This window comes from Dendrobates tinctorius, unplaced genomic scaffold (assembly GCF_039654945.1).
Source record: "Dendrobates tinctorius isolate UK_male_01 unplaced genomic scaffold, ASM3965494v1 ptg000075l, whole genome shotgun sequence".
In the NCBI taxonomy this organism is placed as follows: domain Eukaryota; kingdom Metazoa; phylum Chordata; class Amphibia; order Anura; family Dendrobatidae; genus Dendrobates; species Dendrobates tinctorius.
The window spans coordinates 44,479,468-44,767,825 of record NW_027361743.1 but is presented as its reverse complement, the minus strand read 5'-3'; the positions used below and the strand labels follow the sequence as shown (position 1 = coordinate 44,767,825).

The 288,358-nt window shown below is 45.3% G+C and overlaps 1 protein-coding gene and 1 pseudogene across 3 annotated transcripts; both read left to right on the top strand.

Annotated features, from left to right (window-relative positions):
• The first annotated feature begins 32,817 nt into the window (after positions 1-32,817).
• LOC141096597 (zinc finger protein 592-like) lies at positions 32,818-33,882 on the top strand (annotated as a pseudogene).
• Positions 33,883-152,076: 118,194 nt separating this feature from the next.
• SERTM1 (serine rich and transmembrane domain containing 1) lies at positions 152,077-269,312 on the top strand. Of its 3 annotated transcripts, XM_073583233.1 has the most exons (3): positions 152,077-152,227; positions 172,344-172,450; positions 267,790-269,312. In XM_073583233.1, the coding sequence occupies exon 3, from the start codon at positions 267,914-267,916 to the stop codon at positions 268,247-268,249; it is 336 nt and encodes a 111-aa protein (XP_073439334.1). In that variant the 5' UTR covers positions 152,077-152,227; positions 172,344-172,450; positions 267,790-267,913; the 3' UTR covers positions 268,250-269,312. The 3 variants fall into 3 exon arrangements, with proteins under 3 accessions (XP_073439334.1, XP_073439333.1, XP_073439335.1); XM_073583232.1 differs by lacking the exon at positions 172,344-172,450; XM_073583234.1 differs by lacking the exons at positions 152,077-152,227; positions 172,344-172,450 and adding an exon at positions 255,885-255,907.
• The last annotated feature ends 19,046 nt before the right edge of the window (positions 269,313-288,358 follow it).

The window sequence follows — 288,358 nt, the reverse complement described above, 5'->3', positions numbered from 1 at the left end:
ACAGCAGTTGTCAACCATGGTTACAAACTACTTCTCCTCCCATATCGATGTTCTCCCTCACAGGTCATTCCCCTTTGACTATTGGGCCTCTAAACTGGACACCTGGCCTGAATTGGCACAATATGCCTTACAGAAGCTCGCTTGCCCTGCTGCTAGTGTGTTATCTGAAAGAGTCTTCAGTGCTGCTGGATCAATCCTGACAGAAAAAAAGACCTGTCTGTCGACCCAAAATGTTGATGATCTAACCTTCATTAAAATGAACCATGCATGGGTTTCAAAGGATTTTGTCCCACCTTCCCCTGATGACACATAGGTTGCCAAAAAACTGCCTCGCTTTTGTCCTCCTCTATCTCGGACTTGCCCAATTGCACCCTTTGCAGCAGCTGAATGTCCAGCCAACACATCATCATATGCCATTTTTTAAACCTCCCTAAGTGGGCTGCCCACCCACCCCCCAATGGCTGAGTTCAACACCTGGCGCACCCGGGCAAGTGCCGCTGCTCTGAACAGGTGGATGGGCCCACTGATGGCCGACGGCACTGGCACAGGGCCCCTCATAGTACAATACAGTGTCTGTGACGGTGGGGGGCCCACTCGCCGTCAGACACACCAGCGTACTATGAGGGGCCCTGTGCCAGTACCGTCGACCACAAGTGTGCCCCCCCGCTTGGTCAGGGCCACAGCACTTGCAAGTTGCAATACTTACCTCTCCCTGCTCCACCGCTGTGTAGTCTGGGCAGTTAAATCCTTCACAGGGACGGCCACTAGAAACTTGGTGTATTGATCGATGATGGTTAAGATGTAGTTATGGCCTGTCCTGCTGGCCTCTACCTTCAGATGATCAATGACTACCATTTGTAATGAACGTCAACTTACAAGCGGATGCAGTGGTGCTTTATGATCACCTTTCACAGTTTTGATAGTCACAGGCGTGTGACATTTCTGCCACTATTTTTCAATGTCTCTTCTCATGCCAATCCAATAGAATTGCCTATGGCCTGTGGCTTCTGTCTTTTGCACTCCAAAATGACCAGACACATCATGATAGGCAGTGAGGACCATGTCTACATCTCTCCCTGTGATCACAATTTGATGGAGACGATTAACGGTGATGTGATCCACACTACTGCAATAAAGCAATCCTTTCTTCACAAAGAACCATTTTCGCTGTCTCCACAGACACAGTAATTGAGGGTCTGCATCACCTCTGCAACATCTACCGGGAGGTTTTCCCACGATGAGTAATTCCCAAATTTCTGCTAACACTTGACTTTCCGTCTGTACTTGTATCCATGTAGTTTCCAGTATCGGAGGGTCTGGACTGGCTTACTGAGATTGAAATATATACGAAGATTTAAAAGTACCACAACACTGTATACTGTTGTACGCTTCAACTACCTTTCCCTTTTTCTACTTTTTAAATTCTGGTGTAATACATAGTGAGCCTGTGAGTGTCTGTGTCTGATGCCGGAAGTATAGACAGAAATTTACAATTACCCCTAGACTGGATACACCTGCTATGTGCTGATACAGTACCTTTGTTCAAAATTTTGTATTACAGTATCATCCATAGTGAGTGAGCATGTGTGGTTTACGCCTTCTATATATACGGTGAATCGGAGATACCAATTTTTACCCTATACTCGATACAGCTTGTATCTTGTTATACAGTACCTTTGTTTGACATTTAGTATTACGGTCAAATCAATACTGAGTAAGTGTCTGACAGTGACTACGGGACTATGTATACAGAGATTTCATTTGTACCCTATAATATATATACTTGCTATCTTGTTATCCAGTACCTTTTTTACAACATTTTTTATTATGGTCAAACCCAGCACTCTGGAAATATATACCGAGATTTCAAATTTGGCCAACACTGTATACAGCTGTACGCTTCTGATACAGTAACCTTTTTATCTATTTAGATTCTGGTGTAATCCATAATGAGCCTGTGAACGTCTGACTGTTACTCCGGCAATATATTAGGAGCTTTAAGATTACCCCAACACTGTATACAGCTGTACGCTTGTGTTACATTACCCATTTACAGCTTTTCATATTCTTGTGTAATCCATACTGGGCCTGAGAGCATATGTGTCTGCCTCCTGAAATATATACGGAGATTCAGAATGTTTACACTATACTATAATGTATATACCTTGTATCTGGTGATACTGTAGCCTTTTTCTACTTTTTATATTCTAGTCTAATCCATACTGGGCCTGAGAGCGTCTGTGTCTGCCTCCTGAAATACATACGGAGATTTAGAATGTCTAAACTATACTATATATACCTTGTATCTGGTGATACTGTACACTTTTTCAACTTTTTATATTCTTGTCTAATCCATACTGTGCCTGATAGCGTCTGTGTCTGCCTCCTGAAATATATCCGGAGATTTAGAATGTTTAATCTATACTATACTGTATATACCTGGTATCTGGTGTTACTGTACCCTTTCTCAACTTTTTATATTCTTGTTGAATCCATATTGGGTAATCCATACTGAGCCTGTGGGCGTCTGTGTATGAATCATGAAATATATACGGATATTTACTGTTATCCGTAGACTGTATAGAGCTGTATGCTTCTGATACAGTACCATATATCTGCTGGTTTTCTGGGTCCATTTTCCAAAACATGAGGAAGTATGGTGGAAGAGGATGCGGACATGGCCGTGGGGGGTCACCTGGTACTGATGGTGGTGGGGGTGCATCTGCTGGTAGTGCCAAAAACACAATAGCAGCTAAGGCAGGAGGTGTTGAGCCTGCATCATGGTGTAGCTCTGGAAAGCCTGTAAGGCTCCGTTTTCTGGGAGTAGGTAGATTGCTTTTAAAGCCGGAGCATCAGGAACTGTTTTTGGCTTACATGGATGAAACAGCCTCCAGCTCTATCGCCTCCTCTTCTGAAGTTTAACAAAATGCAAGCACTGAGTCGTAAGTGCAGGCTTCTGGTCAGGAGCAACCCCTTTCCTTGTGTCCTTCACCCACACCAAAAGTGAAGGATGCGGCAGCACACACTTCAGATTACTCCATGGAGCTCTTTTCACATACCATGCCTGGGTTAATTAAAAATGGGGCCCATCATATACTGGAGCATTCCAAATGGGGGACATCAGACACTGGAGCAGCATTTAAGGGGCCCTTTATTCACTGGAGCATTAGAAATGGGGCCCATTATATATGGAGCATTATTTGGGCCCATAAGATAATGGTGCATCATCCCTGGGGACCAACATATACTGTAGCATTATGTGGAGCTCATCATATACTGTATGGAACATTATATGGGACTAATTATTTTGTATGGAGAAATATATGGGGCTCATTATTCTGTATGGCGCACAATGTGGTGGCCATAACACTGTATGGAGTAATATACTGTCCTTTTTTTGAGCTATTGTACAATTTAAAATAGATCAGTCATGTCATGTAAGCAGTGAAGTATTTGTCATTGTACTATACCTATATTTTTGTGGTGTATCGGAGCATTATGAATTGTGGTATGTAGAGTTGAGCGACTTTTGGTTTTTTAGGGTCGCGTTTCGTTTTGTGAAACCCGACTTTTCCAAAAGTCGGGTCGAGCAAGATCGTCCGATTATAGGGAAAAGTCGGGGTCGTCCCGAAACACGAAACCCAATGTAAGTCAATGGGGAATAAAAGTCGGCAGTGAGAGGAGGACAGGAAACACACCAACAGTGCCCATTTGAATGCCAAAAGCATCAATTCTTCTTACTTAAGCTTGTCAACCTTAATTAACTTCATAATACAAGTTACGCACTGAAAAATGGGGGTTATTTGGCTACAGACTGTGGGGGGGAGGGCTGGCTCCAGGTTTTCATGTGCCCTGGGCGAAAGAGTGCCCCTTTAACACATACCACAACTCATCATGCTCCGATACGGCAGAGAAATAGCGGTATAGTACAATGAAAAATACCTCACTTTTTACATCTCATGACGAGGCCCATCTATTTCTCCATACAGAATCATTGGTCCCATACAGTATAATGTTTGAAACAGTATATGATGAGCTCCACATAATGCTACAGTATATGTTGGTCCCCATGGATGAAGCTCTACTGTCTTATGGGCCCAAATAATGCTCCAAACATAATGGGCCCCATTTCTAATGCTCTAGTGTATAATGGGCCCTGTAAATGCTGCTCCAGTGTCTGATGTCCACCTTTGGAATGTTCCAGTGTATGGTGGGCCCCATCTATCATTCTCAGACGGTGTTAGGCCCAGTATGGATTGCACGTGATTGCACAAAGGTTAGAAAGGGTACCGTATCCCCAGATAACATGTATGGATAGCATACACATTCAAAATATATGTCTCAGGAGGCAGGCTCAGACGGTGTTAGGCCCAGTATGGATTGTACGTGATTGCACAAAGGTTAGAAAGGGTACCGTATCCCAAGATAACATGTATGGATAGCGTACACATTCAAAATATATGTCTCAGGAGGCAGGCTCAGACGGTGTTAGGCCCAGTATGGATTGCACGTGATTGCACAAAGGTTAGAAAGGGTACCGTATCCCCAGATAACATGTATGGATAGCGTACACATTCAAAATATGTCTCAGGAGGCAGGCTCAGACGGTGTTAGGCCCAGTATGGATTGCATGTGATTGCACAAAGGTTAGAAAGGGTACCGTATCCCCGGATAACATGTATGGATAGCGTACACATTCAAAATATATGTCTCAGGAGGCAGGCTCAGACGGTGTTAGGCCCAGTATGGATTGCACGTGATTGCACAAAGGTTAGAAAGGGTACCGTATCCCCAGATAACATGTATGGATAGCGTACACATTCAAAATATATGTCTCAGGAGGCAGGCTCAGACGGTGTTAGGCCCAGTATGGATTGCACGTGATTGCACAAAGGTTAGAAAGGGTACCGTATCCCCGGATAACATGTATGGATAGCGTACACATTCAAAATATACAGTATGTCTATACATCAGGAGGCAGGCTCAGACGGTGTCAGGCACAGTATGGATTTGACGGCCCAGATTACACAGCGGAGGAGCAGGGAGAGGTAAAGATTGCAAATGCTGGGGCCCTGCCCAAGCAAGGGGGGCCCACTCGTGGGCGTCGGTACTGGCACTGGGCCCCTCATAGTACAGCGGTGTGTCTGACGGCGGGTGTGCACCACCACCGTCAGAGACACTTGATTGCACTATGAGGGACCCTGTGTCAGTGCCCGCGCCCAAGAGTCGGCCTACCCACCTGTCCAGTGCAACGGCACTCGCACGGTGTCGTGCGCTAGGTGGTGACCCCGGCTATGGGGGGGAGGCAGCACAGTTAGGGAGTTTTAGAAAGTGGCATATGTTGATGTTGGACATTCAGCTGATGCAAAAGGCGAAATAGGTGAAGTACCAGGAAGAGGTGGACCAAAGCAAGCCATTTTTCTGTCACCCTATGTGTCAGCAGGGGAAGGTGGGACAAAATCCTTGGAAACCCATGCGTGGTTCATTTTAATGAAGGTTAGATCATCCACATTTTGGGTTGACAGACGGGTCCTTTTTTCTGTCAGGATTGATCCAGCTGCACTGAAGACTCTTTCCGATAGCACACTTGCAGCTGGGCAAGCGAGCTCCTGTAAGGCATATTGGGCCAATTCAGGCCAGGTGTCCAGTTTAGCGGCCCAATAGTCAAAAGGGAATTACCTGTGTGGGAGAACATCGATATGGGAGGAAAAGTAGTTTGTAACCATAGATGACAACTGCTGTCTCCTGTCACTTTCCATCGATGCAGTATTACCAGTCGTGTGAGCGGTATTTGAAAAATCAGTCCACAACATTGTCATGAAACCCCTGTCTCCAATGCCACTTCTGCTGTGTGCACCACGAACACCTCTGCCAAGCTGCCCCCGGCCCGTACGGCTCGTGTGAGAACCATCACCGCTGCTGTGTGCTGGGAATGCCTCAAGCAACCGATTTACCAGAGTTGCTTGTTTATTAGCCAATATTAGGTCAAGGTTCTCCTGTGGCATGATGTTTTGTAATTTGCCTTTATAGCGTGGATCCAGGATGCTGGCCAACCAGTAGTCGTCATCGTTCATCATTTTGGCAATGCGGGGGTCCCTTTTTAGGATCCGCAAGGCATAATCTGACATGTGGGCCAATGTTCCCGGTGTCAATGATGCACTGCGAGTGCTGGGTGGAGGAGCACTTTCTGGCAAATCCACATCCCTCCAGTCACGCACAAACCCTGTACCAGACCTTGCCACGCCAACATTTTCACTTGCCCAACGAGATGCATCCTCCTCCCCTAAGTAATCATCCCCATCATCATCCTCCTCCTCCTCTTCTTCCTCCACCTCGTCCAGGAGAGGTCCCTGAGCAGACAATGGCTGAATGTCATCAAGGATTCCCTCCTCCTCTTCCTCCTCATCAACATTGGCTGCAGACGCCTGCTCCTTAAGGTGCGTCAAAGTTTGCATGAGCAGACGCATAAGTGGGATGCTCATGCTTAGCATGGCGTCGTCTGCGCTTACCAGCCGTGTGCATTCCTCAAAACACTGAAGGACTTTACAAAGGTCTTTCAGCTTCGACCACTGCACACCTGTCAACTCCATGTCTGCTCTCAAAGTGCCTGGCCGTGTATCCTCCCACAAATGCATTATGGCCTGCCTCTGCTCGCACAGCCGCTCCACCATGTGCAGGGTGGAGTTCCACCTTGTTGCAATGTCGATAATGAGGCGGTGGTTGGGAAGGTGGAGCAATCGCTGCAGCTTCTGCATACGAACGGAGTGTACAGGCGACCGGCGGATGTGCGTGCACAGTCTTCGCACCTTCTAGAGCAGGGCTGTTAACTCCGGATAATTTTTGAGGAAGCACTGCACCACCAGGTTCAAGGTGTGAGCCAAGCAAGGTATGTGGCTGAGTTTTGAAAGGGCTATGGCTGCCACAAAATTACGGCCGTTATCACTAACTACCTTGCCTGCCTCAAGATGTACACTGCCCAGCCATGACTCAGTTTGTCGCTTCAAGTACTCGGCCAGCACCTCCGCGGTGTGTCTGTCGCCCAAACACATCATCTGCAACACAGCCTGCTGACGCTTTCCACTAGCTGCTCGATAGGGGGACACATCGTGTGCAACAGTGGCAGCTGCAGATGGAGTGCTCGTACGACTGCGCTCTGTGGACGAGCTTTCGCTTCTGGAGGAGGAGGAGGAGGAGGAGGGTCGAACGCCTACAGCCAACTGTTTCCTATACCGTGGGCTAGGCAGCACTGTCCCACCACTGCTGTCCCCTGTGGACCCTGCATCCACCACATTAACCCAGTGCGCAGTGATGGACACGTAACGGCCCTGGCCATGCCGACTGGATCATGCATCAGTTGTGAGGTGCACCTTTCCGCTCACTGACTGCTTGAGTGCATGGACAATGCGGTCTTTCACATGATGGTGGAGGGCTGGGATGGCTTTGCGAGAGAAGAAGTGGCGACTGGGTAGGTCATAGCGTGGTACTGCATAGGCCATGAGTTCGCGGAAAGCTGTGCTTTCCACCAACCGAAAGGGCATCATCTCAAACGAGATTAGTTTGGCAATGTGGGCGTTCAAACCCAGTGTACGCGGATGAGAGACTGAGTACTTTCTTGACCTACTCATAGTGTCTGGGAGGGTGAGCTGGACTTGAGAGCTGCATATGGTGGAAGTAGCGGTGGACAGGGCGGACTGAGAGAGGGTTGATGATGGTGATGGAGTTGGTGTTCTTTCTGATGGCCTAGAATCAGTCTTTCGTTGATATAACAGTGGGATTCCCTGACTGCTGTGGTCTTGCAACGACACCTCAACATTTGCTGCTGTGCTAACCGGTGGGCTTACAGTGGGGGAAACAATGTAGCGTTGCTGACTACCTTCGTTGTGATCAGTTGCACATGTGGCACTTGAGGTTTGGTGTTGTGTCCACGCTTGCAAGTGCATGCTGGTTAAATGTCTAAGCATGCAACTGGTATTCAAACTTTTCAGATTTTTCCCTCGGCTAAAGGTCTTTGCGCACTTCTTACAGATAACCTTGGCCTGATCATGAGGATTTTGTTCAAAAAAGTGCCACACTGCACTCTTCCTACTTTGGCAGACATTTTGCGGCCTAGCACGTTGTGATCTTTTGACCCTCTGGACAAGCTGTCCAGCAACTCTTTTGATGTTTGGAACCTGTCTTTGGAGTGCTACGGGCCTGCCAGATAATAGCTGTTGCGATGTCGATGTCTGCTGTGGATGCTCCTCATCTGAGCTATTGGAAGCAGCACCCTCTTCCCCCAATGGATGCCAATCTGGGTCAACAACTGGGTCATCCATCACCTCCTCTTCTATGTCATGTGCACCTTCCTCTGTGTCACCATGTATGGTGGTATAGTGTGCGGGAAGGGGCAACTGAGTCTCATCAGGGTCAGAATCTGGCTCTGTACACTGCGAGGACAATGTAGTGCTCTGAGTGAATGTACCAGCAGAATCATCCATCAGCGGCTGTGCATCAGTGCACTCCATGTCAGATTCATCTTGGCCTGGGTAATTCACCATTTGACTTGATAATCCAGGCATGGTATGTGAAAACAGCTCCATGGAGTAATCAGTAGTATGGCCTGCGTCATCCTTCAATCTTGGTTGGGGTGAAGGACACAAGGAAAGGTGTGGTTCATGAACATGAGCCTCCAATGACGACTCAGTGCTTTTACTTTTTACAACTGAAGAAGAGGAGGCGATAGAGCTGGAGGCTGAGTCAGCAATGTAAGACAAAACTTTTTCTTGATGCTCTGGCTTTAAAAGCGGTTTGCCAACTCCTAGAAAACTAAGCGTTCGAGGCCTTATGTAGCCAGACGATGACGCAGGGTCAGCACCTCCTGCATTCGGTCCTATTTTGCTCTTGCCACTACCATCAGATCCACCACCAACACCATCATTACCAGCTGCCAACCCCCGCCCAATTCCACGGCCTCTTCCACCAGCCTTCCTCATTTTTGGTAGAAATGTAGACAAAATCCAACAAACTATATAGTAATGTAAAACAAGGTACAAGGTGTCTATAGGACAGGGGAGATTTTGAATTTCTGCAGACACTTGTGGACACTGGACACTTTTGGATTGTGTGAGGCCCACTGATATCTGAGCGCTATGTGACAGGCTCGATGGCACAGCTGTGACCAAAGTGACTAGAAGATAAGGGAGATTTTGAATCTCTGCACACACTTTTGGACACTGGATGGACACTTTTGGATTGTGTGAGGCCCACTGATATCTGAGCGCTATGTGACAGGCTCGATGGCACAGCTGTGACCAAAGTGACTAGAGGATAAGGGAGATTTTGAATCTCTGCACACACTTTTGGACACTGGACACTTTTGGATTGTGTGAGGCCCAATGAATATCTGAGCGCTATGTGACAGGCTCGATGGCACAGCTGTGACCAAAGTGACTAGAGGATAAGGGAGATTTTGAATCTCTGCACACACTTTTGGACACTGGATGGACACTTTTGGATTGTGTGAGGCCCACTGATATCTGAGCGCTATGTGACAGGCTCGATGGCACAGCTGTGACCAAAGTGACTAGAGGATAAGGGAGATTTTGAATCTCTGCACACACTTTTGGACACTGGATGGACACTTTTGGATTGTGTGAGGCCCACTGATATCTGAGCGCTATGTGACAGGCTCGATGGCACAGCTGTGACCAAAGTGACTAGAGGATAAGGGAGATTTTGAATCTCTGCACACACTTTTGGACACTGGACACTTTTGGATTGTGTGAGGCCCACTGATATCTGAGCGCTATGTGACAGGCTCGATGGCACAGCTGTGACCAAAGTGACTAGAGGATAAGGGAGATTTTGAATCTCTGCACACACTTTTGGACACTGGATGGACACTTTTGGATTGTGTGAGGCCCACTGATATCTGAGCGCTATGTGACAGGCTCGATGGCACAGCTGTGACCAAAGTGACTAGAGGATAAGGGAGATTTTGAATCTCTGCACACACTTTTGGACACTGGACACTTTTGGATTGTGTGAGGCCCACTGATATCTGAGCGCTATGTGACAGGCTCGATGGCACAGCTGTAACCAAAGTGACTAGAGGATAAGGGAGATTTTGAATCTCTGCACACACTTTTGGACACTGGATGGACACTTTTGGATTGTGTGAGGCCCACTGATATCTGAGCGCTATGTGACAGGCTCGATGGCACAGCTGTGACCAAAGTGACTAGAGGATAAGGGAGATTGTGAATCTCTGCACACACTTTTGGACACTGGATGGACACTTTTGGATTGTGTGAGGCCCACTGATATCTGAGCGCTATGTGACAGGCTCGATGGCACAGCTGTGACCAAAGTAACTAGAGGATAAGGGAGATTTTGAATCTCTGCACACACTTTTGGACACTGGACACTTTTGGATTGTGTGAGGCCCACTGATATCTGAGCGCTATGTGACAGGCTCGATGGCACAGCTGTGACCAAAGTGACTAGAGGATAAGGGAGATTTTGAATCTCTGCACACACTTTTGTACACTGGATGGACACTTTTGGATTGTGTGAGGCCCACTGATATCTGAGCGCTATGTGACAGGCTCGATGGCACAGCTGTGACCAAAGTGACTAGAGGATAAGGGAGATTTTGAATCTCTGCACACACTTTTGGACACTGGACACTTTGGGATTGTGTGAGGCCCACTGATATCTGAGCGCTATGTGACAGGCTCGATGGCACAGCTGTGACAAAAGTGACTAGAGGATAAGGGAGATTTTGAATCTCTGCACACACTTTTGGACACTGGATGGACACTTTTGGATTGTGTGAGGCCCACTGATATCTGAGCGCTATGTGACAGGCTCGATGGCACAGCTGTGACCAAAGTGACTAGAGGATAAGGGAGATTTTGAATCTCTGCACACACTTTTGGACACTGGACACTTTTGGATTGTGTGAGGCCCACTGATATCTGAGCGCTATGTGACAGGCTCGATGGCACAGCTGTGACCAAAGTGACTAGAGGATAAGGGAGATTTTGAATCTCTGCACACACTTTTGGACACTGGATGGACACTTTTGGATTGTGTGAGGCCCACTGATATCTGAGCGCTATGTGACAGGCTCGATGGCACAGCTGTGACCAAAGTGATTAGAGGATAAGGGAGATTTTGAATCTCTGCACACACTTTTGGACACTGGACACTTTTGGATTGTGTGAGGCCCACTGATATCTGAGCGCTATGTGACAGGCTCGATGGCACAGCTGTGACCAAAGTGACTAGAGGATAAGGGAGATTTTGAATCTCTGCACACACTTTTGGACACTGGATGGACACTTTTGGATTGTGTGAGGCCCACTGATATCTGAGCGCTATGTGACAGGTTCGATGGCACAGCTGTGACCAAAGTGACTAGAGGATAAGGGAGATTTTGAATCTCTGCACACACTTTTGGACACTGGATGGACACTTTTGGATTGTGTGAGGCCCACTGATATCTGAGCGCTATGTGACAGGCTCGATGGCACAGCTGTGACCAAAGTAACTAGAGGATAAGGGAGATTTTGAATCTCTGCACACACTTTTGGACACTGGACACTTTTGGATTGTGTGAGGCCCACTGATATCTGAGCGCTATGTGACAGGCTCGATGGCACAGCTGTGACCAAAGTGACTAGAGGATAAGGGAGATTTTGAATCTCTGCACACACTTTTGTACACTGGATGGACACTTTTGGATTGTGTGAGGCCCACTGATATCTGAGCGCTATGTGACAGGCTCGATGGCACAGCTGTGACCAAAGTGACTTGAGGATAAGGGAGATTTTGAATCTCTGCACACACTTTTGGACACTGGACACTTTTGGATTGTGTGAGGCCCACTGATATCTGAGCGCTATGTGACAGGCTCGATGGCACAGCTGTGACAAAAGTGACTAGAGGATAAGGGAGATTTTGAATCTCTGCACACACTTTTGGACACTGGATGGACACTTTTGGATTGTGTGAGGCCCACTGATATCTGAGCGCTATGTGACAGGCTCGATGGCACAGCTGTGACCAAAGTGACTAGAGGATAAGGGAGATTTTGAATCTCTGCACACACTTTTGGACACTGGACACTTTTGGATTGTGTGAGGCCCACTGATATCTGAGCGCTATGTGACAGGCTCGATGGCACAGCTGTGACCAAAGTGACTAGAGGATAAGGGAGATTTTGAATCTCTGCACACACTTTTGGACACTGGACACTTTTGGATTGTGTGAGGCCCACTGATATCTGAGCGCTATGTGACAGGCTCGATGGCACAGCTGTAACCAAAGTGACTAGAGGATAAGGGAGATTTTGAATCTCTGCACACACTTTTGGACAGTGGATGGACACTTTTGGATTGTGTGAGGCCCACTGATATCTGAGCGCTATGTGACAGGCTCGATGGCACAGCTGTGACCAAAGTGACTAGAGGATAAGGGAGATTTTGAATCTCTGCACACACTTTTGGACACTGGATGGACACTTTTGGATTGTGTGAGGCCCACTGATATCTGAGCGCTATGTGACAGGCTCGATGGCACAGCTGTGACCAAAGTAACTAGAGGATAAGGGAGATTTTGAATCTCTGCACACACTTTTGGACACTGGACACTTTTGGATTGTGTGAGGCCCACTGATATCTGAGCGCTATGTGACAGGCTCGATGGCACAGCTGTGACCAAAGTGACTAGAGGATAAGGGAGATTTTGAATCTCTGCACACACTTTTGGACACTGGATGGACACTTTTGGATTGTGTGAGGCCCACTGATATCTGAGCGCTATGTGACAGGCTCGATGGCACAGCTGTGACCAAAGTGACTAGAGGATAAGGGAGATTTTGAATCTCTGCACACACTTTTGGACACTGGACACTTTTGGATTGTGTGAGGCCCACTGATATCTGAGCGCTATGTGACAGGCTCGATGGCACAGCTGTGACAAAGTGACTAGAGGATAAGGGAGATTTTGAATCTCTGCACACACTTTTGGACACTGGATGGACACTTTTGGATTGTGTGAGGCCCACTGATATCTGAGCGCTATGTGACAGGCTCGATGGCACAGCTGTGACCAAAGTGACTAGAGGATAAGGGAGATTTTGAATCTCTGCACACACTTTTGGACACTGGATGGACACTTTTGGATTGTGTGAGGCCCACTGATATCTGAGCGCTATGTGACAGGCTCGATGGCACAGCTGTGACCAAAGTGACTAGAGGATAAGGGAGATTTTGAATCTCTGCACACACTTTTGGACACTGGACACTTTTGGATTGTGTGAGGCCCAATGAATATCTGAGCGCTATGTGACAGGCTCGATGGCACAGCTGTGACAAAAGTGACTAGAGGATAAGGGAGATTGGATTGCTTTTAAAAAAGCAGTTTGCGAAGCAGTGGGTAAACAGCAATGCAGGAATGTCAGGAAGCATTAGAAGGCAGCCCAACAACCAACACCACTGATACACCACTATATAGCCTCCCCTTGCACTGCACACACAGTGACTGGTGTGTTGTGCAGGCCAAATTGCTAGCAGCAGAAGCAGTTTTTTTGTCTTCTCAGCAGGACAAAAAAAAAAATTGGGATTGCTTTTAAAAAAGCAGTTTGCGGAGCAGTGGGTAAACAGCAATGCAGGAATGTCAGGAAGCCTTAGAAGTCAGCCCAACAACCAACACCACTGATACACCACTATATAGCCTCCCCTTGCACTGCACACACAGTGACTGGTGTGTTGTGCAGGCCAAATCGCTAGCAGCAGAAGCAGTTTTTTTGTCTTCTTCCCTGCCTAACGCTCTCCCTACAGAATCAGCAGCAACCTCTCCCTATACTAAGATCGGCAGAAGTAAGATGGCGGTCGGCGTGCACGCCCTTTTATACCTCCTGTGACGCCCACCAAAGCAAGCCAATCACTTGCATGCCCTTCTGAAAGATGGTGGTGACCCGTGCCTATGTCATCACGTTGCCCACAGTGTCCGTGGATCCTGATTGGCTGAAAAAGAGCGCAAAACAAACTTTTGAAACGCGACTTTGGCGCGTAAGTCGTACCTCGTGGCCGACCTCATCCTAGGGTCGGGTTTCGTTTCATGAAACCCGACTTTGCCAAAAGTCGGCGACTTTTGAATTTTTTCGACTCGTTTCGCTCAACTCTAGTGGTATGTGTTAAAGGGGCGCACTGACACTCTTTGGCCCAGGGCACACGAAAACCTGGAGCCAGCCCTACCCCCCCACAACTTTAGCCAAATAACCCCCAGTTTTTAATCCATAACTTTTATTATGAAGTAAATTAAGGTTGACAAGCTTCAGTTATAAGAATTGATGTTTTTGGCATTGAAATGGGCACTGTAGGTGTGTTTACTGTCCTCCACTCCCTGCCGACTTTGCTTCCCCATTGACTTGCATTGGGTTTCGTGTTTCAGTCCACCTCCGACATTTACCTATAGTCGGTCGATTTCGTTCGACCCGACTTTTGCGAAAGTCGGGTTTCATGAAACCCGACTCGACCCTAAAAAAGGCAAAGTCACTCATCTCTACCTAGGACAATAGAGAAGCTTTACTTTGCTCACTTTTTATAGATGTCCATTGTCCAACATTAAAACTGAGCAGAGATAGTGATTGCATTACTGTAATGAATTAAAGGGAATCTGGCACAAGGTTTTTCTATCTCATCTGAAAGCAGCATAATGTAGGGATAGAGACCCTGATTCCCAGCCATGTATCACTTAGCTTCGTGTGTACAGTAGATGTGACACAATCAGAATTTCCAGATTTAAAATGTAGCAGAGCTCAGAAAGCTGCCTCCGTCCACACCAAGCACTCTATGTACATTGTATATTGATAGTGAGCTGCTAATCAGTGCTGGGGGCAGAGTTTGACCAGGGATCATGTGGGCACCTGTCTGGACAGTGATTATCTCCTGCTGATAAAACACTCTTATTGAAACAACAGCACACACCCTAATAAGTGACACATCGCTGAAATCAGTGTCTCAGCCCCTACCTCATGCTGCCCTCAGATTACATAGCAAAAAACTGCTGACAGATTCCCTTTATTATGGAAATAATCACATTGATTCATGTCCTCAATATTATAACTATGCGACGTGAATAATTAGAAACTGGGAATCAGGCACGCAATCAACCATGCAAATCCCTATGACACAGGAATATAGGGAAGGTTTTTTTAACTATGATTTCCTCTTTTATAATTACAGAAGTGCAAAGATGAATTACTTCTACCAAATATTTCTGATTCAAGGACAATAGATGTGTACACTAAGTAGTTTTATTCATTATGTGGATGGAATTCACGAAAAGTTATTCGGCTAAAAAGCTTCCTCTGCAGAGGTATGATCAACTTTCATCAAATTCCTAAAGTAATTTTGCTTGCAAACAGAAATATCGACTTAGCGCACCAACGTTCTGCCACCGTGATTTATGATGGAGCCACATTCCCACTGCTTAAACCTCCGGTCCCAGCAGTATCTTCAAATTGCATTTCTAAGTAAGGCTTAGAAAATAAGAAAAGGTCATAAAGAAGAGATAACATTCAACATATTTTCAATGCTAGAACGGGAAATGTTAGTTACTGTATTATTAGAAGACATTTACAGAAACATTTCAAGCTTCTTCAGAACAAAAAGATATTTGCTTTCTCATCGCTACGTTATAACAAATTACATTATCGCACCCAGCCGAGGAGGAAAGGATTAAGGTTCCTTTGGGTAGAGATATGCAAATTATTCTTTACTTTCTTATATCCAGAGCCGTTGGCTTTGCGGCGTGGATAAGGGTCTGGGATGCATAACTGACAATCCAACTTCCATCTACTGTAAGTGTTCCAGCTTATTAATTCTCATCAGTATAAGATATGGATCGTTGCTTCAGTGGTCTAGGGCTTGAAGCATTACGTGTTCCCATACTGCGTTATTTATAGCATCTGTTGAAACCATTGACCTATATGTGAAATTTAAAAATATCGATTCCCGTCAAAAATGTATTTTTTAAGTTATACTGTTCACATTTGCTATGAAAATGAGTAAGGTTCAAGGCCAATTTTATGTTGGATGGTGATAGGTCTTCAGTTGGTGCTGCCAGTATGGTGGTGACTCAGTGTACAAATATCCATACAGTATAGTGACCAATTATAAGCAACATAAAGGACGGGGCACTAATAAAAGGTATCCAAGTAATAATGCTATACTATACACTGAAAAATATTATACTGGATAGAACCACACAATGTCTAAGTATATACCTCCATACTGTGCTCAAACATAAAGTGAACTAATAGCAATGTCGTGCAAAGCTTGAATAACACTCGTATACAACTAATATAAAGGTTTGTGGCCTTCACATAAGCCTGTGGTGCTATACCAAAGCTTGCAGCCTTTCTACAAGAAGTAACACAACCTTCAAGGGAACCTGACAGTTCCCCCATTTACCCAAACCATCACCAAGTGTTTATTATTAAGTTAATGCCATTCCTAACAAGCCCTATGTACTGTGTATCTGATTGCAATAATTGGCAAAAAAATTATTTTATAAATCCGTTTACAATATACTAATTAGTGCCAGACTAGTTGAGGGGGCATTGATTTCCACAGACTAGTCATCCCACTAATCCTATTATCATGCTCCTGTAGGCATGATGAGATGATTTCCAAGACCACCGGCTCTTTGCAAACCTTGCACATGTACACAACTTTCATACTTTCATGTCAGTGAACAATGAGGCCAGGTGTATGTTCTCCAGCTCCATTGGTGCACTGCACATTTCCCGGGAAGGCATCATGGTGCACTGGCGGACACTAAAAGGGCCCCTGTGCAAGAACAATATATGGGCCCTTCGCAGCCCAAGAACTACTAAAAATGCAAAATTGCACCTGCTTTGGAGGTAGAAATGGCCCCCCTTATCTCTTGGGCCCCTGTACAGCCACACCGGTTGTACCAATGATATGTCCGCCTCTGCCATGAGGACATAATCTGCTGTCCACAGAGGAGCCAAAGACAATACCCGAAAGGTGAACTTTGTAAACTCAGCCGTGCTCTCCTGACATGCATATGAGGCTGGGGAACATACACCTGGCTTTATTGCAAATTATTGCAAATTACAGGGGCTAGTTTGGAGAAACCAATACCCTCTCGACTAATCTGACACTGATTAGTATATTGCAAATGGATTGCCACAATACTTGTCTACTTGTCTATATGTTGAAATTATCCAATCAAAAATTTTACAAACCTTGCATTGTTTTTCTGGTACTGGTTCATCTGAGTTGTAGTCCACGCTCAGAGCTGTATTCACAGTTCTGCTGACTGCTGATGCCTTGGAATGGATCATTTTTCGCTGTCGCTGTCTCTGACTTGCACTATAGGAAGTACAGTATTCAAAGACTGATACATAGTTTCACCCTTTAAAGTGCATTTTACAAGTTGACAAAAGAAGGGTGCACTGAACCTTGCGGCTTCATAGCGCTATAGTGCACCTTCAATTTCAGCACATTGGAGCCTCTGTAAATTTATCCTATTCATCATCACAAATTACCAGTAAACAGTTATCTGATATACATCGAAATGCTTAAAAAAGCACTGTACACAATATGATCGAAATAGCGAGCTAAAGAATCGGTGACAGGCAGCAAATGGAAATTAATGAGAGCAGAACACAGAGGATGGCAACAGAAAATTACAAATAAATGAAAAGCAGGGCTCATTGTCTTAAAGGGTGAGAAACAGAAAAGGGAGAAATATTCTAAGAATCATGGTGCAATAGTCAGTAAAGTACATTTAAAGGTCAATGCTCCACATAGGATGATCGGCACCCAGCAAACAGCACCTTCCTGTGTGATTGTTATTGTAAATGTGTAATGCTTCTTATGTAATATTTGTTTCAGGAAAAGTTTCATTGTAGCTCTCAAATTTGCTTTTTCAGAACAGTGATATCAAAGCCATGGAGGTAAAGCTGTATTGCTAAGTAGCTGGGCTCCAGTTCAATTAAAATAAGAGGAAGAAAAATTCCAGAAAAGCACCAAAAAGGCCACAGGGGCAATCGTAGAAATGGAAGTTAAGCCCAGAACTCAAAGTATGACAGATTGACATTAAACTCTAGACCTGTTCTGGGCAAGGTGAGACCCGTGGGCCAAGTCCAGACCTCTAGCTGTTCCAGTCCAGCCCACGAACCGAAACAACCAAAGGGTTGAAAGCAGTGGCCCACAGGCCACATCATGGGACCGTCCTCCCGTCCCATGTCACAATTTCACCACTACCTGTATCCTCAAAATGAAGATAACAGTGAATATAATGGTGGAGCCTCCTTCTTCTCTCCACCCCGACTGAACACCCTACTTAAACCTGGCATTGCACTTCCTTCATTGCAAGATTATTGAGCTACCACTAGAGTTGAGCGACTTTTGGTTTTTTAGGGTCGCGTTTCGTTTTGTGAAACCCGACTTTTCCAAAAGTCGGGTCGAGCAAGATCGTCCGATTATAGGGAAAAGTCGGGGTCGTCCCGAAACACGAAACCCAATGTAAGTCAATGGGGAATAAAAGTCGGCAGTGAGAGGAGGACAGGAAACACACCAACAGTGCCCATTTGAATGCCAAAAGCATCAATTCTTCTTACTTAAGCTTGTCAACCTTAATTAACTTCATAATACAAGTTACGCACTGAAAAATGGGGGTTATTTGGCTACAGACTGTGGGGGGGGAGGGCTGGCTCCAGGTTTTCATGTGCCCTGGGCGAAAGAGCGCCCCTTTAACACATACCACAACTCATCATGCTCCGATACGGCAGAGAAATAGCGGTATAGTACAATGAAAAATACTTCACTTTTTACATCTCATGACGAGGCCCATCTATTTCTCCATACAGAATCATTGGTCCCATATAATGTTTGAAACAGTATATGATGAGCTCCACATAATGCTACAGTATATATTGGTCCCCATGGATGAAGCTCTACTGTCTTATGGGCCCAAATAATGCTCCAAACATAATGGGCCCCATTTCTAATGCTCTAGTGTATAATGGGCCCTGTAAATGCTGCTCCAGTGTCTGATGTCCACCTTTGGAATGTTCTAGTGTATGGTGGGCCCCATCTATCATTCTCAGACGGTGTTAGGCCCAGTATGGATTGCACGTGATTGCACAAAGGTTAGAAAGGGTACCGTATCCCCAGATAACATGTATGGATAGCGTACACATTCAAAATATATGTCTCAGGAGGCAGGCTCAGACGGTGTTAGGCCCAGTATGGATTGCACGTGATTGCACAAAGGTTATAAGGGTACCGTATCCCCAGATAACATGTATGGATAGCGTACACATTCAAAATATATGTCTCAGGAGGCAGGCTCAGATGGTGTTAGGCCCAGTATGGATTGCACGTGATTGCACAAAGGTTAGAAAGGGTACCGTATCCCCAGATAACATGTATGGATAGCGTACACATTCAAAATATATGTCTCAGTAGGCAGGCTCAGACGGTGTTAGGCCCAGTATGGATTGCACGTGATTGCACAAAGGTTAGAAAGGGTCCCTTTTCCCCGGACAACATGTATGGATAGCGTACACATTCAAAATATATGTCTATACATCAGGAGGCAGGCTCAGACGGTGTCAGGCACAGTATGGATTTGACGGCCCAGATTACACAGCGGAGGAGCAGGGAGAGGTAAAGATTGCAAATGCTGGGGCCCTGCCCAAGCAAGGGGGGCCCACTCGTGGGCGTCGGTACTGGCACTGGGCCCCTCATAGTACAGCGGTGTGTCTGACGGCGGGTGTGCACCACCACCGTCAGAGACACTTGATTGCACTATGAGGGACCCTGTGTCAGTGCCCGCGCCCAAGAGTCGGCCTACCCACCTGTCCAGGGCAACAGCACTCGCACGGTGTCGTGCGCTAGGTGGTGACCCCGGCCATGGGGGGGGAGGCAGCACAGTTAGGGAGTTTTAGAAAGTGGCATATGTTGATGTTGGACATTCAGCTGATGCAAAAGGCGAAATAGGTGAAGTACCAGGAAGAGGTGGACCAAAGCAAGCCATTTTTCTGTCACCCTATGTGTCATCAGGGGAAGGTGGGACAAAATCCTTGGAAACCCATGCGTGGTTCATTTTAATGAAGGTTAGATCATCCACATTTTGGGTTGACAGACGGGTCCTTTTTTCTGTCAGGATTGATCCAGCTGCACTGAAGACTCTTTCCGATAGCACACTTGCAGCTGGGCAAGCGAGCTCCTGTAAGGCATATTGGGCCAATTCAGGCCAGGTGTCCAGTTTAGCGGCCCAATAGTCAAAGGGGAATGACCTGTGTGGGAGAACATCGATATGGGAGGAAAAGTAGTTTGTAACCATAGTTGACAACTGCTGTCTCCTGTCACTTTCCATCGATGCAGTATTACCAGTTGTGTGAGCGGTATTTGAAAAATCAGTCCACAACATTGTCATGAAACCCCTGTCTCCAACGCCACTTCTGCTGTGTGCACCACGAACACCTCTGCCAAGCTGCCCTCGGCCCGTACGGCTCGTGTGAGAACCATCACCGCTGCTGTGTGCTGGGAATGCCTCAAGAAACCGATTTACCAGAGTTGCTTGTTTATTAGCCAATATTAGGTCAAGGTTCTCCTGTGGCATGATGTTTTGTAATTTGCCTTTATAGCGTGGATCCAGGATGCTGGCCAACCAGTAGTCGTCATCGTTCATCATTTTGGCAAAGCGGGGGTCCCTTTTTAGGATCCGCAAGGCATAATCTGACATGTGGGCCAATGTTCCCGGTGTCAATGATGCACTGCGAGTGCTGGGTGGAGGAGCACTTTCTGGCAAATCCACATCCCTCCAGTCACGCACAAACCCTGTACCAGACCTTGCCACGCCAACATTTTCACTTGCCCCACGAGATGCATCCTCCTCCCCTAAGTAATCATCCCCATCATCATCCTCCTCCTCCTCTTCTTCCTCCACCTCGTCCAGGAGAGGTCCCTGAGCAGACAATGGCTGAATGTCATCAAGGATTCCCTCCTCCTCTTCCTCCTCATCAACATTGGCTGCAGACGCCTGCTCCTTAAGGTGCGTCAAAGATTGCATGAGCAGACGCATAAGTGGGATGCTCATGCTTAGGATGGCGTCGTCTGCGCTTACCAGCCGTGTGCATTCCTCAAAACACTGAAGGACTTTACAAAGGTCTTTCAGCTTCGACCACTGCACACCTGTCAACTCCATGTCTGCTCTCAAAGTGCCTGGCCGTGTATCCTCCCACAAATGCATTATGGCCTGCCTCTGCTCGCACAGCCGCTCCACCATGTGCAGGGTGGAGTTCCACCTTGTTGCAATGTCGATAATGATGCGGTGGTTGGGAAGGTGGAGCAATCGCTGCAGCTTCTGCATACGAACGGAGTGTACAGGCGACCGGCGGATGTGCGCGCACAGTCTTCGCACCTTCTGGAGCAGGGCTGTTAACTCCGGATAATTTTTGAGGAAGCACTGCACCACCAGGTTCAAGGTGTGAGCCAAGCAAGGTATGTGGCTGAGTTTTGAAAGGGCTATGGCTGCCACAAAATTACGGCCGTTATCACTAACTACCTTGCCTGCCTCAAGATGTACACTGCCCAGCCATGACTCAGTTTGTCGCTTCAAGTACTCGGCCAGCACCTCGGCGGTGTGTCTGTCGCCCAAATACATCATCTGCAACACAGCCTGCTGACGCTTTCCACTAGCTGCTCGATAGGGGGACACATCGTGTGCAACAGTGGCAGCTGCAGATGGAGTGCTCGTACGACTGCGCTCTGTAGACGAGCTTTCGCTTCTGGAGGAGGAGGAGGAGGGTCGAACGCCTACAGCCAACTGTTTCCTATACCGTGGGCTAGGCAGCACTGTCCCACCACCGCTGTCCCCTGTGGACCCTGCATCCACCACATTAACCCAGTGCGCAGTGATGGACACGTAACGGCCCTGGCCATGCCGACTGGACCATGCATCAGTTGTGAGGTGCACCTTTCCGCTCACTGACTGCTTGAGTGCATGGACAATGCAGTCTTTCACATGATGGTGGAGGGCTGGGATGGCTTTGCAAGAGAATAAGTGGCGACTGGGTAGGTCATAGCGTGGTACTGCATAGGCCATGAGTTCGCGGAAAGCTGTGCTTTCCACCAACCGAAAGGGCATCATCTCAAACGAGATTAGTTTGGCAATGTGGGCGTTCAAACCCAGTGTACGCGGATGAGAGACTGAGTACTTTCTTGACCTACTCATAGTGTCTGGGAGGGTGAGCTGGACTTGAGAGCTGCATATGGTGGAAGTAGCGGTGGACAGGGCGGACTGAGAGAGGGTTGATGATGGTGATGGAGTTGGTTTTCTTTCTGATGGCCTAGAATCAGTCTTTCGTTGATATAACAGTGGGATTCCCTGACTGCTGTGGTCTTGCAACGACACCTCAACATTTGCTGCTGTGCTAACCGGTGGGCTTACAGTGGGGGAAACAATGTAGCGTTGCTGACTACCTTCGTTGTGATCAGTTGCACATGTGGCACTTGAGGTTTGGTGTTGTGTCCACGCTTGCAAGTGCATGCTGGTTAAATGTCTAAGCATGCAACTGGTATTCAAATTTTTCAGATTTTTCCCTCGGCTAAAGGTCTTTGCGCACTTCTTACAGATAACCTTGGCCTGATCATGAGGATTTTGTTCAAAAAAGTGCCACACTGCACTCTTCCTACTTTGGCAGACATTTTGCGGCCTAGCACGCTGTGATCTTTTGACTCTCTGGACAAGCTGTCCAGCAACTCTTTTGATGTTTGGAACCTGTCTTTGGAGTGCTCCGGGCCTGCCAGATAACAGCTGTTGCGATGTCGATGTCTGCTGTGGATGTTCCTCATCTGAGCTATTGGAAGCAGCACCCTCTTCCCCCAATGGATGCCAATCTGGGTCAACAACTGGGTCATCCATCACCTCCTCTTCTATATCATGTGCACCTTCCTCTGTGTCACCGTGTATGGTGGTATAGTGTGCGGGAAGGGGCACCTGAGTCTCATCAGGGTCAGAATCTGGCTCTGTACACTGCGAGGACAATGTAGTGCTCTGAGTGAATGTACCAGCAGAATCATCCATCAGCGGCTGTGCATCAGTGCACTCCATGTCAGATTCATCTTGGCCTGGGTAATTCACCATTTGACTTGATAATCCAGGCATGGTATGTGAAAACAGCTCCATGGAGTAATCAGTAGTATGGCCTGCGTCATCCTTCAATCTTGGTTGGGGTGAAGGACACAAGGAAAGGTGTGGTTCATGAACATGAGCCTCCAATGACGACTCAGTGCTTTTACTTTTTACAACTGAAGAAGAGGAGGCGATAGAGCTGGAGGCTGAGTCAGCAATGTAAGACAAAACTTTTTCCTGATGCTCTGGCTTTAAAAGCGGTTTGCCAACTCCTAGAAAACTAAGCGTTCGAGGCCTTATGTAGCCAGACGATGACGCAGGGTCAGCACCTCCTGCATTCGGTCCTATTTTGCTCTTGCCACTACCATCAGATCCACCACCAACACCATCATTACCAGCTGCCAACCCCCGCCCAATTCCACGGCCTCTTCCACCAGCCTTCCTCATTTTTGGTAGAAATGTAGACAAAATCCAACAAACTATATAGTAATGTAAAACAAGGTACAAGGTGTCTATAGGACAGGGGAGATTTTGAATTTCTGCCGACACTTGTGGACACTGGACACTTTTGGATTGTGTGAGGCACACTGATATCTGAGCGCTATGTGACAGGCTCGATGGCACAGCTGTGACAAAAGTGACTAGAGGATAAGGGAGATTTTGAATCTCTGCACACACTTTTGGACACTGGATGGACACTTTTGGATTGTGTGAGGCCCACTGATATCTGAGCGCTATGTGACAGGCTGGATGGCACAGCTGTGACCAAAGTGACTAGAGGATAAGGGAGATATTGAATCTCTGCACACACTTTTGGACACTGGATGGACACTTTTGGATTGTGTGAGGCCCACTGATATCTGAGCGCTATGTGACAGGCTCGATGGCACAGCTGTGACCAAAGTGACTAGAGGATAAGGGAGATTTTGAATCTCTGCACACACTTTTGGACACTGGATGGACACTTTTGGATTGTGTGAGGCCCACTGATATCTGAACGCTATGTGACAGGCTCGATGGCACAGCTGTGACCAAAGTGACTAGAGGATAAGGGAGATTTTGAATCTCTGCACACACTTTTGGACACTGGACACTTTTGGATTGTGTGAGGCCCAATGAATATCTGAGCGCTATGTGACAGGCTCGATGGCACAGCTGTGACAAAAGTGACTAGAGGATAAGGGAGATTTTGAATCTCTGCACACACTTTTGGACACTGGACACTTTTGGATTGTGTGAGGCCCACTGATATCTGAGCGCTATGTGACAGGCTCGATGGCACAGCTGTGACCAAAGTGACTAGAGGATAAGGGAGATATTGAATCTCTGCACACACTTTTGGACACTGGATGGACACTTTTGGATTGTGTGAGGCCCACTGATATCTGAGCGCTATGTGACAGGCTCGATGGCACAGCTGTGACCAAAGTGACTAGAGGATAAGGGAGATTTTGAATCTCTGCACACACTTTTGGACACTGGACACTTTTGGATTGTGTGAGGCCCAATGAATATCTGAGCGCTATGTGACAGGCTCGATGGCACAGCTGTGACAAAAGTGACTAGAGGATAAGGGAGATTTTGAATCTCTGCACACACTTTTGGACACTGGACACTTTTGGATTGTGTGAGGCCCACTGATATCTGAGCGCTATGTGACAGGCTCGATGGCACAGCTGTGACCAAAGTGACTAGAGGATAAGGGAGATTTTGAATCTCTGCACACACTTTTGGACACTGGACACTTTTGGATTGTGTGAGGCCCAATGAATATCTGAGCGCTATGTGACAGGCTCGATGGCACAGCTGTGACAAAAGTGACTAGAGGATAAGGGAGATTTTGAATCTCTGCACACACTTTTGGACACTGGATGGACACTTTTGGATTGTGTGAGGCCCACTGATATCTGAGCGCTATGTGACAGGCTCGATGGCACAGCTGTGACCAAAGTGACTAGAGGATAAGGGAGATTTTGAATCTCTGCACACACTTTTGGACACTGGACACTTTTGGATTGTGTGAGGCCCAATGAATATCTGAGCGCTATGTGACAGGCTCGATGGCACAGCTGTGACCAAAGTGACTAGAGGATAAGGGAGATTTTGAATCTCTGCACACACTTTTGGACACTGGATGGACACTTTTGGATTGTGTGAGGCCCACTGATATCTGAGCGCTATGTGACAGGCTCGATGGCACAGCTGTGACAAAAGTGACTAGAGGATAAGGGAGATTGGATTGCTTTTAAAAAAGCAGTTTGCGGAGCAGTGGGTAAACAGCAATGCAGGAATGTCAGGAAGCCTTAGAAGGCAGCCCAACAACCAACACCACTGATACACCACTATATAGCCTCCCCTTGAACTGCACACACAGTGACTGGTGTGTTGTGCAGGCCAAATTGCTAGCAGCAGAAGCAGTTTTTTTGTCTTCTCAGCAGGACAAAAAAAAAAAATTGGGATTGCTTTTAAAAAAGCAGTTTGCGGAGTAGTGTGTAAACAGCAATGCAGGAATGTCAGGAAGCCTTAGAAGGCAGCCCAACAACCAACACTACTGATACACCACTATATAGCCTCCCCTTGCACTGCACACACAGTGACTGGTGTGTTGTGCAGGCCAAATCGCTAGCAGCAGAAGCAGTTTTTTTGTCTTCTTCCCTGCCTAACGCAATTGTATAATTGCAAACAGGATTGCATTGTTACATCATGCAGGAATAGCTTATTTCAAATTGAATCAGTATAGCTGGCATATTAAGCAGGACACATGATTAACCTGTAGTTCCCTGCACTAGGCATTGGATATATTCACATTAAGGAGAAATTTTCTTTGCCGCACATACAGTTAGGTTGTTCCTTTGTTACAACAATTAGATACATATTTACACAATCAAGTAAGCTTATGCATTTTTTTTATAAGTATTTGTAATTAATCAAAGAAACATTGAGAACAAAAGTCGCTACTATCTGAGCATTTATGCATTGTGATTACTCCATTAAGGATTAGTTAGCCTTGTCTTTGATTATCATGGTATACACATAGTATAGGGAGTTAAACCCAATTGTTATTTACCTTCAGCAGTGTGTATTTCACACTATTTAATCAAAGATGTGTTTCTTCTGCTTTTAGAACTATTGGGCCTTTCCCTAAAAATATTTAGACAGAAGTTTATATAAATATAGCTTATGAATTTATGCTTAAGAAATAAACACTATTTGGAGATAATTTGTATGTAAAAAAATTTAAAAAAGAAAAGAAAAAAACATTCTGTGATTTTGTTGCATAAAGCTTAATTCTGTAAGCGGCTATCATTACATTTGTACTCCCTTTTTTTTAGAAATTTCCTTGTAAAAAATAATTTTATGAAATTTATTAATAAATGATTGGTTTTATTGATTCATCTATTTTTTGCCTATTTGCCTTTGTTATGTCTGCACAAATTTGTGGCAGAAATTGAGATATAATCCTGTGTACTGATGCCTGGTTATTCCTGACTAAGCTCCCTACCCCTGTGCAGCACACACACACATGCTCAGTAGCTACCGGCTCCTGCTGCGATACAGCTGTAGTTCCCTCCTCCATTAGTAGGCTTGTCTCCCATCCCTTCACTAGTTAGTCCCCACCTCTTCCCTAAGCCCAGTCTTTCTCCGCCATGTTAGTTTCTTCAGGTCCCAGCCTAATGATTTGGCTAATTCCCGATATAATCGTGTGGTTGTGGACTTTGCTAGATCCCCGGTGGCTGTAGCTGTGATCGGGCTACACAGGGTAGGGTTTTGAGTGCTGCATTTACATAAAGTGGAGCCGTGCATTAGCACTACCAGATACTGTTACCTGTTGTGAGTTCATTTTTCCCTTCACCGTTGAGGTCTGATGAACTCCCTCCTCTGGTGAAGGAAGGTAGTGAGGCTGATTACCAAACACCTGGGCAGCTAGATGATGACTGGGTGGCTGGAATTGAGGACTGCATATAAGGCGGCCTACGCCCTTCTGCCTTGCTGGTGATCCTGCTGGATTCTTGGAGACCAGTCTGATTCCTGCTTCTCAAAGCTAAGTTTTTCTGCTCTGCTTTGTACACTTCAGTTTTGTTTTTGTTTTGCCTTGTTTTTTGGGAGTTCTGCCATCCCCGGCCAGGGGTGAGCTGAATTCCATTTTTGTCTCTGATCTGTTGATCTTTTGCTCTGTCTTCAGAATATACCTGAGTGCTGATATAGTCTTTTGAAGCCTAGCGACTTCAGGGCCTGTTTTTCCTATCAGTCGGTTGGCAAATTTTGGATAGGGTTTTTGGCGGATTGCAGACAGCAGCTTTCCTATCCTGTCATATTTAGTTAGCTTGGGCCCCATCATTTGCACAACCTATCTTTCTATCTGTGTTAGTGTTTTCATCTTGCTTCACCGTCATTATATGTTGGGGGCTGCCTATTGCTTTGGGGTCTGCTCTGGGGCAGTTTAGTTTTTCCCCTTTCTGTCTTTAGGCTATGTAGTTCTCCGGCTGTGATCGAGGGGTCTAGGGCACCGTAGGAACCCCCCACGGCTACTGCTAGTTGTTGTGGATAGGTTCAGGGGTCTGCAATCCGATAGCTGCCAACCTCTCTGGTTTTTCTGGACTTAGCTAGTATTTTGTTTTTTCCTCCTTCGGTGACTCATCATAACAGAATCACCAGCCATACCACAGATCCTAGGGTACTCAATAGCAGGAGAGAATTGTAGGAAGAGAAAAAAAAGAAAAAAAAGGTGTGTCAGAATTTTTTTTTGTGCATATTTTTTCCTCTATATCTCTGAGGCCGTAGGGGGAATTTTTCTCCCAATGGAGATGAAGCAATTGTCTGATCGTGTGGAGCAGCCCGTTGCTGAAGTGCGGAGAATTTCCACCTATCTTGCTCATTCACATGCTGCTGAACCAAAGATTCATACTCCTGATGTGTTTTTTGGGGATCGGTCTAAATTCTTGAATTTCAAGAATAATTGTAAATTATTTTTTACCTTGAAGCCTAACTCGTTGGGGAGCTCCGCGCAGCAGGTTAAAATTGTCATCTCTTTGCTGCGCAGCGATCCCCAGGATTGGGCGTTTTCTTTGAAACCTGATGATCCTATTCTGAATAATGTGAACTCATTTTTTTAAGCCTTGGGGTTGTTGTATGATGAACCTAATGCTATTGATCAGGCTGAAAAGACCCTGTTAGCATTAAGCCAGGGTCGGGATTCGGCAGAGTTGTACTGTCAAAAATTCCAAAAGTGGGCAGTCCTTACTACCTGGAATGATGGTGCCTTGGCAGCCCTCTTTCGGAAGGGTTTGTCAGAAACTGTAAAAGATACTATGGTGGGATTTCCTGTTCCCTCTGGTCTTGATGATTCTATGTCATTAGCCATTCAGGTGGATCGGCGTTTACGTGAACGCAAAACTACACGAGAGATCTTGCCACCTGTTGAACAAATGTCTGAACCTATGCAATGTGATAGAGTTTTGTCTAGGGCGCAACGTCAGGAGTTCAGAAGGCGTAATAAGCTGTGTTTTTTTTGTGGAGATGCCTCGCATATTTTTTCTGTCTGCCCTAAACGAGAGAAACGTTGTGCACACACATTTTCTGTGGGTGGTGTTCAACCTAAGTTTCTTCTGGCAATTACTCTGATCTGCTCCCTGTCCACATTTTCCGCCAAGGCTTTTGTGGATTCGGGAGCAGCTCTGAACCTGATGGACTTGGATTTTGCTAAACGTTGTGGATTTCCTATGACACCTCTGCGGATGCCTATCCCTTTGAGGGGTATTGATGCTACTCCTTTGGCAAAGAATAAACCTCAGTTTTGGACCCAGGTGGTAATGCGGGTCGCCCCAGACCATCAAGAAAATTGCAGATTTTTGGTGTTGCATAATTTGCATGATACCATTGTTCTGGGGTTTCCCTGGTTGCAAATCCATAATCCAGTTCTGGATTGGAAATCTTTGTCTGTGGTGAGTTGGGGTTGTCGGTGTGCCCTTAGTGATGCTCCTGTTTTCTCCACCTCTCCCCAGTCGCATGATGTTCCTGACTATTTGGCTGACTTTTATGATGTATTTAGTGAGAATGAGTCTGCGTCTTTGCCTCCTCATAGGAGTTATGACTGTGCAATTGAGCTGAACCCGGGGTGTAAATTCCCCAAGGGTCGGCTTTTCAATTTATCTGTACCCGAGCACGAGGCTATGCGATCCTATATTAAGGAGGCGTTGGAGAAGGGTAATATTAGACCATCCTCTTCACCCTTAGGTGCTGGGTTTTTTTTCGTGGCTAAAAAGTATGGTTCATTAAGGCCTTGTTTTGATTATCGTGCCCTCAACAAAATTACTGTTAAATATCAGTATCCGTTACCCCTGATTTCTGATCTATTCTCCAGAGTTAAAGGTGCTTGCTGGTTTACCAAGCTTGACCTCAGGGGGGTGTATAATCTTATTTGCATTAAGCATGGGGATGAATGGAAGATGGCGTTTAATACTCCGGAGGGACATTTTGAGTACCTGGTGATGCCTTTTGGGCTCACTAATGCCCCTTCTGTCTTCCAGTGCTTCATGAACGATATATTCCGAGACTTTGTGGATAAATTTTTGTTTATCTATCTGGATGATATTTTGATTTTCTCCAAGAATTGGGACTCTCATGTGGAACATGTTCGGACTGTGTTCCGGATTTTGAGGGAGAATTCCCTGTATGTCAAGGGATCGAAATGCCTTTTTGGGGTACAGAGGATTTCATTTTTGGGATTTATTTTGTCTCCGTCAACTATTGAAATGGACCCGGCCAAGGTACAGGCCATTTATGATTGGGTTCAGCCCACCTCTTTCAAGGCCCTCCAGAAGTTTTTGGGTTTTGCTAATTTTTATCGGAAATTTATAGCTAATTTTTCTGGTATTGCCAAGCCATTGACTGATTTGACTAGGAAGGGTGCTGATGTGCTGAATTGGTCTCCGGAGGCTGTTTCTTCCTTTCAGGAGCTGAAGCGAAGATTCACTTCTGCTCCGGTTTTGCGGCAACCTGATGTCTCACTCCCGTTTCAGGTGGAGGTGGACGCTTCTGAGATTGGTGCAGGAGCGGTGTTGTCCCAAAAAGATCCTGTGACATCTAAAATGAATCCTTGTGCTTTCTTTTCTCGAAAGTTCTCCCCATCCGAACGTAGCTATGATGTGGGGAATCGGGAACTGTTGGCCATGAAATGGGCATTTGAGGAGTGGAGAAATTGGTTGGAGGGAGCCAAACACCAAGTCGTGGTCCTTACTGACCACAAGAATTTGATTTACCTGGAGTCGGCCAAGCGCTTGAATCCTAGACAGGCTAGGTAGGCCTTGTTTTTCACACGTTTTGATTTTGTGGTCTCTTTTCTTCCGGGCACTAAGAATGTCAAGGCAGACACCCTCTCTAGGAGTTTCCTTGCTGATTCTCCTGTTGTGACTAAGCCTGCAACCATCTTTGGCGAGGGGGTAGTTCTTTCTGCCATCTCGCCCGATTTGAGACGTGCTCTGGAAGAGTTTCAGAAGGACAAACCTGAGCGTTGTCCCAGTGGAAAGTTGTATGTTCCTGACCAGTGGAGGAAGAGAGTGATGTTTGAAGTTCATTGCTCTACATTGGTTGGTCATCCAGGTATTTTTGGTACTAGAGATCTGGTGAGTCGGTCTTTTTGGTGGCCCGCCTTGTCTCATGATGTCAGGAATTTTGTGCAGTCCTGTGGGACTTGCTCCCGGTCTAAACCTTGTTCTCGCTCTAGTGGCTTGTTAATGCCTTTGCCGGTGCCCAGGAGGCCATGGACCCATATTTCAATGGATTTTATCTCTGATATGCCTGTCTCTCAGAGAATGACTGTTATTTTGGTGATTTGTGATAGATTCTCTAAGATGGTCCATCTTGTACCACTCCCTAAGTTGCCATCTTCCTCTGAGTTGGTGCCCTTGTTTTTGCAACAGGTGGTTCGCTTGCACGGGATTCCTGAGAACATTGTATCTGACAGAGGAGTTCAGTTTTTGTCTAGATTTTGGAGGACTTTGTGTTTCACCCTCAGACCAATGGGCAGACGGAGAGAACAAACCAGTCTTTGGAGTCGTATTTTTGATGTTTTATTTCTGCCGATCAGGATGATTGGGTTTTATTTTTGCCCTTGGCCTAATTTGCTTTAAATAATAGAGCTAGTTCTGCCACTTTGATGTCACCTTTTTTTTGTAACTTTGGGTTTCACCCTCGATTTTCTTCAGGACAGGTGGAGCCTTCTGCCTGCCCAGGTGTTGACACTGTGGTGGAGAGAATGCACCAGATCTGGGAGCAAGTAGTGAATAAGTTGTCTCTCTCCCAGGAAAAGGCCCAGCGGTTTTCCAACCGGCGTAGGACCGTTGGTCCCCAGTTTAAGGTGGGTGATATGGTTTGGTTGTCATCAAAAAATATCGCTATGAAGGTGGCTTCTCCTAAGTTTAAGCCTAGATTTATTGGACCTTACAAGATTTTGGAGATTATTAATCCGGTCTCTTTTCGGTTGGCTCTTCCTGTCACATTTAAAATTCATAATGTGTTTCATAAGTCCTTGTTGAAGAGGTTTGTTGAACCAGTAGTTCCTGTGGTGGCACCTCCTGACCCTGTATTGGTTGAAGATAACATGGAATATGAGGTGAAGAAGATACTGGATTCCCGTCTGGCTAGACGGAGACTCCAGTATTTGGTTAAGTGGAAGGGTTATGGTCAGGAGGATAATTCCTGGGTCTCTGCCTCTGATATTCATGCTGAAAGATTGGTGCGTGCCTTTCATTGGGCTCACCCGGATCGCCCTGATGGCATGGATGAGGGTTCGGTGACCCCTCCTTAAGGGGGAGGTACTGTTGTGAGTTCATTTTTCCCTTCACCATTGAGGTCTGATGAACTCCTTCCTCTGGTGAACGAAGGTAGTGAGGCTGATTACAAAACACCTGGGCAGCTAGATGATGACTGGGTGGCTGGAATTGAGGACTGGATATAAGGCGGCCGACGCCCTTCTGCCTTGCTGGTGATCCTGCTGGATTCTTGGAGACCAGTCTGATTCCTGCTTCTCAAAGCTAAGTTTTTCTGCTCTGCTTTGTACACTTCAGTTTTGTTTTTGTTTTGCCTTGTTTTTTGGGAGTTCTGCCATCCCCGGCCGGGGGTGAGCTGAATTCCATTTTTGTCTCTGATCTGTTGATCTTTTGCTCTGTCTTCAGAATATACCTGAGTGCTGATATAGTCTTTTGAAGCCTAGCGACTTCAGGGCCTGTTTTTCCTATCAGTCGGTTGGCACATTTTGGATAGGGTTTTTGGCGGATTGCAGACAGCAGCTTTCCTATCCTGTCATATTTAGTTAGCTTGGGCCCCATCATTTGCTCAACCTATCTTTCTATCTGTGTTAGTGTTTTCATCTTGCTTCACCGTCATTATATGTTGGGGGCTGCCTATTGCTTTGGGGTCTGCTCTGGGGCAGTTTAGTTTTTCCCCTTTCTGTCTTTAGGCTATGTAGTTCTCTGGCTGTGATCGCAGGGTCTAGGGCACCGTAGGAACCCCCCAAGGCTACTGCTAGTTGTTGTGGATAGGTTCAGGGGTCTGCAATCCGATAGCTGCCAACCTCTCTGGTTTTTCTGGACTTAGCTAGTATTTTGTTTTTTCCTCCTTCGGTGACTCATCATAACAGTTACCTTTCCAGACATGGGTGACATGAAGACTCTAGGCTTTGACTATCTTCTTGCTGCTTTTGATATCCCTGATTCTTCAAGTTTGTGATTCCAAGGAAGCTAACCAAACAACAACTGATGAATAAGAAAACCATCTCAAACCATCAGGAATGTGTTTGGATAAAAATCTGTCTTTGGCCCAGTCTGTGTTTGTCCTTAATTAGCATTATTATGAAAAACACCAGCCAACAGGAGTCACTTGAGGCATCTGAAAAGGACGAAATCTCAATGGTCCAACTGTACAGCTGAATGCTTTTTGTGGCCCTGAAGAGGGCCCTGATCCACATGCTGTTGGACCAGGCTATGGAAAATTTGAACCAGGATTCATCAATGGGGACAACTCACGGAGCTACACAGAAAAAATAGAATCGCACAATGCAGACCTTTGGTCAACTTTTACCCAGTTTAGCCCTATTTCTAGCCATGAGCCAGAAGATTCAAAATATATTGTTCTTAACAAGCAGAAGGTAGCAGAGTCTCCATACTTTCCACAGCCTTCCATGTATGATCCTGAAGAAGAATGCATGGTTGATTCTCTTATAAAGCCCTCGGGACCAGAGATGAGTATATTTGATGAATACTGTAAAAAAGAGCAGAAATCTGACTGCATGAAAGCAGAGAAGGCTAGATCTGAGCAAACCTGAGGTATAAAAAAAACCAGCAATTTGCTTGGTTCATCTATGCCTTTTAGGGATGCTTAGGACAGTGGCAATTCTCATGATACGTATTTTCCTGTCCAGGGGACTCTTTCGGTGATGTAGCAGGTACATCAACTCTGTCTTCATCCGATCCACCTAGGCAGCGGATTAAACCTGCTCATTCTAAATTATCATCTTGTGTAGCTGCTTTTTTGTCCTTGCAGGCTAAAAAAGTTGCGGTGGTCCCTAAGGAGGAAGCTTTAAATCCCTCTAAAGACATTGATCTTTATTTTAAGGAGGGGCTTGGGGTGCAGAACCACCAAATATATGTCCCCAAATCTACTCAAATTGAAGTCCTCGCACTTGTCCATGATTCTAAACTTGTAGCACTGAAGTCATGAAAACTCAAGAACTACTGTTTTGTTCTTTTTAATGGCCTAATTGTAGGAAGGATGTGGGAAAATATGTTTACTCTTGTTTAACATGTGCACAGAGCAAAATGCCACAATCTTCTTCTCTAGGACTCCTTCAACCTCTTCCAGTTCCATACAGGCCTTGGTGATCAATCTCAATTAATCTAAAGAAATGACTGTTATCCTTGTTGTGGTGGTCGGGTCACAACATGAATACATGAGCTGACCCAACAAGAATACAACACCAGAACAAGTATCACTACATGAAGATGTCACCACAACCACCATCAGTACAGGAATATGGCACCAGAACCACTATCAGTATGTGAATATATCACCAGAACCATTATTAACGCAGGAAAATGGCACCAGAACCACCATCAGCTTTTATGTAAACTGTATTTGTTGCATGCTGGATATAAAAACCATCACACATATTCCTTTATAATGTGCTGTGTTTAGTTTCCATTGAGGTGTCCGCCAAGTGCTGCACACCTTAATTAAAACCAAAAGTTCCCCATTATAGTTAAGTAATATTACGTAGTTTCCATGACTGTCCTTTTGTTTGACATTTAAAGTATAGGATATCAGGGATGAATATCGCTATTTGTTCATTGGTATAGTGTAAATGGTCGGCAAGCAATAAATAATTCCATATCAGACTATGAAAACACACTTCCTGTTGAACCACCCCTCTAATGTACACCACTTTCTTACTTTTGCTGGTATTTTTTTTGAGAAACAGGTAAAAATTTTACTGGAATTGGTCGTCAGAGCTTGTTGTCTGACCCATCGGAGGGGGAGGATGGGTGTGTTCGGGGTCCTGTTACCTTAGACTCTGATCCATTCCTTTACATGAGAGCTGAGGGTTCATGTGGGGGACTCCATCAGCTTCATCTACCTTGTCCACCAAAGTACCTTGTACCATCCCTGCTGGAGATCTCAAATTTAGCAGTAAACCCAGTTACATGGTTTGACCATCACACTATCGATTTGTCATTCAGCATCTCCAGTTGTCAGGCACCAAAATAAAAAGCCATAAGACACAAGATTCTTGCCCCAAATATTAGGAAGAACCTCAGTTTCAAGGGACAGATGGACGCTTTTCAGATCTTAATTGCCTAATGCAGCAATACAACAAGTTTGTGGTCTCTTCACTTGATGCCATTGCTCCGTGGCGTACCAAAATCTTCCTCCAAAACACAATGCACCCTGGTTTGACCACTGAATCAAGGAGCTTAAAAAACGGGTAGGAAGTTTGAATGTCAATGTTGTAAATCCAGTCTCCACAGGTCAAACAAAAATTGACCCTCCACATCAGGACCTACCAATCAACTAAAGCAATAAAAACAACACCTTTCCGTCACAAGGGATACCAAATACAAGCAGCAAGTTAGATAAACTGATCCACGCAGTAAATAAACTTTGCAGCTCATGCTGCCTATGGCTTCTTCCATCATCACAGAGAGTCCTCCATGCACACTGAGCTTGGAAGCGCTGAACTGTATACACCTTGCCCCCTGCGGATGACAGAGGTATTCTGAGTCCGGATAATGTAAGTGTCTGCACTTGACTTCAAAGATGCCAGTGCTGACACCACCAGGCCGGAGCGATCAATCAGCGCAAAGGGACGTTTCTTCAAACCATTTCTTGGTGACTTGGCCAGTATGCAATACTACACCAAAGACTCCAAGTAATGGTTTTCTACTCACGGAGGTAAATTTTCACTTGATGATTATAGCACAATCACTACACACATAGGATATCTACAAGCATTATGTAATTGCCTGCAGTAGCCTAGGATTAACTAAATAGCAAAAATCAGTGTCAATGTCCAAGAGTCTCAAACCAAAAATCATAGAAAAACCCTAAAATCAATACTGTATTGTTAAAAGACCCGAAAAGGTCACACCACAGGGTGAACACAAGACCAAACAAAAACCGTGTCCAATTACATCCAATCACATATAACATATAATAGGGGAATTCTAGGAGTCCCTAATGCAGTCTAATGCTCACTCCTTCCTTGCTGCTGAGGTTGGCACCCTAGGGGAGACGTTGTGGTGCCCCCGCTCAACGATGGCCATCCCTAGGGACCCTGTTATACCCTGCAGCCACTAGGGGATCCCTTCCCCGATACTAAAGGGACCCCTAACATTAGACAGAGACCAACCTACAATAAGGAGGACCCTAATCCCCAAAAGGATTAAAAACATAAGGAACACATTAATATGATGGCATTATGGTGACAAGAACCAAACAGATATAGGCAAAAAGATCCACAGCATCCCTTTGTTACACAGCATGGTGTAACAAAGGGATATAACGAGAGGGGTGTAATGAAGGGGGTATAATGAGAGGGTGCAATGAGGGGCGAGAAATGAGAGGGATACCGCCGCCGGACCCCCGCCAGGACCCACCGCCAAACTACACACGCCGGATCCCGCCACTGCCTGCCCACCCACCTCCATGCAGTCATAGCCAGCATGAAAGACCGCGGCTTGAGGCCTGTGCTGGAGATTGGGTGCGGCCACCCTCTGGTCGCCACCATCTCCAGCACAGGCCGCAAAACATCGTCTTTCCTGCCGGTTGTGACTGCACTGAAGTTGGTGGGCCGCCACCCCAAGCGCCACAAAGCTGCCTCCATCGTGATGTTACTGCCCTCCCAATGCAATAGCATCGGGAACACATCTAGTTTAATATAAGACTCAAGGTGCTCCTGTTCAGTTTGACGATTAAGACAAATAAATCACTCACCTTATGAATAAGACATTATACCAAAATGATGTATTTGTTGTGCAGTTTGGCTTTCAGTCCATTGTGATACAAGCACGATACAAATGTCTGTTGTTGTTTCTGTTCAGTATAGGGTCGCATCTAAAAATTGGCCACTTTGATCAAAATGTGAACTAAGAAGATCAAGTTCTTGCATGTCACGTGTAACAATGGTGTAATTCATGTATATAGTGTTGCTGTTGCAACATTTTAGCCAACAAGAAGTCTTGGGAGATTTCAGTTCTTAAATCAGATTTGTAACGCGGCCGTAGGTTATATAAAGTAGCCCATAAAAAAGATGAATGAGCAAGTGGATTGTCCTTATTCACTTAACCACAATTATTTAAGTTTGCATCAGAGCCGGTTGATGCCATTTCCGAACTAGACTTTGAATATGTTTAGCTGCTGGTTTTGTTCCTGGGTACTTGTCAGTGAAGGCCTCTGGCGTCTCTTTAATCGATCTGCTTCACGCATAGCTTTCAACAATCACTATTTACCGTTCCAGGGAGAACACCATTTTTCTGATATGACGAGCACAGACAGAATGAAGCAGAAGGCAAAATAAAGCTGGAACGCTGCACATAGGGGACACCGAGGTGCCAGAGAGCAGGCTATGGCCTTCTCCAAAAAGTGCGGCATTGGTATTGGAGGCGGGTTACTTTTCCAAAGGCCACCTTGTATTATCAGCTGTAAGTCAGGATTAATGTGAATTAAAGCAATATATTGAAAACGTCACTCACATACATATCTTTTGAACATAAAGTTACATAAATGTCCATCACTTAAATTGTACATTCTGGAGTTGAATGACTTCCTGTGGAACTTTACATATAAACCATGTTTAGATGTATTTACTCCATGATAAACTGACCTCACGGAAGAGGCTTCAGGGAATGGTCACTGATTTCACACAGCACTTGGCTTATTCTCAGCCCTTCGTTTGATGTTTAATACTTCAGGAGCACATTACATATTTCATTGCAAATATTTCTAAAGGACATTAAACTGTGTATAATAAAATAATAAAAACCTCGTGGCGAAATGTTACTCTTATCCAACCTGACCATGCGAAGTGGCAAACAGAGGCAAGTAACTTTTACATATATAAGATAACAACAGACAAGTCTTTAACAAAACTGCATATTGCACATAAATGGACATCATTGTCATGTCTATCGGTGTTTACAGGGTTAATCCCCTTCTAACTTACACATCGCTGGCAGGCTGATGTAAAAGATGATTCAGAGAAAACTCTGACTACTATAACAATATATAATGAAAATTAAATGGGGTCTATGTTTCTCCAAGGAAGTGTAAGGAGACTTATTGGCTATGCAATGGAAATTTGACTATGCAAATATTCTCTTCATAGAGGTGGAGGACTTGTGCCATCTTTTGGGGGTTGCAATCTTAAAAGTCAATATCGACCCATTAATGAGTCTTGCCACATGACTTAGGATAGGAAGCCAAAAATTCAATTTGCAGACACGTGTGTTGGGTAGTTTGCCCCTCATCAGTGCAAAGAAGGAGGTCTGATAAGGCTGGGTGAGAGATCTCTGACAGAGGATCTAAGGGATAATGTTTCTTCTTGTGGAAAATCGCAAGTTGGCATAAGGAAACTTATAGACCATGTAATAGCACGTAATTTCACAAAAACACCAAACTGGCAGTGAAACTAACCATTTTACCACTGTAGGCCACCAAAGATCTATTTATTAAAGGGAACCAGACAAAAGATTCATGCTACCTATGTCATGCTATGGCGTTTCAGAGAAAACATACTGTGAAAAGCCAGTTGGGGACAGGGTAACATTAGTTAAAGCATTAGTGCATTTGATACAGATGTAGCAAGCCTCATCTGGACAGGCATAGCGTATAACACTTATTACTGTCGGTTAATTCCTGTCTAACACAGACTTTCCCGGGTAACAAGGGGTATATCTCCTTCGATATGTAGTTGGGGAGATGATAACTGCACCTTATAAATACTAGATTTGAGAGATTAGATGCCACCTTTGCATCGTGATGATCATCTATTCTTTTTGCTATACAATGAAGCTATACATTGAAGCATGGTGGTGGCTAGGTGATGCTCTGGGACTGCTTTGCTTCCTCTTGTAAAGGAAAAGTGCAGTGCATGGAGTGAAGATAGATTTAAGCAAGTATTAACTTATCCTAGGAGAAAACATGCCTTCTTTGAGTAAGCTGAACCTTGCGCTTTCCAATAGGACAATGTTCTCAAATATACCTCAAATTCCACCCAGGCTTGGTTCTATTATATTCTGGAGTGGTTGTCACAGTAGCCTCGAGTCCTGTAGAAAACCCTTAGTAGGCTTTGAAGAAGGTGGTTGCAGTGTGCAAAACCAAGAATATTAGTGAACTGGAGGCCATTGGCCAAGAGGAATTGGCTAAGCCTTCTGAGGAACACTTCCAGAAAATGGAGTTTGGCTATGGATATGTGGCGCCCCCATGAGTATGGCCGCCACAGTGGCTTTGCCTTCCTCCCGGGAGGCTAATGCTAGGCTTGGAAGCATTGAAGGGTCTCTCTCTCAGTTAACCTATACATGCAATACAGTTCCACTCCAGGCCAGCAGGGGGACTCTGAACCAGAATTGAAGGGAGGAGTGCTCTCTGAGGACCAAGGAGAAGGAGCGGTCAGTTAGTGTGAGGAGGGTGAAGTGTGCAGACGTGAGGGAGAAGCGCGGAGATCGAGCAGAGAGGAAAGGCTCATCTCCAGTGAGAGGGCATGAACTGGAGCCTGGTCTCCATGGTTGTACGGATACTAATGGTCCTGCAACAGACACCAGAGTAGGAGGCTGTAAATGCCCTACCCACATCTAAGACTCGGAGGCACAACAGCACGGAGTGAGCCAAGAGAGGAATAGTGGCTACAGCTGTCTGCTATACGAGGAGTGCTAGTAGAATAGAATTAGGAGGAACTTCAGTGTAACTCAGTACTAGGAGTACTTCACTCAAATAAGCGCTAAGAAGGAGACTGCACAGCCCATCTGCTGAGAGAGAATCCTGAGCTGCTTCCAGGCTAACCTGCTCCGGTACCATCTGTAATCAGGACCCTGGACTGAATTTATCAAGTAAAGGTACAGAAATTGCACCCTGCTGTGTCTTTGTCTGCTTCCTACCCTTCCAGCATTGCTACATCCCCGTGCCAACCACATCTACACTGCCCTGGGACTACAGCTTCACCTGTGGGGAGCTTTTACATCTTTGCTGCACCATACCATCAGTCCCAGTGGATCTGCATGCAGCGTCGGCTTAGCATCTCACTTGCCGAACACCACAGGTGGTGTCATGAACTATTCATTTAATCAACTACATTCCACCATTTCAATTCCCCCATTACTTGGGTGCCCAGGCCCATGGACTGGGTCACTGCTGCTGTGACACATCCCGCTGACACCGGCCCGGTACCAAGTACCCCACAGCCCTGGGAGGGCGACCCAACCTGGCGTCACAAACAGGATTACGGAGCCCGGTACCCCCCGGGTCCTGTGTGCCATAGACTGTGTTGGTGTAAAAGACTGTGTTGGCGCCAATTGCCGCCATTGCCGCGCTGCTTGGCGCACACGGGAACCAATAGAGGCAGGCCTTTGTGGGCGGAGCCTGCCACAGAGTGCGAAGAAGTGAAGTGCCGCGTGGGAAGAGAGGACAGCGTCTGAGAAGTGGGAGGAGCTGAGGCCTACAGCCCGGAGCATCGGGCCTGCGAAGCGGCCGCCGGTAAGCTCACACAACCCTCGGCCCTGGCTAACGTTAACTAGGGGGGGAAGAGAATGTCTGTGCCACGCAGAAATGCAGCGGCGGACGCCGCTGCCAACCCCTCAGCGCCGCAAGGAGTAGCACCCGCAGCAGCGGTCCCCATAATGCCACTGTCTATGCCCTACCTTCCGGGAGCGGCCTGGCAACCGCAGTACTCGGGTGAGTCACATACCCTGAGTGAATTTAAAGAGAGACTGTGCAGTTTGTTAAAAGTATAAGCTCTGTCTGAAAGCCAGAAAGTGAACATCCTTATTGGACAGCTAACGGGTGCAGCACAGAGAGAAGTAAAAGCCAGGCAGGACACTGACAAAGAGACTGTTAAAAAGATTCTAGCCAAGCTGAGAAGCACCTTTGACACCCGTTTTGCAGCTGAAATCAAGATGCGATTCTTTGGATGTAAGCAGAGAACGCAGGACAGTATAAGGGACTATGCTCTTAACCTGCAGGAGGCGCTGTGAGCAGTTAAGCAAGTTGATCCTGACAGTGTGAAGGAGGAAGATAAACTGTTAAAGGAGCAGTTCATTGAAGGACTCCTATCCAGTACCCACAGAGGACAGTTGCGCATCATAACCCTGCAAAACCCTGATCTGGACTTTGCTGATTTTAAGGACAGGGCTATTCGGGTCCTGCAGGAATCAACTGACAGCCGTCCAGCGCCCCCTAGGCGCCTAGCAATCACCTACCATCAGGAAGCAACATCTTTTCCTTCCATCCCAGTGGAGGCTGATGCACAGACTCTGGATAAAGATCCAACTGAGGAGCTGCGTCTTCAGGTCCAGGAGTTGACCAGGGGTATGGCTGCACTTACTAAAACCGTGCAGTCCCTGCAGGTGTCCTCCAAAGAGAAGATCCAGCTTGCTTCCAGTCCAGAGGATGTCCCGTGGCTCCGGAGGAGGAGAACCCCGCCACTCCGAGGAAGGAACAACGACCGCTATGACCAGGACGGACGCCCCATCTGTCGTCGCTGCTAGATGTGAAATGTTGATTTGGTGTCTGGCAGCCATTGGCCTCAGAGGGAAGGATTACCAGGCATTGGTAGAACCAGTATATTCTGATAGCAGGCCCACTGTCCTGACAGCCAGAGGGGTGGTTGATGTACGTAAAGGGAGAGTACCTGTACGCCTTTTGAATTGTGGGGAGAAGGAGGCCACAATACCTCGGTATGCCACAGTTGCTAAGCTGCTCACTGTTAATAACAACTCTTTGCAGGCAGCAGAGCCCTTGGTCTCATTCAATCAGGTGGAGGACAATGGCTCCGTGAAGCAGATGGAGGAGTGGTGCCAGCAACTGCAGGTGGGGACTGACTCTACACCTTCATACCAGAAAAATGGGGTTTACAGAGTGACACAAGAATATGAGTGGGTATTCAGTAAACACCCACTAGATTTTGGGCAGGCCAAAGGGGTTCAACATCATATCCCCACTGGAGATCATCCACCCATTAAAGAAAGGTACCAGCCTATACCCCCAACACAATACCAATGTGATAAAGGTATGCTGAAAGAGATGAAGGAAGCAGGGGTTATCAGAGACAGTTGTAGCCCCTGGCAGCTCCAATAGTTTTTGTAAAGAAAAAGGATGGTACCATGAGAATGTGTGTTGATTACAGGAAAATTAACAGCATTACATATAAAGATCCCTACCCATTACCCAGAATTGAAGAGTCATTAGCTGCATTTAAAACTGCTAACTACTTTTCCACCTTAGATCTCACTAGTGGGTATTTGCAGGTTCCCGTGGCAGAGGCAGACAAGGAGAAAACAGCATTTACCACCCAAATGGGTCTCTGTGAGTTCAACTATATGCCATTCGGGCTTTGCACCGCCCCAGGAACATTTCAACGGCTGATGGAGTGCTGCCTGGGACACATGAACTTTGAGACAGTCCTGTTGTACCTTGATGATGTCACTGTTTTCTCCAAGACTTATGAAGATTATCTGGAGCACCTGGCTGAGGTGTTTGAAGCCTTGTCCAACTTTGGCTTGAAAGTGAAGCCTTCCAAATGCCACCTCCTGAAGCCCAAGGTACAGTACCTCGGTCATGTAGTGAGTGCAGAAGGTGTGGCACCAGATCCTGACAAAGTCACAGTCATCCGGGACTGGCCGAAGCCCAGCAACCTCCATGAAGTACGCCAATTCCTTAGGTTGGTAGGCTACTACCGAAGGTTCATCAAAGGCTTCACTGAAATAGCCACTCCTATGCAAAATCTTCTGGTGGGGCAGTCCAAGAAGGCCAAACAGAAAAGTTCCACCTTTGAATGAACTGAGGAGTTGGAGAGATCCTTCACCAGACTGAAGATGGCTCTCACAGGAGATGAAGTTCTGGCCTACCCAGATTATGACCAGCCCTTTGTGTTGTATACTGATGCCAGCAACGTGGGACTTGGAGCAGTACTGTCACAGGTACAGAATGGCAAAGAAAGAGTGATCTCCTACGCCAGCAGGAAGCTTCGTTCTACTGAAAGGAACCCTGACAACTACAGTTTCTTCAAGCTGGAGTTCCTCGCCATAGTCTGGGCTGTGACTGAAAGATTCAAGCATTACCTAGCTTCAGCCAAGTTTACCATTTTCACGGACAACAACCCATTGACTCACTTGGACACTGCAAAACTAGGTGCACTGGAGCAGCGATGGATGGCTCGGCTGTCTAACTATGAGTTTACCATCAAGTACCGGGCAGGGCACAAGAATGCCAATGCTGATGCGCTGTCCAGAATGCCTAATCTGCCAGATGCAGGAGAAGACCCTGAGGCTCTTGAAGAAATAAAGTTACCTCCCTTCCACCGGCCAATTGCAGCCCAACGTGCCCAAGGAGTGAGAAACAGACAGTCTGGCTTGAAAGAGGTCACCCTAAATCCATTGCCCCATCATGACTGGGCAGACATTCAGGATAATGACCCCGCAGTCAGCCTGGTGAAGGAGCTACTGTCACAAGCTGACTCACGCCCAGAGTCGAATGCTCCTGAAGAAACCCAGCGGTTGTGGAAGGAAAGAGGTCATCTGTTCATTTATGAAGGAAAGCTGTGTCGGAGGAGTATCAATGCCCGCACTCATGAGTTAGTTTGGCAGGTGGTGGTCCCAAAGAGAGAGGCATCAATGGTCCTGGAAGCATACCACAAGGGGCTGGCCACTTCGGATGGAAGAAGTTGGAAGCCTTGCTCCGGGAGAGATTCTACTGAGCTGGTATGAGGAAAGCCATTGAAAGGTGGTGCCGGGAGTGTGGACAATGTAACCTGCGCAGAAAGGATTGAAACAGCCAGAGAGCTCCTCTGCAGCCAATAGTGACCAAGCAGCCACTCGAGTTGGTTGCCCTGGACCATGTGAAGTTGGTCCCAAGCTGGTCGGGCTACATCTATGCTTTTACCATCGTTGACCACTACTCAAGATTCCTGGTAGTTGTGCCTGTCAAAGATCAAACAGTCAGGACAGCAGCCAGAGCATTCCAACAGCACTTCTATAGACCACATGGCTATCCTGAGCAATTGCTTACAGATCAAGGTCCAGCCTTTGAGGCAGAAGTGTTCCAGGAATTCTGTAACTTGCATGGTTGTAAGAAGATCCAGACAATGCCATACCATTCACAGACCAATGGCATGTGTGAAAAGATGAACCAGGTAGTGATTGACCTACTGAAGACCTTGCCCTTGGAAGAGAGGAATCTGTGGCCAGAAAAGTTGCCAGATCTGGTAGACCTCTACAACCACATTCCTGTGAATTCCACCAACTGCACTCCAGCCTACCTAATGAGAGCGAGGCCTGGTAAACTGCCTATTGATTTGGATATGGGAGTCCTGACACCTGAGGTAACATCACCAGATGCTGACTTGGATATAGAGAGGCAGCAACAGTACAGAAGAGTAGAAGAATGTGTAGGAAAGAGTTTAGCCCAGGCAAGACAAAAGCAAGAAAGGCACTACAATCAGCATGCACCTGCAGTTCCCTTGTCACCAGGAGAACAAGTCCTCAAAAGGAAAAGAAGACTGCTTAAGCTGGATGATCAATGGGAAGCTGAACCTTACACCATTCTACCCTCAAACTTTGACAATACCAAGGTGTGCCTTATTAGTAATGATGGAGGAGAAACCTCAGCAGCAGTATCAAGGGATCATTTGAAATTATGCCCTGATCAGTTAAAAGAAAGAATGGAAGAACAAGATAACATCCAACCCATAGAAGAAGAAATGGTCACCACTAGAGTTGAGCGACTTTTGTTTTTTTAGGGTCGAGTTTCGTTTCATGAAACCCGACTTTTCCAAAAGTCGGGTCGAGCAAAATCGGCCGACTATAGGGAAAAGTCGGGGGTCCGACCGAAACACGAAACCCAATGTAAGTCAATGTGGAATTAAAGTCGGCAGTGAGAGGAGGACAGGAAACACACCTACAGTGCCCATTTGAATACCAAAAGAATCAATTCTTATTACTTAAGCTTGTCAACCTTAATTTACTTCATAATACTAGTTACGTACTGAAAAATGGGGGTTATTTGGCTACAGTTGTGGGGGGTAGGGCTGGCTCCAGGTTTTCGTGGGCCGAGGGCCAAAGAGCACCCCATTAACACATACCACAACTCATGATGCTCCGATACGGCAGAGAAATAGCAGTATAGTACAATGAAAAATACTTCACTTCTTACATCTCATGACTGATATCCATTTTAAATTCTCCAATACCTCCAAAAACGGACAGTATATAACTCCATACAGTATTATGGCCAGCGCTTAGTGCGCTATACAGAGTAATGAGGCCCATATATTTCTCCATATGGAATCATTGATCCCATATAATGTTTCAAACCGTATATGATGAGCTCCACATATTGCTATAGTATATGTTGGTCCCAATGGATGAAGCTCCACTGTCTTATGGGCCCAAATAATGCTCCATATATAATGGACCCCATTTCTACTGCTCTAGTGTATAATGGGTCCTGTAAATGCTGCTCCAGTGTCTGATGTCCACCTTTGGAATGCTCCAGTGTATGGTGGGCCCCATATATCATTCACCAGAGTATAGTGCTCCCCAAAAATTGCTGTCCCAACATTGAAAACAATTACATAAGTCTCCTTGCTAGGGAATCCCTGCACTACTCTGAACACATTGTCGTCCCCATCTTCCATCTCACTGCACTTGGCTGTTTAGGCCCTCCCACCGGCAGAGACACTTTTGCGTACTATGCGGTGCCCTGTGCCAGTGCCATCGCCCATGAGTATGCCCCCCCACCTGCTCAAGGAACCTGCACTTTCATCTGCACCTTCCTCTTTGTCACCGTGTAAGGTGGTATAGTATGTGGGAAGGGGAACCTGAGTTTCCTCTGGGTCAGATTCTGGCAGTGTAGAGTGTGAGGGGAATGTAGTGGTCTGGGTCAATGTACCAGCAGCATCATCCAGCAGTGGCTGGGCCTCAGTGCACTTGTGGCGCCCCCAAGAGTACGGTCGCCACTGTGGCATTACCTTCCTCCTAGGGAGTGTGTTGTCAAGCTTGGGAGCAACGAAGGATCTCTCTAGTAGTGAAACCAACACACAACACATTTCCCACTCCAGGCTAGCAGGGAGACCTCTGAACCTGACTGCTGAGGAGCTGCTCTCTGTGGTCGGGAGGAGGTAAGTTAGGGCACTCTGTGCAGGGAAGGGGAAGTGTGTGGACGTGAGAAGGGGAGCTGGAGGATGAGCAGAGTTAAGGCTCACTCCTAGCTGGAGCGCATGGTCCTGATTCCGGTCTCCGAGTTTGTAGGGACACTGACGTTCCTGCAGCAGAAACCGGGGGAAGTAGCAGCTATAAATGCTCTGTACCCAACTAAGGCTCAGAGGCCCCAGCATCGAAGTGTGGGAGCCAGAAGGAAAAGGCTACAGCTGTCTGCCATACAAGTAAAGTCTGAGGAACATCTGTTAGACAGGAGGCGCTTCAGTGAACCACGGTCCTGTGAGTGCTTCCCCCACAAGCGCTAGAAAGGAGACGTTCAGGAAGGTACATGTTGGCGGAGTGTTGGAAGGGAGCTTTCCATTTTGGTCCCGGAGGTTGGCTGAGGTCCTGACCTGGAGGACACAGCATGGAGGCAGGCATCTGTGTAACCTGCAGACTGTGAGTAAAACTTTGGAACTGCACGCTCTGGTGTCCAACAGTTATTCCAGCACCGCTACATCAGGGTACCAGCACCTACACCGCCTGTGCCTTTCCCCCATCACTACATCTACACTTCCCTGGGACTCCAGCTCCACCTGTGGGGAGCTTCATCATCTTTGCTGCACAACACCATCAGTCCCAGAGGACCTGCATGCAGCGTCGGCCTAACATCTATGTTGCCGAACACCACAGGTGGCGTCAAATTATCTATATAAACTCTTTACCATTATACCACGCCATTTACATGGGTGCCCAGGGCCACCGTCCGGGTCACCGCTGCTGTGACACATCCCACTGACACCGGCCCGGTACCGAGTACCCCACAGCCCTGGGAGGGCGACCCATATGCCGACTGCTGATCGGGCGGTGTTATTCCCACGAACCTCCAAACAGCGTCCATGAAGGCAAAGTTTTTGGTTTCCAGGGGCAGTATGATTGCAAAGCTGAACCTTAAAGGAATGTCCAAAAGGGCACCACCAGGAGTGGAGCCTGTGGCTTAATTGGACTCCACCCGGAAAACCACAATCATGCCACCTAAAGAAAAGATGCACACTTTGAAAGCTTTCTCGATTCTGTGTGTGGTGTGGTATGTGTGTTTGTAGTTGTGCTAGCGATTTCTCAGCTTTATTCCGTTAACAACCGAGACTCCGGCATGCCCCCGCAGTACGCGTCAAGCTTACTAGAGGGATAAGCGAGGCTCTGGCACGTGAGATCGAGCAATAACAGGTCTAGCATTCCCGTACATGTCCAGGGCTGCATGCACGCTACACTGAAAGGACCAGCTTTTGTCGCTTACAGGTGCAGATAACCTGCTGAACTCCGTTAGTGAAGGGGATCTGGGATTCAGATTATTCCCCGCGAACGATGATTTCCCAGTAAGTTCAGGTCAACCGCAATTCCGGAGTTAGGCCTAACCGTCATTCCTGAAAAAATTACGTGTCCAAACCACAGGTGCTGTAGCTTGCTTAACAGCTCGGCAGCCGTTCTCAGGCCCAGTATGGATTCAACAACATTGTAGAAAGTTGATAAAGGGTACAGTTTCACCGGATAACACGTATATATGTAGCCTAGTTTACACATTAAAAATATATGTCTATAGATCAGGAGGCAGACTCCGATGTTCTCAGGCCCAGTATGGATTTGACCAGATTGTACAAAGTTGAGAAAGGGTACTTTATCACTGGATAGCAGGTATATATAGCATAGTTTAAACATGTAAAATCTCCGTGTTCTCAGTATGGATTACACAGCAATCTAAAAAGTGGAAAAAAGGAAATGCATTTGAGGCGTACACAACTATATACTTTTGGTGTTATTTTTAAATCTTCATATCTATTTCTGTCTCAGTAATACAGTCCAGCCTCTCCGCAATAGGAAATGAGATGCATACAATTACTGACATAAAGACTAGTGATTGCAGAAATCTAGGAATTACTATTCACGGGAAAAACTTCCGTCACAATTCTCATAGGCGATGCTGACCCTCAATTAATTTGTGTGTTGAGACAGTGAAAACATTTTTTTGTGAATAAAGTGTTGCTGTATTGCACTTCCGTTGATTCCATCACTGTTACTCATCTCAATCAAATTTTTATCACAGGGAGCGATGTAAACATGGTGCTCACTGGCTATCATGATCTGTCACGTAACTTTGGAGTGCAAAAGACAGAAGCCACAGGCCGTAAGCGATTCTATTTGATTGGCATGAGAGGGCACATTTTAAAATGTGCGCAGAAATGTCACACGTTTGTGAGTAGGAAAACTGTGAAAGCTGATGATAAACCACCACTGCATGAATCCCAATAGGAAGAAGAAGAGCAGCATCCAATCCAGGTGAGAAATAGTATAAATTTATTCAGCCATGAAGAAATGCAACGTTTCAACCACCAAGTGGTCTTTCTCAAGCATATAAAGCAGCATACATGGCGGTCTTATATAGGCCCAGATGGCCAATCAATATCAGATACCCGCCCAATAGACAAAAAACAACAGTAATACATCTAAAACATAATGACATACAGTGTATATGGAAAGATAATGTTACATATAAAACATCATTAAAAACACTAATAGAAATGACGCAGTGTAAAGAAACATATACCTATTCTCTTCTCTAAAGAGGCCAATCATCACATCGCATCCTCTGTTGTCCTAGCAACCTCTGGCCAATGAATCATAAGCTAACGGCTGGTATAATCAATCACAGTGCAAAGCCAATTACATCACCTCTTTGAAATCGGCGCCGAAACCAATAGCCTATAATAGTTACCAGCACATAACCTCTTGTTCCCAGCATTCCCGAAATCTTCAGCAGCCTAGAAGAGTTGCTAAACTGCATTGATGCCGTGGCATACAAAGGCAGCGCACGGATAAAGATCCCGCGATACCATCAAGATCTCGCACATGCGCATTGGCGCTTGGCAAATTCCTAGAGGGTCACATCAACCGCAAATCCCGCGGTATTATATCATGCTACTCACGCGTCTGCGCAATCGCGTCTAAGAAATAATATAGTAACCACCGTCACTGCACTTGCCGCGCCTGCGCAAAGGCGCACAAGACCAGGAAAGCGGGCGTATAATCGGTGCCATCGCACATAGTGGAAACCATAGCAACAAACGTCACTGAACTTACCGCGCCTGCGCAGGAGCATACGAAACATTCAACAAAATCCCGAGAAAGATTGCATAACCAGCACCATAATAAACCCCACATCAATGCAGATATCAAACCTATACACTAGCATTTTTAATATAATAGCATAGAGAATTCAATATATAAATATAATTTATATATAAGGTAAAACTCAGGCGATCACATGACTTGATCCCATCACTAGAATAACAATGGTCACCAATCACATGATACCGTCATGTGATTCCATATCAGGAAAAAATAACAACAAGGTCATCATACAAAAAAGGCTGCCCAAAAAAAGGATTAGCCACAGAGACAATGATAATAAAAGACACTATAAATAGCCCAATTTGATGATTTTAACATATCATATCTTTATTATCATATTCAAACAAAAAAGAGGAGGGCAAGAGGGCATGGGGAATTAACAATATGATATTACATAAATAGACCAACAAGTCTTCAGGGAAATTCAGTCCCCATGTCCTCCAGTCACTCCACCGCATCATTCCTAAAGAAACGAAAAAAGAAAAGCAAAAAATTAAAACCAATCAACACTGTTGAAAAACCACAGGATGATGCATCAAGACCCATAAGAATTACTTAGTGCAAATCTGCAAATTATAATCAAGATTCAGACCCTTCGGTTGAAGGGTACCCAAGATCGAAATCCATCTAAGTTCTTTCTTTTTCAACAATGTAATCCTATCGCCACCCCGTCTCAATAGTGGGACCCCATCAATCACCCTGAATCTTAATTGATTCACAGAATGTCTACAATCGACGAAATGCTTCGGTATTGGAAGTTCCAAAAGTTGTGTTCTAATAGTGCTCTTATGTTTACTAATACGTGCCCTGATTTCCATAGTAGTTTCCCCTATGTACATCAACCCACATGGGAAGACAATCATATAGACAACAAAACTGGAGGTACATGTAAACCTTTCCTTAATCGAGAATTTTTTTCCGGTATGTGGATGAAAGAAACAATCCCCTTTGATCATATTCCCACAACAGGCACATCCAAGACACGGAAAATTACCCACAGTCAAGGGGCTCAATGTCAATTGTCGCAACATTTTACTAGACCCCACATCCGACTTTACCAATGTATCTCGTAGATTACGTCCACGTCGGTAAGATGAAATGGGTCTGATAGTAAACTCAGGGATCTCAGGTAATCCCTTCCGCAATACATCCCAATGTTTATTTAGAATCCCATTGATTTTATTACTAATAGGGCAAAAAGTAGATACAAATGGAACCCGTTTAACGGACATCCTGTCCCGTTTCTGACAGATATCATCAGCTGACAAGTTCATAGCCCTATCTTTAAAACATTTGACTTGCCTCACTGGATACCCCCTATTAACAAATTTTTCACACATCTCATCAAGTCTATTATTTAACCTGTTCTCATCCTTAACTATTCTACGTACTCGTAGCATCTGACTCCAGGGTAAGGACTCTACCATCTTCCTTGGGTGATTACTGCTAAAAAGCAAAAGACTATTCCTATCGGTTTCTTTCACATATAGGTCCGTGCACAATACATTCCCTTCCTTGTATACCAAAGTGTCCAAAAATTGGACTTGAGTAGGGGATTGTGTCAAAGTAAACTTCAATTCTGGATAGACACTGTTCAACTCAACTTGAAAATTACATAAATCCTCCAAACTCCCATCCCATACACAAAAGACATCATCGATGTAGCGCCACCAGGCCCGAACGTGACCCCAAAAGTTGGAATTGTACACAAAACGATCCTCAAATACCGCCATATAGATGTTAGCATAAGTCGGGGCCACATTGGACCCCATGGCGGTACCCCTAATCTGCAGGTAATAATCATCCCCAAAGAGAAAATAAGTTTGGAGGATTTATGTAATTTTCAAGTTGAGTTGAACAGTGTCTATCCAGAATTGAAGTTTACTTTGACACAATCCCCTACTCAAGTCCAATTTTTGGACACTTTGGTATACAAGGAAGGGAATGTATTGTGCACGGACCTATATGTGAAAGAAACTGATAGGAATAGTCTTTTGCTTTTTAGCAGTAATCACCCAAGGAAGATGGTAGAGTCCTTACCCTGGAGTCAGATGCTACGAGTACGTAGAATAGTTAAGGATGAGAACAGGTTAAATAATAGACTTGATGAGATGTGTGAAAAATTTGTTAATAGGGGGTATCCAGTGAGGCAAGTCAAATGTTTTAAAGATAGGGCTATGAACTTGTCAGCTGATGATATCTGTCAGAAACGGGACAGGATGTCCGTTAAACGGGTTCCATTTGTATCTACTTTTTGCCCTATTAGTAATAAAATCAATGGGATTCTAAATAAACATTGGGATGTATTGCGGAAGGGATTACCTGAGATCCCTGAGTTTACTATCAGACCCATTTCATCTTACCGACGTGGACGTAATCTACGAGATACATTGGTAAAGTCGGATGTGGGGTCTAGTAAAATGTTGCGACAATTGACATTGGGCCCCTTGACTGTGGGTAATTTTCCGTGTCTTGGATGTGCCTGTTGTGGGAATATGATCAAAGGGGATTGTTTCGTTCATCCACATACCGGAAAAAAATTCTCGATTAAGGAAAGGTTTACATGTACCTCCAGTTTTGTTGTCTATATGATTGTCTGCCCATGTGGGTTGATGTACATAGGGGAAACTACTATGGAAATCAGGGCACGTATTAGTAAACATAAGAGCACTATTAGAACACAACTTTTGGAACTTCCAATACCGACGCATTTCGTCGATTGTAGACATTCTGTGAATCAATTAAGATTCAGGGTGATTGATGGGGTCCCACTATTGAGACGGGGTGGCGATAGGATTACATTGTTGAAAAAGAAAGAACTTAGATGGATTTCAATCTTGGGTACCCTTCAACCGAAGGGTCTGAATCTTGATTATAATTTGCAGATTTGCACTAAGTAATTCTTATGGGTCTTGATGCATCATCCTGTGGTTTTTCAACAGTGTTGATTGGTTTTAATTTTTTGCTTTTCTTTTTTCGTTTCTTTAGGAATGATGCGGTGGAGTGACTGGAGGACATGGGGACTGAATTTCCCTGAAGATTTGTTGGTCTATTTATGTAATATCATATTGTTAATTCCCCATGCCCTCTTGCCCTCCTCTTTTTTGTTTGAATATGATAATAAAGATATGATATGTTAAAATCATCAAATTGGGCTATTTATAGTGTCTTTTATTATCATTGTTTCTGTGGCTAATCCTTTTTTTGGGCAGCCTTTTTTGAATGATGACCTTGTTGTTATTTTTTCCTGATATGGAATCACATGACGGTATCATGTGATTGGTGACCATTGTTATTCTAGTGATGGGATCAGTCATGTGATCGCCTGAGTATTACCTTATATATAAATTATATTTATATATTGAATTCTCTATGCTATTATAATAAAAATGCTAGTGTATAGGTTTGATATCTGCATTGATGTGGGGTTTATTATGGTGCTGGTTATGCAATCTTTCTCGGGATTTTGTTGAATGTTTCGTATGCTCCTGCGCAGGCGCGGTAAGTTCAGTGACGTTTGTTGCTATGGTTTCCACTATGTGCGATGGCACCGATTATACGCCCGCTTTCTTGGTCTTGTGCGCCTTTGCGCAGGCGCGGCAAGTGCAGTGACGGTGGTTACTATATTATTTCTTAGACGCGATTGCGCAGACGCGTGAGTAGCATGATATAATACCGCGGGATTTGCGGTTGATGTGACCCTCTAGGAATTTGCCAAGCGCCAATGCGCATGTGCGAGATCTTGATGGTATCGCGGGATCTTTATCCCTGCGCTGCCTTTGTATGCCACGGCATCGATGCAGTTTAGCAACTCTTCTAGGCTGCTGAAGATTTCGGGAATGCTGGGAACAAGAGGTTATGTGCTGGTAACTATTATAGGCTATTGGTTTCGGCGCCGATTTCAAAGAGGTGATGTAATTGGCTTTGCACTGTGATTGATTATACCAGCCGTTAGCTTATGATTCATTGGCCAGAGGTTGCTAGGACAACGGAGGATGCGATGTGATGAATGGCCTCTTTAGAGAAGTGAATAGGTATATGTTTCTTTACACTGCGTCATTTCTATTAGTGTTTTTAATGATGTTTTATATGTAACATTATCTTTCCATATACACTGTATGTCATTATGTTTTAGATGTATTACTGTTGTTTTTTGTCTATTGGGCGGGTATCTGATATTGATTGGCCATCTGGGCCTATATAAGACCGCCATGTATGCTGCTTTATATGCTTGAGAAAGACCACTTGGTGGTTGAAACGTTGCATTTCTTCATGGCTGAGTAAATTTATACTATTTCTCACCTGGATTGGATGCTGCTCTTCTTCTTCCTATTGGGATTCCTGCTGTCCGACTGGGTCTTTGGACTTTGAGCGTGCGTCCCCCTGATCCTGTAAGTGCTGTTTGCCATTTTTTCTATTTATGAACCCACTACTGCATGTCATTGTGAGTCGACGTCCATAAGAAATGGAGGCCATTGATCATCTGGAGCTAGAGCCCGGCCAGCAGGACAGGGCATAGCTACATCTTAACCATCATCTTTCAGTTCAATCAATTTGTAGTGGCACTCCCAGTGAAGGATTTGACAGCCCAGACAACACAGCGGAGGAGCAGGGAGAGGTAAACATTGCAAATGCTGGGGCCCTGCCCAAGCAAGGGGGGCACACTCGTGGGCGTCGGTAGTGGCACTGGGCCCCTCATAGTACGGCGGTGTGTCTGACGGCGGGTGTGCACCACCACCGTCAGAGACACTTGATTGCACTATGAGGGACCCTGTGCCAGTGCCCGCGCCCAAGAGTCGGCCTACCCACCTGTCCAGGGCAACGGCACTCGCACGATTTCGTGCGCTAGGTGGTGACCCCGGCCATGGGGGGGGCAGCCCAGTTAGGGCGGTTTACAAAGTGGCATATGTTGATGTGGGACATTCAGCTGCTGCAAAAGGCGAAATAGGTCAAGTTCGCGGAATAGGAGGAGGACCAAAGCAAGCCATTTTTCTTGCAACCTATGTGTCATAAAGGGAAGTTGGGACAAAATCCTTGTAAACCCATGCATGGTTCATTTTAATGAAGGTTAGATCATCAACATTTTGGGTTGACAGATGGGTCCTTTTTTCTGTCAGGATTGATCCAGCTGCACTGCAGACTCTTTCCGATAGCACACTTGCAGCTGGGCAAGCGAGCTCCTGTAAGGCATATTGTGCCAATTCAGGCCAGGTGTCCAGTTTAGCGGCCCAATAGTCAAAGGGGAATAACCTGTGCGGGAGAACATCGATATGGGAGGAAAAGTAGTTTGTAACCATAGTTGACAACTGCTGTCTCCTGTCACTTTCCATCGATGCAGTATTACCAGTTGTATGAGCGGTACTTGAAAAATCAGTCCACAACATTGTCATGAAACCCCTGTCTCCAACGCCACTTCTGCTGTGTGCACCACGAACACCTCTGCCAAGCTGCCCCCGGCCCGTATGGCTCGTGTGAGAACCATCACCACTGCTGTGTGCTGGGAATACCTTAACCAACCGGTTTACCAGAGTTGCTTGTTTATTAGCCAATATTAGGTCAAGGTTCTCCTGTGGCATGATGTTTTGTAATTTGCCTTTATAGCGTGCATCCAGGATGCTGGCCAACCAGTAGTCGTCATCCTTCATCATTTTGACAATGCGTGGGTCCCTTTTTAGGATCTGCAAGGCATAATCTGACATGTGGGCCAATGTTCCCGGTGTCAATGATGCACTGCGAGTGCTGGTTGGAGGAGCACTTTCTGGCAAATCCACATCCCTCCAGTCACGCACAAACCCTGTACCAGACCTTGCCACACCAACATTTTCACTTGCCCCACGAGATGCATCCTCCTCCCCTAAGTAATCATCACCATCATCATCCTCCTCCTCCTCTTCTTCCTGCACCTCATCCAGGAGAGGTCCCTGAGCAGACAATGGCTGAATGTCATCAAGGATTCCCTCCTCCTCTTCCTCCTCATCAACATTGGCTGCAGACGCCTGCTCCTTAAGGTGCGTCAAAGTTTGCATGAGCAGACGCATAAGTGGGATGCTCATGCTTAGGATGGCGACGTCTGCGCTTACCAGCCGTGTGCATTCCTCAAAACACTGAAGGACTTTACAGAGGTCTTTCAGCTTCGACCACTGCACACCTGTCAACTCCATGTCTGCTCTCAAAGTGCCTGGCCGTGTATCCTCCCACAAATGCATTATGGCCTACCTCTGTTCGCACAGTCGCTCAACCATGTGCAGGGTGGAGTTCCACCTTGTTGCAATGTCAATAATGAGGCGGTGGCTGGGAAGGTGGAGCAATCGCTGCAGCTTCTGCATACGAATGGAGTGTACAGGTGACCGGCGGATGTGCGCTCACAGTCTTCGCACCTTCTGGAGCAGGGCTGTTAACTCTGGATAATTGTTGAGGAAGCACTGCACCACCAGGTTCAAGGTGTGAGCCAAGCAAGGTATGTGGCTGAGTTTTGAAAGGGCTATGACTGTCACAAAATTACGGCCGTTATCACTAACTACCTTGCCTGCCTCAAGATGTATACTGCCCAGACATGACTCAGTTTGTCGTTGAAAGTACTCGGCCAGCACCTCCGCGGTGTGTCTGTCGCCCAAACACATCATCTGCAACACAGCCTGCTGACGCTTTCCTCTAGCTGCTCGATAGGGGGACACCTCGTGTGCAACAGTGGCAGCTGCAGATGGAGTGCTCGTACGACTGCGCTTTGTGGACGAGCATTCACTTCTGGAGGAGGAGGAGGGTCGAACGCCTACAGCCAACTGTTTCCTATACCGTGGGCTAGGCAGCACTGTCCCACCACCGCTGTCCCCTGTGGATCCTGCATCCACCACATTAACCCAGTGCGCAGTGATGGACACGTAATGGCCCTGGCCATGCCGACTGGACCATGCATCTGTTGTGAGGTGCACCTTTCCACTCACTGACTGCTTGAGTGCATGGACAATGCGGTCTTTCACATGATGGTGGAGGGCTGGGATGGCTTTGCGATAGAAGAAGTGGCGACTGGGTAGGTCATAGCGTGGTACTGCATAGGCCATGAGTTCGCGGAAAGCTGCGCTTTCCACCAACCGATAGGGCATCATCTCTAACGAGATTAGTTTGGCAATGTGGGCGTTCAAACCCAGTGTACGCGGATGAGAGACTGAGTACTTTCTTGACCTACTCATAGTGTCTGGGAGGGTGAGCTGGACTTGAGAGCTGCATATGGTGGAAGTAGCGGTGGACAGGGCGGACTGAGAGAGGGTTGATGATGGTGATGGAGTTGGTGTTCTTTCTGATGGCCTAGATTCAGTCTTTCGTTGATATAACAGTGGGATTCCCTGACTGCTTTGGCCTTGCAATGACACCTCAACATTTGCTGCTGTGCTAACCGGTGGGCTTACAGTGGGGGAAACAATGTAGCGTTGCTGACTACCTTCTTTGTGATCAGTTGCACATGTGGTACTTGAGGTTTGGTGTTGTGTCCACGCTTGCAAGTGCATGCTGGTTAAATGTCTAAGCATGCAACTGGTATTCAGATTTTTCCCTCGGCTAAAGGTCTTTGCGCACTTCTTACAGATAACCTTGGCCTGATCATGAGGATTTTGTAAAAAAAAGTGACACACTGCACTCTTCCTACTTTGGAAGACATTTTGCGGCCTAGCATGCTGTGATATTTTGACCGTCTGGACAAGCTGTCCAGCAACTCTTTTGATTTTTGGAACCTATCTTTGGAGTGCTCCGGGCCTGCCTGATAACAGCTGTTGCGATGTCGATGTCTGCTGTGGATGCTCCTCCTCCTCATCTGAGCTATTGGAAGCAGCACCCTCTTCCCCCAATGGATGCCAATCCGGGTCAACAACTTGGTCATCCATCACTTCCTCTTCAATGTCACCTTCCTCTGTGTCAGCGTGTATGGTGGTATAGTATGCAGGAAGGGGCACCTGAGTCTCATCAGGGTCAGAATCTGGATCATTACACTGCGAGGACAATGTAGTGCTCTGAGTGAATGTACCAGCAGAATCATCTATCAGTGGCTGTGCATCAGTGCACTCCATGTCAGATTCATCTTTGCCTGGGTAATTCACCATTTCACTTGATAACCCAGGCATGGTATGTGAAAACAGCTCCATGGAGTAATCAGTTGTATGGCCTGCGTCATCCTTCAATCTTGGTTGGGGTGAAGGACACAAGGAAAGGTGTGGTTCATGAACATGAGCCTCCAATGACGACTCAGTGCTTTTATTTTTTACAACTTCAGAAGAGGAGGCGATAGAGCTGGAGGCTGAGTCAGCAATGTAAGCCAAAACTTTTTCCTGAAGCTCTGGCTTTAAAAGCGGTTTGCCAACTCCTAGAAAACTAAGCCTTCGAGGCCTTGTGGAGCCAGACGATGACGCAGGCTCAACACCTCTTGCATTCGGTCCTATTTTGCTTTTGCCACTACCATCAGATCCACCACCAACACCATCATTACCAGCTGGCAACCCCCGCCCAATTCCACGGCCTCTTCCACCAGCCTTCCTCATTTTTGGTAAAAATGTACACAAAATCCCACAAACTATATAGTAATGTAAAACAAGGTACAAGGTGTATATAGGACAGGGGAGATGTAGAATTTATGAACACACTTGTGGACACTGTTGGATTGTGTGAGGCCCAGTGAATATCACACCGCTATGTCACAGTCTCAATGTCGCAGGTGTTAAAAATGTCACTATAGGACAGGGGAGATGTAGAATTTCTGAACACACTTGTGGACACTGTTGGATTGTGTGAAGCCCAGTGAATATCACACCGCTATGTCACAGTCTCAATGTCGCAGGTGTGAAAAATGACACTATAGGACAGGGGAGATGTAGAATTTCTGAACACACTTGTGGACACTGTTGGATTGTGTGAGGCCCAGTGAATATCACACCTGTTATGAATGAGTCACCGTAGGAGGCAAAAGCAGAAATACAAGCTAAGTCCAGAAAACCAGAGAAGTTGGCAACTATCAGATTGCAGACCCCTGAACCTATCAACACAACTAGCAGTAGCCGTGGGGGGTTCCTACGATGCCCTAGACCCCTCGATCACAGCCGGAGAAATACATAGGCCTAAAGAAAGAAAGGGGAAATCTAAACTGCCCCAGAGCAGACCCCAAAGCAATAGGCAGCCCCCAACATATAATGACGGTGAAGCAAGATGAAAATACTAACACAGACAGAAAGATAGACTGAGCAAAGACGGGGCCCCAAAACTACCTAGATAGGAAAGGACAGGAAGGCTGCTGTCTGCAATCTGCCAAAACCCTATCAAAGACATAAGCCAACCAGCTGATATGAAAAAGGCCCTGAAGCAGCTAGGCTTCAAAAACTAAATCAGCACTCAGGTATTTTCAGAAGACAGAGCTAAATGAATTCAGCACACCCCAGCAGGGAATGGCAGAAAACCAGAAAAACAAAGCAAAAACAAAGTCAAAGCACAAAAGCAAAAGGCCGAGCAGCAAACTTAGCTTTGGAGGAGCAGGAATTCAGACTGGTCTCCAAGGATCCCACAGAGAAATCACCCGCAGGGCAGAAGGGCGTCGGCAGCATTATATCCAGTCGGTAACTCCACTCAGCCAGTCATAATCATCAGCCTCAGGTGTTTGACACTCAGGCTCACTACCTTTCTTTACCAGAAGAGGGAGTCCCTCGGGCCTCAGTAATGAAGGGGAAAATGAACTCACAACAGTACCTCCCCCTTGAGGAGGGGTCACCGAACCCTCAACTACGCCACCAGTGCGATCAGGGTGAGCCCGATGAAAGGCACGCACCAATCGTTTGGCATGAATATCAGAGGCGGAGACCCAGGAATTATCCTCCTGACCATAACCCTTCCACTTAACCAAATACTGGAGTCTCTGTCTAGCCAGACAGGAATCCAGTACTTTTTCTACCTCATACTCCATGTTACCTTCAACCAATACAGGGTCTGGAGGTGCCACCCCCAGAACAACAGGTTCAACAAACCTCTTCAACAAAGATTTATGGAACACATTATGGATTTTAAATGTGACAGGAAGAGCCAAACGAAAAGAGACCGGATTAATAATCTCCACAATCTTGTAAGGTCTAATAAATCTAGGCTTAAACTTAGGAGAAGCCACCTTCATAGCAATATTTTTTGATGATAACCACACCATATCACCAACCTTAAACTGGGGACCAATGGTCCTATGTCGGTTGGAAAACAGCTGGGCCTTCTCCTGGGAGAGAGATAACTTATCCACCGCTTGGTCCCAGATCTGGTGCATTCTCTCCACCACAGTGTCAACACCTGGGCAGGCAGAAGGCTCCACCTGCTCTGAAGAAAATCGAGGATGAAACCCAAAGTTACAAAAAAAGGTGACATCAAAGTGGCAGAACTAGCTCTATTATTCAAAGCAAATTCGGCCAAGGGCAAAAATGAAACCCAATCATCCTGATCAGCAGAAATAAAACATCTCAAATATGACTCCAATGTCTGGTTTGTTCTCTCTGTCTGCCCATTGGTCTGAGGGTGAAAAGCAGAGGAGAAGGACAACTGAATTCCCAGCTTGGAACAGAAAGTTCTCCAAAATCTAGACACAAAATGCACTCCTCTGTCAGATACAATGTTCTCAGGAATCCCGTGCAAACGAACCACCTGTTGTAAAAACAGGGGCACCAACTCAGAGGAAGACGTTAACTTAGGGAGTGGTACAAGATGAACCATCTTAGAGAACCTATCACAAATCACCCAAATAACAGTCATCCTCTGAGAGACAGGCATATCAGAGATGAAATCCATTGAAATATGGGTCCATGGCCTCTTGGGGACAGGCAAAGGCATCAACAACCCACTAGAGCGAGAACACGATTTAGACCGGGAGCACGTCCCACAGGACTGCACAAAATTCCTGACATCACGAGACAAGGAGGGCCACCAAAAAAACCGACTCATCAGATCTCTAGTACCAAAAATACCTGGATGACCAGCCAAAGCAGAGCAATGAACTTCAGACATCACTCTCTTCTTCCACTGGTCAGGAACATACAACTTTCCACTGGGACAACGCTCAGGTTTGTCCTCCTGGAACTCTTCCAGAGCACGTCTCAAATCGGGCGAGATGGCAGAAAGAACTACCCCTTCGCCTAAGATGGTAGCAGGCTTGCTCACCACAGCAGAATCAGCAAGGAAGCTCCTAGAGAGGGCGTCTGCCTTGACATTCTTTGTTCCAGGAAGAAAAGAAACCACAAAATCAAAACGTGTAAAAAATAAGGCCCACCTAGCCTGTCTAGGGTTCAAGCGCTTAGCCGACTCTAGGTAAATCAAATTCTTGTGGTCAGTGAGGACCACGACTTGATGCTTAGCTCCCTCCAACCAATGTCTCCACTCCTCAAATGCCCATTTCATGGCCAACAGTTCCCTATTCCCCACATCATAGTTACATTCAGATGGAGAGAACTTTCGGGAAAAGAAAGCACAGGGATTCATTTTAGATGTTACAGGATCCTTTTGGGACAAAACAGCTCCTGCACCAATCTCAGAAGCATCCACCTCTACCTGGAATGGAAGTGAGACATCAGGTTGCCGCAAAACCGGGGCGGAGGTGAATCTTCGCTTCAACTCCTGAAAGGAAGAAACAGCCTCCGGAGACCAATTTAACACATCAGCACCCATTTTAGTCAAATCAGTCAATGGCTTGGCAATACTAGAAAATTTTGCTATAAATTTCCGATAAAAATTAGCAAAACCCAAAAACTTCTGGAGGGCCTTCAAAGAAGTGGGCTGAACCCAATCGTGAATGGCCTGTACCTTGGCCGGGTCCATTTCAATAGTTGACGGGGACAAAATAAATCCCAAAAAAGAAATCCTCTGTACTCCAAAAAGGCATTTAGATCCATTGACATACAGGGAATTCTCCCTCAAGATCCGGAACACAGTCCGAATATGTTCCACATGAGAATCCCAATCCTTGGAGAAGATCAAAATATCATCCAGATAGATAATCAAAAATTTATCGACAAAATCTCGGAAAATATCGTTCATGAAGCACTGGAAGACAGAAGGGGCATTAGTGAGCCCAAAAGGCATCACCAGGTACTCAAAATGTCCCTCCGGAGTATTAAACGCCGTCTTCCATTCATCCCCATGCTTAATGCGAATAAGATTATACGCCCCCCTGAGGTCAAGCTTGGTAAACCAGCAAGCACCTTTAACTCTGGAGAATAGATCAGAAATCAGGGGTAGCGGATACTGATATTTAACAGTAATTTTGTTGAGGGCACGATAATCAATACAAGGTCTTAATGATCCATCCTTTTTGGCTACAAAAAAAAAAACCGGCACCCAAGGGTGACGAGGATGGTCTAATATGACCCTTCTCCAACGCCTCCTTAATATAGGATCGCATAGCCTCGTGCTCGGGTACAGATAAATTGAAGAGCCGACCCTTGGGAAATTTACACCCCGGGCTCAGTTCAATTGCACAGTCATAACTCCTATGAGGAGGCAGAGACGCAGACTCATTCTCACTAAATACATCATAAAAGTCCACCAAATAATCAGGAACATCATGCGACTGAGGAGAGGTGGAAAACACCGGAGCCTCACTAAAGGCACACCGACAACCCCAACTCACCACAGACACAGATTTCCAATCCAAAACTGGATTATGAATCTGTAACCAGGGAAACCCCAGAACAACAGTATCATGCAGATTATGCAACACCAGAAATCTGCAATTTTCTTGATGGTCTTGGTCGACCCGCATTACCACCTGGGTCCAAAACTGGGGTTTATTTTTAGCCAAAGGAGTAGCATCAATTCCCCTCAAAGGGATAGGCGTCTGCAGAGGTGTCATCGGAAATCCACAACGTTTAGCAAAATCCAAGTCCATTAGGTTTAGGGCTGCTCCCGAATCCACAAAAGCCTTGGCGGTAAATGTGGACAGGGAGCAGATCAGAGTAATAGCCAGAAGAAACTTAGGTTGAACACCCCCAACAGAAAACGTGTGTGCAAAGCGTTTCTCTCGTTTGGGACAGACAGAAATAATATGCGAGGCATCTCCACAGAAAAAACACAACTTATTACGCCTTATGAACTCCTGACGCTGCTCTCTGGAAAAAACTCTATCACATTGCATAGGTTCAGACATTTGTTCAACAGGTGGCAACACCTCTCGTGCAGCTTTGCGCTCGCGCAAACGCCGATCAACCTGAATGGCTAATGACATAGAATCGTCAAGACCAGAGGGAACAGGAAATCCCACCATAGTATCTTTTACGGCTTCTGACAACCCCTTCCGAAAGAGAGCAGCCAAGGCATTATCATTCCAGGTAGTAAGTACTGCCCACTTTCGGAATTTTTGACAGTACAATTCTGCAGAATCACGACCCTGGCTCAATGCCAGCAGGGTATTTTCAGCCTGATCAATGGCATTAGGTTCGTCATTAGAGTTGAGCTATACCGTCCGATACTTCAAAATATCGGATCGGAATGGATCGGCCGATCTTTAAAAAAAGTATCGGTATTGCCGATGCCGATACCGGAAGTCCCATTCAAGTCTATGAGACTTCCGGTATCGGAATTGGAAAAACCCTTTCCTGCCCTTGTACAGCCTCTCGGGGGTCTGTACGGGCCTTCCGGGGGTCTCTGCCGGCCTGCCGGGGGGCTGTGCTGGCCTGCCGGTGGGCTGTGCGGACTGCCCGGGGTCTCTACCGGCCTGCCGGGGGGCTGTGCCGGCCTGCCGGTGGGCTGTGCGGACTGCCCGGGGTCTGTACCGGCCTGCCGGGGGGCTGTGCCTGCCTGCCGGGGGGCTGTGCTGATGTCCGGGAGTCTGTGCAGGCATCGTCCGATGGGACTACAAGTCCCATCGGGCGATGCCTGCTACCATGACAGTGATTGACACATTAGCCAATGATGGGACAGTAGTAGTCCCATCATCCGGCTAATGTGTTAAATGTAAAAAAAATAAAAATAAAAAAAAATACTACATACATACATACTACATGCATGCTACATACATACTACATGCTACATACATACTACATGCATGCTACATACATGCTACATGCTACATACATACTACATGCATGCTACATACATGCTACATGCTACATACATACTACATGCTACATACATGCTACATATATGCATCAAACATACTACATACATACTACATACATACTACATATATGCATCATACATACTACATGCTACATACATACTACATACATACTACATATAGGCATCATACATACTACATGCTACATACATACTACATACATACTACATATATACTAGCAACATGCATGCTACATACATACTACATGCATGCTACATACATACTGCATGCATGCTACATACATACTGCATGCTACATACATACTACATACATACTACATATATGCATCATACATACTACATACATACTACATATATACTACATGCATGCTACATACATACTACATGCATGCTACATACATACTGCATGCATGCTACATACATACTACATGCTACATACATACTACATACATACTACATATATGCATCATACATACTACATGCTACATACATACTACATACATACTACATATATGCATCATACATACTACATGCTACATACATACTACATATATACTACATGCATGCTACATACATACTACATGCATGCTACATACATACTGCATGCATGCTACTTACATACTGCATGCATGCTACATACATACTACATGCTACATACATACTACATACATACTACATATATGCATCATACATACTACATGCTACATACATACTACATACATACTATATATATACTACATGCATGCTACATACATACTACATGCATGCTACATACATACTGCATGCATGCTACATACATACTACATGCTACATACATACTACATACATACTACATATATGCATCATACATACTACATGCTACATACATACTACATATATACTACATGCATGCTACATACATACTACATGCATGCTACATACAGTACATACTGCATGCTACATACATACTACATGCTACATACATACTACATACATACTACATATATACTACATGCATGCTACATACATACTGCATGCATGCTACATACATACTACATGCTACATATATACTACATACATACTACATACATACTACATATATACTACATGCATGCTACATACATACTACATACATACTACATGCATGCTACATACATACTACATGCTACATATATACTACATACATACTACATGCATGCTACATACATACTACATGCTACATATATACTACATACATACTTCATATATACTACATGCATGCTACATACATACTACATGCTACATACATACTACATACATGCTACATACATACTACATGCTACATACATACTACATGCATGCTACATACATACTACATGCTACATATATACTACATACATACTACATACATACTACATATATACTACATGCATGCTACATACATTCTACATGCTACATACATACTACATACATGCTACATACATACTACATGCTACATACATACTACATGCATGCTACATACTACATACATGCTACATACATACTACATGCATGCTACATACAATACATTCATACAATACATACATAGACATACAGTGCATATAACATAGAGTAACATACTTACCAATACTTGTCACATTGTTCCCCGAAGCCATTGTCTTTTACGGAATAAATATTAACATAACAAACCACAAAAATACTCACCCATGATCCGAAGCAGTCCACGAGTGTGTCCCACGACGATCTTGGGTAGAGAACTGCAGCATCAGCTGATGCTGCCGCTCTCTACGGGCTGCAGGAATCCAATGACGGAAGGTAGGTATCCTTCCGCACTGTATTCCTCCGCCACTTAAAAAAAGTCCCTAGTCTCACTTTATGGTAAAAGCTGTGTGGGAAATTCCACTCCAGGACCTTGAAATGCTTCTTACGAAGCCACTCCTTCGTTGCCCTGGCGGTGTGCTTTGGATCATTGTCATGTTGAAAGACCCAGCCATGTTTCATCTTCAATGCCCTTGCTGATGGAAGCAGGTTTGCACTCAAAATCTCACGATACATGGCCCCATTCATTCTTTCATGTACCCGGATCAGTCGTCCTGGCCCCTTTTGCAGAGAAACAGCCCCAAAGCATGATGTTTCCACCACCATGCTTTACAGTAGGTATGGTGTTTGATGGATGCAACTCAGTATTCTTTTTCCTCCAAACACAACAAGTTGTGTTTCTACCAAACAGTTCCAGTTTGGTTTCATCAGACCATAGGACATTCTCCCAAAACTCCTCTGGATCATCCAAATGCTCTCTAGCAAACTTCAGACGGGCCCGGACATGTACAGGCTTAAGCAGTGGGACACGTCTGGCACTGCAGGATCTGAGTCCATGGTGGCGTAGTGTGTTACTTATGGTAGGCCTTGTTACATTGGTCCCAGCTCTCTGCAGTTCATTCACTAGGTCCCCCCGCGTGGTTCTGGGATTTTTGCTCACCGTTCTTGTGATCATTCTGACCCCACGGGGTGGGATTTTGCGTGGAGCACCAGATCGAGGGAGATTATCAGTGGTCTTGTATGTCTTCCATTTTCTAATTATTGCTCCCACAGTTGATTTCTTCACTCCAAGCTGGTTGGCTATTGCAGATTCAGTCTTCCCAGCCTGGTGCAGGGCTACAATTTTGTTTCTGGTGTCCTTTGACAGCTCTTTGGTCTTCACCATAGTGGAGTTTGGAGTCAGACTGTTTGAGGGTGTGCACAGGTGTCTTTTTATACAGATAACAAGTTTAAACAGGTGCCATTACTACAGGTAATGAGTGGAGGAAAGAGGAGACTCTTAAAGAAGAAGTTACAGGTCTGTGAGAGCCAGAAATCTTGATTGCTTGTTTCTGACCAAATACTTATTTTCCACCATAATATGCAAATAAAATGAAAAAAAAACAGACAATGTGATTTTCTGGATTTTTTTTTCTCAGTTTGTCTCCCATAGTTGAGGTCTACCTATGATGTAAATTACAGACGCCTCTCATCTTTTTAAGTGGTGGAACTTGCACTATTGCTGACTGACTAAATACTTTTTTTCCCCACTGTATGTGGTATGTATGTAGCATGTAGTATGCATGTAGTATGTATGTGGTATGTATGTAGCATGTAGTATATATGTGGTATGTATGTAGTATGTATGTAGTATGTATGTAGTATGTATGTAGTATTTTTTTTTTTTAACATTTAACACATTAGCCGGATGATGGGACTACTACTGTCCCATCATTGGCTAATGTGTCAATCACTGTCATGGTAGCAGGCATCGCCCGATGGGACTTGTAGTCCCATCGGACGATGCCTGCACAGACCCCCGGACATCAGCACAGCCCCCCGGCAGGCCGGCACAGCCCCCCGGCAGGCCGGTACAGACCCCCACAGGGTGCACAGACCACTGGCAGGCCGGCACAGCCCCCCGGCAGGCCGGTACAGACCCCGGGCAGTCCACACAGCCCCCCGGCAGGCCGGCACAGCCCCCCGGCAGGCCGGCAGAGACCCCCGGAAGGCCCGAAATGACGGCGCATCATGATGCGCACACACCGCGCATCATGATGACGTCATTTCAGCTGTCAATCAACTTTGAACTTCCGATTCCGATGCCCGATATTGAAAAAATATCGGATGTCGGTATCGGAATTTCGATACAGCAAGTATCGGCCGATACCCAATACTTGCGGTATCGGAATGCTCAACTCTATTCGTCATACAACAACCCCAAAGCTTGAAAGAATGCGTTCACATTAGTCAGAATAGGATCATCTGGTTTCAAAGAAAACGCCCAATCCTGGGGATCGCCACGCAGCAAAGAGATGACAATTTTAACCTGCTGCGCGGAGCTCCCTGACGAGTTAGGCTTCAAGGCAAAAAATAATTTACAATTATTTTTGAAATTCAAAAATTTAGACCGATCCCCAAAAAATACATCAGGTGTAGGAATCTTTGGTTCAGCAGCATGTGAATGAGCAAGGTAGGCAGAAATTCCCCGCACTTCCGCAGCGAGCTGCTCCACACGATCAGACAATTGCTTTATCTCCTTCGAGAGAAAAAAAAATTCCCCCTACGGCCTCAGAGATATAGAGGAAAAAATATACACACTTTTTTTTTTTTTTTTACAATTCTCTCCTGCTATTGAGTACCCTAGAATCTGCGGTATGGCGGGTGATTCTGTTATGAATGAGTCACCGTAGGAGGCAAAAGCAGAAATACAAGCTAAGTCCAGAAAACCAGAGAAGTTGGCAACTATCAGATTGCAGACCCCTGAACCTATCAACACAACTAGCAGTAGCCGTGGGGGGTTCCTACGATGCCATAGACCCCTCGATCACAGCCGGAGAAATACATAGGCCTAAAGAAAGAAAGGGGAAATCTAAACTGCCCCAGAGCAGACCCCAAAGCAATAGGCAGCCCCCAACATATAATGACGGTGAAGCAAGATGAAAATACTAACACAGACAGAAAGATAGACTGAGCAAAGACGGGGCCCCAAAACTACCTAGATAGGAAAGGACAAGAAGGCTGCTGTCTGCAATCTGCCAAAACCCTATCAAAGACATAAGCCAACCAGCTGATATGAAAAAGGCCCTGAAGCAGCTAGGCTTCAAAAACTAAATCAGCACTCAGGTATTTTCAGAAGACAGAGCTAAATGAATTCAGCACACCCCAGCAGGGAATGGCAGAAAACCAGAAAAACAAAGCAAAAACAAAGTCAAAGCACAAAAGCAAAAGGTCGAGCAGCAAACTTAGCTTTGGAGGAGCAGGAATTCAGACTGGTCTCCAAGGATCCCACAGAGAAATCACCCGCAGGGCAGAAGGGCGTCGGCAGCATTATATCCAGTCCGTAACTCCACTCACCCAGTCATAATCATCAGCCTCAGGTGTTTGACAATCAGGCTCACTACCTTTCTTTACCAGAAGAGGGAGTTCCTCGGGCCTCAGTAATGAAGGGGAAAATGAACTCACAACACACACCGCTATGTCACAGGCTCAATGTCGTAGGAGTGAAAAATGTCACTATGGGACAGGGGAGATGTAGAATTTCTGAACACACTTGTGGACACTGTTGGATGGTGTGAGGCCCAGTGAATATCACACCGCTATGTCACAGTCTCAATGTCGCAGGTGTGAAAAATGTCACTATAGGACAGGGGAGATGTAGAATTTCTGAACACACTTGTGGACACTGTTGGATGGTGTGAGGCCCAGTGAATATCACACCGCTATGTCACAGTCTCAATGTCGCAGGTGTGAAAAATGTCACTATAGGACAGGGGAGATGTAGAATTTCTGAACACACTTGTGGACACTGTTGGATTGTGTGAGGCCCAGTGAATATCACACCGCTATGTCACAGGCTCAATGTCGCAGGTGTGAAAAATGTCACTATAGGACAGGGGAGATGTAGAATTTCTGAACACACTTGTGGACACTGTTGGATTGTGTGAGGCCCAGTGAATATCACACCGCTATGTCACAGGCTCAATGTCGCAGGTGTGAAAAATGACACTATAGGACAGGGGAGATGTAGAATTTCTGAACACACTTGTGGACACTGTTGGATGGTGTGAGGCCCAGTGAATATCACACCGCTATGTCACAGTCTCAATGTCGCAGGTGTGAAAAATGTCACTATAGGACAGGGGAGATGTAGAATTTCTGAACACACTTGTGGACACTGTTGGATTGTGTGAGGCCCAGTGAATATCACACCACTATGTCACAGTCTCAATGTCGCAGGTGTGAAAAATGTCACTATAGGACAGGGGAGATGTAGAATTTCTGAACACACTTGTGGACACTGTTGGATTGTGTGAGGCCCAGTGAATATCACACCGCTATGTCACAGGCTCAATGTCGCAGGTGTGAAAAATGACACTATAGGACAGGGGAGATGTAGAATTTCTGAACACACTTGTGGACACTGTTGGATTGTGTGAGGCCCAGTGAATATCACACCGCTATGTCACAGTCTCAATGTCGCAGGTGTGAAAAATGTCACTATAGGACAGGGGAGATGTAGAATTTCTGAACACACTTGTGGACACTGTTGGATGGTGTGAGGCCCAGTGAATATCACACCGCTATGTCACAGTCTCAATGTCGCAGGTGTGAAAAATGTCACTATAGGACAGGGGAGATGTAGAATTTCTGAACACACTTGTGGACACTGTTGGATTGTGTGAGGCCCAGTGAATATCACACCGCTATGTCACAGTCTCAATGTCGCAGGTGTGAAAAATGTCACTATAGGACAGGGGAGATGTAGAATTTCTGAACACACTTGTGGACACTGTTGGATTGTGTGAGGCCCAGTGAATATCACACCGCTATGTCACAGGCTCAATGTCGCAGGTGTGAAAAATGACACTATAGGACAGGGGAGATGTAGAATTTCTGAACACACTTGTGGACACTGTTGGATTGTGTGAGGCCCAGTGAATATCACACCGCTATGTCACAGTCTCAATGTCGCAGGTGTGAAAAATGTCACTATAGGACAGGGGAGATGTAGAATTTCTGAACACACTTGTGGACACTGTTGGATTGTGTGAGGCCCAGTGAATATCACACCGCTATGTCACAGGCTCAATGTCGCAGGTGTGAAAAATGTCACTATAGGACAGGGGAGATGTAGAATTTCTGAACACACTTGTAGACACTGTTGGATTGTGTGAGACCCAGTGAATATCACACCGCTATGTCACAGGCAGAAATTGGCTTGTGTATGACAAACTACAAGGTGTATATAGAATTGGGCAGAATAGGAATCTCCCTAGAGTGTAGGTCTGTAAGAATGGAACATGCCCTCGACTTATTCTTAGAGTCACACACAGATAGCTTCATTGTGGCTGTGATAACAGCCGTTACACGGTACTGAGAGAGGAGCGTGCACGTACACCGCTGTCCGGTGTCCGTAAAATTGTCAAGCTCCGTGTTTTTTAAGTATACGGACTGACACACGCTGTCTCTCTATAGTTTTGAATGTGATCAAACAGCAAATATACTTAACTCTTTGAAAAACAGACAAAACTAGAAGGTGGGAGGTCTGTAAGAACGGAACATGTCCTCGACTTATTCTTACAGAGTCACACACAGATAGCTTCACTGTGGCCGTGATAACAGCAGTTACACGGTACTGAGAGAGGAGCGTGCACGTACACCGCTGTCCGGTGTCCGTAAAATTGTCAAGCTCCATGTTTTTTAAGTATACGGACTGACACACGCTGTCTCTCTATAGTTTTAAATGTGATCAAATAGCAGATATACTTAACTGAAAAACAGACAAAACTAGAAGGTGGAGGTTTGTAAGAACGGAACATGTCCTCGACTTATTCTTACAGAGTCACACACAGATAGCTTCACTGTGGCCGTGATAACAGCCATTACACGGTACTGTGTGAGGAGCATACACCGCTGTATGGTGTGAAAAAATGCACGCTCAGTACCTCACCAGGACAAAAAAAAAAATTTGGATTGCTTTTAAAAAAGCAGTTTGCTGAGCAGTGGGAAAACAGCAATGCAGCTATCAGGAAGCCTTATAAGGCAGCCTAACAACCAACACAGCTGATCCAGCAAAATATAGCCTCCACTTGCACTGCACACACAGTGACCGGTGTGTTGTACAGGCAAAATCGCTAGCAGCAGAAGCAGTTTTTGGTGTCTTCTTCCCTGTCTAACGCTCTCCCTACAGAATCAGCAGCAGCAGCAGCTCTCCCTATTCTGAGATCAGCATGAGTAACATGGCGGTCGGCGTGCACGCCCTTTTATACCCCCTGTGATGCCCCCCAAAGCAAGCCAATCACTTGATGCCCTTCTCAAAGATGGTGGTGACCCCTGCCTATGTCATCACGTTGCCCACAGTGTCCGTGGATCCTGATTGGCTGATAAAGGGCGGAAAAGAAACTTTTGAAACGTGACTTTGGCACTAAAGTCGCCGAGCTTGTGGCCGACCTCACCCTAGGGTCGGGTTTCGGTTCATGAAACCCGACTTTACCAAAAGTCGGAGACTTTTGAAATTTTTCGACCCGTTTTGCTCAACTCTAGTCACCACCATACTTGGAGAATTCCCTGCAAATTGGACTAAAGTAAATGATGCAATAGTGGTGTCAGTGTTGACCTTTCCCCAGCTGGTAGCACAGGAAGAAGTGACTCAAGAAAATCCTGAAGATCAGGAAAATCAGGCAGCAGATGCCACACCAGCAGTGGAGCCAGAGAACCTTCACCCTGCCAGTGGTGAACCTGTTATGCCCATGGTGAGTCTAAGAGTTCACAGACAATCTAGTATCCCTGTGCCATGCAGAAGTACCAGTAGTGAATCCGGTATTTTACACACTACACCAGTACTTAGCACCAGACAACCAGTAAGATCCCCAATCACACCAGTGTTACGCAGGTCTACCCGTACTACACAAGGTATACCACCCATCAGATATCGTATATAGCAAAGCAAATGTAAATGTTGAAATTGTGTATATATGTAACTGTTCTCAAGTTTTGTGCCTACAGGTAATCTGTAAGAGTCTCCTTTGAATTTTCCAGTTTTGTTCTATGAACATTGTACCACAGGACTTGTGTGGTCACTAGAGTTGAGCGAAACGGGTCGAAAAGTTTCAAAAGTCGCCGACTTTTGGCAAAGTCGGGTTTCATGAAACGAAACCCGACCCTAGGATGAGGTCGGCCACGAGGTCAGCGACTTACGCGCCAAAGTCGCGTTTCAAAAGTTTGTTTTGCGCTCTTTTTCAGCCAATCAGGATCCACGGACACTGTGGGCAACGTGATGACATAGGCAGGGGTCACCACCATCTTTCAGAAGGGCATGCAAGTGATTGGCTTGCTTTGGTGGGCGTCACAGGGGTTATAAAAGGGCATGCACGCCGACCGCCATCTTACTTCTGCCGATCTTAGCATAGGGAGAGGTTGCTGCTGCTGATTCTTTAGGGAGAGCATTAGGCAGGGAAGAAGAAAAAAAAACTGCTTCTGCTGCTAGCGATTTTGCCTGTACAACACACCAGTCACTGTGTATGCAGTGCAAGGGGAGGCTATATTGTGGTGGATCAGAGGTGTTGGTTGATAGGCTGCCTTCTAAGGCTTCCTGACAGCTGCATTGCTGTTTACCCACTGCTCTGCAAACTGCTTTTTTAAAAGGAATCCCAATTTTTTTTTTGTCCTGCTGAGGTACTAAGCGTGCATTTTTTCACACCATACAGCGGTGTACGCTCCTCACACAGTACCGTGTAACGGCTGTTATCACAGCCACAGTGAAGCTATCTGTGTGTCACTCTGTGAGAATAAGTCGAGGACATGTTCCGTTCTTACAGACCTGCACCTACTAGTTTTGTCTAGCTTTCAAACAGTTAAATATATTTGCTGTTTGATCACATTCAAAACTATAGAGAGACAGCGTGTGTCAGTCCGTATACTTGAAAAACACGGAGCTTGACAATTTTACGTACACCGGACAGCCGTGTACGTGCACGCTCCTCTCAGTACCGTGTAACAGCTGTTATCACGGCCACAGTGAAGCTATCTGTGTGTCACTCTGTGAGAATAAGTCGAGGACATGTTCCGTTCTTACAGACCTGCACCTACTAGTTTTGTCTAGCTTTCAAACAGTTAAATATATTTGCTGTTTGATCACATTCAAAACTATAGAGAGACAGCATGTGTCAGTCCGTATACTTAAAAAACACGGAACTTGACAATTTTACGTACACCGGACAGCCGTGTACGTGCACGCTCCTCTCTCAGTACCGTGTAACGGCTGTTATCACGGCCACAGTGAAGCTATCTGTGTGTCACTGTGGAAGGATAAGTGGAGGACTTGTTCCGTTCTTACAGACCTACACTCTAGGGAGATTCCTATTCTGCCCAATTCTACATACACCTTGTAGTTTGTGATACACTAGCCAATTTCTGCCTGTGACATAGCGCTCTGATATTCAATGGGCCTCACACAATCCAAAAGTGTCCAGTGTCCACTAGTGTGTGCAGAAATTCAAAATCTCTGTGATCCTGTAGTCACTTTTTTCACACCTGTGCCATTGAGCCTGTGACATAGCGCTCCGATATTCAGTGGGCCTCACACAATCCAAAAGTGTCCAGTGTCCACTAGTGTGTGCAGAAATTCAAAATCTCCCTTATCATGTAGTCACTTTTTTCACACATGTGCCATCGAGCCTGTGACATAGCGCTCTGATATTCAGTGGGCCTCACACAATCCAAAAGTGTCCAGTGTCCACTAGTGTGTGCAGAAATTCAAAATCTCTGTGATCCTGTAGTCACTTTTTTCACACCTGTGCCATCGAGCCTGTGACATAGCGCTCTGATATTCAGTGGGCCTCACACAATCCAAAAGTGTCCAGTGTCCACAAGTGTGTGCAGAAATTCAAAATTTCCCTTATCCTGTAGTCACTTTTTTCACACCTGTGCCATCGAGCCTGTGACATAGCGCTCTGATATTCAGTGGGCCTCACACAATCCAAAAGTGTCCAGTGTCCACTAGTGTGTGCAGAAATTCAAAATCTCTGTGATCCTGTAGTCACTTTTTTCACACCTGTGCCATCGAGCCTGTGACATAGCGCTCTGATATTCAGTGGGCCTCACACAATCCAAAAGTGTCCATTAGTGTGTGCAGAAATTCAAAATCTCTGTGATCCTGTAGTCACTTTTTTCACACCTGTGCCATCGAGCCTGTGACATAGCGCTCTGATATTCAGTGGGCCTCACACAATCCAAAAGTGTCCAGTGTCCACTAGTGTGTGCAGAAATTCAAAACCTCCCTTATCCTGTAGTCACTTTTTTCACACCTGTGCCATTGAGCCTGTGACATAGCGCTCTGATATTCAGTGGGCCTCACACAATCCATAAGTGTCCAGTGTCCACAAGTGTGTGCAGAAATTCAAAATCTCTGTGATCCTGTAGTCACTTTTTTCACACCTGTGCCACCGAGCCTGTGACATAGCGCTCTGATATTCAGTGGGCCTCACACAATCCAAAAGTGTCCAGTGTCCACTAGTGTGTGCAGAAATTCAAAATCTCTGTGATCCTGTAGTCACTTTTTTCACACCTGTGCCATTGAGCCTGTGACATAGCACTCTGATATTCAGTGGGCCTCACACAATCCAAAAGTGTCCAGTGTCCACTAGTGTGTGCAGAAATTCAAAATCTCTGTGATCCTGTAGTCACTTTTTTCACACCTGTGCCATCGAGCCTGTGATATAGCGCTCTGATATTCAGTGGGCCTCACACATTCCAAAAGTGTCCAGTGTCCACAAGTGTGTGCAGAAATTCAAAATCTCTGTGATCCTGTAGTCACTTTTTTCACACCTGTGCCGTCGAGCCTGTGACATAGCGCTCTGATATTCAGTGGGCCTCACACAATCCAAAAGTGTCCAGTGTCCACAAGTGTCTGCAGAAATTCAAAATCTCCCCTGTCCTATAGACACCTTGTACCTTGTTTTACATTACTATATAGTTTGTTGGATTTTGTCTACATTTCTACCAAAAATGAGGAAGGCTGGTGGAAGAGGCCGTGGAATTGGGCGGGGCTTGGCAGCTGGTAATGATGGTGTTGGTGGTGGATCTGATGGTAGTGGCAAAAGCAAAATAGGACCGAATGCAGGAGGTGTTGAGCCTGCATCATCGTCTGGCTCCACAAGGCCTCGAAGGCTTAGTTTTCTAGGAGTTGGCAACCGCTTTTAAAGCCAGAGCTTCAGGAAAAAGTTTTGTCTTACATTGCTGACTCAGCCTCCAGCTCTATCGCCTCCTCTTCTGAAGTTGAAAAAAATAAAAGCACTGAGTCGTCATTGGAGGCTCATGTTCATGAACCACACCTTTCCTTGTGTCCTTCACCCCAACCAAGATTGAAGGATGACGCAGGCCATACTACTGATTACTCCATGGAGCTGTTTTCACATACCATGCCTGGATTATCAAGTGAAATGGTGAATTACCCAGGCCAAGATGAATCTGACATGGAGTGCACTGATGCACAGCCACTGATAGATGATTCTGCTGGTACATTCACTCAGAGCACTACATTGTCCTCGCAGTGTACAGAGTCAGATTCTGACCCTGATGAGACTCAGGTGCCCCTTCCCGCACACTATACCACCATACACGGTGACACAGAGGAAGGTGCACATGACATTGAAGAGGAGGTGATGGATGACCCAGTTGTTGACCCAGATTGGCATCCATTGGGGGAAGAGGGTGCTGCTTCCAATAGCTCAGATGAGGAGCATCCACAGCAGACATCGACATCGCAACAGCTGTTATCTGGCAGGCCCGGAGCACTCCAAAGACAGGTTCCAAAAATCAAAAGAGTTGCTGGACAGCTTGTCCAGAGGGTCAAAAGATCACAGCGTGCTAGGCCGCAAAATGTCTGCCAAAGTAGGAAGAGTGCAGTGTGTCACTTTTTTTACAAAATCCTCCTGATCAGGCCAAGGTTATCTGTAAGAAGTGCGCAAAGACCTTTAGCCGAGGGAAAAATCTGAAAAATTTGAATACCAGTTGCATGCTTAGACATTTAACCACCATGCACTTGCAAGCGTGGACACAACACCAAACCTCAATTGCCACATGTGCAACTGATCACAAAGAAGGTAGTCAGCAACGCTACATTGTTTCCCCCACTGCAAGCCCACCGGTTAGCACAGCAGCAAATGTTGAGGTGTCGTTGCAAGGCCACAGCAGTCAGGGAATCCCACTGTTATATCAACGAAATACTGAATCTAGGCCATCAGAAAGAACACCAACTCCATCACCATCATCAACCCTCTCTCAGTCCGCCCTGTCCACCGCTACTTCCACCATATGCAGCTCTCAAGTCCAGCTCACCCTCCCAGACACTATGAGTAGGTCAAGAAAGTACTCAGTCTCTCATCCACGTACACTGGGTTTGAACGCCCACATTGCCAAACTAATCTCGTTTGAGATGATGCCCTATCGGTTGGTGGAAAGCGCACTCATGGCCTATGCAGTACCACGCTATGACCTACCCAGTCGCCACTTCTTCTCTCGCAAAGCCATCCCAGCCCTCCACCATCATGTAAAAGACCGCATTGTCCATGCACTCAAGCAGTCAGTGAGCGGAAAGGTGCACCTCACAACTGATGCATGGTCCAGTCGGCATGGCCAGGGCCGTTACGTGTCCATCACTGCGCACTGGGTTAATGTGGTGGATGCAGGGTCCACAGGGGACAGCGGTGGTGGGACAGTGCTGCCTAGCCCATGGTATAGGAAACAGTTGGCTGTAGGCGTTCGACCCTCCTCCTCCTCCTCCAGAAGCGAAAGCTCGTCCACAGAGCGCAGTCGTACGAGCACTCCATCGGCAGCTGCCACTGTTGCACACGAGGTGTCCCCCTATCGAGCAGCTAGTGGAAAGCGTCAGCAGGCTGTGTTGCAGATGATGTGTTTGGGCGACAGACACACCGCCGAGGTGCTGCCCGAGTACTTGAAGTAACAAACTGAGTCATGGCTGGGCAGTGTACATCTTGAGGCAGGCAAGGTAGTTAGTGATAACGGTCGTAATTTTGTGGCAGCCATAGCCCTTTCAAAACTCTGCCACATACCTTGCTTGGCTCACACCTTGAACCTGGTGGTGCAGCGCTTCCTCAAAAATTATCCGGAGTTAACAGCCCTGCTCCAGAAGGTGCAAAGACTGTGCGCGCACATCCGCCGGTCGCCTGTACACTCCGTTCGTATGCAGAAGCTCCACCTTCCCAACCACCGCCTCATTTTCGACATTGCAACAAGGTGGAACTCCACCCTGCACATGGTGGAGCTGCTGTGCGAGCAGAGGCAGACCATAATGCATTTGTGGGAGGATACACGGCCAGGCACTTTGAGAGCAGACATGGAGTTGACAGGTGTGCAGTGGTCGAAGCTGAAAGACCTCTGTAAAGTCCTTCAGTGTTTTTAGGAATGCACACGGCTGGTAAGCGCAGACGACGCCATCCTAAGCATGAGCATCCCACTTATGCGTCTGCTCATGCAAACTTTGACGCACCTTAAGGAGCAGGCGTCTGCAGCCAATGTTGACGAGGAGGAAGAGGAGGAGGGAATCCTTGATGACATTCAGCCATTGTCTGCTCAGGGACCTCTCCTGGACGAGGTGGAGGAAGAAGAGGAGGAGGAGGATGATGATGGGGATGATTACTTAGGGGAGGAGGATGCATCTCGTGGGGCAAGTGAAAATGTTGGCGTGGCAAGGTCTGGTACAGGGTTTGTGCGTGACTGGAGGGATGTGGATTTGCCAGAAAGTGCTCCTCCAACCAGCACTCGCAGTGCATCATTGACACCAGGAACATTGGCCCACATGTCAGATTATGCCTTGCAGATCCTAAAAAGGGACCCCCGCATTGCCAAAATGATGAACGATGACGACTACTGGTTGGCCAGCATCCTGGATCCACGCTATAAAGGCAAATTACAAAACATCATGCCACAGGAGAACCTTGACCTAATATTGGCTAATAAACAAGCAACTCTGGTAAATCGGTTGCTTGAGGCATTCCCAGCACACAGCAGCGGTGATGGTTCTCACATGAGCCGTAAGGGCCGGGGGCAGCTTGGCAGAGGTGTTCATGGTGCACACAGCAGGAGTGGCGTTGGAGACAGGGGTTTCATGACAATGTTGTGGACTGATTTTTCAAGTACCGCTCACACAACTGGTAATACTGCATCGATGGAAAGTGACAGGAGACAGCAGTTGTCAACTATGGTTACAAACTACTTTTCCTCCCATATCGATGTTCTCCCACACAGGTCATTCCCCTTTGACTATTGGGCCGCTAAACTGGACACCTGGCCTGAATTGGCACAATATGCCTTACAGGAGCTCGCTTGCCCAGCTGCAAGTGTGCTATCGGAAAGAGTCTTCAGTGCAGCTGGATCAATCCTGACAGAAAAAAGGACCCGTCTGTCAACCCAAAATGTGGATGATCTAACCTTCATTAAAATGAACCATGCATGGGTTTCCAAGGATTTTGTCCCACCTTCCCCTGATGACACATAGGGTGACAGAAAAATGGCTTGCTTTGGTCCACCTCTTCCTGGGACTTGACCTATTTTGCCTTTTGCATCAGCTGAATGTCCAACATCAACATATGCCACTTTCTAAAACTCCCTAACTGTGCTGCCTCCCCCCCCCATGGCCGGGGTCACAACCTAGCGCATGACACCGTGCGAGTGCCGTTGCCCTGGACAGGTGGGTAGGCCGACTCTTGGGCGCGGGCACTGGCACAGGGTCCCTCATAGTGCAATCAAGTGTCTCTGACGGTGGTGGTGCACACCCGCCGTCAGACACACCGCCGTACTATGAGGGGCACAGTGCCAGTACCGACACCCACGAGTGGGCCCCCCTTGCTTGGGCAGGGCCCCAGCATTTGCAATCTTTACCTCTCCCTGCTCCTCCGCTGTGTAGTCTGGGCCATCAAATCTATACTGGGCCTGACACCGTCTGAGCCTGCCTCCTGATGTATAGACATATATTTTGAATGTGTACGCTATCCATACATGTTATCCGGGGATACAGTACCCTTTTTCACCTTTGTGCAATCACGTGCAAGCCATACTGGGCCTAACACCGTCTGAGCCTGCCTCCTGATGTATAGACATATATTTTGAATGTGTACGCTATCCATACATGTTATCCGGGGATACGGTAACCTTTCTCACCTTTGTGCAATCACGTGCAAGCCATACTGGGCCTAACACCATCTGAGCCTGCCTCCTGATGTATAGACATATATTTTGAATGTGTACGCTATCCATACATGTTATCCGGGGATACGGTAACCTTTCTCACCTTTGTGCAATCACGTGCAAGCGATAATGGGCCTAACACCGTCTGAGCCTGCCTCCTGATGTATAGACATATATTTTGAATGTGTACGCTATCCATACATGTTATCCGGGGATACGGTACCCTTTCTCACCTTTGTGCAATCACGTGCAAGCCATACTGGGCCTAACACCGTCTGAGCCTGCCTCCTGATGTATAGACATATATTTTGAATGTGTACGCTATCCATACATGTTATCCGGGGATACGGTACCCTTTCTCACCTTTGTGCAATCACGTGCAAGCCATACTGGGCCTAACACCGTCTGAGCCTGCCTCCTGATGTATAGACATATATTTTGAATGTGTACGCTATCCATACATGTTATCTGGGGATACGGTACCCTTTCTCACCTTTGTGCAATCACGTGCAAGCCATACTGGGCCTAACACCGTCTGAGCCTGCCTCCTGATGTATAGACATATATTTTGAATGTGTACGCTATCCATACATGTTATCCGGTGATACGGTACCCTTTCTCACCTTTGTGCAATCACGTGCAATCCATACTGGGCCTAACACCGTCTGAGCCTGCCTCCTGATGTATAGACATATATTTTGAATGTGTACGCTATCCATACATGTTATCCGGGGATACGGTACCCTTTTTCACCTTTGTGCAATCACGTGCAATCCATACTGGGCCTAACACCGTCTGAGCCTGCCTCCTGATGTATAGACATATATTTTGAATGTGTACGCTATCCATACATGTTATCCGGGGATACGGTACCCTTTCTCACCTTTGTGCAATCACGTGCAAGCCATACTGGGCCTAACACCGTCTGAGCCTGCCTCCTGATGTATAGACATATATTTTGAATGTGTACGCTATCCATACATGTTATCCGGGGATACGGTAACCTTTCTCACCTTTGTGCATTCACGTGCAAGCCATACGGGGCCTAACACCGTCTGAGCCTGCCTCCTGATGTATAGACATATATTTTGAATGTGTACGCTATCCATACATGTTATCGGGGATACGGTACCCTTTCTCACCTTTGTGCAATCACGTGCAAGCCATACTGGGCCTAACACCATCTGAGCCTGCCTCCTGATGTATAGACATATATTTTGAATGTGTACGCTATCCATACATGTTATCCGGGGATACGGTACCCTTTCTCACCTTTGTGCAATCACGTGCAAGCCATACTGGGCCTAACACCGTCTGAGCCTGCCTCCTGATGTATAGACATATATTTTGAATGTGTACGCTATCCATACATGTTATCTGGGGATACGGTACCCTTTCTCACCTTTGTGCAATCACGTGCAAGCCATACTGGGCCTAACACCGTCTGAGCCTGCCTCCTGATGTATAGACATATATTTTGAATGTGTACGCTATCCATACATGTTATCCGGGGATACGGTACCCTTTCTCACCTTTGTGCAATCACGTGCAAGCCATACTGGGCCTAACACCGTCTGAGCCTGCCTCCTGATGTATAGACATATATTTTGAATGTGTACGCTATCCATACATGTTATCTGGGGATACGGTACCCTTTCTCACCTTTGTGCAATCACGTGCAAGCCATACTGGGCCTAACACCGTCTGAGCCTGCCTCCTGATGTATAGACATATATTTTGAATGTGTACGCTATCCATACATGTTATCCGGTGATACGGTACCCTTTCTCACCTTTGTGCAATCACGTGCAATCCATACTGGGCCTAACACCGTCTGAGCCTGCCTCCTGATGTATAGACATATATTTTGAATGTGTACGCTATCCATACATGTTATCCGGGGATACGGTACCCTTTCTCACCTTTGTGCAATCACGTGTAATCCATACTGGGCGTGAGAACGGCTGGCAAGCTGTTAAGCAAGCTACAGCACCTGTGGTTTGCACACATAAGTTTTTCATTTTTTCAGGAATGACGGTTAGGCCTCATTCCGGAACTGCGGTTGACATGCACTTACTGGGAAATCATCGTTCGCGGGTAATAATTGTAATCAGTGATCCCCATCACTAACGTTGTTCAGCGGGTTATCTGCACCTGTAAGCGACAAACGCTGGCCTTTTCAGTGTAACGCACATGCAGCCACGGACATGTAAGGGCATGACACACCAGTTATTGGCCAATCTCATGTGTCAGAGCCTCACGTGTCCCTCTAGTAAGCTGGACTCGGACCGCGAGGCATGACGGAGTCTCGTTCATTAACGGAATTAAGCTTGCAATGTGTGCATCTTTTCTGTAGCTGGCATGGTTGAGGTTTCCCAGGTGGAGTCGAATTTAACCGTAGGCTCCACTCCTGGTGGTGCCCTTCTGGACATTCCTTTAAGGTTCAGCTTTGCAACCATACTGCCCACGTAAAACAAACACTTTGCCTTCATGAACGCTGTTTGGAGGGTCATGACTCATGGGAATAACGCCGCCCAATCAGTTAACCTGCTAGAGAGATCCTTCGTTGCTCCCAAGCATGACATCACACTCCCTAGGAGGAAGGTAATGCCACTGTGGCGACCGTACTCCTGGGGGCGACACAAGTGCACTGATGCCCAGCCACTGCTCGATGAATCTGCTGGTACATTGACCCAGACCACTACATTCCCCTCGCACGCTACACGGCCTGAATCTGACCCTGATGAAACTCAGGTTACCCTTCCCATATACAGTTCCATCTTACACGGTGACAAAGAGGAAGCTGCAGATGAAAGTGCAGGTTCGGCCCACCCGCCATCAGACACACCACCGTACTATCAGGGGCCCTGTGCCAGTGCCGTCGCCAACGAGTGGGCCCCCCCCGCTTGCTCAGGATCATAGCACTTGCAAGGTTGAAATACTGTGCAGTGAGATGGAAGATGGGGACGACGAGGAGTCCAGACTAGTACAGGGATTCCCTAGCGAGGAGACTTATTTGATTGTTTTCAATGTTGGGACAGCAATTTTTGGGGAGCACTATACTCTGGAGAATGATAGATGGGGCCCACCATACACTGGAACATTCCAAAGGTGGACATCAGACACTGGAGCAGCATTTACAGGGCCCATTATACACTAGAGCATTAGAAATGGGTCCCATTATGTTTGGAGCATTATTTGGGCCCATAAGACAGTGGAGCTTCATCCATGGGGACCAACATATACTGTAGCATTATGTGGAGCTCATCATATACTGTTTCAAACATTATATGGGACCAATGATTCTGTATGGAGAAATAGATGGGCCTCGTCATGAGATGTAAAAAGTGAAGTATTTTTCATTGTACTATACCGCTATTTCTCTGCCGTATCGGAGCATGATGAGTTGTGGTATGTGTTAAAGGGGCGCTCTTTCACCCAGGGCACATGAAAACCTGGAGCCAGCCCTACCCCCCCACAACTTTAGCCAAATAACCCCCATTTTTCAGTGCGTAACTTGTATTATGAAGTTAATTAAGGTTGACAAGCTTAAGTAAGAAGAATTGATGCTTTTGGCATTCAAATGGGCACTGTAGGTGTGTTTCCTGTCCTCCTCTCACTGCCGACTTTTATTCCCCATTGACTTACATTGGGTTTCGTGTTTCGGGACGACCCCGACTTTTCCCTATAATCGGCCGATCTTGCTCGACCCGACTTTTGGAAAAGTCGGGTTTCACGAAACGAAACTCGACCCTAAAAAAACAGAAGTCGCTCAACTCTAGTGGTCACCAATTTGTAATTAGTTCACCATTTGCCCAGGAATGGACCATGGACAATGATGCTTGGACTTGTCATCGTAGGACTATTTTTGGAGCTTGTGGTTTTTGCAAATTTTTCCCTTTTCAAATCTTGTAACCTCCATAATTGTTTATGTGATGAACAGCCCACCGCTGCCACCACTATGTGACGAACAGCACGGCCGGTCCAACCAATATGTGACGAATGGAGGTCCCGCTATCACCAAAGCGTGACAGACAGCGGACCCTGTGTCACCGCTATGTCACAATCCCACCACTGACACGGGTGTATCAGCAGACGGAGGGATGCGACACACTGCCGGCACACGGCTATCACAGGTACAGTGGGGGCTTATCTTAGTTATCCCACCACTGGCACCATGTGACAAAAATGCAGCAAGCTAACCTTGCTCTACAATTTACCGCAGGGGGGTTATTTTGGGTGCCCCACCACTGCTAACAACCTTCCAAGTATAGCGGGGATTCATGCATATCCCACTTTCTCAGTTTCACTTTGGAACTCGCAGCTCTCCGGCGCCCCCCTTACCCTCAGGTCAGTCAGGGAACTGCACCTAGGATAATTAGTCGCCGGACGGGCTGCTTGTTGTGAACCGGCAATTAGGCTTCTGCAGTAAGGGAATTATCAATGCTGTGATCGCAGCCCCTCATTCAGCAATATAAAATCCTTCTGGGCTGCCAGCAAGCCGCAATCACCGTGCACAACACGCTGCCACCAGCTCCTGGTTTCTCCACTTAAGTTATAGACTCAAGGGAGGGGTTCGAAGCCAACCCGACAAATTAGTAGCGATTATCTAAGAGAGGCGCTTAGTTCGATTCTTAGAGCATGGAGACAAACTGAATAATTTTATCATTTATTCCCCGAAAAAGTCGGCAGTGATTACAGATAAAAGTTGCTATAAAATTGAGACAATAGATATGTACAATACAAATATAACATAAAGGGATTAAAGGCAGAAAGCAATTACACTCACGGTTGCATATTGTTCCTTAGGCAGACCATGCGGTTGAGGGGGGAAGGAGAAGGCGGAGCCACATGTCTCCACTCATCTGGGTTCTGCTCAGCACGAGGACTGGAGCTCTTCCGACATCCCTGTACGGGAGGGGTACCTTATAGCCCCGGGTGTGTGACATCACCGAAAGGGGCAGTCTGGAGAGTCCCACCTCCCTTACTCTCCAGGTAGAAATCTTACTAAAACTTATAATAATCATAACTTAGCGACGGAAGCTTGCAAAAACACATATTTGGTATGATTGGTTGTAATTTACCGAATAGAATCCGAAAACACCAAACATGCCATAACTGCGACATTCTATTTGGGAGTACTCCATAATTCAGGTTCTGGAAGTCTGAGAACTTCGCAAAAGACACTGTAGTGAAGCTGGGACTGCTCAGATCACGGAAATATGACTATTATTCCTCTGTCATGTATGGTTTTTGCAATGTGACTTGTTTTAATGCTTCCCATATTGATCCCAGCCTGTGTTTTTCTGAACAAAGAGATATTTTCCCCCTGCTGTGCTTCGAGAGGAAGTTGTTGGTTTCAAGTTTCACAGGCTCTGCACATGAAGACACTGGTATGTGTGTGTGAAGAGCTGTGGGCAAAAAGAGGAGGGGGGAAAGCTGCAGCTCCATGCCAGGCTGACAGTTTACAATGTCATAGAATGCCGGATTTTCCAGAAAGTTCCAACAGACAACATCATATTTTGCAGACATTGTATATCACAGTTTATTTGTCATTTGCTATATGTTTTTATGTTGCTCATCAGCCCAGGAGTGCTGACTTGCACTAGGGGGAATGTGGCGCCCCCAGGAGTATGGCCGCCACAGTGGCTTTGCCTTCCTCCCGGGAGGGTAATGCCAGGCTTGGAAGCAGTGAAGGGTCTCTCTTGCAGTTACCCTATACATGCAACACAGTTCCACTCCAGGCCAGCAGGGGGGACTCTGACCCGGAATTGAAGGGAGGAGTGCTCTCTGAGGGCCAAGGAGAAGGAGTGGTCAGTTAGTGTGAGGAGGGTGAAGTATGCAGACGTGAGGGAGAAGCGCAAAGATCGAGCGGAGAGGAAAGGCTCATCTCCAGTGAGAGCGCATGAACTGGAGCCTGGTCTCCACGGTTGTACGGATACTAATGGTCCTGCAACAGACACCAGAGGAGTAGGAGGATGTAAATTCCCTACCCCCATCTAAGACTCGGAGGCACAACAGCATGGAGTGAGCCAAGGGAGGAATAGCGGCTACAGCTGTCTGCCACATGAGGAGTGCTAGTAGAAGAGAATTAGGAGGAACTTCAGTATAACTCAGTACTAGGAGTACTTCACTCAAATAAGCGCTAAGAAGAAGACTGCACAGCCCATCTGCTGAGAGGGAATCCTGAGCTGCTTTCAGGCTAGCCTGCTCCGGTACCATCTGTAATCAGGATCCTGGACTGCATTTATCAAGTAAAGGTACAGAAATTGCACCCTGCTGTGTCTTTGTCTGCTTCCTACCCTTCCGGCAATGCTACATCCCCGTGCCAACCACATCTACACTGCCCTGGGACTACAGCTTCACCTGTGGGGAGCTTTTACATCTTTGCTGCACCTACCATCAGTCCCAGTGGATCTGCATGCAGCGTCGGCTTAACATCTCACCTGCCGAACACCACAGGTGGCGTCACGAACTATTCATTTAATCAACTACATTCCACCATTTCAATTCCCCCATTACTTGGGCGCCCAGGGCCACGGACCGGGTCACTGCTGCTGTGACACATCCCGCTGGCCCAGTATCGAGTACCCCACATCCCTGGGAGGGCGACCCAGATACTGTTTGCAGCAGGTCTCTACTAAGTGGGTCTACAAATTATTTAAGACACTTGTCATGGTAGGGATTGAATATTTCTGAGACTGCAGTGGTTATTAAAAGTGGCATTTTGTGTAGAATTTGGAAACACGACTTGTTATATTGAGCTATTTAAATTGTTCTTGTTTGATTGGTTTATTTCAAATGGCAAAAAGTTTGCAAATTTTGCAAATAAACCAAATTTACATTCATCATTGTGATTAGAACTGTACAAGTTATGCGTATTACTAGCTTACCTCAGTCACACATTATTTGGCTTTGTTAACGGAGAATAACAAATTCCGTTATGCTGCCCCTGCGGGTGTTAAATATTGTTCCCTTTTCTGTGTTTTTTTAATGAAAGTTTGATGTTCAGCAATATAACAAGACATAGATGGAAAGCTAAAATGACCTCCATGCTGCTGCTTTACAAAATGCTCTGTGAAACCCCATTACAATAAAATCCATTACCACACAAGCTTAGTAAAGCTTTTTTCATATGGTGTTTGGAGAGGTATCTTAATGTATTCAGGTTTTTGGCTGTGTGAAGAAGTACGCTGCCTCTGAAATGTATCATTAGTGACCTTTCCACTAATTTCATGTCTGCACATTGCTGTCTACAGGATCTGCTCTCAGCACATTCCCCTGCTATAGCGGTAACCAATTGTAGGGCTCATCATGATATTTATAAATGGTATTTTGTAGTCTAGACTTTCCCAACATGAGTACAGCTACTGAGAAATGCCACCTTACCATGGGGAAATGTCACAATTTGTGAAAACAAAAAATAACTACATTTCATTTATCACAAAACTAGAACTGGAGAAAATAATTAAGAACTTCAAGATATAAAAACATAGAGTATGTGTACTTTATGAGGAAGCAGGAGGTAAAGTCCTGGATGACAGGTATGTATTACTGAGGTGGCTGGCCTCAGTGATGTAAGTCCAGGAAGACAATGCACCTGCAACGGTAAGCTACTGAGTAGTGTTGAGCGATTCCAACCGATACTGAGAAATATCGGATCGGATTGGATCGGCCGATACCCAAAAAGTATCGGGTATCGCCGATTCCGATACCGGAAGTCCCATTCAAGTTAATGGGACAGAAATATCGGAATAAAAAAAACCCTTTCTTTACTTGTACATCCAGTTCGGGAGGGGGGAAGAGTGTGGGCGGTGCGTGGGCGGACACTGTGCGTGTCTGTGTGTGTGGGCGGGGTCTGTACGGGCCTCCGGTGGTCTGTGCTGGCCTGCCAGGGGTCTGTGCGTACTGCCGTGGGTCTGTACGGGCCTGCCGGGGGTCTGTGCCGGCTGCCGGGGGTCTGTGCGGACTGCCGGGGGTCTGTGCGGGCCTGCCGGGGGTCTGTGCGGGCCTGCTGGGGGTTGTGTGTGTGTGCGTGCAGGCATCGTCCGATGGGACTACAAGTCCCATCGGGCTATGCCTGCTACAATGACAGTGATTGACACATTAGCCAATGATGGGACAGTAGTAGTCCGATCATCCGGCTAAAGTGTTGAATGTAAAAAAAATATATATATACATACTACATACATACTACATACATACTACATACATACAAACTACATATATACAACACTCATACAACATACATATATACTACATACATAGACACGAAAGCAGATTTGCAAAAATACTCTGCAGTAAAATATATGACAGTAATCAGCAAGTGCTGGATAACAAATACAGGGTATTTAGTCGATACGTTTTTTTGCAAAAAAAGTATACCAAGCTGCTTCACCGCGTCAAGGTAACCCGTATTGAAGCAGTCCCTATCTAATGTATTTAAAACCTGAACATCTGAACAGTGTCTAAAATGAACAGGATTCGGACAGGCGCTTCTTAGTATGGGCTTGTGGTGCAAGACAGCTCTTTTGTGTATGCCACACAAGAGAGGGGTGGGGTCTGTCAAACCATGCTAGGCAAGGAAAAAACGGATTAAAAACACATGTGACATGCACAATGTGAACAAGTCGGTAAGACAACGTTCACACCACCCACTAACTGAGACACAACAAGAAAACAGATTTGCAAAAATACTCTGCAGTAAAATACATGACAGTGATCAGCAAGTGATGGATAACAAATACAGGGTATTTAGTCGATACTTTTTTTGCAAAAAAATGTATACCAAGCTGCTTCACCACGTCAAGGTAACCCGTATTGAAGCAGTCCCTATCTAATGAATTTAAAACCTGAATATCTGAGCAGTGTCTAAAATGAACAGGATTCGGACAGGTGCTTTTTAGTATGGGCTTGTGGTGCAAGACAGCTCTTTTGTGCATGCCACACAAGAGAGGCTGGGGTCTCTCAAACCATGCTAGGCAAGGAAAAAATGGATTAAAAACACATGTGACATGCACAATGTGAACAAGTCGGTAAGACAATGACTTGTTCACATTGTGCATGTCACATTTGTTTTTAATACTACATACATACTACATATATACAACATTCATACAACATACATACATACTACATACATACTACATATATACTACATTCATACAAGATACATACATACATAGTACATACTACATATATACTACATTAATACAACATACATAGATACATAGTACATACTACATATATACTACATTTATACAACTTACATACTACATACATACTTCATATATACTACATTCATACATACATACTACATACATAATTCATATATACTACATTCATACAACATACATACATGCATACTACATACATACTACATATATACTACATTCATACAACATACATAGTACATACTACATATATACCACATTCATACAACATACATACATACATGCTACATACTACATACTTCATATATTACATTCATACAACATACATACATGCATAGTACATACTACATACATACAACATACATACAACATGCTACAGACATACAACATACATACTACATACATACTACATACAATACATTCATACATTCATACAATACATACATATAGACATACAGTACATACAACATAGAGTACATACTCACCATCACTTGTCACTTTGTTCCCCGAAGCCAGTGTCATCTATAAAAAATATGAAAATAACAAACAAGAGATATACTCCCTGATCTGCAGAAACCCACGAGTGTCCCACGATGATGTCCCGTGGAGAACAGCAGCATCAGCTGATGCCACCGCTCTCTAGGGGCCCCCAGGAATACAATGACGGGAGGTAGGTATCCTTCCGCACTGTATTCCTCCGCCGCTGTAAAAAAATAGTCCCTAGTCTCACTTTTGGCATTGCTGTGTGAGGAAGTTCCCACGCAGCTTTTGACATAAAGTGAGACCAGTGAAGTATAGTAACCTCTCAGTGATGCAGTGCAGGAGATCGTCGTGGGACACTCGTGGATTTCTGCGGATCAGGGAGTATATCGCTTGTTTGTTTTTTTCCTATTTTTCACAGTGAGATGACACTGGCTTCGGGGAACAAAGTGACAAGTGATGGTGAGTATGTACTCTATGTTATATGTACTGTATGTCTATATGTATGTATTGTATGAATGTATGAATGTAATGTATGTAGTATGTATGTAGTATGTATGTTGTATGTCTGTAGCATGTTGTATGTATGTAGTATGTACTATGTATGTATGTTGTATGAATGTAGTATATATGTAGTATGTATGTAGTATGCATGTATGTTGTATGAATGTTGTATATATGTAGTATGCATGCATTATGTAGTATGTATGCTGTATGAATGTAGTATATATGTAGTATGTATGCATGTTGTATGAATGTTGTATGAATGTAGTATGTATGTAGTATGTATGTATGTATGTTGTATGAATGTTGTATATATGAAGTATGTATGTAGTATATAGTATGCACGTATGTTGTATGAATGTTGTATATATATAGTATGCATGTATTATGTACAGTCATATGTTAAAGTTTGGGCACCCCTATTAATGTTAACCTTTTTTCTTTATAACAATTTTGTTTTTTGCAACAGCTATTTCAGTTTCATATATCTAATAATTGATGGACTCAGTTATATTTCTGGATTCAAATGAGGTTTATTGTACTAACAGAAAATGTGCAATCTGCATTTAAACAAAATTTGACCGGTGCAAAAGTATTGGCACCTCAACATAAAAGCGACATTAATATTTCGTAGATCCTCCTTTTGCAAAAATAACAGCCTCTAGTCGCTTCCTGTAGCTATTAATGAGTTCCTGGATCCTGGATGAAGGTATTTGTGACCATTCCTGTTTACAAAACAATTCCAGTTCAGTTAAGTTTGATGGTCGCTGAGCATGGACAGCCCGCTTCAAATCATCCCACAGATGTTCAATGATATTCAGGTCTGGGGACTGGGATGGCCATTCCAGAACATTGTAATTGTTCCTCTGCATGAATGCCTGAGTAGATTTGGAGCGGTGTTTTGGATCATTGTCTTGCTGAAATATCCATCCCCTGCGTAACTTCAACTTCGTCACTGATTCTTGCACATTATTGTTAAGAATCTGCTGATACTGAGTTGAATCCATGTGACCCTCAACTTTAACAAGATTCCCGGTGCCGGCATTGGCCACACAGCCCCAAAGCATGATGGAAACTCCACCAAATTTTACTGGGGGTAGCAAGGGTTTTTCTTAGAATGCTGTGTTTTTTAGCCTCCATGCATAACGCCTTTTTGTATGACCAAACAACTCAATCTTTGTTTCATCAGTCCACAGGACCTTCTTCCAAAATGTAACGGGCTTGTCCAAATGTGCTTTTGCATACCTCAGGCGACTCTGTTTGTGGCGTGCTTGCAGAAACGGCTTCTTTCGCATCACTCTCCCATACAGCTTCTCCTTGTGCAAAGTGCGCCGTATTGTTGACCGCACAGTGACACCATCTGCAGCAAGATGTTGCTGCAGGTCTTTGGAGGTGGTCTGTGGATTGTCCTTGACTGTTCTCACCATTCTTCTTCTCTGCCTTTCTGATATTTTTCTTGGCCTGCCACTTCTGGGCTTAGCAAGAACTGTACCTGTGTTCTTCCATTTCCTTACTATGTTCCTCACAGTGGAAACTGACAGGTTAAATCTCTGAGACAACTTTTTGTATCCTTCCCCTGAAAAGCTATGTTGAATAATCTTTGTTTTCAGATGATTTGAGAGTTGTTTTGAGGAGCCCATGATGCCACTCTTCATAGGAGAATCAAATAGGAGAACTACTTGCAAGTGGCCACCTTAAATACCTTTTCTCATGATTTGATACACCTGGCTATGAAGTTCAAAGCTCAATGAGGTTACAAAACCAATTTAGTGCTTCAGGAAGTCAGTAAAAAGTACTTAGGAGTGTTCAAATCAAGAAAATGATAAGGGTGCCCATACTTTTGCACCGGTCAAATTTTGTTTAAATGCAGATTGCACATTTTCTGTTAGTGCAATAAACCTCATTTGAATCCAGAAATATAACTGAGTCCATCAGTTATTAGATATATGAAACTGAAATAGCTGTTGCCAAAACCAAAATTGTTCTAAAGAAAAAAGGTTAACATTAATAGGGGTGCCCAAACTTTAGCATATGACTGTAGTATGTATGCTGTATGAATGTAGTATATATGTAGTATGTATGTATGTTGTTTGAATGTTGTATGAATGTAGTATATATGTAGTATGTATGTAGTATGTATGTATGTTGTATGAATGTAGTATGTATGTAGTATGTATGTATGTTGTATGAATGTAGTATGTATGTAGTATGTATGTATGTTGTATGAATGTAGTATGTATGTATGTTGTATGAATGTAGTATATATGTAGTATGTATGTAGTATGTATGTATGCTGTATGAATGCAGTATATATGTAGTATGTATGTAGTATGTATGTATGTTGTATGAATGTAGTATATATGAAGTATGTATGTAGTATGTATGTATGTTGTATGAATGTTGTATATATGTAGTATGTATGTAGTATGTATATATATATTTTTTTTTTACATTCAACACATTAGCCAGATGATGGGACTACTACTGTCCCATCATTGGCTAATGTGTCAATCACTGTCATTGTAGCAGGCATAGCCCGATGAGACTTGTAGTCCCATCGGACGATGCCTGCACACACACAACCCCCGGCAGACTCGCAAAGACCTCCGGCAGGCCCGCACAGACCCCCGGCAGGCCTGCATAGACCCCCGGCAGCCGGCACAGACCCCCGGCAGGCCCGCATAGACCACTGGCAGGCCTGCACAGACCCCCGGCAGCCGGCACAGACCCACCGGCAGGCCCGCACAGACCCACGGCAGTCTGCACAGACTCCCAGTAGTCGGCACAGACCCCCGGCAGGCCCGTACAGACCCCTGGCAGTCTGCACAGACCCCCGGCAGCCGGCACAGACCCCAGGCAGGCCCGTACAGACCCCAGGCAGGCCCACACAGACCCCCAGCAGGCCCGCACAGACCGCGCATCATGATGCACACAGACCGCGCATCATGATGACATCATTTCAGCAGCCAATCACAGCCACAACAGTGGCTCATTGCATTATGGGAAATTCCGATTCTGGTATCCGATATTGTAAAAATATCGGTACTCGGTATCGGAATTCCGATCCAGCGAATATCGGCCGATACCCGATATTTGCAATATCGGAATGCTCAACACTACTACTGAGAGGATTTTTATTGGAACCGGATTTTGCGCCCGGAATTTAGGAACGACCAAAAGAGCCTGGGTGGGAAAGGTTGCTCTCATACTCCTATAAAAGGCAGCTGGGTTGGCTCAGGTGTGTCTGACATTTTGGAGCTAGAGAATGACCATTAATGGTGATCAGATTGAGCCTCAGCGGTGCATGTATTATTTATGGGTGAGACTGTGTTCTTTACTTTGCCTACCCTGAGAAAGGACTGTGTTTTTTTATTAGAATTGGGCTGAAGAAACACTGTATTTCATTTTAGAAGTTCATGAAGAAAAAAATAAACTTTACTGTGTTTTGATATTAAAAAATGTGCCTGTGCGCACCCTAGCACCTCCTAGAGAGCCTGAAAACCTACAGCATATATAGCGCATCCTAAAGTCAAGTAAGTAAGCGCAACGCAGGCACAGAAATCGGCTGCAAAGTCTAGCAAAGTACAAACCCGATTTATAGTAAATGACGATGTGCCTTTATTGTGACCTTACTCATCTACCAAATTTAGGTTATCAAGACGTTGGGGATAGATATTTATCAATGTAACTGTCGGATCAGCCTGCACAGAGCTTGTCTGCAGTTTGGTACCATAGAGACCCGTAGGTCTGTAAAGTGGCTAGAAACACAAAATAATACAGCATTTTTAATGAAAATTTTTCACAAAATTGCCATATTTTAATGTGTTGAAGCATTTGAAACAAATATTACAAATATGTACATAGCCTTTAAATGTAGGTGCTCTTTTAATGTAAGACTGCTCTTTTTACATGATAAAAGGAATTCCCTGAATACTTCTTTTAGAATGAATACTAAATTATTTAAAACCAATAGAAATGCCAGAATAAAAAGAAAGAGAATAACCGAGGCACCTGTTGATAAGGGAAACATTATTTTTTTAATTTTTTTTTGATAAGGTCATTTAAGATATATTTTTTTTAAATTAGCAGAGAATTCTTTTATAGTAAAAGAAAAACTTTTAAAGAGACCCTCTGGTCTATGGATGAACTGAATATGTGATAGTGTACAGTGGGGAAAAAAAGTATTTAGTCAGTCAGCAATAGTGCAAGTTCCACCACTTAAAAAGATGAGAGGCGTCTGTAATTTACATCATAGGTAGACCTCAACTATGGGAGACAAACTGAGAAAAAAAAATCCAGAAAATCACATTGTCTGTTTTTTTTTCATTTTATTTGCATTTTATGGTGGAAAATAAGTATTGGGTCAGAAACAAAATTTCATCTCAATACTTTGTGATATATCCTTTGTTGGCAATGACAGAGGTCAAACGTTTTCTGTAAGTCTTCACAAGGTTGCCACACACTGTTGTTGGTATGTTGGCCCATTCCTCCATGCAGATCTCCTCTAGAGCAGTGATGTTTTTGGCTTTTCGCTTGGCAACACGGACTTTCAACTCCCTCCAAAGGTTTTCTATAGGGTTGAGATCTGGAGACTGGCTAGGCCACTCCAGGACCTTGAAATGCTTCTTACGAAGCCACTCCTTCGTTGCCCTGGTGGTGTGCTTTGGATCATTGTCATGTTGAAAGACCCAGCCACGTTTCATCTTCAATGCCCTTGCTGATGGAAGGAGGTTTGCACTCAAAATCTCACAATACACGGCCCCATTCATTCTTTCATGTACCCGGATCAGTCGTCCTGGCCCCTTTGCAGAGAAACAGCCCCAAAGCATGATGTTTCCACCACCATGCTTTACAGTAGGTATGGTGTTTGATGGATGCAACTCAGTATTCTTTTTCCTCCAAACACGACAAGTTGTGTTTCTACCAAACAGTTCCAGTTTGGTTTCATCAGACCATAGGACATTCTCCCAAAACTCCTCTGGATCATCCAAATGCTCTCTAGCAAACTTCAGACGGGCCCGGACATGTACAGGCTTAAGAAGTGGGACACGTCTGGCACTGCAGGATCTGAGTCCATGGTGGCGTAGTGTGTTACTTATGGTAGGCCTTGTTACATTGGTCCCAGCTCTCTGCAGTTCATTCACTAGGTCCCCCCGCGTGGTTCTGGGATTTTTGCTCACCGTTCTTGTGATCATTCTGACCCCACAGGGTGGGATTTTGCATGGAGCACCAGATCGAGGGAGATTATCAGTGGTCTTGTATGTCTTCCATTTTCTAATTATTGCTCCCACAGTTGATTTCTTCACTCCAAGCTGGTTGGCTATTGCAGATTCAGTCTTCCCAGCCTGGTGCAGGGCTACAATTTTGTTTCTGGTGTCCTTTGACAGCTCTTTGGTCTTCACCATAGTGGAGTTTGGAGTCAGACTGTTTGAGGGTGTGCACAGGTGTCTTTTTATACTGATAACAAGTTTAAACAGGTGCCATTACTACAGGTAATGAGTGGAGGAAAGAGGAGACTCTTAAAGAAGAAGTTACAGGTCTGTGAGAGCCAGAAATCTTGATTGCTTGTTTCTGACCAAATACTTATTTTCCTCCATAATATGCAAATAAAATGAAAAAAAAACAGACAATGTGATTTTCTGGATTTTTTTTTCTCAGTTTGTCTCCCATAGTTGAGGTCTACCTATGATGTAAATTACAGACGCCTCTCATCTTTTTAAGTGGTGGAACTTGCACCACTGCTGACTGACTAAATGCTTTTTTTCCCCACTGTATATGCAGAAAGATGATAATTACTTACCGGTAACTTAATTTTCATGAACCATAACAGCACCATACTGAGAGAGTATCCACACTCAGCAACAGGAAACCTACAGAAATAAAAGGGCGGTTGCCTCTCTGTACACCTCATTGTGTTTACAAAGCTTAAGAGGGAGCGGCTTCATTAAAGACCACGGTGCACAACATAATCAAGAAGTTTACAACCCATGGCACTGTAGCTAATCTCCACGAACATGTTCGGCAAAAAAATTTTGATGAAAGGTTGCAACGCAAAATAGTCTGGATAGTGGATATGCAGCCCCAATCAAGTTCCAAAGAAATGCAAGCTGTCCTGTAGGCTCATAGTGCATCAATGTCAGAGTGAATTTTCCATTGCCATTTGAATTAAATGAGACAGGAGACAGGAGTACCCCACTGATGACACAGAGAAATAAAAAAAAGATGGACCGCAGCTGAGTAAGCCAAAATCATTCTGGGAAAGTGTCTTCTGGACAGATGAGACCAAGATAGAACTTTTGTTAAAGCTCATTATTCTACTGTTTACCAAATATGAAATGAGGCCTACAAAGAAAAGAACACAGTACCTACAGTCAAATATGGTGGAGGTTCAAGGATGTTTTGGGGTTTTGCTGCCTCTGGCACAGGGGGCATTGACTTTGTGCAAAGCATCATGAAATCTGAAGATTATCGAAGAATTTTGGGTCACAATGATGTGCCCAAGTTTGCCTCCTAGGTCATGGGTCTTGCAGCAGAACAATGACCCCAAACATACTTCAATAAGCACTCAGAAATGGATGGAAACAATGCGCAGGAGAGGACTGAATTGGCTAGCAATGAATCTTGATCTAGCTTCCATTGGAGAGATCTTAAAATCGCTGTTGGGAGAAGGTACTAGCCAATATGAGAAACCTGGAGCAGTTTACAAAAGGAAAGTGATTGAAAATTCCATTTGAGAGGTGTAAGAAGCTTGTTCATGGTTATAGGAAGTGATTGATTGCAGATATTTATTCCAAAGGGTGTGTAACCAAATATTAAATGGAGTATGCTAATAATTTTATCCAGCTCATTTTTGGAGTTTTGGGTGAAATTATATCCAATTTACCTTTCTTCTTTTGCTTTTTTTGTGTTGTTCCAATGCAAACAAAGCAAATAAATATGTGTATATCAAAATATGTGTAATTTCAATAATTTTATGGGAAAAATACTTCACTTTCTGGAAACATTTCAAGAGTGCCAACACTTTTGTCCGTGACAGTATATACACAGGCATCTGTCTTCACCACACACATTTTTTATAATAACTACACCCAGTGAGAAAGAGGGGAAATATTCCACCACCAGAACACAAGGGAGGTATAAAAAAAAAACACGATGCCGTCTTGGTTTGGGAAAATCCAATTACCAGTAAGTAATTATCATCTTTTCCTTTCAGCTTGACAGCACCATACTCAGAGAATAAAATGCAGTAGAAAGACTCCCTAGGGAGGGACCCCCGCTGAAAGAACCTTTTTTCCAAATGAGAAGTTAGAGTGCCCCAAATCCAACCTGTAGTGCTTAAAGAAGGTGGAGGGGGACAACAAACTGCATCTTTGAAGCTATGATCAATGGGAGCAATAGCTATCTCCACCCAAAAAGTAGCCATGGCTCCTGTAGAATGAGCCTTAATATTCTGAGGTTGTTCCTGACCTGAGGCAGAGTAGGCTAAGGTTATGACCTACTTTTACCCCTATGTGAACCCTAGGACAGAACAAAGATGGCAGAAGACTTCCACCAGGAGCTCGTTACTTCAAGATATTTAAGGAGACATCTTAACTACCAATTAACTCCCTAGGTTCCTTTATTTCCTCCTCAGAAGTAACATCTGAAGAAAAATAATGCCTCCTTGAGGAGTAGGAAGGAGACTGTCTCAATTTCTTTTTAGCATTATTTTTAACTTTGCCTTTAATTAATTATCTAATTTCTTGAAACAGGGAGGGGGATTCTTCAACCACTGTTTTCTCTATACAAGAACAACAAAGCTTTTTTTTATAAACTTTTAGGCATTTTTTTCTACACAAGACTAGAGTTGAGCGACTTTGGTCGGATCGGGTTTCATGAAACAAAATTTGTTTCAGATGAAACTGGTCCGACTAGGGCAAAAAAAGTCGGAGTTTCATCCGAAACCCGACCCCAATGCAAGTCAATGGGGAATAAAAGTCGGCATTGAGTGGATGAATGTCATCCGCTCAATGCCGACTTTTATTTCCCATTGACTTGCATTGGGGTCGGGTTTCGGACGAAACTCCGACTTTTTTTGCCCTAGTCGGACCAGTTTCATCTGAAACAAATTTTGTTTCATGAAACACGATCCGACCAAAGTCGCTCAACTCTACACAAGACACATTCTCTGTTCTTGGCCTTTGATTTTGCCTTCCTATCCCAAAGCACATTAATAAAAACCAGTCAGCATGCCATACATTAAAAAAAGTACACACCCCATCCTATGCATTCTAAACTACTGTGCTAAGAGGAGGTTTTGGATCATTTACATCACCACAGCGCATTACAGGATCGTTCATGTTGCACCAGCACCACTGTAGGTGCATATCCACTGCCAAGAATAACAGGTAAAAAGCTGGGGAGAGAACATGGCGCATGTGAAAAAAACAGAGTATGTCTTAATTACCCAGATAACTATGTTTTTGCCAACCAAGAAGAATAGACTTTTTATCTGTATATTGACTTTTGGATTTCGGTGTTGATTTCTGGTGCATCAGGAGGACAGACTTGCGGCTGATGTACCATTTAACATACTGTGTAAGTTTGTAATAGTGACTTGTAAGTTGATATACCATATAACATAGTGTGTTTTTCTTTGTCAGTTGAGGTATGCTGATATGCTAATTGTGCATTGTATTCTGGAACCAGTGTGTTGACTTCGAAAGTATACAGGGAAAGTATGTGAGGGTGGACTGAAGGACACTGGGTAATTCTAAAAATATCTTACATGCCTCGAGTATAAAAAGATTCAGAGATCTCATCACAGAGAGCTACCAGTCGGACATTCTGCAAAACACTCAACAGATGAGAGACAGGACTGTAGCCAATTCATCATGGTACCATCATGAGGGACACAGATCTATCATTGTATAGGAAACAATCTAGGGTTTTTTGACTCCAGTTGGTAGGCTATAGATCTGATCCATTGAGCATCGCTGAACCATGGAAACGTTTGGAGAAAGCCAGGTTTGGGACCCACTGGTCACCTGGTTCCATGGAGATGGTCGGATAAGCCAGGTGGTGACTCTCGTGTCAAATGGCTTTGGACCTTGTATGGACTCTATGGACTGCTCTTGGTCATCTAACTATGCTTGCAGCTACCTCTTCTCTGTGTGTGTATCACAGGTGGAATAGCGACCCTGGGAGCTCTGACATTTCATCTACTATTATCCCGGCGAGTCAGTGGAAGGGTGAGACCCTGTAATGTGCACCATCTTGGGGGTAATTGCTGGGACAGTTCTGTTTGCTATTGTGTGTTGTGGTTCAACAAAGCATTGCCACACTATTTTACCCTAACCCTGTGTTGTCTGTGTATTGTTCTTCCAATGGGGAGATAGAGCAAGCGTTCAGTGGCATGAGACATGGTCCATGCAGTCTTGCTAAAGGCAGCCAGGCCAGCGGACGAAAGCACCCACTGACCCCTTTTCTCCACACTTGGCAGCAGCAGTGGGATACTACTCAGCCCGGCGGAACTAGGGGACCTGCAGGGGTCTGGTGTTCTCACACACCGTCCAGAGCTCCACAACCAGGGAGGCATACAGACAGACTCAACAGACCAGTGATGAGGCATACACAGCAGGTTTCAGAGGAGGCCATGCGTGGACCCAATAGATACCAGTTGTTACTCTTCAATTACTTAAGGAGGATATGGAATATGCTCTGAGGAAACTGGGTGATCGGAATCCTATCACGTCTGGCCAATTAAGATTGGGGAGCAATGTGAAGAAACCAGAGTATATCTTAATTACCCAGACGAATATGTTTTTGCTAACCAAGAAGAATTGACTTTTTATCTGTATATTGGTTTTAGGATTTGGGTGTTGATTTCTGGTGGGTCAGGAGGACAGACTTGAGGACTGATTTAAAATTTAACAAACTGTGTAAGTCTGTAATTGTGACTTGTAAGTTTATATATCATATATCATAGTGTGTGTTTATCTTTGTCTATTGAGGTGTGCTGATATGCTAATTGTGCATTGTATTCTGCAACCGTTTCTCCACAGCGCAAAATAGGGTTTTATCCAGATAAAGTAGGGGAATAGGCATTAGATTGTGCTAACCTGATTGGACTTCTTTTGTGCTTGTAGACATGTGGTCCTTTTTCCTGAGGAAGGAGTTCTCGCAAATTCGAAACGCGTAGAATAAAGCCACAATTTATTAATAAACCACACATGGACTGACGTCTCTTCAATTGTTCAGCAGCGTAGAGGATTTCCACTAAACAATTCTTTTGGATAAGAGGATAACAGGTGTCTGCATCCTTGTATATTTCCAGTGGGAGAGGGTAAGGGTAGGGCTACACCCGCAGGAGTGCTCCAGATCCTGACTCCTCCGCCCTCTGGTCACAAGGAAGCGGCTGGTCAGTTGTGTGTATGCATACTTTGCAAAGCACACACACATCGCTGTGCTATGTCAACTCCTGTCTCGGCTTCCAAACCTGGAAGATGCCAGTAACATACACGCACAGCATCCAGAGTGTAGGGCCACATCCAGTCCCGACTTCCGAACCCAAAAGTGGCCCGCTGGCAGCCCCTGCAGCAACTCTGCAATGTCTCAATGAAAACAGAGAAGATGCCAGCTTGGAGTAAATGCAACCCCACATCCAGGCACCAGGATCTACACCGGGTTCGCCTCTTTACACACTTACTGTCAACATTCGCAAAATCTCCAGGTATGTCCTGTTCACTTGGCAGGGTCATAAGCTTTTCTCTTACTGGAATAGGAAACCACACTGAGATGTACAGAGAGGAGCAGCCCTTTAATTTATGTAGGTTTCCTCTTCCTAGAGGCTCTCAGTACAGTGGTGTCAGGATGAAGGTAAAATATTATTTAGTGTCCTCGTTTTGCAGCATTTTACCAAGAATCCCTTGATTTTGGATCCCCTCTCTGTATTTGTCTCCATTAGTAGTCTAAAATACCACCTTTTGCTGGGTGAATACTAATAACCTCAATGCTAGGTACATGCTTTGTGCTTATATCATCAGTACTTATCCAGCCCAAGGTAGAAGAGTGTTTTAATGAATCAATGGGTGGTTTAAGAAGCTGGCGGCCATCTTGTGATAGCATAGAAATGATCCTAAAATGTTGGTTTCATAACAGTGCGAAGGGAAGACACCAAATAATATTTTTCAATGTACCTTGGCTTATCACATGGAATTTTGTCCCTTGATGAGTCACTATAACTTTGTATTCCAGTTATTTTTTTTATAATTAGACCAGTGATTTTTTTTTTATTAATTCTGGCACTAGCACACAATTATTTATAATTTAGCTAGTGTTACTTTATGTCATTGTCCCTTTCTATCTGAAAAATCTTGTTAGATCATGGTGATTCCCTATGAAAGCTATAGCTTTATGTTCTCAGAAGGGAGAGGGGCTTGGGTCACTGTCTCAGTCACCAGAACTGCAAGTATGATTAAATTGAATAGACCACACCACTGAAATTCTTCACAGAACAGAAACTCCTATCAGAGTAAATGATGATGATTACACAGCTCCTGTCTTAAAGCTGTAGTGTACTTCATAAAAATTCAGCCTCCATTCTGTATAATTATAATATATTATTTAGGAGAATATAGAGGGAAGACTAATCACAGCAGAGAGAAATAGTACTTGCTTTAGATGGTCATCTGATGCTGTGCTGAAAATCATGGGATTTATAGCAGAATATAAAGAATAAAATGCAACGTGAAATTTGTAATTCAGATGGAGGCTGAAGAAAAGATTAGGCGCTTGAACTGCATGAAAATCAGTAAACGACTGTATTTTTCGCACTATAAGACGCACCCAGGTTTTAGAGGTGGAAAATAGGGAAAATAATATTTGAAGCAAAAAATGTGGTAAAATATTTAATAACATAAATTACATACTATTACATACTATTATATGTGGTGGCATTATATATAATAGTATGTTATTATGTTGGAAGCTACGGGTAGAAGATGGTGCTGCGGGACCAGTGTGGTGTCTGTAAAGTACTATATGAAGAAGCTGGAGGGTGAGTATATGAATGGGGGCACAGAGCTTATGATTAAAGCACCACTCCAGCACTGAAAAATAAGCTGCTGCTTTAAGATCCCATGGGAGAACTATAACTCCCATCATGTCCTGCAGATCCTATGGCATGCTGGGAGTTATAGTTCAGCATAGGAGTGGCAGAGTGCTTTTTTATGTACTGTAATTACTAAACTTTTAATTAATTTTTATTTGTACAGGCTGTGCTCACATCAGTGCAGGTCCTGCAGCCAGCCAGCCACGCTAGAAAACCAAAAATATCTCTCTCTACAGCCTACAGGACCTGTGGTGAGGTAATGAAGGACTGGAGCATCACATGACCGCACAGAGCCCTCCCTCTTACTACCTCACCACAGGTCCTGTAAGAGGAAGCTGCATTGTTTCTAGCGTCTGCAGGACCTGTGGTGACATAATGAAGAGGGAGTGCTCTGTGCTGTCATGTGATGCTCCAGCTTGCCCTCTTCATTACCTCACCACAGGTCCTATAATGACTGGAGCACTCAGCATCAGCACAGCCCGCAGTGTGCTGTCAGGTATGCAACTGCGACGATCTCTCCTGTTGGCACCCTGCTGCCTACTTCTCCACTGGACACACGATGTCCCCAGCCGCTGCAGGAATCTGGCGCTGCAGAAACCATGTGGGTCCTGTTTAAGTGAAGGAATTTGCATTTGCTGCTCCCCGCCCACTGCTCGGCACTGACAGGTGGGCGGGGAATCGGCTAATGAATATTCCTTCACTGTAAGCATCAGGATCACGTTGTTTCCCCAGTGCCAGATTCCTGCAGCGACGTCATTTTCCTGCCTCCTGTGAGTTCGATCCCAATCTGCCGCTGCCTCCCCCCCCCACATGTTACATTCGAACCATAAGACACTCCCCACACTTTCGTACCAAATTTGTAGGAAAATAAGTGCATCTTATGGTCCGAAAAATACGGTATATATAAAGAAAAGGCAAATTATAATAGACAATCAGTTTGAGGGTGCAGACATGGTAAAAAATGTTGGATTTTTTTTATATCTTTCAGATATTGTATTTTAAATATTGTCTTATACAAGTCAGACTATGGGTCTGATTTATTATGCATGCCTTTTTGTCAGTTTTGATGTTTTTTTTTTTTTGTACTTGTCCTTGTGGGCAGGGTTTGGGATTTCCAAAGGTTTTTGGCTCATTCATTAATTGCAACTTTTAAAAAGTCAAATTTTATGCAAATTTACTCAAGTTACTTTATGAACAGTACATCTGAATAATTTGGGGGAAAATTTGTAATAGAATCATAGAATCATAGAATCATAGAATTGTAGAGTTGGAAGGGACCTCCTGGGCCATCTGGTCCAACCCCCTGCTCAAAGCAGGATTCGCTAAATCATCCCAGTCAGATGTCTGTCCAGCCTCTGTTTGAAGACTTCCATTGAAGGAGAACTCACCACTTCTCGTGGCAGCCTGTTCCACTCATTGATCACTCTAACTGTCAAAAAGTTTTTTCTAATATCTAATCTGTGTCTCCTCCCATTCAGTTTCATCCCATTGCTTCTAGTCTTTCCTTGTGCAAATGAGAATAAAGTTGATCCTTCTACAATGTGACAGCCCTTTAGATATTTGTAGACAGCTATTAAGTCTCCTCTCAGTCTTCTCTTTTGCAAACTAAACATTCCCAAATCCTGCAACCTTTCCTCATAAGACAGGGTTTGCAGACCCGTCACCATTCTGGTCTCTCTTTTCTGAACTTGCTCCAGTTTGTTGATGTCTTTTTTAAAATGTGGTGCCCAAAACTGGACACAATGTTCCAGATGAGGTCTGACCAAAGAGGAGTAGAGGGAGATAATGACTTCACGTGATCTAGACTGTATGCTTCTGTTAATACATCCTAGAATTGTATTTGCCTTTTTTGCTGCTGCATCACACTGTTGACTCATATTCAGTCTGTGATCTATTAGCATACCCAAGTCTTTTTCACATGTGCTGTCACTTAGCCCTATTCCTCCCATTCTATATATGCTTTTTTCATTTTTATTGCCCAGATGTAGTACTTTGCATTTCTCCCTGTTAAAAACCATTCTGTTAGTTGCTGCCCACTTCTCCAGTTTATTTAAATCTTTTTGAATCCTCTCTCTCTCTTCTCTAGTATTAGCTATCCCTCCTAGCTTTGTGTCATCAGCAAATTTAATCAGTTTACCCTCAATTCCTTCATCTAAATCGTTGATAAAGATGTTGAACAATACAGGGCCCAGGACAGAGCCCTGTGGTACCCCACTTAGAACAAAGGTCATTTTGCACTAAAAAGTCACAAAAAAAGAGATCAATCTACTCTTCTCTGTTTTAACCCAAACATTAATTGAATATATACAGTACAATAGCGTGTTAACAAATGATGCATCTTGAGTTTGGTAAATTACATGTGTTTTCTTCTTTGTTTATTGTTCTCAGTTTTCTTTACATATTCAAAAAAGAATATGCAGAAAAAGTGAAAAAAAGAGTACTGTTTGATTTTATGCAAAAATTCATAAACCATGTGTATCATTTTGAATAATATGGCATAAAAAAATATTAATGAATACGACGTCATAAGAAGAAAAGAGACAAAAAGAAAAAGAAAGATGAATTGGCCCTATATATATTAAATCTAATATCATTTTTCCTTTTTTGGAGGTTGTAATCTACAGAAAGAATGGTATATACATACTGTAAGTAACAACCAAGCAGTAAAGATAATGTTTTATCAAACAAATAAAAAAGCATTTACTCTGTATCTGTACATTGTATCTTTGTTTTTAGTGGTTGTAATGCTTCTATGTAGCTCTCATAAAAAGGCAGTAACAGAAAGTTATTTTTCACAGTTTGAAATATTAGCCATTAAAAGTCCTGTCAAAAAATTGAATCTGACACTATTTTATATCTGAATTTCATGCCTTCCCGTCGTGTAGCAGAAGCTGTGACTTGGCTTTACTCCTAGAATATTTGTAGTGTTTGCTTTTTTGTCTTTTTTTTGGTTGTTGTTATTTTCCATTTATTTTTGACAGGATAAAACATGATCTGATTTTCTTATCGTTTCCTTTAGGGACACAATGCTCAGAACTTGTATGTTTTCCTCACACGCTCCATTCATTTCCACTATTCTGTAATAACAACTAGAGTTCAGCGAAACAGGTCGGCCAGATTCATAAGTGGCCGACTTATCCTAAAGTCGGGTTTCGCCGACTGAAACCCGACCATAGCGTGAGGTCGGCCATGCGGTCGGCGACCCGAGCGCCAGTCGGATTTCCCAGAATGCTTGCACATGACTTTTTTTTTCAGCCAATTAGCAAGGACGTACACTGTGCACAGATGACATGTGCAGCGTCCGGGGGAGAGAGAGAGAGATTTTGCGCACTTTAAAAACGCAGTCCGGCATGTAGGTGTTTCCTGTCCTCCACTCCCTGCCGACTTTGCTTCCCCATTGACTTGCATTGGGTTTTGTGTTTCAGTCGGACCCCGACTTTTCCCTATAGTCGGCCGATTTCGTTCATGAAACCTGACTCAACCCTAAAAAAGGCAAAGTCGCTCATCTCTAATAACAACTACTGCGAAATAATTCTTGGTGAAACCACATGGACAACGAGCCTCATAAATTAAATCCATAGTCATATATTATTACATCCCCTCACTAAATATAGGAAGCGTTGTTGTTCAAGAGACTGGAAATATGACTGATAACCTCCATGGGAAAGTTGTAACATCAGTCTGATCAATTGTTAACTATCTCTGACAAAAAAAATCATCTCATGAGGAAATATCCTGATACAATATTTGACATTTTAGTTTAAAGAGAATCTGTCAACAGGTATTTGCTATGTAATCTGACAGCAGAATCATGAAGGGACAGAGACCCTGATTCCAGGGATGTATCACTTAGTTTACTGGGTGCAGCAGTTTTGATAGTTTTCTCTACTGCAGATGTAGCAGAGCTTGGAATTTGCAGCTTTCTGTGAATATTGACAAAAAGCTGATAATCAGTGCTGGTGGTGTAGTGAGACCAAGGGGCACAATGGCAGCTTGTCCTGTAGCGATTATCTCCTGCTGATAAAACACTGATTTTATTGAAGCAGCAAAACACAGCCTAGTAAGTGACACATCACTGTAATCAGGGTCTCAGCCCCTACATCACGCTGGTCTCAGATCACATAGAAAAGCGCCGCTGACAGATTCCATTTAACTATTTAAATGGGTTTCTCATGTAGCAAAGTGAGCTATGACTTTGAATTATTTTTGTTTTGTGTCCACAGCCATTTGCTTTCCATAATACATAGTAAACCGCTATTGACTTTTATTTGCAAACTATTTTTTTGTATTTTTGGGGAAGTGTTTTTGAAAATCATATTTTCACTACATTAATTTAAGTATTGCTTTTAAACTAATTTTCCAACATAAAAGGATAGACATTTTTTTTTTATTTTTCATATTACTGCTACTTGAATAGTGATATGAAATTAAATAATTTTTTGTTTTTTTTTAATTGCAACCTACAAATACAACTCTTTTTTTGCAGCCATAGTTTAAAATGCAGGGGCAAAAAAGAAGCACAGTATATGGCCACAGTAAAGCTTCTGGATAACGATTCTAAATCCTTCAGACACTCAATTAATTTGATTTTGTACAATTGTCCCAACCATATTATTGCATGATTGTCCATGCAATATTGTCAATTACATTAGCATCATATAATTAGCTATTAAGCAGTTGGTTACAATACATGATACAGGTTTAGTATGTTTGGTAGGTGTAAAATAAAGCAAATATGGATTTATTTTCACCGGCGGGAGTCTCCAATGATTGTACCTTTAAGCTGTCTGCATACTTAGATTCATACATTTGTAGGACGTATCACTTTCTCTTGCTGGAGCATACAATTATTCCAGATTGCATTTGCGACTAGCAGAACTCTCAGGTAACTGAGCCCTACAGGGCTGTTCTGAATCTCTCCTACGACAAACCTACATTACAGCTGGCAGGACAAATTACACCGCCCGGCTTTTCCTATAGAAGGTCACTTTAGATTGTTGTGATTTATTAACTTTAATTTTTGTAATGTAATACAGAGAAATTGCTTCCATTTTACAATGTTTACTGAATATGAATAGTACTTTAATCACCCTGATTTTAATAATTGCAGTAAAAAATAAATTGCTGATACCATAAATTCAAGCATGTGAAACAACAGGGCAATTTGTTATTTCAGGGAGAGAATTTATATAACCAAATAAGTATGTGAATGTGAATAAAATGGCGCATGAACAAACACATGCAAAGAACCGATTGTATAAACACACGACTGTATGTATGCCAGACACAGATTGTGCTCTTAAAGGAAACCTGACAGCTGAGACATGCTTCCCAATCCACGGCCAGCATGTATCAGACACTGGCTGCATTATATCAGACAGGTATATTTAACTCTGAAATTCTTTTAGGTAAAAACATTGTTTCAAAGCCACTGGCCAGAGTTAGAACACGGGAGATTTTAGTCCTTGGTAGGCGGTTGAGAGGTGTCGTAGAAGAATATAGATGGAAATGAAACTGAGAATAGGGATAGGGGATAGGATAGGGGAGTGCAACTGTGGATCTGTTGCTGGTGACCCTGGGATGCGTTGTTCGGCTTCACATGAGCCGATTCACTGGGGATAGTACACAGTATCTTGGGCTGCAATGGAGAAATAGGCATTCCCTAAGGGTACCGTTACACCTAGCGATGGACCAGCGATCCCGACCAGCGATATGACGCGGACAGGCTCGCTGGTGCATCGCTAGGTGGTGGCTAGTGAGCTGCCAACAGGCAGATCTCACCAGCAACATCACTGGGGACAGGGATCGCTACTTACCTGTCACACCAGGCGATCCTGCGTCCTCCCGCCCGGCTCCACGCATCGCTCGCCGGCGCCACAGGAAGCCCAGCAGGAAGTGACCGACGAGGAATGGTCCAGGAGCTTCTCGCGCGATCAGCGATAACCAGCGGGGGAGCCGGTCGGAGGTAAGTATCAGACACAGCGATATCGCTAGCAATATCGCTGCAACGTCACAAAATCGGTGACTTTACAGCGATATTGCTAGCGATATCGCAGTGTGTAACGGGGGCTTAAGAGCTTCAAGACGGTGTTTCTGATTATTCGGGACTCAACCCAGCAAGGACCCTTCTATTTCAGTTTCATGACGTACTGGTACCATCTATCTAAATATATATGCACATATATAAATAGCTTATAGAGATCCAGTAAGTTAGGAGAAAAGGCCTTTTCTGTTAGAGGCACTGCAAAAACTTCTCCGAGTAGACGATTACTAAAGTACTGACACAATACTGTGGTTTTATTGATTTATGCATAGAATGGGCTAATACATTGTATTTTGCTCTCATATAACTGTTAATTATTTTTATGTGTGCCTGCGTATACTCTTAGTCAGTGTTATTGAGCGTAACTGCTGTCATTGTATTTGATACTTATACCCTGGTTACCTACCATCCTTTCCTTTGTTTTATAAACTGGCTAGTAAATATTCATATTATATTATCTAATCTTTGTGCGTGTCTGCTGATTGCTGCTGAACCCCACATCATGTGGCCGTCCCTTGTCCATGTTTCACCTGCCCAGGCAACTGGGCTTTCTCCAGCAATTGCTGTCCACTATCCAGTCCTCAAAACCTCTTCTTTTCACAGCTGTGAACCTCTAACTTCACTCTAGAACTGGACTTCCAACCGCACCCATGCCTCAGAGGTCACTGCATATCGTAACGTGTGAGGAAGTGCCCTGACCTCCAAGCCCCATTTGTGGCCAGAATCACTGTTCTTCAGTGAAGATACTGTACTGGCACTCATATATGGAAAGAAGCGGCAATGGCAACCGGACAGGAGGGCAAGAAGCACCGCAAGTACTGCAACAGGTGAATCATGAGGGCAATGTTTTCATTTTAGTATTTACGTGCTAAATTTATAATGTTCTGTGGATTAGGGTCTAGAGCAGTGGTCCTCAACTTATCTTACCTGGAGAGCCACATTCAGCTCCTAGAGAGGGTCAGGAGACACATCCAGAACTCCCCACCTCCCTCACAGTAGTGACATCCTGCTCCTGCCCCCATTAAAGTATCAACTCCCAAAGTCAGCATTACCGATGTAATGACAGCCACAGTTTCCCCATCATACCAAGACCTTGTGCCACTCTACCTAGTAGGCAGTATACTTACATTCATTTATAGGAACCATTCAATTCAATGAGAAAAAATTCACTTTAAATGGAATTTCCATGTAAATCCACACAATTTGGCAAATTTGAATCTCACTAGATCTGTTCTCTCACTAAATCTCTGCTTGTCATCTGTCCACAGAGTAGATGGTAACTTGTTGATCGGTGGGCGTCTGACAACTTGGAACCTCACAAATATTTTATAATTATTCTGCCTTTAACCCCTTCCTGACATATGACATACTTTTCCGTCCATGTACCCTGGGCCTTAATACCATGGACGGGATAGTACGTCATAGCGATCAGCTGCGCTCACGGGGAGAGCTATAAATAGTAAATGAAACCCCCCTTTATCACCCCCTTAGTTAGGGAAAAATAATAAAATTTTAAAAAAATTATTTATTTCCATTTTCCCATTAGGGTTAGGGCTAGGGTTAGGGCTAGGGTTAGGGGTGTGTTGGGGTTAGGGTTGGAGGACATCAGGGGCTCTCCAAACGTGACATGGTGTCTGATCTCAATTCCAGCCAATTCTGCATTGAAAAAGTCAAACGGTGCTCCTTTCCTTCCAAGCTCTGCCATGCATCCAAACAGTGGTTTACCCCCACATATGGGGTGTCAGCCTACCCAGGACAAATTGCACAACAACTTATGGGGTCCAATTTCACCTGTTACCCTTAGGAAAATAAAAAATTTTGGACTAAAAGATCATTTTTGTGGGAAAAAATGTGATTTTTTTATATTTATTATTTTTTTATTTTTATGGCTCTATGCTATAAACTTCTGTGAAGCACTTGGGGGTTCAAAGTGCTCACCACACATCTAGATAAGTTCCTTGGGGGGTCTAGTTTCCAAAATGGGGTCACTTGTTGGGGTTTCCCACTATTTAGGCACATCAGGGGCTCTCCAAACGCGACATGACACCCGCAGACCATTCCATCAAAGTCTGCATTCCAAAACATCACTACTTCCCTTTTGAGCCCCGACGTGTGCCCATACAGTAGTTTTCTCCCACATATGGGGTATCAGCCTACTCAGGAAAAATTGCAAAACAACTTTTGAGGTCCAATTTCTCCTGTTACCCTTGGGAAAATAAAAAATAGGGGACTAAATGATCATGTCTGTGGAAAAAATATGATTTTTTTATTTTCACGCCGGGCGTTATAAACTTTTGTGAAGCACTTGGGGGTTCAAAGTGCTCACCACACATCTAGATAGGATCCTTGGGGGGGTCTAGTTTCCACAATGGGTCACTTGTGGGGGGTTTCCACTGTTCAGGCACATCAGAGGCTCTCCAAACGCGACATGGTGTCCGATCTCAATTCCAGCCAATTTTGCATTGAAAAAGTCAAACGGCGCTCCTTCCCTTCTGAGCTCTGCCATGCGGCCAAACAGTGGTTTACACCCACATATGGGGTATCAGCGTACTCAGGACAAATTGCATAATAACTTTTGAAGTCCTGTTTCCCTTGAGAAAATAAAAATTGGGGGTGAAAAGATCATTTTTGTGGAAAAAATATGATTTTTCAGTTTTACGGCTGTACGTTATAAACTTCTGTGAAGCCTTTGTGGTTCAAAGTTCTCACCACACATCTAGATAACTTCCTTGGGGGAGTCTAGTTTCCAAAATTGGGTTAATTGTGGGGGATTTATACTGTTTAGGCACATCAGGGGCTCTCCAAATGCGTCATGGAGTCCGATCTCAATTCCAGCCAATTTTGCGTTGAAAAAGTCAAACGGCACTCCTTCCCTTCCGTGCTCTGCCATGCGCCGAAACAGTGGTTCCCCCCATATATGGGGTATCAGCGTACTCAGGACAAATTGCACAATAACTTTTGGGATCCAATTTCTCATGTTACCTTTGGTAAAATGAAAAAAATTGGACCTGAAGTAATTTTTTTGTGAAAAAAAGTTAAATGTTTATTTTTTTAAACATTCAAAAAATTCCTGTGAAGCACCTGAAGGGTTAATTAACTTCTTGAATGTGGTTTTGAGCACGTTCAGGGGTGCAGTTTCTATAATGGTGTCACTTTTGGGTATTTTCTATCATATAGACCCCTCAAAGTGGCTTCAAATGTGATGTGGTCCCTTAAAAAAAATGGTGTTGTAAAAATGAGAAATTACTGGTCAACTTTTAACCCTTATAACTTCCTAAAAAAAAATTTTTGGTTCCAAAATTGTGCTGATGTAAATTAAACATGTGGGAAATGTTACTTTTTAAGCTTTTTGTGTGCCATATCTCTGTGATTTAAGGGCATGAAAATTCAAAGCTGGAAAATAGCGAAATTTTCTAAATTTTCACCAAATTTCCCTTTTTTCACAAATAAATGCAAATTATATCAAAGAAATTTTACTACTAACATGAAGTACAATGTGTCATGAGAAAACAATGTCAGAATCACTGGGACCCATGGAAGCGTTCCAGAGTTATTACCTCATAAAGGGACAGTGGTCAGAATTTTAAAAATTGGCCCGGTTAATAACTTGCAAACCACCCTTGGGGGTTATGGGGTTAATGGGGTAGCCCCGTGAAAATAAGTGATCATCCAACTACAGGATAGGTGATAACTTTTTGATCCGTTGGGGGTTGTCCCATTGGGATGGTGCGGCATTGTGAATGCTTGACTGATCTACGCTTCATTCACAATGGGGCTGCCAAGCATTGTGCTTCACTTTTTCTGGTAGTCTCATGGAGATTGAATGGAGCGGCAGTTGGGTGTCTCAACTGCAGTTCCATTTTGTAACAGTGATAAAAGTTACCACCATCTTAAAGGGAATCTGTCATCTCATTTTTGCCCTATGAGATGCGGCTACCACTATCAGGGGCTTATCTACTGCATTCTGTAATGCTGTAGATAAGCCCCCGATGTAACCTGAAAGATAAGAAAAACGAGTCAAAATCCTTGCCCTATCCTGGATCTCCTCATACCTTTCAAATTTACAACATTTAGTGACTCGCACTCCTTCGCTACCTACTCATCCTGCTTTCTCTCTGTTGGAGTCCCTCAAAGCTCTGTCCTAGGACCCCTTCTCCATCTATACCCTTGGCCTGAGACAACTCATAAAGTCCCATGGCTTCCAGTCCTATCTGTACTCTGGTGACACTCAGATCTACATGTTTGGCCCAGACATCACCTCTCTGGTGTCCAATATCCCCAAATCCTCTTTCTACTCTCGCTTCCTCAAGCTCGGTGTCGTAAAATCTATACTCATTATCTTTCCTCCATCTCACATATCTTCCCTACCTGATCTATCTATAAAAATAAATTATATCATGCTTTCCCCTGTGCCGGAAATCCGCTGCCTCAGAGTAGCCCTTGACACTACCCTGTCCTTCAACCCACACATTCAGCTGTCGCCTCCTCCTATTTCCTCCAGCTCAAAAATATTTCCAGAATCCGTGCTTTCCTTAACCCTCAATCTATTAAAATGCTTATGCATGCCCTCAATCTCCAGCCTCGACTATTGCAACATCCTCCTCTGTGGCCTACCTGCTAACATTCTCGCACGGCTCCAGTCTGTCCTTAACTCTGCTGCCCGAATAATCCACTTCTCTCTTCGCTACGCCTCCGCTTCTCCCCTCTGCAAATTCCTTTGTTGGCTCCCAATTCCCCAAAGCATCTAGTTCAAACTACTAACACTGACCTACAAAGACATTGATAACCTATCTCCTTCGTACATCACTGAACTAAATTCCAGTTATCTTCCCTCACGTAATCTCCGGTCTTCCAAAAATCTCCTTCTCTCCTCCACATTTATTCATTCCTCACCCAATCATCTCCAAGACTTCTCATTAATATCACCCATCCTCTGGAATTCTGTGGCCCAACATATCCGATTATCCACCACATTTGGATCCTTTAGATGGAACCTGAAAACTCATCTCTTCAAGAAAGCTTACAACCTGCAATGACCACGCTGCCATCACAACACCACTGGAGCTGCTGCAACCCCTGCAACCTACTGTCTCCTTCCCCATCATCCAATAGGATGTAAGCCCTCAAGGGCAGGGTCCTCTTCCCTCTGTACCAGTCTATCATTGTTAGTTTGCTTACTGTAAGTGATATCTGTAATTTGTATGTAACCCCTTCTTATGTACAGCATCATGGAATCAATGGTGCTAAATTAATAATAATAATAATAATAATAATAATAATAATAATAATAAATCAGCAACTTTTCGTTCTTCTGTCAATGTTCTATAGAAGCGAAAGAAAATCTTGTCAGCACATGCCAGCAAGTGTGCAAATTGTATACTTGCCGTAAAATGTCGATCACTCGAGCAGGCAACAAGTGGAAATCCTGACAGTGTGCATATTGTATACTGTCAGTATCAGGCTTCTGCAGTGTCTATGTGATAATATCTTCACGTTAAGTTCCCACAATTAGCTTTTTTATTTTCGGTGCTCAAAAAAACGCAGTTCATTACTGTTGCAGCAAAGTGGATGGGAATTATAGAGCTCTCATGTCCACTGTGCTTTTTTTTCATCATCAACTGACCTGTGGTACGTGTTTCAAGTCCACAACATGTCAATTTATTTTACGCTGAGTTTCATGTGCAGATTTTCCACATAGAATTGCCTTAGATGTGGAAAATCCACACGTAAATATGCATATGTATTTTTAGTGCATTTCTGCTGTGGAAACATACCAAAGACACGTGGAATCTGTATATACAGTAACTGTATCAATAAAGCCATATACTGGGAAGAATAAAAAACAAAACAGCTTTATAAGAAGCACGACATACTACAGCGTAAAAATATGACAAAAATTTATGTAAAAAAAAACAAAAAAAGTAAGTAATCTAATTTACTTAAAAGGGAATTCCAATCTCCAAGATCCTATTCCAATTTGCAGTAGGTGTAAACATAATAATATTAGCAAATATCTCCAATTAGAAATGTACACTGTTTACAGAATTATGAGGCAAATGAGTATTTTGATCACATCATCCTTTTTATACATGTTGTCCTACTCCAAACTGTATAGGCTTGAAAGTCAACTGCCAAATATGTAAATCAGTTGATTTGCATCTCTGTAATGTGAACGGGTGTGGTCTAATGACATCAACACCCTATATAAGGTGTGCTTAATTATTAGGCAACTTCCTTTCCTTTGGCAAAATGGGTCAGAAGAGAGATTTGACGGACTCTGAAAAGTCAAAAATTGTGAGATGTCTTGCAGAGGGATGCAGCAGCCTTGAAATTGCCAAACTTTTGAAGCGTGATTATCAAACAATCAAGCGTTTCATGGCAAATATCCAACAGGGTCACAAGAAGCGTTTTGATAAAAAAAAGCGCAAAGTAACTGCCCATGAGTTGAGGAAATTCAAGCGTGAAGCTGCCAAGATGCCATTTGCCACCAGTTTTGCCATATTTTAGAGCTGCAACGTTACTGGAGTATCAAAAACCACAAGAAGTGTAATACTCAGGTTTTATGGACTGATGAAATGAGAGTGACTCTTGATTGGCCAGATGGATGGGCCCAAGGCTGGATCAGTAAAGGGCAGAGAGCTTCACTCCGACTCAGATGCCAGCAAGGTGGAGGTGGGGTACTGGTATGGGCTTGCATCATCAAAGATGAACTTGTGGGACTTTTTTGGGTTGAGGATGGAGTGAAGCTCAACTCCCAGACCTACAGCCAGTTTCTGGAAGACACCTTCTTCAAGCAGTGGTACAGGAAGAAGTCGGTATCGTTCAAGAAAAACATGATTTTCATACAGGACAATGCTCCATCACATGCATCCAAATACTCCACAGCGTGGCTGGCCAGTAAAGGTCTAAAAGAAGAAAAAATAATGACATGGCCCCCTTGTTCACCTGATCTGAACCCCATAGAGAACCTGTGGTCCCTCATAAAATGTGAGATCTACAGGGAGGGAAAACAGTACACCTCTCTGAACAGTGTCTGGGAGGCTGTGGTGGCTGCTGCACGCAATGTTGATCGTAAACATGTGGCGCCCCTGAGGCTCAGTCGCCACAGAGGTACTGCACCTTCTACTAAGGTGTAGTGCCCCACCACCTAGGTAAGTTGGGAACTCCTTTCCACACTCCAACACCTGCACTCCACACACAGGATAGTTCAGCAAAGGACCACATTGTGGCTCCATGCTTAGAGGGTAGCAGAGCACCTTTTGTGGGTCCTTGCTTCGTAACACGAGATGTGCTGGGAGGTGGGTGGAGTTGAGATATATAAGGGGTTGGGAAGGTTTAGAATGACAGTTTTCAGTCTGGAGGTCAGTCAGTCAGGAGAGTCTGAGGACGGATCCCTGGAGGAAGGGATGGAGGAAGGAGTGCTGCAGCTGCCTCAGTGACCTGAGCCAGCTGGCACGGGAAAGGAACAGAAGGAGAAAGATGTAGAGCTGCAACCTAATCTTCCATAAGAGAGAGAAGGAACAGCGGGGAACGAAGGAGCAGGAGTGGGTTGGAAGAGGAACCCTGCCTATAGGTTCTCAGCGCAAGGCAGGGGGTCCGGTCCCCGAGGTTGTATGGACACTTACGGTTCTGCAGCAGACACCGGTGGAGTAGTTGGCTGTAAATGCACTACTCCCATCCAAGACTTGGGGCATAACAGCAACTGAATAGAGAGCCAGGACTCCAGAGAACGGAGTCCCCGAGAGAGGCTACAGCTGTCTGTCATACAAGTAGAGTTGTTAGGAACATCTGACAGGAGGAACTTCAGCGTACCACGGTACTGGAGCTCTTCACACTAAAAGGCGCAATAGAGGAGTCGATCAGGAAAGGTACATGTTGGCGGAGTGTTGGAGAGGAGAATCCTGACTTTCCCAGGAGGTTGACTGAGTCTCTACCCCAGAGGACACGGCACGTAGGCAGGCACCAGTGTGTACCATGAACTGTGAGTAAAGCTTTGGAACTGCAAGCCCTGGTGTCTTCCATTCACTTGTGCGCCAACACCGTCAGCACTGCTACATCTGGGTACCAACATTCCTCACTCCGCCTGTGCCTATACACTGCCCTGGGGTCACAGCTTCACCTGTGGGGAGCTACACCATCTATGCTGCAACACACCATCAGCCCCAGAGGATCTGCACGCAGTGTTGGCTTAACATCTTGCTTTCCAAACACCACAGGTGGCGTCACGAACTATCACACAAACTATATCTCAAACCACCATTGATTTGGGCGCCCAGGGCCACGGACTGGGTCACAGCCGCCTTGACACATCTCCCTGACACCGGCCCGGTACCGAGTACCCCACAGCCCTGGGACGGGGTGACCCAGACAGATCAAGCAACTGACAGAATCTATGGATGGAAGGCTTTTGAATGTCATCGTAAAGAAAGGTGGCTATATTGGTCACTGATTTTTTTTTGCTTGTTTTTGAATGTCAGAAATGTTTATTTCTAAATTTTGTGTTGTTATATAGGCTTACCTGGTGAAAATAAACAAGTGAGATGAATATATATTTGGTTTTTATTAAAATAAATTTAATAAATCTGCACAGTAATAGTTACCTGCACAAACAGATATCCTCCTAAGATAGCCAAATCTAAAAAAACACCACTCCAACTTCCAAAAATATTAAGCTTTGATATTTATGAGTATTTTGGGTTGATTGAGAACATAGTTGTTGTTCAATAATAAAAAGAATCCTCTCAAATACAACTTGCCTAATAATTCTGCACACAGTGTAATATGGTTTTTCAACTTCGCTATGTCTCTTTCCTCATGTGCAGGCAATGCAGGATCTCAGGTATCAAAATTTACAAAACCATTTTTTTTAGAGACCACCTCATATTTGAAGTGAGTTTTGGGAGGCCAATATAACAGAAAATACACAAAACTGCACCCTTCAAGGTGCGCAAAACCACATTCAAGAAGTTTATTAACCTTCAGATGCTTCACGAGAACTAAAGCAATGTGGAAGGAAAAATGAACATTTTACTTTTTTCACAAAAAGTTTACTTTGGAACCAATTTTTTTCTATTTTCACCAGGGTGTCAGGAGAAAGTGGACCACAGAAATTGTGCAATTTCTCATGAGTATGCCAATACCCCGTATGTGGGGGAAAGCCACTGTTTGGGTGCATGGCAGGGCTGAGAAGGGAGGGAGCACCATCTGACTTTTTGAACGCAAAATTGGCTGGAATCAATTTTGGCACCATGTCGTATTTGGAGACCTCTAATGTACCTAAACAGTGCACCCCCCAATTCTAACTCCAACCCTAACCCCAACACACCACTAACCCTAATCCTAACCCTAACCATAACCCTAACCACAACCCTAACCACAACACAACCATAATCCTAATCCCAACCCTAATCATAACCCTAACCACAAACCTAACCCTAGCACACCCCTAACCCTAGTCCCAACCCTAACCATAATCCCGACCATAACCACAACCCTAACCCTAGCCCAACCCTAACCCTAACTTTAGCTCAACTCACTTTAGCCCAAGTCTAACCCTAATGGAAAAATGGAAATAAATACATTTTTAATTTTTTTTATTTTTAGCTAACGAAGAGGATGATAAAGGGGGGGTTTAATTTACTATTTTTTGTATTTTGATCACTGTGATAGGGTCTATCACAGTGATCAAAATTAACCAATAGGACAAATTTCCTATTCTTGCTGAGTGCCGGCCAGCAGATCTCGGCAGGCGCACTGCGCATGAGCCTGCCATTTTCTCCAGGAAGAAGATGTCTGTGGCCCAGGGGACTTCATGGGGGGTTGCAGGGACAACGGAGGTACCGAGGAGGGATTGGGGGACCCTATTTCTCTCTCCTCTGATGTGCGATCACATCAGAGGAGAGAGAAATTAAATGGAAAATCTGACTTTTTTTTTTTTGCGGTCTTCGTTATACCAGTAATAACAGCAATTGCAATATAGGGGTCAGTAAAAATCGACCCAAATCATAAAATTCTGTCTCTGGGGACGCTGTACCCTTATTCCTCAGCGGCATTAAAATGTGGCGCTGTGGTTTAAGTACCCTTAACTGCCACCAATAAAAGGCGTATCGTTGGTCGTTAAGGTGTTAAATGAGAAATCAAACTTTTTTTGCGGTCGCCGTGAATAACGGTGATTGCAACACTGGGGTTGGTAAAAACCGACCTGAATCATGCTCTCCGGGGTCTCGGCTACCTTGGTAGCCGAGACCCCGGAGAATTTCCAACGCTGGGGGACGCTATAACGTTATTTTTCAGCGCCGTTAAAAAGCAGTGCAGAGGAATAAGTACCCTTAACTGCCGCTGTTAAATGGAGTATCAGCGGTCGATAAGGAGTTAATAAAGTTAGTTTTATTCACCAAAAATGCAGCAAAAACACATGGTTGCATTTTTTGCTGCATTTTTGAACTCTCGTTGCAGAAAAAGCTGCAAAAACGCTGAAAGAAGTGACATGTTACAGAATTTTAATAAAAACAGCAGTTTTCCAATTCAGTCAGGAAAAAAAAGCACGTGTGTACATGAGTTTTCAGAAATGTCATAGAGTTTACTGGTACTGTAAAAAAAAACCTTTAATTTGCATTAGAATACGCAGCCAAAAATGTGGCGTAAAAATGCAAAATGTGAATAAAGCTTAATAGGTGCAGAAAATCTGCAACATCAAAAACTCAATATGCACTGTGGTGAGTAATGTAGCCTTAAAGCGAACCGGTCAGCAGTTTTGGCTGATATAAGGGTACCATTACACTTAGCGATGCACCAGCGATCCCGACAACGATATGGATTGCTAGTGCATCTCTAAGTGGTCGCTAGTGAGCTGCCACACAGGCAGATCTCACTAGCGACATCGCTGGGCTCGGGGGTCGCTACTTACCTGTCAGACGCGGCGATCCTGACGTCCTCCCGCCCGCGTCCACGCGTCGCTCGTCGGTGCCACAGGAAGCCCAGCAGGAAGCGCCTGACGAGAAATGATCCAGGACCTTCTCGCGCGATCAGTGATAATCAGCGGGGGAGCCGGTCGGAGGTAAGTATCACATGCAGCGATATCGCTAGCAATATCGCAGCTACGTCACAAAATCAGTGACTTTACAGCGATATTGCTAGCGATATCGCAGTGTGTAATGGGGGCTTTACTCAGTCAACAAGATACGACCATCAACTTTCAGGGGTTATATACAGCATTCTATAAGGCAAGTATAATAAAACTTATTTTTCAGTTCTTCCAGGTCGGGTTGGGGGCAGATATACAGCATTATAGAATGCTGTATATAAGTCCTGAAAGGCGATGGCCGTACCTTAAATCGGCCAATACTGCTGACAGGTTCACTTTAAGGACAGTACTAAACTACATAAGATATGGACTCCTACAGATAAAGGGAAGTTAATGCCAAGTATTTTTAAAAATATTTTTCACCTTTAATAAACATACAAAATTTAATAAAAATCTTTTCCAGTGGAGATGCAGATACGAAATAGGCTACAAACACCAGATTTGCAATTTTGTTTGTAAAAAGAGAACAAGTACTGGTTACTTCATCATAAAGAGGTCAAATCTCAAATAGTATTCGTATTCCTTGATTCAAATCTCAAAGGGTAAATAACATGATTGGAAGCTATATTACTGGTAGGTAAATGCACATGATATACATTAATAGGCTAATTACGGTGCTAGATGAGTATTACAAAGTGCTTAATGTTATATCAGTAGGTCATATATAGCATAATGCATCATAAAGTGTGTATCATGTATCCTCAATAAAGGGCATATAGTGTATTTATAGCAGCAGGATATGGAGACCTTTATCTGTAGGAGAATATATTTATGGACATGCCATTCAACCAGGCGGGTGGTAATTCTGGTTCTATAAAAGATATACTGTATGTATCTTGCTATAAATCTTAATAAACTGTCAATATTTGTAAAAATTTCTATTCTTGCTTTTCATATTTCAAGTAGCGCATGTGATCTCTTACAAATGAAGATATTTTTTGCATTTAAATCTCTCGCCGCAGCATTTTAATTGTAATTCAGTTTGCATGGTCAATTAACCTTCACGGCTCCCTGGAGGGAGCAAGGATTTTAAAAGACATCACTGATAATTATAGTTTTCAGGAAGTGTAATTAATTGACATTTAATTTGCAAGAGAATAAACTTCATTGGCAGGCATTTTCCTTCCAAGGCGTAGCAGGGATCTGCGACATGTGGAGGGGCAGTGATGTAAAACGTATAGAACGCATATGCGACCTATTTATATGGGAACATGTATCGCAGGGGGGTGATTCATTTCAGCAGTATATAAACTAATGCGGATAATAAAAAAGGGTCAGTGGTGTTTTGGATGAGATGGTAGAGCTGTATCAACAAGCTATGAAGAATAAGCAGGCAGAACGGTCAGCAATTTACTGTCCCTTCCACGGCTTCGTGTGTTCATAGGCCAATGCATCTTAGTACAGAGATAACAGCACAGCTGTTTAACAGGGAAAAGAACAGCAGGCGCAAAGAGAAAGGCCTGTTTGGGCACAATATTTCCTGAGGACATGTGAAATTTAACATAAAAACTGAGGATTATTCTGTGTTTAATGTTCACGTTCGGTCTGGACAGATGGGATGCAAGGTGGAAGACAAAAATAAAGGTTAAGTGCGGCAGACCACATCAACCTGTCAAATTTAATTTCTAAGATTTTTTTGTATTAAACCATGAAGTTTATTGAGAATAATATCAGGAGAATGTATATCAATGCCGAAAAACTTAAACTACTTACAGAGGATGCGGCATCTTGTATAATACAATGTCAAAGTTGTATCGGATAGTCGGATAGCGTCCATCAACTGAACCATTCTCTCCTGATAATAGAGCAGACAATAAGGCAAAGATTACAACAAAAAAATATGTTAATGAAAAAGACAATATTGTTCATACTTATTGGCACCACGTCAACGCTATACTGATCATTTAGATTTAAAGGGGTTGTTTCTAGTGATGAATGAATGTGCTGGGATAAGGTGTTATCTGACCATGCTCGGGTCCTAACTGAGTGACTTCGGCGCGCTCGAATAATATGTTCGAGTCCCCGTGGCTGCATGTCTCATGGCTGGTTGACAGCCGCAACACATGCAGGGATTGTTTGTTTGTTAGGCAATTCCTGCATGTGTTGCGGTTGTCGAACAGCCACGAGACATGCATTGCAGACACGGGGACTTGAACATATTTTTCGAGCACGTCGAAGTCATTCGGTTAACACCTTATCCGAACACGTTCACTCATCACTAACTGTTCCCTTTCAGAAAATCAGTTTTATTATAGAAGTTTGCTATAATAAAAAAAAACGCTCTTTGCTCACCGTTCTTAGGTCCAGCACTGAATTTCAGCTGTCGCGTCCCATGTCCCAGTATCATCAAAAAGGCAGAAGCCAATCACTGAGCTCAGCGGCTCTGAGCGAGGTATTCTGTCTACATGGGCAGAGGCTATGAGCTCACTGATTGGCTGTCACACTCACTAATACCAGACACCGTAAGCACAGGTGACTAAGATTTACCTTAAGGGTTATAACCCTTTTAATGCCCCCATACACATCACACTAATGTCAGCTCAATCTACTCATGTCTGCCGGCATATGCAGTCTAATATGTATGGGGGCCTCCTGAATCTCGGAATAGTCAGGTTTCGCCCTATAGTCCCCGGCCGGCTTTTCAAACTATGTTTTCTCTGAAACGCAAAGTAAGACACACATGACAACAATCATGGAGCTCAGCTTTAATGCACACTGCCTGTTGTTCGGCAGCATGAATTTAGTGATTTGTTCCCTTTTAAAGTACTTACCTTGTCCTGTTGGAGGACAGAAATGATTAAAACCTTTATATATTTTAAAGGTTTAAGTAAGGGTTTTTAATAAGAAATCAAACAAAAAGAACGAGGCAAGACAATCTCAAAATAGTTGAAGGGAAGATCACAAAAATAAGTGTATTATACTAATGAAAGCGCTATATAAGGTATGAAATTCAGGTAATTGACGCTAAGGCCTGTTTCACACTTCAGTTTTTTCTTGTCAGTTAAAATCCGCCAAAATGGCGGAAAGTGGATCCGTTGGTAACTGAAGTTAACGGATGCCAGCGGACCGGTTTTTTGACGGATCCGTTGGCTGAAGAATTTTAAAGGAACCGCAGTTCGGGGACGAGAGAGAGAGAGATTTTACCGTCCGCCAGAAATGATTTCAGGGTTAAATTTCCAGTTGAGATCATTCCTCTGGGCATGCGCAGTACAAAAATGCGGATCCTTCAGCCAAAAAAACGTTACAAGCTCCGTCCGGGCATGTCGACGGACGAAAAAAATTGGCGGATGGCCATCCGTCAAGATCCGCCAGTAATGCAAGTCAATGGGAAAAAAAACGGATCCGCCAAACAAAATGGCGGATCCGTTTTTTTAGGAAAACGGCGGATCTTGACTGATGGAAAAAACTGAAGTGTGAAACAGGCCTAACAAATAACAGCCAGGAATGAACAAGAGCGATTAAAATTTATTCAAACCACAATGCATTTTGGCTGGAACCAACCTTCTTCAAGTAACTGGAGAACAATGAGTACAGTGAGCTTGGATGAATGAAAGAATTATAGATGCTAGGAACAAATATTGAGTTTGCGTATAAGGCTGGAGTCACACTAGAGAGAAATACGGACGAGTGAGAGGCGCAAAAACAACACATTGCACTCGGACCATTGTTAATCTAGGGGGCAGCTCCCATCAGCCGTTTATTTCTCGGATGTATTTTACGGGCTGAGAAAATCGCAGCATGCTGCGATTGTCAGCATATTCCTCCAAAAATACGCCAATGCAAATCTATGGGTGCGAGAAAAATACGGATTACACACGGACCAGACGTGTGACTTGCGAGAAATACGCAAGATTTCTCCAGGTGACAGGAAATGGGCTCAGCCATTATCAGGAAGCTTTGACATGCTAATTAGCTCAGAAAGTGCTCCAGACATCCCGGAAGAACGCCTCCACGGAGTCCACCATCATGTCCACATACTGTATATCAACGTGGAAATGCTTATCGTTCTGGTCCAGGAGAGGCAAGAACTGTGGGACCAGAGGGATGCACATTATTTTGACCGGGCCAGAAAAGAGGCGGCATGGAGGGGCATCTGTGTCCAAATGTTTCCTGATTTTGAGGACCGTCCACGTGATGGCCAGCAAGTTCTCTCATTTCTTCAAAATCATATAAATCCTCAAAATACCAAATTTTCCCATTAGCCCCTAAAATAATATTATGTGTAGGTTTTGCTCATTCTGTGTAATCTATCTTATGTTTAAATGACACCTTACTAGGCCACGTGATTATGCTAAAGTGTAGGGCAAAGTCCTAATAAATTATTTTGTGATATTGCAGTGGAAGATAACGTAGAGGAGCAGCATCCAATGCGGTTGAAAAAATGTACAAAAGTTTATTCTGCCATTAAAAAGACATACAACATTTCGACCACAATTGGTCTTTTTCACAAAAAGACCAATTGTGATCGAAACGTTGTATGTCTTTTTAATGGCAGAATAAACTTTTGTACATTTTTTCACCCGGATTGGATGCTGCTCCTCTATGTTATTTCTCTGGATTTTTTATGTCCAATTGGGTCCTTGGACTGGGAGCGTGCATCTCCTTCATTCTGAACGTGCTGTCGGCTGCTTTCTTTTCTGTATGCAGTGGAAGATGTCATGAGACACTGGCACAGCATCCGTGACCAATATAGGCGGGAACATCAGCAGTGGGCCAGGAATGGGGATGTAGCACCAACCAAGAAGAAATATATATATATATATATACACTCACTGGCCACTTTATTAGGTACACCATGCTAGTAACGGGTTGGACCCCCTTTTGCCTTCAGAACTGCCTCAATTCTTCGTGGCAGAGATTCAACAAGGTGCTGGAAGCATTCCTCAGAGATTTTGGACCATATTGACATGATGGCATCACACAGTTGGCGCAGATTTGTCGGCTGCACATCCCTGATGCGAATCTCCCGTTCCACCACATCCCAAAGATGCTCTATTGGATTGAGATCTGGTGACTGAGGAGGCCATTTGAGTACAGTGAACTCATTGTCATGTTCAAGAAACCAATCTGAGATGATTCGAGCTTTATGACATGGCGCATTATCCTGCTGAAAGTAGCCATCAGATGTTGGGTACATTGTGGTCATAAAGGGATGGACATGGTCAGCAACAATACTCAGGTAGGCTGTGGCGTTGCAACGATGCTCAATTGGTACCAAGGGGCCCAAAGAGTGCCAAGAAAAAATTCCCCACACCATGACACCACCACCACCAGCCTGAACCGTTGATACAAGGCAGGATGGATCCATGCTTTCATGTTGTTTACGCCAAATTCTGACCCTACCATCCGAATGTCGCAGCAGAAATCGAGACTCATCAGACCAGGCAACGTTTTTCCAATCTTCTACTGTCCAATTTCGATGAGCTTGTGCAAATTGTAGCCTCAGTTTCCTGTTCTTAGCTGAGAGGAGTGGTACCCGGTGTGGTCTTCTGCTGCTGTAGCCCATCTGCCTCAAAGTTCGACGCACTGTGCGTTCAGAGATGCTCTTCTGCCTACCTTGGTTGTAACGGGTGGCAATTTGAGTCACTGTTGCCTTTCTATCAGCTCGAACCAGTATGCCCATTCTCCTCTGACCTCTGGCATCAACAAGGCATTTCCGGCCACAGAACTGCCGCTCACTGGATTTTTTTTCTTTTTCGGACCATTCTCTGTAAACCCTAGAGATGGTTGTGCGTGAAAATCCCAGTAGATCAGCAGTTTCTGAAATACTCAGACCAGCCCTTCTGGCACCAACAATCATGCCACGTTCAAAGGCACTCAAATCACCTTTCTTCCCCATACTGATGCTCGGTTTGAACTGCAGGAGATTGTCTTGACCATGTCTACATGCCTAAATGCACTGAGTTGCCGCCATGTGATTGGCTGATTAGAAATTAAGTCTTAACACACAGTTGGACAGGTGTACCTAATAAAGTGGCCAGTGAGTGTATATATATATATATTATCCTTTTGGATAGAATATTTAGGCTTACTGTGCGCTGCTGAAACCAGGATAAAGTCACCACATGAGAAACTTTTTAACTCTTTATTCCCAACGCGTTTCAAAGTGGAAAATCACTTCTTCTTCAGGGGATGACATAGAGTCATCTCATGTGGTGACTTTATCCTGGTTTCAGCAGCGCACAGTAAGCCTAAATATTCTATCCAAAAGGATCTTTAACTGTGGTCACGGACGTGAACCTCGGGCGTGCAGCAGGCTGACATTGACTTATATGCTGAAGTATTGCCGCCTAAAACCTCCATTGCGCATGTCCAAAAACATGCTGTCTCCTAGCATGCAGAAAGTGGCTGGCGTTCCACACTGGAGCATACGCCTGCAATCAAGTATGAGACGCCTGTCTGCGCATGCCCAGAGGAGCGCCACAGGACACGGGGCGCGCACCATGTTAGAACGCTCAGCTTGTATTTTAATCATCTGGAGCGCACGTCTATAACTGTTTAGACATGTTATATTATTTTATGAACGTTTAGCATCACAGTGAATTGATTTTGAAACACTCAGCGTGTATTTCAGGTATTTACATGGGCGGCACGGTGGCTCAGTGGTTAGCGCTGCAGCCTTGCAGCGCTGAGGTCCTGGGTTCGCATCCCACCAAGGACAACATCTGCAAGGAGTTTGTATGTTCTCCCCGTGTTTGCGTGGGTTTCCTCCGGGTACTCCGGTTTCCTCCCACATTCTAAAGACATACTGATAGGGAATTTAGATTGTGAGCCCCATCGGGGACAGTGATGATAATATGTGCAAACTGTAAAGCGCTGCGGAATATGTTAGCGCTATATAAAAATAAAGATTATTATTATTATTATTCTATGTCTCCTGCTTTTTACATATCATTCTATCCCCTTTTTGAATCATACCGCTGGAAATAGGGTTTGATGTGTGGGTTTTTTTTTTCTCTTTTCTTTTCTTTGAGCAAATTCATTAAGGAGACTCTATCTATGACCTAGTGTGACCTGGGAAATGTGGGTGTATCTGTCTTGGCTGGACATGATTGGTCCTAGGACTCCATTTTAAGATATATAAACTAGTCTTATATGGCATTTGGACAGGTTTACCTCTCTATCTGGACACCTCACATCCATGAATTGGCAGGTTCCTTATTGTGCCTCCTGATGAACCGTGTGGATGGGGAAACGCGTTGAGGCTGGAAGCTAAGTTTGGGTTAACCCTCAGCTGTTTCTATAATTTTTTTTTTTTTTGGCAATAGGTATCATCCATTGCCTTCTATGGGAACCAATATGGATATAATTCTGATGTTCCTTTATTGAACCATGCTATTTTTTACCTCTTGTCTGTGCTTGTCTGATTTTACTGCAAAGAGTTTTTTTGGGCTTTACTTAATAATGCATATGGAATCTATAATTTCTGTGCTCTATTAATAACCAAAAAGACAAGACTTGCAGCTATCTATTGGTTATACAAGAGGTTTCTCTATGTTTACATGTAGTAGCCTGACTTTTACATAGTGTAAATTAATAGCCTGTGTATTATATTAAGCACTATCTTTGATCTCTTTTATTTGCTTATTGTTTTCCCACCTGTAGTTTATAAGGGTCATTTAGGGCGAGTCTGGGACAGTCTGTAATTTTTTCAAATAATGGACTTTATTTTGGCTGTGTCTTTATTTACCATATAACTATAGGATTAGTAATGGAGATGTGTCTTATAGACACCTCTCCATTGCGAAGCGGTGGGCTTGATGTCACCTAACAATACAAAGGTAAAATCAACCCCACATGTTGTGAATTCTCTTGCTCGGAGTTATGATCCGAAGCTTCCACTGCTCCCTCTGGTAGTGGAACTGATCAGGTGGATGGAAGTTCCCCACCTGACGACGATAATTGGAAACCTGGGATTACTGGCTAGGAGCATAAAATTGAGCTGGCTGCTCTTGGAAATTGCTGGTGATTTCCTCAGTGTGCATTTGGAGCTCTTTTGTCCCCTGCCTGATCTGCATGGTTCAGCTAAGTGATTCTTTTGCTAATCCTTTGCATCTAATCTGGTTGTCTTTTTTTTGCTTTCTGTTTTGTTGCTAGGGTTCAACATACGCCCTGCTGGGGGCAGCGCTTGGCCCTGCTTCATATGTTGCAGCTTGTTCAGTCCCCTGTTATGTTAGTGTCTTTTTGCTTGCTGCCAGTTTATACCAGAATGCTGATCTAGCAGAGGTGAGATGGTGTGATCTCAGGTTTTTTTTGTATATCAGTAGTGTTAGACTTTTTCAGGGTTTTGTGCATGATTGCAGACAGTATCTTTTCTATCCTGTCCTGTCTAGACAGCTTGGGCCCCACCGTTTGCGTAGTCTCTTCTCTGCCTGTGTTTGTGTCTCATGTTGTCTCACCGACAATATATGTTTGGGGGCTGTCTCTTCCTTTGGGGATCTGCTCCGGGGCAGTTTAGATTTCATCTTTCTGTCTTTAGGCTTAGTTAGTCCTCCGGCTGTGACGAGGCATCTAGGGCATCATAGGAACGCTCCACGGCTACTGCTAGTTGTGCAGATAGGATCAGGGGTCTGCAATCCGCTTAGTTACCAACCTCTCTGGTCTTCTGGTGGCTTAGCCTGTTCCTGCCATCCTCCTCGGTGACCCATTCATAACACCCACATATAGTAACCCCACTTGCCACCGCTACAAGGCAAGTGGCAAGAGCCGCCGGGCAAAGCACCAAAAAAGGCACATCTAATAGATGCACCTTTTCTGGGCAATAATTTACAAAATAGCATGGGGACCCCTTTATTCTTGCTAAGTAGCGTTGCTGAAGTTGACAGCTGAGGGTGGCAGCCCCCAGCTGTGAGTTTTGTCTGGCCGGTTAGCAAAAATACAGGGGAACCCATGCCGTTTTCTTTTATTATTTATTTACAGCACAGGAGCTGCTAAATGAAAACTCCTGTCCGCCGCTCCTGCTCTCACTGTAATTAACGGTAGCAGAAGTCAGCTTATGGGAGCAGTAGTCCTATCAGCTGACACCAATGAACGAAGTTTATACCTCTGATCACAGCTGAGCGCTCCCGCTGTCTTTTGACAGCGTGGGAACCGTGGCTATCTGACCGGCGGGGATAATTTCCCCGCCGATCAGAAGCGGTGTTTGCCGTGCTGTCATTCACATTACAACACAGCAAACACTGGATGTTCGGGCAGCCGAACCCGAACAGTAACACGGACTTCGCCCGAACAGCAGGTGTTCGGTACGGATGCCAAACTTTACTGTTCGGGTTCGCCCATCGCTATTGCTGATTATATGGAAATGACGAGAAAGTATCATATCAATATCCTGCAAGGAACAAAATTGTTTCACTTCAGATCTGTAGGTTTGAGGATTACATTGGGGGAGGGGTTGTTTCTGTATTTCACAGATTTCTTCTAGTTCTCTAAATATAAGTGTTAACTGTCAGGATTATTTTTAGTAAAGTCACCTGAGCATTGGTGATAAAGCTGAGAATGGCACCGGCTATGAAAACTCAGACACAGATTATAAATGTATCACTTACAATTATAGTTCCTTCCTTACATAGTTGCTGCTATATTTCTTGCAACATTTTAAAGAACTTTTCATATTGGTAATACAAGTGAGTACTCAACAGAAACAGGAGTTGTCTTCTGGAGTGTGGGGCTTCCACGGAATTTTTGCAGAACCGATCTGAGTCAGTATACCAGCCAACATTGTTGGGGAAGGTTGAATTTGGCTCCTATGATTTTTTTAAAGAGTTGTTCATTCTTTCACTTATTTCATGATGGCTGAGTCACATGAACATGAGGCTACAAATTTTTGTTTCCTTTTAGAAAAAAAAAGCGTTGTAAATGGCTGTTATGCTACAAACAGTCTACTTGGAAGCTGCCATAAATTAAATGTAAGTTTATTAATGGTTCTCCTATTTTAAAAGAGATGAAATGTCATTAGATGATCAACCTGGTTCCACACATGCCTTGACCATACAAACTCATGAAAATGTGTTGAAATTTCATTAAGACATTCTGGCAGATAACCGCCGGGTCATTGATGACCTCATGGAATTGACTGAGATTTCATGGAATTCCTTTCCTGATAGTGAATTTTACAGAAGGAATTGGGCATGGAATAAGTTGCAACAAAATTCGTGCCTTGCAACAATAGTTTTCAGCACATTTTTTTCCCAAAAGGTCACAAAACTTCATAGCTGCACATTGTTCCTATGAATCAGCCATCTCAAAACAAGTGAAAAATTGAAATAACTCCTTGAAATAAAAAAAAATCACTGGAACCAATGCAGCTTTCCCCAACAAGGTTGACTGGCATACTGGCTCATAAGGGTTCCTCAAACATCCACATAGCAACAGTAGCTCATACTACAAGCATCCTACAGAAGAGGATTCATGTTTCTTTTGGTTAACCTCTGGTATAGGTCCACATTGAGGGTAAACTATTTGGTCAACTAGTGGGAGTAAATATGTCTAAATTGCATTATATATGCTACCACTTTGATTGACCGATCCTGTGTGACATAACCATATACACTGTATATGAAAGATCAGCAGAGTCTAATATGCATGGCTACGTAAGGATAAAGGCTATGTACAGTATCATTCAAATGTTGGGACACATTCATTCATGCAATGGTTTTCCTTGTTCTTATTGGAATATGGAAATTCTTCCTCACGTATTCACCAGCAACAAAAGAATTGGACATTGGGTAAAATGGAATCTATACTGTGGTCTGATATGTCAAAATTATGGATTTTTTGTACCAACCATCATGTCTTTGTGAGTTGCAAAAAAAAGCTGAGGGGGTGGTTTCTACATGTGCTGCACCCTCTGTGAAGTTTCAAGGGGGAGGTACAGTATGTCAAGAGTACAGACTTTTGATATCAACCACCACGTCTTAGTGTGGTGCAGAAAATGCGAGAGGATGGTTTCTACATGTGCGGCACCCTCCGCAAATTCAAGACACACTTACCCAGTATGACTAACACATTATTCTACAAAAACATGCCTTCCCATCTGAATTTCACTTAGTGGGGCCATCATTTGTGTTACAAAAAATGATGCTTCCACTAAGGTACTTTTTTTTTTTTTTTCTTTTAACAAAAACCCATTTTACCAACCTTTCCCAGATCCAATGCTGAGTCTCCACTGCTGCTCTTGGTGAGTTATTGTTTGCAATGCTGACGTCCCATTGACATCACTGCAGCCAATCAGTGAGTTCAGTGGCTTGTACCGTCTACGACTGCAGTGCAGTCACTGTGACATCAGCACTGTTGACAACCACAGACATTGGTAGCTGACACTCAGCGCTAGGCCCATGTAGGGTGCATAAATGAGAGGGGTTTTTTTTAAACATATTGTGCTTGAGGTCAAGAATTTTCTGAAAGTGATTTTCTGATAAGATAGAATTTTGCTCATTCATTGCTTGTGTCACAGGGTTACTGCAACAGAGAGGAGCCAGAAGACCACAGAGTCTTATTGCTTCTACTCCTGTGCTTAAAAGAAGCACTTGGCCTTATTTTTAAATGATGTTAATTTCTTTTTGCAGAATAGGGGTAAATCTGCCATGTTGGGAGCTCTAGGAGTCTGAGCTGGCAGCTGTGCTCGGTTAGCCACTCCCTTCACCTCTATAATCTGGGTCCTGATTTAAACCCATGTCAGAGCTAGCTTATGCTGCATGGCTTGGAGGAGAAGTGTTTATATGAGAAGGTGTTTGGTGGGTTTATCTGTGACAGTAGTGCAGTTTGTAAGTGTGATAATTCCCATCCCTTCTCTTACTTTGGTTATTCCCCCATCCTACACTCTTCGGTGCATCTCTCTGTTATATGTGAGTGAATATTTGTATGCTTGGTATTTTCAGTTTACCCTTGTTTTTGTTGCCTTGTTGGTGGGTTGGTTTACTGCCATGCAGAGTAGCGACCCTCTTCCCTGGGTTGGGAAAAGAACAGACAGAGGGCTGATTCAGGAGATAAGGCAAGGGTGGTGGCCCCAGCATCTTCACCTTCACCTTCAGAAGTATTCTGGAGAATAGGGTGAGCTAGGGCACCCCCTAGTGGTAGGGACAGTGAAAGGGCCCCTGGTCTCAGGTCTCACAACAGCTAGGTCGTGACAAGTTGATTGTGGCCCATTTAGACAGCTTTAATTTTACTATGAATGCTCATTACCCGATTAGTCTAAATGTGCCATTAGTCATTTATCTAGTTGACTAATTTGCAAAAAATCTACAAATCTGTCAGAGCTCCTACATCTGGTTTTGACTGATCTCTCAGTCCTCCCTTCCCTCAGTGTTATAGATATCAGGAGGGATGAGATTGTACACTGTTCTGCAGTGGAGAGGAAGGAAAGAGAAGTTTTATGAAAAGATGAAAAGCAGAGAAAACAGGCTATAGACAAGGAGGAAAGCACAAGGAGAGGAAATAAGTGCTATTCTGGAACTGTGCTGCTGATACTTATGTGAAAGCACGTGAAGTCAGCACCTGCCAGGATACACTCAGAGTTCTCATCCAGCATGTATTACTGAGAGAAACACTTTCACACAGTGTTGGACTGGGGTGCTGAAGGCCCACTGGTAACGAACTCTAGGGCCCCTCTTTTCAGCTACATGCAAATGTGAGATGGTTCTCAATTTACATAACAATGAATGGGGGTAGCTTGTTACATGAATAAGATGCCGCCTCTCTCTGTATATAATGATTCAAGTATATAGTGCCAAATACTGCTCATATAAGAGGGTGGTGGCTTACTCCTGCACAGGGGCCCACCTGAGGATTCTCCTGTTCTCCAGTGGGCCAGTCCAAGCCTGCTTTCATAAGAGACAAATATGATTTGGATCAAACAGCAAACTGTATATCAGGGAGTCTGAAAACAAATGAAGGAATAAAGATTGCAAACTAAAAAATATACTCAAAGAGGAGATCCCAAAAGGGAAAAAAAAACAAAAAAAAAAAACACCTGGTTCCTGCACTGCTATACTTCAACCCTCAAATGGAGGAAATCCAGTCGATTCTAGGAGTAGGTTCCAATATCAATGCTTTATTTCATGGTACATACAAAGACAATGTGTTTCGAGGTCCATTCCATGACCTCTTCCTCAGGTCAGATGTACAAGGATGAAGACAAATCAAAGGTTGACAGTTTATATCATATCGGGGTTAATCACCCTGCTGCTGACAAAGAGGAAGCTGTGGGGTGTAGTAACCAAATGCAAATACATAAACATTTCATTACAAAATGAACCAATATTAAAAGACACAATGTTTTTTTTTTCCCTTTTGGGATCTCCTCTTTGAGTAAAGGAAGCAGACGCTGTCTGCCTACACCCTCCTGCTGCAGCTTCATTATATGGGATTGAGGGCATTAAGTAGTTGTGGCGTTACACAACCTCTGAGGGTGAGTACCCTGAACAATTCAAATTTTACTTATTATATCTGGTAAAGCCCTATGGGCGCGCTTTTGTGGTTTCTTTTATCTTTAAACTAAAAAATATAACAAGTTTATTAACTAAAGGTAATCATTAATATATGTAGAAAAATAATTATTAAATGTGTTCTTGAGCATATTTCAAAACATTGGGCACCCAACTAAAATGTCCTACACCTTTGTTTTAATAAAATCAACATATAACAGTTTACTAGCGGCTGATGTAGTAGGAAATTTGAGTAATGATTTATTCTTTTTACTGTTAATCATGACAGGTAAAAAAGTATATGTATTCTAATATAGTCAGAACACCACATGTCACAGTAATCCTGGCGGAAACTATTCTGGTGATATCTAGAGCGACACGTATCAGGATAAAGAAAGAGGTGGGTGTTAATACTGGGATTCTGGTCTTCATTGACAGTGGAAGAAAAGTCACAACAACTGATATCAATGTCAATGCAAATTTCAATGATAGAGGAGGAAATAAAAGCAAAACATACTGAATTTTGGTAATTAAATATTTTTTAAATACAGTTTCTTATTTCCAAGTGAACTGCTATGCTATGGAGAACTATATGTTCTCTGTCAGACTGACTTAAGCGGAAATGATTTTTCCAAGCAAAAAGAGTTAAAAACTGTTTTCTACAAAGGTGTTGCCGCTGTATTTCATAGAAAATCCATTCTGACATTCTTCCGTTTGTTCACTCCGGTTAGATATTGTATCCGAAAATGTTTCTGTATTCTGCAACATTACCTTTCCAGTATGAAGCCTTGCGGCCTATTCATTTCTCATCTGGTGATACTGCCACATCACTGGTAATGCTATTATCATTTCATTATCATTCCCATCTTCCTGCCTCAGATTCAAATGACTTCTGCGGAGATCTCCTGTAAACTTTCTTAGATGATATTAAAATTGAAAAAATAATGCTTTGAGTCTCAGGAAGAGTAAATCCACTATGCAATTTATTTAAGGTGTTTTGGAGCAATTGGAATATACACTCACTGGCCACTTTATTAGGTACACCTGTCCAACTGTGTGTTAAGACTTAATTTCTAATCAGCCAATCACATGGCGGCAACTCAGTGCATTTAGGCATGTAGACATGGTCAAGACAATCTCCTGCAGTTCAAACCGAGCATCAGTATGGGGAAGAAAGGTGATTTGAGTGCCTTTGAACGTGGCATGATTGTTGGTGCCAGAAGGGCTGGTCTGAGAATTTCAGAAACTGCTGATCTACTGGGATTTTCATGCACAACCATCTCTAGGGTTTACAGAGAATGGTCCGAAAAAGAAAAAAAATCCAGTGAGCGGCAGTTCTGTGGCCGGAAATGCCTTGTTGATGCCAGAGGTCAGAGGAGAATGGGCAGACTGGTTCGAGCTGATAGAAAGGCAACAGTGACTCAAATTGCCACCCGTTACAACCAAGGTAGGCAGAAGAGCATCTCTGAACGCACAGTGCGTCGAACTTTGAGGCAGATGGGCTACAGCAGCAGAAGACCACACTGGGTACCACTCCTCTCAGCTAAGAACAGGAAACTGAGGCTACAATTTGCACAAGCTCATCGAAATTGGACAGTAGAAGATTGGAAAAACGTTGCCTGGTCTGATGAGTCTCGATTTCTGCTGCGACATTCGGATGGTAGGGTCAGAATTTGGCGTAAACAACATGAAAGCATGGATCCATCCTGCCTTGTATCAACGGTTCAGGCTGGTGGTGGTGGTGTCATGGTGTGGGGAATTTTTTCTGGGCACTCTTTGGGCCCCTTGGTACCAATTGAGCATCGTTGCAACGCCACAGCCTACCTGAGTATTGTTGCTGACCATGTCCATCCCTTTATGACCACAATGTACCCAACATCTGATGGCTACTTTCAGCAGGATAATGCGCCATGTCATAAAGCTCGAATCATCTCAGATTGGTTTCTTGAACATGACAATGAGTTCACTGTACTCAAATGGCCTCCTCAGTCACCAGATCACAATCCAATAGAGCATCTTTGGGATGTGGTGGAACGGGAGATTCGCATCAGGGATGTGCAGCCGACAAATCTGCGCCAACTGTGTGATGCCATCATGTCAATATGGTCCAAAATCTCTGAGGAATGCTTCCAGCACCTTGTTGAATCTCTGCCACGAAGAATTGAGGCAGTTCTGAAGGCAAAAGGGGGTCCAACCCGTTACTAGCATGGTGTACCTAATAAAGTGGCCAGTGAGTGTATATATCTACAGCTTTGGCAAAAATTAAGAGACCACTGCAAAATTTTCAGCTTGTCTGATTTTTCTCTTTATAGGTATATTTTTGAGTAAAATGTAAATTGCTCTTTTATTCTATAAACTGCTGAGAACATGTCTCCAAATTTCCAAGCACTAAATTTTGTATTTATTTTCAGAAAATGAGAAATGGTCAAAATAACAAAAAAAAAATGCAGTGGTTGCAGACCTCAAATAATGCTAAGCAAGCAAGTTCATAATCATTTAGAAACAACAATACTAATGTTTTAACTCAGGAAGAGTTCAGAAATCAATATTTTGTGGAATAACCATGATTTCTAATCACAGCTTTCATGCGTCTTGGCATGCTTTCCACCAGTCTTTCACACTGCTTTTGGGTGACCTTATGGCACTCCTGGTACAAAAATGTAAGCAGTTCTTCTTTGTTTGATGGCTTCTGACTATCCATCTTCCACTTGATTACATTCCAGAGGTTTTCAACCGGGTTCAGGTCTGGAGATTGGGCTGGCCATGACAGGGATTTGGTGTGGTGGTCCTTCATCCACACATTGGCCTAGCTGTGTGGCATGGCACATTGTCCTGCTGGAAAAAACAGTCTTCAGAGTTGGGGAACATTGCCTGAGCAGGAGGAATCAACTGTTTTTCCAAGATAACCTTGTGTGCGGCTTGATTCATACGTCCTTCGCAAAGATTAACTTGCCCAATTCCAGCCTTGCTGAAGCATTCCCAGATCATCACCGATCCTCCACCAAATTTTACAGTGGGTGAAAGACACTGTGGCTTGTATGCTTCTCCAGGTCTCCGTCTAACCATTAGACGACCATGTGTTGGACAAAGTTGAAAATTAGATTCATCATGGACTGCCGTCTTATAAAGTTTAAGGATGGAGGCAACATGACGCTCACTGTATCCCTCTGCTAGTAAAGCCAGAATTGAGCCCTTCTTTTCCTCACTCAAGACTTTTCTTTTCAACTCCTTTGGAATGGTTAAAAGTTATTTTTTCATTCCTATTACTGTTGGGATATTACTAGCGCTTGTTTTGCCATGCAACCTGTAAGAAAGCTTGGTCTCAGTCACAGGTCAAGGGTCTTGCAACAGGATAATGACCCAAAACACACAGCTAAAAATTCCCAAGAATGGCTGAGAGGAAAACATTGGACTATTCTGAAGTGGCCTTCTAAGAGCCCTGACCTAAATCCTATTGAGCAGCTTTGGAAAGAGCTGAAACATGCCATCTGGAAAAGGCAACCTTCAAACACGAGACAACTGGAGCAGTTTGCTCTTGAGGAGTGGGACAAAATACCTGGCGAGAGGAGCAGAAGTCTCATTGACAGTTACAGGAATCATTTGATTGCAGTGATTGCCTCAAAAGGTTGTGCAACAAAATATTAAGATAATGGTACCATCATTTCTGTCCAGGCCTATTTCATGAGTTTTATTTTTTTTTTTTTTAAATTCTGTGGAAGCATGGTTGAAAAGCAATGTCTGACTTTCATTTGTTCATTTTCATAGATTTTTGATCTATTATTACTTTTGTCAGATTCAAGTTATTTCTGTGACCATAGTGGGTTTTTCTGTCATTAAATGAGGGGTACCAACAATTTTGACCACGTGTGTATGCAGTATATATACTGTATATATATATTAGAGTTGATCACTTTTTTCAGTGTTCCAAATCAGCATACAATAGCGAGTATTATCCTACAAGAGACATGGAGTACAAAATCCAAAATGTAGAAAAAGAAATAACATTTTTATTACAACAATACATTAGTAGCAACAGTAAATCACATAATAAAAGAAAAGGATAAGAGGAAATGGCGCACAGTGTCAAAAACACTTCACAAATTCACAAAATGCTAAAATGTCAGGTATGGGGTACAAGATGCACAAATAGCCATGAGTCCTAGTAGCTATACAGTATGCAGTGACAAGTGGACTCAAGACAACTGTTAACAGCCTTCAGGTCAGATAGCAGGTCAAAAAATGCAGTAATAAAGTACCCGCTACACAGAATAACAAACCATGATAAATAAGGTAAAGAATCATACAGCACGGCACATCCTACATAAATGCAAATTAGACCTAGGGAGACATGTGTAAACAGAAGGACACCCATTGTAACCCATATGTGGAATTGCAAAAACGAGCAGCCCCAACCTGCGTTTCGCGTGGGCTTCCTCAGGGGCTTATTTTTAGTTACATAGTTTTAAAATTGAAGGTAGACTCAAAGGGGTTTTCCCATAAACAAAGTTGATTTTAATCAGCACATCTTGATACAATAATAATTTCCATAATTGGAGGTGTTTAAAAAATGTTCCTGGGGTGAGATAATCTTATAAATGTGCCCCTGCTGTGTACTGTGTAATGGCTGTGTCTGACCATGCAGGAACATGATCTGATCATACTACAGCTCCTAGGCAGGGCAAGAGGAAATAAGTATACAGACGTTACAGCACGGGATCACAGCTTATTCTTTTTGTAACATAAAGCAGTTCATTGCCTGTTTTTAAAAATGTTTTACCTCAAAGGAGGTCTCCCTGCCCAGGAGCTGTGGTACGATCAGACCATGCTACTGTATGGTCAGACACGGCCATTACATAGTACACAGCAGAAGCACAGTTATAAGATACTTGTGGTCTTTTCTTATAAAGAAGTCTTTTGTACTTTGAAACTCGTAGAATAAACCACTATCCATTTGACAATCTGGGATATACATCTGTAAGGATTCCAGACTTTCCTTTGTGTCTGTTTGCTCTTATTCAAGATGGAGTCCTGTACCTCGCCCTGTCATGGAGCTTCCTGTCTGGTGATTTAAGTCTTGGTCGTGTGTTCCTCTTTGCCTGAGTATTTTGTTGCTGTTGATTCTTGAGCTCCTGCCTGTCTACTGGTGGACTCCCTGCTTCTGCTGCTCGTTACTCGGCTCTCCGCTTCTCCATGCTCTGCTTCCTTCAGTCCCCTGTGCGTCTCCCTGATAACTGCTATCTGGACTTCCAGTGAGGAGCTGTTCGCCTCTAGATCTGCTGTGGCCAGTAAGGAATCCTAACGTCAACATCTCCTCTTTGTCTGTGTTTCTGTGGCTGCGATGCTGTACTTGTGTGGAACTTTCAGTCCAAAAGGTACATGTGGTGACCTTCCCCTGTTAATGCTATTCCTGTGTTTTGCTGAACTTCTACGTCTAGGTGCCGTGTGCATTTTCACCTATATGATTGCTGGCCTTCTACACTTTTGTGCAGTGTGTGTGTTCATCCATAATATTGCTGAACTTCCTCATTAAGGGCCATGTGCTTCCTTTTGTATATACTTCAGTACTCTCACGTTTAGTGACTTGTACACACCTGCATCATATTACAGTTGGACTGGTTCATATTAGCGGATGCACCCCGCTCTCCAGTTTCACTGGACATTCTATATTGTGCTGTGTTTCGTTACTATTGCAGGAAGTGCTCTGCTAGTTTTGCTTCACTTGCATCATTCTATATTGTGCTGTGTTTTGTTAGTATTGATGGAAGTGCTCTGTTAGTTTTGCTGCACTTGCATCATTCTATATTTTGTTTCACATCTTAATATATGTATTTACATCAGCTTTGGTCTCAGTCTCGTGTTATTCCACACAATCAGATTCCGTAGTACCCTTATAATTGTTACACCATTTCATCATTGATCTGCAAGTGCGGAAATCATCCACAAACCTCTCCTTTCTCTCCTCATAGATTAGATTACTTTGACAGGACCGATCCCTCATGAAACCATGTTGATGCTGGGTCATGAGGTTATTCTTATTGAGATGCTGCAAATTAGCAACTCTTAGGAAACCCTCAAAGATTTTACCAACACTAGAGTTTAAACTTACCAGTCTATAATTTCCAGCCTCAGATTTTGTCCCCTTGTGATGAACCCACACCTCCCCACCCCGCCTGACATCACTATTACATCTGAGGAATTGCATGGTACGGTCTCCTCATTTGCACCAACATGATATTCCGCACCCCCCTGGGGACACAAAGGGTTAGCTTGGTACAGGTTTACACAGGCACCCCTCTGTCCACACAGGACCAGGGTAGCACGGGGAGTGAGAGGTTGTGGCCCATACAGTCGCTGATGTGGCACCACACTTGCACACAACCCTGATAGGCTGAGAGGCCTTTCATTAGCACCAGTGAAGCAAAACCTTATCAGCCCAGTAGGATTGCCACCAGTTCCTCGTTAAATATAAGCCTGGTCCATTATCGGGATTATATTGGGCCAGAAACCAGCCCTGGTAGCATGGAAATTTAAAGCTAAGAACACAGACGTGTTCATTTGTGGCTCAGAATAAAAGAGCAACCCAAGGTTAAATTATATATTTAATTGATTTAAGGGCATATTAGACAATACACTATATACACAATAGTTATACATATACAATGATCAGATATGCAAATACAGGTGATAGTACAAAAGTTACAAGCACATGTATCATGTCAATTACCAGCTTGATGTTGGATGCTGGGCTACATGGGGGCATTGACTGCCAGCTGATTCAGTTCCTTCCAGCTCTTAAATGATATGGCCCATCCTTCAGTATTGAACAGTAAGCATGGCAAAGAGAAAGAAAGCACAAGACCTTGCACAAGCATTTATCTCATTGGTTGGACACACCCTTTTTGCACCAGGGAGGGGACTTATCTCCCTCCCCTGGGTGTTTGAAGCTAAACTTCCCAAAACCTATGAAGGAAGATAACTTTGCAATAGAAGATCATAGGGCGGCGTTTCTGGTGCTATTGGATCTGGCCGGGCCACCCCCATTACATTTGGAGATCAATCACAACTTCGATACCTGGCTTCCACTAGCCATTCTGCATCACTCCCCAGTCTGGGGTGCTAAAACGGATCAAGACCTTGGAAGGCGTTTGGCTCGTTCCAGATGTATGATAACCCCATATTCATCTTAAATATTTTTATGAAATTTCTCTCTGACTGGACAAAGCAACTACACAGTGTGGGCTCCGCAGAAGGTCATCTTGTATGACTTGGATTCTACCTGGTGCGGCTGGACCACCTGCTGAGCCAGGTATCCTGCTACAGCTACACATGCTGAAGGAGGATTTCTTCACACCCTTTTTTGACTATTACCATCACATTTGCAATGCACCAGTCATGTGGTACAGACCCTGATATTATCAAATCTGTGAATATTAAAAATAGCAGTCTGTCTATCACTGTCCCTGATTCCTGCAGTATTCGGAGGTGTATGCCACCTGGACCCAGAGATTTGTCTACCTTAGTTTTTTGAGGCGGCTTCATAATTCCTGCTGGGTTAAACAAGTGACATTTAATGTAGAAATTCTAGCACCCCTGATCATGTCGCCTGTCAAGGAAGGGATTTTCTTGTATAAATGCTGAAGAGAAAAAGGAGTTTAGCAGATTGGTGTCACGGAGTGTGAGTGCCCTGTGTGACACGACCCAACAATTGGTCAGTCACTAAATGGTAAAACAAACAATTACACTTCCAAGGGTGGGCCCTGCGATAGGAAACGGAAATGGACACCTCCTGCACTGTCCTGAGGCTGTACCCTGGTCTATCCTGATTTCCCTATTCGACTTCTTTCAAACAGTCACCAAGCAGGATACCTTAGCCCTCACATGCCCTGCACCTATTCCTAAGTAGGGAATTGGCAAGTGCGGACACTAGTCCCACCGCTGCACTAATACAACATCAAGGGAATATAAAACAGACAAGGTAAGACAAACAACACTTAGCTTTCTCTGCTGAAATGCACCGCTCAGCATCGTAAGGCACCAGATCACAGAATTCAGCTGAAGCACCACTGCACCAGAAAGCTCCTTTCTTCAGCACGGTTGGTATCCAAAGGATCTGTATGACCAACAGTCAGCTGATGCACCAGGCGACCGTTTAAAGGAGTGTGGGAGTGGTCACCACCTGCATCAGCAAACTGACCAGCCATGCAATTACACCAGCAGCCACCGGTGGAAAAAACTGATATTAACCCCGATGGCCTGAAAGGAAAAAAGTTTTAATGTGAGAATCCAAATCTGACACAGATCCAAAAATGGATCGTGACAATTGGTCATTCCCTCATCCTCTTCCACAGTTTTCCCCAGATTATTTTTAAGTGAGTCAGCACTATCATTTTTCCATTTCTTACTGTTTATATAGTTAATATTTCTGGATTATTTTTTCTTTCTTTGGCAGTGAACCTCTCTGTCTCAATCTTTGCTGACTTGATCTAATTTTAAACAAATTTTTTCTCTAATTATTTAATGCCTCATTACTACCCTCTTGCTTTAATTATTTAAACACTTTCTTTTTGTCATTTATTGCACTCATTACAGCTCTATTTAGCCATCGTGGTTTTCCTTCTATTTCTAGCTTGTTTTTTTCCCATAGGGTATATATTGTGCCCAGTATCTATTCAAAATGCTTATAAAAAGTGTCCCATTTGCTTTGTACTTTTATTACTCAAGACATTGTCCAATAGCACTAAGATCAATTCTCAGCTATTGTAAATTTGCCTTTCTGAAGTTTAGTATACTACCAATAGTTATTGCAATTACTTCCACTAGTCAAAATACCATATCATGAGAAAATAAGTTATTTTTTCTGCAAAACCTTTATCCAGTCAAGCAGATTACATCTAGCACAAAAGAGAAGGGGTTACCTAGATCAGAGCATAATGACAGGTTTTAACTACTCAAACAATAAGTTCCCATCAACATCCTGCAGGATGCATAGCCTGGCAATTAAATCTGTGTTACGTCTCCTCTCTCTGACTATTGTTTTTTGGTCTGAATATACTGGCTCAATAGAGACTACTAGAGATGAGCGACTTTGCCTCTTTTAGGGTCGAGTCGGGTTTCATGAAACCCAACTTTCTCAAAAGTCGAGTCGAACGAAATCGACCGACTATCGGGAAAAGTCGGTGGTCCGACTGAAACACGAAACCCAATGCAAGTCAATGGGGAAGCAGAGGTGGCGGAATCTCTCTCGCTCTCTCTCCAGACGCTGCACATGTCATCTCGCTGCCCACAGTGTACGTCTTTACTCATTGTCTGAAAAAAAGTCACTCGCAAGCATTCTGGGAAATCCGACTTTGTCGCTCGTTTTGCCGACCGCATGGCCGACTTCACGCTGTGGTCATGTTTCGGTCGGCGAAACCCGACTTTGGTATAAGTCGGCGACTTATGAATCTGGCCGACCTGTTTTGCTCAACTCTAGAGACTACTACTCCTATCATGAGATTTCCTCTCATAGACACCAAGAACGATGATTCATCAGAACTAGTTCACAATACGTCAGTCACACAATCAACTCTGCACAGTCATTAACAGAGTGCCCTTATTGGTCACTCAAAAATCAATCAGTCCAATATCCAAGGATCCTCATAGTTTACAGCAATATCATTCCAGCCATGACAGTCACATACACAAAGAAGACAGCATATAACAATCCTTCGACTCCTGAAATATTATACTCCTCACTTCAATTTCATTCTATAATTGTTAGTTATACATCTAAAGACACATTGAAGCATATAATAGACAACGAATTATCTTATAGCTCTATACGTTTAATCATACACACAGAATCCAAACAATTGAAGAGCTTTGATAACAATGGTCTTGTAGGACCACTACGTACCCATCTTTTATCATCAGAAAGCGCTGAAACTTTTTAACACAAAGGGCTACTCACCGCGGGTTTTATTGTTTTATGGAAAGGTCTATTTAGTCAGATCACAGAAAGGTCCAGTTAACCATCCCGGTTTTCGGCACCATGCAATGTTTAAGTAGAGAGCTAATTTGGGTTGAGATACAAATGATCTCCAATCTGCCATTATTGGTTCAAATTAAAGTGAAATAAAATAAATATGATGCATCGTAGGCAAGAAAATACACACATCCAGTGTCTGTGTACAATTCTTGTCTGGTTCTCAGATGCCCAGTCACAAGTTTTTATTACAACCACAGAGATAAGGAAAGTGGGAATGGCTTCTTACATAACACTACCTAAGTAAGAAGGTATTTTAGTCAGGAATAACAAGGTCATAAATTATGGATTCTAACAAAATTCTTTTCACACTGGTTCTACCCAGGTTACTATACTTTCGGAGACCGAAGAAATGTTTAACACACACAGACCACTGTATTAGAGACAACTCCCTGTGTTATTGCTTTTATGAATAAGACTTATAAAGGTAATACTAAAATACAAAATTATCAAAGATATATAGCTAGATTTAATTGTCCAAATAATAATGCAAAGTATAAATATTTACCATAACACTGCTAATCAAATGTCTTTGATTGACTGCTCATCGGTAAGTATGACCTCTTCATAAAAGCAGAAGTTTTGACAGCTTGCTTGTCTGGAGCATCCAGGCATGTGTCAAGATTTTGCTATGTAGGAATTCAATGATCTTAAAGAAGCAATTGTTGCTGCCCAGTAATCTAAGAATGGGTTATAAGGCCATTTCTAAATAATATGAAGTTCATCATTCTACATTGAGAAAGATTATTCACAAGTTGACAGTTGACATTGACAGTTTTCCCACGGGTGGACATCCCAGAAAATGTACTCCAACATGAAACTGTGAAATACTCAGACAAATTGTAAGAAAAAGATCTACAGATCCTCAATGAGCAAGTTTGATGTTCAAGTTTATGACAGCTCAATTAGAAAAACTCTAAAGAAGTATGTTTTATTTTGAAGGTGTGAGTTAGTAAGGGGAATCATATTCAAGGGCCATTATGTCTCACATTGGCATACTGAACCCGCTGCAGAGCATTGTAATTATAGCCAAGCCTATGGTTACAATACAAAATAAAAGGGAGAGTGGATTTCGTCAAACTATTTGACCAAGTCAGATTTAAGAAAACCTGAAATGGGCTTTTATTTTTGTAGGTTTGGTAGTGGAACAGATCTCTCCCTCCACTCTTGGTTTTGGGAGTGGATCATGCCAACGAAACCCATTTAAACTTTCAGTTGAGGTTTGGGTGTGTCCGTGTTTTGTTTGCCAGCAGCAGAGAAGGAGGCTCTATGCAGGATAGGTCTGTTTGAGTCTGAACTGAGGCCAGAGAAGGTAAAGCGAGTGATACAGTGCTGCATTCGCCCACGACAATGGACTGATAGGGACACTCTGGTTGCAAACAAAAGGATAAAAGATCTGGATTTATTTTGAGAACTTAAAAATATTGACTTTTAAATAGAACTTTCTTGGGTCACTGCCTCATTGTCGCGCAGACTCAAAAGCCACTGCCTTACAAAGTGTACAAGCCTCTTCTTTCTAAAACTAACTTTGATAAAGTTTGTAAAGTTTCCTCTGAAAAAAGCACAAGACTTCTGGAGAATTGTCCTTTAGACAGATGAGATGAAAGTGGAGATGTTTGGCCGTAAGCCCTGTGCCATGTTTGGAGAAAACCACAGCATATCAAATCAAAGACTTCATACAAACTGTCAAACATGGTGGCAGGGAGAGGATGATTTGGGGCTTGTTTTGCAGCCACAGGACCTGGGCACCTTTTATATTTACCATTATCCATAAGGACACCATGTCACCACATGGATTGGTAAACTTTGTAGCGCGGTGACGGTTAAGGAAAATCAGACAGTAAAGTAACATTGTATAGTTGAATGACTTGTCATTTTAAAAAAAAACTAGAAAATCCCATCAATATACCTTTTGTCATAGAACTCTTCACAAGAGGAATTTGTTTAGACTATTTTTCCTGAGGCTAAGTTGCATGTTTTTTTAATGTAAAAATGTATCAATGTGTCACATCATGCTTGATAAATTTGACCCAACCTTATATATATTTACATTTGTTTTCTACTATTTAGCCAATATATAAATATGGCTTAATGGGGTTATCCAGATTTGGAAAAACAATGCTGCTCTCCTTCAGAAACAGCACCACTGCTGACTATTGGTTGGGTGACTCAAGTGATTGGAGTTGAGCTGCAATAGCATGCACAACATATGGCCAGGAGTTGCACAGTTTCTGAAAGAGCCATGTTTTTTAAACCTTGAACAACCCCTTTAAATCTTATTTGCATATCTAACCATGCCCACTCTCCCACCCACTATATAAAAGTTGTAAAAGCAATGTGAAATAGCAAAAAGTCAATTTTTTTTTCAAAAATACTGCGACTTTTCTGAGGCATAAAAGCCATGACAGATTCCTCCCTTGCAATTCACTGTATTGGCACCAAAATTAAAACATCCAGCCGTTCTGACAATAAACTGAACTGGCAGTAGATGTTGGAGAAGGGTGAAGGCCAGAGTGGAAGCAGAGCAAAAAAATACAGGTCAGGCTTTCACCCATGTCAAATTGAATAGATCCAAACCCTGGGTGATAGCCAGTTATGACTGCCGGTCGCATCTCATTCTGGAAACCTGGTGGTCTTCTGCCAGGAAACACAGGTGCGGTTGTAATTGAGAGAACCCTTTGTAATATCAGGAAAAAAGGAATAAAATTACTAAGTCCAAAACTATTTGTAAATTATGATGGCAGTTATTTAACCTGACAGTATGGTGATCAGACAGTGTTCTACTGGCGTGGTTGGTTTCTCTGCAGCACCCCCAGAGGAGGCATAAAGAATTACACAGCGCCCATTTAAATCTATTGGCTGTTCGGCTTTTGGCTACAAATCTGCAGTCCGCCTTTGCAAGCTGTCAGTATTCTTTGTAGCAGGCGCTGTGAAGTAGGCGGTCATGTGACCTCAAGCATGTGATTTGCATACTTTTGGTCATATTCCAACTAGATGTCCAGTCGGCACGTAACCGCATGTATGCAAATCACACCCTTGTGGTTACGTGTCTGCTGCTCCCGAAAACACCACCGGAGAATTCTCACAGCCGACCGTGAGCGTGATATGAGGATTCACAAGTCTGCAGTCACATAGAGGGTCGCAGATTTGTAACCTAAGTCTGCACAACCCCTTTAAGCTGCAACCACCACACGTCAATTGGGTTGAGGTCTGGACTGTGACCAAACCATTCTAACACCTTCATTCTTTTCATTTTCAACTTTCTGATGTAGATTTCCTGCTGTGCTCTGGAACATTTCCTGTTGCATGACCCAATTTCTGTCAAGCTTCAGCTTTTAGATGGATGGATTCTAGATTTGACTCTAGAATATTTTGGTATGCAGAGAAGTTCATGGTTAACTACGATTCATCTTAATCTCCACCACTCTACAGAGTTTACAAACCTGTGTCATGACATCCCTACGGACAATGGCAAATATAAAAGACCTAATTGCTGAAAAAAATAAAGGTACTTCCTAAACAATCGCTGATGGTTCAGAATCTCCTCTACAATACATCTGCACCATCCTGTCCAGTAAGAGAATAAAGCAAAACAATGGAGCTGAGATGTGCAAACGCTGGTTATTGGAAAAAATGGTATGTTCTGAAAAATTTGCTGTTGAACAACATGTAGTATGAAATATTATATAGCAGCTCCGTTCACATTGTCAGCTTTGACATTTTTTAACCCCTTTCCGACCTTGGGCGTAATAATACACCCATGTCAGACTCCCTCCCTTTGATGTGGGCTCCTGCGCTAAGCCCACTTCTTTCCTGGCACGTCAACTCTTTTGAACAGCTGACATGTGGCTATAACATAATTCATTAAATGCTGCTGTCAATCTCTGACAGCGGCATTCATCTCACGCTTCCAGCAAGTGCAATGGAAATCCAGCCCATCAGTGACCCTGTCATGTGATCGCGGATCACCAATGGATTGGCATGACAACCAGAGGTCTCCAGCAGACTTTTATGGTTGTCGTAGCCGAATTGCTATGAGCGCCACCCGGTGGTCAGCGCTACTAGCAAGTGAGCATTTCTGCTACATACAGGCGATCTGATCATCACCTGTATGTAGCTGAGCCAATTGGACAACTGTAGCTTCTAGTCTCCCATGGAGACTATTGAAGCATGGAAAAAGTAAAAAAAAATTTTTTTATAAATATGAAAAAAAATAAAAAATATAAAAGTTCAAATCACCCCCACTTGCCCTATTCAAAATAAAACAATAAAAAAATCAAACATACACATATTGGTATCGCTGCGTTTAGAATCTATCAATAAGAAAAAGGATTAACCTGATCACTAAACGGCGCAACAAGAAAAGAAGTAAAAATGCCAGAATTCCTTTTTTTTGGTCGCCACTACATTGCAATAAAATGCAATAACGGGCGACCAAAAGATCGTATCTACACCAAAATGGTATCAATAAAAATGGCAGCTTGGTGTGCAGAAAATAAGCCCTCACCCACCCCCAAATCACGAAAAATGGAGACGCTACAGGTCTTGGAAAATAGTGACCTTTTTTTTCCAAAGTTTGGATTTTTTTCCACCACTTAAATAAAAAAGAACCCCTCCGAGCATACTGCAGCCCCCCTCCAAATATAACGCAGCCCCCTCAGAGTATAATGCAGCAACCTCAGTGTATAATGCAGCAAACTCAGAGTATAATGCAGCCCCCACACACAGTATAATGCAGCCGACACACACACAGTATAATGCAGCCCCCATACACATAGTATAGTTCAGCCCCCACACACAGTATAAGGCAGCCTCCCACACACAGTATAGTGACGCCCCCCACTCGCAGTATAATGCAGCCTCCCAACATACAGTATAATGCAGCCCCCCACATACACAGTATAGTTCAGCCACCCCACACACAGTATAATGCAGCCCCAACACATAGCATAATGCAGCCCCCCACTCACAGTATTGTTCAGCCCATCACACACAGCACACAGTATAATGCAGCCCCCCACTCACGGTATAATGCAGCCCCCATACACACAGTATAATGCAGCCCCCATACACACAGTATAATGCATCCCCCATGCACAGTATAATGCAGCCCCCCCACACACACAGTATAGTGCAGCCACCCCACTCATATTATAATGCAGCCCCCACACACAGTATAGTGCAGCCCCCACACACACAGTATAGTAATAACAAAAGACAGACTGGAACATCCAAACTACTGTAGTATGAATAGGTGCATACCAGGAGTAGCTACCTCCATATACAATATGATTTGGCCAAATTGTGTGCAAAGCATCTCATTCATTTTTTGTAGTAGTCAAAAGCCATATTGCTATTCATATTTCACATATTTCGCATTGACCTGCTTTAGCATGATAGAGTGCAACCTTTTTTGTACACACAGTATAGTGCAGCCCCCCACAGTATACTGCAGCCCCCTCAGAGTATAATGTAACCCCCTACTCATATAGTGCAGCCCCTCACACAGCACACAGTATAATGCAGCCTCCACGCAGTATAATGCAGCCTCCCACTCACAGTGTAATGCAGCCCCCAACACAGTATAATGCAACCCCCCCACGCGCACAGTATAATGCAGCCACCCCACACATAGTATAATGCAGCCCCCCCACAGCCCCCCTACACATAGTTTAGTAATAACAAAAGACTGACTGGTGCATCCAAACTAGTATGAAATGTTGCATACCAGGAGTAGCTACCTCCATATACAATATGATTTGGCCAAATTGTGTGCAAAACGTCTCATTCATTTTTTCCTAGTATTCAAAAGCTGAATTGCTATTCATATTTCATATATTTCACATTGATATGCTTTAGACAGATAGAGTGCCAACTTTTTTGTATATTGTGTATGGAGGTAGCTACTCCTGGTATGCACCTATTTATACTACAGTAGTTTGGATGTGTCAGCCAGTCTTTTGTTATTTCTATGTTAGTTTACTGACCGAGTCCTCCACCCTTCAACACGTGGTGATGTTAATTACAGCAGGTTCCTACCTACCCATAAATTCAGTCATTACTGAGAAAGGTATCCATATTCACCCAGGAAATCAAACATCAGCCTAAGGCTAGTTTCTCACTAGCATATTGCTGAGGTGCAGAGGGCTGCGGGCTTCCTCTGTGAAGCTCCGCCCACTGCTGCACCTCCTCTGGTCAGCTCCACCTACCTCGGCATGCGGCGTACGTACCCTATGCAACATGTTGCATTCGGCAGAGGTTGCCACACCGTCAAAATGACGCATGCGGAGGCCTTCGCGTACATCGGCACAGCCTGCATACCCAATGCAAAAGATAGGGTACGCAAGCTACATGCTGAGGTAGGCGGAACTGACGGGAGGAGGTGCAGTCATGGGCGGAGCTACACAGAGGAAGTCTGCAACCCTTCGCACCTTGCCCGTTCGCTAGTGTGAAACTAGCCTAAGAGAGGTAATCATAAAAATAAGGACCCATCAGTCTTTTTGAGACTTGATGTCGGTTGATGGGCAGGCATGTTTTGGCCAAATAGTGGGCAAAGCGTGTCATTCATTTTTTCCTAGTATTCAAAAGCTGTATTGCTATTCATATTTCATATATTTCACATTGACATGCTTTAGCACGACAGAGTGCAACCTTTTTTGACAACACACAGTATAGTGCAGCCTCACACACACAACATAGTGAAGACACCCTCAGTATAGTGCAGCCCCCCACAGGCACACAGTATAGTGCATCCCCCCACACACAGTATAGCGCAATAGCACATACACATATATACACATACATACACACAGTGGAATACGTATATGTGGCGCCCCTGAGGGTTCAGTCGCCACAGAGGTACTGCTCCTCCTCCTGAGGTGTGGTACCCCACTATCCAGGTAAGTTGGAGACACCTGACCACACTCCAACACTCACATCCCACACGCACACCAGTAGTGTAGCAGAGAAACCTTGGTGGCTCCCTGCTTGGAACACGAAGAGTGCTGGGAGGTGGGTGGAGCTTAGACTGCACAAGAGAGCGGGAGAATATTAGGAAAAGGTCAGTCTGTGAGAGAAGATCCCCTGAGAGGGATGGAGTGATGGAAGTTCTGCAGCAGACTCCTGTGACCTGGAGCTGCTAGCACAGGAAAGAGCCATAGAAAGCCTGATTCTTCATAAGGAAGATAGTTTAGTACGGAACGTAAGGAGAAGAAGAGAACTAAGGACTAGGGTCAGAGAAGAGCCCTTCCTCAAGTTTGAAGTGCATGGCCGGGGTCCGGTCCCCGAGGTTGTATGGATACTGATGTTCCTGCAGCAGAAACCAGAGGAATAGAAGTCGTCACCACTTTATTCCCATCTAAGACTTGGGGGCACAACAGCAATGGGAGTGAGCTGGGACATGATAGCAAGAAGTCCCCGAAACAGGCTACAGCTGTCTGTCGTACAAGTAGAGTTCTAAGTAACATCAAGAAGGAGGAACTTGAGTTTAATACGCAACTGCAAGTACTGCAGATTAGGCGCTAGTGTGGAGACGTTCAGAGAAGGCACATGTTGGAGGAGTGCTGGAAAGGTGTACTTTACCTTGCCTGGGAGTTGGCTGAGCCCCTGACCTGGAGGACACGGCACCGAAGTGGGCATCTGTGTGTACCAGACTGTGAGTAAAGCCTTGGAACTACATGCCCTTGTGTCCTCCACTTATTCTTGCGCCTTACACCCGGCTCTGATATATCTACTTCTTTACACCATCTCCCCACTTGCCAGCCTCATCTACTCTGCCCTGGGACTACAGCTCCACCTGTGGGGAGCTTCAACATCATTGCTTCACCACACCATCTGTCCCAGAGAAGCAACCCTGCAGCGCTGGTCAAACTGACCAGAAACCACAGGTGGCATCAAGAATCATCTCAACAACTTTCTCCCCATCACTCTACCCCCTTTTACATTGACCGCCTGAGGCCACGGACCGGGTCACTGCCACTATTACATCTCCCATTGAAGTCAACGGGCCCGGCACCGAGTACCCCACGGCCTCTGGGGGCGAGTCATATACACACTCACACACACAATGCTTCCACTCATTCCCCTGCTGCTCTGGCTTCTGCAGCGTGTCTCATCAGCTCCACTGCTAGCAGACGCTGAGTTTGAGGCAGAGGGGAAGTGATGGGAGTGGGAGAGTCATCTGACGCTTTCTCCTCCATCACTGCTTTCAACGGGATAAGTTAAATGGAGGGAGGGGACGCCCTGCCAGGCCCCTCTTACTCACGGGCCCCATAGCGGCTGCATAGTGAAAGGAATAAACAGTTTGTGGGGATGCAGTGAGTAACCATAGAGAAGGGGTTAACAAGGGTTTAGTGAACAGGCAATAACAAGTAGTACTCCATGCAGGGAGGAAAAGACAATCAGAAAAAGAATATACAAAACAAAACAAGACAACTTATGGTTGCAGTTCTGGTAGGGGAAAGGCTGGAAAATCTCTCAGCGGTGTCTCAACTGATGTATAAAGTCTCTGGATATGCTACGGAGATACGAGTAGCACTGCCGCCCGACTGTGCTGATGGATTCAGTTCTGCTTGACTTGGGTGCGCCGAAACATGGAAACAGTCCTTTATGTGGATTCCTCAGAAATGGCGCCGGACACGGGTCATGAGCGCGTGTACAGGCTGTATCAGCCTGCGGTCTTACAGAGTAGTCTCTAAGCAGTTTGTCCGGTGTCTCAGGTAAAACAGGGGTATATAACAGTGCGGGAACAGATGGTAACTTAATAGCGTCACGAGAAGTCTTAAGGTCAGCACACTGAGGTATGGGAAAAGTGGAGTTGGCAGCGCAAGCGGTGAGGGAGTCAACCGTCTCCTGTCGCCTTCCCGCCAAGTCTGACCCGTTCCTGTGCTCAGGTCTCCTTATATACCCCATGCCCCCTGCAGTCTGACAGAAAGGTCTTTCCCTTTCAGAGGAAACCTCCCCCGCCAACAGTGGTGACAGCCTCGATAGTTCCGGCCTTAAAGGGCACCGCACACTGCTGACTCCATCTCGACTAATCTTCTTACAATAGTGTGTCGCTATTAGCGGCACGCCACTGGCTGGGAGCACCTGGATGAGCGGGGACCCTAGGCAGCTGCCTGGTTCTAACGCCGGCCCTGAGAACTGAAACCGGGGCGGGATGATAGCTAATGATGCGCTCTAGAGATTCAACCAGTTTCAATGCAGTGTTTACAGGCTTTAATGGAAATAGCATTAAAGAAGCACTCCTCCCATCAAAGTTTTAATCATCTTAATATATTGCAATCATCCTATTATATAGCACTGTGTACTTACAGTTGCTCATTTTGCCTGTCTACCCAATTAATTCTTCTCTTTTTTCTGCTCTTTGTAGAAACAAGAAATCTATTTTCATTGCATAAGTCATCCCCCATTTCAACTGCTGACCCATCTGCTCCTCTGCTAGAGACTTTTGCAGTGATAACAGGGAAAAGAGACTTTCTGCTTCTTCATAGAGCTTAGAAGGATTCAGCTAGTCAGTTATTAAACTTGTGATGTCATAGACCTAATAGAAAAGAGAAGCATTAACTGGGTAGAAAGGCAAATGAGCAATTGTAAGTACACAATGCTATATAATGTGATGACTGCAATATATTAAGAGAATCAACATTTTGATGGGAGTTCTTCTTTAAGCATTGCGCATGTTTGGCGACTGCTGATAAACTCCAGCGGTGGCCAGTAACCTAGGCAACTAACAGCTAGCAAATAAAAAAATCAGTCTGTTCTTGAGAACAGAGAGGATTTTTAAAAAGTAAATAGTAGTTTCTTATTTTTACTAGAACTTTGCAATTTCTGCATGGCAATAACTCTTTAAGGCCTGCTATTGGGGAGATGAGTTGGAAATTTTCAATGAAATCTTGTACACCAATCATGAACCATTGACCTTGCCAATGATATCACAAATGCACCTAATTTCTTTTCCCCCCTTTCATAACATACAAGATGTGACACCTTAGCGGGAATATAACACATTCTTCACACATTACATGCTCAAGTGCACCGACGCATTTCATCATCTCTCTCCGCAGCCCCTGTTCTCTGCCTTTCTCCATCAGTGTATGTCTACACAACAAGCTAATGGTGAGCTGCATTATTCAGGTTTATATTAAAAAGTTTGTATCCTATTCATACAGGGGCAGCTAGATTAATACTGCAGAAGCCCCTCTATAAATTCTGGTCTCCTCCTCTCCTTCCACGTGTTCTCTTAGGTATCACCCACCCTCCCATCACTCAACCACTGATCATCCTAGGCTCTTAGCTGCCGGGAGAAAGCTAGTGCAGATCAATGCTTGTGTGGAATGCTCTGACCCCATCCATTCCACTAAGGATCTGCAGAGGAATAAGACCCTCCACGTACTGAAGCCAGAGGTAAGAATTCTGCCATACAATCATCTCTGCTCTCCTTGTATTTTATTATTTTCTTTTCTTTATTTCATACTATCCATCGCAAAGTAACTCACTATATGACATCCTCAATGCATCATTTTGTAAAACATTAGAAGAAATGTTGAGCTCATTTTAAATTTAGCACGTATCCGGCAATGCTCAAATTACCCTTTTTTTTGCTATTGTTAGAAACGTCTTCTGAAAATAAGCTTTTATCCACTGCACAATGCAAAAGGTAGAGATGTAGCAGGGCTGAATTTGTCAGGTAGCTTCCATGCACTTAGAAAATTCTTCATCCCAAATGATACAGCTCTGCTATATTTGTCGATGATACCATTTAGATCTCAAGGACAAATAAGGTGCACGAGGGTTCGTGATGGGACCAAATTGTGGTGATGCGATTTTCTTACTTTCGGGATTTGACCTGCAAGTGCCAAGAAGGAGAGGAAGAGTCTGATTTCTGACCATCAGCGATGTCTTATGATCCCTTTTTTTGGTAAATTATTTACAAACACTTGTCAGTGGATATGGATGCCTTTCAGGAAGCTTCTTGAAGTGATCCTATCTCCTCCATCCTGCTAATGGGTTTAATGTTTGACTCTATGAATCAATTACGAGCTCTTACCGGGAGTATGTATTCCCTCCTGACAATCAGATTACAAACAGCACAACATGTTGCCCAAACATCATTTTCCCCTTCCATTATACCCACAACTAGAAACATGAACTTGGCAAGGACGAGAGGAGTAACTTTGACTATAAATGATTTCCATCCAAGGAGTCTTATAAAGTGGCTTCCTTCTGAGCGGAATAGAAGAGGGTGGATGTTCTGATATACAGCAATCACAACTAAGGAAGGGACCGTAGCGTGAAAGATCTCATCTCCAAACCTGGGAAACTGTGCTTCCTGTTGATAATCCCACTAGCGTCAAGCTCCTTACATACTTCTCAGTAGGCTTGTTCCTCTTACTTAAAAATAAAGAATAGGCTTTTTTGAATTCTCCTAGTGTTCGGGATAATACTCACCCCATGTTCTCGGCTATTTGTTCTTCCTCTCCTGAAATTATTCAAGACAAATCTTTTGTATTAGTAGAAATCTCCGTAGAAAGGAATCGCTTCAATTAGAGAAGAAAGCCTGGCGGGATACTGTAACGCACGTACATATCAATAGGGCGCTCCGCCATCCACTGATGAAGTGGGATTGGGTTTATCCATTCACAGATGAATAGTTATTTTGCCTTTTGTTAGTAGTGGGGTGCACGTGACTCGATGAAGCACGACATATCGTACCTTGGTACTGTACACATGTGCTTTGTTGTAGAACTATGATTTGATCTCCTTGTCGGGAAATGTTAGGTCTAATTAGCTTCCGCAGCAGTTTGCTTTGTTGTAATAGATTAGTTTTACAGTCTTCCATGGACTCCCTACGGCAACAGAAAAAAATAGAGTTGAAGCGGAGGCATGTGCTCTGTATGCCGCAGAATATTTCTCCTGGGTCGTTGAGGTCATAAAGGTTCATACTGAAGATGCGAGAAGGGTTGAGTCTTCTTTTCAAGGCTGGGATTTCTGGACCACTCTGAGTATTTTGTTTTTTAATCCAAATTCTGGATTGATGATTTTATAGTTCAGGCTTTATAAAAAGGTGATTTCTTGGTGGCAGAGGAATAAAATGTGAGGATTATTTCAGGCTGTAAATGTAAGAAAGTTATGGATAAATGGAATGATGCCTTAAATTATTTGGATTGTGACAAATAGGAAAGTAAAGACTGTCCTAGAGCGAGGGTTCTTAGTCTTTTTATGCTATGGAAGTCTGTAAGGTTAATGGAACTAATTTCAAAATAAGAATATTTAGTTACGAGTGTAAATTTATATCACTTGTTTCTATGGGTCACATGAGCAGCAAATATTGATGGCTTCCAACCCAAGATTACAGACCCCCCCCCAAATGACACGCGTTAAAGAGAATCGGTCAGCAGGTTTTTGCTATGTAATCTGAGCACAGCATGAGGTAAGGGTTAAAACACTGATTGCAGCAAAGTGCCATTATCAAGCTGTGATCGGTTTACTTGCAGTGAAGGTTTCATCACTAGGATATTATCATTGCTAATACCAGCTGCCACTTGAGTACTGGTCTGACTCCGCCCCCTCCTGTGATAAGCAGCATACTGTCAATAGACAATCTACACAGAGAGCCTGATGTGGGTGGGGTTAACTTTCTAAGCTCTGCTCAATCCTAAATCTAAGAACTCTGTGTGAAAACCGTTGCACCCAGTAAACTAAGTGACATATCACTGGAATCAGGGTCTCTTTTCTTACATCATGCTGTTCTCAGATGAGGTACTAAAAACCTGCTGACAAATTCCCTTTAAGAGCCCTTTTTCTAGTCTGACGTTTGCCAATAACACTTTATGATATGAGTTTCAAATTTGCCATACTTTGTCAGTCATTAGAATTAGATTTTCCACATTTTGTGGTAGAGTCTGTTTAAAGGGAACCTGTCACCATGAAATGCAGTCAAACATACAGGCACCATGTTATAGAGCAGGGGGAACAGAGCAGACAAATATACAGTATAACCTGAATACTAATCATAGAAACATCTGCCCTTTCTGGGGGGTTTTAGTCCAGTGACTGACAGCTACCATTGTATAATTGTGCATACAGAGATGGCTGTCAGTCACTGAGAGGACTACCAACTGGGCCAAAAATGCCAGAAAGAGCGGAGGATTAAATGAATAAATCACGGGTTATAATGAATCTTTTCCCATAGAACTTTATATCAATCTATTCGGCTCTACCTGCTCTATAATAGGTGTGACTGCATTTCATGGTGACAGATTGCCTTTAAACAGACTCTACCAGAAAATATGGAAAATCTCATTCTAATGACTGATAAAACCTATTTCCCTTCATTTTCTATGACTTTTATCAGCTTATGTATTGGATTTCATAAAGTCTACTGCATACACTTTGGCATTGCTTATAAACAAGGAAGCCATACATTTATTTTTTCCAACAAAATAAATAGGCAAAATCTTGTATCCTATAGCTAAAAAGAATCACCATCTTAGTTAGGTTATAATAATCGATGGCTCGATATTACAAAATGAAGTCTAAAAAAGCAATCATTTTATTTTTTTTTATTTTCTCATAAATTAATAGTACGCTTGAAAATATGCAACTTTGTAATCTATTTTATCAGAGAAAACTGATTCCTTCTCTTACTGGTCTGATCTTTCATTCTCAAAATTCTCAGTTCACAGGTAAAGGAATACAGAGTTTCCCATTACTAATATAGGAAATGACAAGTGTTACTGAAAAAGTTCTTGTGGAGAAATGTAACTGTCATTTCAAGAGAACGTGCAGCAGAAGTTCTGTCTCCGCCTCTAGCTCCTCCCTTCTCTCGCCATAGAATTCTAAAAGCACCAACTGTCATCTCCTATCTTGGTAATGGGAAATTCTGTCTTCACCTAATACAGATCTTACAGATTTTACCCAAGAATTAAGAGTGTAAGATCAGTCCAGGCGGAAGCAGATTTCTGATGACATATATTATAAAGTTTCTTATTTTCATGTGTACTGTTGATCTATGGGAAAAAAAAAACAGTTTTTCTTTCAGTGAAGAATTAAGTTAATTAGAAGGATCAAACATGGCCACATTACATTATAATGACTATGCTCATAATGGTATTAGTGGCAAACTTTATTTCCCTGATATCAGGCACTATAATAAGAACAAAGAGCCATTGATCTAGGCAGACCTTATAGTATTGTGGCAAATTTTCAGGGTAAAATGTGTTTATATAGTCTATAAAGCCCTTCATGTCCTGTAAATTAGTGATCGACCTTGATGTCCTCATTTACATATATAACATATCAGAGGATCATCCCTTTAAGAATTATGAATATTATAAATCAACATTGTCCTTCTATACCCAAAATGACACACTCCTAAATCCACCTACACAGAGAATCCCATTTCTTTTCCTGTGATTGTTCAATTGTCAGGAGTGTATGGATAATTTATAGATTTCAACCCGTGAAATATTTATTTGTTCGTTGCTGATATATTGGATTAGCCCATGGCCCTATTAATACTTATACATTATATATAAATCATAATAGACAGCATCAATAGTACGGGAACGCTGTACACATGAAGACTGCAAGGTGAACACAGCGGATGGAAAATTCAATTCAGCAATCAATTAAAGGGATCAATGTTGTCATACTATACACAGATCCTTGCATTGTTTTGAGTCCCATAGAAAATACATTTATTTTTCTTTCTTTTAGAGAATTTTACTTTCTATTGGTCCATCAGTGCAAAAAGGATCGCAGATGGTAAATGTTTTTGAAGCCTCCTTGTTGGCATATTTTTCGGTTCCGATGCCATTTATGCTACAGCTAAGTGCTCAGAGCCAGGTTCCTATATATTGTAATTATTTTCTCTACTTTTGGATCGAAGAACTTTATTCAAAACATCTTGTGCAAAAACAATGTTTCTTCTACTTATTACTGCTACTTCTTTCCTCTGCATTTCTTGGATTCTAAGTAGTGGACACATGCCTGGAAAGCTTGGCTCAGAAAATGTTGGTACAGCTGGTGCTACTGCCATGGATTCCAGGAAAAAGGGTTTAAAAGACAGAAGTGTTAGTGTTTATCTCTCACAGAGACACAAGAGAAATGGATTATTTTCCTTTTTAAAGAGAACCTGTCATCAGGAATATCCATCTTAAACTTAAGAGTTTGGGCATTATGGCGCTGCCATACTGATTTAATATGTACCTTCAGTGTAAAAATCTGCAGCTTCGTCTTTGTTAAATTATTATTAGAAGTTTCGGATCCCTAAACTCTTCGAGCGTCAGGGCGAAACTGTGGGTATGGTCTTCGTCTCTTCCCCCACCGTTGCAAGCATCTGGTGTCTTTATCTTTTTCCCATTTACATTTCACGCTGCCACCGTCCAAGCCGCAGGCAATGCTTGCGCAGATTGCTCTGGTGGTGGGCTTCAGGAAAATGGCACTGGTGGCGGCACACACACACACATTTAGAACTCGGCCCAATGCCACTCCCGGCCCCTTTTTACTGAAGACCGCTGAAGGTTGGTCGATCAATCTGCAATTAATCCTGAGGCCCGTCATCAGATCAATCGGCGCAAGCGTCCCCATTCAGCTAGGACGGTGCCAATGCCAAATTTAAATTATGAAGAAGAAAAAGGCATCAGAGGTAGCACAAGGGCAGAGCCGAAGACCCTACCCACAATCTGCCCCTATGGCAGAGAGTTTAGGAATACAAAATTTCTAATGATGATTTGACAAAAACTAGGCTACCGATTTCTATACCGATAGTACCCATTATGCCCATTACTTTAATTTAACATGGATAGTCCTGATGACAGGTTCTCTTTAAAGGACATTCTTCATTTATTACACATAGACCAACTCTTAATTTGAATTGACATATGAAGTAATTTGAGTGGCTACTCAGCAATTGCCCCTGTCTATACATAATAGTGTTTCATTTATGGGTCTACCAAGCAGCAGGTTGTAGGTCTGTAGCACCACCGGGTGATTAGATGTAGCTGGCTCCAGGAAAGGCAGCATTGTGGCTCAGTGGTTAGCACTGTTGCCGTACAGCGCTGGAGTCTTGGGTTCAAATCCCACCAAGGACAACATCTGCAAGGAGTTTGTATGTTCTCCCCGTGTTTGCGTGAGTTTTCTCCGGGTACTCCGGTTTCCTCCCACATTCCAAAGACATACTGATAGGGAATTTAGATTGTGAGCCCCATCAGGGACAGTGATGATGATGTGTGCAAACTGTAAAAGCGATGCAGAATATGTTAGCGCTATATAAAGATCATTATTATTATGTTCATCTTCTTTGTTAAGGAGGTAAGAACTGGTTTAATACATTATTAGTTTTTATTCCAGGGAATGTAGATATGTTTAGGGATGAGCGAGTATACTTGTTAGGATTCGGTACTCGGCGAGTAATGCGGTACTCGAATCCTCACGAGTATTTCACTACTCGCCTCGCAATATTCGGCACAGCACTGCACAGTCCCCGCACAGCCCAGCACAGTCCTGCACAGTCCCCACACAGCCCAGCACAGTCCTGCACAGTCCCCGCACAGCCCAGCACAGTCCCACACAGCCCAGCATAGACCCCGCACAGTACCTGCAAAGCCCTGCACAGTCCCGCATGGCACAGTCTTCGCACAGGCCAGCACAGTCTTCACAGAGGCCAGCACAGTCCCGCACAGCCCGGCACAGTCCCTGCACAGGCCAGCACAGTCCCGCACAGCCCGGCACAGTCTTCACACAGGCCAGCACAGTCCGCACAGCCCGGCACAGCCCTGCACAGGCCAGCACAGCCCCCGCACAGGCCAGCACAGCCCCCGCACAGGCCAGCACAGCCCCCGCACAGGCCAGCACAGTCCCGCATAGCCTGGCACAGTCTTCGCACAGTCCCAGCCCAGCACAGTCCCCTTCCATTAATCGCATTTCCCATAGATTTACATTGGACTTGCTACTCGTTACAAGTACCCGAGTATTAGGAGGTACTCGTAATGAGTACAGCGAGTCCGAATACTACACTACTCGCTTATCCCTAGATAACATATGTACATCTGTCATCCTGCGTTGTGCTTAAATTATGCAGTTGTCACTAGATGGCTCTGTTTCAGATGAGTTATATAAGACGCAGATTGCAGGAAGTACAGTCAGTGTGTAGTTGAATCCACATGGTGTGATAAGGGAGCCTGCTACAAAGTTGAAGTGAACTAAAGACCCCAATACACATTAGACTAATGTTGGCTGAACTCACCGATATCGATGGTCTAATGTCTATGGGAGCACTAGCCAACTGAAGGTCTGGAAAGATGTTGATCAGGAATAGGAAACTATGGACTGGTTAATCTGCCAGCCAACATGTCAGTCCGTGGCCTGCTCAAAGAGAGTGCAGAAACGCGATAGAGTGAGCGATACTGTGCCTGGGAGCATCTTTTGGCCAATAGCCATCTAATTTTTATAGCCAGCCCGCCTATAGGTAGCTTAAAGCTCTGTAGAGCAAACAAATGGGCTGAGGGAAAGCAGGTGACTAAGAAGTATCAGAAAGAGTAATATAGGAAAGTGATTTGACACTAGTAGAGGAGGTTGTAGGTGGTCATGTGCATGAGGCAGCATTTTTGGGCCCCCTTGAGATTCCACCTAGGTTTCACCCCACCTCTGCCTCCACCCCTCGAATCTTCCACAGTTCCACCACAAACTTCACGTCTGCACCACATCCTCACCAATCACACATTAACAGTTTCCATCAAACACCATATCACATACATAACCATCAGCTTTTGTTTTTCTGTTTTAGGTATATTTTTCTTTGTTTTTCTTTAAGGGAACGTGTCACATTCATTTTTTTTAAATGACCAATAATACAGCACACAAGGGACAAATACTGACTCACCATGACCAGATCACATATTACCACCACATAGTGACCAAATATTACCATTTAGAAGGAACTAATACCACCACACCATGGCCAGATCACATATTACCACCACAAAGTGACCGAATAATACCACATACAAAGACCAAATACTGTCACACTATGACCAGACCACATATTCAAGCTACATAGTGACCGAATAATAGCACATACAGATTTTAACGGAATTGATAAATTTGAAAATGACCAGATGCGGAAGCAGCCTCCAGCTGTCAGTTTTTTCTTGGCTGATTATCTAAAAAAGAGGAGTCACACGTTGTTTCTTTTTTTAATTATTTAAATAAATAATTTAAAAACTGGCTTGGGGTCCCCCTGATTTTTTGATAACCAGCCAAGCTAAAGCAGACAGACAGTTGGCTTGTATTTTCAGTAGTATTTTACTAACCCTATAGTAAGATTGTAATAAAGAAACAAGAATAAAGTCCTTTATCTAATATATAAAGCTCAAAGTGTGTGTGTATGTATGTATGTGTGTGTGTGTGTATGTCCGGGATAGGCATCCGCACCGTCGCAGCTACAGACACAAAATTTGGCAGTCACACGTCTGGACCCCGAGAGCGTCCTAAGCTATGTTGTGAGGCAAAATTTTAACCCCACGCATTCCAATTCACCAAACAATTTTGCCCCTGTCTACATACTGGGGAAAAACTGTGTGCGCGTCAAGCCCCGCCCCTCATTATGATGTCATAATGCCCCTATGTACATAATGGGGGAAAAAGTGTGTGCGTATCAAGCCCCACCCCTCATTATGATGTCATAATGGTTTCCATGGCGACGCTGATGTCATCATAGGTCGCAAGCCCCGCCGCTCATAATGATGTCATAATGGTTGACTATGGGATGGAGGATGTGTGATGGGTATATGGGCACTGGACTATGGGATGGAGGATATGTATTATGGGTATATGGGCATGGGACTATGGGATGGAGGATGTGTGATGGGTATATGGGCACTGGACTATGTGATGGAGGATATGTATGACGGGTATATGGGCACGGAACTATGGGATGGAGCATGTGTGATGGGTATATGGGCACTGGACTATGGGATGGAGGATATGTATGACGGGTATTTGGGCACGGGACTATGGGATGGTGGATATGTATGATGGGTATATGAGCACGGGACTATGGGATGGAGGATGTGTGATGGGTATATGGGCACTGGACTATGGGATGGAGGATATGTATGATGGGTATTTGGTCACGGGACTATGGGATGGCGGATATGTATGATGGGTATATGGGCACGGGACTATGGGATGGAGGATATGTATGATGGGTATATGGGCATGGGACTATGAGTTGAAGGATGTGTGATGGGTATATGGGCACTCGACTATGGGATGGCGAATATGTATGATGGGTATATGGGCATGGGACTATGGGATGGAGGATGTGTGATGGGTATATGGGCATGGGACTATGGGATGGAGGATGTGTGATGGGTGTATGGGCACTCGACTATGGAATGGAGGATGTGTGATGGGTATATGGGCACGGGACTATGGGATGGAGGATAATTATAATTTGCTATAAATAACCACAGTTAGTTACTATGCCCGGGCAGCGCCGGGCTCTTCAGCTAGTTTAAAATAAAACTCCCCACCGTCTTTTACCCATATATTTTAAAAAGTGAAAAATAATAAAACACCATATTCCTTCCTTGTCCAATGAGAAGATAATCCATATCTGACCCCTGACGATCCGGATGGTTTGGAAAGCAGTCACATCAGTGATGCGACCACTCTCCACGCCAGCCATAACACAATGAGCAGAGTGTGAGAATCTTTGCCTGTGACCGGCGGTAACCCCAATTATGTCACCGCCGGTCACAGGCAAGCAGCGCTTCTCACACTCTGCTCAGTGTGTTCCAACCAGCTGGAAGAGCAGTCACATCTACCTACAAAGCAACATCAAGAGACTACTATACATTATGAAGATGGTTAAGGTTCCTTTCTAACATTCCTCTCACTTCACCTGTTGTGTGCAATCCTGATACTCTCCTAAAGTAACTGGCAGACTCATTGTATTGCAGGAAACTCGGGAATCAGTGAGTCAGACAATGTATTCCTTTATTATAATGTAGCCTTGCACCATCCCCTCTGCACATCTCCAGTCACTTACAACTTGATGAGGATCACTGGCCATGCCCCCAATGACATCACTGCAGAGCTACTGGTTGAGCCACAGACAGGAAATCTCTGCTCTCTGCTTTGAACAGACTATAGCAGGTAGCAAGGAGCAGGAAGTTGCATCACACAACTCAGGAACAGTGCACAATCTTTCAGATAGGCATTATTGTACTTTAATTCAGTGTGCCCCCAAATCACCTTTAAGCATATTTGTTTATATAATATATGCATAAAATGAAAGTTTAGGGAAAGGTTAGAAAATTAATTGTTAACAATTAGGTCCAAGACTTTGATTTTTGGACAGTGTTTGGTCTCTTAACAGCCATGGTAAAATCACACAAGCCTATGATGAGCCTGGATTCAAAGTTAGATACGATTTCCGTAAGTCCAATGCTCCTAAAACTGTGCTTGTCCTGCAATTGCAGAACTACAGCCTTTGCCTTTAAGGACATGCTGGTAATTGTAGCTTTGTGAGAGATAAAGAGCCAAACATTAGAAACTACTGCATAAATCAATGCAGCTACACTATTGTCGCTGTTAACAGCTGTGCCCTGATGGAACAAAGCCAACACAGAGGAAAATCTAGAGCAGGTAAGCATTTCCCAAGAGTAGAGGTTTTCTTATCATCTTAAGACTACACCTGAACATCCCCTTCAAGCGTTGTCTTTCAGGATTTCTATGTAAAAGGTACGCCAAGAGGGTTGGTGGTTGGCCCTTGTAGGTTCAATCGGCAATGCTAATAAACTGGTTCATTTTCATCAGGATTGCTTGGCTGCTTTGTGGTGGAGCTAAGAACCTTGGCTCGCAGAGCGCTGAGACATTGGGGCATCTGATTCTCATACCTTAGTCTTCAGTAGCATTGATTTAATGAGGATGATCAGATGTCTGGAAACCTTACAAAGAGATTGGCAAGAAATGTAAGCAAATCAACATCATAGGAATAATTTATAATGAAAAAAGGACACGGCAAATGCTCTGTCACTGTCATTATTGGAAGAATACTACCTAAAGGGTTTGAGGACTTCATATTTCACTGCAAATTTGTAAAAATAAACAACTTTACTCTAAGACAACATCAAGAATGCACAATACAAAAACTATTGACCACCTAGTCTGATGTGGGTTCAGTCTTTGTGCGGACTGCAGAGAGCCCAGGTTCTTATAGTCTGTATATATGATGGCCGGATGGATTGCTCCCTCGAAAAGGTACCCGCACTCCTCTAGGGCCTTCTTAATTGACAACCAATTGTGCTCTGGGACAGGGTAGGCCTTGGAGAAGAAGCCACAGGTCACCATATGGCCAGAGGGTGCCTTAAATATCAGACTATTGGCTAAGGATGTTTTCAGAAGTGCGCACTCACCCTTTAAGAGGCAGGAACCTAAACACACTCCCAAGAAACATGAGTGCCGTGCGCATGTTCTGGGAGGAAGCAGACATTGAGGTAATGCGGACGGGTAAGTGAACCCTCCAGCATCACTGCAGTAAGGTGGAAGGGGATTCGTGCATGGGCGCTGGCACTGTCCTAACAGCTATGAGGGGTAGCTAACACTAGAGAAGACAGAAAAAGGATCTAGATGAACTTGAACAATGGGCAGCGACTAATAGAATGGTATTTAACAGGGAGAAATGCAAGATTCTACATCTGAACAAGATACATGAAAAATACATCTACAGAATGGAAGGAATAGAACTAATCAACAGCACGTGTGAAAAAGACTTGAGTATACTAATAGATCACAGATTGCACATGAGTGTGCAATAACAACAGTGTGATGAAGCAGCAAAAAAGCCATCACAGATCTTTGATGTACTAAGAGAAGCATAGAGTCTATATCATGTGAAGTAATTATCTTCCTTTACTCCTCCTTGGTCAGATCTTATCTGGAATACTGTGTCCAGTTCTGGGCACCATATTTAAAAAAAATATATTGAAAAACTGGAGCAAGTTCACAGAAGAGCTAACAGGATGGCGAGCGGACTGAAAACTATGTTTTACGATGAACAGTTAAAGGATCTGGGAATGTTTAGCTTGCAGAAAAGAAGACTGAGGAGACAAAATAGCTGTCTACAAATATCTGAAGGGCTGTCACAGTGTTGAGGGATCATCCTTATTCTCATTTGCACATGGAAACAGGAGAAGCAATGGAATGAAACTGAAGGTAGAAAATACAAATTAGATATAAGAAAAAACTTTTTGACGGTGACGGTGATCAATGAGTGGAAAAGGCTGCCACAAGAGGTGGTGAATTCTCCTTCAAGGGAAGTCTTCAAACAGAGGCTGGACAGACATCTGTCTGAGATGGCTCAGTGAATCCTGCACTGAGCAGGGGATTAGACACGATGACCCTGGATGTCCCTTCCAACTCTAACGTTCTATGATTCTATGACCATACTAAGCATGAGAGCTGTGTGGAAGACATAATACTGTGTAAGGGGGCTGTGTGGGTGACATAAAACTGTGTACAACAATATTTGAGGGGACATTATACTGTTTCAGGGGCTGTGTGGTGACATCATACTATGCGGGGACATCATACTGTATTTTGGGATTGTGAGGGCACTATATAGTGTTGGGAGCTGTTGATCAAGGTACAAGGACTGCATAAGAGGTGCTGTATTATTTACTGCTTTATATAAACTCTATAAAAAGAAGTGAATTATATGGTGTTGATTCCCTGCTACAAGTAAGAAAGCAGGTTACAATAAGCCCTATCTTAACATGTATTAACAGTAGCGGTGAGTCACAGGACTTGCTGCATTTTTTGGACTATAAGACGCACTTTTTTTCTCCAAAAATGTGGAGGAATATGGGGGGGTGCGTCTTATAGTTCGAATGTACCGGCTCTGGCTGTGGTGGGAAGGTGGGGAACGGCATCGACGGAGCAGAGGTCATAGAGGCAGGAGCCAGCTGCTGCGGCTTACTCCTGTGAACACTGCTAAATAGAAATGAATATTCACTGCATTCCATGCCCATGGGCGTGGAGGGCAATGAATATTCATTTCTCTTTAATAGCATCCTGGTATGATTGGCCCCCACCCCCATTCTGGTATGCATGGCCCCTTCAGAAAACATAAAAAAAACAAAAAAACATTACACTTACCTTTCCAGCGTTCCTTCGCAGCATCTTGTGCTGTGAGGGAACACCAGGAAGGTAGGTGTAATGTTTTTTTTTAATGTTTTCAGATGGTGCCATGCATACCAGGTTAAGGATGGGGCTCTGCATACCAGGATAGGGATGGGACCATGCATACTAAGATGAGATGGGGGCCTTGCATACCAAGAGAGGGATGAGGGTGATCATTCCTGTCAGGATAGGGATAAGGGGGACCATTCCTACCAGGATAGGGATGAGGGGGCCATGCATACCAGGATAAGGATGAGGGAACCATGCATACCAGGGTAGGGATGAGGGGGGACATGCATACCAGGATAGGGATGAGGAGGCCATGTGTATCAGGATGGGGATGAGGGGACCATATATACCAGGATAGGGGATATTAAGTACAGAATTGACCACATTTTTTGCTTCAAATTCTTGTCCTAATTTCCACCTCTAAAACCTAGGTGCATCTTATCATCTTATAGCTTGAAAAATACAGTAACTCTGCTCAATATTAAGTGATAAAAATTAATATAAAATAATAATAATAAGCAGAATTAAGTTAGGCCAGTTAGTGCGGCCCTCCAAAACAGTAACAGTCCTTCTTGTGGCTCCTTGGAGAATGTAATTGCTCACCCCTGCCTTAATATGGTTTAATAGTTTCAGAAACAAATCTAGAATAATTCAGAATGCCCATCTGGAAACTGGAAAAAAATGTATTTTGCAAATCTTGGATCTTTTGAATCTAGGATGTGTCAAAATTGTGCAAATTGGCGAAAGATAAAAACAAAATATTCTACTATTTCATTTTATTGATATTTGACAACAATTGTCAGAAAGCAAAATTGCATACTGCAAATCAGTTGGCACCTTCACCATGCTGTGCAGGACACCAGCTCTTTTACACTTGACAGGTTTATACTTTATGCCCTGTGGTGCTTTCATCTTTTAAGTTCAAAATATGCATTATCAATATTAATGAGAACATAATGCCCAAAATCAAAGCCACAGAGACAAAAAGGAACATTGCTCCCATGCAGGGCTTTCTGGTCTGAATCCAAGATGGAGGCTATTTATTTGAAGAAGGTCATTTTGCTCCTCAGCAGAAGTATCTCGCTGAAGTTTCATTTGCCTTCGTAGGTAATACTCTATCACACATGGATGTTGCTTGTACACTTACTTTTGCAGTATTGTGAAATGAATAATCAGCATTTCTGAAGATCTGTCTACTCTGCGCCTCGTATCTTGTCTTATTTTGTTCTGTAGCTTTCTTCCTCATCAGTAGCAATTCAGAAAATAAACAATGATCCTTTTCTGTCTATGCTTGGCCATGCATGACAAATAAAGGGGCTGGTTTGGTTATTAATATAAGCCCCACCCCCCCTTTTCAAAATGAACTGATGACGAGCAGACATTGGAAATACTCACTGGAAATGGACAAACCTGGACTTGCAATACTTTCTAAAGATCAGGTCACCTTTGTTAAAAGAATTCTGTCAGTGGATTTTTTCTATGTAATCTGAGAGCAGCATGATGTAGGAGTCAACACCCCGATTTCAGCAATGCGTCACTTACTGGGCTGTGTTTTGCCATTTCATTAAAATCATTGATTAATCATCAGGAGATTATCAGTAGAGGACTAGGTGTCTTGAGCCATCTAGTCCTGCTGCTCTTTGAAAACCGACTGGAAGCTTTCCAACAATATAGGGTGTACACAGAAAACAGCCAATCAGTGGTGTGGACGGGGTTAAACAGAGCTCAGGATTCCGAGCTCTGCTAGATCTGCAGCAGATAAAACAATTATTTTTTTACAACCGTTGCAGCCAGGAAGCTACAGTGGCTTGTGAAAGTATTCACCACCTTGGTTTTTGACCTATTTTCTTACATTACAACCTGTGTTTAAATATTTTTGCAATTTGATTGGTCAATGATGCAGTTGGTGAAGTGAAGTGAGAAAAATATAAGCATAAATTAAAATTTATGGAATCAAATCACTAAAAATTGGCATGTGCGTATGTATTCATCCATTTTGCTTTGAACCCCCTAAAAATTTTTAGTGCAAAAAATTACCTTCATAAGTCACATGCTTAGCGAAAGGAAGGCCACCTGTGTGCAATGTAAGTGTCACACTCTCTGTCAGTACATACACACCTTATCTGAAAGTCCGCAGGAGCTGCAACACCATTAAGCAAGAGGCACCACTAACCGAACACTATGAAGATCAACGAAATCTCCAAACAAGTCAGAGACAAAGTTTTTGAAAAGTACAAGTCCAGGTTAGATTATAAAAAAAAAATACCAATCTCTCATAATTCCTCGGAGCACCATCAAATCCATCATCATCAAATCGAAAGAACATGGTACCCCAACAAATCTGCCAAGTGAGGACCGTCCACCAAAACTATCAGCCCAGAGAGGCAACACAGAGACCAAAGGTAACCTGAAGGAGCAGCCGAGTTCCCAAGCTGAGACCAGAGTATTTGTCCATATGACCACAATAAGCTGTACACTCCATAGAGGTGGCATATATAGAAGAGTAGGGAGAAAAAAGCCTTTACCTACACACAAAAATTGTAAGGCTCCTTTTCAGTTTGCCAAAAGAAATGTGGGAGACTCCACAAATGTATGGAGGAAGAGGCTGAGGTCAGATGACAATAAAATTGAACTTTTTAGCTACCAAGGTAAACACTATTTGTGGCCCAATAACAGTATTATACATTACACAGGCAAACATCTCAACACATTATATGACACAATATATATACAGAAGACGCAGGACAACATACACATGACGCGATTGGTGTTTTCAGGGGTAGGAACGCGACAGTCATTGCCCACCACCCTTACATCAGCATGTGGACACTCCTTTAGCATGTCAGATTCGATAATGCTCATCTTTGGACATGTGGATTGGTTTGGACTGTCTGACACCCCTTTTCATCTTTTGGTTATTTGTGAGTTTATATGGTTTTGCTCAAAGACTTCTATTTGCTATCCCTATATAATTCATATAAAATGAAGCTATTATAGCAAGGGATTCCAGTTGTTCAATGTGTAAGACTGTATTCTCGTTAGTGGAGGAGTTTCTGTCATCATTTTCCTTAGGCTGACTTCACACATCCGTGTTTCACAATCCGGGTGCAAGCCATGATTTACGGACTGGCTGTGGGTCTACTTACCAGAACTCAATACCCTCATAGAGAAACAGTATATGAGGCTGTGGAAATCTGATCAGGAGTCCCGCAGTCACTCCATACATCCTGGTCTGTACCTGGGCCATGAAGCACGAATGTGCGAGGCCGGCCTAAAGGAAAGTTCGCATCATAGCCTAAAAATCTCAAACATACTGAACAACTGATCACTATATTTGCCATCACAGTCAACAGTGCCCTAGTTGGCCGTATTCTTCATCTATTCCTAATTGTGGCCTGGACTGGTGAATATTAATACTTGTAGCTGTAAACAGCCTATGAGGTCCATTCAGGAGGCCTCAAACCACAGACTAGTGAATACCAATCTGCAGAACACATAAAAACAACGACACCAATGGGTTAAATGTTTGCAGTCTGGAAATGACCTACACAACTAGGCACTGGTGGTGAAGGGAATGCCATAAAGAGCAGTACATTTAATTTCTTTTTAACCCCTGAAAGTAATTTACTTTAGATACTTGCAATGCGGTGCTATACTGTAGATAATGGAAAGCATTGCACATACAAAGGAACTTGCGACAAATGTTTTACGTCATGATTGCTATATACAGGCGAGACTATTCATGTGAGAAATTACTTTAACAAGGATTTCAGGACGAAAGATCAATCACAGTTTCAGTAAAAAAAAAAAAAAAGAAAAAAAAAACCTGGTGTATCTTGCCATATGTGTAATGTATAATATCAGAGTCGGCTGACTCGGCTCCAGGGATAAGGCTACTTTCACACATTAGTTTTTTGCCGTCAGGCACGATCCGGCTATTTTTAGAAAAAACGGATCCGGCATAAATTTTGGAGAACTGTAGAAACGGATCCGTTTTTCTGCCGGATCCGTCTAGCAGGTTATATCTGTTTCCTGGGGGCTGGATCCGTCATTTTCTGGATCCGGCGCATTCCGGCGCCCATAGACTTTCATTGTGGCAAAAAGCCGGAAGCGTCGGATCCGGCGCTTCCGGCTTTTTCGCCGGAGACAAAAAACGTTACTGTAGCCGTTTTTTCCAGACGCCGGAATGAGACAAGTAGCCGGATCCGGCAAAAAACGGATGAAACGCAATGCCATCCGGCACGATCCGGCGCTAATGCAAGTCAAAGGGGAAAAACTGGATCCGGCATTGCATTTTGCCGGATCCGGTTTTACAAAAAAAAGCCGGATCGCGCCTAACGGCGAAAAACTGATGTGTGAAGGAGGCCTAAGTAGACTCTTTGGCAACAGAGTCCCAGTGGGCCCACTTTGCTTTAATGTCTTCTAGGAGTGATAACTGTTTTGCTTGTTTAATGTAAGAGTTCCATTACAGCTTTTCTTATTTCATTCTTATTCTTTATTGAGGTACGAGCTGTAGCTTCTATCATTACAATTTTGGCCTCCAAATGGTTTTCTGGTATCTTTTTAGTCCATAAATGGGAGACAGTGACCAGAAAACAGTGATTCTGCTATTTAGATCTTTTTCCACAGCTTTTGACAACAATACCATATATTTATTTTATTTTTAGATTTTACTCATATTCTGAGAAAAAGGGGGTGATATGAATATATATATATATATATATATATATATATATATATATATTATTTTTGTAATATTTTTTAGTGGCTCAAGTCCTAAATTCTTGACATGAACCAGTTAATTGCTTGATTGCTTGTACAATCCACTGCTGTGTGGCTCCTCAGTCCACAAGCTGCGCAGACAAAAGCAGTGCATCGGGAAAAAGGGGGTGAGGTATTTCTTTTTAATATTTTTTCAGTCATTTTTTATTGTAACCATACCATATGGGGAACTGTGGGACATCATATTGTGTGTGTAATGTAGTGGCATTATGCTGTGTGTAGTGGCTATCATCAGGCTCGGACTGGCCCATAGGGTAACAGGGGAATCCCCCAGTGGGCCACTGTATGGACAGGACTTGGCATAATTCACTCTGTACAGAAAATGAAGCATCTCATCATTAATTAACCAATCTACACAGTTTATTATTATTATATAGAGACATAGGTAAATTTGTGAACGAGGGTAGTGTCATATTTGTATGCAGGTGTAAAGTGGGCCCCCCCAAAGTCAATGTTACTGGTGGGCCCTTAGCACCCGAGACTGACACTGGCTATCATACTGTGTGGGTTGGATGTTGTGGGCACCATACTGTGTATGAAGGAGTGTTGGAATATCATTTTGTGTGTTGGGACTGTAAGGATCATCGTACTGTGCGAGTGAGAAATGGTGGCCATCATAATATATGGGCGGCTTTTGGATCATCATACTGAGTTGGGGCTGTGATGGCTGTTAAATGTGGATCTGTGATGGCCACTATACTGATTGGGAGCTGTGGAGGCAATTTACTGTCTGCGTAAGTGGGAGAGGCCCGTGCAGGCATCATATTGTGTGGAGGGCTGTTGGGGCCAGCATACTGTGTGGTGGATTGTGGGGGCATTATACTGTGTGGAGATCTGTGAGTGCTTTATATTGTGTGGGGTTGAGATCTTTAAAGGCCATCATACTGTGTGAAGGACTGTGGGAGCAATCATATTGTGTGGGAGGACTCTGGGGCCATCAAACTGTGTTAGAGTCTGTGGGACCACCATACTGTGTTCGGGGATTGTGTAATAATCCAACAGTGGGGGCAGACTGTAGAGGATATTATACTGTGAGGGCAGGGCAGACTGTGGAGCCATCATTCTGTGTGGGGTAACGTGCGGGTCATCTTACTGTTTGAAAGGACTGTGGGAGGATGTAGGAGCATCATACTGTAGGAGAGGAGCTATGGGGACATAATTATTTGGGGTTGTCACTCTGCGAGTATTATGTCAGGGAGTACTTTGGTGACATCCTACTGTGATAACTTGCTATCTTGATATCATTCATATTGCACATGTGGGGATACTGAGGAGACAAATTACGTGGGGGAATTCACTGTAAGGCATCATATTGTGTGTGGGGGCATTTATCGTACTGTACAATACATATCTCACTCCCTGTGTTTAATAGTTAGCAGGTATGCCCTTCTGTCATTATGCCTATGTGCCATATCCCACCATAAGTCTTTTTTTCTGCCAGGAGGCCCAAAAGAGACTCTTGCTAAGGGGCCTCATTATTTCTATGTACACTACTATCTTTATGCTATAGCTACCCTGTACAAAAGTCCTTTCAACTAACATCTAATTTAGTTATTTAATAGATGTTATTCTACTATATGTGAGTATTGTATTGTAGGAACCTTTTATTTCTCCTATTTGATTTAGTGTAATTCCTAAAAAAACATAAATCTTGTTTATTATTGTCTTTTTAGATGCCATGTTCTTACTCACGTTATAACCATGCATTATTGAAGCAAAGCAAAAACTTTACACCAGCCTGGAGATCCACTGAAAGTATTGTTGATATACAGTATGTTTCACATCTATTGTATCTACTGGTACTATATATGATGAAATACTGGATACCTTTCATATGTTATCTGGGGCATATAGATATTGTACAGGAGGCTGCTTAGATTCTTTTCATCCACATTGAATGGAAGAGAATTTTGCGCCTGGACCTCCATTATGTTAAATCCATAGTATCCAGAAGCACTGTTGCTGTACAATCTGTTGAATCTACTTTACAATAGCCTTATAGGTTTTTAGTATTTTTGCTTTACTTTTTTCAAGCAGTGTGACTTCTGACATGTGCAATCTATGGTGCCCTTCTGTAATAGACAATTGTTTATTTAGTCCTTGTGCACCACAGACAGCACAGGGGCACAAAGTAGCTAGTGTGGTAGTGTACAGTATATGATTGTTTTTCCACATGGACCAATGGTCTACGTCGGTGGTGGGCAATTAAATTTCCCAAGGGGCCACATGGGATACTGTCACTATTGTGGAGGACCAAACCAACAAGCCAAACTTAATTTTGCACATCATTATTGTTTCACGTCAAAGGGCTTGTCCACTGCTAGGACCTCTTCTTGAACAAAATGTTTGGGCCTGAGAAAATAATTTAGCCTCCCATGCCGGCGCCATTGTTTACTGTGACTCGCGTTCGGTTGTTGTGACACCGGCACCCAATCAGCACTGGCATCTATGTCCCCGCCTCCTGTCGAATTGAGCAGGAAGAGGAAGTCTGAGATCAGCTGCAGCCCAGACTTACTGTTCATTTTTTATTTATCCGAAGGTGGGGACAGTGATGTCGGTGATGATTGGGCGCTGGTGTTACAACAACTGCACACGAGCCCCAGGAAACGGAGATCCGATACAGCGGGACTGGTGCCAGCACGGGAGGTGAGTATAAGCATTATTGTTTTATGGGTGCCAAGCGAGGGGTATGAGAAGTTGTCCAAATAGTGGACAACTTCTTTCATTTTCATCACTTAATGATAAACAAAATTAAAGAAGTTATCCACTGCTTGGACAACCCCTTCTCATTCCCTGCTCTTGATCCTAGATAAAATATAAAAAAAACCTGCACTCACCTTCCATGGTGGCGTCATTCCCCCCGGTGTCGGCACTTGCAGTCCTGGGGTTCCCATGCTGTTGTGGTGAAACGTGACACCGGCACCCAATTAGCGCTGGTGTTACTGTCCCCGCCTTCGGTCGAATTGAGCATGAAGAGGAAGTCAGAGATCAGCTGCAGCCCAGACTTCATCTTCATGTCCGATTTGTTTGTAGGCGGAGACAGTGACGCCAGCACTGATTGGGCGCCGGGGTCACGTGTGACAACAACTGCACGAGAGCCCTGGGACTGTGAGTGCTGATACTGCTGGAAAGGCGCCAGCAGAGGAGGTGAGTGTAGCTTTTTTTACTTTATCTGGACCAAACACTTAGATCAAGAAGGGGTTGTCCTAGTAGTGGACAATCCGTTGAAGTCTGTTGACAAGTTGTTAGTGCCAATACATATTACGTTAGTGTTACTGTAACATGTATTCTTACCTGAAGCAGTGAATCAAAACCATATATTTTACTCCTTTACTATTAAATGTGTATAAAGCAGTAATCTATACTGCTCTTGTTATTCAACACTTGTATTTTGATCAACAGTTCCCAATACAATATTATGTCTCACAGTCCACAGGCACAGTATGATGTCACCACACAGCCTCAATATAAAGTATTATGGAGCGCCCTCACTCACCAGGGCCGTGGGGTACGCGGTACTGGGCAGGTTGATCTTCTCAACGGGGGGTCGTCATGGCAGTGGTGACCCGGTCCGCGGCCCTGGGGCTCCATTTCAGAGGGGGTTTGTTTCAGTGTGCTTATGGTGGTGAAAGTTTTTAAGTGATTCGTGACGCCACCTGTGGTGTTCGGCAATAGAGATGTAAGCCGACGCTGCAGACAGATCCTCTGGGACAGATGGTGTGGTGCAGCAGTGATGTTATAGCCCTCCACAGGCAGGGCTGTAGTCCCAGGGCAGTGTAGGTGAAGTGACACATAGGTGGTGTAGTGTTAGGCGCAAGGGATGTAGCCGTGCTGGGCAGGTTGGCTCCGGGATAAGCGGAGGACACCAGGGCATGTAGTTCCAAAGCTTTACTCACAGTCTGTTGCCGGTACAGGTGCCCGCATCTGTGCCTTGTCCTCCGGGTCAGGAGCTCAGCCAACTTCCAGGCAAGATGAAGTACTCCTTTCCAACACTCTGCCAACATATGTGCCTTTTCTGAACGTCTCCGCCTTTGCATGATGTACTCCTAGTAGTGAGTTACACTGGAGTTCCTCCTGTCAGATGTTCCTATGAACTCTACTTGTACGGCAGACAGCTGTAGCCTGATACGGGGACTCCTTACTACTAAGACCCGGCTCACTAATATGTTGCTGTTGTGCCCCCAAGTCTTGTGTGGGAATAAAGTGGTCACTACTTCTATTCCTCCGGTGTCTGCTGCAGGACCATTAGTATCCATACAACCTCGGGGACCGGACCCCGGCCTTGCGCTTAGAACTTGAAAAGGGTTCTTCTCTAACCCTGGTCCTTGTTCTCTTATTCTCACGTTCCGTGCTAATCCCTCTTCCCAAGGGAGAATCAAACTTCCTTTCTCTGTCTCTTTCCTGTGCCAGCAGACCCAGATCAGTGTGGCCTGCTGCAGCACTTCCTTCTTCCATCCCTCTCCCGGGGATCTTCTCTGTCTCACACTCCGTCCGTCTACATCCTCACTCTCTGACTGCAAGGACTAACTGCCTGAACTCCACTCTTCCCGTTCTTTTAGGTGAACTAAACTCCACCCACCTCCCAGCACATTTGGTGTTCCAAGCAGGGAGCCACCAAGGGGTGTTATGCTACACTCCAAGCAGGGAGCCACCGAAGGTGCTTTGCTACACTACTTTGTGGTGTGGGGTGCAGGTGTTGGAGCGTGGTCAGGAGTCTCCACCTTACCTGAATGGTGGGGTACCACACCTCAGGAGGAGGTGCAGTACCTCTGTGGTGACTGAACTCTCAGGGGCACCACATACCCCCCGTTAAACAAAGCACGTCCGCGGGCTGCAAGGAAAGCAAAGTTGACAAATACAGGAACATACAATATTTTGTAATGCAAAATAAACAGTTCTTATCTAATCTTCTCAATATGAGAGGCACAGTTTCTTGAACGTTGCAAACAATTTTAACTATCTAAATTCAAAGTTATGCTATCTAATTTAAAGTGCTATGAAAGCAAACTCACTTCCAATTCAAGTAACACATTTTCTAGCAACACATTTCCTTTCTGTCATTTTTCACATTTTCTACTTTTCTTCTTCTTACCCTTAAGTGACAACTGCTGGTGTTTGGTTCATCATCTGCATATCTTTATCCAATCTTTATTCAAACATTGTAACACATTATTTCTTTCTCAATGAAACTCTATAAAATCTATTGTATCACTATCTAGGTTCTAGTCAAAAATATTAAGCATTATTAGTAAGTGCAATGGTAGACACTAGTCCAGCCAACGTGTCTGGAAATGTCCTTATAACGAGGTAGTCTTTATTTCAAGGCAAGGTTCCTATATAAAACCAAGAGAAAGCACCTAAAGAGGTGCAAACTATTTACAATTACAGTTCTGGATCACTCAGCGTCCATGATCTCCACAGTTCAAGTGTAAAGGCTGCCAATCAAACTGGGCAACAATTGGGAAGAAAACAAGAAAACAAAAACATGATAACAAAAAGAAGGCACAACGGTGCAAATACCCTCCTGGGTAACGAGAGTTAGTTTAAGTCGACATTATGGCTAGTTGTCTCCTCCTGGGGTTCTGGAAGCTGGTTGCTTGGGCTGCTTCAAGGGGAGATGCTCTTGGTGTCCACCTCCTGATGGGTTGATGAACTGCTGGTTCTCATCTGGCATGGCTGCTGCCTGAGGTACAGCTGGTGTTGCTATACCAACAGTTGCCAGTGATGTCTCTGCTACCAGTGATTCAGTGGGAATGGCAGCTGGTACCAATCGATGCGGTTCCACATTTGCGGGTGATACTGCTGCTCTGGCCCTTGGTCTAACATCTGGTGATGCCACGGCCTGTTGGCGTTGTAAGATGCTACACTGGGGGGTTTGCAGCTGGGGCCAAGGGAACCCATGATGCACTTCAAGATCCCAAAGCTGCCGAGGCCTTTCCAAGTCCTGAAGGTGTCGGATAGTGCGTGCCTGCTCCAACCGTACCTGTCTCAATAGGGCTTTCTTCCACTTCCCCATCTCCGTCAGCCTGGTGCTCCCGGATGACTCGTCCAACACCCCCATTTCAAGCTACAGCAGGCCAGCCTCTGACAATGAGAATTCAGGGGGTAGTCCGTTGGGAGGGCCAGCATCTATACCTGGTGGCTCCCGGCGGTGCGGCCTCAGGTTCGGCACAGGCCCGGTGCGGGCCCTGGTGGCAGCGGTTGTGGTGGTGGCTGTCCGGGTAGATATCGGAGACAGTGGTGGCACAACTGGGGGTTCCCGGTCTGCGGGGGTCTCCGGTGGGACCTGCACGGCCGCACTAGTTCCAGACGGGAGCTTCTCTTCCTCTGCTTCAGCTCCCAAAGCTTCACACAGCAGCGGTGGCAACGGAGAGATGACAGTAAACGCTGCCGGTGACATTGCAGCAGTGTCAGACGCTACAGGGTCTTCCTGGTGGAGATCCAGTGTAGCGGTGGCAGGTACCGGTGACACAGGTACCGCGGGTGTAGGCCCCTCCTGGGTGCGCTGCAGATTCAAGGTCCACAAGGCTTCCTGCCTCAATCGTAAACGGTGCGTCAGCTGGGCAATCTCGTCCTCCAGCTGCTGGCGGGTCATCCTGGAAGTCGGGTCGGAGCCTTCAGCCATGGCGCAGGGGAGATTCAGCTCAGCCTCCTCACGCTCCGCAGGCCTCCTCCTTTCTTCCAATATGGCATTCTTGCGTTCTTCCCACTTCGGCTCTTTTCCCGCCACTGGCTTCCGCTCCTCCTTCTTCTTCCAACTCCTCCATACCAAGCCAGTATACGAACCCCTCGGGGGATGGACCATGTTGCTGTCGCATAGAAGTTCAGACAGGGGAGGCCCAGGACGGTCCGCGCTGCTTTCTTAGGACCACCCATAGTGTCACGCCCTTCTTCACCGCGCTGGTGGCCATTTTTAGCATCCATTTTACAGTCTATTAAATTAGGTCTTCTGCACATTTCCAAATGTTTTAAGTCCAACAAATCTCAGGCACACAGAACCCGATGGCATCGGGTCTCGTCATCCTGTTCGTGACGCCAAGTTGGAGCACCCTCACTCACCAGGGCCGTGGGGTACGCGGTACCGGGCCAGTTGATCTTCTCAACGGGGGTCATCACGGCAGCGGTGACCCGGTCCGTGGCCCTGGGGCTCCATTTCAGAGGGGGTTTGTTTCAGTGTGCTTATGGTGGTGAAAGTTTATAAGTGATTCGTAACACCACCTCTGGTGTTCGGCAATAGAGATGTAAGCCGACGCTGCAGACAGATCCTCTGGGACAGAGCGTGTGGCGCAGCAATGATGTTATAGCCCTCCACAGGCAGGGCTGTAGTTCCAGGGCAGTGTAGGTGAAGTGACACTTAGGTGGTGTAGTGTTAGGCGCAAGGGATGTAGCCGTGCTGGGCAGGTTGGCGCCGGGATAAGCGGAGGACACCAGGGCATGTAGTTCCAAAGCTTTACTCAGTCTGTTGCAGGTACAGGTGCCCACATCTGGGTCGCCCTCCCAGGGCTGTGGGGTACTCGTTACCGGGCCGTGTTGTGAGTTCATTTTCCCCTTCACCATTGAGGTCTGATGAACTCCCTCTTCTGGTGAAGGAAGGTAGTGAGGCAGATTACAAAGCACCTGAGCAGAATGATGATGACTGGGTGACTGGAATTGCTGACTGGATATAAGGAAGCCGACGCCCTTCTGCCTTGCGGGTGATTTCTCTGAGGGATTCTAGGAGACCAGTCTGATTCCTGCTCCTCAAAAGCTAAGTTTGCTGCTCTGCTTTTTGCATTTGTGTTTTGGTTTTGTTTTGCCTTGTTTTTCTGGATTTCTGCCTTCCCCTGCTGGGTGAGCTGAATTCCTTTTTGATCTGTCTTCAGAAAATACCTGAGTACTGATATAGTCTTTTTGAAGCCTAGCGTCTTCAGGGCTTTTTTCCCTATCAGTCTGTTGGCTCTTGTTTTGAGAGGGTTTTGGCGGATTGCAGACAGCAGCTTTTCTATTCTGTCCTATTTAGTTAGCTTGGGCCCCATCATTTGCTCAGCCTATCTTTCTATCTGTGTGAGTGTTTTTTCATCTTGCTTCACCGTCATTATATGTTGGGGGCTGCCTATTGCTTTGGAGTCTGCTCTGGGGCAGTTTAGATTTCCCTTTCTGTCTTTAGGCTATGTAGTTCTCCGGCTGTGATCGAGGGGTCTAGGGCACCGTAGGAACCCCCCACGGCTACTGCTAGTTGTTGTTAGGTTCAGGGATCTGCAATCCAATAGCTGCCAACTTCTCTGGCTTTCTGGACTTAGCTTGTATTTCTGTTTTTGCCTTCTACGGTGACTCATTCATAACAGAATCACCCGCCATACCGCAGATCCTAGGGTACTCAATAGCAGGAAAGAATTGTAAAAAAAAAAAAAAACAGTGTGTATATTTTTTCCTCTATATCTCTGGGGCCGTAGGGGGAATTTTTTTTTCTCTCAATGGAGATAAAGCAATTGTCTGATCGTGTGGAGCAGCTCGCTGCGGAAGTGCAGGGAATTTCCACCTACCTTGCTCATTCACATGCTGCTGAACCAAAGATCCCTACTCCTGATGAGTTTTTTGGGGATCGGTCTAAATTTTTGAATTTCAAAAATAATTGTAAATTATTTTTTGCCTTGAAGCCTAACTCGTCAGGGAGCTCCGCGCAGCAGGTTAAAATTGTCATCTCTTTGCTGCGTGGCGATCCCCAGGATTGGGCGTTTTCTTTGAAACCAGATGATCCTATTCTGTCTAATGTGAACGCTTTTTTTCAAGCCTTGGGGTTGTTTGACGAACCTAATGCTATTGATCAGGCTGAAAAGACCCTGTTGGCATTGAGCCAGGGTCGAGATTCTGCAGAAATGTACTGTCAAAAATTCCGAAAGTGGGTGGTCCTTACTACCTGGAATGATAATGCCTTGGCAGCTCTCTTTCGGAAGGGTTTGTCAGAAGTCATAAAAGATACTATGGTGGGATTTCCTGTTCCCTCTGGTCGTGATGATTCTATGTCATTAGCCATTCAGGTTGATCGGCGTTTACGTGAACGCAGGACTGCACGAGAGGTGTTTCCACCTGTTGAACAAGTGTCTGAACCTATGCAATGTGATAGAGTTTTGTCCAGGGAGCAACGTCAGGAGTTCAGAAGGCGTAATAAGCTGTGTTTTTTTGTGGAGATGCCTTGCATATTATTTCTGTCTGTCCTAAACGAGAGAAACGTTTTACACACACGTTTTCTGTGGGTGGTGTTCAACCTAAGTTTCTTCTGGCAATTACTCTGATCTGCTCCCTGTCCACATTTTCCGCCAAGGCTTTTGTGGATTCGGGAGCAGCCCTGAACCTAATGGACTTGGATTTTTGCTAAACGTTGTGGATTTCCGATGACACCTCTGCGGACGCCTATCCCTTTGAGGGGGATTGATGCTACTCCTTTGGCGAAAAATAAACCTCAGTTTTGGACCCAGGTGGTAATGCGTGTCGCCCCAGACCATCAAGAAAATTGCAGATCTTTGGTGTTGCATAATTTGCATGATACCATTGTTCTGGGGTTTCCCTGGTTGCAAATTCATAATCCAGATTTGGATTGGAAATCTGTGTCTGTGGTGAGTTGGGGTTGTCGGTGTGCCCTTAGTGAGGCTCCGGTTTTTTCCACCTCTCCTCAGTCGCATGATGTTCCAGACTATTTGGCGGACTTTTATGATGTATTTAGTGAGAATGAGTCTGCGTCTTTGCCTCCTCATAGAAGTTATGACTGTGCAATTGAACTGAGCCCAGGGTGTAAATTTCCCAAGGGTCGGCTCTTCAATTTATCTGTACCCGAGCACGAGGCTATGCGATCCTATATTAAGGAGGCGTTGGAGAGGGGTCATATTAAACCATCCTCTTCACCCTTAGGTGCCGTTTTTTTTTCATGGCCAAAAAGGATGGTTCATTAAGGCCTTGTATTGATTATCGTGCCCTCAACAAAATTACTATTAAATATCAGTATCAGTTACCCCTGATTTCGGATCTATTCTCCAGAGTTAAAGGTGCTTGCTGGTTTACCAAGCTTGACCTCAGGGGGGCGTATAATCTTATCCGCATTAAGCATGGGGATGAATGGAAGACGGCGTTTAATACTCCGGAGGGACATTTTGAGTACCTGGTGATGCCTTTTGGGCTCACTAATGCCCCTTCTGTCTTCCAGTGCTTCATGAACGACATTTTCCAAGACTTTGTGGATAAATTTTTGATTATCTATCTGGATGATATTTTGATCTTCTCCAAGGATTGGGATTCTCATGTGGAACATGTTCGGACTGTGTTCCGGATCTTGAGGGAGAATTCCCTGTATGTCAAAGGATCGAAATGCCTTTTTGGGGTACAGAGGATTTCATTTTTGGGATTCATTTTGTCTCCGTCAACTATTGAAATGGACCCAGCCAAGGTACAGGCCATTTATGATTGGGTTCAGCCCACTTCTTTGAAGGCCCTCCAGAAGTTTTTGGGTTTTGCTAATTTTTATCGGAAATTTATAGCAAAATTTTCTAGTATTGCCAAGCCATTGACTGATCTGACTAAGAAGGGTGCTGATTAGTGTTGAGCATTCCGATACCGCAAGTATCGGGTATCGGCCGATACTTGCTGTATCGGAATTCCGATACCGACTTCCGATATTTTTTCAATATCGGAATTCGGCATCGGAATCGGAAGTTCAGTTGATTGACGGCCTGACGTCATCATGATGCGCGGTGTGTGCGCATCATGATGCGCCGTCATTTCGGGCCTTCCGGGGGTCTCTGCCGGCCTGCCGGGGGGCTGTGCCGGCCTGCCGGGGGGCTGTGTGGACTGCCCGGGGTCTGTACCGGCCTGCCGGGGGGCTGTGCCGGCCTGCCGGTGGTCTGTGCACCCTGTGGGGGTCTGTACCGGCCTGCCGGGGGGCTGTGCCGGCCTGCCGGGGGGCTGTGCTGATGTCCGGGGGTCTGTGCAAGCATCGTCCGATGGGACTACAAGTCCCATCGGGCGATGCCTGCTACCATGACAGTGATTGACACATTAGCCAATGATGGGACAGTAGTAGTCCCATCATCCGGCTAATGTGTTAAATGTTAAAAAAAAAAAAAAAAAAAAAAAAATACTACATGCATACTACATGCTACATACATACTACATATATACTACATACATACTACATACATACTACATACATACTGCATGCTACATACATACTACATACATACTACATATATACTACATACATACTACATATATACTACATACATACTGCATGCTACATACATGCTACATACATACTACATACATACTACATACATACTACATGCATGCTACATGCATGCTACATGCATGCTACATACATACTACATGCATGCTACATACATACTACATATATACTACATGCATGCTACATACATACTACATACTACATATATACTACATACATACTACATATATACTACATACATACTGCATGCTACATACATGCTACATACATACTACATACATACTACATACATACTACATGCATGCTACATGCATGCTACATGCATGCTACATACATACTACATGCATGCTACATACATACCACATACATACTACATGCTACATACATACCACATATATACTACATACATACAATACATTCATACAATACATACATAGACATACAGTACATATAACATAGAGTAACATACTTACCAATACTTGTCACATTGTTCCCCGAAGCCATTGTCTATTCCGGGATAAATATTAACATAACAAACCACAAAAATACTCACCCACGATCCGAAGCAGTCCACGAGTGTGTCCCACGACGATCTTGGGTAGAGAACTGCAGCATCAGATGATGCTGCCGTTCTCTACGGGCTGTAGGAATCCAATGACGGAAGGTAGGTATCCTTCCGCACTGTATTCCTCCGCCACTTAAAAAAAAAAAGTCCCTAGTCTCACTTTATGCCATTGCTGTGTGGGAATTTCCCACACAGCAAGGGCATAAAGTGAGACTAGGGACTTTTTTTTTTTTAAGTGGTGGAGGAATACAGTGCGGAAGGATACCTACCTTCCGTCATTGGATTCCTGCAGCCCGTAGAGAACGGCAGCAACAGCTGATGCTGCAGTTCTCTACCCAAGATCATCGTGGGACACACTCGTGGACTGCTTCGGATCGTGGGTGAGTATTTTTGTGGTTTGTTATGTTAATATTTATCCCGGAATAGACAATGGCTTCGGGGAACAATGTGACAAGTATTGGTAAGTATGTTACTCTATGTTATATGTACTGTATGTCTATGTATGTATTGTATGAATGTATTGTATGTATGTAGTATATATGTGGTATGTATGTAGCATGTAGTATGTATGTGGTATGTATGTAGCATGCATGTAGTATGTATGTAGTATATATGTAGTATGTAGTATGAATGTAGTATATATGTAGTATGTATGTAGCATGTAGTATGTAGCATGCATGTAGTATATATGTAGTATGTATGTAGTATGTATGTAGCATGCATGTAGTATATATGTAGTATGTAGCATGTAGTATGTATGTAGCATGCATGTAGTATGTAGCATGTAGTATGTATGTAGCATGCATGTAGTATATATGTAGTATGTATGTAGTATGTATGTAGCATGCATGTAGTATGTATGTAGCATGTAGTATGTAGCATGCATGTAGTATATATGTAGTATGTAGCATGCATGTAGTATGTAGCATGTAGTATGTATGTAGCATGCATGTAGTATATATGTGTTATGTATGTAGCATGTAGCATGCATGTAGTATGTATGTAGTATATATGTGGTATGTATGTAGCATGCAGTATGTATGTAGCATGCATGTAGTATATATGTAGTATGTATGTTGCATGTAGTATTTATGTAGTATGAATGTAGCATGTATGTAGTATGTAGTATGAATGTAGCATGTATGTAGTATGCATGTTGTATGTATGTAGCATGTAATTTTTTTTTTTTTTTTTTTTTTACATTTAACACATTAGCCGGATGATGGGACTACTACTGTCCCATCATTGGCTAATGTGTCAATCACTGTCATGGTAGCAGGCATCGCCCGATGGGACTTGTAGTCCCATCGGACGATGCCTGCACAGACCCCCGGAGCCTGCACAGACCACCGGCAGGCCGGCACAGCCCCCCGGAGCCTGCACAGCCCCCCGGCAGGCCGGCACAGCCCCCCGGCAGGCCGGCACAGCCCCCCGGAGCCTGCACAGCCCCCCGGCAGGCCGGCACAGCCCCCCGGAGCCTGCACAGACCACCGGCAGGCCGGCACAGACCACCGGAGCCTGCACAGACCCCCTGGCAGGCCGGCACAGCCCCCCGAAAGGCCCGTACAGACCCCAGAGAGGCTGTACAAGGGCAGGAAAGGGTTTTTCTTATTCCGATACCGGAAGTCCCATAGACTTGAATGGGACTTCCGGTATCGGAATCGGCGATACCGATACTTTTTTTAAAGATCGGCCGATACCATCCGATACGATACTTTGAAGTATCGGACGGTATCGCTCAACTCTAGTGCTGATGTGTTGAATTGGTCTCCGGAGGCTGTTTCTTCCTTTCAGGAGCTGAAGCGAAGATTCACTTCTTCCCCGGTTTTGCGGCAACCTGATGTCTCACTCCCGTTCCAGGTAGAGGTGGACGCTTCTGAGATTGGTGCAGGAGCTGTTTTGTCCCAAAAGGATCCTGTAACATCTAAAATGAATCCCTGTGCTTTCTTTTCCCGAAAGTTCTCTCCATCTGAACGTAACTATGATGTGGGGAATCGGGAACTGTTAGCCATGAAATGGGCATTTGAGGAGTGGAGACATTGGTTGGAGGGAGCTAAACATCAAGTCGTGGTCCTCACTGACCACAAGAATTTGATTTACCTGGAGTCGGCCAAATGCTTGAACCCTAGACAGGCTAGGTGGGCCTTGTTTTTTACACGTTTTGATTTTGTGGTCTCTTTTCTTCCTGGCACTAAGAATGTCAAGGCAGACGCCCTCTCTAGGAGCTTCTTTGCTGTTTCTCCTGTGGTGACCAAGCCTGCTACCATCTTAGGTGAAGGGGTAGTTCTTTCTGCCATCTCGCCCGATTTGAGACGTGCTCTGAAAGAGTTCCAGGAGGACAAACCTGAGCGTTGTCCCAGTGGAAAGTTGTATGTTCCTGACCAGTGGAAGAAGAGAGTGATGTCTGAAGTTCATTGCTCTGCATTGGCTGGTCATCCAGGTATTTTTGGTACTAGAGATCTGGTGAGTCGGTATTTTTGGTGGCCCGCCTTGTCTCGTGATGTCAGGAATTTTGTGCAGTCCTGTGGGACTTGCTCCCGGTATAAACCTTGTTCTCGCTCTAGTGGGTTGTTGATGCCTTTGCCGGTGCCCAGGAGGCCATGGACCCATATTTCAATGGATTTCATCTCTGATATGCCTGTCTCTCAGAGAATGACTGTTATTTGGGTGATTTGTGATAGGTTCTCTAAGATGGTTCATCTTGTACCACTCCCTAAGTTGCCATCTTCCTCTGAGTTGGTACCCCTGTTTTTGCAACAGGTGGTTCGCTTGCACGGGATTCCTGAGAACATTGTATCTGACAGAGGAGTTCAGTTTGTGTCTAGATTTTGGAGGACTTTCTGTTCCAAGCTGGGAATTCAGTTGTCCTTCTCCTCTGCTTTTCACCCTCAGACCAATGGGCAGACGAAGAGAACAAACCAGACCTTGGAGTCGTATTTGAGATGTTTTATTTCCGCTGATCAGGATGATTGGGTTTCACTTTTGCCCTTGGCCGAATTTGCTTTAAATAATAGAGCTAGTTCTGCCACTTTGATGTCACCTTTTTTTTGTAACTTTGGGTTTCATCCTCGATTTTCTTCAGGGCAGGTGGAGCCTTCTGCCTGCCCAGGTGTTGACACTGTGGTGGAGAGAATGCACCAGATCTGGGACCAAGTGGTGGATAAGTTATCTCTCTCCCAGGAAAAGGCCCAGCGGTTTTCCAACCGACATAGGACCATTGGTCCCCAGTTTAAGGTTGGTGATATGGTTTGGTTATCATCAAAAAATATCGCTATGAAGGTGGCTTCTCCTAAGTTTAAGCCTAGATTTATTGGACCTTACAAGATTTTGGAGATTATTAATCCGGTCTCTTTTCGTTTGGCTCTTCCTGTCACATTTAAAATCCATAATGTGTTTCATAAGTCCTTGTTGAAGAGGTTTGTTGAACCAGTTGTTCCTGGGGTGGCACCTCCGGACCCTGTATTAGTTGAAGGTAACATGGAATATGAGGTAGAGAAGATACTGGATTCCCGTCTGGCTAGACGGAGACTCCAGTATTTGGTTAAGTGGAAGGGTTATGGTCAGAAGGATAATTCCTGGGTCTCTGCCTCTGATATTCATGCAAAAAGATTGGTGCGTGCCTTTCATCGGGCTCACCCTGATCGCCCTGGTGGCGTGGATGAGGGTTCGGTGACCCCTCCTCAAGGGGGAGGTACTGTTGTGAGTTCATTTTCCCCTTCACCATTGAGGTCTGATGAACTCCCTCTTCTGGTGAAGGAAGGTAGTGAGGCTGATTACAAAGCACCTGAGCAGAATGATGATGACTGGGTGACTGGAACTGCTGACTGGATATAAGGCAGCCAACGCCCTTCTGCCTTGCGGGTGATTTCTCTGAGGGATTCTAGGAGACCAGTCTGATTCCTGCTCCTCAAAAGCTAAGTTTGCTGCTCTGCTTTTTGCATTTGTGTTTTGGTTTTGTTTTGCCTTGTTTTTCTGGATTTCTGCCTTCCCCTGCTGGGTGAGCTGAATTCCTTTTTGATCTGTCTTCAGAAAATACCTGAGTACTGATATAGTCTTTTTGAAGCCTAGCGTCTTCAGGGCTTTTATCCCTATCTGTCTGTTGGCTCTTGTTTTGAGAGGGTTTTGGCAGATTGCAGACAGCAGCTTTTCTATTCTGTCCTATTTAGTTAGCTTGGGCTCCATCATTTGCTCAGCCTATCTTTCTATCTGTGTGAGTGTTTTTTCATCTTGCTTCACTGTCTTTATATGTTGGGGGCTGCCTATTGCTTTGGGGTCTGCTCTGGGGCAGTTTAGATTTCCCTCTCTGTCTTTAGGCTATGTAGTTCTCCGGCTGTGATCGAGGGGTCTAGGGCACCGTAGGAACCCCCCACGGCTACTGCTAGTTGTTGTTGTTAGGTTCAGAGGTCTGCAATCCGATAGCTGCCAACTTCTCTGGTTTTCTGGACTTAGCTAGTATTTCTGTTTTTGCCTCCTACGGTGACTCATTCATAACAGGGCCGGTGTCAGGGGGATGTGTCACAGCAGCGGTGACCTGGTCCATGGCCCTGGGCGCCCAAGCAATGGGGAGATGTAGTTAATGGTAGAATAGTTTGTGACGCCAACCGTGGTGTTTGGCAAATATGGTGTTAGGCCAACGCTGCATACAGATCCGCTAGGACTGATGGTATGTGCAGCTTAGATGGTAAAGCTCCCCACAGGTGGAGCTGTAGTCCCAGGGCAGTGTAGAAGTAGCTGGCACAGGGATGTAGCAGTGCCAAAAGTGTAGGGAACAGACAAGCCACAGCGGTTGTAGTTTCTGTACCTTTACTGAGTATATGCAGTCCAGAGTCCTGATTACAGATGGTATTGGAGCAGGTTAGCCTGGAAGCAGATCAGGATTCTCTCTCAGCAGAAGGGCTGTGCAGTCTTCCTCCTAGCGCTTTGTAGTGTGAAGCACTCCAGTACTTAGTTACTCTGAAATGCCTCTCTTCAGATGTTCCTAGAACTTTACTTGTATGACAGACAGCTGTAGCCTCTCTCGGGGACTCCTCTCCTGAGTCCTGGCTCTCTACTCAATTGCTGTTGTGTCCCAAGTCTTTGGTGAGAGCAGGGCATTTACAGCCTCCTACTCCTCTGGTATCTGTGGTAGGACCGTCAGTATCCGTACCACCGTGGAGACCAGGCTCCAGTCTTTGCGCTCTAGCGGTGAGGGAGCTCTCCTCCCGGAGCTCAACCTCCACCCCGCTCCACACGTCTGCACACATGGACCTCCTCACACGATCAGCCTACTCCTTCCTCCTGACCCTCAGAGAGTACTCTGCTCCTCAATCCTGGTTCAGAGTTCCCCCTGGTGGCCCGGAGTGGAACTGTGTTGCATGCATTAGGTTAACTGCTGGAGAGACCCATCACTGCTTCCAAGCCTGGCATTATCCTCCCCTGGAGGAAGGCAAAGCCAGTATGGCGACCATACCCCTGGGGGCGCTACATTCCCCCCTAGTGCAAGTCAGCACTCCTGGGCAGAACAAAAAAATGAATAACATCTAAACAATTGAACATTAATAATTTGTACAAGATTTGAAAAAGAGAAAAATGTACAAAATCCAAGAGCTCAAAAATGGTCCTATGATAAGTCCAGCATCAATGTCCATGGTCCATCCCTGGGCAAATGGTAAAAGTTTTTGACCACACACAAGTCCTGTGGTTCAGTGTCCATGAAACAAACTCCAAAGGAACTCTTACAGGTTACCTGTAGACACAAAACTTGAAAAATAGTTACATATTTACACAATTTCAACAATTACATTACTTTATATACGGTATCTAACTGGTAGTATGCCTTGTGTGGTGCGGGTAGATCTGCGTAAGACTGGTGCAGTGGGTAATGTACTGGATACACTACTGGGTGTTCCACATGGCACAGGGATTCTAGATTGTCTAGTAACTCTTGGACTCACCATGGGCATAACAGGTTCACCACTGGCAGGGCGAGGGTTCTCTGGCTCCACTGCTGGTGTGGCATCTGCTACCCGATTTTCCTGATTCTCTTGAGTCACATCTTCCCGTGCTCCCAATTGGGGAAACAGTAACACTGGCACCACGATTGCATCATTAACTCTAGTCCAATTCGCAGGGAACTCACCCAGCACGGTACTGACTGTCTTTTCTTCCTCTGTAGGTGGGATGTTATCTGATCCTCCCGCTTTTTCTTTCAACTGGTCAGGGCATAACTTCAAGTGATCCCTGGACACCGCTGCTGAGGTCTCTCCTCCATCTTTGCTAACAAGGCATACTTTAGCATTATCAAAGTTCGAGGGCAGAATTGTAAAGGGCTTCTCTTCCCATTGATCATCCAGCTTATGCAGTCTTCTTTTTCTCTCGAGAACTTGTTCTCACGGCGAAAAAGGAACAGCAGGTGCATTTTGGTTATAAAGTCTCTCCTGCTTCTGTCTTGCCTGAGCCAGACTCTTCTCCACACACTCCTGTACCCTTCTGTACTGCTGCTGCCTCTCCTTGTCCCAGTCAGCATCTGGTGACGTTACTTCAGGCATCAGGACTCCCATGTCCAAGTCAATAGGCAGCTTACCAGGCCTTGCTCTCATCAGGTACGCTGGAGTACAGTTGGTAGCGTTCACTGGGATATGGTTGTAGAGGTCCACCAGATCAGGCAACTTTTCTGGCCACAGATTTCTCTCCTCCAAGGGCAATGTCTTCAGTAAATCAATCACTACCTGGTTCATCTTCTCGCACATGCCGTTGGTCTGTGGGTGATAAGGTGTTGTCCGGATCTTCTTACACCCATATAAGTTGCAAAATTCATGGAACACTTCTGCCTCGAAAGCTGGACCTTGGTCTGTCAGCACCCTCTCAGGATAACCATGTGGTCTACAGAAGTGCTGTTGGAATGCTCTGGCCGCTGTCCTGGCCGTTAGATCTTTGACGGGCACAACCACCAGGAATCTTGAATAGTGGTCCACAATGGTAAGGGCATAGAGGTAGCCTGACCGGCTTGGAACCAGCTTCACATGGTCCAGGGATACCAACTCCAGGGCTGTTTGGTGATGATTGGCTGTAAGGGAGCTCTCTGGTTGTCTCGATCCTTTCTGCGCAGGTTACACTGTCCACACTCCCAGCACCACCTCTCAATGGCCTTCCGCTTGCCAGTCCAGTAGAACCTCTCTCGGAGCAATGTTTCCAACCTCTTCCATCCAAAGTGTCCAGCTCCATTGTGGTATGCTCCTAGGACCATTGATGCATCTCTCTTTGGGACCACCACCTGCCAGACCAGCTCATGTGTGCGGGCATTGATACTCCTCCGACACAGCTTCCCTTCATAAATGAACAGCCGACCTCTTTCCTTCCACAACTGATGAGTTTCTTCAGGAGCATTCAACTCTGGGTGTGAGTCACCTTGTGTCAGCAGCTCTTTCACCAGGCGGACTGTAGGGTCATTATCTTGCGCTTCTGCCCAATCATGCCAGGCCGCCTGTTTCTCACTCCTTGAGCACGTTGGGCCGCCAGTGGCCGGTGAAAGGGAGGCAATTCTACCTCTTCCAGAGCCTCAGGGTCTTCTCCTGCATCTGGCATATTAGGCATCCTGGATAGCGTATCAGCATTGGCATTCTTGTGCCCTGCCCGGTACTTGATGGTAAACTCATAATTGGATAACCGAGCCATCCATCGCTGCTCCAGTGCTCCTAGCTTGGCAGTGTCCAAGTGGGTCAATGGGTTGTTGTCCGTGAAGATTGTAAATTTGGCCGAAGCTAGGTAATGCTTGAACCTTTCGGTGACAGCCCAGACTATGGCAAGGAACTCCAGCTTGAAAGAACTGTAATTATCAGGGTTCCTCTCAGTGGGATGCAGCTTCCTGCTGGCGCAGGAGATCACTCTCTCTTTTCCATTCTGTACCTGCGACAGTACTGCTCCTAATCCCACATTGCTGGCATCCGTGTACAGCACAAAGGGTTTGTCATAATCTGGGTAGGCCAGAACTTCGTTACCTGTGAGAGCCATCTTCAGTCTGGTGAAAGACCTCTCCAACTCTTCAGTCCATTCAAATGTGGAATTCTTCTGCTTGCCTTTCTTGGACTGCCCCACCAGAAGGTTTTGCATCGGGGTGGCTATTTCAGTAAAGTCTTTGATGAATCTCCGGTAGTAGCCTACCAGTCCAAGGAATTGGTGTACCTCATGGAGGTTGCTGGGCTTCGTCCAATCCTGGATGACCGTGACCTTGTCAGGATCTGGTGCCACACCTTCTGCACTGACCACATGACCGAGGTACTGTACCTTAGGCTTCAGGAGGTGGCATTTTGAAGGCTTCACTTTCAGGCCAAAATTGGGCAAAGCTTCAAACACATCGGCCAGGTGTTCCAGATGCTCTTCATAGGTCTTGGAGAAAACGATGACATCATCCAAGTACAACAGGACTGTTTCAAAGTTCATGTGTCCCAGGCGACACTCCATCAGCCGCTGAAATGTTCCTGGAGCAGTGCAGAGTCCAAATGGCATATAATTGAACTCACAGAGACCCATTGGAGTGGTAAATGCGGTTTTCTCCTTGTCTGCCTCTGCCACAGGAACCTGCCAATACCCACTGGGGAGATCCAAGGTGGAAAAGTAGTTAGCAGTTTTAAGTGCAGCTAATGACTCTTCAATTCTAGGCAATGGGTAGGCATCTTTATGTGTGATACTGTTAATTTTCCTGTAATCAACACACATTCTCATAGTACCATCCTTTTTCTTTACAAACACTATTGGAGCTGCCCATGGGCTACAACTGTCCCTAATGACCCCAGCTTCCTTCATCTCTTTCAACATACTCTTAGCACATTGGTACTGTGTTGGGGGTATAGGTCTGTACCTCTCCTTTATGGGTGGATGGTCTCCAGTGGGGATATGATGTTGCACCCCTTTTGCCTGCCCAAAATCTAGTGGGTGTTTGCTGAATACCCGCTCATACTCTTGTGTCACTCTGTAAACCCCATTTCTCTGGTATGAAGGTGTAGAGTTCCCACCTGCAGTTGCTGGCACCACTCTTCTAGCTGCTTCACAGGACCATTGTCCTCTACCGGATCGGGTGAGACCAAAGGCTCTGCTGCCTGCAATGAGTTGTTATTAACAGTGAGCAGTTTAGCAACTGTGGCGTACCGAGGTATTGTGGCTTCCTCCTCCCCACAATTCAGAAGGCGTACAGGTACTCTCCCCTTTCGTACATCAACCACCCCTCTGGCTGTCAGGACAGTGGGCCTGCTATCTGAATATACTGGCTCTACCAATGCCTGGTGATCTTGCCCTCTGAGCCCTATGGCTGCCCGACACCAAACAAACATTTCACATCTGGGGGGTATTACAATGGGAAAAGCATCACTCACTCTGACGCTGCCAGTCTCTCCACCAGAGAGTTCAACCTGTTGTCGTTGCATCAGGGATCGGATCTCCTTCTGCAGGACTCGTTGTTCACCGGAACCAGCAGTCTCAGCCACCTGTTGTAACAAGACAATAACCTCGGACAGACAGTTTTCAATTACATTTGTACCAAGAGTCATCATGGGATTACATTCACGTCGGTCAATATCAACAACAGAAATTTCCTTGCATCCAATCTGCGGCAAGGTATGACCATTACTAGCAACTACAGTTAGTTCATCAGTGGGGCCACGGGTGAGTTCAGAATCAGCCCAGTACCTCTTGTACAAAATATACGGCATAGTGGTCACCTGGGAGCCAGTGTCCAGCAAAGCGTTCATGGGGATGCCGTCAATCACCACAGGAAGGATCGGTCTCCCTCCCACATACTTGGCTCTCCAGTTCTTTGGGCCTGCTGAACCTACTCCTGGGGGTTGGCCCGTTGCCCCAGGGGTTGCTTGTTTAAAGGACAGTACCTGGCCAGATGACCTGCCTTGTAGCAGCGCCGACAGATGGGACGTCCATCCTGGTCATAGCGATCGTTGTTCCTTCCTCGAAGTGGCGGGGTTCTCCTCCTCCGGAGGCACGGGACATCCTCTGGACTGGAAGCAAGCTGGACCTTTTCTTTGGAGGAATCCTGCAGGGACTGCACGGTTCTGGTGAGTGCAGCCATCCCTTTGGTCAGCTCCTGGACTTGAAGACGCAGCTCCTCAGTTGGATCTTTATCCAGAGTCTGTGCATCAGCCTCCACAGGGACGGAAGGAAAAGATGTTGCTTCCTGATGGTAGGTGATCGCTGGGTGCCTAGGGGGCGCTGGACAGCTGTCAGTGGACTCCTGCAGTACTCGAATAGCCCTGTCCTTAAATTCAGCAAAGTCCAGATCAGGGTTTTGCAGGGTTATGATACGCAACTGTCCTCTGTGGGTACTGGACAGGAGTCCTTCAATGAACTGCTCCTTCAACAGTTTATCTTCTTCCTTTACGCTGTCAGGATCAACTTGCTTAACTGCCCGTAGCGCCTCCTGCAGGTTGAGGGCATAATCCTGGATATTGTCTTGTGGCCTCTGTTTACAGCCAAAGAACCACATCTAGATTTCAGCTGCAGTTCGGGTGTCAAAGTTGCTCTTCAGCTTGGCCAGGACCTTTGCAACAGTCTCTTTATCAGTGTCCTGCCAGGCTTTCACTTCTCTCAGGGCTGCACCCGTTAGCTGTCCAATCAGGATATTCACTTTCTGGTCTTCGGACAGAGGGTAAACTTTGAACAAACTGCACAGTCTCTCTTTAAATTCACTCAGGGTTTAGGACTCACCCGAGTACTGCGGTAGCCAGACCGCTCCCAATATGTAGGGCATGGATAGCGGCATTATGGGGACCGCTGCGGCGGGTGCTCCTCCTGGCGGTACCGCGGGGTTGGCGGCGGCACCTGCCGCTGCATCGCCGTTTGGCACGGACATCTTTTCCCCCCCAGTTAACGTTAGCCAGGGTCGGGGGTTGTGTGAGCTCACTGGCGGCCGCTGCCCGGGCCCGACGCTCTGGGCTGTAGGCCTCAGCTCCTCCTCTCGCGCGCTGTCCTCTCTTCCCTCGCGGCACTTCTCTTCTTCGCACTCTGCGACAGGCTCTGCCCATGAAGGCCCGCCTCTTTCTTCCCGCGCGCGCCAAGCAGCGCGGCAATGGCGGCAAATGATGCCAAATTCACACAGTTCACAAACACAGTCTATGGCACACAGGAACCGGGGATACCGGGCTCCGTAATCCTGTTCGTGACACCAAATTGGGTTGCCCTCCCAGGGCTGTGGGGTACTCGGTACCGGGCGGGTGTCAGGGGGATGTGTCACAGCAGCGGTGACCCGGTCCGTGGCCCTGGGCACCCAAGCAATGGGGAGATGTAGTTAATGGTAGAATAATTTGTGACGCCACCCGTGGTGTTTAGCAAATATGGTGTTAGGCCAACGCTGCATACAGATCCGCTGGGACTGATGGTATGTGCAGCTTATATGGTAAAGCTCCCCACAGGTGGAGCTGTAGTGCCAGGGCAGTGTAGAAGTAGCTGGCACGGGGATGTAGCAGTGCCGAAAGCGTAGGGAACAGACAAGACACAGCGGTTGTAGTTTCTGTACCTTTACTGAGTATATGCAGTCCAGAGTCCTGATTACACATGGTATTGGAGCAGGTTAACCTGGAAGCAGATCAGGATTCTCTCTCAGCAAAAGGGCTGTGCAGTCTCCTTCCTAGCGCTTTGTAGTGTGAAGCACTCCAGTACTTAGTTACTCTGAAATGCCTCTCTTCAGATGTTCCTAGAACTTTACTTGTATGACAGACAGCTGTAGCCTCTCTCAGGGACTCCTCTCCTGAGTCCTGGCTCTCTACTCAATTGCTGTTGTGTCCCAAGTCTTTGGTGAGAGCAGGGCATTTACAGCCTCCTACTCCTCTGGCATCTGTGGTAGGACCGTCAGTATCCGTACCACCGTGGAGACCAGGCTCCAGTCTTTGCGCTCTAGCGGTGAGGGAGCTCTCCTCCCGGAGCTCAACCTCCACCCCGCTCCACACGTCTGCACACGTGGACCTCCTCACACTATCAGCCTACTCCTTCCTCCTGACCCTCAGAGAGTACTCTGCTCCCCCATCCTGGTTCAAAGTTCCCCCTGGTGGCCCGGAGTGGAACTGTGTTGCATGCATTAGGTTAACTGCTGGAGAGACCCATCACTGCTTCCAAGCCTGGCATTACCCTCCCCTGGAGGAAGGCAAAGCCAGTGTGGCGACCATACCCCTGGGGGCGCCACACATCCGTGCCGTGTCCTCTGGGTCAGGAGCTCAGCCAACTTCCAGGCAAGATGAAGTACTCCTTTCCAACACTCCGCCAATATATGTGCATTTTCTGAACGTCTCCTCTTATAGCGCCTAAGAATGATGTACTCCCAGTACTGAGTTACACTGGAGTGCCTCCTGTCAGATGTTCCTATGAACTCTACTTGTACGGCAGACAGCTGTAGCCTGATACGGGGACTCCTTACTACTAAGTCCCGGCTCACTAATATGTTGCTGTTGTGCCCCCAAGACTTGTGTGGGAATAAAGTGGTCACTACTTCTATTCCTCCGGTGTCTGCTGCAGGACCATTAGTATCCATACAACCTCGGGGACCGGACTCCGGCCTTGCGCTTAGAACTTGAAAAGGGTTCTCCTCTAACCCTGGTCCTTGTTCTCTTATTCTCCTCATGTTCCATGCTAATCCTTCTTCCCAATGGAGAATCAAACTTCCTTTCTCTGTCTCTTTCCTGTGCCAGCAGACCCAGATCACTGTGGCTTGCTGCAGCACATCCTTCTTCCATCCCTCTCCCGGGGATCTTCTCTGTCTCACACTCCGTCCGTCCAGTGGCGTAGCGTGAGGTGGGCGGGGGGGCGGTCCACCCCAGGCGGCACATGTGTGGGGGCGGCGCAGCAGCAGCAATTTCTCTGTGTGGGAGAAGCACAGAGGCAGTGAGGCACAGTGCACTGCAGCGGCGGGCAGGGAGCAATCACAGCAGCTCCGCTGCCTGCAAGCGGGAATAGCAGGAGCGGAGCTGCAAGGGTCCGTCCTGCTTCCTGCCCGGTGGCCGCGCTTCCTGTCCGGAGGCCGCGCTTCCTGTTTGACACAGAAGCGCCGCTGAATGACGTCATCATTCAGCAGCCGCTGCTGTGTGAGCGAGGAAGCACGGGCGATGCTGCGGACAGGTGAGAGGAGAGAGGTGGTGTCTGTGTGTATGTCTGTCTGTCTGTGTGTATGTGTGTGTGTCTGTATGTATGTCTGTGTGTGTGTGTATGTCTGTCTGTGTGTGTGTGTCTGTGTGTGTGTAGGTTAGCCTGGCCCTGGAGGAGATGGGGACATGAGAAGACTGTGATGGGGAGAGAGAAGGCCATAATGCCTGGGCCTGGGGTGATGGGAGAAGGCCATGAGGGGGTAATGGGAGAAGGCCATGATGGGGGTGATGCAGAGAAGGCAATGATGGGAGTGATGGAGCAAGCAATGATGGGAGTGATGGGGAGAAGGCAGTGATGGGGTGAAGGAGAAGGCAATGATGGGAGTGATGGAGCAGGCAATGATGGGGGTGATGGAGCAGGCAATGATGGGAGTCATGGGGAGAAGGCAGTGATGGGGTGATGGAGAAGGCAATGATGGGAGTGATGGGGAGAAGACAATGATGGGGTGATGGAGAAGGCAATGATGGGAGTGATGGAGAGAAGACAATGATGGGGTGATGGAGAAGGCAATGATGGGAGTGATGGGGTGATGGAGCATTCAAATGATGGGAGTGATGGGGAGAAGGCAGTGATGGGGTGAAGGAGAAGGCAATGATTGGAATGATGGAGCAGGCAATGAAGGGGGTGATTGAGCAGACAATGATGGGGGGATGGAGCAGGCAATGATGGGAGTGATGGGGTGATGGAGAAGGCAATGATGGGAGTGATGGGGAGAAGACAATGATGGGGTGATGGAGCAGGCAATGATGGGAGTGATGGGGAGAAGACAATGATGGGTTGATGGAGCAGGCAATGATGGGAGTGATGGGGAGAAGGCAGTGATAGGGTGAAGGAGAAGGCAATGATGGGGAGAAGGCAAGGATGGGGGTGATGGGGAGAAGGCAATGATGGGGGTGAGGGAGAGGGCAATGATGGGGTGGTGGGGGAAAAATAAATGATGATGGGGTGGTGTGGGAGAATGCAATGACGGTGGTGGTGGAAAGAGCAGTAAATGGGGGTGGTGGAGGAGGGGGAAATGATGGAGGTGGTGGAATGGGCAATGATGGGAGTGGTGGGGGAGAAAGTAAAGATAGTGGTGGGGGAGAAGAAAATGATGGAGGTGGTGAAGAGGGCAATGATGGGGTGGGGGAGAGGACAATAATGGGATGTGAGGGGAGGAGGACAATGAGGGGTGTGGGGGATTGGGATGGGAGGAAGGGGGACTTATAATGGCCTTAGGAACAGGGGGAGGTGGAGGAAGACATTATCGTTTATTATGTCTAACACAGTCCCTTAGTATATAGTGTACTCACTATGTCTAACACAGTCCCTTAGTATATAGTGTACTCACTAATTCTGTATAACACCATCCTTAGTTACATAGTTTCCTCTTTTATTATTTATAAAACCGTCCCTTATTACGTACCATCCTCTCTAGTTATATATGATGCCGTCCTTTATTATATAGCTTCCTCTGCTGTTATGTATAGTGCTGTCTCTGACATAGTGTATTCGTGTTAATTTTGTTATTTACAGCACCCTCTTTTATTACATAGTCCCCTCTCTTTTTAGATATAAAATGACTGCAGATCGAGGAGCCGGTGACCAAACTACCAGTCCATCAGCTCCTCCATTAGAAAGGATGCTTTCCCATGCTCCATCAGCCATCATTGCATTATACAGCTAACAAGACAGGACGGCATGTAATAAAAAACAGGGCTCTATATAATCCAATATGTAAGGTCAGTCACATTATTAAAAATTATTATTAAAAAGCCATTAGGTCTTCATCCAGCATCATCAAGCTAATACATACATATATATAGAGAACTGCAAGAAGATGAAAGTCTAGAAATAATAACAGCAGAGTTAGTAGCAGACTAAAAATTAGATCTTTGAGTGTAGTGTGGGCTCTTCGGATGCTTCCGGATTATCAACAACCAAAGGGGCGGCAAATTTTTCGACCGCCCCGGGCGCCACAAACAGTAGCTATGCCACTGCGTCCGTCTACATCCTCACTCTCTGACTGAGTGCAAGGACTGACTGCCTGAACTCAACTCTTCCCTTTCTTTTAGGTGAACTAAACTCCACCCACCTCCCAGCACGTTTCGTATTCCAAGCAGGGAGCCGCCGAAGGTGCTTTGCTACACTACTTTGTGGTGTGGGGTGCAGGTGTTGGAGTGTGGTCAGGAGTCTCCACCTTACCTGGATGGTGGGGTACCACACCTCAGGAGGAGGTGCAGTACCTCTGTGGCGACTGAACCCTCAGGGGTGCCACAATTACGTCCCCCAGAGCCCCTCAAGCAGATTTATGTCCCCACACAGCTCCCTTACACAGTATCACGTCCCCACACAGCCACCCCCTCAGTGATATCCCCACATAGCCCTCTTACACAGTATTTTGTCCCCACACAGTCACCCACTCAGAATGATATCCCCACACAGCCCTCTTACACAGTATTATGTCCCCACACAACCACCCACTCAGAATTATATCTCCACACAGCATCTTACACAGTTTATTTACCTCCTCATTCCCCCTCAGAATGAGGTAAAAAATGAATCACAGTATACATTGCTATAGTGTATGCAATAGATGGCAGCTCTGGCACCCATCTGTCGCGTGGAAGAGCACAAGGATCTATACACTGAGCCAGTCATGTCTGCAATATGCATGATTCACCCATTTTTCAATATGGCTATCTGAACCTCGCCTTAATGTCACAATCTAAGGCACGAATCCTATTCATGTTAGATCTAATTTATTTCTTATTTCCTCTGCAATTATCAATGCTACATCAAACTACAACCTCCTTATCAGGAGCAGAGTTTAGATTCAGTATCAGAACCAGTCATTCAGCCCTGTTCTGACTCCCATGTTCTCTGCTGCAGTCAGATGTAAGATTGTCTTTCTGCACATCTTTTAATTAATCATAAGATGAATTCCAAAGGGAATCTACTTGTCAGAAGCACAAATATCATCATATATCACCACCCTACCATAATAAACGCACCTTTGCCTTCATTTCTCCTCGAAAACTGCCAGATTAAACCCACTTGTAAATTTCCGTTTTTATTTAAGATTTGTGTTGCAAAAAGGATGATGAAAATCTTATTTTGATTTTTAAGTACATACAGTAGCCAGTTTATGAGACTTAAATAGGTGCCATGGTCATTTTATATACAGTATGAGTTAATGATTAATTGGGGCCTATATATGCTCAGTTACCTAAGCTGTAATTGTAATTTAGAACCAATTTAACAGATTACACCCCAAATGGCCCCCACTGAGAATGGGGCTCTGAAATGCCCCATTGGAATGAACAGATGGCCAAACTTACACACTATATTTGTCTATGGAGCTGCCGGGGATAGCTGACAACACCACTTGGCTACCCCCGCAGTACTATTGACAATGACTGGAGTGGTGGTACGCATGCGCGGCCATTAGATATGATCAAATCTATTCATTGCGTTTCAGATTCTTGATGAATTTTATTACATTCACAGGTCTCGCACAATATTATTTCATCAGCCACAAAAGGCTGCCTTGCCTTCCCAACCACTCAGGCTTTCCCATAATACCTTGCAGCTATCACATCACATAGGATAGCACAACTAATCAGAAGAGACTATCAGTCTGTATAAAAGTAGGGACAAGTAATGCAGCATCCATTTTAGGGTGATTTATGATAGTGAGAGAATGTTAGAGCTCAAGCTTAGCAATAGAGACAGAAAGAGAAAGCCATATAACAATGAACAAATATTCAAGACAGTAATGTGTTATATAGCTGCAGCAGTGGAGTAGATGAGAGTAGTAGTGAGCAAAAAACACAAAGATTCAATTGCCAGCAGGAGAAAGAGACTGGAGAGGTGCCAGATTCATGAAGGCAAGGTGCACACAACCATATTTTTGGTCCTAGTGTGATCCGAGAAAACATTGGATCACACCCGGATCAATGTTATTCTATGGGGCAACGCATATGTTCGATTTTTTCCTCTGACCGAGCCGGTCTGAGGAAGAAATTACAGCATGTCAAAGTTTGATTCAATCTTTGGATCGCACTCGGCCAAGCAATCAATGAGTGTAGAGTGTGTAGAAATCATCGGACTGCACTCGGATGACAACTGAAGGCTGAACTTTTAAATTCCTATTTTGCATCTGTTTTCTCTCAGAAAGGAAATGTAACATTAACTGTTCTTCACTGTCCTATTAAGGGAATAGAAGAATCCAGGATATCTATAAACAGACAGATAGTGAGGAAACACTTAGCTAACCTAAATGAATTCAAGTCTCCAGGTCCAGATTAATTACACCCCAGAGTACTGAAGGAGATAGCAGAAGAAATTTTTGAACCCCTCTCCATAATCCTTGAAAATTCTTGGAGAACAGAAGTCCCAGAAGACTGGAGAAGAGCAAATGTTGTTCCTATCTTCAAAAAGGGGAAGAAGGTGGACCCAGGCAACTATAGGCCGGTGAGTCTGACTTCTATACCAGGAAAGATCTTTGAACAAATTATTAAGCAACATGTATGTCAGTACCTGGATAAGAATGAAGTGATTAAACAGAGTCAGCATGGGTTTGTAACTAATAAGTCATGTCAGACTAACTTAATTTCCTTCTATGACGGAATCACTGATTGGGTGGATCAAGGAAATGCTGTATATATAGTATATCTTGACTTCAGCAAAGCATTTGACAAAGTATCTCATACAATCCTTATTGAAAAAATGACTAAGTATGGAATGGACAAGGCAACTGTTAGGTGGATTCATAACTGGCTTAGTGATCGGACCCAAAAAGAGTGGTCGTAAATGGCTGCACATCCAGTTGGAAGAATGTCTCAAGTGGGGTACCACAGGGCTCTGTCCTGGGCCCTGTATTGTTCAACATCTTTATCAACGATTTAGATGAAGGAATTGAGGGTAAACTGATTAAATTTGCTGATGACACAAAGCTAGGAGGGATAGCTAATACTAGAGAAGAGAGAGAGGATTCAAAAAGATATAAATAAACTGGAGCAGTGGGCAGCAACTAACAGAATGGTTTTTAACAGGGAAAAATGCAAAGTACTACATCTGGGCAATAAAAATGAAAAAAGCATATACAGAATGGGAGGAATAGGGCTAAGCAACAGCACATGTGAAAAGACTTGGGTATACTAATAGATCACAGACTGAATATGAGTCAACAGTATGATGCAGCAGCAAAAAAGGCAAATGCAATTCTAGGATGTATTAACAGAAGCATACAGTCTAGATCACGTGAAGTCATTATTTCCCTCTACTCCTCTTTGGTCAGATCTCATCTGGAATATTGTGTCCAGTTTTTAGCACCACATTTTAAAAAAGACATCAACAAACTGGAGCAAGTTCAGAAAAGAGCGACCAGAATGGTGACCGGTCTGCAAACCCTGTCTTATGAGGAAAGGTTGCAGGATTTGGGAATGTTTAGTTTGCAAAAGAGAAGACTGAGAGGAGACTTAATAGCTGTCTACAAATATCTAAAGGGCTGTCACATTGTAGAAGGATCAACTTTATTCTCATTTGCACAAGGAAAGACTAGAAGCAATGGGATGAAACTGAATGGGAGGAGACACAGATTAGACATTAGAAAAAACTTTTTGACAGTTAGAGTGATCAATGAGTGGAACAAGCTGCCACGAGAAGTGGTGAGTTCTCCTTCAATGGAAGTCTTCAAACAGAGGCTGGACAGACATCTGACTTGGATGATTTAGCGAATCGTGCTTTGAGCAGGGGGTTGGACCAGATGGCCCAGGAGGTCCCTTCCAACTCTACGATTCTATGATTCTATTGCCGAGCACCTTCTCTTTACAGTTTGCTCCGATTCTCTCAAGCAAGAGAATAGGATCATACTTTGCTAACACTCTGATCAAACTCTGATCAGAGTTCAGAGTGGCTTTTGCATAATGAACTCGATCCTCTCAGATGAGACAATCATGTGACCCTGCCCATACGGTGTAGCTGACAGTGGCTTAACTAGATCTCTATGGCAACATTTCGGCAAGGTTTTCACCCCTAACAGTATGTTGTTCAGATACATGGGCCACGGTAATGTCTGTTACTCACTTCTGAAAAAAAAATACAATTTATAAATCTGACAGTAATACAATAATTTTCTAAGTAATACTTATAAATAATATAATAAAAAAATTACCAAAAAACAATTAATAACCACATATCGTTTATGAAGAAAATCTACTGTCTCAAGACCAATATACCCATAATACCATGTATAAGAAACAAATAAAGCTGCCACACCATGACCACCGAGAAGTGACCAAATACTACCACCATACTGATAATTAATAAAAAAAAACACAGTACTAATACTAATATTAGGCTGTGTGCCCACGTAGCGATTTTTAAGCGTTTATGCCGCGATTTTTGGCACGAAAACGCTGCGAAAACGTTTAAAAATCGTGTACAGAACGCCCCCCATGCATTCCTATGGCATTCCGCACATGCTGTGCTAATGCTGCGCTTTTTTCCGTGGCGGAATCGCATCGCGGGGAAAAATCGCAGCATGCTCATTCTTTTGTGCAGAATTGCAAAGAATTGCCGCGATTCCGCACCCATAGGAATGCATGAGAATCGCTTACTTCCCGCATGTGGCGCTGCCCACCATGCGGGAAGTTAAGCGTCTCATGTGCGGTTGGTACCCACGGTGTGGAGGAGAGGAGACTGTCCTCCAGGCCCTGGGTACCATACCCCTGTAAAAAAAAGAATAAAAAATAAAAAATCGGGGTACATTTACCTTCCGACGTCCCGCGCTGCCTTCCCGGCTTCAGCGTTTCCAGTAATGCCTTGCGGCAAGGTCCTGTGATGACGTAGTCTCGCGTGACTCTCGCGGTCTCGCGAGATCGCTATAGCAACGCGAGACCAACGTCATCACAGGTCACGCAAGGCATTACTGGGAACGCTGAGGCCGGGAAGGCAGCGCGGGACGCCGGAAGGTAAATATACCCCGATTTTTTTATTTTTTTTTAGCATTTTAACATTCTACCTTTTACTATTGAGGCCGCATAGGAAGCCTCAATAGGAAAAAGCTGCTCACACTTGTCAAACACTATGTTTGACGAGTGTGACCAACCTGTCAATCACTTTCCAAGCGATGCTTCAAATCGCTTGGAAAGTGCTTGAATATCGCACGTGAAAATCGCGATCATAATCGCGGTAAAATCGCGGTGAAATCGCGCGGGAAAAAAAGGGAAGGAGTCCGGTTTTTAGTGTCCGGAATAAAACGCTACGTGGGCACATAGCCTTACTCCCATGCAATAACCGTACATGCACAACCATCTATCCATTTCATCGCAGCTTAGATGTAGCAGATACTTCACCAGGCAGACACCCCTACATTCCCAACAAAAGGGGGTCTCAGGGGTGTACATGCCACAATTGTCTTTCATTGTAAAACAATTGCTATAGAGTAGTCATTTGAAATGTGTAGCCAATATGACACCTTTATGGTGCACCTTCTTGTAAAATGCTGCAAGGGAAATAAACCTTTTCCAATATTCCTTATCCAATGATATCGTTATATGTATACAGTATACATCACTATTTGCCAAACAGATGAATTCTCACCCTAACGCTGATGCAGTATAGTCATGTGTGAATGCAGATTGTACTGTCATCTAAGGGCAGTGTGAAATCTTCATGATAATTAATTCACAATTTTTTGTACGACTAGTTGCAAAGAACTAAAAAGCATAAATGTTTCTCAAATAAAAGAAAACAAGGAGTATTTTTTAGGTGGTTTAACAATAAATCTGAAATAGTCAGTTGTACGGTTTATAGTCACAATAGTAATTAAAAGCTTATTATTCAATAATTATATGGGGCGAGCACATTCATTTTTTCATTAGCTCTAGAATAACCAAATAGGCTAATTATAATAACTGGTATTTACCATTTAGAAATGCAAATTGTGTGTTTTATGCAAATGGTGAATATCGTTAAAGTTTAAATAAATGTCAACAAAATGTCAAAAGCAAATTGTCTCTTCAGAGAGGAAGAGGACTAGAACTCTAGTGCCACCTATAGGAAGTAGCAATCCTAAAAGTCAATATTGACCCTTTAATGTGCCTTGTCACATGACTTAGGATAAAAGCCAAACCAGAATCTCAATTTGCAGACTTGTTGTTATGATTCAGTCACCGAGGAGGATTACCGGGGAAATAGCTAAGCAACCAGGAAACCAGAAAGGTTGGCAACTTAGCGGATTGCAGACCCCTAAACCTAACAACACAGCATTAGCCGTGGAACAATGATGCCCTAGACGCCTCGGCACAGCCAAAGAGTTAACTAAGCCTAAAGCAAGAAAGGGGAAAGCCAAACTGCCCCGGAGCAGAACCCCAAAGGAGTAGATATCCCCCAAACATATATTGTCGGTGACACAAGATGAGGCACAAACGCAGGCAGAAAATAGACTGAGCAAATAATTGGGCCCACACTGACTAGATAGGACAGGACAGAAAAGATACTGTGCAATCACGCAAAAACCCTAAAAAATCCAACACGTCTGTTAAACAAAAACACTGAGGCCACATGACCTCTCCCCTGCTAGATCAGTATTCTGGTGTTAACTAGAAGCAAAGCAAAAGGGGACAGGGAATTAGCAATACTGAACAGAATGACATAAGCTGTGACATATGAGCGGGGTTCAGCACAAATCCCAGCAGGGAATAATGCTGAACCCACACAGCAAAGCAGAAAACAGAGAAAGGCAAAAACTATATCAAATGCAAAAGATTCAGCAAACAAATAACTTATCTGAATGATGCAAGACCAAGGAGGGGAAAAGCAGACTTCACAATGCACAGGAAGACAAACAAATCACCAGCAGCAACTGAAGGAAGCATGCTCACTTAAATCCTCCCAGTCTGTAACCCCTGACTTCCAATCATCGTCTTTAGGTGATAGACTTCTGTCAATATGACCAGCTCCACTACCCGCTGAAACCACCAGAGGGACCCCCGACTCAGAAGTCAGATCAAGAGAGTTCACAACACACTGTGTTTCGGGGTACTGCCCCTCCTCAGTGCAAAGTGTGAGATCTGGATTGGCTAGGTGAGAGACGTCTGAGCGATATCCAAGTTAGTAAGCTCACAATGTACAATGGTAGACAGAGTGGAAATATTAGACTTTAGATCATTTTCCTCGTATATGAAAATTGACATTGTCACATGTCTGTGAATGACAAAAGTTTGCCAAACCTTAGGATTAGCAGATTATTTTAAGGTAAAATTATAACTTAGTATTTTTACTCAATGGGATGACAATTGTGGCGCCCCCAGGAGTATGGTCGCCACAGTGGCATTACCTTCCTCCTAGGGAGTGTGATGTCATGCTTGGAAGCAATGAAGGATCTCTCTGTCAGGTAAATCAACATATCATCAGCACGGTTCCCACTCCAGGCCAGCAGAGGGAGCTCTGAACCAAAGCTGGGGAGGAGCTGCTCTCTGGGGGCCAGGAAGGGGAAGTTGAGTTAGTTCATGTGAGGAGGGTGAAGTGTGTGGACGAGAGGAGAAGAGTTGGAGGACTGAGCAGAGTTCAGGCTCACTTCTAGCATGGCGCATGGTTCCGGATTCCGGCATCCGAGGTTGTATGGATACTGATGTTCCTGCAGCAGAAACCGGAGGAATAGGAAGCTGTGAATGCTCTGTTCCCACATAAGACTCGGAGGCACAACAGCAACGTGTGAGCCAGAAGAAGGAGGCTACAGCTGTCTGCCATACGAGGGGGTTCTAAAAGAGAGCAAGCAAGAGGAACTTCAGTGTAACTCAGTACTGCATGTACCTCAGATAAGCGCTAGAAAGGAGACTACACAACCCATCTGCATAGAGAGATTCCTGAGTTGCTTCCAGGCTGGCCAACTCCTGTTCCATCTGTAATCTGGATCCTGGACTGCACTTGCAAAGCAAAGTAAAGGTAAAGGAAACTGCACCCTGTTGTGTCATTGCCTTCTTCCTGAAACCCCTTCAGCACTGCTACATCTCTGTGCCTAACACTGCACCCTCTTCCTCAACACCTATTCTCACTGCCCTGGGACTACAGCTCTGCCTGTGGGGAGCTATTACATCTTGCTGCCTTATACCATCTGTCCCAGAGGATCTGCCTGCAGCGTCAGCTTAATCCCTTGATTGTCGAGCACCACAGGTGGCGTCACGTATCATCCACTTATAAACTTTAACCAGCCATGCATAACCCCTTTTACATGGATGCCCAGGGCCATGGACCGGGTCACCGCTACTGTGACACTTCCCTCTGAGATACCGGCCTGGTACCGAGTACCCCACTGCCCTGGCGGGCGATCCACAATCAGGTGTGATTGGGCTACCATTTTTATTTAAAGAACAGGGACCTATCAAAGTTTGATCTGCACAACGGATGTTTGTGGAAATGTACTGTGGCAGGCACAAAGGTGATTTGTCTGGAAAAGGTTAGGAAACTATCTATAAAACGTTTGGACGCCACTCACCCACAGCAAGATTGATTTTCTACAAATGAAGGAAATTTACTATCATAATTACTCTAACAAGGAGTAGTTGACCAGCATAGATCACTTCAAGAGCAAGTCATATAACAATCTGCAAGATCATAAAGGAACTCAAGGTAACTTCTAAGCAACTAAAGGCATTTCCCACATTAACTAATGTTATTGATCTTGAATCCAACATCAGGAAAACACTTATCAACAATGGTGTGTATGGCAGGATTGGATGGAGAAAGCTACTACTTACCAAAAGAACATTGCAGTCTGTCTACAGTTTGCTAGGTAACCTGGACAAGCCAGAAGGCTATTGGACTATGGCATACTGCCAATAGTGGCAGACCACGTGGCTGCTATGTGGCTGGGAGTCAGTGGGGGCCCAGTGCCAGCACAGACGCCAGGACCCCACTCAGCATCATACTTTCAACTGTTTCTTCATTCTGGATGCAGACACAGTTAAAAACAATGCTGGAACAGTGAACCATCAGATCTCTGCTCCATCATTCTCCCTGTGCTTCTGACATCAATACATTGCGCCCGTTGTGATGAGCTTCAAAACACATGCTACAAAGACTAGAGCAGCAGGAGACCAGGGAGAGGTGAGTATTTTAGCTGTACTCTAGCTAGAATCTTCGCTAAGAAGTAAGTACACCCCCTAGTGTGCTACTAGTACTCACAGATCAGAGTTGCCTTTCTAGCTGAATTGGTGAGTGCCCATGCAGCTTGTAAACTGCACAAATGAAGCATCCTTAAATACAGGTGAAAAGGCAGGCCTGTGGTCCCTACTGAAGAATTAGCAAGGTCAAGCAGTCTGACAAATGTCCAAAGTAGTATGTTTCCACTCCATCCCTTCTGAAGATATGGTGTTCTGTACACAGGTCAAATCTAGCATGGAGAAGTGTCTGCAATACAGTTCCAGAACAGAATATCTTGCTTCAGAATCAGTCTTCAATTTGCAGTTTTTTCCATGTGTTTTGACTGAGAACCAGGGAACTGCGCATGATAGCTATGGAGAAAAATGTTGATTTAGTCAGTCTTCCTGAAATGTTCGAGGTTTGCAGGACCGAATTTACATATGCATTGGTGGAGGCTGTGCTACGGTCTTGGCAGGCTTTAGTTTTGTACTTCACAAAAAAACAGGCCAATAGTTCTTGCTATGGTCACCTAAAATTTCTCTGCATGTTGGAAAAGTTGAGATTCTTGGCATTTCTGGCTGACATACTGTCAGTCTTCAGGAGATACCAGAAAGCACTTCAGTCAAACTCTTCCAACATTGTTGACATGGCTAGATTGATTGAATCTGTGAAGTCAAAAATATCATCTTTGCTTGAAGATCCCATCTTGGGAGGTTGGACATCGAGACTCGCAGAAAGCATTACTGTGCTCCCATGTTGTTTGAGACAACTGAATGGTATTGATCTGACTTCCCGATCTGGTTGCAGCTCCAGATCATCACGACAAAAAAATAGTAAAGGACACAATCTCTATGTTATTGATAAGAGGGGCTTAACCACCATATTCATGGAGGTGAAGGAAGGCATTACAACTTTCTTAAGTTATCGTTTCAATCAAGATGAATATATGATTGACATTATGCAGCCATTTTGCTATCTGTCCAAGGGTGCAGATTAGAGTTGAGCGACTTTTGGTTTTTTAGGGTCGCGTTTCGTTTCGTGAAACCCGACTTTTCCAAAAGTCGGGTCGAGCAAGATCGTCCGATTATAGGGAAAAGTCGGGGTCGTCCCGAAACACGAAACCCAATGTAAGTCAATGGGGAATAAAAGTCGGCAGTGAGAGGAGGACAGGAAACACACCTACAGTGCCCATTTGAATGCCAAAAGCATCAATTCTTCTTACTTAAGCTTGTCAACCTTAATTAACTTCATAATACAAGTTACGCACTGAAAAATGGGGGTTATTTGGCTAAAGTTGTGGGGGGGTAGGGCTGGCTCCAGGTTTTCATGTGCCCTGGGCGAAAGAGCGCCCCTTTAACACATACCACAACTCATCATGCTCCGATACGGCAGAGAAATAGCGGTATAGTACAATGAAAAATACTTCACTTTTTACATCTCATGACGAGGCCCATCTATTTCTCCATACAGAATCATTGGTCCCATATAATGTTTGAAACAGTATATGATGAGCTCCACATAATGCTACAGTATATGTTGGTCCCCATGGATGAAGCTCCACTGTCTTATGGGCCCAAATAATGCTCCAAACATAATGGGCCCCATTTCTACTGCTCTAGTGTATAATGGACCCTGTAAATGCTGCTCCAGTGTCTGATGTCCACCTTTGGAATGTTCCAGTGTATGGTGGGCACCATCTATCATTCTCCAGAGTATAGTGCTCCCCAAAAATTGCTGTCCCAACATTGAAAACAATCAAATAAGTCTCCTCGCTAGGGAATCCCTGTACTTGTCTGGACTCCTCGTCGTCCCCATCTTCCATCTCACTGCACAATATTTCAACTTTGCAAGTGCTGTGATCCTGAGCAAGCAGGGGGGGCCCACTCGTTGGCGACGGCACTGGCACAGGGCCCCTGATAGTACGGTGGTGTGTCTGATGGCGGGTGGGCCGAACCTGCACTTTCATCTGCAGCTTCCTCTTTGTCACCGTGTAAGATGGAACTGTATATGGGAAGGGTAACCTGAGTTTCATCAGGGTCAGATTCAGGCCGAGTAGCGTGCGAGGGGAATGTAGTGGTCTGGGTCAATGTACCAGCAGATTCATCGAGCAGTGGCTGGGCATCAGTGCACTTGTGTCGCCCCCAGGAACACGGTCGCCACAGTGGCATTACCTTCTTCCTAGGGAGTGTGATGTCATGCTTGGGAGCAACGAACGATCTCTCTAGCAGGTTAACTGATTGGGCGGCGTTATTCCCACGAGTCATGACCCTCCAAACAGCGTTCATGAAGGCAAAGTGTTTGTTTTACGTGGGCAGTATGGTTGCAAAGCTGAACCTTAAAGGAATGTCCAGAAGGGCACCACCAGGAGTGGAGCCTACGGTTAAATTCGACTCCACCTGGGAAACCTCAACCATGCCAGCTACAGAACAGATGCACACATTGCAAGCTTAATTCCGTTAACGAACGAGACTCCGTCATGCCCCGCGGTCCGAGTCCGGCTTACTAGAGGGACACGTGAGGCTCTGGCACATGAGATTGGCCAATAACTGGTGTGTCATGCCATTACATGTCCGTGGCTGCATGTGCGCTACACTGAAAAGGCCAGCGTTTGTCGCTTACAGGTGCAGATAACCCGCTGAACAACGTTAGTGATGGGGATCACTGATGACAATTATTACCCGCAAACAATGATTTCCCAGTAAGTGCAGGTCAACCGCAGTTCCGGAATTAGGCCTAACCGTCATTCCTGAAAAAATGAAAAACATACGTGTGCAAACCACAGGTGCTGTAGCTTGCTTAACAGCTCGCCAGCCGTTCTCACGCCAAGTATGGATTGCACATGATTGCACAAAGGTTAGAAAGGGTACCGTATCCCCGGATAACATGTATGGATAGCGTACACATTCAAAATATATGTCTGTACATCAGGAGGCAGGCTCAGACGGTGTTAGGCCCAGTATGGATTGCACGTGATTGCACAAAGGTTAGAAAGGGTACCGCATCCCCGGATAACATGTATGGATAGCGTACACATTCAAAATATATGTCTGTACATCAGGAGGCAGGCTCAGACGGTGTTAGGCCCAGTATGGATTGCACGTGATTGCACAAAGGTTAGAAAGGGTACCGTATCCCCGGATAACATGTATGGATAGCGTACACATTCAAAATATATGTCTGTACATCAGGAGGCAGGCTCAGACAGTGTTAGGCCCAGTATGGATTGCACGTGATTGCACAAAGGTTAGAAAGGGTACCGTATCCCTGGATAACATGTATGGATAGCGTACACATTCAAAATATATGTCTGTACATCAGGAGGCAGGCTCAGACGGTGTTAGGCCCAGTATGGATTGCACGTGATTGCACAAAGGTTAGAAAGGGTACCGTATCCCCGGATAACATGTATGGATAGCGTACACATTCAAAATATATGTCTATACATCAGGAGGCAGGCTCAGACGGTGTTAGGCCCAGTATGGATTGCACGTGATTGCACAAAGGTTAGAAAGGGTACCGTATCCCCGGATAACATGTATGGATAGCGTACACATTCAAAAGATATGTCTATACATCAGGAGGCAGGCTCAGACGGTGTTAGGCCCAGTATGGATTGCACGTGATTGCACAAAGGTTAGAAAGGGTACCGTATCCCCGGATAACATGTATGGATAGCGTACACATTCAAAATATATGTCTGTACATCAGGAGGCAGGCTGAGACGGTGTTAGGCCCAGTATGGATTGCATGTGAGTGCACAAAGGTTAGAAAGGGTACCGTATCCCCGGATAACATGTATGGATAGCGTACACATTCAAAATATATGTCTATACATCAGGAGGCAGGCTCAGACGGTGTTAGGCCCAGTATGGATTGCACGTGATTGCACAAAGGTTAGAAAGGGTACCGTATCCCCGGATAACATGTATGGATAGCGTACACAATCAAAATATATGTCTGTACATCAGGAGGCAGGCTCAGATGGTGTTAGGCCCAGTATGGATTGCACGTGATTGCACAAAGGTTAGAAAGGGTACTGTATCCCCGGATAACATGTATGGATAGCGTACACATTCAAAATATATGTCTGTACATCAGGAGGCAACCTCAGACGGTGTTAGGCCCAGTATGGATTGCACGTGATTGCACAAAGGTTAGAAAGGGTACCATATCCCTCGGATAGCATGTATGGATAGCGTACACATTCAAAATATATGTCTATACATCAGGAGGCAGGCTCAGACGGTGTTAGGCTCAGTATGGATTGCACGTGATTGCACAAAGGTTAGAAAGGGTACCGTATCCCCGGATAACATGTATGGATAGCGTACACATTCAAAATATATGTCTGTACATCAGAAGGCAGGCTCAGACGGTGTTAGGCCCAGTATGGATTGCACGTGATTGCACAAAGGTTAGAAAGGGTACCGTATCCCCGGATAACATGTATGGATAGCGTACACATTCAAAATATATGTCTATACATCAGGAGGCAGGCTCAGACGGTGTTAGGCCCAGTATGGATTGCACGTGATTGCACAAAGGTTAAAAAGGGTACCGTATCCCCGGATAACATGTATGGATAGCGTACACATTCAAAATATATGTCTGTACATCAGGAGGCAGGCTCAGACGGTGTCAGGCACAGTATGGATTTGACGGCCCAGATTACCCAGCGGAGGAGCAGGGAGAGGTAAAGATTGCAAATGCTGGGGCCCTGCCCAAGCAAGGGGGGCCCACTCGTGGGCGTCGGTACTGGCACTGGGCCCCTTATAGTACAGCGGTGTGTCTGACGGCGGGTGTGCACCACCACCGTCAGAGACACTTGATTGCACTATGAGGGACCCTGTGCCAGTGCCCGCACCCAAGAGTTGGCCTACCCACCTGTCCAGGGCAACGGCACTCGCACGGTGTCGTGCGCTAGGTGGTGACCCCGGCCATGGGAGGGGAGGCAGCACAGTTAGGGAGTTTTAGAAAGTGGCATATGTTGATGTTGGACATTCAGCTGATGCAAAAGGCGAAATAGGTGAAGTCCCAGGAAGAGGTGGACCAAAGCAAGCCATTTTTCTGTCACCCTATGTGTCATCAGGGGAAGGTGGGACAAAATCCTTGGAAACCCATGCATGGTTCATTTTAATGAAGGTTAGATCATCCACATTTTGGGTTGACAGACGGGTCCTTTTTTCTGTCAGGATTGATCCAGCTGCACTGAAGACTCTTTCCGATAGCACACTTGCAGCTGGGCAAGCGAGCTCCTGTAAGGCATATTGGGCCAATTCAGGCCAGGTGTCCAGTTTAGCGGCCCAATAGTCAAAGGGGAATGACCTGTGTGGGAGAACATCGATATGGGAGGAAAAGTAGTTTGTAACCATAGTTGACAACTGCTGTCTCCTGTCACTTTCCATCGATGCAGTATTACCAGTTGTGTGAGCGGTATTTGAAAAATCAGTCCACAACATTGTCATGAAACCCCTGTCTCCAACGCCACTTCTGCTGTGTGCACCACGAACACCTCTGTCAAGCTGCCCCCGGCCCGTACGGCTCGTGTGAGAACCATCACCGCTGCTGTGTGCTGGGAATGCCTCAAGCAACCGATTTACCAGAGTTGCTTGTTTATTAGCCAATATTAGGTCAAGGTTCTCCTGTGGCATGATGTTTTGTAATTTGCCTTTATAGCGTGGATCCAGGATGCTGGCCAACCAGTAGTCGTCATCGTTCATCATTTTGGCAATGCGTGGGTCCCTTTTTAGGATCTGCAAGGCATAATCTGACATGTGGGCCAATGTTCCCGGTGTCAATGATGCACTGCGAGTGCTGGGTGGAGGAGCACTTTCTGGCAAATCCACATCCCTCCAGTCACGCACAAACCCTGTACCAGACCTTGCCACGCCAACATTTTCACTTGCCCCACGAGATGCATCCTCCTCCCCTAAGTAATCATCCCCATCATCCTCCTCCTCCTCCTCTTCTTCCTCCACCTCGTCCAGGAGAGGTCCCTGAGCAGACAATGGCTGAATGTCATCAAGGATTCCCTCCTCCTCTTCCTCCTCATCAACATTGGCTGCAGAAGCCTGCTCCTTAAGGTGCGTCAAAGTTTGCATGAGCAGACGCATAAGTGGGATGCTCAGGCTTAGGATGGCGTCGTCTGCGCTTACCAGCCGTGTGCATTCCTCAAAACACTGAAGGACTTTACAGAGGTCTTTCAGCTTCGACCACTGCACACCTGTCAACTCCATGTCTGCTCTCAAAGTGCCTGGCCGTGTATCCTCCCACAAATGCATTATGGCCTACCTCTGCTCGCCCAGCCGCTCCACCATGTGCAGGGTGGAGTTCCACCTTGTTGCAATGTCGATAATGAGGCGGTGGTTGGGAAGGTGGAGCAATCGCTGCAGCTTCTGCATACGAACGGAGTGTACAGGCGACCGGCGGATGTGCGCGCACAGTCTTCGCACCTTCTGGAGCAGGGCTGTTAACTCCGGATAATTTTTGAGGAAGCACTGCACCACCAGGTTCAAGGTGTGAGCCAAGCAAGGTATATGGCTGAGTTTTGAAAGGGCTATGGCTGCCACAAAATTACGGCCGTTATCACTAACTACCTTGCCTGCCTCAAGATGTACCCTGCCCAGCCATGACTCAGTTTGTCGCTTCAAGTACTCGGCCAGCACCTCGGCGGTGTGTCTGTTGCCCAAACACATCATCTGCAACACAGCCTGCTGACGCTTTCCACTAGCTGTTCGATAGGGGGACACATCGTGTGCAACAGTGGCAGCTGCAGATGGAGTGCTCGTATGACTGCGCTCTGTGGACGAGCTTTCGCTTCTGGAGGAGGAGGAGGAGGAGGGTCGAACGCCTACAGCCAACTGTTTCCTATACCGTGGGCTAGGCAGCACTGTCCCACCACCGCTGTCCCCTGTGGACCCTGCATCCACCACATTAACCCAGTGCGCAGTGATGGACACGTAACGGCCCTGGCCATGCCGACTGGACCATGCATCAGTTGTGAGGTGCACCTTTCCGCTCACTGACTGCTTGAGTGCATGGACAATGCGGTCTTTCACATGATGGTGGAGGGCTGGGATGGCTTTGCGAGAGAAGAAGTGGCGACTGGGTAGGTCATAGCGTGGTACTGCATAGGCCATGAGTTCGCGGAAAGCTGTGCTTTCCACCAACCGAAAGGGCATCATCTCAAACGAGATTAGTTTGGCAATGTGGGCGTTCAAACCCAGTGTACGCGGATGAGAGACTGAGTACTTTCTTGACCTACTCATAGTGTCTGGGAGGGTGAGCTGGACTTGAGAGCTGCATATGGTGGAAGTAGCGGTGGACAGGGCGGACTGAGAGAGGGTTGATGATGGTGATGGAGTTGGTGTTCTTTCTGATGGCCTAGAATCAGTCTTTCGTTGATATAACAGTGGGATTCCCTGACTGCTGTGGCCTTGCAACGACACCTCAACATTTGCTGCTGTGCTAATCAGTGGGCTTACAGTGGGGGAAACAATGTAGTGTTGCTGACTACCTTCGTTGTGATCAGTTGCACATGTGGCACTTGAGGTTTGGTGTTGTGTCCACGCTTGCAAGTGCATGGTGTTTAAATGTCTAAGCATGCAACTGGTATTCACATTTTTCAGATTTTTCCCTCGGCTAAAGGTCTTTGCGCACTTCTTACAGATAACCTTGGCCTGATCATGAGGATTTTGTTCAAAAAAGTAACAGCTGTTGCGATGTCGATGTCTGCTGTGGATGCTCCTCATCTGAGCTATTGGAAGCAGCACCCTCTTCCCCCAATGGATGCCAATCTGGGTCAACAACTGGGTCATCCATCACCTCCTCTTCTATGTCATGTGCACCTTCCTCTGTGTCACCGTGTATGGTGGTATAGTGTGCCGGAAGGGGCACCTGAGTCTCATCAGGGTCAGAATCTGGCTCTGTACACTGCGAGGACAATGTAGTGCTCTGAGTGAATGTGCCAGCAGAATCATCCATCAGCGGCTGTGCATCAGTGCACTCCATGTCAGATTCATCTTGGCCTGGGTAATTCACCATTTCACTTGATAATCCAGGCATGGTATGTGAAAACAGCTCCATGGAGTAATCAGTAGTATGGCCTGCGTCATCCTTCAATCTTGGTTGGGGTGAAGGACACAAGGAAAGGTGTGGTTCATGAACATGAGCCTCCAATGACGACTCAGTGCTTTTACTTTTTACAACTGAAGAAGAGGAGGCGATAGAGCTGGAGGCTGAGTCAGCAATGTAAGACAAAACTTTTTCCTGATGCTCTGGCTTTAAAAGCGGTTTGCCAACTCCTAGAAAACTAAGCGTTCGAGGCCTTATGTAGCCAGACGATGATGCAGGCTCAACACCTCCTGCATTCAGTCCTATTTTGCTCTTGCCACTACCATCAGATCCACCACCAACACCATCATTACCAGCTGCCAACCCCCGCCCAATTCCACGGCCTCTTCCACCAGCCTTCCTCATTTTTGGTAGAAATGTAGACAAAATCCAACAAACTATATAATAATGTAAAACAAGGTACAAGGTGTCTATAGGACAGGGGAGATTTTGAATTTCTGCAGACACTTGTGGACACTGGACACTTTTGGATTGTGTGAGGCCCACTGATATCTGAGCGCTATGTGACAGGCTCGATGGCACAGCTGTGACAAAAGTGACGAGAGGATAAGGGAGATTTTGAATTTCTGCACACACTTGTGGACACTGGACACTTTTGGATTGTGTGAGGCCCACTGATATCTGAGCGCTATGTCACAGGCTCGATGGCACAGCTGTGACAAAAGTGACGAGAGGATAAGGGAGATTTTGAATTTCTGCACACACTTGTGGACACTGGACACTTTGGGATTGTGTGAGGCCCACTGATATCTGAGCGCTATGTGACAGGCTCGATGGCACAGCTGTGACAAAAGTGACGAGAGGATAAGGGAGATTTTGAATTTCTGCACACACTTGTGGACACTGGACACTTTTGGATTGTGTGAGGCCCAATGAATATCTGAGCGCTATGTGACAGGCTCGATGGCACAGCTGTGACAAAAGTGACGAGAGGATAAGGGAGATTTTGAATTTCTGCAGACACTTGTGGACACTGGACACTTTTGGATTGTGTGAGGCCCACTGATATCTGAACACTATGTGACAGGCTCGATGGCACAGCTGTGACCAAAGTGACTAGAGGATAAGGGAGATTTTGAATTTCTGCAGACACTTGTGGACACTGGACACTTTTGGATTGTGTGAGGCCCAATGAATATCTGAGCGCTATGTGACAGGCTCGATGGCACAGCTGTGACCAAAGTGACTAGAGGATAAAGGAGATTTTGAATTTCTGCACACACTTGTGGACACTGGACACTTTTGGATTGTGTGAGGCCCAATGAATATCTGAGCGCTATGTGACAGGCTCGATGGCACAGCTGTGACAAAAGTGACGAGAGGATAAGGGAGATTTTGAATTTCTGCAGACACTTGTGGACACTGGACACTTTTGGATTGTGTGAGGCCCACTGATATCTGAGCGCTATGTGACAGGCTCGATGGCACAGCTGTGACCAAAGTGACTAGAGGATAAGGGAGATTTTGAATTTCTGCACACACTTGTGGACACTGGACACTTTTGGATTGTGTGAGGCCCACTGATATCTGAGCGCTATGTCACAGGTTCGATGGCACAGCTGTGACAAAAGTGACGAGAGGATAAGGGAGATTTTGAATTTCTGCACACACTTGTGGACACTGGACACTTTTGGATTGTGTGAGGCCCACTGATATCTGAGCGCTATGTCACAGGCTCGATGGCACAGCTGTGACAAAAGTGACGAGAGGATAAGGGAGATTGGATTGCTTTTAAAAAAGCAGTTTGCAGAGCAGTGGGTAAACAGCAATGCCAGCCTGTCAGGAAGCCTTAAAAGGCAGCCCAACAACCAACACCACTGATACACCACAATATAGCCTCCCCTTGCACTGCACACACAGTGACTGGTGTGTTGTGCAGGCCAAATCGCTAGCAGCAGAAGCAGTTTTTTTTTTCTTCTCAGCAGGACAAAAAAAAAATGGGAATGCTTTTAAAAAAGCAGTTTGCGGAGCAGTGGGTAAACAGCAATGCAGGAATGTCAGGAAGCCTTAGAAGGCAGCCCAACAACCAACACCACTGATACACCACTATATAGCCTCCCCTTGCACTGCACACACAGTGACTGGTGTGTTGTACAGGCCAAATCGCTAGCAGCAGAAGCAGTTTTTTTTTGTTCTCAGCAGGACAAAAAAAAAATGGGATTGCTTTTAAAAAAGCAGTTTGCGGAGCAGTGGGTAAACAGCAATGCAGGAATGTCAGGAAGCCTTAGAAGGCAGCCCAACAACCAACACCACTGATACACCACTATATAGCCTCCCCTTGCACTGCACACACAGTGACTGGTGTGTTGTGCAGGCCATATCGCTAGCAGCAGAAGCAGTTTTTTTGTCTTCTTCCCTGCCTAACGCTCTCCCTACAGAATCAGCAGCAACCTCTCCCTATACTGAGATCGGCAGAAGTAAGATGGCGGTCGGCGTGCACGCCCTTTTATACCCCCTGTGACGCCCACCAAAGCAAGCCAATCACTTGCATGCCCTTCTGAAAGATGGTGGTGACCCCTGCCTATGTCATCACGTTGCCCACAGTGTCCGTGGATCCTGATTGGCTGAAAAAGAGCGCAAAACAAACTTTTGAAAGGCGACTTTGGCGCGTAAGTCGCCGACCTCGTGGCCGACCTCATCCTAGGGTCGGGTTTCGTTTCATGAAACCCGACTTTGCCAAAAGTCGGCGACTTTTGAAATTTTTCGACCCGTTTCGCTCGACTCTAGTGCAGATATAAAGGCTTTATTTAATACCATTGGAAGTGATCTGGATCTATCGGAAACTTTGATTATCGATATCTTAAGGGTTTGCACAATATAGACATTCTCCGCGGCAACACACTAATAGGAAAAGTTAAATATTTTACCTCTTCAGCCAGCTCCAAAAGTTAAGTAACTCTTTATGGTTGTATCCTTGTGGCTAAGCCTCACAGTGCTGATGTGGAGCGGCTCTTGAAATCACATACCTCCTTGAAGAGCACAATACGTTCCAGAATGAGTACTGAAACTGAGAACCTTTATTTCTCTGTTCACTATAACATGCCACCTCTGGCTGAATGCAATCCTCGGGAAGCAGTACCAGGGCCGCCATCAGGGGTTACTGTCCTGACTGGTGTATGGGGCCTGATGAGCAGAGGTGGCCCACATCGGGACCTCTCTTCTTCTCATCGGGCTCCAGCGGCAGGCTTCTTCCGGTGCAGTAACTGAACCTGCATCCGAGACGCAGGTTCAGTTAAACTCTACTGCCATGCGGGCCTGCACCGCAATAGTTAAATCCGCCAGACAATCGGAGGCTGGCAGCTGACGTCAGCGCGCACGGCGCCGGCGTATGACGTCAATGTCATTCGCTGGCGAGTCCGCGCTTGGAATGCCTGGAGGGAACATTGCCGCAAAAACACAGATAGGTAAAGAGAAAGTTTTTTTTATTTTTATTGAAAGTGGCAAGCCGTAATATGTTTCGACAGCAGGATGGAGACACATGTTTCCATGTATTCAAGGCTATTGCTTCCAGCTTGGTATCAGTAGCTGTCTTTTAACTTTTATTACTTCACAAAATTTGTTTTATTACTGCATATATGTCACAATCCATTTTCGGATCTGTGGCAGATCTGGCTTCTCAGATTAAAACTTTTTTCCTTTCAGGCCATCGGGGGTTAATGTCAGTTTTTCCCCCACTGACCTGTTGGTGTAATTGCATTGCTGCTGAGTCAGCTGATGTGGGTGGTGATCACTCCCACCATCCTTCAAGAGGTCACCTGATGCATCAGCTGACTGTCGGTGTTATAGAGGAATCTGCAGTGACTGAGCTGGAGACAGGAGCTTCCTGGGTGCAGTGGTGGTTCAGCTTTAAATGTTGGATCTGGTGTATTTATTCTGCTGTGCGGTGCTTTGCAGCAGAGAAAGCTAAGTGTTGCATTTTTTATTACGTTGTCCCTTTTGGTGTCTGTCTTTCCATTCCTTTTGTTGTATTAGTGCAGTGGTGGGACCAGTGCTCTCACCTGCCAGTTCCCTACTTAGGGATAAGAGCAGGGCAAGTGAGGGATTAGGTATCCTGCTCAGAAACGAGGCGAAAGAACTCGTATAGGGACCATAGTGAGAGCAGGGCACATCCTCAGGTGAGTGCAGGAGGTGTCCATTTCCCCATTCCCTATCGACAGGGCCCACCATTGTTATAGTTTCCCTGGTGTTCCCTGGTGTGTTGTGTTGTCTGTTGACTGACCAACCGTTGGGTCGTGTCACACTGGGTCAGTCACTCTCTGACAATATATTTGGTTTATTACTGCACAAATTGAGCATTACTGCACACTAAAAATACTTTAGTATCATGGTTTGGGTCCCCTATGTATCTCATTCCTGTCCTGGTCCCCTTGTGTCTCATCCCTGGATTCCTTGTGTCTCATTCCTGGCACCATATGTCTCCATCCTGCCCCAGGCCAATATGTCCTTTCATCCGGGCCCCTTGTGTCTCCATCCTGCCCCCAGGCCCATATGTTCTTCCATCCTGGCCCCATGTGTCTCCATCCTGCCCTTAGACTCATTGTGATCTCCCATCCTGGCCCCATATGTCTCCATCCTGCCCCCAGGCCCCAAATGTCCTACCATCCTGCCCCCAGGCTCCATATGATTTCCCATCCTGGGTCCAAAGAAAAAAAAGTTTATCCTTACATGGCCGTGGTCCTGCGGCATCCTCTTCATTATTCATTTGAGGTGCAGACGTGTTAGCACATTGCAGGGGTGGTTATATGCCAGCGACGTCAGCTGCCACCCTTTGATTGGCTGGTGGCTATTAACTATTGCCGGGCAGGAAACCGGTGCCTGCAATAGATTTGACCTAAACATGTGTCTGAGGACATAAGTTCAGTAACTGAACCTTCCGAATCCTGCTCCTGGGGTCTAGTGAGCATAAGCAAAAAGCTGCAGCTGCTGCTGCTGACCGGGCCCCATACGCCAGTAAGGCCAGTAATGCCCTGATGGCGGAAGTAGTTTTCTCTCATGCAGATGTAGCAGTGGTCCGATTGCTGAGCTCTGTATAACCCCACCCACACCTCTGTTTGGCTGCTTTCTGTGTACACTGTGCATTGACAGAAAGCTGCTATTCTGTGGGGTTATGCAGAGCAGTTGACTAGGTGACACGAGTCAACTAGTCATGTAGTGGCAAGCTTCTACTGATAAAAAATGATTTGTATTCAAATATCAAAGCACAGCCTAATTATTGTATTACATAGCAAAACCTACTGACAGATTTCCTTTAACTTAGGGGAGCTAGATTGATAGCTAGTTAGATAGATAGATAGATAGATAGATAGATAGATAGATAGATAGATAGATAGATAGATAATATTTGTATGATTTGCCCACTATATTTTTGCCGTCTTAAAACTTTGAATTTTATCTTTAAATATAATTTTTTGTAATAATTCTATCATGTGGGAATGGTGTCCTCATAATAATTCCGCCAAGAGTGGCCCCTATTAACAGTGCCAGATAGAACTCCACCAGATTCTAGAAAATATGTGAGCGCAATGATTTAGACGGTGATTTAAAAACTTGTCTGCTCCAAGAGGTCTCTATTTTTTGGGGATCTACTATTAAGTTTATTTACACCAAATTGTTCTCTCTTGTTGATAATTCTCTTTATTGTGATGGAGTGTAGAAACAGAACTAGTGCCTGTTTAGTGAACCTCATGCTAAAATTAGCTTTTATTTCTTATTTATTACTAAAATTGATAAAAAATCATTAACACTATTTTATATTTTACAGATAAAGTACTACAATACATTTTTTTTCATTTAGCACTGATGAGACCTGGTCAGTGGTCCTTCCTTGTTACGTATTCTGGATAATTGGGCTGCCATAGAAGCTTTTATATAACTCCTTTAAAAGTGTAAAGAATCTTCATGAAAGCAGACCCAAATAAAGTGTTAAAGTGGTAGGGCCACGATAATAACTTATAACCAGCTTCCAGGTGATAGGTATGTGATCACAGGGGGTGTCCGACTGCTGAGACCCCACTGCCAATCTTAAAAATAGGGTTTTAGAGTTCACCATTTAAATGGCGTTCTCATCACCCATCATTATCACTTTGCTATGCTTTCTCCTTTGGACGCCACCCCATTCAAATGGTGGACTTTAAAGCCAACTCTAGGAATTAGCAGGAGTCCCAGTAGTCAGACTATCATGATCAAACACTTACGACCCTTATCCTGTAGAAAACAGAAATTCTGCTAATATAGAAAATCAGTTTAGCTTAGGTCTTTTCCATATACTATAGGCTCATTTAGATGGGCTGATAGTCAGAAATGAGCTTTTCTAGAAATGTTTCCTGATTAACGGCCCATCCAAACAGCCAGCCATTCACCCGACGAATCAGATGAACAAAATGCTCGTTAATCGGGTGCAGTGATTTTTAAGCAAGCATCATGCTGTGTGAACAGTAGGATTCACAGTTTTTGTACAGATATGCTGCTGATAAAATGATGTTCTGTGCTCATACAATATTCGTCTACATGTCTAAAGAAGCCATTACTGGGGATCTGTTAGTGGGATCGTCCCTCCTTAGTCGTATAGATGGACATGAAAATCATAGAAAGCTAAATAAAATGATACTTTGATATGTGAAACCAAATGTTATATTCCAGAGAACTCTATGGCTTTTTTAATATGTAAATGAGCTGTTAAGATCTATTGCCCGGACATACACTCACTGGCCACTTTATTAGGTACACCATGCTAGTAAGGGGTTGGACCCCCTTTTGCCTTCAGAACTGCCTCAATTCTTCGTGGCAGAGATTCAACAAGGTGCTGGAAGCATTCCTCAGAGATTTTGGACCATATTGACATGATGGCATCACACAGTTGGCGCAGATTTGTCGGCTGCACATCCCTGATGCGAATCTCCCGTTCCACCACATCCCAAAGATGCTCTATTGGATTGAGATCTGGTGACTGAGGAGGCCATTTGAGTACAGTAAACTCATTGTCATGTTCAAGAAACCAATCTGAGATGATTCGAGCTTTATGACATGGCGCATTATCCTGCTGAAAGTAGCCATCAGATGTTGGGTACATTGTGGTCATAAAGGGATGGACATGGTCAGCAACAATACTCAGGTAGGCTGTGGCGTTGCAACGATGCTCAATTGGTACCAAGGGGCCCAAAGAGTGCCCAGAAAAAATTCCCCACACCATGACACCACCACCACCAGCCTGAACCGTTGATACAAGGCAGGATGGATCCATGCTTTCATGTTGTTTACGCCAAATTCTGACCCTACCATCCGAATGTCGCAGCAGAAATCGAGACTCATCAGACCAGGCAACGTTTTTCCAATCTTCTACTGTCCAATTTCGATGAGCTTGTGCAAATTGTAGCCTCAGTTTCCTGTTCTTAGCTGAGAGGAGTGGTACCCAGTGTGGTCTTCTGCTGCTGTAGCCCATCTGCCTCAAAGTTCGACGCACTGTGCGTTCAGAGATGCTCTTCTGCCTACCTTGGTTGTAACGGGTGGCAATTTGAGTCACTGTTGCCTTTCTATCAGCTCGAACCAGTCTGCCCATTCTCCTCTGACCTCTGGCATCAACATGGCATTTCCGGCCACAGAACTGCCGCTCACTGGATTTTTTTTCTTTTTCGGACCATTCTCTGTAAACCCTAGAGATGGTTGTGCGTGAAAATCCCAGTAGATCAGCAGTTTCTGAAATTCTCAGACCAGCCCTTCTGGCACCAACAATCATGCCACGTTCAAAGGCACTCAAATCACCTTTCTTCCCCATACTGATGCTCGGTTTGAACTGCAGGAGATTGTCTTGACCATGTCTACATGCCTAAATGCACTGAGTTGCCGCCATGTGATTGGCTGATTAGAAATTAAGTCTTAACACACAGTTGGACAGGTGTACCTAATAAAGTGGCCAGTGAGTGTAGAACTCCCTGAGAATCTGCCTCCAAAGATTATTTTAAAAAATGCAGGGTCTTACTAGTGTGAGACATGTAATGACTGAGAGCATGCTCTCATGATCTACATAACTCATAATAATAATTTCCTCTTTTATTTAAAACTAGATGGTGGCCCGATTCTATCGCATTGGGTATTCTAGAGTCTCTGTTAAAATTAAAAATAGTTATATACTCACCTTCCGACGGCCCCCGATCACCACTCCACGCTCCCGGCATCTTCTGGTCCCAGTAATGCTTTGCGTGAAACACCGCTGATGACGTCGCGCTCTCGTGAAGAGTTCCTGGATGGATAGGCCGCAATCCCCGGACGGGGTAAGCGGTCGCGAAGTGAGGTGGTGACTGGCATGCCACTGGCGCAGCCAGCGGCTGTAACAGGGGGTCCGCGGCGGGCAACGGCCCGACTTGCCACGGACTGGAGCAGGGAACTAGTGGCTGCCGTCTGCAATGAACTGGCCACAGCCGCGATTGGAAGCGGGGTGGCTGCGTGGGGTAGGCCGCAGCCGCGGGCTGGAGTGAGGTGGTAACGGCCGCAGGTGACCGCGGGCAGGCCGCAGCCGCGGCCTGGAGTGAGGCGGTAACGGCCGCGGGTGACCGCGGGCAGGCCGCAGACGCGGGCTGGAGTGTGGTGGCAACAGCCACGGGCGACCGCGGGCAGGTCGCAGGCGCAGGCTGGAGTGAGGCGGCAACGGCTGCAGGTGTCCGCTCGTTGAGGCGGAGCAGCGGTTCTGACGGCCGGCTCGGCACCGTCCCTCTGCCGTCCGGTGTGTGTCCCTCTTGCTTCTGTCCTCTCTAGCCTCTGTACGTCGCACTGTCTCTCACACATTCCCACGGTCTCCTACTCCTTCTTCCCCGTTCTGCTGACTCACTGTGACTCGCGTTCTCCTCCCTTTTTATATCGGCTCCTCCCCCAGCCCATCTGTCAGTCTCAACTATCTGGCCCTGAACTCTGTCCCCCAGAAACAACCTGCCCCGGAACCTAAATGACGGTCCCCTTGGTTCCAGCCTGGACACTCGACAGGGGCCCCTTCTCCCACACTGATCCCAGGCCTCTCTTAAAGGGATCTCCGGTATGGAAGTTAGGGCAAATCCCTCAGCGCTCTGATTCTAACCCCAGGTTTCTATTAAAGGGATCATTGGTATGGAAATCAGGGAAAATCCATCCAGCGCTTTGGTTTTGACCCCAGGCCTCTCTTAAAGGGATCCCCGGTATGGAAGTTAGGACCTTTCCACTCAGTGCAGTGGTTCTGACCCCAGGGTCTCTTAAAGGGATCATTGGTATGGAAGACAGGGCAAATTCACTCAGCGCTCTGGTTCTGACCCCAGGACTCTCTTTAAGGGATCCCCGGTATGGAAGTTAGCACAGTACCACTCAGCGCTCTGGTTCTGACCCCAGGCTGATGGGATGATGTGGCATATTAGGGGTAGTAGTCCGGTGGCTCTGATGGGATAATGTGGGATATTAGAGGTAGTAGTCCAGTAGCTCTGGCTGACAGGATGATGTGGGATTTTAGGGGCAGTAGTCCGATGGCTCTGGCTGATGGGATGATGTGGGATATTAGCGGTAGTAGTCCAGTGGCTCTGGCTGATTGGATGATGTGGGATATTAGGGGTAGTAGTCCAGTGGCTCTTGCTGATAGGATGATGTGGGATATTAGGGGTAGTAGTCCAGTGGCTCTGGCTGATGGGATGATGTGAGATATTAAGGATAGTTGTCTGGTGGCTCTGATGGGATGATGTGGGATATTAGGGGTAGTAGTCCAGTGTGTTATGAGTTCATTTTCTCCTTCACCTCTGATGTCTGATGAACTCCCTCTGCTGGTGAAAGGAGGTAGTGAAATTGATCTGGATGGGAAGAACCTGCCATCTGAACAGGTGGAGTGTGATTGGACATCCGGAATTTCTGAGTGGAAATAAGGCAGCCGACGCCCTGCAGGGTTGCTTGTTATGATGAGTCACTGAAGGAGGAAAAAACAAAATACTAGCTAAGTCCAGAAAAACCAGAGAGGTTGGCAGCTATCGGATTGCAGACCCCTGAACCTATCCACAACAACTAGCAGTAGCCGTGGGGGGTTCCTACGGTGCCCTAGACCCCTCGATGACAGCCGGAGAACTACATAGACAGAAAGGGGAAAAACTAAACTGCCCCAGAGCAGACCCCAAAGGAATAGGCAGCCCCCAACAGATAATGACGGTGAAGCAAGATGAAAACACTAAAACAGATAGAAAGATAGGTTGAGCAAATGATGGGGCCCAAGCTAACTAAATAGGACAGGATAGGAAAGCCGCTGTCTGCCATCCGCAAAAACCCTATCCAAAATGTGCCAACCGACTGATAGGAAAAACAGGCCCTGAAGTCGCTAGGCTTCAAAAGACTAAATCAGCACTCAGGTATATTCTGAAGACAGAGCAAAAGATCAACAGATCAGAGACAAAAATGGAATTAAGCTCACCCCCGGCCGGGGATGGCAGAACTCCCAAAAAACAAGGCAAAACAAAAACAAAACTGAAGTGTACAAAGTAGAGCAGAAAAACTTAGCTTTGAGACGCAGGAATCAGACTGGTCTCCAAGAATCCAGCAGGATCACCAGCAAGGCAGAAGGGCGTCGGCTGCCTTATATCCAGTCCTCAATACCAGCCACCCAGTCATCATCTAGCTGCCCAGGTGTTTGGTAATCAGCCTCACTACCTTCCTTCACCAGAGGAGAGAGTTCATCAGACCTCAACGGTGAAGTGAAAAATGAACTCACAACAGTTGCAGGTGATCCTTTCTGCTCTGAGCTCTGGCATCCAGTTTAGTTCCTGTCTACTAAAAGCTAAGTTTTTGCTCTGCTGATTTTCCATGAGATTTTGTCTGTTTGCTTAGTGTTTGCGTTCAGCCTGCCCTGGTTGGGACGGGCTGAACTCCATTTTTGTCTCTGATCAGTTGATCTTTTTGCTCTGTCTTCAGAATATACCTGAGTGCTGATATAGTGATTTTGAAGTCTAGTGACTTCAGGGCCTTTTCTATCAGACGTGTTGGACATTATTTTTGGCAGGGTTTTTTGCGTGATTGCAGCCAGCATCTTTTCTGTCCTTTCCTATCTAGTTAGTTGGGCCCCATCATTTGCTCAGCCTGTCTTTCTGTCTGTGTTTGTGTTTTCATCTGTTTTTCACCGACAATACATGTTGGGGGCTGTCTATTGCTTTGGGGTCTGCTCTGGGGCAGTTTAGATTTCCCCTTTCTTTCTTTAGGCTTATTTAGCTCTCCGGCTGTGACGAGGGGTCTAGGGCACCGTAGGAACCCCCCACGGCTACTGTTAGTTGTGGTGAATAGGATCAGGGGTCTGCAATCTGCTAGCTACCAACCTCTCCGGTTTTCTGGACTTAGCTTGTGTTTTTGTTTTTTCCTCCTCCGGTGACTCATTCATAACAGAATCACCAGCCATACCGCAGATTCTAGGGTACTCAATAGCAGGAAAGAATTGTATAAAAAAAAAAAATGTGTCAGAATTTTTTTTTTTGTGTATATTTTTTCCTCTATTTCTCTGAGGCCGTAGGGGGAATTTTTTCTCAATGGAGATTAAGCAATTGTCTGATCGTGTGGAGCAGCTCACTGCTGAAGTGCGGGGAATTTCCGCCCATATTGCTCATTCACATGCTGCTGAACCAAAGATCCCTACTCCTGATGTGTTTTTTGGGGATCGGTCTAAATTTTTGAATTTTAAGAGTAATTGTAAATTATTTTTTGCCTTGAAGCCTAACTCATCGGGGAGCTCCGTGCAGCAGGTTAAAATTGTCATCTCTTTGCTGCGTGGCGATCCCCAGGATTGGGCGTTTTCTTTGAAACCTGATGATCCTAGTCTGACTAATGTGAATGCATTTTTTCAAGCCTTGGGGTTGTTGTATGACGAACCTAATGCTATTGATCAGGCTGAAAAGCCCCTGTTGGCATTGAGCCAGGGTCAGGATTCTGCAGAGTTGTACTGTCAAAAATTCCAAAAAGTCCTTACTACCTGGAATGATGGTGCCTTGGCAGCTCTCTTCCGGAAGGGTTTGTCAGAAACCGTAAAAGATACTATGGTGGGATTTCCTGTTCCCTCTGGTCTTGACGATTCTATGTCATTAGCCATTCAGGTTGATCGGCATTTAAGTGAACGCAAAACTGCACGAGAGGTGTTGCCACCTGTTGAACAAATGTCTGAACCTATGCAATGTGATAGAGTTTTGTCTAGGGCGCAACGTCAGGAGTTCAGAAGGTGTAATAAGCTGTGTTTTTTTGTGGAGATGCCTCTCATATTATTTCTGTCTGCCCTAAACGAGAGAAACGTTTTGCACACACACTTGCTGTGGGTGGTGTTCAACCTAAGTTTCTACTGGTAATTACTCTGATCTGCTCCCTGTCCACATTTTCCGCTAAGGCTTTTGTGGATTCGGGAGCAGCTCTGAACCTAATGGACTTGGATTTTGCTAAACGTTGTGGGTTTCCTATGACACCTCTGCAGACGCCTATCCCTTTGAGGGGTATTGATGCTACTCCTGTGGCAAAGAATAAACCTCAGTTTTGGACCCAGGTGGTAATGCGGGTCGCCCCAGACCATCAAGAAAATTGCAGATTTTTGGTGTTGCATAATTTGCATGATATCATTGTTCTGGGGTTTCCCTGGTTGCAAATCCATAATCCAGTTTTGGATTGGAAATCTTTGTCTGTGGTGAGTTGGGGTTGTCGGTGTGCCCTTAGTGACGCTCCTGTTTTCTCCAACTCTCCCCAGTCGCATGATGTTCCTGACTATTTGGCTGATTTTTATGATGTATTTAGTGAGAATGAGTCTGCGTCTTTGCCTCCTCATAGGAGTTATGACTGTGCAATTGAGCTGAGCCCTGGGTGTAAATTTCCCAAGGGTCGACTTTTCAATTTATCTGTACTCAAGCACGAGGCTATGCGATCCTATATTAAGGAGTCGTTGGAGAAGGGTCATATTAGACCATCCTCTTCACCCTTAGGTGCTGGGTTTTTTTTCGTGGCCAAGAAAGATGGTTCATTAAGGCCTTGTATTGACTATCGTTCCCTCAACAAAATTACTGTTAAATAACAGTATCCATTACCCCTGATTTCTGATCGATTCTCCAGAGTTAAAGGTGCTTGCTGGTTTACCAAGCTTGACCTCAGGGGGGCGTATAATCTTATTCGCATTAAGCATGGGGATGAATGGAAGTCGGCGTTTAATACTCCGGAGGGACATTTTGAGTACCTGGTGATGCCTTTTGGGCTCACTAATGCCCCTTCTGTCTTCCAGTGCTTCATGAATGATATTTTCCGAGACTTTGTGGATAAATTTTTGATCATCTATCTGGATGATATTTTGATCTTTTCCAGGGATTGGGACTCTCATGTGGAACATGTTCGGACTGTGTTCTGGATTTTGAGGGAGAATTCCCTGTATGTCAAGGGATCGAAATGCCTTTTTGGGGTACAGAGGATTTCATTTTTGGGATTTATTTTGTCTCCGTCAACTATTGAAATGGACCCGGCCAAGGTACAGGCCATTTATGATTGGGTTCAGCCCACTTTTTTGAAGGCCCTTCAGAAGTTTTTGGGTTTTGCTAATTTTTATCATAAATTTATAGCTAATTTTTCTGGTATTGCCAAACCATTGACTGATTTGACTAAGAAGGGTGCTGATGTGCTGAATTGGTCTCCGGAGGCTGTTTCTTCCTTTCTGGAGCTGAAGCGAAGGTTCACTTCTGCTCCGGTCTTGTGGCAACCTGATGTCTCACTCCCGTTTCAGGTAGAGGTGGACGCTTCTGAGATTGGTGCAGGAGCTGTTTTGTCCCAAAAAGATCCTGTAACATCTAAAATGAATCCCTGTGCTTTCTTTTCCCGAAAGTTCTCCTCATCCGAACGTAACTATGATGTGGGGAATCGGGAACTATTAGCCATGAAACGGGCATTTGAGGAGTGGAGACATTGGTTGGAGGGAGCTAAATATCAAGTCGTGGTCCTTACTGACCACAAGAATTTGATTTACCTGGAGTCGGCCAAATGCTTGAATCCTAGACAGGCTAGGTGGGCCTTGTTTTTCACACGTTTTGATTTTGCGGTCTCTTTTCTTCCGGGCACTAAGAATGTCAAGGCAGACGCCCTCTCTAGGAGTTTCTTTGCTGATTCTCCTATTGTGACCAAGCCTGCTACCATCTTAGGTGAGTGGGTAGTTCTTTCTGCCATCTTGCCCGATTTGAGACGTGATCTGGAAGAGTTTCAGGAGGACAAACCTAAGCGTTGTCCCATTGGAAAATGGTATGTTCCTGACCAGTGGAGGAAGAAAGTAATGTCTGAAGTTCATTGCTCCGCATTGGCTGGTCATCCAGGTATTTTTGGTACTAGAGATTTGGTGAGTCGGTCTTTTTGGTGACCCACCTTGTCTCGTGATGTCAGGAATTTTGTGCAGTCCTGTGGGACTTGCTCCCGGTCTAAACCTTGTTCTCGCTCTAGTGGGTTGTTGATGCCTTTGCCGGTGCCCAGGAGGCCATGGACCCATATTTCAATGGATTTTATCTCTGACATGCCTGTCTCTCAGAGAATGACTGTTATTTGGGTGATTTGTGATAGATTCTCTAAGATGGTCCATCTTGTATCACTCCCTAAGTTGCCATCTTCCTCAGAGTTGGTGCCCTTGTTTTTGCAACAGGTGGTTCGCTTGCACGGGATTCCTGAGAACATTGTATCTGACAGAGGAGTTCAGTTTGTGATGAAGGAGCGGCCGTCATCTTAGATGTGGGGCCACATATCTGAGCTTGGCATCCATTTTGGTCTAAGTTCAGAAATTACAGGCAGCTAAAGGCTTCTATAACCCCAGGCGCTGTGTACTTAGTGAATACAAGCAGGATTTAGTGTTCCAATGCTAAATAGCCAGGGCATTGGTGTGATAATGAGGATAGGCCCAAAACAGAGCTTCAAAGCCCAGGTACGGAGCCGTGCCAGCAGGGGGCCAGATAAAGCCTGAGGGCTTCAATTAGAATGTGCCTGCTAGCAGACGCAGGAATATGCATCCTTTGTGTGTCCCAGACACTGTGGCTCCATCCTATGAACACGAATTATGAACTCATCTTTCGAGTTATGGACACATGAAAATATCCGAGTGACCCTGAGGGAATCGTGCATCTGGCAGTGTGACTCCCTAGTCGATGAGAGCACTGATTCCTGAGATATAGAGATTGGCCCTCTACAGTGACCCAATAGGGCCATGTTTGCACTCCACATGACCGGAAAAGCAAACCGCATTCACTGGTACCTCTCATGTTCTGATTCGATCATGCTGTAGAAAGTTATCCCCTTTCTTAGATATTGGAAATAAGTTCTCCAAAGAGCTAAAGGGTGGAGATTATTATCCCACCCTCTGACACAGGGGGAGGAACCCAGCGTGCTTAAGGGCTGGCAGCCCCTGGCATTCAGTCATTCACAAAGAAGATCCAGACGATGATGATCTAAGAAGGACCTGGGGACAGACCTGCCGAGGGGAGCAGCGGCCCATGCTTTGGGGGTCTGTCCAGCAACTAAGATTCTTGTACCTGTGGACTGCAGAGCTCCCCGGCAACCGCATGCACCCTACAATACAATCTGGTAAATTGACCTCCAGCTTAATATCTCTAAGCCTTGTACCCTATTGTTATATCTTTTCTCTGACTGCAAATTTACTGTATATTTCTGTAATTATCTAGTGTGCCCTTAAGGCAATTAAACTATAAGCTTAATCTTGGGCTGATGCTTTTACTCTGATCACGAATCTTAGAACCCCCAGTGGGTAACAGGACCTCCTCCCCGGCGACCATTTGCTCTAGGTGCAGTTCCCTTACTGACCTGAGAGACAAAGGGGGGCGCCGGAGAGCTGTGCCTGTGTAGTTACGTCACGGTGGTGACGTGGGAGGAACGGGTCCGCGTGTGTGTTTCTCCACAATTGGTGGCAGCAGTGGGATCAGAGTAATAGTGTGCGTGGGACCCCTACTCCCAGACACTAGAGACTACCAGCGGTAACTTTCACTGCTGGGGTCTTAAGGTCAGCCCAGCACTAGACGGTCAGAGTGCAAATATAATAAGTTGTGTGAGAAGCCAAGGTTGTAGCTGTGTCAGTAACCAGTAGTGCTCAAGATGGCGGAAGGCACCAGGAGTAAGGCAAAGGGGGAGGCCAATGCTATGGTCTATGAGGAGGTGGTGGTGGACAATACCAATGAAGGCGAGGGGGAGCTCAGCCAGGGCTCCCCAAGGAGCCAGACCCCCGTGCTCGGTCCCACAGTGGACTGCCCACCACCTGCCCGCCCCAGCCTGTCCAGATCAGAGGCCCTGTTCCAAGCGGCTATGGCACAGCTCGAGGCTTCTAACGACGCCGCCCATGACAGACTCCTGGTGGCGGCGGAGAAAGCAGCAGAGCGTGAGCATGCCGAACGTGTGCTGCAGGCGGCAGAACGCCGTGAAGCTGCGGAGCGCCGGCACCGGCTGGAGATGGCTCAGCACGGGCTCCCGCTGGACGCACCAGCCCCACCGGGGACCAAGGCTTCCAAGGTCCGGGCGGAGGACTTCCCCCTGCTTGAAAAGGATGGAGACCTGGATTTCTTTCTGCTGGCCTTTGAGAGAACCTGCCTCCAACACCATCTGGCCCTGGATCAGTGGGCAAGGTACCTGACCCCCCGTTTGAGGGGTAAGTCCCTGGAAGTTTTGGGGGACTTACCTGCCGGGGAGGAGCAGGATTACAACAGCATCAAGCAGGCCCTGATCCAGCACTACAACCTCACCCCGGAGTCGTACCGCAGGAAGTTCCGGAGCCTGCAGCAGGGCTCCAAGGACACCTGGACCGACCACATGCGGGCCCTGCTGAGAGCTGCGGAGCACTGGACCTCGGGTCTAGAGCTCACCACCCGCCAGGAGGTCCAGGAACTGTTTGTCACGGAGCAGTTCTTGTGGAACTGCCCAGAGGACCTCCAGCAGTTCCTCCGTGACCGGAAACCAAAGGGGGCTTCTGCTACAGCCGCCCTGGCAGACGAGTATGCCAACAACAGGGCCCCTGAGCCGAAGAAGCCTGCCAGCAGCACCTGGAGAGGTGGTAAGCCCAGTCCTGCCCCTGTCCCCCCAGCCCCCAGAGTGCAAGGGATGTACCCCCCTGCTTCCCTCTCCAGGCCAGGAGCAGAACCCAGACGTTGTCATCATTGCAACCAGCCGGGACACTTTAAGGCTGCGTGTCCTCAGCGCCATAAGGCCCCATCCCTGTCCCAGAAACCGTCCACTGTTTTGTGTGTGGGAGGGGGTGGTGGGAGGTCCCTGGACAATTACCAACCCGTCACCATCAGCCGCTCAGCAGTCATGGGACTGCGGGACACAGGCGCTGAACGAACCCTGGTACGTCCTGAAGTGGTGTCCCCTCAAGACTTGGTGCCTGGGAAAACCCTTTCCATCTCCGGAATTGGAGGTGTTGAACAGGCGCTGCCCGTCGCCAAGGTGTTTTTGGACTGGGGCGCCGGGAGGGGAATGCGGGAGGTGGAAGTAACGCCAAATATTCCTGCCAATGTGTTGCTTGGGACTGATTTGGGGTGGCTAGTGTCTCAGTATGTGGCCACTGAACCCCCAAGGCCGGCTCCCCAAGAATGTCATGACTCTACTGTGACTGCTAATGTTAATGTGTTGAAGGTGCCTTCAACAGTGGAGGTGGGAGTAACGCCTAATATTCCTGCCAATGTATTGCTTGGGACCGATTTGGGGCGGCTAGTGTCTCAGTATGTGGCCACTGAACCCCCAAGTCCGGCTCCCCAAGAATGTCATGTCTCTACTGTGAATGCTAATGTTAATGTGTTGAATGTGCCTCCAACAGTGGAGGAGGGGGTGAAACCTGATGGTAAGCCATGCACTGACACTACACACACAGGGCTCACAGTGAGGACAGGTGAGAAGACTGCAGGGTGGAGCTCAGAGGTAGAGGGAGGGGTTGCTATGGGCAGTATAGGGCCCCTAAGTGAATCCAGCCTGCTGAGTCTAGGTCCTCTGCAGAAGGAGGAACAGGCCATGGGGGGAGGGGGCGTCCCGGGAGAGGAGCCACCAGGTAAGACCCCAGGGCAGGAGTTCCCCACATCCGGGATGTCAGGAGGCCAGGGAAGTCTGCCTGACCCGGCGACTTGGTTGGGGGTCGAGGGGAAGCAGGCGCTACCTGTGGTCTCAGCGGTCGTGGCCGCTGTTACCTGGAGTAGGAGCGCCGGAGCCCAAGGAGCCTCGCGGAGGTCCAACGGTTCCCCTCTCTCCGACCAAGAGGCTGCCGAGTCAGACAGCGGCCAGGAGACAGATCCCGGGGAGCTGACAGAGGAGGTGGCAGTTTCGTCAATTCTTGCCACATCGAGTCAGGGATTTCAGGCAGCGTTGGAAGCTGACGCTAGCCTGAAAGCTCTCAAGTAGCAAGCGGCACAGCCACCCCTGGAGTCCGACCGTGAGCGAGTGGTCTGGGACAAGGGACGGCTGTACCGGGTAACGGTCCAGCAGGGTTCACCGGAGGCGTGGCCCAGGGACCGACAGTTAGTGGTACCCTATCCGTTCAGGGCAGAATTGTTGCGGATCGCACATGAGATTCCCATGGCCGGACACCTAGGGATCGCTAAAATCAGGGCCAGGCTAGCTCAGCATTTCTACTGGCCAGGAATGAGGACCGAGGTGATTGCCTACTGCCGTTCGTGTGACACCTGTCAGAAGGTGGGGAAGGCGGGGCGGCACCCCAAAGCCCCACTGGTATCTCTGCCCATCATCGAAGAGCCTTTCTCGAGGGTGGCTGTGGATCTCATTGGACCTAGAATCATAGAATCATAGAATCGTAGAGTTGGAAGGGACCTCCTGGGCCATCTGGTCCAACCCCCTGCTCAAAGCACGATTCGCTAAATCATCCCAGTCAGATGTCTGTCCAGCCTCTGTTTGAAGACTTCCATTGAAGGAGAACTCACCACTTCTCGTGGCAGCCTGTTCCACTCATTGATCACTCTAACTGTCAAAAAGTTTTTTCTAATATCTAATCTGTGTCTCCTCCCATTCAGTTTCATCCCATTGCTTCTAGTCTTTCCTCGTGCAAATGAGAATAAAGTTGATCCTTCAAAAATGTGACAGCCCTTTAGATATTTGTAGACAGCTATTAAGTTTCCTCTCAGTCTTCTCTTTTGCAAACTAAACATTCCCAAATCCTGCAACCTTTCCTCATAAGACAGGGTTTGCAGACCGGTCACCATTCTGGTCGCTCTTTTCTGAACTTGCTCCAGTTTGTTGATGTCTTTTTTAAAATGTGGTGCCCAAAACTGGACACAATATTCCAGATGAGGTCTGACCAAAGAGGAGTAGAGGGAAATAATGACTTCACGTGATCTAGACTGTATGCTTCTGTTAATACATCCTAGAATTGCATTTGCCTTTTTTGCTGCTGCATCACACTGTTGACTCATATTCAGTCTGTGATCTATTAGTATACCCAAGTCTTTTTCACATGTGCTGTCACTTAGCCCTATTCCTCCCATTCTATATCTGCTTTTTTCATTTTTATTGCCCAGATGTAGTACCTTGCATTTCTCCCTGTTAAAAACCATTCTGTTAGCTGCCGCCCACTTCTCCAGTTTATTTAAATCTTTTTGAATCCTCTCTCTCTCTTCTCTAGTATTAGCTATCCCTCCTAGCTTTGTGTCATCAGCAAATTTAATCAGTTTACCCTCAATTCCTTCATCTAAATCGTTGATAAAGATGTTGAACAATACAGGGCCCAGGACAGAGCCCTGTGGTACCCCACTTGAGACATTCTTCCAACTGGATGTGCAGCCATTTACGACCACTCTTTGGGTCCGATCACTAAGACAGTTATGAATCCACCTAACAGTTGCCTTGTCCATTCCATACTTAGTCATTTTTTCAATAAGGATTGTATGAGAGACTTTGTCAAATGCTTTGCTGAAGTCAAGATATACTATATCTACAGCATTTCCTTGATCCACCCAATCAGTGATACCATCATAGAAGGAAATTAAGTTAGTCTGACATGACTTATTAGTTACAAACCCATGCTGACTCTGTTTAGTCACTTCATTCTTATCCAGGTATTGACATACATGTTGTTTAATAATTTGTTCAAAGATCTTTCCTGGTATAGAAGTCAGACTCACCGGCCTATAGTTGCCTGGGTCCACCTTCTTCCCCTTTTTGAAGATAGGAACAACATTTGCTCTTCTCCAGTCTTCTGGCACTTCTCCTGTTCTCCAAGAATTTTCAAAGATTATGGAGAGGGGTTCAAAAATTTCTTCTGCTATCTCCTTCAGTACTCTTGGGTGTAATTCATCTGGACCTGGAGACTTGAATTCATTTAGGTTAGCTAAGTGTTTCCTCACTATCTTTCTGTTTATAGATATCCTGGATTCTTCTATTCCCTTAATAGGACAGTGAATAACAGTTGATGTTACATTTCCTTTCTGAGAGAAAACAGATGCAAAATAGGAATTTAAAAGTTCAGCCTTCTCAACATCCTGTCTTACCATTTCATCATTTTCATCCTGTAAAAATCCTATAGCATCTTTGACTTTTCTTTTACTTTTGACAAATCCCCAAAATCCTTTAATATTGCTTTTGACATCTCTTGCAAGCCTCAATTCATTTTCAGCTTTAGATAATCTGATTTGTGCCCTGCAGGTTCTGCAGACAGCATTATATTCTTCTTTAGATATGCCTCCCTCTTTCCATTTTATAAACATTTTTTTCTTCCTTTTTAGCATGTGCTTAAGTTCTGTGTTCATCCATCCTGGTTTCCTTAAATGCTTCCTATTCTTCCCTCTTTTCGGAATTGTTAACAACTGTGCTTTGAGAATTTCATTTTTCAAGATTTCCCATCCTTCCTGGACATTTTTGTCTTTAAGGATATCCAGCCATTGGATCCCTCCAATTCTCTTTCTGAATCCCTTAAAATCTGCCTTTCTGAAATCTAACCTTGACGTCTGAGTCTTCACAGGTCTTCCGCCTCTAGTTATCCAAAATTCTAAAATAGCATGGTCGCTACCTCCTAGGGTCCCAGCCACTTTTACCTCCTCAACCATTTCCTCCCTGTTTATAAGGATTAGATCCAAGGTAGCAGTTCCCCTTGTTTTCTCCCTTACCTTTTGGAAGATAAAGTTGTCAGCAAGAGAGGATAAGAATTTCCTTGACCTGTTAGTTTTGCCTGAGAGAGATTCCCAACAAATGTCTGGATAGTTGAAATCTCCCATGACAACTATGTCATATTTTTTGGAGAACTTGGCCATTTGATGCATAAAGAGTTCATCCATATCTTCAGCTTGCACAGGCGGCCTGTAGTAAATGCCTACAATGGTGTCCTTTCTATTGTTCTGTCCTTGTATTCTTACCCAAACAGTTTCCACAGAACTCCCAGTCTCTGAAGCTTCAATCTCTGTGCAGATATACGCGTTTCTAACATACAATGTGACACCCCCTCCTCGTTTATCAAGTCTGTTTCTTGCAAATAAGTTGTATCCTTCTAGTCTTGTATTCCAATCATGTGTATTGTCCCACCAAGTTTCAGTGATTCCAATGACATCATATTTCTTTTCCTGCGTTAGTAGTTCCAATTCTCCTTGTTTGTTGCCCATGCTTTGTGCATTAGTATAGAAACATTTTAGTTTGTGATTGGTTTCTCTTTCTCCAATATTTTTATTAATTAGATTCTTTCGTCTTTGTTCTTCCTTTCCACTTCTAATAGCAGAGTTCTCAATAGCATTTGTCAGGTGTATGGCTTTTTCTGGTCTTTTGCTTCCCTTCCCATGTTGTTCTAGTTTAAAGCTCTCCTTACAAGTGTAGCAAGGCGACTTCCAAATACATGCTTTCCAGTCTTCGTAAGGTGCACCCCATCTCTAGCAAGTAGTCCATCGTATAAGTAGTTCACTCCGTGATCCAGAAATCCAAATCGTTGCTGACTGCACCATCGACGTAGCCAGTTGTTCACCTGCAGAATCTTATTCCACCTCCTTGTTCCTTGGCCATCCACTGGGAGGATGGAAGAGAAGACCACCTGCGCTCCCAGTTCTTTCACTTTCTTGCCTAAGTCTTCAAAGTCTCTGCAGATGGTTTCCAGGTCGTTTCTTGCTGTGTCATTTGTCCCCACATGTAGTAGCAGGAATTGGTAGTCATCTGTAGGTCTGAAGAGTCCTGATATCCTGTCAGACACATCTTTAATTTTTGCACCTGGAAGTTATATCCGGTCTGCAGATAGCGGCCTCTGTTCCTCTCAACAGGGAATCCCCCATGACCACCACTCTCCGTTTCTTCTTCACAACATTTTTCTTTCTCCATCCAGGAGGACTCTGAAGGCGTACAAGGTTGCTGTTTGTTGGCAAAGTCTTATCCTGATGTATTTCTTCATCGTTTTCCTGCGTGAGAGCCTGGTACTGGTTTCTGAGCAGTATGGGTGCTGACTGCCTCCTGATCCTCCTGCTTCTCTGGGTCACATGTCTCCATTCCTCTGTTTCTTCAGGTGCACTTCGAATTTCTTCTCTTTCTGTAACATGAAGAGATAATTCTGCTCTGTCCAAGAACTCTTCACCTTCCTTAATGATCTTAAACGTAGCTAACCTCTCTTCGAGATTTTGCAACTTTTCCTCCAACAGGGACACAAGCTTGCATTTGTGGCATGTGAAGTTTGGCTTTTCCACTGGTAAGTCTGTGAACATGTAGCAAGAAATGCAGCTCACCAAATGGCTCCTGGCCTCTTCCATCTTGAGATTTCTTAAAAACTATGAAAGATGAGCCAAAATTCGGCGCACGGTTTTTCCGATTTCCTCTTTTCAGCTGCAGCGGCCAAAACCCAGTGATCGTTGAGCTCGCGGAGACTCTTCACTTATCCCAGAAGGCACTGGGAATATGCAAATGCTCTCCTCAAGACTCTTCCCCTGGTTTTTCCGATTTCCTCTTTTCAGCTGCAACGGCCAAAACCCAGTGATCGTTGAGCTCGCGGAGACTCTTCACTTATCCCAGAAGGCACTGGGAATATGCAAATGCTCTCCTCAAGACTCTTCCCCTGGTTTTTCCGATTTCCTCTTTTCAGCTGCAACGGCCAAAACCCATTGATCGTTGAGCTCGCGGAGACTCTTCACTTATCCCAGAAGGCACTGGGAATATGCAAATGCTCTCCTCAAGACTCTTCCCCTGGTTTTTGGACCTCTGTCCACTCCCAGCCGCTCCGGGAAATGCTTCATACTAACGGTAGTGGACTATGCCACCCGGTACCCGGAGGTGGTAGCTTTGTCGTCCATTCGGGCCGACAAAGTGGCCACTGCCTTACTGGAGATTTTCTCCAGAGTGGGGTTTCCCCAGGAAATGCTCACCGACCGAGGGACCCAGTTCATGTCGCAGCTGATGGAATCTCTCTGTAAGCAGGTACAGGTGCAACATCTGGTAGCCAGCCCGTACCACCCACAGACCAATGGCCTGTGTGAGCGGTTCAATGGCACCTTAAAGCAGATGCTGAAGATGTTGGTCGACTCCCACGGGAGAGACTGGGAGCGGTATCTCCCACACCTGCTGTTTGCCTCCCGAGAGGTCCCACAGGCCTCAACAGGGTTCTCCCCCTTTGAGCTCCTGTGCGGGCGACGTGTATGGGGGCCCCTTGCTCTGGTGAAGGAAGCATGGGAAGGGGATTTGGCTACCCCTGGAGTGTCGGTCATTGAGTATGTCGTGCACTTCCGGGACAAAATGATGGCCTTGACACAGCTGGTGCATGACAATATGGCCCAAGCCCAGGCTGACCAGAAGCGGTGGTACGACCAGAATGCTTGTGAGCAGACCTACGAGGTGGGTCAAAAGGTGTGGGTACTGGTCCCCATACCCCAAAACAAGCTTCAGGCGGCCTGGGAGGGTCCATACCTCGTGCACCAGCGGCTCAACGCTGTCACCTATCTGGTCACACTGGACCACGCCCGTGGAAGGAGGAAGGCCTTCCACGTGAACATGATGAAGGCCCATCATGAGCGGGAGGCTTGTGCCCACCCAGTGTGCAACCTTCCCGATGAAGGAGAGGTAGAAACCCTCCTGGATCTGCTCACCCAAGCCAAGGCGGGTGGATCCATCGAGGATGTGGGGGTTGGCCACCAGCTCTCGGAGGACCAGCGTTCCCAGCTGAGGGTCACCCTACACCCCTTTCGGGAGCTGTTCAGCAGCCTGCCTGGAAGGACTAAGACAGCCGTCCATGACGTGGACACCTGCAACCATCCCCCGATCCGGTGTTCAGCATATCGGGTCTCTCTTGAGGTGCAGCAGCACATGCGCCAAGAGACAGACGAGATGCTGAGGATGGGGGTGATCCAAGTGTCCAACAGCGCGTGGGCTTCGCCTGTAGTCCTCGTCCCTAAAAAGAACCGAACTAAGCGGTTCTGCGTGGACTACCGGGGGCTCAACGCTGTGACGGTCACCGATGCGTACCCAATGCCGGGCATCGATGACCTGCTCGATCGGCTGGCCGGGGCCAAGTACCTGACCATCATGGATCTGAGCAGGGGGTATTGGCAGATTCCCCTGACCCCGGGGGCACGGGAACGCTCTGCCTTTATCACCCCATTCGGACTGTACGAGTCCACGGTGATGCCATTCGGCATGAAGAATGCCCCTGCCACTTTTCAGAGGATGGTCAACACACTGCTCGAGGGACTGGAAGGATATGCGACCGCGTACCTAGACGACATCGCTATCTTCAGTCCCACCTGGGAAGATCACCTAGAGCACCTGGCGCAGGTGCTCGGGCGGATCCAGCGAGCAGGCTTGACCATTAAGCCCGAAAAGTGCCAGCTGGGTATGAGTGAGGTCCACTACCTGGGGCACCGGGTAGGTGGGGGAGCTCTGAACCCAGAGCCCGGGAAGGTGGATGCCGTCGCATCCTGGCCCACCCCCAGGACCAAGAAGCAGGTGATGTCCTTCTTGGGGACTGCCGGGTACTATAGCAGGTTTGTTCCACACTATAGTGCCCTGGCCAAGCCCCTGACAGACCTCACCAAGAAGAGGCTGCCCGTCACAGTCGACTGGACAGTCGCCTGCGAGACAGCTTTCCAGGCACTCAAGACCGCCCTTTCTAGTTCTCCTGTACTACAGGCAGCCGACTTCACGCGGCCGTTCGTAGTGCAGACCGACGCCAGTGACTTCGGCCTCGGTGCTGTGCTCAGCCAGGTCGACACTACGGGCTATGAACACCCCGTTCTGTACCTGAGCCGGAAGCTCCTGCCGAGGGAAGTGGCCTATTCCACGATGGAGAAGGAATGTCTGGCAATTGTGTGGGCCCTGCAGCGTCTGCAGCCATACTTGTTCGGACGCCAATTCACCGTGGAAACAGACCACAACCCCCTCAGCTGGTTACACACGGTCTCTGGGACGAATGGGAGGTTGCTACGCTGGAGCCTCTCTCTCCAACAGTATCACTTCACCATTCGCCACAAAAGAGGCAGGGACCATGGCAATGCTGATGGGCTGTCCCGGCAAGGAGAGGGTGCGGAAGGGCGCATGGGGGATCACAGGAATGTGATACCCCCTAGCGCCCTCTAAAGCAGGGAGGTGTGATGAAGGAGCGGCCGCCATCTTAGATGTGGGGCCACATATCTGAGCTTGGCATCCATTTTGGTCTAAGTTCAGAAATTACAGGCAGCTAAAGGCTTCTATACCCCCAGGCGCTGTGTACTTAGTGAATACAAGCAGGATTTCGTGTTCCAATGCTAAATAGCCAGGGCATTGGTGTGATAATGAGGATAGGCCCAAAACAGAGCTTCAAAGCCCAGGTACGGAGCCGTGCCAGCAGGGGGCCAGATAAAGCCTGAGGGCTTCAATTAGAATGTGCCTGCTAGCAGACGCAGGAATATGCATCCTTTGTGTGTCCCAGACACTGTGGCTCCATCCTATGAACAAGAATTATGAACTCATCTTTCGAGTTATGGACACATGAAAATATCCGAGTGACCCTGAGGGAATCGTGCATCTGGCAGTGTGACTCCCTAGTCGATGAGAACACTGATTCCTGAGATATAGAGATTGGCCCTCTACAGTGACCAAATAGGGCCATGTTTGCACTCCACATGACCGGCAAAGCAAACCGCATTCACTGGTACCTCTCATGTTCTGATTCGATCATGCTGTAGAAAGTTATCCCCTTTCTTAGATATTGGAAATAAGTTCTGCAAAGAGCTAAAGGGTGGAGATTATTATCCCACCCTCTGACACAGGGGGAAGAACCCAGTGTGCTTAAGGGCTGGCAGCCCCTGGCATTCAGTCATTCACAAAGAAGATCCAGACGATGATGATCTAAGAAGGACCTGGGGACAGACCTGCCGAGGGGAGCAGCGGCCCATGCTTTGGGGGTCTGTCCAGCAACTAAGATTCTTGTACCTGTGGACTGCAGAGCTCCCCGGCAACCGCATGCACCCTACAATACAATCTGGTAAATTGACCTCCAGCTTAATATCTCTAAGCCTTGTACCCTATTGTTATATCTTTTTTCTGACTGCAAATTTACTGTATATTTCTGTAATTATCTAGTGCGCCCTTAAGGCAGTTAAACTATAAACTTAATCTTGGGCTGATGCTTTTACTCTGATCACGAATCTTAGAACCCCCAGTGGGTAACAGGACCTCCTCCCCGGTGACCATTTGCTCTAGGTGCAGTTCCCTTACTGACCTGAGAGACAAAGAGGGGCGCCGGAGAGCTGTGCCTGTGTAGTTACGTCACGGTGGTGACGTGGGAGGAACGGGTCCGCGTGTGTGTTCCTCCACAGTTTGTTTCTAGATTTTGGAGGACTTTTTGTTCCAAGCTGGGAATTCAGTTGTCCTTCTCCTCTGCGTTTCACCCTCAAACCAATGGGCAGATGGAGAGAACAAACCAGACTTTGGAGTCGTATTTGAGATGTTTTATTTCTGCTGATCAGGATGATTGGGTTTCATTTTTGCCCTTGGCCGAATTTGCTTTAAATAATAGAGCTAGTTCTGCCACTTTGATGGCACCTTTTTTTTGTAACTTTGGGTTTCATCCTCGATTCTCTTCAGGGCAGGTGGAGTCTTCTGCCTGCCCAGGGGTTGACACTGTGGTGGAGAGAATGCACCAGATCTGGGACCAAGTGGTGGATAAGTTGTCTCTCTCACAGGAAAAGGCCCAGTGGTTTTCCAACCGGCATAGGACCATTGGTCCCCGGTTTAAGGTGGGTGATATGGTTTGGTTGTCATCAAAGAATATCTCTATGAAGGTGGCTTCTCCAAATTTTAAACCTAGATTTATTGGACCTTACAAGATTTTGGAGATTCTTAATCCAGTCTCGTTTCGATTGGCTCTTCCTGTTACATTCAAGATTTATAACGTGTTTCATAAGTCTCTGATAAAGAGGTTTGTTGAGCCAGTGGTTCCTGTGGTGGCACCTCCTGACCCTGTATTGGTTGAAGGTAATGTGGAATATGAGTTTGAGAAGATACTGGACTCTCGTCTGGCTAGACGGAGACTCCAGTATTTGGTTAAATGGAAGGGTTATGGCCAGGAGGATAATTCTTGGGTCTCTGCATCCGATATTCATGCCGAAAGATTGGTTCGTGCTTTTCATCGGGCCCATCCTGATCGCCCTGGTGGCGTGGATGAGGGTTCGGTAGAGTTGAGCGACTTTTGTTTTTTTAGGGTCGCGTTTCGTTTCGTGAAACCTGACTTTTCCAAAAGTCGGGTCGAGCAAGATCGTCCGATTATAGGGAAAAGTCGGGGTCGTACCGAAACACGAAACCCAATGTAAGTCAATGGGGAATAAAAGTCGGCAGTGAGAGGGGGACAGGAAACACACCAACAGTGCCCATTTGAATGCCAAAAGCATCAATTCTTCTTACTTAAGCTTGTCAACCTTAATTAACTTCATAATACAAGTTACGCACTGAAAAATGGGGGTTATTTGGCTAAAGTTGTGGGGGGGGAGGGCTGGCTCCAGGTTTTCATGTGCCCTGGGCGAAAGAGCGCCCCTTTAACACATACCACAACTCATCATGCTCCGATACGGCAGAGAAATAGCGGTATAGTACAATGAAAAATACTTCACTTTTTACATCTCATGACGAGGCCCATCTATTTCTCCATACAGAATCATTGGTCCCATATAATGTTTGAAACAGTATATGATGAGCTCCACATAATGCTACAGTATATGTTGGTCCCCATGGATGAAGCTCCACTGTCTTATGGGCCCAAATAATGCTCCAAACATAATGGGCCCCATTTCTACTGCTCTAGTGTATAATGGGCCCTGTAAATGCTGCTCCAGTGTCTGATGTCCACCTTTGGAATGTTCCAGTGTATGGTGGGCCCCATCTATCATTCTCCAGAGTATAGTGCTCCCCAAAAATTGCTGTCCCAACATTGAAAACAATCAAATAAGTCTCCTCGCTAGGGAATCCCTGTACTTGTCTGGACTCCTCGTCGTCCCCATCTTCCATCTCACTGCACAGTATTTCAACTTTGCAAGTGCTGTGATCCTGAGCAAGCAGGGGGGGCCCACTCGTTGGCGACGGCACTGGCACAGGGCCCCTGATAGTACGGTGGTGTGTCTGATGGCGGGTGGGCCGAACCTGCACTTTCATCTGCAGCTTCCTCTTTGTCACCGTGTAAGATGGAACTGTATATGGGAAGGGTAACCTGAGTTTCATCAGGGTCAGATTCAGGCCGTGTAGCGTGCGAGGGGAATGTAGTGGTCTGGGTCAATGTACCAGCAGATTCATCGAGCAGTGGCTGGGCATCAGTGCACTTGTGTCGCCCCCAGGAGTACAGTCGCCACAGTGGCATTACCTTCTTCCTAGGGAGTGTGATGTCATGCTTGGGAGCAACGAACGATCTCTCTAGCAGGTTAACTGATTGGGCGGCGTTATTCCCACGAGTCATGACCCTCCAAACAGCGTTCATGAAGGCAAAATGTTTGTTTTACGTGGGCAGTATGGTTGCAAAGCTGAACCTTAAAGGAATGTCCAGAAGGGCACCACCAGGAGTGGAGCCTACGGTTAAATTCGACTCCACCTGGGCAACCTCAACCATGCCAGCTACAGAACAGATGCACACATTGCGAGCTTAATTCCGTTAATGAACGAGACTCCGTCATGCCCCACGGTCCGAGTCCGGCTTACTAGAGGGACACGTGAGGCTCTGGCACATGAGATTGGCCAATAACTGGTGTGTCATGCCCTTACATGTCCGTGGCTGCATGTGCGCTACACTGAAAAGGCCAGCGTTTGTCGCTTACAGGTGCAGATAACCCGCTGAACAGCGTTAGTGATGGGGATCACTGATTACAATTATTACCCGCGAACAATGATTTCCCAGTAAGTGCAGGTCAACCGCAGTTCCGGAATTAGGCCTAACCATCATTCCTGAAAAAATGAAAAACTTGCGTATGCAAACCACAGGTGCTGTAGCTTGCTTAACAGCTCGCCAGCCGTTCTCACGCCCAGTATGGATTACACGTGATTGCACAAAGGTGAGAAAGGGTACCGTATCCCCAGATAACATGTATGGATAGCGTACACATTCAAAATATATGTCTATACATAAGGAGGCAGGCTCAGACGTTGTTAGGCCCAGTATGGATTGCACGTGATTGCACAAAGGTTAGAAAGGGTACCGTATCCCCAGATAACATGTATGGATAGCGTACACATTCAAAATATATGTCTATACATCAGGAGGCAGGCTCAGACGGTGTTAGGCCCAGTATGGATTGCACGTGATTGCACAAAGGTTAGAAAGGGTACCGTATCCCCAGATAACATGTATGGATAGCGTACACATTCAAAATATATGTCTATACATCAGGAGGCAGGCTCAGACGGTGTTAGGCCCAGTATGGATTGCACATTATTGCACAAAGGTGAGAAAGGGTACCGTATCCCCAGATAACATGTATGGATAGCGTACACATTCAAAATATATGTCTATACATCAGGAGGCAGGCTCAGATGGTGTTAGGCCCAGTATGGATTGCACGTGATTGCACAAAGGTTAGAAAGGGTACCGTATCCCCAGATAACATGTATGGATAGCGTACACATTCAAAATATATGTCTATACATCAGGAGGCAAGCTCAGACGGTGTTAGGCCCAGTATGGATTGCACGTGATTGCACAAAGGTTAGAAAGGGTACCGTATCCCCAGATAACATGTATGGATAGCGTACACATTCAAAATATATGTCTATACATCAGGAGGCAAGCTCAGACGGTGTTAGGCCCAGTATGGATTGCACGTGATTGCACAAAGGTTAGAAAGTGTACCGTATCCCCAGATAACATGTATGGATAGCGTACACATTCAAAATATATGTCTATACATCAAGAGGCAGGCTCAGACGGTGTTAGGCCCAGTATGGATTGCACGTGATTGCACAAAGGTTAGAAAGGGTACCGTATCCCCAGATAACATGTATGGATAGCGTACACATTCAAAATATATGTCTCTACATCAGGAGGCAGGCTCAGACGGAGTTAGGCCCAGTATGGATTGCACGTGTTTACACAAAGGTGAGAAAGGGTACCGTATCCCCAGATAACATGTATGGATAGCGTACACATTCAAAATATATGTCTATACATCAGGAGGCAGGCTCAGACGGTGTCAGGCCCAGTATGGATTGCACGTGATTGCACAAAGGTGAGAAAGGGTACAGTATCCCCAGATAACATGTATGGATAGCGTACACATTCAAAATATATGTCTATACATCAGGAGGCAGGCTCAGACGGTGTTAGGCCCAGTATGGATTGCACGTGATTGCACAAAGGTTAGAAAGGGTACCGTATCCCCAGTTAACATGTATGGATAGCGTACACATTCAAAATATATGTCTATACATCAGGAGGCAGGCTCAGATGGTGTTAGGCCCAGTATGGATTGCACGTGATTGCACAAAGGTTAGAAAGGGTACCGTATCCCCAGATAACATGTATGGATAGCGTACACATTCAAAATATATGTCTATACATCAGGAGGCAGGCTCAGACGGTGTTAGGCCCAGTATGGATTGCACGTGATTGCACAAAGGTGAGAAAGGGTACCAGATGAATTACACCCCAGAGTACTGAAGGAGATAGCAGAAGAAATTTTTGAACCCCTCTCCATAATCTTTGAAAATTCTTGGAGAACAGGAGAAGTGCCAGAAGACTGGAGAAGAGCAAATGTTGTTCCTATCTTCAAAAAGGGGAAGAAGGTGGACCCAGGCAACTATAGGCCGGTGAGTCTGACTTCTATACCAGGAAAGATCTTTGAACAAATTATTAAACAACATGTATGTCAATACCTGGATAAGAATGAAGTGATTAAACAGAGTCAGCATGGGTTTGTAACTAATAAGTCATGTCAGACTAACTTAATTTCCTTCTATGAAGGTATCACTGATTGGGTGGATCAAAGAAATGCTGTAGATATAGTATATCTTGACTTCAGCAAAGCATTTGACAAAGTCTCTCATACAATCCTAATTGAAAAAATGACTAAGTATGGAATGGACAAGGCAACTGTTAGGTGGATTCATAACTGGCTTAGTGATCGGACCCAAAGAGTGGTCGTAAATGGCTGCACATCCAGTTGGAAGAATGTCTCAAGTGGGGTACCTCAGGGCTCTGTCCTGGGCCCTGTATTGTTTAACATCTTTATCAACGATTTAGATGAAGGAATTGAGGGTAAACTGATTAAATTTGCTGATGACACAAAGCTAGGAGGGATAGCTAATACTAGAGAAGAGAGAGAGAGGATTCAAAAAGATTTAAATAAACTGGAGAAGTGGGCAGCAACTAACAGAATGGTTTTTAACAGGGAGAAATGCAAAGTACTACATCTGGGCAATAAAAATGAATAAAGCATATACAGAATGGGAGGAATAGGGCTAAGTGACAGCACATGTGAAAAAGACTTGGGTATACTAATAGATCACAGACTGAATATGAGTCAACAGTGTGATGCAGCAGCAAAAAAGGCAAATGCAATTCTAGGATGTATTAACAGAAGCATACAGTCTAGATCACGTGAAGTCATTATTGCCCTCTACTCCTCTTTGGTCAGACCTCATCTGGAATATTGTGTCCAGTTTTGGGCACCACATTTTAAAAAAGACATCAACAAACTGGAGCAAGTTCAGAAAAGAGTGACCAGAATGGTGACCGGTCTGCAAACCCAGTCTTATGAGGAAAGTTTGCAGGATTTGGGAATGTTTAGTTTGCAAAAGAGAAGACTGAGAGGAGACTTAATAGCTGTCTACAAATATCTAAAGGGCGGTCACATTGTAGAAGGATCAACTTTATTCTCATTTGCACAAGGAAAGACTAGAAGCAATGGGATGAAACTGAATGGGAGGAGACACAGATTAGATATTAGAAAAAACTTTTTGACAGTTAGAGTGATCAATGAGTGGAACAGGCTGCCACGAGAAGTGGTGAGTTCTCCTTCAATGGAAGTTTTCAAACAGAGGCTGGACAGACAACTGTCTGGGATGATTTAGCGAATCCTGCTTTGAGCAGGGGGTTGGACCAGATGGCCCAGGAGGTCCCTTCCAACTCTACGATTCTATGATTCTGTGATTCTATGATTCTATGTATCCCCAGATAACATGTATGGATAGCGTACACATTCAAAATATATGTCTATACATCAGGATGCAGGCTCAGACGGTGTTAGGCCCAGTATGGATTGCACGTGATTGCACAAAGGTGAGAAAGGGTACCGTATCCCCAGATAACATGTATGGATAGCGTACACATTCAAAATATATGTCTATACATCAGGAGGCAGGCTCAGACAGTGTTAGGCCCAGTATGGATTGCACGTGATTGCACAAAGGTGAGAAAGGGTACCGTATCCCCAGATAACATGTATGGATAGCGTACACATTCAAAATATATGTCTATACATCATGAGGCAGGCTCAGACGGTGTTAGGCCCAGTATGGATTGCACGTGATTGCACAAAGGTGAGAAAGGGTACCGTATCCCCAGATAACATGTATGGATAGCGTACACATTCAAAATATATGTCTATACATCAGGAGGCAGGCTCAAACGGTGTCAGGCACAGTATGGATTTGACGGCCCAGACTACACAGCGGAGGAGCAGGGAGAGGTAAAGATTGCAAATGCTGGGGCCCTGCCCAAGCAAGGGGGGCCCACTCGTGGGCGTCGGTACTGGCACTGGGCCCCTCATAGTACGTCAGTGTGTCTGACGGCGGGTGTGCACCACCACCGTCAAAGACACTTGATTGCACTATGAGGGACCCTGTGCCAGTGCCCGCGCCCAAGAGTCGGCCTGTCCAGGGCAATGGCACTCGCACGGTGTCGTGTGCTAGGTGGTGACCCCGGCCATGGGGGGGGAGGCAGCACAGTTAGGGAGTTTTAGAAAGTGGCATATGTTGATGTTGGACATTCAGCTGATGCAAAAGGTGAAATAGGTCAAGTCCCAGGAAGAGGTGGACCAAAGCAAGCCATTTTTCTGTCACCCTATGTGTCATCAGGGGAAGGTGGGACAAAATCCTTGGAAACCCATGCGTGGTTCATTTTAATGAAGGTTAGATCATCCACATTTTGGGTTGACAGACGGGTCCTTTTTTCTGTCAGGATTGATCCAGCTGCACTGAAGACTCTTTCCGATAGCACACTTGCAGCTGGGCAAGCGAGCTCCTGTAAGGTATATTGTGCCAATTCAGGCCAGGTGTCCAGTTTAGCGGCCCAATAGTCAAAGGGGAATGACCTGTGTGGGAGAACATCGATATGGGAGGAAAAGTAGTTTGTAACCATAGTTGACAACTGCTGTCTCCTGTCACTTTCCATCGATGCAGTATTACCAGTTGTGTGAGCGGTACTTGAAAAATCAGTCCACAACATTGTCATGAAACCCCTGTCTCCAACGCCACTTCTGCTGTGTGCACAACGAACACCTCTGCCAAGCTGACCCCGGCCCGTACGGCTCGTGTGAGAACCATCACCGCTGCTGTGTGCTGGGAATGCCTCAAGAAACCGATTTACCAGAGTTGCTTGTTTATTAGCCAATATTAGGTCAAGGTTCTCCTGTGGCATGATGTTTTGTAATTTGCATTTATAGCATGGATCCAGGATGCTGGCCAACCAGTAGTCGTCATCGTTCATCATTTTGGCAATGCGGAGGTCCCTTTTTAGGATCTGCAAGGCATAATCTGACATGTGGGCCAATGTTCCCGGTGTCAATGATGCACTGCGAGTGCTGGTTGGAGGAGCACTTTCTGGCAAATCCACATCCCTCCAGTCACGCACAAACCCTGTACCAGACCTTGCCACGCCAACATTTTCACTTGCCCCACGAGATGCATCCTCCTCCCCTAAGTAATCATCCCCATCATCCTCCTCCTCCTCCTCCTCTTCTTCCTCCACCTCGTCCAGGAGAGGTTCCTGAGCAGACAATGGCTGAATGTCATCAAGGATTCCCTCCTCCTCTTCCTCCTCATCAACATTGGCTGCAGAAGCCTGCTCCTTAAGGTGCGTCAAAGTTTGCATGAGCAGACGCATAAGTGGGATGCTCATGCTTAGGATGGCGTCGTCTGCGCTTACCAGCCGTGTGCATTCCTCAAAACACTGAAGGACTTTACAGTGGTCTTTCAGCTTCGACCACTGCACACCTGTCAACTCCATGTCTGCTCTCAAAGTGCCTGGCCGTGTATCCTCCCACAAATGCATTATGGCCTGCCTCTGCTCGCACAGCCGCTCCACCATGTGCAGGGTGGAGTTCCACCTTGTTGCAATGTCGATAATGAGGCGGTGGTTGGGAAGATGGAGCAATCGCTGCAGCTTCTGCATACGTACGGAGTGTATAGGCGACCGGCGGATGTGCGCGCACAGTCTTCGCACCTTCTGGAGCAGGGCTGTTAACTCCGGATAATTTTTGAGGAAGCACTGCACCACCAGGTTCAAGGTGTGAGCCAAGCAAGGTATGTGGCTGAGTTTTGAAAGGGCTATGGCTGCCACAAAATTACGGCCGTTATCACTAACTACCTTGCCTGCCTCAAGATGTACACTGCCCAGCCATGACTCAGTTTGTCGCTTCAAGTACTCGGCCAGCACCTCGGCGGTGTGTCTGTCGCCCAGACACATCATCTGCAACACAGCCTGCTGACGCTTTCCACTAGCTGCTCGATAGGGGGACACCTCATGTGCAACAGTGGCAGCTGCAGATGGAGTGCTCATACGACTGCGCTCTGTGGACGAGCTTTCACTCCTGGAGGAGGAGGAGGAGGAGGAGGGTCGAACGCCTACAGCCAACTGTTTCCTATACCTTGGGCTAGGCAGCACTGTCCCACCACCGCTGTCCCCTGTGGACCCTGCATCCACCACATTAACCCAGTGCGCAGTGATGGACACGTAACGGCCCTGGCCATGCCGACTGGACCATGCATCAGTTGTGAGGTGCACCTTTCCGCTCACTGACTGCTTGAGTGCATGGACAATGCGGTCTTTCACATGATGGTGGAGGGCTGGGATGGCTTTGCGAGAGAAGAAGTGGTGACTGGGTAGGTCATAGCGTGGTACTGCATAGGCCATGAGTTCGCGGAAAGCTGCGCTTTCCACCAACCGAAAGGGCATCATCTCAAACGAGATTAGTTTTGCAATGTGGGCGTTCAAACACAGTGTACGCGGATGAGAGACTGAGTACTTTCTTGACCTACTCATAGTGTCTGGGAGGGTGAGCTGGACTTGAGAGCTGCATATGGTGGAAGTAGCGGTGGACAGGGCGGACTGAGAGAGGGTTGATGATGGTGATGGAGTTGGTGTTCTTTCTGATGGCCTAGAATCAGTCTTTCGTTGATATAACAGTGGGATTCCCTGACTGCTGTGGCCTTGCAACGACACCTCAACATTTGCTGCTGTGCTAACCGGTGGGCTTACAGTGGGGGAAACAATGTAGCGTTGCTGACTACCTTCGTTGTGATCAGTTGCACATGTGGCACTTGAGGTTTGGTGTTGTGTCCACGCTTGCAAGTGCATGGTGTTTAAATGTCTAAGCATGCAACTGGTATTCAAATTTTTCAGATTTTTCCCTTGGCTAAAGGTCTTTGCGCACTTCTTACAGATAACCTTGGCCTGATCATGAGGATTTTGTTCAAAAAAGTGCCACACTGCACTCTTCCTACTTTGGCAGACATTTTGCGGCCTAGCACGCTGTGATCTTTTGACCCTCTGGACAAGCTGTCCAGCAACTCTTTTGATTTTTGGAACCTGTCTTTGGAGTGCTCCGGGCCTGCCGGATAACAGCTGTTGCGATGTCGATGTCTGCTGTGGATGCTCCTCATCTGAGCTATTGGAAGCAGCACCCTCTTCCCCCAATGGATGCCAATCTGGGTCAACAACTGGGTCATCCATCACCTCCTCTTCAATGTCATGTGCACCTTCCTCTGTGTCACCGTGTATGGTGGTATAGTGTGCGGGAAGGGGCACCTGAGTCTCATCAGGGTCAGAATCTGGCTCTGTACACTGCGAGGACAATGTAGTGCTCTGAGTGAATGTACCAGCAGAATCATCCATCAGCGGCTGTGCATCAGTGCACTCCATGTCAGATTCATCTTGGCCTGGGTAATTCACCATTTGACTTGATAATCCAGGCATGGTATGTGAAAACAGCTCCATGGAGTAATCAGTAGTATGGCCTGCGTCATCCTTCAATCTTGGTTGGAGTGAAGGACACAAGGAAAGGTGTGGTTCATGAACATGAGCCTCCAATGACGACTCAGTGCTTTTACTTTTTACAACTGAAGAAGAGGAGGCGATAGAGCTGGAGGCTGAGTCAGCAATGCAAGACAAAACTTTTTCCTGATGCTCTGGCTTTAAAAGCGGTTTGCCAACTCCTAGAAAACTAAGCCTTCGAAGCCTTATGGAGCCAGACGATGACGCAGGCTCAACACCTCCTGCATTCTGTCCTATTTTGCTCTTGCCACTACCATCAGATCCACCACCAACACCATCATTACCAGCTGCCAACCCCCGCCCAATTCCACGGCCTCTTCCACCAGCCTTCCTCATTTTTGGTAGAAATGTAGACAAAATCCAACAAACTATATAGTAATGTAAAACAAGGTACAAGGTGTCTATAGGATAGGGGAGATTTTGAATATCTGCTCACACTAATGGACACTGGACACTTTTGGATTGTGTGAGGCCCACTGAATATCTGAGCGCTATGTCACAGGCTCGATGGCACAGCTGTGACCAAAGTGACTAGAGGATAAGTGAGATTTTGAATTTCTGCTCACACTAGTGGACACTGGACACTTTTGGATTGTGTGAGGCCCACTGAATATCTGAGCGCTATGTCACAGGCTCGATGGCACAGCTGTGACCAAAGTGACTAGAGGATAAGTGAGATTTTGAATTTCTGCAGACACTTGTTGACACTGGACACTTTTGGATTGTGTGAGGCCCACTGAATATCTGAGCGCTATGTCACAGGCTCGATGGCACAGCTGTGACCAAAGTGACTAGAGGATAAGTGAGATTTTTAATTTCTGCAGACACTTGTGGACACTGGACACTTTTGGATTGTGTGAGGCCCACTGAATATCTGAGCGCTATGTCACAGGCTCGATGGCACAGCTGTGACCAAAGTGACTAGAGGATAAGTGAGATTTTGAATTTCTGCAGACACTTGTGGACACTGGACACTTTTGGATTGTGTGAGGCCCACTGAATATCTGAGCGCTATGTCACAGGCTCGATGGCACAGCTGTGACCAAAGTGACTAGAGGATAAGTGAGATTTTGAATTTCTGCTCACACTAGTGGACACTGGACACTTTTGGATTGTGTGAGGCCCACTGAATATCTGAGCGCTATGTCACAGGCTCGATGGCACAGCTGTGACCAAAGTGACTAGAGGATAAGTGAGATTTTGAATTTCTGCTCACACTAGTGGACACTGGACACTTTTGGATTGTGTGAGGCCCACTGAATATCTGAGCGCTATGTCACAGGCTCGATGGCACAGCTGTGGCCAAAGTGACTAGAGGATAAGTGAGATTTTGAATTTCTGCAGACACTTGTGGACACTGGACACTTTTGGATTGTGTGAGGCCCACTGAATATCTGAGCGCTATGTCACAGGCTCGATGGCACAGCTGTGACCAAAGTGACTAGAGGATAAGTGATATTTTGAATTTCTGCAGACACTTGTGGACACTGGACACTTTTGGATTGTGTGAGGCCCACTGAATATCTGAGCGCTATGTCACAGGCTCGATGGCACAGCTGTGACCAAAGTGACTAGAGGATAAGTGAGATTTTGAATTTCTGCAGACGCTTGTGGACACTGGACACTTTTGGATTGTGTGAGGCCCACTGAATATCTGAGCGCTATGCCACAGGCTCGATGGCACAGCTGTGACCAAAGTGACTAGAGGATAAGTGAGATTTTGAATTTCTGCTCACACTAGTGGACACTGGACACTTTTGGATTGTGTGAGGCCCACTGAATATCTGAGCGCTATGTCACAGGCTCGATGGCACAGCTGTGACCAAAGTGACTAGAGGATAAGTGAGATTTTGAATTTCTGCTCACACTAGTGGACACTGGACACTTTTGGATTGTGTGAGGCCCACTGAATATCTGAGCGCTATGTCACAGGCTCGATGGCACAGCTGTGACCAAAGTGACTAGAGGATAAGTGAGATTTTGAATTTCTGCTCACACTAGTGGACACTGGACACTTTTGGATTGTGTGAGGCCCACTGAATATCTGAGCGCTATGTCACAGGCTCGATGGCACAGCTGTGACCAAAGTGACTAGAGGATAAGTGAGATTTTGAATTTCTGCTCACACTAGTGGACACTGGACACTTTTGGATTGTGTGAGGCCCACTGAATATCTGAGCGCTATGTCACAGGCTCGATGGCACAGCTGTGACCAAAGTGACTAGAGGATAAGTGAGATTTTTAATTTCTGCAGACACTTGTGGACACTGGACACTTTTGGATTGTGTGAGGCCCACTGAATATCTGAGCGCTATGTCACAGGCTCGATGGCACAGCTGTGACCAAAGTGACTAGAGGATAAGTGAGATTTTGATTTTCTGCAGACACTTGTGGACACTGGACACTTTTGGATTGTGTGAGGCCCACTGAATATCTGAGCGCTATGTCACAGGCTCGATGGCACAGCTGTGACCAAAGTGACTAGAGGATAAGTGAGATTTTTAATTTCTGCAGACACTTGTGGACACTGGACACTTTTGGATTGTGTGAGGCCCACTGAATATCTGAGCGCTATGTCACAGGCTCGATGGCACAGCTGTGACCAAAGTGACTAGAGGATAAGTGAGATTTTTAATTTCTGCTCACACTAGTGGACACTGGACACTTTTGGATTGTGTGAGGCCCACTGAATATCACAGCGCTATGTCACAGGCAGAAATTGGCTAGTGTATCACAAACTACAAGGTGTATGTAGAATTGGGCAGAGTAGGAATCTCCCTAGAGTGCAAGGTCTGTAAGAACGGAACATGTCCTCGACTTATTCTCACAGAGTGACACAGATAGCTTCACTGTGGCTGTGATAACAGCCGTTACACAGTACTGTGTGAGGAGCATACACCGCTGTATGGTGTGAAAAAATGCACGCTCAGTACCTCAGCAGGACAAAAAAAAAAAATTGAGATTGCATTTAAAAAAGCAGTTTGCAGCTCAGTACCTCAGCAGGACAAAAAAAAAAAATTGGGATTGCTTTTAAAAAAGCAGTTTGCAGAGCAGTGGGTAAACAGCAATGCAGCTGTCAGGAAGCATTAGAAGGCAGCCCAACAACCAACACCACTGATACACCACAATATAGCCTCCCCTTGCACTGCACACACAGTGACTGGTGTGTTGTACAGGCACAATCGCTAGCAGCAGAAGCAGTTTTTTTTTCTTCTTCCCTGCCTAACACTCTCCCTACAGAATCAGCAGCAACCTCTCCCTATGCTAAGATCGGCAGAAGTAAGATGGCGGTCGGCGTGCACGCCCTTTTATACCCCCTGTGACGCCCACCAAAGGAAGCCAATCACTTGCATGCCCTTCTGAAAGATGGTGGTGACCCGTGCCTATGTCATCACGTTGCCCACAGTGTCCGTGGATCCTGATTAGCTGAAAAAGAGCGCAAAACAAACTTTTGAAACGCGACTTTGGCGCGTAAGTCGCCGACCTCGTGGCCGACCTCATCCTAGGGTCGGGTTTCGTTTCATGAAACCCGACTTTGCCAAAAGTCGGCGACTTTTGAAATTTTTCGACCCGTTTCGCTCAACTCTAGGGTTCGGTGACCCAGAGGCGTATCCAGGGGGGGTAGCCGGGGCAGTTGCCCCGGGCGCAGCCAGCAGGGGGGCGCAGTCGGGCCGCCTAATGCAGCGGTCCGCAGTGTCTCCCCCCGGTGGCTGCGCTCTGCCGCCCCCCGTCCTGTGAGCCGGCTGTTCTCTGTGACGGCTGTCAAGCTGACAGCCGGCGCAGAGAAGGAGGCCGTGCCGGCTCCCAGGCAGCAATTGTACTTGGCGTCTATACAGACGCCAGTACAATTGAAGCTCTGACCGCCGGGTCAGAGCGACGTCAGCAGCGTGATCATGTCATGTGATCACGCTGCTGACGTCACTCCCCGGCACCCAAAGCGAACGTTCAACGCTGGTGGTAAGTGTGCTCCTCTGTGGAGCTGAAGAACCACCGAAGATGGGAGATGGGGGGTGTTCATGAGTGGGGGGTTAATGAGTGGAGATGGGGGCTTAATGTGGGGATGGGGGTTAATGAGTGGGGAGGTTAATGAGTAGAGGGTTAATGGGGGTTAGTGTGTGGGGGGTTAATGAGTGGAGATGGGGTTTATGTGGGGATGGGGGTTAATGAGTGGGGGGTTAATGAGTAGAGGGTTAATGAGTGGAGATGGGGGTTAATGTGTGTGGGGGGTTAATGAGTAGAGGGTTAATGGGGGTTAATGTGTGGGGGGTTAATGAGTGGAGGGGGGTTAATGAGTGGAGATGGGGTTAATGTGGGGATGGGGGTTAATGTGGGGATGGGGGTTAATGAATTGAAATGGGGTTTATGTGGGAATGGGGGTTAATGAGTGGGGGGTTAATGAGTAGAGGGTTAATGAGTGGAGATGGGGGTTAATGTGGGGTGGTTAATGAGTGGAGATGGGGTTAATGAGTGGTGATGGGGGTTAATGAGTGGAGATGTGGGTTAATGTGGGGATGGGGGTTAATGTGGGGATGGGGGTTAATAAGTGGAGATGGGGGTTAATAAGTGGATATGGGAGTTAATGTGTGGGGGTTAATGAGTGGAGATGGGGGTTAATGTGTGGGGGTTAATGAGTGGAGATGGGGGTTAATGTGTGGGGGGTTAATGAGTGGAGATGGGGTTAATGTGTGGGGGGTTATTGAGTGGGGATGGGGATACTTAATGTGTGGGGGGATTTGGAGTGGGGATGGGGGGTTATTTGTGTGTGAGGGATTGTGGATGGAGGGATTTGGAGTGGGGATGAGGGGCACAAAATGAAGAGTATGTATGTATGAAGGCATGTATGAGGAAACAGCTTGCGGGATGGGTGCAGACAGTAAGGGGTGTGAACGGGTAAATGTATGTTGACACAGTATGAGTAGCGATGGGAAAAATGTATGTGGACACAGTATGGGGAGTGAGGATGATGGGATGTGTGCAGACACAGTATGGGGAGTCGGGGGTATGTGTGAGCAGACAGTATAGAGAGTTTGGGGGTAAATATGAGGAGACAGTATGGTGAACGGGTGGGATGTTAGAGGAGGGAGGGGAATAGTGTGAGGCGACAGTATATTGCAGCCATTTTTATTCAGGAGCATTATAATGACATTTCTATCTTTAAGGGCATCGTGTGGAGATTTGCTGCAGAAGACCGGAGAAGATGGACGTCTGCAGAGATGGCTGTGGATGAGAAAACTCATCATGGGGTCTGGACAAGAAGAAGAAAAGGAGACCGACTGCAGAGACGACGTCATATATAAGGTACCTGGATGTAAATATTATTTGTGATACTGACTTTTTCTCATGTTTTTATTTGTTAGGAACATTAAAGGAGTTCTCCAGGTTTGTGCTGAGTCTGCTGTCATTCTATGTGACTGCAGACTTCTGAATTCTCACAGTGCTTACTGCACACTGTTAGGATTCTCTAGTGCCGGTAATTTACATACATGCGGTCACATGCTGACTAGACGTGTGTGGCCTCACTCAATGATAATGAACGGAGCGAGGCTGGGCACGTCAAGTCGGAATGTGGCCACAAGTATACAAATCACATACCTGTGCTGACATGACTGTACATCGGCAAGGGAGAATCCTAAAAGTGTGCAGTGCATTCGTTGTGAGAATTCAGAAGCTGCAATGTCAGGATTCAGCTCTGCAGGTTCCAGTGTCATCACATGGACACTTCACTCATATGCGATTTTCATAGTTATGGTCTTGTGACAACGAGCTTCTCTTCCTGCTTTCAGTTTTTTACTGAACGTTGAGAGCATTAGGGAGAGCAGCTCGTGGGTACATGGCTAAGAGTGCAAGTCGCATGTGTGCTGGGGGGGGCGCCGAACCAAATTCTTGCCCCGGGTGCCAGAAAGCCTAGATACACCTCTGCGGTGACCCCTCCTCAAGGGGGAGGTACTGTTATGAGTTCATTTTCTCCTTCACCTCTGATGTCTGATGAACTCCCTCTGCTGGTGAAAGGAGGTAGTGAAATTGATCTGGATGGGAAAAACCTGCCATCTGAACAGGTGGAGTGTGATTGGACATCCGGAATTTCTGAGTGGATATAAGGCAGCCGACGCCCTGAGATTTTGTCTGTTTGCTTAGTGTTTGCGTTCAGCCTGCCCTGGTTGGGACGGGCTGAACTCCATTTTTGTCTCTGATCAGTTGATCTTTTTGCTCTGTCTTCAGAATATACCTGAGTGCTGATATAGTGATTTTGAAGTCTAGTGACTTCAGGGCCTTTTCTATCAGACGTGTTGGACATTATTTTTGGCAGTGTTTTTTGCATGATTGCAGCCAGCATCTTTTCTGTCCTTTCCTATCTAGTTAGTTGGGCCCCATCATTTGCTCAGCCTGTCTTTCTGTCTGTGTTTTCATCTGTTTTTCACCGACAATACATGTTGGGGGCTGTCTATTGCTTTGGGGTCTGCTCTGGGGCAGTTTAGATTTCCCCTTTCTTTCTTTAGGCTTATTTAGCTCTCTGGCTGAGACGAGGGGTCTAGGGCACCGTAGGAACCCCCACGGCTACTGTTAGTTGTGGTGAATAGGATTAGGGGTCTGCAATCTGCTAGCTACCAACCTCTCCGGTTTTCTGGACTTAGCTTGTGTTTTTGTTTTTTCCTCCTCCGGTGACTCATTCATAACACCAGTGGCTCTGGCTGACGGGATGATGTGGGATATTAGGGGTAGTAATCCAGTGGCTCTGGCTGATTGGATGATGTGGGATATTAGGGGTAGTAGTCCGGTGGCTCTGGCTGATGGGATGATGTGGGATATTAGGGGTAGTAGTCCTGTGGCTCTGGCTGACAGGATGATGTGGGACATTAGGGGTAGCAGTCCGGTGGCTCTGGCTGGCGGGATGATGTGGGATGTTAGGGGTAGTTGTCTGGTGGCTCTGGATGACGGGAGGGATGCGGGATATTAGCGGTAGTAGTCCGGTGGGTCTGGCTGACGGGATGATGTGGGATATAGTTAATGTGGCTATGTGGAGTAGGCGGGGGCTCTACTCAGCTTTATATATATATATATAATCATTATAACTTGTTATAACTAACCGTAGTTAGTTACTCTTCCTGGGCAACGCCGGGCCCTTCAGCTAGTAATTAAAATAGCTGAAACTTGTGTCAGCACATTCTTTATAGAGTGATAATAATTCTATGCAGACTATGTGTGTTTTTTACTGTCCTTGTGCTATGTGAGCTGCAAATACCTTTTGTAGCATGGTATAATAATACACCAATCCCAACAAATATTTGTAAATTTGTTATATTTTATGCTGACTGTAAAGTGAGCTGTTAGAATTCCGTGCTCACACACAGAACCCACGGAGCCTTCACACTTTGTTCGAGTGACAACTGGTACAAAAGATGAGCTTGGCCTTTAGGCAATAAGCAATGAGATAGGCTGTCTGTAATGAGGAAATTCAGCAGTCAGTGAACTTGGAGCGACCTGTGGAATGAAAAACAAATAGCTCTGGAATTGTTCTCAGAATGTCAGTGCATGCAAAACTGATAACAAATATATACATTTCAAATATTGCAAAGTATAAAAAAAGCTAAAATACAAAATGGCGTACCAAGTAAAAAATTAATGGTAGGAAAAGTGGCTTCAAATTCACTTTATGCCAAGGTAAAGAATGTAAATGAGTATTTAAAATTTAAAAGGAATCAGCAATTTCCAGAAACGTTATTTAACTGCAGATATAGTGTTAATCTGCAGGTAAATAGCATTAAAACCATGCCTGCCTTACTGGGGCAGGAGCTATGTGAAAAAATGAACATATCTATACCTCCATTCATCAGGGCAGTGCAGAGAGGACATGTAATTATAATGAAATCTGGGAGAGGACTGTAAATACAATGAATTGGGGTACCGGGAGGAGCATGGTGGGGGGTTGAGGACACAGGAGAGTGACTGGTAATGAATTGGGGGAACAAGTAAAGGGGCTAATTAAGGCTAGTTTCACACTAGTGAATCTTCACGCAGAGCACAGCCCCGCTAAGCCCCGCCCCCTCCGGTCATCTCCTCCCTACTATCGCACAGTGCTGCATGCGATCAAAAGTGCACAGCGCACGCAAAAATCCTACTAGAACATGGCCAGTGCACGGTCTGCGCACCCTATGCTAAACATAGGGTGCGCAGATAGCATGCAGCGCTGTGCGATAATAGGGAGATGACCGGAGGGGCGGGGCTTAGCGGCGCCGTGCGCTGTGTGAAGATACGCTAATGTGAAACTAGCCTAACTTATATTTTTATTGCGGGGGAAAGCTGTCTAATTATAGTTAATGAATAACACAGTCATGCTTTACCAAAATGCTCTATGTTGGTTTCATCAGTCCATGGGTTGCTTTTCCAGAAGGATTTTGGCTTACTCACATACATTTTGGCAAACTGCAGACTAGCTTTTTTATGTCTCTGTGTCAGCAGTGAGGTCCTCCTGCCAAAGAAATTCATTTCTTTCAAATGTCAATGGATTGTTCACGCTGACACTGATGCACCCTGAGCCTGCAGGACAGCTTGAATTTCTTTGGAACTTGAATTGCGCTGATTATTCTAATCTGGACTATCCTGCGTTGCAACCTTTCATCTATTTGTCTCTTGTTCATGTCCAGAGAGATTAGCTACATTGCCATGGGTTGTAAACTTCTTGATTATTTTGTGCATCAAGGACAACGGAATATGCAGATCTCTGGAGATGGACTTAAAACCTTGAGATTGTTGATATTTTTCAACAATTTTTGTTCTGAAGTCCTCAGACAATTCTCTCCTCTTTCAGTTCTGCATTCTTAGTGTGGCACACACAGATACACAATGCAAAAATTGAGTATTACTTCTCCCCTTTTTATCTGGGGTTAGGTGTTGTTTTCATATTGCCCACACCTGTTATTTGCCATAGGTGAGTTTGAATGAACATCCCATGCTTGAAACAAAGTTGTTTACCCACAATTTTGTCAAGGTACCAACAATTTTGTCTGGCCCATTTTTTCACTTTGGTGTGAAATTTTGTCTGTTTGCCTTTTTTTCTGTTTTTTTATTGCTCCATTGCACACAAAGGAAATAAACATATGTATAAAAAAATGTGTAATTGCAATAATATTCTGGGAGAAATGTTTAATTTTCTGGAATAATTTCAAGAGTGCCAACACTTTCAGCCATGACTGTACATGGCCTTCTTATTTTCACAAGCACTGTGATCAGTGCAGCAAACTCTGCAGTGGCCATGTAATAATCTGCAGGTACTGATGATGTCAGCACGAATCAGAGACAGATCAACAGTTAAAGGGTTTATTTACAGGGGAAAGACTCTTCACGCAGGGAGAAGCAGTGGGGGACAAAAGTGAAAGGATAAATGGTAAAACATTACACAAAAGGCTGGGTAAAGCTATGAAACCATTACGCGAAGTAGAAATGGTTAAACGGGAATTCTTGTAACTTATCAGTCCAGTGAAGTCTTGATTGCAAGTTCTCTTTCTCCAACATTGGTACCATCATTAGCGGCATTTGAAGTCTCTGTAGTCTCTCCTCTCTTTGGAACCGGGAACTCCAGGGTTAAAGCAGGAAGCAGGGAGACGCTGTGAACCTGAGTCTCCCCTGCTCTAAGTCTCTATATGTTAAGCTATCAGTCTCTCCGCAGGAATGATGCTGCGCACACTGTAAAGTCTCTCTGCCACACTCAGGGACTCTATCCTGTCACCGCGGGCACCTGGGCTGCATGCACGGGACACTGTCTCTGCACTGTCAGGGGAAAAGCTTCCTCTGGTCACAGGGGCTACCGAGTCCACGTACTCACAGACAGCGCTTTCTATATCTCGTCCTTCAGCCCCAGTCCTCTGACAGGGAGTTCTCTCTCTCCTGGAGCGCGGTGCTGCAGCCTGCTTCTTACGTGGTGTGCCCTGCTCTGCCTTTGGCGCGCTCTGCTTTCGCGCCCTCAGCCTGCACAGCTTCCGATCCACCGCCCCTTCTCTTCCCCCACTGCCCCTTACAGTCATATGGTGCAGTCGGTCCAAGACAGTAAGTCTTCCCCCTGGAGACCCTGCTGCCCGGCTATGTGGTTCTGGACATGGAGCAGGAGAGGTAACCCCCTTATAGCTCTTCTTCCTCTTCACCCCCTTACAACCGAGTGACACAGCTTTAACCCCTTTCTGACATAAGATGTAATATTCCGTCCATGTGACCTGGCACAATTTGAACATGGATTATTACGTCTAAGCGATTGGCCGCACTCACGGGGGGTGCGCGGCCGATCGCAGCTGAGTGTCAGCTGATTCTCACAGCTGACACCCGGCACTAAGTGCCAGGAGCGGTCACAGACCGCTCCCGGCATTTAAACCCCCAAAATACTGTGATCAAACAAGATCACAGCATTCCTGCGGCGTGACACAGGGTCACGATTGTTGCCATGGTGAGCGATTGTCGTCATGACGACATACAGCTCATCAGAGCTAGTAAACTTGCTGATCATGCGCAGTGCATGATCAGCAAGTCTCACTGTATTAGTGCAGCGCTGACAGCTTATATGGCATGCAGATGCTGCTTCATCTGCATGCCATGGAAGCGATCAGCCTGCAAAAAATGATTGTCCCATAGTGGGACTAAGTAAAAAACTTAGGAAAAAGTAAAAAAAAAATTCAATGAAAATATTTGAAAAAAAAAATCAAAAATAATTAAAAAAATCAATATATATTCTATAAATAAATAAATATTTGAATGAAAAAAATCTAAACAATAAAAGTACACATATTTAGCATCGCCACGATACTCGGAGAATAAAACTGGCTTATCAATTTTACCACACACGGAACGGTATAAACGCCCCCCCAACCAAAAGAAATTCATGAATTGCTGGTTTTTGCTCATTCTGTCTCCCAAAAATCGGAATAGAAAGCGATCAAAATAGGTCATGTGTCCAAAAATTCTACCAATAAAAACGTCAGCTTGTCCCACAAAAAAACAAGACCTCACATGACTCTGTGGGCCAAAATATGGAAAAATTATAGCTCTCAAAATGTGGTGATGCAAAAAACTATTTTTCGCAAAAAAAAGCGTCTTTTAGCGTGTGACAGCTGCCAAACATAAAAACCCGCTATAAGGCCTCTTTCACACATTCTGATATTTCTGGTACCGGAGATGTCAGTGTCCATGTGTATAATACATTTGACACACGTGTGGCATGTGTGTGCCGCATCAGTACCATATGGACGGGTGTCAGGGAAGAAGTTTTGCAGTAAGCGCTGTTCCCCGGCGCCGGGTGCTGAACACGGCTCTCATCATTCTCCCCTGCTCTGCCGGCAATCGACGCGAGCAGGGGAGAATGATGAGAGTTACATTTAAGTAATAAAGGAGACAGCACTATTACTCCCATCATTCTACTCCTGCTGCTGCTAATAACAGTGACAGCAGGAGCGGTTGAAGGGGGTATTCATCAGCCACCGCCTGTATTATAAATAAATGAAAAAAATGGCGTGGGTTCCCCTGTATCTATAATATAATGCTGGGAGCGTCACTCTGTCCAAAGCCTTTATAAACTGTGCATGCGTGACGCGCCTGCGCAGTCTGGCTCCAGACAGAATGAGGCATCCAGCGGTGAGGAGTGTGTATGGCGTCGAAAATGGCGGTACGCGTACACACTGCGATCTCAGGCGCCATACTTACATAGTTACCTGACCGGGAGGAGAGTTGCCGGGGCGCTTCTCTTCTGCCTGAAGACCGGGGCAGGAGTTCGGCCGGCACCGCGCATACGCAAAGCGCGATCTGGTGCCATTTTACTGAAGACACATTTGCAGTGTGTCTTCAGCAATATGACACTGGACAGCGCTATGGGCATGCACTTACTCCGGCGCCAGACTCTTCCCCCTCCGACCTCCAGCAGAACGGGACAGCACTGGAGCACAGGAAAGAAGAGTGAGTATAAATGGTTTTTTTGCATGTGTGTAGTTTAATAGGGGTGAGGCGACCATGCATACCAGGATAGGGGGGTGAGAGGCACCATGCATACCAGGAAAGGGGGGAGAGGGAACCAGGCATACCAGTATTGGGGAGTGAGGGGACAATGCATACCACGAAAGGGGGGTGAGGGGACCATACATACCAGGATAGGGGGGGTGAGAGGACCATGCATACCACGAAAGGATGGTGAGGGGACCATGCATACCACGAGAGGGTGAGGGGACCATGCATACCACGAAAGGAGGGTGAGGGGACCATGCATACCATGAAAGGGGAGTGAGGGGACCAAGCATACCACGAAAGGGGAGTGAGGGGACCAAGCATACCACGAAAGGAGGGTGAGGGGACCATGCATACCACGAAAGGGGGGTGAGGGGACCATATATACCACGAAAGGGGGGTGAGGGGACCATGCATACCACAAAAGAGGAGTGAGGGCACCATGCATACCTCGAAAGGAGGGTGAGGGGACCATGCATACCACGAAAGGGGGGTGAGGGGACCATGCATACCACAAAAGGAGGTTGAGGGGACCATGCATACCATGAAGGGGGGTGAGGGCTCCATGCATACCACAAAAGAGGAGTGAGGAGACCATGCATACCTCGAAAAGAGGGTGAGGGGACCATGCATACCACGAAAGGGGAGTGAGGGGACCATGCATACCACGAAAGTGGAGTGAGGGGACCATGCATACCATGAATGGAGGGTGAGGGGACCATGCATACCATGAAAGGGGAGTGAGGGGACCATGCATACCACGAAAGTGGAGTGAGGGGACCATGCATACCATGAAAGGAGGGTGAGGGGACCATACATACCATGAAAAGGGAGTGAGGGGACCATGCATACCATGAAAGGGGAGTGAGGGGACCATGCATACCACAAAAGGGGGAGAGGGGACCATGCATACCACAAAAGTGGGGTGAGGGGACCATGCATACCACGAAAGGGGGGTGAGGGGACCATGTATACCAGGATTGGGGGAGTGCGGGGACCATGCATACCAGGATTGAGGGATGAGAGGACCATGCATACCAGGATTGGGGGGTGAGGGGACCATGCACACCAGGATTGGGGGGGGTGAGGGGACCATGCACACCAGGATTGGGGGGGTGAGAAGACCATGCATACCAGGATTGGGGGTTGAGAGGACCATGCATACCAGGATTGGGGGTGAGGGGACCATGCACACCAGGATTGGGGGAGTGAGGGGACCGTGCATACCTGGATTGGGGGTTGAGAGGACCATGCATACCAGGATTGGGGGGTGAGGGGACCATGCACACCAGGATTGGGGGGGTGAGAAGACCATGCATACCAGGATAGGTGGGGGTTAGAGGACCATGCATACCAGGATTGGGGGGTGACAGGACCATGCATACCAGGATTGGGTGGTCAGAGGGCCATGCATACCAGGATAGGGATAAGGGGGTACCATGTATACCAAGATTGGGGGGTGAGGGGACCATACATACCAGGATAGGGATAAGGGGGTACCATGCATACCAGGATTGGGGGTGAGGGGACCATGCATACCAGGATGAGGAATAGGGTGCCATGTTTACCAGGATTGGGGGGGTGAGGGTGCCATGCACAACAGGATAGGAGGGGGGCAGCACATTCCAGGATGGAAGACCATATACCAATAAAAATGCTCGCCACCCGGGCGTAGAAAGGGTTCATAGGTAGTTTTCTATAACCAGCCAGGCAAAACTCACAGCTGGGGGCTGCAATTCTCAGCTGTCAGCTTCAGCAAGGTTGGCTATCAGGAATATAGGGGTGCCCACGCTGTTTTTTAAAATTATTTAAATATTGTATTTTATTTTTGACAACCAGCCTTGCTAAAGCTCACAGCTGGGGGCTGCTAATCTCAGACTGGTAAGGGGACATTGATATAGGCCCCCCAGCCTAAAAATAGCAGCCAGCAGCTGTCTAGAAAAGGCACATCTATTAGAATCAAACTGAAGTTTTCTCCCACATATGGGGTATCAGCGTACTCAGGACAAATTGGACAACAACTTTTGGGGTCCAATTTCTCCTGTTACCCTTGGGAAAAAAGTTTTTCAAAAAACTGCCACGCGAAATGCAGGGAGAGGCGTAGGTGCCACCATTCATGATGGGTAAGCAGGACCAATCTATTGCAGTATGTGTGTCTGGTGCTTCTGACACTCATGTCCTGGATCTTTTCCTCACCAGCCTCCTTACTATGTATGTTGCGCATATTGTCGATATTGGTTATACATTTGATACTGCCTCCCTTGATTGATTTGTTACCCACTCACCCCGTATGAAAAAATTCAAGAAGAAAAAAAAGAGTATAATGAACGTGCAAAAATATAAATTTTATTCAAAGTTATAAAAAAGTTATAAAATCACATATACAAGATAAACAAAAAAGGTGCCAATAGTGCAAAGTCATGAGCCCAAATGAACTACACAAGTGACACCAACACTGGGTAGGTAGGGAAATATATTATATCATTATATGCAATTGAAATATACTAGCAGTCTTAATATAAAATAATCCTATACATAAAAATCATCAGAATTGTGCTGCTAAATGCAAAGAGTCATGTCAAAAAAACATCCATAGTAACCTACCAAGCTTCCAGTGATGGTGCCGCTTCCCCAACGTGCGTTTCAGCAGCGTGCCTTTGTCAGGGGCTGACTACATAGAAATTGGCGAGAAATCTGTATATACCGTATAAATGGAACCTTAAAGGGAACATGTCATAGGATTGTGGTGAGTAACCTCCAGGCAGTGTCAGGTCGGCGCCGTTATACTGATTGCAGTGATACCTGGGTAATGAAATCCGTCATGTGGTTGTTGTTTAATCTTTATTTTTGGTTTTCAGTTAATGAGATTTTCGTGCTCCAAGGAGGCCTGTGGGGGGTCTTTATGTGGTGCTCTGATTAGGTATTCATACTGATGGCTTATGACAAGTCACTGATCCCTCGGTGACCTGCCCCCTATTTTACATACTGAATATTATATGTATTGAAAAAAAAAAAATCAAATTCCCCAGGCAGGCCTCCTCAGCAATATCCCGTACTTGCCAAATCCAGACCAAAACATATAGGAAGGCAGCACTCCAAGTTGCAGTGGTGAAAAATTGGAGTTTATTTAGATCCACTGCAACTTGGAGTGCTGCCTTCCTATATGTTTTGGTATATATAATATATATATATATATATATATATATATACACACAGTATATATATATATATATATATATATATATATATATATATATATATATATATACACACACACACACACACACACACACACACACACACAGCTGTGCTCAAGGTTACATACCCCGGGAGAATTTTTGCCTTCTTGGCCTTTTTTCAGAAAATATGAATGATAACACCAAAAGTTTTTCTCCACTCATGGTTAGTGGTTGGGTTAAGCCATTTATTGTCAAACTACTGTGTTTTCTCTATTTAAATCATAATGACAACCCACAACATCCAAATAACTCAGATCAAAAGTTCACATAACTCTGATCAAATGTTCACATACCCCATTTCTTAATACCGTGTATTGCCCCCTCTAACAACAATGACAGCTTGCGGCCCTCCAAAGAAATGCCACCCCACACCATTACTGACCCACTGCCAAACGGGTCATGCTGAAGGATGTTGCAGGCAGATCGCTCTCCACGGCGTCTCCAGACTCTGTCACGTCTGTCACATGCTCAGTGTGAACCTGCTTTCATCTGTGAAGAGCACGGGGCATCAGTGGCGAATTTGTCAATCCTGGTGTTCTGTGGCAAATGCCAAGCACGGTGTTGGGCTGTGCGCACAACCCCCATCTGTGGACATCGGGCACTCAGACCATCCTCTTGGAGTTGGTTTCTAACCGTTTGTGCAGACACATGCACATTTGTGGCCTGCTGGGGGTCATTTTGCAGGGCTCTGGCAGTGCTTCTCCTGTTCCTACTTGCACAAAGGCGGAGGTAGCGGTCCTGCTGCTGGGTTGTTGCTCTCCTACAGCCCCCTCCACGTCTCCTAGTGTACTGGCCTGTCTCCTGCTAGCGCATCCAGCCTCTGGACACTACGCTGACAGACACATCAAACCTTCTTGCCACAGCTCGCATTGATATGCCATCCTGGATGAGCTGCACTACCTGAGCCATTTGTGTGGGTTGTAGAGTACGTCTCATGCTACCACGAGTGTGAAAGCACAACCAACATTCAAAAGTGACCAAAACATCAGCAAGAAAGCATTGGTACTGAGATGTGGTCTGTGTTCCCCACCTGCAGAACCACTCCTTTATTGAGGGTGTCTTGATAATTGCTAATAATTTCCATCTGTTGTCTACTCCATTTGCACAACAGCATGTGAAATTGTTGTCAATCAGTGTTGTTTCCTAAGTGGACAATTTGATTTCACAGAAGTTTGATTTACTTGGAGTTATATTCTGTTGTTTAAGTGTTCCCTTTATTTTTTTGAGCAGTGTATAATTTTAATTCTCTTCATATGATTATGGGGTAAGCATCTTGTCCGAGCTCTCTAAAGAGATTTACACTTAGACATAACTTTTTCTACTGCTGACTGTTGAATATATGCTCTCTGATGTGCATACTTCCTTTCAATGTTCGCAGCACAAACTGAAGCCATCAACCGTTGAAATGTTACATGAAGTAATTGCACTATTTTAAAAAAAAGTAAATAAATATAGTGTGAGAAAAATAGAAAATACACCAAATTGTTTCGAAAATCTGAAATATCACAAAATGTATACAACATAAAAAACATTTAAGACCATTTTCTGATTACAGATAGTTTTTTCTCTAACTTTTTACCAGGTGCTCCCCTTAGTAATCCGTTATTTATTTTTATTGTAAATCTGCTATGTGGTTCCAGAGATATGAGCCATTTTATTTAGTGATTTATGGTGTTTACCAAGGGACTGTTGCTAATTGGGCAATAATAATGCAGAACCGGCCAAATATGTACCCCCAGAGAATGCTGTAACCTCCCCTTGGTTAAAAACGTGAAAATTAGCAATAAATAAAAAGACCCATTTCTCTGGAAACATATTGTGAATTTAAAAAATAGGATACTCGTGGGTGCAATGTAGGACCAAAACTGCCCACTTTTGTTCTGGTGACAGGTCCTCTTTAAGTTACTAGTGCAATTAATAGCTTTTACTTTGCATTTTGAAATTACTTTTACTTATCTATTTCAGAGTGACCTTCAGAAGAAGTTTGGAAACCATTCAAGGAAAGGATATTACTAGTAGAATTTCCAAGATGTCATAAATCGATCCCATCATAGATCTTTAAAAGGTGGACCACACTGCCCAAACCAAAATGTCAGGCCTTGGTCCTTCAGTCGCTTTAACAGAAGAAGCTGGGAATGGAACTTTTTTGGAACTGTTCCCTACCTCTCTCTCAACATCAGTGGATTCTTCAGCAGCAGCAGCAACCAACCGCTTATCAAACGTTTATGTGTATGTATCGATCTTTCTTAGTCTCCTGGCTTTCCTTCTCTTGCTGTTGATCATTGCCCTTCAGAGACTCAAAAATATTATCTCCTCTACATCCTCGTACCCAGAATATACAAGTGATGCTGGAAGCTCCTTCACTAATTTAGAAGTTTGCAGCATATCTTCCCAGAGGTCTTCTTTTTCTAACCTTTCTTCGTAGAAAGTGATCAAAGAGAATTACTAAAGACAGAAAACCTGGAAATATTGCATGTAGCTCACACCTTTGAAACCGAGTAGTCATCTCTTATTCTGTTTGAAATCATGCTACTTTTTAACTCAATTTTGCTTTTGTCATTTATCCGTTTCATCTGCTTTGTGCCCAATTTCAGTCTACTTGAATGTTTCTCTTGTTAAATAAACCCATAAAGCAAATGTAATGCCTCTAATCAGGACTCTCACAGAGATCAAAGCCGCTTATACTATGGAGCCCTTAATCTAAACACCAACTTCAACCTTTTACAGCTTGGTAGTTTGTATACTGTGCACCTCTTTGTCTTTACAAGGATCCAGAACTAGGAAACTTGTTGCCAATAGTTGTAAATACTGTAAAAAGTTTGCAATCAGCAAATACTAATTAACCTATCAGTATGTTCTACAGAGTGTGAGCAGGGGGTTTGAATACTTAGTGGAAATCTATACAAGCCTGAAATGAGAACATACAAATACAATGTAGAAAATCTCAATGTTCTTTATCAATGTGTATAACAAACCCACACCTACATCATGGATATGTTGTACAGACAACATTTGCCTGAAACAGCAGTGACCGGAGCTGGCTCCGATCACTGCTGTTTATCCATTTACATGACAATGTCAAGGAGTATATAAATGGACTGTTTGCCCCAATTACTGCCATCCAAGTCTCCTTATGGCTGGAATTTATAGAGAACGCCAATTTCACAATAAATTGCAGTACTGCAATATACAGAAAAAGCAATCAGACAATCAAAGCTTCAAGTCATCTAAGGGAGGATAAAAAATAAAGTAAAACAATTTTAAAAAGTTTTTTAAAAAATATAACAGCTTGAATCAACCTTCTTTTTCCAAGCTTATAAATAAGGAAATAATAATATATTTGGTACTGTTGTATTCATAAAAGACATATCTATCAAATTTTCAAATGAATTAACCTGTGTGGTAAATGCTGTAAAAAAAAAAAGAAATCAAAATTCTAGAATTGCAGGGTTTTTTGGCTGCCGCAATAAAAAAAAGCAATCAAAGACGATCAAAGTGTTGTATGTACATCAAAGTGGTATCAATAAAAGCTCCAGATTGCTATGGAAAACAAGCACTCACATCGCTATGTTTATGGAAAAATTAAATAGTTATAGCTCTTGGAAAAAAGAGGACCTTGATGGGATGGTATTAAAGTGAAGCTCAAATACGAAGTCGATTTAGATACGACATTAAAGAGGTTTGTCACTTTTTAGCAAAATATTATTGACGCAAGTGTGGATTGGAGCTTGGGAAATGGTCTCTGTGGGAAATCTCATGGATTTACGTGTGTTCGAGCACATCAATTTAGGACATTTCAATAATAATTTGGCTAGAAAGTGAGCAAACTCTATAAATAATGTAATATGAGCCTTTTCATATTATATTACTGACACTGAAATCACTACCTATACCAGATGAATTGATCACATTTAGAGTTGAGCGACTTTTGGTTTTTTAGGGTCGCGTTTCGTTTCGTGAAACCCGACTTTTCCAAAAGTCGGGTCGAGCAAGATCGTCCGATTATAGGGAAAAGTCGGGGTCGTCCCGAAACACGAAACCCAATGTAAGTCAATGGGGAATAAAAGTCGGCAGTGAGAGGAGGACAGGAAACACACCAACAGTGCCCATTTGAATGCCAAAAGCATCAATTCTTCTTACTTAAGCTTGTCAACCTTAATTAACTTCATAATACAAGTTACGCACTGAAAAATGGGGGTTATTTGGCTAAAGTTGTGGGGGGGGAGGGCTGGCTCCAGGTTTTCATGTGCCCTGGGCGAAAGAGCGCCCCTTTAACACATACCAGAACTCATCATGCTCCGATACGGCAGAGAAATAGCGGTATAGTACAATGAAAAATACTTCACTTTTTACATCTCATGACAAGGCCCATCTATTTCTCCATACAGAATCATTGGTCCCATATAATGTTTGAAACAGTATATGATGAGCTCCACATAATGCTACAGTATATGTTGGTCCCCATGGATGAAGCTCCACTGTCTTATGGGCCCAAATAATGCTCCAAACATAATGGGCCCCATTTCTACTGCTCTAGTGTATAATGGGCCCTGTAAATGCTGCTCCAGTGTCTGATGTCCACCTTTGGAATGTTCCAGTGTATGGTGGGCCCCATCTATCATTCTCCAGAGTATAGTGCTCCCCAAAAATTGCTGTCCCAACATTGAAAACAATCAAATAAGTCTCCTCGCTAGGGAATCCCTGTACTAGTCTGGACTCCTCGTTGTTCCCATCTTCCATCTCACTGCACAGTATTTCAACCTTGCAAGTGCTGTGATCCTGAGCAAGCAGGGGGGGCCCACTCGTTGGCGACGGCACTGGCACAGGGCCCCTGATAGTACGGTGGTGTGTCTGATGGCGGGTGGGCCGAACCTGCACTTTCATCTGCAGCTTCCTCTTTGTCACCGTGTAAGATGGAACTGTATATGGGAAGGGTAACCTGAGTTTCATCAGGGTCAGATTCAGGCCGTGTAGCGTGCGAGGGGAATGTAGTGGTCTGGGTCAATGTACCAGCAGATTCATCGAGAAGTGGCTGGGCATCAGTGCACTTGTGTCGCCCCCAGGAGTACGGTCGCCACAGTGGCATTACCTTCCTCCTAGGGAGTGTGATGTCATGCTTGGGAGCAACGAAGGATCTCTCTAGCAGGTTAACTGATTGGGCGGCGTTATTCCCATGAGTCATGACCCTCCAAAAAGCGTTCATGAAGGCAAAGTGTTTGTTTTACGTGGGCAGTATGGTTGCAAAGCTGAACCTTAAAGGAATGTCCAGAAGGGCACCACCAGGAGTGGAGCCTACGCTTTAATTCGACTCCACCTGGAAAACCTCAACCATGCAAGCTACAGAACAGATGCACACATTGCAAGCTTAATTCCGTTAACGAACGAGACTCCGTCATGCCCCACGGTCCGAGTCTGGCTTACTAGAGGGACACGTGAGGCTCTGGCACATGAGATTGGCCAATAACTGGTGTGTCATGCCCTTACATGTCCGTGGCTGCATGTGCGCTACACTGAAAAGGCCAGCGTTTGTCGCTTACAGGTGCAGATAACCCGCTGAACAACGTTAGTGATGGGGATCTGTGATTACAATTATTACCCGCGAATGATGATTTCCCAGTAAGTGCAGGTCAACCGCAGTTCCGGAATTAGGCCTAACCGTCATTCCTGAAAAAATGAAAACTTACATGTGCAAACCACAGGTGCTGTAGCTTGCTTAACAGCTCGCCATCTGTTCTCAGGCCCAGTATGGATTACACGTGATTGCACAAAGGTGAGAAAGGGTACCGTATCCCCGGATAACATGTATGGATAGCATAGTGTACACATTCAAAATATATGTCTATACATCAGGAGGCAGGCTTAGACGGTGTCAGGCCCAGTTTGGATTGCACGTGATTGCACAAAGGTGAGAAAGGGTTCCGTATCCCCAGATAACATGTATGGATAGCGTACACATTCAAAATATATGTCTATACATCAGGAGGCAGGCTCAGACGGTGTCAGGCCCAGTATGGATTGCACGTGATTGCACAAAGGTGAGAAAGGGTTCCGTATCCCCAGATAACATGTATGGATAGCGTACACATTCAAAATATATGTCTATACATCAGGAGGCAGGCTCAGACGGTGTCAGGCCCAGTATGGATTGCACGTGATTGCACAAAGGTGAGAAAGGGTTCCGTATCCCCAGATAACATGTATGGATAGCGTACACATTCAAAATATATGTCTATACATCAGGAGGCAGGCTCAGACGGTGTCAGGCCCAGTATGGATTGCACGTGATTGCACAAAGGTGAGAAAGGGTTCCGTATCCCCAGATAACATGTATGGATAGCGTACACATTCAAAATATATGTCTATACATCAGGAGGCAGGCTCAGACGGTGTCTGGCCCAGTATGGATTGCACGTGATTGCACAAAGGTGAGAAAGGGTCCCGTATCACCGGATAACATGTATGGATAGCATAGTGTACACATTCAAAATATATGTCTATAGATCAGGAAGCAGGCTCAGATGGTGTTAGGCCCAGTATGGATTTGATGGCCCAGATTACACAGCGGAGGAGCAGGGAGAGGTAAAGATTGCAAATGCTGGGGCCCTGCCCAAGCAAGGGGGGCCCACTCGTGGGCGTCGGTACTGGCACTGGGCCCCTCATAGTACGGCGGTGTGTCTGACGGCGGGTGTGCACCACCACCATCAGAGACACTTGATTGCACTATGAGGGACCCTGTGCCAGTGCCCGCGCCCAAGAGTCGGCCTACCCACCTGTCCAGGGCAACGGCACTCGCACGGTGTTGTGCGCTAGGTGGTAAACCCCGGCCATGGGGGGGGAGGCAGCACAGTTAGGGAGTTTTAGAAAGTGGCATATGTTGATGTTGGACATTCAGCTGATGCAAAAGGCGAAATAGGTCAAGTCCCAGGGAGAGGTGGACCAAAGCAAGCCATTTTTCTGTCACCCTATGTGTCATCAGGGGAAGGTGGGACAAAATCCTTGGAAACCCATGCGTGGTTCATTTTAATGAAGGTTAGATCATCCACATTTTGGGTTGACAGACAGGTCCTTTTTTCTGTCAGGATTGATCCAGCTGCACTGAAGACTCTTCCCGATAGCACACTTGCAGCTGGGCAAGCGAGCTCCTGTAAGGCATATTGTGCCAATTCAGGCCAGGTGTCCAGTTTAGCGGCCCAATAGTCAAAGGGGAATGACCTGTGTGGGAGAACATCGATATGGGAGGAAAAGTAGTTTGTAACCATAGTTGACAACTGCTGTCTCCTGTCACTTTCCATCGATGCAGTATTACCAGTTGTGTGAGCGGTACTTGAAAAATCAGTCCACAACATTGTCATGAAACCCCTGTCTCCATGCCACTTCTGCTGTGTGCACCACGAACACCTCTGCCAAGCTGCCCCCGGCCCGTACGGCTCGTGTGAGAACCATCACCGCTGCTGTGTGCTGGGAATGCCTCAAGCAACCGATTTACCAGAGTTGCTTGTTTATTAGCCAATATTAGGTCAAGGTTCTCCTGTGGCATGATGTTTTGTAATTTGCCTTTATAGCGTGGATCCAGGATGCTGGCCAACCAGTAGTCGTCATCGTTCATCATTTTGGCAATGCGGGGGTCCCTTTTTAGGATCTGCAAGGCATAATCTGACATGTGGGCCAATGTTCCCGGTGTCAGTGATGCACTGCGAGTGCTGGTTGGAGGAGCACTTTCTGGCAAATCCACATCCCTCCAGTCACGCACAAACCCTGTACCAGACCTTGCCACGCCAACATTTTCACTTGCCCCACGAGATGCATCCTCCTCCCCTAAGTAATCATCCCCATCATCCTCCTCCTCCTCCTCCTCTTCTTCCTCCACCTCGTCCAGGAGAGGTCCCTGAGCAGGGTATGGCTGAATGTCATCAAGGATTCCCTCCTCCTCTTCCTCCTCATCAACATTGGCTGCAGAAGCCTGCTCCTTAAGGTGCGTCAAAGTTTGCATGAGCAGACGCATAAGTGGGATGCTCATGCTTAGGATGGCATCGTCTGCACTTACCAGCCGTGTGCATTCCTCAAAACACTGAAGGACTTTACAGAGGTCTTTCAGCTTCGACCACTGCACACCGGTCAACTCCATGTCTGCTCTCAAAGTGCCTGGCCGTGTATCCTCCCACAAATGCATTATGGCCTGCCTCTGCTCGCACAGCCGCTCCACCATGTGCAGGGTGGAGTTCCACCTTGTTGCAATGTCGATAATGAGGCGGTGGTTGGGAAGGTGGAGCAATCGCTGCAGCTTCTGCATACGAACGGAGTGTACAGGTGACCGGCGGATGTGCACGCACAGTCTTCGCACCTTCTGGAGCAGGGCTGTTAACTCCGGATAATTTCTGAGGAAGCACTGCACCACCAGGTTCAAGGTGTGAGCCAAGCAAGGTATGTGGCTGAGTTTTGAAAGGGCTATGGCTGCCACAAAATTACGGCCGTTATCACTAGCTACCTTGCCTGCCTCAAGATGTACACTGCCCAGCCATGACTCAGTTTGTCGCTGAAAGTACTCGGCCAGCACCTCGGCGGTGTGTCTGTCGCCCAAACACATCATCTGCAACACAGCCTGCTGACGCTTTCCACTAGCTGCTCGATAGGGGGACACCTCGTGTGCAACAGTGGCAGCTGCAGATGGAGTGCTCGTACGACTGCGCTCTGTGGACGAGCTTTCGCTTCTGGAGGAGGAGGAGGAGGAGGGTCGAACGCCTACAGCCAACTGTTTACTATACCGTGGGCTAGGCAGCACTGTCCCACCACCGCTGTCCCCTGTGGACCCTGCATCCACCACATTAACCCAGTGCACAGTGATGGACACGTAACGGCCCTGGCCATGGCGACTGGACCATGCATCAGTTGTGAGGTGCACCTTTCCGCTCACTGACTGCTTGAGTGCATGGACAATGCGGTCTTTCACATGATGGTGGAGGGCTGGGATGGCTTTGCGAGAGAAGAAGTGGCGACTGGGTAGGTCATAGCGTGGTACTGCATAGGCCATGAGTTCGCGGAAAGCTGCGCTTTCCATCAACCGAAAGGGCATCATCTCAAACGAGATTAGTTTGGCAATGTGGGCGTTCAAACCCAGTGTACGCGGATGAGAGACTGAGTACTTTCTTGACCTACTCATAGTGTCTGGGAGGGTGAGCTGGACTTGAGAGCTGCATATGGTGGAAGTAGCGGTGGACAGGGCGGACTGAGAGAGGGTTGATGGTGATGGAGTTGGTGTTCTTTCTGATGGCCTAGAATCAGTCTTTCGTTGATATAACAGTGGGATTCCCTGACTGCTGTGGCCTTGCAACGACACCTCAACATTTGCTGCTGTGCTAACCGGTGGGCTTACAGTGGGGGAAACAATGTAGCGTTGCTGACTACCTTCGTTGTGATCAGTTGCACATGTGGCACTTGAGGATTGGTGTTGTGTCCACGCTTGCAAGTGCATGGTGTTTAAATGTCTAAGCATGCAACTGGTATTCAAATTTTTCAGATTTTTCCCTCGGCTAAAGGTCTTTGCGCACTTCTTACAGATAACCTTGGCCTGATCATGAGGATTTTGTTCAAAAAAGTGCCACACTGCACTCTTCCTACTTTGGCAGACATTTTGCGGCCTAGCACGCTGTGATCTTTTGACCCTCTGGACAAGCTGTCCAGCAACTCTTTTGATTTTTGGAACCTGTCTTTGGAGTGCTCCGGGCCTGCCGGATAACAGCTGTTGCGATGTCGATGTCTGCTGTGGATGCTCCTCATCTGAGCTATTGGAAGCAGCACCCTCTTCCCCCAATGGATGCCAATCTGGGTCAACAACTGGGTCATCCATCACCTCCTCTTCAATGTCATGTGCACCTTCCTCTGTGTCACCGTGTATGGTGGTATAGTGTGCGGGAAGGGGCACCTGAGTCTCATCAGGGTCAGAATCTGGCTCTGTACACTGCGAGGACAATGTAGTGCTCTGAGTGAATGTACCAGCAGAATCATCCATCAGGGGCTGTGCATCAGTGCACTCCATGTCAGATTCATCTTGGCCTGGGTAATTCACCATTTCACTTGATAATCCAGACATGGTATGTGAAAACAGCTCCATGGAGTAATCAGTAGTATGGCCTGCGTCATCCTTCAATCTTGGTTGGGGTGAAGGACACAAGGAAAGGTGTGGTTCATGAACATGAGCCTCCAATGACGACTCAGTGCTTTTACTTTTTACAACTGAAGAAGAGGAGGCGATAGAGCTGGAGGCTGAGTCAGCAATGTAAGACAAAACTTTTTCCTGATGCTCTGGCTTTAAAAGCGGTTTGCCAACTCCTAGAAAACTAAGCCTTCGAAGCCTTATGGAGCCAGACGATGACGCAGGCTCAACACCTCCTGCATTCGGTCCTATTTTGCTCTTGCCACTACCATCAGATCCACCACCAACACCATCATTACCAGCTGGCAACCCCCGCCCAATTCCACGGCCTCTTCCACCAGCCTTCCTCATTTTTGGTAAAAATGTAGACAAAATCCAACAAACTATATAGTAATGTAAAACAAGGTACAAGCTGTCTATAGGACAGGGGAGATTTTGAATTTCTTCTCACACTAGTGGACACTGGACACTTTTGGATTGTGTGAGGCCCAATGAATATCTGAGCGCTATGTGACAGGCTCGATGGCACTGCTGTGACCAAAGTGACTAGAGGATAAGTGAGATTTTGAATTTCTTCTCACACTAGTGGACACTGGACACTTTTGGATTGTGTGAGACCCAATGAATATCTGAGCGCTATGTGACAGGCTCGATGGCACTGCTGTGAGCAAAGTGACTAGAGGATAAGTGAGATTTTGAATTTCTTCTCACACTAGTGGACACTGGACACTTTTGGATTGTGTGAGGCCCAATGAATATCTGAGCGCTATGTGACAGGCTCGATGGCACTGCTGTGAGCAAAGTGACTAGAGGATAAGTGAGATTTTGAATTTCTTCTCACACTAGTGGACACTGGACACTTTTGGATTGTGTGAGGCCCAATGAATATCTGAGCGCTATGTAACAGGCTCGATGGCACTGCTGTGACCAAAGTGACTAGAGGATAAGTGAGATTTTGAATTTCTTCTCACACTAGTGGACACTGGACACTTTTGGATTGTGTGAGGCCCAATGAATATCTGAGCGCTATGTGACAGGCTCGATGGCACTGCTGTGAGCAAAGTGACTAGAGGATAAGTGAGATTTTGAATTTCTTCTCACACTAGTGGACACTGGACACTTTTGGATTGTGTGAGGCCCAATGAATATCTGAGCGCTATGTGACAGGCTCGATGGCACTGCTGTGAGCAAAGTGACTAGAGGATAAGTGAGATTTTGAATTTCTTCTCACACTAGTGGACACTGGACACTTTTGGATTGTGTGAGGCCCAATGAATATCTGAGCGCTATGTCACAGGCTCGATGGCACTGCTGTGAGCAAAGTGACTAGAGGATAAGTGAGATTTTGAATTTCTTCTCACACTAGTGGACACTGGACACTTTTGGATTGTGTGAGGCCCACTGATATCTGAGCGCTATGTCACAGGCTCGATGGCACAGCTGTGACAAAAGTGACTAGAGGATAAGGGAGATTGGATTGCTTTTAAAAAAGCAGTTTGCAGAGCAGTGGGTAAACAGCAATGCCAGCCTGTCAGGAAGCCTTAAAAGGCAGCCCAACAACCAACACCACTGATACACCACAATATAGCCTCCCCTTGCACTGCACACACAGTGACTGGTGTATTGTGCAGGCCAAATCGCTAGCAGCAGAAGCAGTTTTTTTGTCTTCTTCCCTGCCTAACGCTCTCCCTACAGAATCAGCAGCAACCTCTCCCTATACTGAGATCGGCAGAAGTAAGATGGCGGTCGGCGTGCACGCCCTTTTATACCCCCTGTGACGCCCACCAAAGCAAGCCAATCACTTGCATGCCCTTCTGAAAGATGGTGGTGACCCGTGCCTATGTCATCACGTTGCCCACAGTGTCCGTGGATCCTGATTGGCTGAAAAAGAGCGCAAAACAAACTTTTGAAACGCGACTTTGGCGCGTAAGTCGCCGACCTCGTGGCCGACCTCATCCTAGGGTCGGGTTTCGTTTCATGAAACCCGACTTTGCCAAAAGTCGGCGACTTTTGAAATTTTTCGACCCGTTCCGCTTAACTCTAATCACATTATATACCTGCAGTTGAGCAGCAATTGAACATGGGCACCTGCGATGTCAGTCTGTATTCTGTGAGCGGCATACTGACAGTCTTAGTGACAGCTCTTGATAGAAAGCATTCAGAGAATAAAGTCTGCCATAAATAGCACTTTTAATATCCTGATGGTGCCTTCAAGGTTACAATGGATAATGTAAATACGGTTGTGCTCAAAAGTTTACATACCCCAGCAGAATTTTTGCTTTCTTGGCCTTTTTTCAGAGAATATGAATGATAACACCAAAATATTTTCTCCACTCATGGTTAGTGGTTGGGTGAAGCCACTTATTGTCAAACTACTGTGTTTTCTCTTTTTAAATCATAATGACAACCCAAAACATCCAAATGACTCTGATCAAAAGTTCATATACCCTGGTGATTTTGGCGAGGTAACATGCACAGAAGTTCACGTAAATGGGTTTGAATGGCTACTAAAGGAAACCTGTGACCTGTTTGCTTGTAATCAGGGTGTGCATAAAAGCTGAGTGAGTTTCTGGGATCCAGACAGACTCTTGCATCTTTCATCCAGCCACTGACGTTTCTGGATTGTGAGTAATGGTAAAAGCAAAAGATTTCTCCATGGATCTACAGGAAAACGTAGTTGAACTGTATAAAACAGGAAAGGGATACAAAAAGATATCTAAGGAATTGATAATGCCAGTCAGCATTGTTCAAACTGTGATTAACAAATAGAAAATCATGGGCTCTGTAAAAACAAAACCACGGTCAGGTAGACCAACAAAGGTTTCATCCACAACTGTCTGGAAAATTTTTCAGGATGCCAAGAAAAAGCCACAAATAACATAAGCTGAAATACAAGACTCTCTGAAAACTAGTGGTGTGGCTGTTTCAAGATGCACAATAAGCAGGTACTTGAAGAAAAATGGATTGCATGGTCGAGTCGCCAGAAAAAAGCCATTAATGCACACATGCCACAAAGTATCTCACCTACAATACGCAAAACAGCACAGAGACAAGCCTCAAAACTTCTGGAACAAGTTAATTTGGAGTGATGAGACCAAAATTGAACTTTTTGGCCACAACCATAAACGTTACATTTGGAGAGAGGTTAACAAGGCCTATGATGAAAGGAACACCATTCCTACTGTAATGCACAGAGTTGGATCACTGATGTTTTGGGGATGTGGGAGCTACAAAGGCACAGGAAGCTTGGTCAAAGTTGAAGGAAAGATGTATGCAGCATGTTATCAGAAAATACTGGAGGCAAATTTGAAAATATTCAGCCCGGAAGTTGCACATGGGAAGTTGTTATGAATGAGTCACCGGAGGAGGAAAAAAACAAAAACACAAGCTAAGTCCAGAAAACCGGAGAGGTTGGTAGCTAGCGGATTGCAGACCCCTGATCCTATTCACCACAACTAACAGTAGCCGTGGGGGGTTCCTACGGTGCCCTAGACCCCTCATCACAGCCGGAGAGCTAAATAAGCCTAAAGAAAGAAAGGGGAAATCTAAACTGCCCCAGAGCAGACCCCAAAGCAATAGACAGCCCCCAACATGTATTGTCGGCGAAAAACAGATGAAAACACAAACACAGACAGAAAGACAGGCTGAGCAAATGATGGGGCCCAACTAACTAGATAGGAAAGGACAGAAAAGATGCTGGCTGCAATCACGCAAAAAACCCTGCCAAAAATAATGTCCAACACGTCTGATAGAAAAGGCCCTGAAGTCACTAGACTTCAAAATCACTATATCAGCACTCAGGTATATTCTGAAGACAGAGCAAAGAGATCAACTGATCAGAGACAAAAATGGAGTTCAGCCCGTCCCAACCAGGGCAGGCTGAACACAAACACTAAGTAAACAGACAAAATCTCATGGAAAAATAGCAGAGCAAAAACTTAGCTTTTAGTTGACAGGAACTAAACTGGATGCCAGAGCTCAGAGCAGAAAGGATCACCAGCAACCCTGCAGGGCGTCAGTTGCCTTATATCCACTCAGAAATTCCGGATGTCCAATCACACTCCACCTGTTCAGATGACAGGTTCTTCCCATCCAGATCAATTTCACTACCTCCTTTCACCAGCAGAGGGAGTTCATCAGACATCAGAGATGAAGGAGAAAATGAACTCATAACAGGAAGTACTTGGACCTTCCAACATGACAATGACCCAAAACACAAGGCCATGTCGACCTGTCATTGGCTACAGCAGAACCAAGTGAAGGTTCTGGAGTGGCCATCTCAGTCTCCTGACCTCAATATCATTGAGCCACTCTGGGGAGATCTCAAGCGCACAATTCATGCTAGACAGCCCAGGAATTTACAGGAACTGGAGGCTTTTTCCCAAGAAGAGTGGGTAGCTTTACCATCTGAGAAAATAAAGAAACTCATCTACAACTACCACAAAAGACTTCAAGCTGTCATTGATGTTAGAGGGGGCAATACACGGTATTAAGAAATGGGGTATGTGAACTTTTGATCAGGGTCATTTGGATGTTTTGGGTTTTCATTATGATTTGAAAAAAGAAAACAGTAGTTTGACAATAAATGGCTTCACCCAACCACTAGCCATGAGTGGAGAAAAAGTTTTGGTGTTATCAATCATATTCTATGAAAAAAGGCCAAGAAAGCAAAACTTTTGCTGGGGTATGTAAACTTTTGAGCACAACTCTATTTACCTTTACTGCTCCAATTTTGAGGACATGTGGTCCTTAAACTTCCAGCTTAGGGATCACATTTTTAATAGTAACGGGTTAAAACATCACCAACAACTACTATAGAACCACTTCGATGTGTACATTTCAATTAACTCCACAAATTTTGTCCTGTCATCAAAGCAATTTTGTCATAATTCTGAAGTAAATTCCTTAGAAAATTTGCAAATTGTTTGCACAACTTAGAATTGCGCAAAAAATGTTATGACTTTTTGCATTTTTTATGCCAGTTTTTCCCAGCTGCGCCAAAATAAGAGCAGTTGGGGTAGGACACGTTCTCGGTGAAGGCATGGGGCCATAGCTTGTCTAATTCATCAGGAGCTGTGGCGGACCTTATGTCAGAAATCTACAGTCAGCAAGGTGTACACCAGTCGTCATGTATGCAGGATACATTAAGGCACACATCTGGAATTCCCGTGGAAATTTCCACGGGAATTCCATGCCGCGGAAAATATGCAAGAAATCCACATTTTAAATTCCCGCCTATTTCCCACGGAAAAACTAGCGTTCTGCAAGCGTAATTAGCTTGCATAATGCTAGTGTTTTCCAAGCGATCTGTAGCATCGCTTGGAAAACTGATTGACAGGTTGATCACACTTGTCAAACATAGTGTTTGACTAGTGTGACCAACATTTTACTATTGAGGCTGCCTATGCAGCATCAGTAGTAAAAAGATATAAAGTTTAAAATAATAAAAAAATTAAAAAATAGTGATATACTCACCTTCCGGCGTCCCACGCTGCGTTCCCGATTCTCGCGATGCTCCCGGCAAATTCCGTTCCCAGGGATGTCTTGCGACAATGACCTTTGATGACGTCGCGGTCTCGCGAGACCGCTACGGTATCGCGAGACCGCGACATCATCAAAGGTCATTGTCGCAAGGCATCTCTGGGAACAGGACTTGCAGGAACCATCGCTGAGACCTGGTGATGCTGCGAGGGACGCCGGAAGGTGAGAATAACACGATTTTTTATTTTAATTTTATTTTTAACAGGGCTATGGTACCCAGAGCTTGGGTATCATCCGCAAATTTTCCACTTACTTTTCACATGGTGGGCATAGCCACATGCGGAAAGTAAGCAGAACAATGTATTCCAATGTGGGCAGATTTTCCCGCGATTCCGCACAAAGAATGAACATGCGGCGTATTTTTCCGCGATGCAATTCCGCCGTGGAAAAATACGCAGCATTAGCACAGCATGTGCGGAATGCCATAGGATTGCATGGGATGCTTTTTTTGCGGCAAAATTGTGCGTTTAAAAATGCCACAACAACGCAAAAAAACTAAGAGGCAAGTGCAAGTCAGGAGCATCTGACTTCAAAACGCCCAGCGAGAAAGTTGCTGGTCTTGATAAATTGGGGCTTAAGAGCATTAGGATAATGCATTCAACCCATCTCTTGCCATGAGTAGATCATTTAGGCATCATATTCATGCTTATTTAGTGCTATTTTTTTTTTCCTTAACACTGACTGGAAAGGGTCATAGTTGCAGTCATCTGACAGTCAGGTATCTATTTGGATATGTATCAAGGTATCTAGTATGACTTTCCCCAAAAAGAGCAGGTTAGAGACAGTTCTGTAGTTATTCCTAGCATCTGGATCCATGAAGAGATCCTGAAAAAGGAATGTGATGACTGATTATTTCAGTATATCGGGGAAGATTCCACATTGCATAGAAGCGTTGACTATATTCTTGATTGCCAGAATAAGCAAGTCAGGACACTTCTGCAGGAGTGATGCCGGATCTGGGTCCAGTTTGCATATTGTACTACAGAGACACTGGAGGATTGCATTGTATAAGGTTTACTTAGGTGAAATTTTCACCAAAGAGTTAAAGCACCACTCCAGTTTTTATTTGTAATCAGTTCCCTGCCCCTAGTCTTATACTTACCAGCCGTAGTCTTCATCTTCTATCCACTCTGCTCTGGTCGTTCTTCTGCAGGTTGTGATCTGCCGGATCGTTCCAGTGTTTGCGGGACAAGTCGGAAGTCAAAACTCACCGTAAGTCTATGAGAGCCAGAACGAGGCCAGAACAAGGTTGATATAAACTTACACAGAGAGCTTGTGACTGTTACCTGTGACATCGGTTCAGTCAGATGTTGCGGTCACAAGATGACGTCACGGGACCGGAGCAGAGCCGGGAAGAGTTGAAGACAGTGGCTGGTAAGTATTTTACTAGGGGCAGGTAACTTAGCACCAATCCAGCACTGAAATAAAAAATGAAAACCTGAAACAGTGCTTTAAGGTTTAAATATTTCCATTGATGTAATTTTTTTTAATGCCAGACTGGATAGTAGAAACTCTATTTATAAAGTAACTAGCTGAAGAGCCCAGCGCTGCCCGGGCATAGTAACTAACTGTGGTTAGTTATAACAAATTATAATTATCCTCCATCCCATAGTCCCGTGCCCATATACCCATCATACATATCCTCCATCCCATAGTCCCGTGCCCATATACCCATCATACATATCCTCCATCCCATAGGCCCGTGCCCATATACCCATCACACATCCTCCATCCCATAGGCCCGTGCCCATATACCCATCACAAATCCTCATCCCATAGTCCCGTGCCCATATACCCATCATACATATCCTCCATCCCATAGTCCCGTGCCCATATACCCATCATACATATCCTCCATCCCATAGTCCCGTGCCCAAATACCCATCACAAATCCTCCATCCCATAGTCGAGTGCCCATATACCTATCACAAATCCTACATCCCATAGTCCCATGCCCATATACCCATCACACATCCTCCATCCCATAGTCCCATGCCCATATACCCATCATACATATTCGCCATCCCATAGTCGAGTGCCCATATATCCATCACACATCCTTCGTCTCATAGTCCCATGCCCATATACCCATCATACATATCCTCCATCACATAGTCCCGTGCCCATATACCCATCATACATATCCGCCATTCCATAGTCCCGTGCCCATATACCCGTCATACATATCCTCCATCCCATAGTCGAGTGCCCATATACCCATCACACATCCTCCATCCCATAGTCCCATGCCCATATACCCATCATACATATTCACCATCCCATAGTCGAGTGCCCATATACCCATCATACATATCCTCCATCCCATAGTCCAGTGCCCATATACCCATCACACTTCCTCCATCCCATAGTCCCGTGCCCATATACCCATCATACATATCCTCCATCCCATAGGCCCGTGCCCATATACCCATCACACATCCTCCATCCCATAGGCCCGTGCCCATATACCCATCACACATCCTCCATCCCATAGGCCCGTGCCCATATACCCATCACACATCCTCCATCCCATAGTCCCGTGCCCATATACCCATCATACATATCCTCCATCCCATAGTCCCGTGCCCATATACCCATCATACATATCCTCCATCCCATAGTCCCGTGCCCATATACCCATCACAAATCCTCCATCCCATAGTCGAGTGCCCATACACCCATCACAAATCCTCCATCCCATAGTCCCATGCCCATATACCCATCACACATCCCCCATCCCATAGTCCCATGCCCATATACCCATCATACATATCCTCCATCCCATAGGCCCGTGCCCATATACCCATCACACATCCTCCATCCCATAGGCCCGTGCCCATATACCCATCACACATCCTCCATCCCATAGTCCCGTGCCCATATACCCATCATACATATCCTCCATCCCATAGTCCCGTGCCCATATACCCATCATACATATCCTCCATCCCATAGTCCCGTGCCCATATACCCATCACAAATCCTCCATCCCATAGTCGAGTGCCCATATACCCATCACAAATCCTCCATCCCATAGTCCCATGCCCATATACCCATCACACATCCTCCATCCCATAGTCCCATGCCCATATACCCATCATACATATTTGCCATCCCATAGTCGAGTGCCCATATTTCCATCACACATCCTTCGTCTCATAGTCCCATGCCCATATACCCATCATACATATCCTCCATCACATAGTCCCGTGCCCATATACCCGTCATACATATCCTCCATCCCATAGTCGAGTGCCCATATACCCATCACACATCCTCCATCCCATAGTCCCATGCCCATATACCCATCATACATATTCACCATCCCATAGTCGAGTGCCCATATACCCATCATACATATCCTCCATCCCATAGTCCAGTGCCCAGATACCCATCACACTTCCTCCATCCCATAGTCCCATGCCCATATACCCATCACACATCCTCCATTCCATAGTCCCATGCCCATATACCCATCATACATATTTGCCATCCCATAGTCGAGTGCCCATATTTCCATCACACATCCTTCGTCTCATAGTCCCATGCCCATATACCCATCATACATATCCTCCATCACATAGTCCCGTGCACATATACCCATCATACATATCCGCCATTCCATAGTCGAGTGCCCATATACCCATCACACATCCTTCGTCTCATAGTCCCATGCCCATATACCCATCATACATATCCTCCATCACATAGTCCCGTGCCCATGTACCCATCATACATATCCGCCATTCCATAGTCGAGTGCCCATATTTCCATCACACATCCATCGTCTCATAGTCCCATGCCCATATACCCATCACATATCCTCCATCCCATAGTCGAGTGCCCATATACCCATCACACATATCCTCCATCCCATAGTCCCGTGCCCATATACCCATCACACATCCTCCATCCCATAGTCCAGTGCCCATATACCCATCACACATCCTCCATCCCATAGTCAACCATTATGACATCATAATGAGCGGCGGGACTTGCAACCTATGATGACATCAGCGTCGCCATGGCAATCATTGTGACATCATAATGAGGGGCGGGGCTTGATACGCACACACTGTTTCCCCAGTATGTAAATAGGGACATTATGACATCATAATGAGGGGCGGGGCTTGATACACACACTTTTTCCCCAGTATGTAGATAGGGGCAAAATTGTTTGGTGAATTGGAACGCGCGGGGTTAAAATTTCACCTCACAACATAGCTTAGGACGCTCTCGGGGTCCAGACGTGCGACTGTGCCAAATTTTGTAGCTGTAGCTGCGACGGTGCGGATGCCTATCCCGGTCATGCACACGTATCACATACATACATACACACATACATACATACATACATACATACATACATACATACAGACATACACACATACATACATACACACATACATACATACATACATACATACATACACACTTTGAGCTTTATATATTAGATGAGTAATTTTGACATTCCTTGACCTGACAAGCTGGGGTGTTGATTACACCAGATATCTTACTGCAGTCACAGACTCACCTAAGAGCAACCTTATCTGTCTGTACCCAGTGCCAGGTTTAGGGCTTCAATGTTCTGGATGCTGTATAGTATCCTCTATCCTGTTGCTTCTTCTGGGGTGAGATACAGACAGGAGGGCAGGATCAACTCTCCCCTGTGTGAAATGTGTATGGCTGACAACACAGGCGCTATACTCCACCCACACTGAAGCTTATCTCTACAAAGTAAAGGAAAGGAAAAGCAGCTTATCCCACAGTTCTTTGAGAAGTGGTAAAATTCTAGTAAATAAGCAAAATCTAGAATGTTTTGTGTTTTTGTTACTTTTAATACATTTTATTGAAAAAATATATATATACACTCAAATAGTAAAAACATAATTAACTCCTATCCAGCAAAAAAACCCAAACAATTTATTAGCAATGATTTGGGGATCACGTTTCCAATATGTCTTACAACTAGTGTTTAATGGTGTGGTTACACTGGCCGATGTGCACAGAGCGATCAGTGATACAATTGTTGTCTGCGCATATACTGTCATGGATCTCGGCAGCACATGTTAACACAACACAATATGCTGCTGAGAATGATTATGTTTAAATAAACTTAATCATTTCACTCATTCATTCCATGATTGGCAGCCTGTTTATACTAGCCAATTATCCATAATCGAGCAGCCTTATAATCGGCTAATGTAAATGCATCCTAACTTGTAGTTAAAGGGAATTTGTCACTAGGCTTTTGCTCCCTCATCTGAGAGCAGCTTCATGTAAGGGCAAAGACCCTAATTACAACGATGTCTCACTTACTGGGCTGCTTGATGTCATTTTGATAAAATCACAGTTTTATCTGCTGCGTATCTAGCAGTTCTCTGAAGGCGGAGTTCTGTATAACCCTACCCACACCACTGATTGGCTGCCTTCTGCCTATGTACAATGTACACAGAAAGCTGACAATCTGTGTTGGGGTGGGGTTATACAAAACCCTTTCAATGATAATCTGCTGCTCATAAAACTGTGATTTTATCAAGACTACACTAAGCAGCCCAGTAAGTGACACATGTCTTGAATCAGAGTCTCGGTCTCTACATTACACTGCTGTCATAAACCTGGTGATAGATTCCTTTTAAGATATACACATCTTAGAAAATGATAAAAGCAAATATCTCTGGACAGAACAGCCTGCCTCCTGCTCAGCTCCACCACATATGGAGCATGAAAGTCATCTTCTTGATACTTTTAAGAAATATAAATACTAGTAGGTAACCTAAAAACTTGCCAATCGGTCTAAAACTTCAGTCTATGTAAAATCAAGTTATTTTACTGTCACTTTTTTATGATATAGTCATTTAAAACCTACTGACATAATCTGCTATCTTGAAATAAATAAAGAAGTGTCCGAGTTAGACGAATGATGCGCTGTCCACACTGAACACACAGGGCCGTCTCGGAGACAACTATCGATTTTTTACTCAACTCTCAAAGGCAGCGGCAATCACTTTTGAAGTTGGCTGGTGCACACTTAAAAGAGGATTGTCTATACAGAATATATGCAGCAACATCTCATCTCTGCCTGCTCCAAACCTTACCGGACTAGACAGGTGCATCGGTTTTGAAAGGTCATGATGACTATCGCCCTTGAGAAAAAACTTTGATACAGCCTAAAAACAGGGAAAAACTAGAGATGCATGTAAAAGTCAGGATCGGCTTCACACTTTAACAGTAGCATAATTAGTTATACTTAAGTAGGCAGCAAAGTACCGATAGTAGTGTCATATATCAGATCCTCTGCACAAAATAGGCTCTCCATAGGGAATCTAAATAATAGGCAACGCAGGCTTTTTAAAGGAGAGTTAGAACATTTTTTCCAATTTTCTATAACTTACTATATGACACACTAAAACACAGAGTTTTCAAAATATTTTTACCAATTTTCTACAAGTTACTATATGACACATTGAATTAAGGGTTTGTTTAGACTAGTATACGAGCCGATCTCAACCGTCAAGAAAGTCATGCCACGATGTAAGGAATAGAGGCGCTCACATGTAATCTTCGGATACCTCTATGATCAGTGCCAGATCTTGTTAACAAAAGGACAGATATCTAAATGATTTCTCAGTAAGGTAAGGGTGTGAGTTCTTGTTAATCAAGGGGCTTAGTGATTCTTCCCCTAGACAAGCTTCATATCAGCACGTACAGCGACAGCTGAAAATATTCCTGTTATAAAGTTTTTTACCAGTTTTCACTTATTATCAGTAGTAAGTAGTAGTGTTGAGCGAAACGGGTCGAAAAATTTCAAAAGTCGCCGACTTTTGGCAAAGTCGGGTTTCA

Coding starts and splice junctions, on each gene's coding strand:
- SERTM1 (XM_073583232.1), top strand. CDS start 267,914: ATGTCAGGCCTTGGTCCTTCAGTCGCTTTAACAGAAGAAGCTGGGAAT.